Source organism: Hyperolius riggenbachi, chromosome 2, assembly GCF_040937935.1.
Source record: "Hyperolius riggenbachi isolate aHypRig1 chromosome 2, aHypRig1.pri, whole genome shotgun sequence".
In the NCBI taxonomy this organism is placed as follows: domain Eukaryota; kingdom Metazoa; phylum Chordata; class Amphibia; order Anura; family Hyperoliidae; genus Hyperolius; species Hyperolius riggenbachi.
The window spans coordinates 129948761-130218841 of NC_090647.1; the positions used below are offsets into that span (position 1 = coordinate 129948761).

Below are 270081 nucleotides of genomic sequence, written 5' to 3' on the forward strand. Positions count from 1 at the left end.
TAACTTCCGGTCTCACTTCGTGTCTATTATCTTTAAAGAGGCACTTAAGTCTCATTAAAAAAATGAGTTTTACTCACCTGGGGCTTGCCTCAGCCCCCTGCAGCCGATCGGTGCCCTCACCGCGTCTCTGCGATGCTCCCATCCTCGCCGGCGACCACTTCCAACAGGCATGGGAACGCGAGTGATTATTCGCGTTCCCAGCCACAATATCGCCCCTATGCTGCTATTGCGGCAAGGAGGCCGCAATAGCAGCATAGGGGGCGATCTTGTGGCTGGGAACGCGAATAATCACTCGTGTTCCCATGCCTGTCGGGTCCTGACGGCGAAACCGGAAGTGGTCACCAGCGGGGACGGGAGCATCGCAGAAACACGGCGAGGGCACCGATCGGCTGCAGGGGGCTGAGGCAAGCCCCAGGTGAGTAAAACTCATTTTTTTTACGAGACTTAAGGTTCACTTTAAAGGGAACCTAAAATGAGAGGGATATGGATGTTTCCTTTCAAACAATACCAGTTGCGGGGCAGTCCTGCTGAGCTCTTTGGCCGCAGCAATGGCTGAATCACACACCTGAAACAAGCATGCAGCTAATCCAGTCTGACTTCAGTCAGAGCACCTGATCTGCATGCTTATTCAGGGGCTGTGGCTAAAATTATGAGAGGCACAGGATCAGCAGGAGAGTCAGGCAAATGGTGTTATTTTAAAAGGAAAATTGTACGGTATATCCTTATCAGTTTAGGTTGCCTTTAACCTTCGTGTCTCATTACTGGTGTGTCACCGTACTCCTAACCACTAGTTGGAGTTATCCTAGGTGTGACCACTGGGCACTAAGCAACAAAGACCATCATCCCTTCTGGGGCACTCTGGTGAAGACCCGTGGTGACTTAGACCCCACGTGTGGGTATTGCTCAACTCACTTCTGGGAGGGTCAACTGTATTATTGTAGTAATAGGGGATGCAGAGGTTGTGACCGTGACCTGGGCCTTTGAGCCAGAGGGGCCTCGAAAGGCCCTTCCTCCACGGCAGTATTAGCTTTTTATTGGTCCTGTGCATGTATTGATCACTTCTATAAATACTTTGAATAGTGGTAATCGTTATTATTATTATTATTTATTTCTCAGTTTTTGGCCATTATAGTTTAAAATTAATACATGCTACCGTAATTAAAACCCATGTATTTTATTTGCCCAATTGTCCTGGTTATTACACCATTTAAATTATGTCCCTATCACAATTTATGGTGCCGATATTTTATTTGGAAATAAAGGTGCATATTTTTCAATTTGCGTCCATCACTATTTACAAGCTTATAATTTTAAAACAATATAATAAGATACTCTCTTGACATGTATATTTAAAAAGTTCAGACCCTTAGGTAACTATTTATGTAGTTTTTTTTTTTTTAATTGTCATTTTTAAAAAATTTGTTTTTTTTATTAAAAATGTATTTGGATAATTTTTGGTGTGGGAGGGAAACAGATCATTTTAAATGTAAAATAATGTAATACTTTAATAAAAAATGTATGTGGGTGTAGTTTACGATACAAAAGTCCTGGAAGCATACGATCACGCTTCCAGGAACTACAAAGAGGATGGGGAAACTTTTTTTTGGGCAGAAAAACTGCGGTCTCTTTTCTTTTTTTCTTTTTCTTTTCTTTTCTGCGGGGGACTTAGATCGGGGAATTATATTCCCATTAACTGATCGGGGGGGGGGGGGGGGTATTGGCAGGCATCGGGAGCGTGCGCGGGCACCTCACTCAGCGGCAGCAGCACAGTCTATCTGGACGGATATATCCGTCCAGATAGACTGAAGTGGTTAAACAAAACAGTGTGGATGGGAATAAAGAACATTTCCTTGGAAGGTACACCTGGAAGGCCGAATTGAGAAGACAGGTTGGGTCGTTTGTACCTAACAGAGAAATAAATATGAGTTAAAGAAATACTATTATTACTTGTATTATGCACTGAGGAAACATCAAGAAACATAGGGACTGAGGAAAATAAATATTCATGCATTTAGGGACATAGGCCCTGATTCATGTAGCTGCGCTCTTGTGAGTTTTTCAGAAAAAAAAAACAGTTAAAGTGACAGCAGGCAAATAGGAATTTTGTGTGATGGACAGCATAGAGAAGGCAGCAGAAACGTTAGGCCTTGGAAGTGGGACCTGAAAATAATGGTGTTGCTACATGTCAGGTCAGCGCGCTAGCAGCAGTATCTGCCATCAGAAGAGCAGGAGACCACATTGCTAGCTGGCATCATGAACTGGTTGACACTTGGAATGAATTCCACCCATTGAAGAAACCTCAAATTGCTCAGGGTTTTTTTTTCCATTTTCTCAGAGCCTGGACTCTGGAATGGGAGGTAAGGAACTAGGCGGGCCTTTCCATTCTACCCAGGTACACACCTGGATTTGATCCGCACAGGAAAGTCTGGATAAGAGTAGTCACAGGTGCCATGCTAATTGTATTATGTGTATGCAGCAGGTATGCTGCAAGCTACTGTGTGTTGTGCTCAGTGGAAAGATGGTCTGCACATGGAGTAATCACTCCTATCACACCAACAGCTGACAGTGGTGCTGTAACGATTGCGGAATTCTCTCCGTGATCAGCGCACAAGACGTGCGCTGACACTGCGGAAATCTTCCACAAGCGTATAATTTGTGGGAACCCAGTAAAAGGTGTAATGCACCTGTAGAGGGAAATTCCTGTCGACAGGGGGAGCTGTGGAGTGCAGAGGAACAGCTCCTCTGCCCTGCCACACACGCCAGACAGGAATTGCACGAAGGGAAGAAACGCAGGGCAAGATAGCCCTGAAAGAGATTGAGCAAAGGGACAGATTGTATGTGTGTGCACCAAACTAGTCGCCAACCCACGACGGTGCACACACAACAGCAGATATGAAGTAGGAACGCAAGCGCGGGAGAGGCGATTGCCAGAGGTGACACAAGGCTACAGCAAAGCAGAGCACGAGAGTAGCAAAGGCACAGCAAATCATACAATGAGGAGAAACGGAAAATAACAAATGCTAACTAAACGCGAACACCGCACTCATCGCAACAGTGCACGCGTTTTATGCGCGGACCCCGCATGATAAGCACAACAGGGACAAGCACGCCTAACTAACCATCGACAGACAAACATAAAACAGAGGACGCGAGCGCTTGCTTAACGGTTACCTCACCGAGCCTCCAGCAAGCGTTCGTAGCAGACAAGACAGATACACGGAAACAGGAATACGTAAGAGATACAATCCACTGCTCTTACTGTCAGAGCGAGTGCGATCCAAGTAAGGCAACAACAGAACAGAGGGGCCTACCAGTAACAACCGCTGCTCTGGTTTGCACCCCACAGACAGACAGAACAGGCAATACAAATAATGCAATCCTAACTGCACTAGGGAAACCTGCCCAGTGCAGTCCCAGGAATTACTCTAGGCCAGTGTTTCTCAACATTTCATTGGTATGTACCCCTTTTGAAACCCCGTACTCACCAAGTACCCCCTAGCATTGTAAATATTATCACAAGTACCCCTTGACAAATATATATTTAATCGTAGTACACGATAATTGGTTATAAACCATGTCCAAGCATTTACTATTGCTTTTAATTATTTAAACAACACCAAATTAGTATTTTAGCTAAGATTTATCATTTTCTAAAACTTTAAATTTGTTATTCTTGGTTAAATATATCAACCCGAGTACCCCCTGGAATCATCAGGAGTACCCCCAGGGGTACGCGTACCACACGTTGAGAACCTAGGCTCTAGGCTAATCTTCAAACAAAGAGCAAGGCTGACACTCCAGGCGAGTGTTCCACAGGACTAACTTTTATGACCAGCAACTTACTGTGGGAAACATAGCTCTTTATAGAGAAAGCCCACAAGGGATGTGGCTAGGCAATCTGCATGACAAGCGTATGCAAATTCCTCAGCAGCAAGCTGCACAACTGACAAAAAGTCTCTCTTCCAGAGACCTGCAGAATGCAGACCTGAACAGTGGTCAAAAGGCTGCCTGCCTGCGCAGGCAGCCACGCGGATCCTCACAGGTGCAATCCGTTTTCCAGTGAAGCATGAGCAGAGCTTCAGAGTAACACTAAGAACAACTGAGGAAAAAGTATGTCTGTGCAATTCTTAAGATTCTTGAAGTATATAGATATGATGCTTCAGATACAAGACATATACCTATGTCCTAGTGGCTTAGATGAAGTCACAGAGGATGTAGATATACTGTAGTGGTGGATAAAGTGGTTAAGGACTAGTTCACACTTGAACCGCTTGGTTACTGTGTACCTCAGTCACTCACCAGCAAGAAATCAACCACCACTCTGGGTTGCTTTATAAAGCAGTTGCATGATTTAATTCGTACATACGGTTGGAGATGGAATCTGACAGGTGGTGAACAACGGCATGGCTGTAAAACATCACATGCAATGTCTGTCTGTACATCATTCACTTGGACCACCTACACAGAGCAGATGATCTGACTTTACAGTTCTGCATGTATAAATCTTTATAGCTTGACAGGTAGCACTGCAGCAGAATTTGTAGGAAGAGATTAAGATGCCAGCATCCATAGATCTCTAATGACAGGTGTGTTTTACTTTATTAGATGCTATGACAATACCGCACTGGGAGAGCTGGGAAGTCTTAATGTGTTCACTGTACAGTAAAGAGTGTGCATCAAAATAGTCCACTGAGCTTCCAAAATACAATGCAGAATACGAATAAGTAAGTAGTAATAAAGAAAACGATTTAAAATGCAGTTGAACATATAATAAAACAAAATACCAAATAGAGAAATCAGCGATTTGTGTAGTAATTGTACCCTCCTGTAAAATTCTACTAAATTATAGATAAAAAAATATTATCAAAAATTATCAAATTTTTCGACCTCGTTTTGCAGTGTGTTGGTAGAAAAGAAAAAATTTCACAGAGATCCCAATTGACAGCCATCGTTTGTGGTGGGGCTGGGGGGGAAATAAATGAATACGTTGCAAAGTGAGAAGTTTAAAAATAGAAGCTTAGAGATGGCTCAAACCTCCGATTTTAGGTTGCGAACCTTGAACGTGAACCTCCGCAAAAAGTTCGGTTCGCGCAAACTTTTCGAACCGCAATAGACTTCAATGGGGAGGCGAACTTTGAAAACTAGAAACATTTATTCTGGCCACAAAAGTGATGGAATAGATATTTCAAGGGTTCTAACACCTGAGTTTTTGCATGGCGGAGCGGAATACACGCCAAATCCGAATTTGACGCACAGCAGCGTTTTAGGGCAGAAATCACATTGCATGCTAAATTGGAGGCCTAAAGTGCTTTAAAACATATTGCATGTGTATACATCACTCAGGTAGTGTAATTAGAGTACTGCTTCACACTGACACACCAAACTCACTGTGTAACGCACCGCAAACAGCTGTTTGTGTAGTGAAGGCCGTGCTGGACAGGCAGTCAAGTGGCCTGCAGGCAGTGATGCTGTGTGGGGAGCGACTTAGTCTTGGGGCAGGCAGTCACACGGCGTGCAGGCAGAGATGCTGTGTGTGAGGACTGACTTAGTCTTTCGGGCAGGCCTGAAAGTGCTTTGCAGACCACGTGGTCAGATGGACCCTTGACCCAACGCTGTGTGCCAGAGATGACACTACTTGCCTTTCAACGTCATGGTACAGTTTGGGTATCGCCTTTTTTGAGAAATAATTGTGGCCTGGTATCTTCCACTGTGGTGTGTGGCTTTGCTTTTGTGTGCTGCTTTTCCTCAGGTGGTCATTCCATCGCAGTTTGTACTTTGTCATCATGTGACTTCGTAAGGAAGTTTTCCCTACGCAGGTCTTGGTCTTTCCACAGCTCAATTTTTGGTGGCAGAGAGTACAGATGGCATTGCTCTCATCTGAGGCAGACCCACAAAAAAATGTCCACACCGCTGAGCCCTGGGGTGATGGCACTTTGATGGTGGCGGCCGACTGAGTGTTAAGTGGGGTGCCAGAATAAGAGCAGGAGGAGGAAGATATGTCACGCTTCCATGCGGAAGCTGAGGAAGATGAGGTGTTCTGTGTTAAATAGTCAACTACGTCCTGGGGGTTGATGGCACGCGCCTTCTGAACACTGTACTTTGGTCCAGGGCCGCACGAAATCACAACAGCACGACCTCGAACAGACCTGCTGGGTGGCCTGCCTCTGTCTCCACCTGTTTTGCTCATATTGGGGGAGATGAAGTGAAAGTCACTGACTTGACTAATACAATGTGCAGTGAATACACAGGTGCAGTGTAATACACTGTGTAATACACAGGTGCAGTGAACAGGTATGCAGTGACTGGTATCAATACAATGTGCAGCTGTCACACACACAGGTAACGTGAACAGGTGCAGTGACTGGTGGTATATAACACTGCGTGCGCTCACGTAGGTGGGTAGGTGCACTGAGCAGGTGAGTATGCAGTGATTGGTATTACAAATGTGCAGCTGTCACACACACAGGTACCGTGAACAGGTGCAGCGAGTGACTGGTATATAACACTGCGTGCACTCACGTAGGTAGGTGCACTGAACAGGTGGGTATGCAGTGATTGGTATTACAAATATGCAGCTGTCACACACAGGTACTCACTGAATGTGCTGGGCCTGGCAATGGCACAGTAGGAATTACCAAGGGGCCAAGGTCCAGCAGCTGTGACTGACTGACAGGGCTGTATATGCAACACAAGTGTCTGTGGGACACACATAAAAAAAATAGATCACAAGAACAACATTAGCTCTCAAAAGAGCTGTTGAGGATGAGGAGTGCTTTTTAGCAATAAGTATCAGCAAGAAGGAGCAACCTAACAAGCCTAACACAAGAGCCTAACTAAGCTTTCCCTATGTCAGCAGGTTCTCTCCCTTCTCTAATTATTGCAGCCACACGAGTGAGTGAAAAGGCTGACGCTGCCTGCGTTTTATAAGAGGGGGTGGGGCTCGAGGAGGGAGTGTAGCCTGATTGGCTATCCTGTGTCTGCTGACTGTGATGTAGAGGGTCAAAGTTGACCCTAATGATGTAGTATAGGGGGCGGGTCGAACTAGCATATAGTTCGAGGTTCACCGCGAACGCGAACCACCGAAGCTCGCGCGAATAAGTTTACGGCCGAACCGTTCGGGCCATCTCTATAGAAGCTAGATCAATAAATAATTGATATTCACCATATATATAAATATATGTGCACAGGCGGAAATACTGGCGAATCAGGAAAAAAGGGCGCACAAGCTGGCAATCTCGCGCACCCTTTTTTCCAGGCGCCTTCATTTCATGTATACGGATACTGGTTGTTTGGCAGGAAACAGGTATTATTTCCCACAATGCAACGAGGTTCACAGAGAGGAACCTGTCAGGGCCATGGCCATGACATCACACTGTGGGAGGGGTTTTACCACAGTATCAGTCATACAGACGTCCCTCAGGATCTATAAAAAAAAGAGGAAGATTTCTCTTGGGAAAGGGGGATATTGGGTACTGATTGGGCTGACGTTAAGTTCTGGGTTAAAGTTCTTCTTTAATTTAAAGCCAGTATTCACTACGGTCAGCAATGTATTACAAGCCTTTGTTATCTAATTGAGCAGAAATACATTAAGCATTTAACACATATGATCAAAAACATTAATGTAAAATGAGAGGTGCCGTGTTCCTGAGCATACATTTGCCCACATATCAATGGTCTTTAGCAGGGTTGTAATACGAGTACAAGAACCCATGGTGGCTGCTATGGGGCCCCGGATCAAGAGGGGAGCCCAGTTTGAAAGGCTAGTAAAAAAAACACACAATCTCAAGACTGGTAAAATCATAGATAACACAAATATCCAGAGCCTGAGGGAGTGGAGGAAAACTATACACCTCTATGTCCACACACACTGTATGCACTGTACTGTGGTCGGCTAAAGCGCATACTTTCTTTTCACCCATACTTTTGAAAAAGCTCCATTTCTTTCATGAAAGTGCAAAAGTAATGCTGAAAGAAATGACCCTGCTACTGCGCATAAGTAAGCCGGTGCAGGAGGATGGGGGAAGACTCAGGATTTCCAGAGGTATCCCTATACTGGTCTCCGAAGCAGCACTTCTATATCTATTTCAGCACTAATGTTACCTTCCCAGAAGTGCAAGCTGCAATGCCATGCGCAATAATGCATACCATATATTCTTGGATGCTGGCTTCTTAAAGTGTACCAGAGCTCAGACAAAGATAAATATTTATACATACCTTTGGCTTCTTCCAGCCCCATCCACTTGGATCGCTCCCACGCCACCATCCTCCGATGTCTGTAGCTCCGGTACCAGGTTCCTGCACTTCCGTCATTCGGAGACAGTCTGGCGTAAGAGCAGTGCACCCTCTACGTATCTCTCCAGAAGCTGCTGGAGAGGTACGCATAGAGCGCATTCTACGCATTTCTCCTGCATTTCTCCTGCGCCAGTCTACGCATTTCTCCTGCGTAGACTGGCTCTTACTGACAGAAGTGCAAGGACCCGGTAGACATTGGAGGATGGTGGCGTGGGAGCGATCCAAGCAGGGACGGATCTAGGGGGGGGGGGGGCAGGTGGGTCTCTTGCCTCAAGCGCAGTTTGTTGAATTCTTAAAAAGGCGGCAAAATTTGGATGGGGAATGGCAGTTTAGGCACCAAAACCTGACCTTTAGGCACCAAAACCTGACCTTGCCCCAGGCGCAACTTGGTCTAGATCCGTCCCTGGATCCAAGCGGATGGGGCTGGAAGAAGCCCAAGGTATGTATAAATCTTTATCTTTGTCTGAGCTCTGGTTTCCTTTAACTGTCCACTGATAACAAGCTAAATGGCCTTCTACTCTTTCCTGCACTTACCTAAGAAAAACATAACCCCTGGCTCTGTGTCCTCCTGTATCCATGCCAGCTGCCTGGGAACACGTCTGTGAACCGACTTTGCGCAGTCATGCACACGTCACATGGCTGTGGCCAGTTGCAGCTCAGTAAATAGGGGAAAGGAGGTTGGTGGTCTTTGTCGCATTGGGGAGACCTGTGAAAGAGTGGTTAGCTGATCCGTTTTCACTCTGCACTTTAGCTTTGTTGTTAGCTTTGTTGTTTTCAAGTCACCTTTTTTTGATAAAATAAATAGTCATTTGATCTTGTGCTGACCATGAAGTTCCAGGGGGTCCCGGCGTCCAGGAGGAATCTTGAGAAGGACGTTGGAAGCCTCTGGAGGATCGGCTTCCCTTTTCCTGAGGTAAGTATCTAATTTTGTAATCAAAGAAGAGGAAAGCCTCTGGGGAAGCCTCTGGGTCCTCCAAAGGTTTACCACACTGTCCTCTGGTCCCCCACCGCTCCCCAGGAGTACATTGGGCCGCCCTGCTCTTTTGGCACAGCTGCATCTGCGCGGTAGAACCTGAAGAGGAGCGCGGCCCTGATTACCAATAAGCCCCTTGTTGACAGTTTGGTTCATCCTTTTGGCTGCATTAGGGTCTGTTTCCACTAGACGCGTTGCTATGTGGAAACCGCTTCGCATCGCAAGGAAACTGCAACCAATTCATGTCAATGGAGTAGTTTCTATGTTCCCACGCGATGCCTTGCATCCTTTAGGCTAGTGGAAATGGGCTCTTAGTGTGTGAAACTCAAACTTGAAACAAACATGCAGTTCTTCTGACTTTAATCCCATCACCTGATGTTCTGGGTCTGTGGCTGAACGTATTAGGGAGGGATCACACTTATGTCTGCGGGAACTGCAGACGATTCCTTGTAAGCGCGTTTCCGCATGTTGTATGCGTTTGTCTGTGATTGATAACAGGCGTTTTCTTAACAGTAGCCATTGAACGTCAATGAGGAATCACGTGCGTTGTGTGGAAAAGTAGTGCAGGCTCTATTTTTTTTTAAATGCTATGCAGAATCGCAGATAGCGCCTGAAAACCCAGCAGCCCCGTAGGAAAGCATTACTTACATTTTAGCATATGATTTCACATTGTGAAAAAAACACCTGCGATTTCAACAAGTACGACCCCTACCTAAAGGGGTACATACATTTTTTTTAAAATATCTTTTCAATTCAAGAATTACAATCAATTTTTTGTGAGTGTAACACTTCAAAAATATGACCGATCCAAGACTCTCGATCTTCTTTTATCGAATAAAAATGGAAAAATGCAATCAGATTTCTCGAACGAAAGAAAAAAAAGCTTTCAATGTTTCTGTACAATCGATTGTTTTTATTCAATTGCCATAAAATTGGATCATTCTATTGTATGGTGTGTTGCCACCTTTAGAGACACAGGATGAACAGGACAGCCTGGCAATTGCCATAGTTTAAAAGACAAAAAGGCAGCCTTCATGTTATTATTATTGACTTATAGAGCACCAACATATTCCGTGGTGCTGTACAAAGTAAATATTATGTATCAGGGCCATTGTGTATCAGGTAAAATTTTAAGGTGGTCACACACGATACAATAAAATGATCTGATTTTACAGCAATTCGATAAAAAAACATTGTTTCTACAGAAAAATCTGAAGACTTTTTTTTAATTATTATTATTCAAGTGAAAACTCAGATCGGATTTCCTGTTTTTTTCTTTTAGATTTTTTTTAATCGGGAGTGGCGGAAATTTCTGATCAATTTTTTTGCAAGATTGTATGGTGTGATAGATTGACAATTTTGTAATGTAGATACGCAAGCAATTTTTTCTGCGTTTTCAATAATTTTTTTTTCATAATTGTGGAAAAATTGAACATTGGTACATTGATCAGATTTTTCAAATGTTTAATCAATCAGAAAAATTGATTATAAATCTTGGATTGCATAGACATGTAAAAAATTGTTGTGTGGCAACCTAGTCCAAGGATAGACTGATGAAAACTGCAAATGCTTTACTGTATGTGAAATGTGGTCTGTGTAACAATACAGCTCAAAAATATTGAGAACTGTGTAGTCGCAGCTCCCCCTTGTGGTTATCACTGCATATTGTATTCTGTGTCTTCTGGTATATTTATTCCTGCATCCCACAAGTGTAGAGACACAAGGAGGAGGAGTAAAGGTTTTGTGATATTTTGTAAAATGCCACCACGTGTTAAAGCTGTGCAAACCAATTATTCGATGAAAATTATAACTTAGACTTTTGAATTACAGGCTTGCAAATATGGTTTACACATTTATGTTATACTATAAAAGCCAGTAGATGGCAGCATAGTCTGGGTTTATGGTGTTATGAATTATTTTCACTTAATCTAAAAACTATTTTTTTTTTGTTTGTAGCAATCCTTGCTAGAAATGTCCAGAGTAAATGCTTATTATTTTAAACATAAAAATAAATGGTACAGTTTATATACTGTAAGGGTTTCTTCGAGGACAAAACAAAGATGAAATAGTTTGGAAGAGAGCATATCTCTAGTTCAGCAGTAGTGACATCTTTGATGAGGGGTGGAATAAGCTTAGGTGCACACATAGCAAAAACGCTAGCGTTGTGGAAAAAGCTGTGTTTTTGCCGCTAATGGAAGTCTATGGGCTGCAGGAAAAAACCGCATATAAAAACGCATATAGGTTTTCTATGCATTCGTTTTCAAAAAAGGTGGGTTTGTTGCATAATATGCAAAAATGCATCAAAAATGCGCATAATGAAAGTCAATGGGAATGCAATGGTATGCGTTTTTCATGCTTTTTTATATGCGTTTTTTGATGTATTTCCGCTTCCTGTTGTCTTCCTATTCATTTGCTTAAAACGCAATTGTAAAATGCATGAAAACGCATATGCGTTTTGTATATGCAAACTGCAAATGCATTAAAATGCATGCAAAATGCTTGAAAACTGCGTCTGCAGTAAAACACAGCAAAACGCAGCAAAAAAAGCACAAAAACGCACACAACATAAAATGAAAACATGACATAAAACGCAGCCTTTCATGTTTTGTTATGTGCGCATCTACCCTAAAAGAATCCTGAAGCGAGAGAGATGTGGAGTCTGACATTTATTTCCTTTTAAACAATCCCAGTTGCCTGGCTATTTGGGATGGTCAACGAGATATAAATTGTACAAAGATGATTGCGAGATTATTCAAATTGCACCTCAGCTGGACTACATAAAAAAAATTGGTATAATCCTGCATCAACTCAGAACAATTTTTATCTCATTGACCCAGGCCCGGATTTACATCACAGGAGCCTATAGGCACAGATGTCCTGGCACCCTACACTTAACCCTCCATGAACCTACAAACCCCCACCAAACTGCACCGCAAGTGCGTTGGCTGGCCCCGCTGTCACTTCTCCCTTACTGTTTTTGCCCGTCACAGCTTGCTACAGGTGCCCCTTAGTAGTATGTAGCCATAGGTATCCTTAGTATTAAAGAAAACCTGTAACTTAAAAAAGTTCCCCTGGGGGGTACTCACCTCGGGTGGGGGAAGCCTCTGGATCCTATCGAGGCTTCCCCCATCCTCCTGTGTCCCACGGCAGTCTCGCTGTGCCCCTCCGAACAGAGAGCATGTAAATATTTACCTTCACAGCTCCAGCGCAGGCACAGTATCGGCTCTCCGCTCGGAGATGGGCGGAAAGGGCCGGTCGCTGTTGGTCTCCTGTACTGCGCAGGCGCAAGTCTCCTGATCCTGCGTAGTAGAGTGGACCCGACAGAGATCGGCTATTTCCGCCTATCTCCTTGCTGAGAGCCGCAACAGCGCCTCCGCTGGAGCCGAGAAGGTAAATATATCAAGCCAGGTTTGTCGAGCGAGGATTGCTGGTCGCTTCGGGGGAGCCAGCGCTGGATTGCCTGCAGCTACAAGGGAGTAGTGTTGGGCGAACACCTAGATGTTCGGGTTCGCGAACGTTCGCCGAACATCGCCGCGATGTTCGGGTGTTCGCGCCGAACTCCGAACATAATGGAAGTCAATGGGGACCCGAACTTTCGTGCTTTGTAAAGCTTCCTTACATGCTACATACCCCAAATTAGCAGGGTATGTGCACCTTGGGAGTGGGTACAAGAGGAAAAAAAATATTTGAAAAAGAGCTTATAGTTTTTGAGAAAATTGATTGTAAAGTTTCAAAGGAAAAACTGTCTTTTAAATGTGGAAAATGTCATGTTTCTTTGCACAGGTAACATGCTTTTTGTCGCCATGCAGTCATAAATGTAATACAGAGAAGAGGTTCCAGGAAAAGGGACCGGTAACGCTAACCCAGCAGCAGCACACGTGATGGAACAGGAGCAGGCGCAGGAGGAGAAGGCCATGCTTTTTGAGACACAACAACCCAGGCCTTGCATGAGGACAAGAAGCGTGCGGATAGCATGCTTTTTACCGCCATGCAGTCATAAATGTAATAAAGATAAGAGGTTCAATAAACAGGGACCGGGCGTCAACGCTAACCCAGCAGCAGCAGACGTGATGGAACAGGAGGAGGCGCAGGAGGAGAAGGCCACGCTTTCAGGTGCAACTCAGGCCTTGCATGAGGACAAAAAAATGTGTGCGCAAAGCAATGCAATGAGTAGTTTTCAGGACACAATGGGCTATTCGGAGGAGCTATTCCCACCCCCACAATCTTCTACCTGTGAAAGGTCAATGGAACAGCCACAAATGTTGTGCCCGGATTCACAACCTTTTTCTGTGGAAAATGCACCTCGCACTGAAATGCAAGGCGAGGCCGAGGATGAACATGACGTCAACAACTCAACATGACGCAAAATGGGGGCGGAACAGAAAGCTGCTTTCAATATTTTGAAGGCCTTAATTGCCTCCGGTGGCCAGTTAGATGCATCATTCATCACACCCAAATCCCAGAGCAATGTGTGCAGGAATTTGAATCTCAGGAGGTGTACCGAGATCATCTGGACAAGTGACCAAGTGAGAAGTGACAAAGTGACCAGTGACAAAGTGACAAAATGACAAAGTGACAAAATGACAAAGTGAGAAGTGACAAGTGACAAAGTGACAAGTGACAAAATGACAAAATGACAAAGTGACAAAATGACAAAGTGAGAAGTGACAAGTGACAAAGTGACAACTGACAAAGTGACAAAATGACAAAGTGACAAAGTGACCAGTGACAAAGTGACAACTGAGAGGTTGTTCTGGGGAGCTCCACTGCACTCAGTCGCATATGAGGAGAGGTCTTGTCGGGACTGCTGATCCTCCTCAGCTTGCTCAAAGCCTTGAGGGTTCCTGAAGATCCTCTGCTTGGAGTTCGCCGGGGTTCAGCTTGGTGTCAGGGTCGGCGGCGTCCTCCTCACTCCAACGTGGCAGATCTTCTGTTGAAGGAAAAAAAACAAACATTGTTAAAAGTCCAGTACCGCTTCTGAAGGACTCACCAAGAGATGCAGGAGCACTTCAATCTAGCGCACCATCGCTCGCTGGGTGATGTCCCTGCCTACGCGCTGGAATTCTACGCTGCACATGCTAGCACGCTTTTGCGCAGTGCCGAGGCGCATTCCAGCAGCTAGTAGCTACCAAGCTTCTGTGGATCTGATTGGGCCACCATGTTGGATCTCTGCCAAGTCCTCCAAAATTTTGAGCAATCCACGTTGCGTGACTGAGCAGTGACAACTCTACAGTCAGCATTACAATACCACTGCTGTGTTTACTGAAGAAATCAATGTTGAAGATGGAAACCGCTGGCATGATGCAAGTGGGGGATTCTGAAGATGAAAACGATCAGCGTGATGATACCAACATCAGGCAACCTGCCTCAGGAAACGCTGGTCCCAGCTATGACAAAGAACAGGACGAGGAACAGCTGGAGTTGGAGCAGGAATTGGATGCCCCCACTGCCGAGGGACAGAGCGGTGCACGTTGGACTTCCACAATTTAGCGGGAAAGGACAGCAGAAGAGGAAGAAAGTGATGCTGGTGACGAATATGGTGCATCACAACAATCACAACGCTTACAAGAACATGAAGACAGAGGAGTCTGGCAGGACTCTCTGGCACACATGGCTCAATTCATGCTAGACTGCATTGAACGCGGCCCGCGCATTATTCACTATTCATTATTATTCATTATTCTGGAATCTGGACAACACCAATTACTGGGTTTATACCCAGTTTATACAAACACAATGTTAAAAAACTGATTGAAGAAAGTGTCAGACAGGTCAAAAATGGAACAATTCCAGCAGGCCCTTGAGGATGCAGACTTTAGAGAGGAGATTGACATCCTCCTCCTTCTCTAGCCAGTTGTACGCCGACAGACTGACTTCAGCAAACCCAGGAGGACCAGGAGGGCAGCAAAGAACACAAGCTGCTGCTAGTGCCGAAAAGGGAATGGTATTGGCAGTGTCCTTGGAGTGGGAACATTTTCTGACACCCATGCAGCAGCCCACAGAACAGCAATCGGGCAGTTCCACGTCCTCCAACACCAATCGCCTGGAGAAGATGGTCAAGGTCCAGGACTACATGTCAGATGGCGTCGCTGTGTTGAACAATCCATCTGCAGACAGACGGTGAGTGTGACAGGCAGCACAGAAGGACCATGGCAACTCACTCATAGTACCACAGTTTGATAGTGCTGCCCAAAAAATTATATGGATCCGTGGACCCGGGCACTGCGGGCAGTACTGGGAAGTGGGAACGCAGATTTTAGTACCTAAACACACGATACAACATGTTTTCCGGGGTCGGACTCTGAGGCACATACAGATGGTCCCGATCATCATCCTCATCATACAACTCTTCTCCTGAGTCTGACCCACCCACCACCTCTGCCACCCCAACATCCCCAGACACAGACCCCTCATCGTCCTCAGCATTAACTTGGGATGCTGGCCTGAGCCAGACCTCCTCCTCCACATCAGGCCCCATCATCTCCTCAATGGCAGCCCTCATTAATCGTTCTGGCGACGGACCGATGGACACAACATTCTCCTCCGGAGAGGGCTGCTGCTGACCACTGGCTGCTGGGGTGGATGTTATAGCTTGCGTGGGGCGTTGGCTGTTGCTGTTGTTGGGAGTGCTGCTCACAGCGGAGGTCTCTGAGGAACTCATGGTGAGCTCATATAGTGGTTGGCGGTGAGTGGAGTATTACTGATCCCAGCAATATACACACTGACTGGCAGAGTACGCAATGCTATATAGTCTGGCTGAGCGGTGTACACAGAGTGTCAGTAAACAATGGTATATAGTCTGGCTGAGCGGTGTACACAGAGTGGCAGTAAACACAATGCTATATATAGCGTGGCTGAGCGAGGTGCACAGTGGCAGTACACACAATGCTATATAGTCAGGCTAAGCCGTGTACACAGAGTGTCAGAAAACACAATGCTATATATAGCGTGGCTGAGCGAGGTGCACAGTGGCAGTACACACAATGGTATATAGTCTGGCTGAGCGGTGTACACAGAGTGGCAGTAAACACAATGCTATATATAGCGTGGCTGAGCGAGGTGCACAGTGGCAGTACACACAATGCTATATAGTCAGGCTAAGCCGTGTACACAGAGTGTCAGAAAACACAATGCTATATATAGCGTGGCTGAGCGAGGTGCACAGTGGCAGTACACACAATGCTATATAGTCTGGCTGAGCCGTGTACACAGAGTGGCAGTAAACACAATGCTATATATAGCGTGGCTGAGCGAGGTACACAGTGGCAGTACACACAATGCTATATAGTCAGGCTAAGCCGTGTACACAGAGTGTCAGAAAACACAATGCTATACATAGCGTGGCTGAGCGAGGTACACAGTGGCAGTAAACAATGCTATATATAGTGTGGCTGAGCGAGCGGTGTACTACTGTTCCCAGCAGCGACACACAATGACTGGGGGGGACCCTGGCTAGCGTGGCTGGAGAGCGAACTACCCTGCCTGCCTACCCAAAGCTAAACCCACAGACAAATGGCGGAGATATGACGTGGTTCGGGTATTTATTTACCCGAACCACGTGACCGTTCGGCCAATCAGAGCGCGTTCGGGCCCGAACCACGTGACCCGTTCGGCCAATCACAGCGCTAGCCGAACGTTCGGGGAACGTTCGGCCATGCGCTCTTAGTTCGGCCATGTGGCCGAACGGTTTGGCCGAGCACCGTCAGGTGTTCGGCCGAACTCGAACATCACCCGAACAGGGTGATGTTCTGCAGAACCCGAACAGTGGCGAACACTGTTCGCCCAACACTACAAGGGAGGGGGGAGCTTCATTGGGACCCTGAGGCCTCCCCCTCCCAAGGTACGTACCCCCCAGAGGATTTTTTTTATTACAGAGTTTCTTTAAGTTGCCCCCGACTGAAGGGAGGTCATGTCAGTGGAATGCAGAGAGCGAGGTAAGTAACCTCTCATTTAAGCTCCGTTTAGGGCTCTGCATAGGGAAGGCAGGAGGGAGGCAGTCGAGGTGCAGAGTATCCCGCCTTTCAATCATCAGGGGCCTGTAAGCACATGTCTTATGGTAAATCCAGCCCTGCATTGACCATCCCTACTGGCCTACTGCTGAACCTGTTCCTCAAAATAGGGATGGTTAATGAGATGCAAATAATTATGTGTTTGAACAGAAATTTGCATACAAAATACATAATACTGCATCAACTCGGAATTATTTGCATCTCATTGAGCATCCCTACCTTTATTAATTTTAGCAGCCACTTTCTGTATACACATCATCCGGCACGAGTGTCCAGAGGAGCCCGTCTCCCTTCTTCTTTACCTGTGTTGAACGCTGTATAGAAGGCGTCATCCTTTTTTTCTAGCTGGAGAACTCCCTCCGCGGATTTAATCCTTCAGTGTGGGCGAGACAACAAAACAATTCTGTTTGCTCTATTTGTGTGCCGGTAAACAGACCTCTCAGCAGACCATAGAATGCTCTGACTACTTCTGAAAGCAGGAGCTCACCTCTCTTCCAGGAGTACCACCTTTGCTCCCTCCTGTGCTCATCTATCATCGTTTGGTATGGTGGCGCCACCACGAGCGACAGGTACAGACTACAAGGGCAAACAGGATCACGCTAGACCCCCACCACCCCGGCAGGCGCTTCTTCAACCGCACGCGCTCAGACCACCGTTACAGGGCTATTTCCACCAAAACCTCCAGGCACAGGAACTCCCTTTTCCCCCAAGCAGTGCGCCTTCTGAACTTCACACACACAGCAAAACTAATTAGCACGTCTGTGACCCAGGCCTAAATAGGCCGTATGTACTTATTCTGTGAATGCCCCTCATTTCAAGGGGAATTGCACCTAAGCCTAAATAGCTGGTATAGCTAGTATGTATCTATTCTATTCTATGTGCGTTCATCATCGCATGTGTAATTGCACTACTATATTTTAATGCCTATGTCTGCTCTTCATCGCATGTGTATTTGCTCTACTTTGTTTTAATGCCTTTGTCTGTTCTTCGTTGCATTTATTTGCACTACTATGTTTCAATGCCGTTTTGTACTATGCTCTTTGCCGATGTGTACCACAAACAATTCCGAGTGCGGCAACTGCTGCACTTTGCGAAATAAATCTGATTCTGATTCTCCCAACCTGCTCCCAGATGACTTCAGAGAACCCCCCCCCCCCCCCCCAAAAAAAATCCTATATCATTAAGTTTAAAAAAAGTGGCCACAGTAACCTTGAGGCCTGGAACCCACTGCAAAACGCAATCGCTAATCGCAAGCGCTAGCATTTTGTATGAGCAGTTTGTAAGCGGTTTAATGAGCGTTTTAGGGAGCGATTTTAAAAAGTGTATCAATTTGCCAGCGGTTGTGTAGCGATTAGCGTTTTAAAGTTTGATTGGTCCTTTCAATTAATTTAAATTTTGTTCCAGTGTGCAGTAACTTGAATACTCTAGCAAAATCGCTCCGTGCAGGTTATGCTGAGCGATTACGCCAGTGATGATATACTTTACATTGAAGCACTAACACTCCCAAAATGCTGCATGTCCTGCACTTGCGATTTTCTGAATTGCAATCGCTCCAGTTGCCCCATCCATTAACAGTAGCTGAGCATTTTTACAAAACAATCCAAAAATGCTCTGAAAATCGCCCTTGTGGGTTCCAGCCCTCAAAGGGCTTGATTCACAAAGCGGTGCTAACCTACTTAGCACGTCTAAAGTCTTTAGACGTGCTAACCAGGGTGCTAAGTAGGTTAGCACCAGATTTCTCAATCAGATCACGCGCAAAGTTTTGCGCGTAAAGTTTTACGCGTGCAAAGTCCTATGCGCGTGCTAAGTCCCATAGGCTTTAACGGGCACTTCGCGCGGAGCGCCCTGCAGAGCGCAGTAAAGTTTTACGCGCATAAAGTTTTGCGTGCGAAAAGCTCGTTTAGACGTGCTAAGGGGGTTTTCACAGGCGTGCTAACAGTTAGCACCGCTTTGTGAATCAAGCCCAAAAAGTTTCAGGTATAATTTAAAGCAGTGTTTCTCAACATTTTATTGGTATGTACCCCAAGTACCCTCTAGCATAGTAAACATTATCACAAGTACCCCTTGACAAACATACATTTAATCAGAGTACATGATAATTGGTTCTAAACAATTTCCAACCATTTACTATAGCTTTTAATTAGCTAAAACACTAATTTGGTGATGTGTAAATAAGATTTATCACTCTCTAAATTTGTTCTTCTTGGTTAAAGTGATCCTTAAGTCGATCAAAAAAAAATGAGATTTACTCACCTGGGGCTTCCCTCAGCCCTCTGCAGCCGATCCACTGGAACCATCAGAAGTACCCCCTGCCCTGGGGTACGTGTACCACACGTTAAGAACCTAGGATTTAAAGGGAACCTGGAATGGGGATAAAACTGCAATTTATATATACCTGGGACTTCCTCCAGCCCCCTCTACACTGGTCGCTCCTACGCTGTCCTCCTCCAACTCCCGGTTCATCCACAATTGGCCCTGGAAAGTCCTCCAGTCCAGGGCTGCACGCATGCTCCCGCCACGTTCACCTCACCAGGAGCGATCTGTGCCTGCGCAGGCGCAGAGCACTCCTGGCATCGGGAGCGAGACGAAGGAGTGTGCCTGGGCGGACTGGCCTCCACTGGAGGATTTTCCGAGACCAGTTGCGGGGAGGTGACTGAGGACGACGAGGGATCGATCAGACCAAAAGGGGCTGGAGTAAGCCCCTGGTATGCATGCATTTTTTATGTGGTCCCATCCAGGGCCGGTTCTCTCATGAAGCAAGGTAAAACATTTGCATCAGGTGGCAAAGATTACAGGGACAGCATGTTTATACTGTGTTTACACTAGCAGCATGAAGTCAGAGTAGGAGAAGCGAGAGGAGAGCGAGTGAGTTGCAGAGGTCATCATTGGGGAAAAGCAGCTTGTTGTGCTGTGTGAGGAGACTAGCAGTGAGTGAGGAGGGGCCAGGAGAACAGCAGTGTTTCATTTGACTTGCCCAGCAGAAGGGAGGAGATGGCACTGCTGTCCTGACTAGGGAGGAATGAAGGGGCTGAAGTTGAGTTGTTTGCTTGTTACAGACTCACAGCCAGCAAGTGTACAATTGTGTTGAGCTGCAGCATGTCATGTGAGAACATTAAATGAAGCAGAGTAAATTGTCGGGTGCTGTGCGTTCATTCCAAATCTGGGGTGGGGGTGGGGTTGCGCATCCTTACAAGTTTGCCTCAGGCAGCAAAAAGTCTAGAACCAGTCCTGGCCCCATCTCAGGTTCACTTTAAGCCTCGTACACATGTACACATGCTAGACTGTTCTCGTTCAAGGTGGCTAGGGGTCAGGGCCATCTCAGGCCAGAATCGAGCATGTGCAGGTGTCCCTCTCAAGGTTTGCCATGGTGACTTAATGATCCTGCATGCCAGATCATTAAGTAATGAATCAGCAGCCAAGACCATTGTTTCCCTCCTTAGTCTTCTCACTGTAAAGTGATGCATCTGTACAGTGCTCGACTCTCGAAACTGTCTCCAAGGCATCAAGTCCCCAACCTGTCGGACAGCAAGCATTGTGTGTTTGTAAATACTTTAACTTATCTGCGTCTGCCCTGCTCTTTTGATTTCCTGGCATTGACCTGATATTGCACTATTGACCTTTTTATTAGCCTGCTGTTATTGCACTGTGCTTGGTTTTATATTTCTGTACATTGTATTTGTTGGTTAGGTGCGTGGAATTGACTGGGATTTATGGTTCATCTGTGTGCTGTTTTCTGTAGACCACTTTTCACAATAAACATTTTTCTTGCAGAATTTTTGTTACCCAGTCCTCAGCGTTTGCTGTGATGAGTGGTCATCCGCTGGTGATTTGTGCAGCCCAGCAACACATATCTGTGTCTTTGACCCACATTTACTGTATAATCAGATAAGCTTTATAGGAAATAGATAATTACCTCTGAAATAAGGCTGTATGAGTTTGGCTTGTCTGTGTGAGTACAGTGTGAGGGTGCCAGGGGTTGGTAGAAGTATGTGTGGAATGTCATGGTACTGTTCTCAGATAGCAGTGTATTTGTTTCCATTGTTCCTGCTACTGATACACTCTAAGCTCTGGGAACCTCTCATCCTCCCTGTATTTTTATAATGTTACAGTATTTTATATACATGGCTGTCCAGCCACAAAAGCTCGCTGTAATATGAGATTATATTGGATAACATAAATAGCTATTAAATACCAAAGGGACTTTGAAAGAGTAAATTAAACATTGGTGTGTGCTCCCATCTTTTCACACAGTCGGGCCACACAGAGGAAAAAAGTCAAGGCAGGGTTTATACTAGTCCTTGCGTAAAATTCCCACATTTTTCACACACACATTTCCAGACAACACAAACATTTGCAATGCCAAAAATGTCTCCTTGTTTTCAAAGCAGGTAATGTAAGAAAATGTTTGCTGTGTCCGAAAAAATGCAACAATTTTCTGCATGCAAAATATGTAGTAGATTTGACAAGCCCATTGATTTATATACGGACTGCAAGTTCTAATGCATTTTCGCTTTGTGGAAAACATGCACAAATGCGAAAAGTGAGACCCTGTCTAAGATCTTGCTCACATTTTGCATTTTACTGAGTAAGGGGCTGTTCACACTTATGTGAGTTTATGTGTGGAGATGGCTCGAACCTCCGATTTTGGGTTCGCGAGCCTTGAACGCAAACTTCTCAAAAAGTTTGCGTTTGCGCAAATCAGGTGAACCGCAATAGACTTCAATGGGCAGGCAAACTTTCAAAACTACAAACACTGTTTCTGGCCACAAAAGTGATGGAAAAGATGTTTCAAGGGGTCTAACACCTGGAGGGGGGCATGGCGGAGTGGGATACATGCCGTGACGCCAAAAGTCCAGGGGAAAATTACGGATTTGATGCACAGCAGGGTTATAATCCTTAAAGGTCAGAAATCACATAGCATTCCTAAATAGGAGTCATAAAGTGCTTGAAAACATCTTGCGTGTGTAGACATGGATCAGCAGGTAGTGCAGGAGGAGGAAGATATGTCATGGTTCCGTGTGGAAGCTGAGGAAGATGAGGTGTTCTGTGTTAACTACTCAACTACAGTGCTTTGCAAACTTATTCAGCCCCCTTGAAGTTTTCCACATTTTGTCATATTACTGCCACAAACATGAATCAATTTTATTGGAATTCCACGTGAAAGACCAATACAAAGTGGTGTACACATGAGAAGTGGAATGAAAATCATACATGATTCCAAACATTTTTTTTACAAATAAATAACTGCAAAGTGGGGTGTGTGTAATTATTCAGCCCCCTTTGGTCTGAGTGCAGTCAGTTGCCCATAGACATTGCCTGATGAGTGCTAATGACTACATAGAGTGCACCTGTATGTAATCTAATGTCAGTACAAATACAGCTGCTCTGTGATGGCCTGAGAGGTTGTCTAAGTGAATATTGGGAGCAACAACACCATGAAGTCCAAAAAACACACCAGACAGGTCAGGGATAAAGTTATTGAGAAATTTAAAGCAGGCTTAGGCTACAAAAAGATTTCCAAAGCCTTGAACATCCCACGGAGCACTGTTCAAGCGATCATTCAGAAATGGAATGAGTATGGCACAACTGTAAACCTACCAAGACAAGGCCGTCCACCTAAACTCACAGGCCGAACAAGGAGAGCGCTGATCAGAAATGCAGTCAAGAGGCCCATGGTGACTCTGGATGAGCTGCAGAGATCTACAGCTCAGGTGGGAGAATCTGTCCATAGGACAACTATTAGTCGTGCACTGCACAAAGTTGGCCTTTATGGAAGAGTGGCAAGAAGAGAACCATTGTTAACAGAAAAGCATAAGAAGTCCTGTCTGCAGTTTGCCACAAGCCATGTGGGGGACACAGCAAACATGTGGAAGAAGGTGCTCTGGTCAGATGAGACCAAAATTGAACTTTTTGGCCAAAATGCAAAACGCTATGTGTGGCGGAAAAATAACACTGCACATCACTCTGAACACACCATCCCCACTGTCAAATATGGTGGTGGCAGCATCATGCTCTGGGATGCTTCTCTTCAGCAGGGACAGGGAAGCTGGTCAGAGTTGATGGGAAGATGGAGCCAAATACAGGGCAATCTTGGAAGAAAACCTCTTGGAGTCTGCAAAAGACTTAAACTGGGGCGGAGGTTCACCTTCCAGCAGGACAACGACCCTAAACATAAAGCCAGCGCAACAATGGAATGGTTTAAAACAAAACATATCCATGAGTTAGAATGGCCCAGTCAAAGTCCAGATCTAAATACAATCGAGAATCTGTGGCAAGGTCTGAAAACTGCTGTTCACAAACTCTGTCCATCTAATCTGACTGAGCTGGAGCTGTTTTGCAAAGAAGAATGGGCAACGATTTCAGTCTCTAGATGTGCAAAGCTGGTAGAGACATACCCTAAAAGACTGGCAGATGTAATTGCAGCAAAAGATGGTTCTACAAAATATTAACTCAGGGGGCTGAATAATTACGCACACCCCACTTTGCAGTTTTTTTTTTTTTTAAATGTTTGGAATCATGTATGATTTTCGTTCCACTTCCCACAAGTACATTACTTTGTATTGGTCTTTTATGTGGAATTCCAATAAAATTGATTCATGTTTGTGGCAGTAATACGACAAAATGTGGAAAACTTCAAGGGGGCCGAAATACTTTTGCAAAACACTGTACATCCTGACAATCTTGGGAGTTGATGGCACGTGCCTTCTAAACACTGTACTTTGGTCGAGGGCCACAAAAAATCATGTCAGCATGACCTTGAACAGACCTGCCGGGTGGCCTGCCTCTGCCTGTTGTTTTGTCCATATTGCGGGGGATGAAGTAAAAGGTATGCACTAACTTGTCTAATACAATGTGCAGTCACACAGATGCAGTGAAAGGTATACACTGGCTGCTGGTAAAATACAATGTGCAGTCACACAGGTGCACTGAAAAGGTATGCACTGACTGGTATATAAAACAGTGTGCAGCCACACAGATGCAGTGAAAGGTATGCAGTGACTGGTTGTATAATACAATGTGCAGTCACACAGGTGCACTGAAAAGGTATGCACTGACTTCTGCTATAATACAATGTGCAGTCAAACAGATGCACTGAAAAGGTATGCACTGTCTGGTATATAAAACAGTGTGCAGCCACACAGATGCAGTGAAAGGTATGCAGTGACTGGTTGTATAATACAATGTGCAGTCACACAGGTGCACTGAAAAGGTATGCACTGACTTCTGCTATAATACAATGTGCAGTCAAACAGATGCACTGAAAAGGTATGCACTGTCTGGTATATAAAACAGTGTGCAGTCACACAGATGCAGTGAAAGGTATGCAGTGACTGTGGTATAATGCAATGTGCAGTCACACAGATCCAGTGAAAAGGTATGCAGTGACTGGTGGTATAATACAATTTGCAGTCACACAGGTGCAGTGGAAAGGTATGCACTGACTGCTGCTATAATACAATGTGCAGTCACACAGATGCACTGAAAAGGTATGCAGTGACTGCTGCTATAATACAATATGCAGTCACACGGATGCAGTGAATAGATATGCAGTGACTGGGAGTACAATACAATGTGCAGTCACACAGGTGCAGTGAAAATGTATGCACTGAATGTGCTGGGCCTGGCACAGTATAGCAATTATCAAGGGCCTGCTGAGACAGACAGGGCTGTATATGCAGTGTCAGTGGCACACACAAAAAAAACCAAAACACATCAAAAACATTAGCTCTCAAAAGAGCTGTTTTGTGGTGCTTTTCAGCAACAAATATCAGCAAGGACCAAGCTAACAAGACCTAACTAAACTTTCCCTATCTCTCCAGCAATGTCTCTCCCTTATCTCTCATTACAGGCACCAGACAGAGTGAGAACATGGCCGACGCTGCTGCCTTTTATAAGGGGGGGGGGGGTCTCCAGGAGGGAGTGCAGCCTGGTTGGCTGCCATGTGTCTGCTGACTGTGATGTAGAGGGTCAAAGTTTAGCCCAATGAAGTAGTATAGGGGGCGGGTCAAACGCACTAAGTGCTCGCGGTTCGACGGGAACGCGAATCTGCGTTGTTAGCATGAATAAGTTTGTATGCGAACCGTTCGGGCCATCTCTATTTATGTGTGTTAAGTTGTTAAGTTGACTCGGACTCTTCATGACTTCATGAATTTTTGCACGCCAGAAGTCTCTGTCAATCACTGTTCCTTTCAGCTGTTGCATTGAACTTACGTACACATAAGGTTAAAAAGTTAACAAACTAAGAATTATTTTATTGTAAATCCATTATAGTTTTAAAATATAATGGGGTACAACTGGACTAAACTCAAGCTCTCTTGGCTAGGCAAAGCTAATGTATTAAAAATGGATATATTACCCTACTCTTGTATGTATTTCAAGCCATCCCAATTAATGTCCCTAGAGATTCTTCTTAAAACTCAAGAGTGCTACTATGTCTTTTCTATGGGGTGGCAAAAAATCACGTTGTAACCTTAATCTACTCATTAGGCCCAAGAACGAAGGTGGTCTGGGTGTCCCCTGCTTTAAGAGGTATCATGAAGCATCCCAGCTTATCCTCATTTTGGACCTCTTCTAGTAGCTCACAAAAACAGTGGGTCTCTCTATTAACTTCAGAGTCCCCCATTAATCCTAAAGCCCTTCTGTGGACCCCCAAATAGCTTAGACCTTGTTCTGCCACCCTCCCATTTTGGATTAGGGAATTACTCCTAAACTGGGGTAAAGCAAGGTCAGCATACATCCTATCTACCATACCCAGCCCTCTAACAAGTATTCTTGATCATGCGCAATTTGACCTTTTTATGCACGCACCCTCATTCATGGGTTGAGACAGATTGAATTGGCCCCAAATCAGACGTTTCATTAACAACGGTACACTATCCCCACCAGAGACATGGGCCAGAGAGGGAGAGGCTTATCCCCCTCTATGTTGGTTTGAGAAATTACAGTTTCAGGGTTTTTATAGAGATTTAGCTAAATCAGGTAATATACATAGAGACCTATTGTTCTTCAAAACTCTCTGCTCTCTCCAAAATAAACCCGAACATATGATATCCCAGATTTATTCTGTCTTGATTAGCGTAGCAAGGGAAAATAACCTTGAAAATATTCAAAATCGGTCGCATGAGGGCTTGGATAAAACTCTAGATAAAGCAAATTGGGAAAAATCTTTTATTTTTTCACACATATCCTCCCATTCAGTTCTAGCCCAAGAAAGAAACTATAAGATCTTCTCCAGGTGGTATAGAGACTCATTAACCATACACAAATTTGACCCACAGACCCCAGACACTTGTTGGTGCTGCTGTATCCAAGTTGGTTCATATTTCCATATATGGTGGGCCTGCGATTTTATCCAGCCGTTCTGGAAGCAGGTCTTCCAACTTCACTATTTACTGTATCTATCTTCCATTCCGTTACTCTGGAGATAGCTCTATTATCAATATTACCGGGTTTGATCAAGAGTGCTAAGAAATCAATATTTAGATTAATTCTGATCTGTGCTAGAATGCTGGTTGACAGATATTGGAAGTCTAACAGACACCCTTCTGGGACAGAACTCTTGAAGGAAATAAATCATATAATGAGGATAGATGAGTTAATGTTGTCTGCTCAAGCCAAACAGGATGTATGGACGCACAGATGGGCAATCTGGATCGACTTCAGAGACTCAAACCATGCTACTAACTTTTGCAGTAATGGTTAAACATATGGCCTTGTATACTCACTCAGTCCCTATGCCCCAATCTATTACCGCAGCTCTGAGCCCGGCCCACGTCTTCATCTATAGACAAGCCCCTGTGTGAACAGGACATGTTATTTGACTCCTGACTATGGTTACCCCCAGGTCTTAACGTGCAAGGCATACAAAATGATATAAAGAGGAGTAGCCTGTTAGAGCAGTGTTTCCCAACCTTTTCCGGCCCGGGGAACACTTTCTGACCAAATTTTTCTCCGGGGAACGGCGGGGGGGGGGGGGGGGGGGGGCATTGGGGGGCGGGTGTTTGCGCGACCTAGTGGACAGTGCCGTGCGCAGCAGGCTATTGGGGGGGGGGGGGCGGCTGCATAGCTAGCATAGTTGCCCCAGTGTAGGAGGGAGTTTAGTTGCCTCAGTATAGCTAGTATAGTGCCCCAGTATAGTGCCCCCAGTATAGCCAGTATAGTGCCCCAGTATAGTGCCCAAGTATAGCCAGAATAGTGCCCCAGTATAGCTAGTATAGTGCCCCCAGTATAGCCAGTATAGTGCCCCAGTATAGCCAGAATAGTGCCCCAGTATAGCCAGTATAGTGCCCCCAGTATAGCCAGTATAGTGCCCCAGTATAGTGCTCCAGTATAGCCAGAATAGTGCCCCAGTATAGCCAGTATAGTGCCCCCAGTATAGCCAGTATAGTGCCCCCAGTATAGTGCCCCAGTATAGCCAGAATAGTGCCCCAGTATAGCCAGAATAGTGCCCCAGTATAGCCAGAATAGTGCCCCAGTATAGCTAGTATAGTGCCCCAGTATAGCCAGTATAGTGCCCCAGTATAGCCAGAATAGTGCCCCAGTATAGCCAGAATAGTGCCCCAGTATAGCTAGTATAGTGCCCCAGTATAGCCAGTATAGTGCCCCAGTATAGCCAGTATAGTGCCCCAGTATAGTGCCCCAGTATAGCTAGTATAGTGCCCCAGAATAGTGCCCCAGTATAGCGCCCCAGTATAGTGCCCCAGTATAGCTAGTATAGTGCCCCAGTATGGGTAGGTGGTGCCCCCCGCCCGTCCCCGCCGCTGTTATTACCTTAACAGCTGCCGCTCTCCACTCTCCAGCGCATGTGTTTATTCAAGGCAAGCAGCGTATCTCCCGGCTGCTCTGTGTGACGCGCAGGAAGCAGGGCAGCGGCTTCCTGTAGCGGCGATATGTATGGCCGTTACTATGGTAACCGAGCCCTGATTCCTGCGCGTCACACAGAGCAGCCGGGAGATACGCTGCTTGCCTTGAATAAACACATGCGCTGGAGAGGGGAGAGCGGCCGCTGCTAAGGTAATAGCAGCGGCGGCCGCGGGGACGTGCGGGAGGGGGGGAAGAGGACGGCACACCAGGCAACATGCCGCGGCACACTGGTTGAAAAACGCTGTGTTAGATCCCTAATGAGGCTAGTAACACAGTTCAACAGTATCACACAGGGTTATTAACTGGATTCAGAAGAATGAAGCAATCAGCATTGTGTGTCAGTATTAACAGAGATATCGATTGCAGATTCTCCAGTAACGAGAGGGATCAAGCAATCCACAGGCAAAGTTCAGGTAATGAGTAAACCAGGTATGATGCAGTTCAGATAAGTCTTCATGCAAAGTTATTCAACAGGTGATGATGATTGATCTGTGTTATGAGATAGTTCAAGCAGGTTTGCATGCAGTATATGCAACAGGTACTAGTTGATGCAAGTTATGACACAGTTCCTTTTAGTCTGCATGCAAAGTTATGCAACAGGTAACAGATGCTCCAGATGATATGTGACAAAGTTTATGTGAGACTACATGCACACTGTTTAGTTGGCTGATAAGGAATGTAGTCTAAAGGTGGCCATACACTTGTTAGATTAGCAGCAGATAGATCAGATAGATCTCTGATCGATCTGATGTGTTTAGGAACTTTTTTTACTAGAACAGATTTCCAATAGATTTCGTATGAAACCTATTGAAAATCGATCTGATTTCCATTAGGTCCAATGCAAAATGATAAGCAATCTCAACAGAACTTCCTAAATTTTGCAACATGTCAGATCGATTGAAATCGATCGAAATCGGCAGCAAATCGATCGATTGGTCAATCGATTTGCGATTGATCGATTGGCTGATAATCGGCTGAGTGTATGGGCCCCTTTATACTTATCGTTCAGTTCAAGTAGCATGCAAGGGATATCCGGTAACAGTCCAAGGTTGGTCCAGGCAGCAAACAAGGGGTGTCCAGTAACTAGTAGAGGTCGGTCCAGGTGGCAAGCAAGAGATATCCAGTAACTAGCAGAGGTCGGTCCAGATGGCAAGCAAGGGGTATCCAATAACAAGCAAGGTCGGTTCAGGCAGCAGACAAGGATTTCCAGGAATCAAGGAGAGGTTATTCACAACAGACAAGAATAGTCAAATACAAGCCAAGGTCAATGTACAGAGTATCAATAGCAATTGAGTGCGCACCCAGCAACTAGCCAAAGCTATGCTTATCACAGGCGATGACTTGGAGCACTCTGCAAGTTTAAATACAAAACATCATATAATCAGTGGGTGGCCACACTCCACACATCCAATCACAAAGCAAGGCCCTGCCTAGGCGTCAGCTGTAAAGTCAGCTGACTATTGTTTACCTTTGTGGAGGGCGTACTGGGAACGCGCCCCTTGCCTATCAGAATGTGCGGCCTTTGACCCACCAGCAACATCATCAGCGGGGAATAAGTGCTGAGACTCGGAAGTGGAGGATTCCGATTGGGTCTCGGTGGAATCATCATTAACAACAGGTACATTCCTTATAGGCCTTGATGTGAGACCCAAGAGTGCATTAACTTTCTAGCTGCATATTATGACAGTATGGACAAGGCTATATTCCATGGTGGGAATGTTATCCCCTTCCTTCCGTCTTTCCCTCCCCCCCTTCCAACATTCCTTGTCCTCTCCTCTTCCCATCCCCTTCCCCCTCCCCTTTTTCTCCCTTACTCCCTTCCCCCTGTTAAAATTTAAACCTGAAATCATCAGGTTTCAACTCAAATGGCTTTCCTCAGATATTATAGGTTATACCTATGTTTATCAAATGCTGTCATCTTTTGTATGTACATGCTTGTCATCATACTGATTGTAATTAATGTTACTGTTGTTTTGACTGGACCTGCTGTTTTCTTGAATAAAAATAATTTTTTCAAAAAAAAAACCAAACAAACCAAAAAAATGGGGTACTGTGGATAAAACCCACCAGTGGTGTACCTGCCACAGGGTTGCAGGTGCTCACAGCCCCGGGTTTAGCCATGGCTAGGGGTGCTGTTGTGGTGCTCAGCCACTGTGTTCTTCCACCTGGGACATTTTTTCATAGTTTGGCAACATTCGGTAAAATAGCAGCAGGCAGTGCAGGGGACTGTACTACTTCCTGCACTAGATGTAGCACCCCTTCCCATTCCTGTCCCGTGGGTATGTGTTTCCTTGCTCTCTACACAGCCTGCAGTGAGTGAATGTGCAGAGCAGCAGGGTGAGTAGAGAGAATGATTGCTGTGCTGCAGCTGGGACATTAGCAGGGAGAGGTGGCAGGATGTGTTTAGTGCTTTGGAAGTTGCCTTTAATAGCCATATGCACTGGCTGCTGTAATACCAGAGTGCCCTAGACTATTGACTATTTATCCTGATCAGAGTAATTAATATATAATGCAGGGCAGTCTGCTGTTGCCGAAGCCAATGATACAGTTGCTTACAGCCGACTTCTGTAGTGAGCAGAGAAGCAAGCTCCAGGCAATTTAGATTAGTTTGATTGCAGGTAATCTTATCTCTTTCCCCAGCTCCCCCTCCCACTCTGTGGCCTTCCCCATGATCCTTTCCTCTTTTCAGGCTTCAGTGGCTTCTTTTAACAGCATGTCCCTGCCAAACAGTACTGGTGATATCTGTAGTCCTGATGAGAGTCCTTCCTGCCATTTCTCCTCTTCCACCAGGTTCTCTGTCTTGTGCATCTACCTCTTTAACCCCCTCCTACTCCTATGCATCCCCATCTTTTGTATGTCCCCCTTTTCTGACTGTCCTCAGAGGAGCTCACAATCTAATTGTAACATAGTCATAGTTTAATGCCCTACCATATTAGTATTGTGTAGTACTGACATCTTCTGAAGCCCGTCAACCCAACCCTCCCATCCCAAAAAATTGGATGTTTGGGGGGGTGTCTGTAAATAATCAGCGCTGGATGTCAAATTCCCTATCCCTAGGTACGCCACTGAAACCCACACTTTTTATTTGCCCATTTGTCCCGGTTATTTCAATGTTTAAAATATGTCCCTAGTACAATCTGTGACGACGATATTTTATTTGGAAATAAAGGTATTTTTTTCCGTTTTGTGTCCGTCACTAATTACAAACCCTTATTTGCAAAAATAACAGTAATATACCCTCAGGGAGGGAGGGGAGGTAAGGGTTTAATTAATGGGGTATTTTATGTATTTTTATTCAATATAATGAGTGTATGCTTTACTTTTACTTTTGTCAATGAGCACCAGCATTTAGATCGGTGAATGGGAATGATTTGTGTATTAACCTCCTTGCCGGTTATCCCGAGCTCAGTTCGGGGTAACCTGTGCAGGAGGATTTTTCAGGCCCCACTGGGCCGATTTGCATAATTTTTTTTGTTACATGCAGCTAGCACTTTGCTAGTTGCTTGTAACATCTGATCGCTGCCGCTCGCCGGCGATCCGCTGCTACCCGCCGCCCCGCCCCGCCCCCTCCAGATCACTTGCGTAGCCTGGCCAATCAGTGCCAGGCAGCGCTGAGGGGTGGATCGGGATTCCCTCTGACGTCCCGACGTCCATGACGCCGGTGACGTCATCCTGCCCCGTCGCCATGGCGACCGGGGAATCCCAGCAGGAAATCCCGTACTGAACGGGATTTCCTGCTTACTCTGATCGCCGGAGGCGATCGGAGTGGTTGCAGTATCTACATGATTTAAAAAAAATAAAATAAAAAAAAGTGCTGCGCTGCCCACTTGCCGGCAAGGTTAAGTGGCGGCAACAAGAATGTGCGCAGGAGCCTGCACAAACTGTGATTGCGGTGAGTTACGTATATCTCTGTACCTGGAGCTAAGATTAAGTGTCTGGGGGCGTATGTATACTGTAGCAAATGTATTAAGTGCTTAACCTCCTTGCTGGTTATCCCGAACACAGTTCGGGGTAACCTGCGCAGGAGGATTTCTCGGGCCCCACTGGGCCAATTTGCATATTTGTTTTTTCCTACACGCAGCTGGCACTTTGCTAGCTGCGTGTAGTACGCGATCGCCGGCGCTCGCCGACGATTCGCCGCTACCCGCCGCGCCGAGACGCCCCCCCCGCCCCAGACCCCTGCGCAGCCTGGCCAATCAGTGCCAGGCAGCGCTAAGGGGCGGATCGGGATTCCCTCTGACGTCACGACGTCCATGACGTCGGTGACGTCATCCCGTCCGGTCGCCATGGCGACCGGGGAAGCCCTGCAAGAAATCCCGTTCTCAACGGGATTTCCTGCATACTCTGATCGCCGAAGGCGATCGGAGTGGGTGGGGGGATGCCGCCGCTCAGCGGCTATCATGTAGCGAGCCCTGGGCTCGCTACATGATTTAAAAAAATTTTTTTTTTTAAAGTGCGGTGCTGCCTCCTTGCCGAATTTTTTAGAACGGCAAGGAGGTTAAAGAGACACTGAAGCGAAAAAAAAAATTATGATATTATGATTTGTATGTGTAGTACAGCTAAGAAATAAAACATTAAGATCAGATACATCAGTCTAATTGTTTCCAGTACAGGAAGAGTTGAGAAACTCCAGTTGTTATCTCTATGCAAACAAGCCATTAAGCTCTCCGACTAAGTAAAGGCCCATACACACGTCGGATTTGCGCGAACGACGGGTCGTTTGAACGTTCCGTCGTTCGCACGTTTCCGCATGAAATCCGGCGTGTGTACAGACTATCGTTCGGGAGATAAGACTGGTTACCAACGATCCGCCGGGCGGATCGCTGGTAACCAGTCTTATCTCCCGAACGATAGTCTGTACACACGCCGGATTTCATGCGGAAACGTGCGAACGACGGAACGTTCAAACGACCCGTCGTTCGCGCAAATCCGACGTGTGTATGGGCCTTTAGTCTTGGAGAGGGCTGTTATCTGACTTTTATTATCTCAACTGTAAGTGAACTGTTTACTTTTTCTCTGCTAGAGGAGATGTCATTAGTTCACAGACTGCTCTGAAAGAATCATTTTGAATGCTGAGTGTTGTGTAATCTGCACATATTATAGAATAATGCAATGTTAGAAAAAACACTATATACCTGAAAATAAAAGTATGAGAATATTTTCTTTGCTGCTAATCTTCTAGAAATTATTCATAGTACACAACCAATTCATTATATCATATATTTTTTTCGCTTCAGTGTCTCTTTAAATTAAATTCAATACACCTACCAAAATCCTGTATATACTCAACTATAAATCTAGAAATTTAGGTCTGACTCGTTGAAGTAAATTATAGTGGGCAACTTATACACGGGTCAGACCTAAATTTCTGGCTTTTAGTCCGGTAAAACGTAGGTTCTATTGTGTCAGTTTGAACTTCTAAGCCCCATCCCTTCCCACAGTACCATCTCCTATTTGTGTTTCTTCCTTTCAGCGCTGCTGGTGCCTGAAGTGTCTGACAACATCAGTGCAGATGCCTAGCAGGTACCTCCATGTCCTGCTGTATAGAGCTCTGCTCAAACAGGATTGTTAATGTACGACTTTAGTGTTCGTAAAGTTTTATTACATATTCAAAGTGCCACTATTAAAAGTGCCAAAACTGCAGAGTAAATGTATGGGAAGCTATAGTCTAGAGCTGCACCACTATATGCCAGAGCTGTGTTCAGGGTTATATGCACCTTGTTATTGCCTGTGCATCTCTGCATTTACTATTCACTTTTGGCTGTTTGAATAGCTTTTCTGAATATTATTCATAATACCGTAAAACTTTTAATAATGCTGGCTGAGCAGACCGCATACTTTGTTATGACTTGTACTTATGCAAACCCTTCCCCCTTTTTACACATGCAGTATATGAGGCAGTGTTCTGCTGTTATTGGGGAGGGAAACTGCAGTGCCTGGAGGAAACCCACACAGACATGGGGAAATACAAACTCTATGCAGATAGTGATTTTGAGGTGGAATCCATCGCTGGCTGTCATATTTTTTTTTGCCATGATCCGATCATTTTCTTGAACAGAAGTAGAATGTGATGTGAGAATTGCTTGGTGTGCATTCACAATGAATTCCATGATTAGAATTTATTTTTCCCCAATTGTGGGTTATCACAATTAGGCCCCATTCACAGCGATTTCGGCAAAACGCTCAAATGCTAGGGCTTTTGAAAGCGCTAGTGTAATAAAACCATATGGGCCCGTTCTTACTTGAGCGAATTGCGCTAATCGACGCAAATCGCACAAAATCGAGAAATGCAAATGCGTAGCCTGCACCATTTTCACCCGATTTCCCGGCGATCACGTTTCAGTGCTATAGTTGCGCTAAACGCGATCGCAGAAAAAAAATCGCTGCACTGTCCAGTGATTTTTCTGCATGAAATCATGGAAAAATCACTCCCGCAAAACGCCGGCAAAAATCGCCAGCGTTTTGTGCTGCTAAGTGTGAATGGGGCCTAAAGCCCAGAGACTTTTCATTCCTGCAGTGCCCAGAAATGGGTGGTCCCATAAGCAGCATTCCACCCTATCAGCAAAGATGACTTTCTACAACACAAAAGCATTAGTGATATATTTAGTCAGAGCAGCAGCTCCTCCATCTACACCGATTGCAGCTTTATCAGCTATTGTTTCAGTTTTCCTTCCTTTGTGGAACACCCAGAGGAAGGTATGAATGTCCCCTGATTGTCACAAGCTTTATTTTATAATGACAATACATGTATCTATCCATACATGTATACAGTGGTGTAACTAAGGAGCTTGGGGCCTAGCACTCTATTGATATGGAGCCCCAAAACCTACCAAGGACAGCTGCAGTGTCTGAGAGGTGTAATCACACTAAGGAAATAATTTAAGGCTTACTACTATGCATTGCACACATAGAGGTGTTCATTACCAGCATTGCACCAATGAAAAGCTAATAAGATGGTTGAAGGCGGTCCCCAAGTGGGCCCCTCTGGTCAGTGGCGTAGCTAAGAAGCTGTGAGCCCCGGTGCAAGTTTTACATGGGCCCCCCTCCAAGTGCTATATACATAACAAATAATACGGCGCACCAAAACCAATCAAGAACAACTGCAGTGTCAGAGGTGCAAGAAGGGGATGGGGAACAGTGTATTAATGATTACTACTATTCAAAGCATCTCTAGAAGTGATTATTATCAGCACAGGACCAATAAAGAGTGAATACTGTGGTTGAGGGAGGGCCCTTTGGGGGCGTACGTTAAAAAGGGGCGCTGGGAAAAAAGGGCGCCGGGTTTTTAACGATAAGCATGGATAACGTTTAAAAATGTATTGTACTGTATTTCGTTTAAAATTAATGTTTTTTAAAGTTATAAATCATTAAATAATGTGCATTAAATCGGCAATTGTAAAAACGTTAATCTTTCGTTTAAATACTGAAACGTATAATAACGTTAAAAAAAATAAATTACTAAGTAACCCTCCCTGTACCTACCCCTAACCCCTAGACCCCCCTGTTGATGCCTAAACCTAAGACCCCCCCTGTTGGTGCCTAAGTAACCCTCCCTGTACCTACCCCTAACCCCTAGACCCCCCTGTTAGTGCCTAAACCTAAGACCCCCCTGTTGGTGCCTAAACCTAAGACCCCCCTGTTGGTGCCTAAACCTAAGACCCCCCTGTTGGTGCCTAAACCTAAGACCCCCTGTTGGTGCCTAAACCTAAGACCCCCCTGTTGGTGCCTAAACCTAAGACCCCCCTTTTGGTGCCTAAACCTAAGACCCCCTGTTGGTGCCTAAACCTAAGACCCCCCCTGTTGGTGCCTAAACCTAAGACCCCCCTGTTGGTGCCTAAACCTAAGACCCCCCTGTTGGTTTTTTCGTTTAAAAATAATGTAAAAAAAATGTACTGTTTTTCGTTTAAAAATAATGTTTGGAAAAAAATATTGTACTGTTTTTCGTTTAAAAATAATATTTAAAAATGTATAAATCATTAAATAATGTGTAATCATGAGAAGCAGTAATAAAACATTAAGTCTCCGGGCGCCGCTTTTAAAACGTTATTTTTCACCGGCGCCCTTTTTTCCTATCGGGCGCCCATTAAACGATATTTATTATAGGAGTGAATGGCGGCGCCCGATTTGTCCACTAGCCTCAGGCGCCCGAATTTACTGTTTCCCCTTTGGGGACCCTCTGGCCTAAGGGCCCCGATGGGGTCGCTACCTCTGAACCCCCTATTGCTACACCACTGCCTCTGGTCCAGGGGCCCTGGTGTGCTGTATCCCCTATAGTTACGCCACTGCATGTAAATATGACTCACATGCAGATTCATTTAGTTACATAGTTTGAATGAAAAAAGACATCCCTCCATCAAGTTCAAACAGAAAAAAAGTTTTACGAGTTTTGACATCATTATATAAATGTACAATTTGTGTACTGTACCACATGACGAATATTCCATATTTTTGTACAGGACTTTTAAGAATTAAAAACTATTAAAAAAAATGTAGTAATTGTCCCATGGCTGGCAATGGTACTAATGGCCCCATAAACCAATAGAGAACCTCACCAAAATCCCTTTTTTCATGCATCTCCAAAAAACATTATCATAACTGTTGAAGAGTAGAGATGGTCAGTGATAGGCTTATTATTCTGGCTTATGGTATTGGGCCAATCAAAATAAGTAGAAAGTGCATTTGATTGGACTAATTCAAAACTGCTTTAAAGTGAACCAGAGATGAAAATGACTGAAGAATTGATGCTTACCCGGGGCTTCCTTCAGCCCCATAAGCTCGTCTGAGTTCCGCGCCATCCTCCTGTGGTCTGCCGTTCAGCAGCGATCAGCCCCGGTAACAGGCTTGTTCGTGTCCAGTCTGGGTCTTCTGCGCATGCACGGATCTCCCGCGCATGCACAGAAGACCCAGACTGGATACGACTGAGCTGTTACCGGGGCTGATTGTGGCTGAACGGCAGACCACAGGAGGACAGCACGGGACTCAGACGAGCTTATGGGGCTGGAGGAAGCCCTGTGTAAGTATCAAACTATTGACTATTTTCATCTCTGGTTCACTTTAAATCTGAATTACCATTTCATTGACCAGCTGTAGTCTAGAGCTCAATCACTAGCCATTGCTACAGACTTCCTGCTGATTTGAAGTCTGAATATGACCATGCTGAATATGAGCAGCAGTTTGCTGTTAACTTTTTCAACTGGGCTGCTACAAACCAACTGACCTTTTGTTTAAAAAAAAATAACATTTTTCGTTACAGAAGCTTTGCTTGATAAAAAAAAAACAACAACAATGTAACATTTGGGCAAGGTGCTCACTAAGCTGACAGATTGTACATTATGGCTCCTTCCACACTTCCACAGTTGCGTCGCACAAAATCGGTCCATTGCGTCGCAGAAGCAATGATAGCCCTATGGGACTAGCACATTGATCGCAGTGCTATGTTATGCGTACCTACGCAGAAACACACTGAATGCTGTGTGATAACAGTACAATGTGTGCCTCTCCACTGGAAGAAAAGTATACTCGGATGGTATTGTATGCCTTGCTGCAGAACCAGGTGTTCTGGCACCTCAGACTTCACCCTCCACGGACCCACAAACCTTCACCTAATCACACTGCAAGTGTTTGAAAAACAAAGCAGATCGAGAGCAGGGATGCTCGGATGTGCCTCATCCACGAATTCGGCAATCCGCGTGGTTGCAAAAAAAAATCCGCATTCGGCCCCGCCGCATGCGGATTTTCGTCCGCGTCCACGCAACCACGCGGATTTTCTGCCGTGAATGGCGTAATCACGCGTGGATTCCCGCTCGGAGGCGGATTTTCTTTTAACGTTAATAACAAAGCCCCCATACATGCTACAATCCCCCAAATTGCATGGATTATCGAGGTGATAAGGGGCAACATAACTTCAACATAAAAAATTCCCCCAAATTTTTTTTTTCTAGAGAAAATGGATTTTAAAGTGAAATCAACACTTTAAATGGGGCTATTAATTGGTAATAAGTGGTTTTAAAAAGGGATATACGCGTTAAGCAGTCAAAGAGGTGAAGGCGAGTTCCAATGGCACTTGGCGGCGAAGGTACCGCTGGAGGAGGATGAGTGGCTGACGCCAAAAAGGCCCCAGAGAGGTTTTTGTAATTTTTTTTTTGTTTTGTTTTTTTTTGCAGCAATTAGCAATGACATCGCAGCAGAGTTGTCAGTGGACACGGGCAGTGTGAACGCAGAGTGCAGTGGTGGTAGCGACTGAGTCAGGAGAAGGACTATGCGGGTGGTCAGTTCAGCAGCACAGAAGGACCACGGCAACATACTGGTAGTAGTAGTAGCAGCACAGCGTCATAGTGCTGGCCAAAAAATTAAATGCACCCGGTGACCCGGGCAGTGATAACGCAGACAGAGTACATTGGTGGTACCGTGGTAGCGACTGAGTCAGGAGGAGGAGGAGGACAAAGCGGGCGTTCAGTTCAGCAGCAGCAGCAGCACAGAAGGACCATGGCAACATACTGGTGGTAGTAGTAGCAGCACAGCGTCATAGTGCTGGCCAAAAAATTAAATGCACCCGGTGACCTGGGCAGTGATAACGCAGACAGAGTACATTGGTGGTACCGTGGTAGCGACTGAGTCAGGAGGAGGAGGAGGACAAAGCGGGCGTTCAGTTCAGCAGCAGCAGCACAGAAGGACCATGGCAACATACTGGTGGTAGTAGTAGCAGCACAGCGTTATAGTGCTGGCCAAAAAATTAAATGCACCCGGTGACCCGGGCAGTGATAACGCAGACAGAGTACATTGGTGGTACCATGGTAGCGACTGAGTCAGGAGGAGGACAAAGCGGGCGTTCAGTTCAGCAGCAGCAGCACAGAAGGACCATGGCAACATACTGGTGGTAGTAGTAGCAGCACAGCGTCATAGTGCTGGCCAAAAAATTAAATGCACCCAGTGACCCGGGCAGTGTGAACGCAGAGTGCAGCAGCGGGAAGCGACTGAGTCAGGAGGAGGAGGACAATGCGGGCGGTCAGTTCAGCAGCACAGAAGGACCATGGCAACATACTGGTGGTAGTAGTAGTAGAACAGTGTCATAGTGCTGGCCAAAAAATTAAATGCACCCAGTGACCCGGGCAGTGTGAACGCAGAGTGTAGTAGCGACTGAGTCAGGAGGACAAAGCGGGCGGTCAGTTCAGCAGCTCAGAAGGAGGACCATGGCAACTTACTGGTAGTAGTACCATAACACCAAAAAATTAACCAAGGTAGGCACTAGGCAGGTAGTAACTGTCTTTATAAAGGCAGGCATAGTTAACAACAGCACATGCAGCAGCCACTTCATGTCCCCCTGTGTCCGACAATAGGGGCCAGGAACTCACCACCCAAGCCTGGTTGATTTTCAGGAAGGTGAGTTTGTCCACAGAGGCGTGGGAGAGCCGAGAGCGCTTCTCTGTGACCACGCCACCGGCCGCACTAAAGCATCTCTCTGAGAGGACACTGGAAGGAGGGCAGGATAGGAGTTCCAGGGCGTACTGGGAAAGCTCGCTCCAGATGTCCAGTCTCTTGACCCAGTACTCCAAGGGGTCCACGGGGCTGTCGGTGTTATTGAGCCCGCTGGATGACCCCATATAGTCAGACACCATGGTGGTCAGTCGTTGCTTGTGCTGGTTGGTGGTGGATGCTGTGGCGGGCACCTCTGTTCTGGGCTGCTGCACTGCATACAGGCTCTTGCTTAGGCTCTTCAGGTCTCCGGGGCGCCAGTTGCTGCTGCTGCTGCTGGTGGTTGTTGTTGTGCTGCTAGTGGCAATGGCAGGCACCTCTTGCTGGCTTGGCAGAGCAGTTACAGTGGGGGTGGAAGGCTGGGGGAATGCTTCCAGTAGTCTGCGCACAAGGGCCTCCTTCAACTCCCTTGTGCGTTGCTCGGTGGTGGATGGCGTCATTAAGTCTCCCAGCTTCCCCTTCAGACGGGGATCAAGCATCAAGGTAATCCAGATGTCCTCCCTTGAACGCATCTGGATCACCCGGGGGTCCCTGCGAAGGCAGCGCAACATGTGCACAGCCATGGGAAACAAGTGGGTCCTGCCAGCAAGATCTTCCTCGTCCTCGCCATTGTCCCATAACGCATGCCTGTCCTCTTCCTGTGCCATGTCGTTGTCCTCCTCAAACCGCCATCCACGTACAATGCCTGCTGCACTCTGCATTCAGGTTAGGGACCTCCAACTCTTCCACTACCTGCTGTGAGCCCTCCTCTGAGCTGGACTGTGCTGCCATCTGCTCCTGTTCTTCCAACTGCCTCAGGGCTTCATCCCCACGCTCAATTAAATTGTCCATTGCCTGCTCCAGTAGACAAACCAAGGGCACCCACTGGCACACAGAGGCCCGCTCCTCACTGACCATCTTGGTTGCCTCCAGGAAGGGACTCAGCACCAGGCATACTTGCTGCATCAGTGTCCACTGAGTGGCAGTAATCATGGGGACTTGCTGGTTGCTGGGGACACTTGGGTCTAGCATGTAGGCCCTAAGAGCCAGCCTGTGCTGACACAGCCGCTCCAACATGGCCAGAGTCGAATTCCAGCGAACTGGCATGTCGATGATCAGCCGGTGTTGTGGCCTTCCATACTGCTGCTGTAAGGTGGACAAGAGTGCAGAGGCAGTGGCTGACAGGCGGAAAAAGCGTACCACCGCCCGGGCATCCTGCAGCAGCTCGCTCATCCCCTGGTAGGTGCACAAGAAGCGCTGCACCACAAGATTGAGCACGTGGGCCAAGCAGGGGATGTGCTGGAGGTTTCCCTGCTGCACTGCTGCCACCAGGTTGGCCCCGTTATCGGCTGCCACATACCCCACTTCCAGGCCTCTGGGGGTCAGCCACCTCCGCTCCTGCTTCCTGAGGGCGGCCAGGACGTTGGTGGCCGTAAGCCTCTCCTTCCCCAGGGTCACCAATTTTAAAAGGGCTTGGCAGTGCCGAGGCTTGGCGCTGCTGCTGCCGAGGCGGGCTTGCTTTCCGGGTGCAGAGGGAGTGTCGTGACAGGACCCTTCTGCATCCCCCCTGATCCCGCGTGGTGGCACCACTAGCTGGGCTGATGCGCTCTTGTCCTCCCTCCCTTCCATCAGTGTCACCCAGTGGGCCGTAAAGGACAGGTAGCGACCTGTCCCAAATCTGCTACTCCACGAGTCCATGGTCACGTGGACCCGCTTGCCCACAGAGTAGTCCAGGGAACGGGCCACGTTTTCCACCGCAAACTTGTGGAGTGCTGGGATCGCGCTCCTGATGAAATAGTGGCGACTGGGGACTTGCCACTCGGGGATGCCAAATTGGAGCAGCGTCCGCATGGCGCTCCCCTCCTGCACCAGGGAGTAGGGAAGCAGCTGTGATGCCATGGCCCGGGCCAGCAAGCCATTTAGTTTGCGGATCCGCCTGTGGCTTGGAGGCAGAGGCTTGGTCAGACCCTGAAAGGTGTCGCTCAGCAGGGTCTGACGACGCTGGGATGCAGGGGAGACAGAGGAGAGAGACGAACACTGGCTGCCAGCCTCAATGTCTGTGTCCTGAGTAGCCGAGGTGGAAGAGCGCTTGCGTGCTACTACTGCTGCTGCTGTGGGGGATTCACGACCCTGAGGGAGGGATGATGCTGCTGCGCTGGTGGGCCTTCTGCTCTCAGGAACCCCTGCCAGCAGTGCCTGCTTCCTCTTAAAGTCCGCATACTCTCGGCAGTGGCGGCTTCTCAGGTGGCCCTGGAGGGATGAGGTACCCATCTTGCTCAGACTTTTCCCACGGCTCAATCTTTTGCTGCATAACCTGCACACCGCATACCTTTTGTCATCAGTACATTTCTCAAAGCAATCCCACACTGGTGACTTTAATTTACTGCGGCCCCCACTAGCAGAGGGTGCAGCGGAACAATGTGTGGTAGTAGTTGCCGGGGGTTGCATGGTGGTGGTGCCGGCTGAAGCAGTGTCCTTTCTACTTCCTCCACGCCCACTGCTGCCGATGCCCCTGCCCCTGCCTGACATATGGCGATATCCTTGCCTAGGCCGAGGTGACTCGTCATCCTGCTCTGCCTCTGACCATTCTTCCACGGACTCAGCAGGCTGCACATAGTTAGGGTCCACAACGTCGTCATCATCAGCAGCATCATCATAATTCAGCTCTTCCTCTGACTCCCCCGCCTCCTCTTCTGTCCCTACATCCCCAGACACAGACCCCTCTTCTTCATCACCAGAACTCAACAACGCTTGTGATTGTGGCCCGATCTCAATCTCTGCCACATCAGTCCCCAGTAAGTCCTGAGCTTCTTGCCTCAGCAGGTTCCCAGATGCCGGACTGAGGAACAGAACGCTGTCATCCTGGGAGGGCTGCTGACCAGTGGGTGCTGGGGTGGATGTCACAACAAGCGTGGGACGTTGGCTGCTACTGCTGCTTGGAGTGGTGCTCACAGTAGAGGTCTGGGAGGAAGTCATGATGTCCATGAGTACGTCAGGTTCCATTTGCTCAACCACCACATGGGGACCAGAAACTTTAAAATATTTGGACAATGGCGTCCGCTGACTCGGCCCAGGCTTTGCTGCCCCCCTTTTTGCTGCATCACGACCACGTACAGCTGGGCGTCCTCTTCCTGAACGTGGAGCAGTCCCAGAAGTGGCTGAGGCAATTGAACTCCCTTTCCTCTCACCCCGCGAAACCCTGCCAGACATGTTGCTAGTAATGAATCACTGGATGCAGTGAGCACAGTACAAGGTCACTGAAGGATGCACCAGGCACAGTACAACGACACTGAAGGATGCAGTGGGCACAGTACAAGGTCACTGAAGGATGCAGTGGGCACAGCAGTGGGCACTGGATATACAACTAGGTCACTGAAGGATGCAGTGGGCACAGTACAAGGTCACTGAAGGATGCAGTGGGCACAGCAGTGGGCACTAGATATACAACTAGGTCACTGAAGGATGCAGTGGGCACAGTACAAGGTCACTGAAGGATGCAGTGGGCACAGTACAAGGTCACTGAAGGATGCAGTGGGCACAGCAGTGGGCACTGGATATACAACTAGGTCACTGAAGGATGCAGTGGGCACAGCAGTCGGCACTGGATATACAACTAGGTCACTGAAGGATGCAGTGGGCACAGTACAAGGTCACTGAAGGATGCAGTGGGCACAGTACAAGGTCACTGAAGGATGCAGTGGGCACAGCAGTGGGCACTGGATATACAACTAGGTCACTGAAGGATGCAGTGGGCACAGCAGTGGGCACTGGATATACAACTAGGTCACTGAAGGATGCAGTGGTCACAGTACAAGGTCACTGAAGGATGCAGTGGGCACAGCAGTGGGCACTGGATATACAACTACCGTCTTTCCCCTAATTTAAGACCTACCCCGAAAGTAAGGCCTCCCTTATATTTCAAGCATGCTTGAAATATAAGGCCTACCCCGAAAATAAGGCCTAGCTGGGGGGGGTGCTGTGTGTATGGGGAGGTGCGTGGACTCTTACCGCACCCCCCTTGTGGCTGCGTCCCCCTCCGTTCCTGGTAATTCCTCCGGTGGCAGCGGCATTGTAATGGATCTGTGAGGGCGCCCTTTGATCTTCACGCAGTACGCCAGGCCGGCTCTGCGCTGGCGCTCTCTTCCTGTCATCATGTGCGCCCGGCAGATGTGCGCCTGGGACGCATCTGCCGGGCGCACATGATGACAGGAAGAGAGCGCCAGCGCAGAGCCGGCCTGGCGTACTGCGTGAAGATCAAAGGGCGCCCTCACAGATCCATTACAATGCCGCTGCCACCGGAGGAATTACCAGGAACGGAGGGGGACGCAGCCCCAAGGGGGGTGCGGTAAGAGTCCACGCACCTGCCCATACACAAAGCGTGGGCACAGTACAATGTCACTGAAGGATGCAGTGGGCACAGCAGTGGGCACTGGATATACAACTAGGTCACTGAAGGATGCAGTGGGCACAGTACAAGGTCACTGAAGGATGCAGTGGGCACAGCAGTGGGCACTGGATATACAACTAGGTCACTGAAGGATGCAGTGGGCACAGTACAAGGTCACTGAAGGATGCAGTGGGCACAGCAGTGGGCACTGGATATACAACTAGGTCACTGAAGGATGCAGTGGGCACAGTACAAGGTCACTGAAGGATGCAGTGGGCACAGCAGTGGGCACTGGATATACAACTAGGTCACTGAAGGATGCAGTGGGCACACAAGGATGTCACACTGTGTAATGAGATGCTCATATGCCAGCGAGCGAGCAGTGGGCACTGGGCACGGCACAAGGTCACTGACAGAATGAATGAACAGCGCTGGCAGAGAGTGGCGGCGCCGGCGGTGTGACTGGCTGCCTGCAAATAGTACAAGTGTATAACTGTCACTGGAATATACAAGTGAACACTGCAGCTGCACTAACCTGCCTGCCTGCACTACACACAGATAATCCCCACTCCCACTACACTGACTACACTGCAGCACTGAACCTGCCTGCACTACACACAGTTAAATAATCACTAGACTCCCACACTCCCACTACACTACACTGACTACAACTAACTACAGCAATCACTCACTGACTAGCTAACTGTGTACAGTATAAGAGCAGTGTTAGCAAAAAAAACGCTTTGTTTTTAACACAATAAATGCACTTGCTCAAACAACAATGGCCTGGAGATAATCCTCTCAGCACCACAGTCTAGCAAGGACAGAGCTTTTCCATCATGGCCGCCGCTTTATATTCAGGAGGGGAGGGCATAGCTCCCCTCCTGTGATTGGTTGCTAGGCCCTGGCTGGGGCACTCTGATTGGCCTGCAATGTGTCACTTCCGCATAGTTTGACAAATTTCCGCAAACCACGACTTCAGCGCCGGGTTTCACGAGCGTGAATGCGGATTTCTGTCCGCATTCACGCGAAGCCGAAGTAGATTTTCGTGGTTGAAAATCTATTCACGGCTTAGCGTGTCCGAGGCGGAATGCGTCAAAATGGTCGTGAATCCACGCGTAAGCGTGATCACGACCTGGCGGTGAGCACCACTGATCGAGAGCTACGATGGTGCAATATGTCAAACCAACTGGTCAAAAGAGTACCTCTGGTAACCACTCAGTAGGCAGGTGGGGAGATTAGACTCGACCCCACACAGGTTAGAAATGTCGCTCCCTGTAGAAGTAGAAGAAAGGGGGTAACACCCTCCACCAAGGGTGAATACTCAGAATAAACAATTGTTCAAAATGGAGGAGCCAGTTAAGGATAAAATAGTTAAAAACTGTTTAAAAAGGGAGGAAGTGGTGGACTTACCTCCCACAAGTAGACACACGATCAGTTATTTACTGAAAAATATCTTAATTCAAAATACACTCCAAAGTAATAGCAACGCGTTTCACGGGCAACATCCCACTTCATCAGGCAGTTTATGGAGCTTGTACTTGTGGGAAGTAAATCCACCACTACTTCCCTTTTTAAATTTTTTTTAACCATTTTATCCTTATCTGGCGCCTCCATTTTGAACAATTGTTCACACTGCTAGTGTGCTTACGGGCCGGGTGGTCACCTCTTCCCTAATTACCCTTCCCGGCGTAGGAAGCCACAGGCACCCCTTGGTATTAGGTACTCTCTGTATTAAGTAGCTAGAGGTGACCCCGGCTAAAAGGAGAACTCGTCAGTGGAATGCGGAGAGCTGGGTGAGTAACCACTCATTTACACTTTTCATGGGCTTTGCATAGGCGAAAGAAGGAGGTAATCACATGGGGGGGAAGGGGCTCTCCATCATCAGGCACCTGTAGGAACGAGCCTACAGTGCCTTATGGAAAATCTGGCCCTGCCTTGCTGTATGGCGCACCGCATATTAACGGATCTTTTGGGACCATAGCTGTGCAATTGAAGAATAATTGCACCACAACAGCAAGTAATAAGTGTAAAAGTGCCTTAAAACTGTGCTAGACTTGGGCATTTATTTTGAGCAGGTTCAGGAGCTTGTTGATGGTTCCAGTTAAACAGCTTTGCTGGACTGTTGTTACAATTTCATTGAAAATGCATAAGTTGTACCCTTCTGAAAAGTTTTATAAACAAAGTATATAATCCATATGTTATACCTACAGTACTGTATGTACTGTATTATACAGAGAGAACGTTTCTTGAAGTAACTTGCCTTTTCATTTTCTGGCCTCCAAAGTTCTAAAGATCGAAAGCTGTTATTAACTTTATTGACTGAAAAAGAAAGCACTCAGCCTGTAGTTTGCATTTCACTCTTCATTCCATACATTCTCTGCATCTGGGTGTGCAGGCTTCTGTAATGTGCAGATACCATGAAACACACAAGCTTTAGTTACAATATGGAAAGTCCCAGCTACAGGGGGAATGTTATGCATTGCAAATCACTGTGAACTTCTAATGTATTATGCTACTCACATGCTAACTCAGACAGCAACAAAGATCTGTAAAGCCCTGGTTCAGGCTCATGCATTTTTAGGGTGCATTGTATGGAATATATTGTAATTTGCAATGCACAATGTTCCATACATGGCCTATAAATAACTTTTGCATTATTCCCTTTATATTACTTTCCTCGCTTGGTTTTCAAAACTGTCTTCCAGGGCCAATGTCAGAGGCTGCTTGCCTGACCGCATTTTGTTGAAACTGCTACCTCTGTCCCATCATTACTTACATTAGGTGGTCAGAAGGGGTAGCTAACCAGTCTTTCAAAGACTCACTTTCTCCCTATGTTAGACTTGTACACATGCTTGAGTAAACTAGGCCAATAACTGCTAAGAATTTAGAGTGTGTACAGTGGCCTTCAACTTGCTTCTGCACATTGACAAGCAGTCTGCCCTGCAGATCGATTTGGCCGGGGACATTGTTTTCACCACTGACTCATTGAAAATGAACTCCATGGATTCTACAGCACAACTGTACACACATACGCAGTGGCATACCTAGGGAATTTGACATCCGGTGCTGATTATTTACAGCCCACTCCAAAAAAAAATAATAACCAATCTTTTTGATGGGAGGGTTGATCGGTTGGGGCGCCGAGCGTGTTGCTGCAAATGTTGGGGATGTTTAGAAAAAGGAGTCATCAGGATGTGGACGGAGCTCACCGTTATGAAAGTACAGTGCTGCAGAAGATGTCAGTGCTACACAATAATAATATGGTAGGGCATTAAACTATGACTATGTTATGATTAGATTGTGAGCTCCTCTGCAGACAGTCAGAGAAGGGGGGCATACAAAAGAGGGGGATGCATGGGGAGGGAGGATAAAGAGGTAGTGGCACATGACAGAGAACCTGGTGGGAGAGGAGAAATGGCAGGAAGGACTCTCATCAGGACTGCAGACATGCAAGAAAACAAGAGATAAAAGTAGCTTTCATTTATTTCCCAAAATTATTTTACATTTTGAAATACTCAGGGCCTGTTCTAGCTGCAACGGGGCCCCGGGGAAAAAGTAACCTGGAGGCTCTCCTACCACCTACCAGGGCCGGCCCTAGACTTTTTGCCGCCTGAGGCAAAAAAATTTTTTCCGCCGCCACCCCCCCCCCGGTGGGGGGCGCTCTGGGGGGCCGCCGAGCTGGAGGGGTAGCTGGCAGGACGGGGGTATTGGGCCTAGCGGCGGGGAGGGGGTCGTACCCCCCCCTCCCTCGCCTGGGTCCCCCGAACTGCGCTCCCCTCCAGCCTTACATAGAAGAAGCAGCCGCTATTTGTAAGACGCACGGGCGGGGAGGACTCACCTCTTCCCAGCGTGCGCTCCACTGACATCACTTCCTGCAGCGTTGCAGGAAGTGACGTCAGTGGAGCGCACGCTGGATCGAGGAAGAGGTGAGTCCTCCCCGCCCGTGCCTCTTACAAATAGCGGCTGCTTCTATGTAAGGCTGGAGGGGAGGGGAGCGGAGGACGGGGGACCCAGGCGAGGGAGGGGGGAAGGTCCGACCCCCCCCTCCCCGCTGCTAGGCCCAATACCCCCGTCCTGCCAGCTACCCCTCCAGCTCGGCGGCCGGCTCCCCGCACGGACGGGCGGATGCCGCCCCTGGAAATTTGCCGCCTGAGGCAAAAGTTTCACCCCGCCTCATGAGCGGGCCGGCCCTGCCACCTACCCCCAGTATAGTAAGTATCATTCATCTGTCTTCTCTGTAGTGTTGCTGCTCTGCACTTCCTGTCTTCCTGTCAGGCACTAAAGCACAAACAGTGAAGCAGGAAGTGCAGATCGGCAACACTAAAGAGAAGAAAAGCGCCTGGAATTTGGAGTAGGCGAGTGTGTGCCTGTCACCACTGCCTCCATGACGCTGCGGGCATGGAAGGGAGATCATTTAATGGGGTGGTGGCAGACACTTTGGGGCCCCTTTGGATGCTGGGGCCCTGGGGCAATTGCCGCCTTTGCTACTCTGACCAGACGTCCCATTTCACCTGGGACACATCACAGGTTCAGGATCCCCTGTCTCAGGCTGCAATGTGTCCCAGATTATGTCCTACTTTTGGGCGCTAGGTGTCCCAGGTGTGGGACTCTGTGGCTGCATGAGGTAATGTTTGCCTCATTTACTGTTTTTGGAGTCGGAGTAATCGTTTTCTGCTGAATTTCATATGTCAGAGGTAACTGTAGTTGCATTTCATGTGTCGGAGGTAGCGGTTATTGCAATTCATGCAGTTATTATTTGATGAGACTGCATTTGAATCTTTGGGGTTATTGTTACAGCATTTGGCATTTTGGGGGCTCATGATTATTAAATGGTATGCTAATACTGTATCATCAGCAGTTTCTACAGATTTCGCAGAAAATCTAATCCCACTATAATCATAGTTTAATGTCCTACGATATTATTATGTATTTATAGCACTGGCATATAAGGCAGCACTTTACAGAGAATGTGATCATGTGCTTGGCAGAGCTCACAATCTAATCCCGGCCATAGCGTAAATCTAATCTCCCGCCATATCATTATTATGTATTTATGTAGCACTTGCATCTTCTACAGCACTCTACAGAGTACATAGCAATGCCATGGACTGACATCTATGATGCAAATCTCCCATTTCACCACATCATTGTGGGAACACTGCTTTCTTGTGAGTTTGAGGAACATTGCCTAATTACCTTTAGGGTCACATTGTCTATCTGAGTTTTGGGAGGAAACTCTGGCCCACTGCCTCGGAGTTACATTACAGTTTGCGAGCACACCATGTCATGGACATAGCCATTTTCCCACCGTGGTCATGGACACGCCCATTTTTTGGAGTGGCGCGCTTCGTGCGCCGCACTAGCACCCAACCCTGCCCCCCCCCACGCTGTCCCAGGTTGAGCCAAGAAAAATCTGGTCAATGTACCTTTGCCCATATGGTAGCGCCGGCACCCTTGAAATACTGTATGTCTGTCATGAATACCAAATACTTACAGTACCTTTCCAGCTACAGATGCCATAGCATCACAACATATTTTTCCTATGAAACCTTTATGGTATGTGTGACTAGGGGTGTGGTGGGGTGTGATTAGAGGTGTGGTAGGGGCGTGGCCTAAATGTCCCTCTTTCTTATCTCATAATGTTGGGAGGTATGCAGATGCCACTAGGACATCTGAAAGAAGAGGGCAGTCCAGAGCAACAGTATGCCCCACAAGTGGATGTCAAGTCAAGTGGATGTCAATCAAAAATGGAAGCTTTTCTGGTTTTCCTCCTTCTACATAGGGCAGTACCACTAACGGCCCAGTAGGATTGGAAACACATGAGCGTGCATGCTATTATGCTTTGTACTATTTTTCTACTGATGTTTCAATAAAGGAATTTGATTTTTATCCTAAGGAAGGAGTGTGGACGTTCTGTGATTATAGGGCAGTACATGTTACCAAGCAAAGATCCGAGCTACCAAGTCCTTATGCTGGATACACACGGTGCGTACTTGATCCCCCGCTCGATTCCCGGCCACTCGATTATTTCCGACATGTCCGATTCCCGTTTCGATGGATCGTTAGGTCGATTTGGCATACTTTGCATGAGAATCGACCTAACAATCATCGAAATGCACTCGGAAATGCTTGGAAATAATCGAGCGTCCGGGAATCGAGCGGGACATCGAGTGCGGGAACGCACCGTGTGTACCCAGCATTACAGGGATCACAAAGTGTTGCCTGAGGTGACCGCAGGAGGTCATTTCAGGTGACCGAGATCTGAAGTCTGTATTTCAGGCAGAGGAAGTAATATAGTCAGCTCATAGAGGAGAAGACAACAATATACAGCATGACTAGGCACAGGTAGGCTGAAAGGGCTGAAAATAAATGAAGAAGTTGGTCCAAATACAGAAAAAAACACCTGTAATGCTGGGTACACACCACACAATTTTCAAATCCGATTCCTTCTCTGTTCGATAAAATCGAACGGATCGGATGACATTTTGGCTGTCTATCGATTGTTCTTCAGCGATTCCGAGGGCAGAATTGTTGTTTTTCTCAAACAAAATACTATCGAACATGATGGAAATAGTCGATCGAAATTACAATTAACTTATCGTGTGGATGGCCGATCGAGAAAACAGTGCGATTACGTGGCAGACAAAGTGGTGTTCGGGAGGCTGGCCCAATTTGCAGTGTCATCAATAGTGGGTGGAATTAGCGGGAAGGGTCATTGGTTGCTGTGAATGTTTTTGTTCGTATTTCCAGTCGTTTTATCCAAAGGTCCCTTCCTGTGTCCTGTGTAGTACCATCATCTATACACAAACATAATAATCATTGTTTATTCCAACATATACATGGTCCACTTGTACGCTTGTACGTAGGGTCCAGTGCCAATGTTGGTGGTCTATTGCATTTGCTATGCCAGTGATGGTTTTTAATAGATGTACCGTATTCTACCAATATGGATGTACTGTTATATGATTAAACAATAAAGCTTGGTATACAATGACTGACAGAGGACAGCTGTATCTTTGTTATTTGTTGATCATGTTGCTCAATAAAGCTTGCTATAGACTGTGAGATAAAGAACCTATGTATGTTCGTAATTTGGTGAACATGTTGTTCTCACCTCCTTGCTGAGGCATGCTAGTGGGTATACAGACATTGGTGTCAATGATTGGTATTTGTACCACTTGACGGCAAGTGGCAAACTGAGGCAGACTGTTCTCCATTAAGCCTGCTATGCTATGTTCACGGGACTACAAGGCAGCCTGGCTCCCTTGCTCAGGCCCTCTCTTTGGACTGCGGTGCTTGCCATGCCCCCCCCCCCCCCCCCATAAAACATGGGCACACAATATTCTCCGTTGTGGAGCAGATTAAGGTACAGTGCAGACACAATGGCAGGGAGAGGCAGCCTGGCTCCCTTGCTCAGGCCCTCTCTTTGGACTGCGGTGCTTGCCATGCCCCCCCCCCCCATAAAACATGGGCACACAATATTCTCCATTGTGGAGCTGATTAAGGTACAGTGCAGACATAATGGCAGGGAGAGGCAGCCTGGCTCCCTTGCTTAGGCCCTCTGTGTGGACTTCGGTGCTTGCCATGCCCCCCCCCCCCCCAATAAAACATGGGCACACAATATTCTCCGTTGTGGAGCAGATTAAGGTACAGTGCAGACACAATGGCAGGGAGAGGCAGCCTGGCTCCCTCGCTCTGCCACTGTGTTTGTACTGTGGCATTTGCCATGGCCTTTATAAACCGATGGCCACACAATTGTCACCGTTGTTTGGAAAACAAGTTACAGTGCAGACACAGTGGTAAGAACGGATTTATTCACAAAGCATGTAACAGTTGATTCAGTGCTTGTAGGCCCAGCCAGTACCTTCTATTTCATACCACATAAGATTTGGTCATGGGTGGTTGAGCTTTTGCTCTTCCCCATCTACCTCAAGTATTCTTGACTACATAGCATAGCAGTCATGTGACCTCTCTCCTCTCCCAGTTCAGACAGGCAACTGCCGTGCCATCTAGCCAATGCTAAACACTTTTCTGCAACCGAGCAGAAGGTAACCGCCGTGGAACGCTATACCCAGTTTCTCAGGAATTTCAATTAACTACAACATTTGCGCAATCGCTAATAATGGCATTGAGATGAATTGTCCCATTCATGTCAATGCAAGCATTGGTTGATCCCGGCGGTAAACGACTCACATGGCTGCCGGCAGTCACCCATGTGAACTAGCCCTTAGGCCACATTTACAGCATTCACTATGCCAGCAGGAACATAATGGATCAGGACAGCAGGGCCCCTAACCCCTCCTGGTAGTGGCTAACTCTAAGACCCCCACTGGTAGTGCCTAACCCCCCTCCCTGGTGGCGCCTAACCCCAATCTCTCCTCTGGAGACTTAACCCCCCTTCCGCAATTTGCATCAAAGAAAGTAAATTTGGGCACCTGGAGGCATTGCCGTAAAGCATCAATTGGTGGCAAAGAAGGTACATTTCGGCGCTTGGGGGCGTCTGATAGAATCGCGTGCGCCGAGGCATGCCGATATGGAAATTGTGGCATAGCATAGTGGGAGCTCCGCACCCACTATGCAATACTGCAATTTGCATATGCGTATTGGAAATTCTCATTCTTTGCCACTTATTATGCGCCTTGGTGCGCCCAAAATTCTATTATTTGCCGCAAATTGCAGCTTTTATAATAGGCACCTATGGCAGCGCCTTTTTATCCATTAGGACTCATGCCCTTTTTTCCTGATAACCGTCTAGGGAGTCTTATGACAATTTGCAGTTTGAAAAACTTGTGCCATACAGCATTCAGGGTGCAGTAACCATGTGTATGGATTAGAGTTTCTGTGGCGGTTTGCCCTATTCAACTGCACCAAAGCTGTACAGACACATTGCTTTGCTATAACCAAGCCACATACTTTTTCCATGGGGTGGGCAGGAGGGACACTGGCACAGAGCTTGATTAATTTCTGGTGAGCAGAGTAAAGATGGGAGCAATGTGCTCGAAGGTTGCTGTTAAGATCCAGGATGCTCTAGGGACACTTACACACTGGATTCTTGGATGAGATGGCTCAAACGGCCACCTCAGCCAAGTTCCATCTAGTGTATGTATGAAGCTTCAGGGCTTGTCCACACTTGAAGCCGGCTTCACACTGGTTTTACACTGAATTTCAGCCTTCGGGGATTACTGCATTAGTACACGGTAATCCCTGTCTGGCAGAAGGCCAAGCAAGAAGTGACGCTCACTTCCTGTGGCCGAATTGATAACGTGCGTGGAAGTGTATTGCTAAAAGACACTTCTGCATATGCACAACGCATAAAACTTGCGGCAGTGGTTTTCAAACAAGCGCATCGCCATAGACTTTAATGACTAGTCTGCTGCACGTCATCGCAGAGGTTGCACAGTAACGTAGGTTTGCGCTCACGTTAGATTAGCTACTTCTGACGCGCCACATCGCATGCAGTGTGATATGCCCCATAGACTTTCATTACCTTAGCGTTAGGCTGCAGTAAAATGCCTCACTGCACCGTGTCAGTGTGAAAGGTCCCTGAGGGTTTTAAAAAACGCATAAAAAGCTGTCAAAATCATAGAAAGAAATCACATACAAAAACACATGAATTCTGTATCGCGCATGCGCAGTATTGTCACGCCGGCCGGCGTGATGACGCGCAGCGGCCGGTGTGATGACGACGAGCGTCCCCGATAAGGAAGTGGGAGCCCGACATCCGTCCCGGGTGTCGCCGGTGCGGTATGTGGCGGAGGGACCGGGAGAGGAGCCAGGAGGACGCTGGGGGACCTCTCGACCCATGGTGGGCTGGAGAAAGCCCCAGGTAAGTACTAATTCCGTTTATTTTTACTGCTCGGGGTCCCTTTAAGCGTTTTTAAGTCTGGTGCATTGTTGGTCAAATAAACATTGCAGTACACTGCTTGGAACGCATCCACTGACTACATGCGGTTTTACAAATAAAGCATCATTTTATGTGTTATTCCAATGCACCAGTGCTTTGCACGTTCTGATGTCCTTGCAGCACACAAGTGTGGACAGGCCCTCAGACTGCTGTTACACTACTGGCCAGCCATTGACAACCGGCTTGTAAACGCATGTAAAAACGTTATTGCAGTCACATACTCATTTGCAGATTAGCCCCACAACCATCAGGAAACAATCAAAGAAAGATACAATCTGCCCTACTTTTCTGGATAATGCATGCGATATCTTACTCAAATTACTGGCTAATGCACATATTGTGCAGCAAAACGCTTCCAGGGAACCATCTGCGCTTCCTGCAGACACACGGGAGATCCTTAGCTTTGTACACATGTCAGATGGAAGTCATCCAAAAGGACTGATTGACCAATTATTGATAACGAAACTGGAAGTGAACTACAAAAGACAATGATAAACGACGTTCTCAGTCACTTTGTTGGATTGTTTCAGCTGACAATCATTCATAATCAAGAGCGTTTAGAGGAATTGGTAGATCATGAACGAAGAACCCCAGAAGTGTGGCTGCAGTAAATGAAGACGTGCTAAATTATCCGACGATTCATCGTGTTGTGCGTACATACACCATCACTAATGATGTGTTGCTTCACAAATCGGTCTTCCATCGTTAATTTTGAATGACTTTTGAACGACTTCCATCTGTTGTGTGCACGAAGGTGCCCATACATTATATGATGTATGGGCAGATCGACCAAGAGACAGATCTCTCTCTGATTGAATCTGATTAGAGAGAGAGATCTGTCGGTTGCCAATACATCGCAGGCTGATTCCCAATTGATTTCAGCACAAAATCTCTTGAAAATCAGCCTTGTGACACCGCATCCGCTGCCCCTTGCGATGTCCCCCCAATGTAAGATGTGTTTGCGCTACACGCAAACATGCACTCGATGTGGTTGCCAGCATTACGCGGAAGGAGCTCTGAACCAGAGACGGACACGGACAGGTAAAGCATACTGGCACTGGCAGGCACATTTTACATTTGGGGACGGCGCCAGGGGTTTTATTGCGTTTTTCAATCGCCGTTACTGCCGCACACACATTCGACCACGACAGCCCGACATCTTCCAGCATGTCCGATCAATTTCGGCACAGAATTGGTCCCATCGTTGATCGGGCATGCTCTTGGCGGCGCAGATTTTCCTCTGATTCAATAATTATGAAATCGGATGGTCAATCGGCCGCCAAGTCGATAGATGTATTTGCACCTTAACTGATGATTCATTTTTATTTTATCAGTTGATTGAAACATTAAGATTGCTATGTAGCTATCAAACATTTTAAAGTTGTAAAATATTACAGCATAGCATGCAAACACTTGTTATCGTTCCCTCTGTCTCTTTGAAGCACTACAAGCATGCAGCATGCCTGCTAACTGTACAGATATCAAAGTGGCACATGACAGTTACTTATTGGGCCGGGCCACAGTATTGGTAGGAGGGCCAGTGAGGGGTGAGCCCCGGCCCAGCAGTGGGAGTGAGTCAGGGCAGGAAGTGAATCTCCTCTGTGCGCTGCTGCAGTGAATGGTGTGCTCTCAGCAGCATGTGATGTGAATTGGAGCCATATCGCCTGCGCTCTATACGGACGACTCGACATGACTGTGATCGTGCGCTGCTAACTTCACATAGCGTCCAGGTGAGCGAGCAGCACTTCCTGTCACAACAAAGTCCTTTTAAACTTTGTATTTTAATGCACGGTAGAGCAAGGCGCTGAGGATCTCATATAAGCTAGAGCTATCTAAGCAAAGATAGTAGTTTAATAGTTAAATTAGTACAGTATAGCTGAGAAGCGTCATCTGCACGGGAAATCGCCTCTGATTCGCGGATCGCTGCTGGGAAGAGCGCCCCTCACTGGCCACATCATGTGAGTGACCCGGAGTGCAAAGGGTGCAAGGCTTGGATGCAGAAGAGCAACAGATGGGGGATCCTCCGCGAGGCGAGCGCTGAACTTCAGGCAGACTTTTTTTTCCCCCTGGAAATTCCAAGCTTTGACCTAATGAGAAAAAAGTAGTTGTGTGGCAGGAAGGGGAGGAGGAATAAGGGGGTGAAGAGGTGGGTGTCTGACAAGAATGGAACTTAATTATTCTAAATTGAGAGCGAGGGGGGCGGTGAGTGGAGCTGGGCCTCCTCTGTGCTGTCCATTCATGATAAGAGTCCATGTGCTGCGCACAAAAGAGAATTTCCCAGGCTGCTGCAGCACGTGGGGTGGGCAGCTTCCCTTCATTATGCATTCATGTGCAGAGCTGGCCAGACTGCAGCATGGACTTTATTTCCAGCTGAGAATTTCCATTTTAGCTTGGCTGTACTCCTGTAGCACTGGTTATATACTAGTGCATGAAGCACTGGAGCACATGCCTGACATGGTGCTATGTAAAGAGGCATTTGATGAATTTTGCAATGCTACTGTGCAACCAGTTGCTCTTTCACAAACTAACTAGTCATTTCTTTCTGTTTTGGATAGAATGGGGATTGTGTAGAACCTCTGCTAGGTGTGAGTTCCTGTCTGTGTTCTAGTGTGGTAGATTTATTTATTTGTTTATAAAGCACCAACATATTATGCAATGCTGGGCATTCGTTAAAGGAGTTCTCTGGACTGTCTAAATAAACAAAACCCGACACTTACCTGGGGCTTCTATCGGCCCCCTGCAGCCACACTGTCGTCCTATGAGCCTCCGTTCCCTGCCGCCAGTCCCGGTCTAATCAGCCTCATGATTAGACTGTGGCCGCGCTCGTCATTGGGAACTTACTGTGCAGGCGCAGAACAAGAAAACTTTGTACTGTGCAGTAAGCTCCTGATGATGCTTGCGGAAGCGAGCATTATTCGTCTTGTTAGACAAATATTACACCAGGACCGGCGGCGGGAAACGAAGCATTGGAGAAGGACGGCGCGGGACATTACAGCTGCAGGGGGCCGATAGAAGCCCTAGGCAAGTGTCTGTTATTCTTTAGACAGTCCACAGAACCCCTTTAAGGTTATACGATATTTAGGGGTGACATACAGCAATAAGACAATACAGGAATACATGCAAACCAGATCACGCAGCACAGTATGAGTACAAGGTAATGCTTAGTCAGTCACTGGGTGGGAGCATGGAGATTAGGCAAGTCAAGTTCACTCAGATCCATAGGATGGGTGTATGATAATGGAGATGTGGGAACAGGTAGGAGACACAAGGAGGGAGCGGTGTGATCATCGCTTGCCAGCTGTTCAGTGTAACTATTGGGCAATGGTCGGTGGCTTCAGCCTTTGGGACTAGTGGTGAGACCCATGCATATACGTTTGGGTACCAACTCCATGGACCTTCCGATTCGAACATTGTATCAAATCGAGAGTTGGTTTCGCAACATGGCTGCCTGATTAAGCTGTTTCTTGATTTTTGGCCAGAACCATGGTTCCAGGGACTCAATTGCGTGCATGACCGTAATGGCGTCTGATGTGACGAGTGGTGTGGTCCCCGGCTGGTGCAGTGTAAAGTCTCACCCCTCTGCTGGCTCAGCTCCTGACCTCCTCTGGTGTCCACCATCACCACGATCGCCTGTTACATGTGACACTGGTGCATTTGTGACATCACTGCATGTGCTGAGTCACATGGTACAGAGGAGGCCGGGAGTTGAGCTGGTGAAGAGGTGAGACTTTTGAAACACTGAGCACTGGTGGTTGGGGGGGCATGCTTATACTTTGAGGGCAGCCCAGTAGGCAGCAGCAGCACAATTTCAAAAAGGTTTCATGCTGAAATCAGAAATCGATGTTTAGTGTATGGCCAGCTTTACATATAACATCTGTTTACCGCTAGCTGATTGCCCTGTGTGTCATACGCTATAACAAGGTGCTAGAGTTTTAAGCAGACCCTAGCATTCGGTAGATCAGCAGGTGACTAAATGGTAACTGGCTGATCATCCATGTGCAGTGTTCTCCCCAGGATTTTTTTCCAGCCGGGTGGTATGAAAAAGTAGCCGGGTGGGGCACGGGGGAAATTTGAAGGTGTGGAAAATTAAATGTGCCTTAATTATTACTTATTTTTCAAAGCTTAATAAGACTTTTATTTAAGATTTAATACTTGTACCAGAATATTTGTGTTACATTTATAGGACATTTAAAGCCAAAGGGATATGTTGGCTGCCATATTTAATTCCTTTTAAACAATGGCTATCCTGCTGATCCTCTGCCTCTAATACTTTAAGCCATAGAACCCGAACAAGCATGTTTGATGAGGAGCAGTCCGCTCCGGCCCACGTAGTGGTGATTGACAGCGCCGATCGCGCAGGCGAAGTACAGAGCGACCTCCAGGTCGCTCTGATGTCATCGCCGGGGTCCGGGTCGGAGCTCCGGCAAACGGCTGCGCGCAGAGATGCGGCGAGGGAGGTCCTGGGAGCTTGGGGCTGGAGGAAGCCCCCGGTAAGTAGCGTTCATTTTTTTAAATTTGCCTTACAACTCCTTTAATATGACTCTATGAGGTTGATTCATCAAAGGAAATTGCGCAAGCAACCTCCTGTTGGTTGCACTAATAAATCAGCGCAACTTAATTTGTTTCCCTGCACGCACGTGTTCGCGTAGCGTACATCACTAAGCAACTGTAAGCTGCAGCCATTGCTTAGTTATGCACACAACGCTGTCACTAGTGCAAGTAGCATGCAAGGAAACAAAATTAAGTTGCGTCGATTTATTATGAGCAACAGGATGTTGCTAGCGCTATTTCCTTTGATTAATCACTTATACTTTATGTTATGTATATTTGCTGTTTTCAGGGGGTTTTTTAGCAGTTTTTTTTTTTTTTACTCGTTGTGTATTTTTTTTTCTTTTTTTTACTCGATCTGTATTTATTCCCTGCAATAGCTCCCAAATAGCCCCCGACAACCCGCCCGCAACATCCCTCATATGGCTTTACATCACACGGCCTGTCAGCCTGTTATAGCATACTTACAGGCTTGACAGCGTCCGTGCACGCAGACAGCCTCAATGCGCGCCTCTGAACTGTCGGCTGCCTCGCGCGCTGGTCCCGCCCCCTACTACTGCACGGAGTCTCTGAAGAGACAGTCTTCAGCCTCGCGCGTTGGTCCCACCTCTACTGCTCAGCCAATTAATGCACGAGCTCGCCGGGAAGCGCGAGATCTTGTGTACGGAGCAGCGCTGCTTGTTTTTTTTTTTTTTATGAGAGAGCCCAGCGCAATAGCCGGGCACCGGTGAAGATAGCTGGAACACCGCCAGCCGGGCGGTAATTGAATTTACCCGGGCGGCGCGCCCACTTGATTAATCCTGCTGAGAACACTGATGTGACTCAGCCCTCGGCAGCATAGAGGACAGAAATCTTGATTCTGATTTACCATGGTGTTTTTTTGTTTGACATTGGGCAGAACACCCCCTTTTCCTCTGGGCTGAATTGGATCTTTTTCCACACTAGGTAATTGAATTTAGATGCTAAATGATTGGTACTTGAACACAGACCAATAAGCAGGTAGTTAGTTTATTGGTTTCTGAATCGGATTAGTCTCGTGCAAAGATCCATTTTAGCCCTGGGAAATTCTGCTCTGTGATGCAAGAACTTGCTCCAAATTTGGAGTCAATTCGCATTTTTAATTGGGAAGTGTTGTAAAGAACATGCTTTGCAATGTTTCTGAACATGTCTGCAAAAATACATAGGGGAAGATGCAGCAAGCAGGCCTCATCCGCCCTCTATGGAGGACCACATAATGGGAATGAACCCAATGGGTACTGTGTTCTTGTGCAGCAAGCAGGCCCGTATTTACATCACAGGAGCCTATAGGCACAGATGTCCTGGCATCCTAGACTTCATCCTCCATGAACCTACAAACCCCTGCTGAGCTGCACTGCAAGTGTGCTGGCTGTCACTTCTCCCTTACTTCACCTACCTGTCATAGGTAGCTACTGGTGTCCGTCAGCATTAGGTAGCTAGAGGTAACCTAGCTAGTGGTGCCTAAATCTCATCAGTGGAATGCCAAGAGCTGGGTGAGTAACAACCCAGACTTGAGGTCACGTGGTACAGGCGTCGCCATGGCGATAGAGAGAACACACGGGGAGGCGCATCAGTGGATAGGTGAGCAAATACTCCACTACAACACTCATCACAGGCCTGAGAGGGGAACACATTTTGCACAAGGGGGAGTCCTGGTGGGGGTCTGTCGTTCACTCTTCAACTGAATGCCTTCTTTTTGAGTGACATCTTTCCATCTTGTCTGATCTTTAATTTTGTATGATTTCAGCTGTAAATCAATGGAAATTACAATCAGGTGGCCATGTTGCATCTGCCTACAAAATAAAGTAAAACTGGAAAATCAAGGAGAAGGACCTGAGAAAGGGACAGGGCTGTGTTCTGTGTAACCAACAGCTGCATACAGACACCATTGAGAAATAATACCACACACATATCATTCAGGATTTACAGGACCAGCTCTCAGGCTGTTAATGGGAACCCCTACTGAGACGTGGGAGATGCCCTTCAGCAGTAAATATAACCACAAAGGCTGCCTAGACCAGATTGGCAAAATAGTGTTTATTTAAAAGGTGAGGCTTTAAATTGTAAATCTGCGTACTAACAGAGGACCTTTTTGTTTTGGGTAGCATTGTGTTATATGTACTGGTGTCCCCCACTGACTGCTTGTTCCTTTTCAGCAATCCACGAAAGGCAGCCATACATCTAGCGATGATGGGCAGATTCGACCAAGAGACAAATCTCTCTCTAATCGAATCTGATTAGAGAGAGATCTGTTGGCTGCTCATACACCGCAGGCTGATTCTCGAACAATTCCATGCTGAAATCGATCTGGAATCAGCCTAGTGACGCCGGCTCGCAGTGTGGGCCTGTGAGAAGTCACACGCACCCTTACTAGGCAACCACATGGGGTGCGTGTATGAATAGCGGAGCGAACTCAGAGCAAACTGCGGACAGGTAATGTATAGAGTGCACTGGGCACATGAAACATTAGGGGGACAGCACCAGGGGTTTTGTTGCGTTTGTTGCTCATCCTGATATCCGCTCGCCTTTACTGCTGCGCATCGGCTTGAGGTCTCTGTTGTGTTCCTTGTACATGATGTATTTATTTATACATTACCTGGCCTGTGTTGTGGTGCCCGTCTCTCTTCAGAGTCCATTGCTCTTGCATTAGAACTATACATGTGTGGCTGGGGTGTACACCGCAGATGGAAGAATGGCGGATTGGGAAGATAGGTGGGCACCGCTACACAGGACTATGGAATGTATTAATGCACACATGTACATTTATACACTGGGGGGCAGCTCCAGGAGGGGATCATTGCATTCGTCACTCGTCATGATATCACTAGCGCACCCCTGATCGACCATTGACATCTTGCATCTTACCAACTTTATTTGTCTTTTAATATTCTCATTACCTCTCTATTTATTTAAAGCAAACCTGAACTGAAAATGAGAAAATTAGTTGTACATGTAGAACTAATGTTAAATAGAAAATTAGAAGCATAGTACAGAATTGCATTTTTTTATTTTTAGTTTAAGATCTGCATTTTTTAGAATGTAGATTGAAAACAGAAATTACAGAAATAAATACCCTTTGAATGCTTCAGCACTAAAATGTTATCGGCATTGTTTCTTTAGCCAGATAAAAGTGATAAGTGTTTTGTCTTCTGTTTACTTTTGCATAGAATCTGAGTAGAGATAAATTTTGTTTTTTTGTTGATTCTGCTCATATACTACAGGCTGATTCCCGTTCGATTTCAGCATCAAATCTATAGGGAATCGGCTGAGTCCACACCGCCGCTGCCCCCAATGTATAATGTGCCCCCCACCCCTTTGTGTGCATTTGTCCTGTAGCAGCCTCGGTGCGGTGTCCGTAATCCTCCAGGCGGCTATCCGTACACGCCACTGGTGCATAGCGTTTGACATCAGACACTATGCACCTGTAGCGTGTACATAGAGCCGCCCGGAGGTTACAGACACCATGTGGAGGCTGCTACAGGACAGGTAACATATAAATGCAGACCCCGGGCACATTTATACATTGCGGTGGGGGTTTAGTCGTATCGTCGCTCGTTCCGGAAATTGCCGCCATACAGCCGCACACCCGACCACTTCGGCTCAACATCTTGCGGCATGCACGATTGACCATGCGAACAATTTCCGTCCTGAAATTGGTCGCTTTGTCGGTCGGGCATGCACTTGGCGGTACCGATTTTTATCCAATTCGATTATATTAATCTAATTGGATGGTCGATCGGCTGCCAAGTCGCCTGATGTATGGCCACCTTTAATTTGTTTTTTTAACACTTGCTGTACAGGAAAACAAAAAGGGACTTCATTATCCTGGCGGTGAGACTACTTCCGGATTTTATGCAGGGAATACACGGGTTGATCCGGCGGCCGATCAGCCCCCGGATCGACTCCCGCCGCGGATCGATTAGCGCTCGTCCCCGCCGGCGCTCCTCATCAGCTGCTCGACTCCCTGCCATTGTCCGCCGGCGGGGGTCGAGCAGCGTGATCGGACTGGCTGAATATTATCAGCTGGCCGGATCAGCTGCTCGATACACGATACAGAAACGTGCCGTGTATCCCCAGCATTAGGGTCTAAAATTGATGCAATTTTTTTTCTCATGCGTTTAAACCCTAAAACCAGAGAAAAAAAATCACACCACAGAGATATCTGCAGCAGCCCAGCACATTAATCACCTCCCCTGTATCCAGCACTGCATCTGGTGGCGCTGTATGACAGACTGCAATCTCAACAGAGGGATTCAGAGCCTCTGAGGACTGGAAGAAGAATGGCTGCTGGTGTCTGGATTCTGGGGGAAGGGAGTTGCAAAACCTGCGGCGCATAATACTCTGCATTCACCTCCTAGCAGCTACCAAGCATCAGGCTGGAGGTTACCACTCTGAGCTGTAGATTACCCACTCCACTCGGGGCTACCGCTAAGGACGTTAAAGGAAGCCTGTATCAAGAAAGGGTGTGAAAAATTCACTTACCTGGGGCTTCTGCCAGCCACCTGCAGCCGGCCTGTGCCCACGCTGTTACCAAACGATCCTCTGGTCCCTCCCACCTGGCTCACTTTTGCTTTCTGCAGTCGCCGTCCACTGTGCCTGCGTAGCCCTGGCTGCGCACTTCCTAGTATATGCTCCCGTCGCTGCAGATTTTCTCGTTTTCTCACGCGACAGGAGCGTGTACGAGGATGTGGCAGCGCAAGTGCAGTGGACGGTGAGTACGAAAGTGAGCCGCGGCATGGGACCGGAGGATTGTTTGGTAAGGGTGTGGGCACAGGGTGGCTGCAGGTCCGATTTAAGGCAATTTCTTAGTAGGGCTATGTGTACCTATATTTATCTCATGTCACATCAGTTCAGGTACCCTTTAACCTCCTGAGCGTTACGCCGCTCAGGAGGTTTTCCAGTTAGAGTGCCCCTGGAGATTCTAAAAGCTTTCTTGCCCCCACAAGCTGTAGCTAGCACCAGGCTAGCTAGCATAAGCAGCCGGCACCCTCCGATCGCCGCCGCTCCCCCGATTATACTTCCCCCCCCCCCCCCCCCCCCCGTTCCAGCGATCGGCGCAGCCTCCCCTGACAGCTCCGGTCTTCAATATGGGGAGGATCACACATGACATCGCCGACGTCATGCGCAGACCCGATCCTCCCCATAGAGAGACCGGAGCTGTGCGGAAAGGCTGCGCCGATCGCTGGAGCCAGGGGGGTTAATGTATTAAGTGGCTGGATCGGAGAGTGCTGGGCACTTGGACTAGGTAGCCTAGTGCTAGCTACAACTTGTGGGGCCATAACATCTTTTAAAATCTTTGTGGGGGAGTTGTAATTGAAGGAAGCGGTATGCCCGACACAGTGTCGAGCAGACCGCTAAGGAGGTTAAAGGTGACCATACTTATACCAATTTGGCGGCTGATCAACCATTCAAATTGATGATCAAATTGTATGAAAATCGGTGCTGTAAAAAGCAGGTCCGATCAACGATGCAACAAATTTCTGGCCAAAATTGGTTGCATGTATCGATATCGAGCCAACATGCTTTTATTGGGTGCGTGGCGGTAAAGGAGTGTGATAATCACAACGCAACGGAAACCCGCCCGCTATCAAGCAAAATTTTCCATCTGGTCCAATTGACCGAATTGATCGATTTCAAATGGTAATCAACATAACGTGTTACCAATTTCACAGCAGATTCGACAGCAGATAATCAAATAGTGTATGCCTGCTTAGGAAGAGATAGGCCTCTGAATCCTAATGAGGCTTCCCATAGTGTTCCCCGTTGCTGCTTGCAGACCCTTCAAAGATTACTGACAATGGCTTGACGGTAATCTGATCTGGTCATACTGCACCTGCGCACTCCTCTTCAAGCACAAGCGCGGCCGTACTGCACCTATGTGAGTAAGGCCGCACCTGCACAGTAAGCTGGAGACGCTCATTCATTTGATTGCAACGGCAGTATACACTGGTCAATTTCTACCATCGATCAACGGCCGATTTGACTGCTCTGATCCAATCGCCTAGAAATCAATGAAGCATGATCGATCGATTTCTGTCCGATTTCAATCGATTTGCTCTATCGGTCCGGATGGAAAATCTTGGTCGATCGGCAGCTGGCTGAAATCAATAGACTTCATTCTGAAATCTATTGGAAATCTGTTCCTAGTGTGTGGAACACATCAGATTCCTGTCAGATTCGGCCTGACAGGAATTTATTTGATGCTCGAATCTGCTGCAAATCTATAAGTGTATGGCCACCTTAAAGGTAGCCATGAAATCGATGGATGAAATCGACCAGTGTATGGGCACCTTTACAGTGTTGTTGAGTTGCCTGCAGTCGTTCAAGACGGTAGACTGGTGAAGTCCTAGCTCTTGAGAAAACAGAATAGAAATTTTCCAGCCTAGTAAACATCAATGCTTGTCGTCCCTGACTTATGGGTGTCTGACTCACAAAAGACCCAAAAATAAGAGCAAATAAAAAAGAAAACTCTTTTTTTTTTTTTTAGCAAGACCTAGTTTTTGAGAAAATTGATGTATAAAAATTCAAACAAATGTTTTTTAATCTTGGTAAAATTACATTTTGTTTTGCTGGGGTACATTCTACTATACAGCGAGTTCCTTAAAGGAATTGTCAGGCAAAAAAAAGTTTCTTACCTGGGGCTTCTACCAGCCCCATGCAGCCATCCTGTGCCCTCGTAGTCACTCACTGCTGCTCCGGTCCCCCTCCGTCAGCTAGTTTTGTTTTTGACGACCCCATGTTCACGGATCGCTCCTACGCCGCTGTCTTCAGCCTTCTCTATTGCCGCTACAGTACTATTCTCTGGCAGAGGGAGCGCAGTGCGCTTGCTCAGACTGGCTGCCACTGGCCGAATTTGCGGAACCTGGTACACTTTAACACAGTTTATACATTTTAAAGTAAGCCTGTAAGCCAGCGCTTGGACCCTCTGTAAGTTTGCATGTATTATGTGAAATCAATTAAATTACAAAATTTGTGTGAAATTTTGTGTAAGGGTAACTAGCACATTATAATCATTAGGTCAGAGGGAGGCACAAAGGTTAATTGGGGGTTGATTGTTGTTGGTTACAGCACAGTGGATGCAGAGGTGGCACAAAGGGGGATGCTGAAGGAACAGGGGAACAGATGTGACACGGGGACAGAGTAGGTACAATGTTATGACTAAGGGCTGGTTTTTTTTTTTTTGTTTTTGTTTTTTTTAGCGCTGGTGATTTTTCAAAATAGCCCTGAAAGAGCTTAAACCATGCTTTCCTATGCGCTAGTTCAGATTGGGACGTTCCGTTCGCTTTCCAATCTAAAAAGCGCGGCATGGACCATTTTCGAAGCGATTTTGCGATAATGGGAGGTATAGGAAAAGCGCAAAGCACTAGAAAAAGCGCTTTTGCCAGCGATTTCGTGGCCGTTTTTTTTCCCCTGTCAATTTAAATGTGAAGTTTTTCCGGGCTTTTTAGGTCCTTTCCCCTTTAAAAATAAGGCCTAGGACACTTCGAAATCGCCAAAAAAGGGCTTACAAAAGCACTTATCAAAAACGCCCAACGGACAGAAATCTCCGGAATCACAAAAAAAAAGCGCCAAACGTCCAATGCTAACGCGATCAGAACGCAATGTGAACAAGGTCTTAAAGAGAACCTGAACTGAAAATAAAAAAGTGCAAATAAACATAAACATGTCATACTTACCTCCTGTGTAGTCTACTCATCATCGATCTTTCTCCTCTCCTGTGTCCCATTTGTCCACTGTGATCTATATAATTCTCTGTCCTCCATTTTGAAAATGGCCATTACCCCATAACAGTACGCGCTCTGGCACGTACTGACCTACAATCGTGTTCTCCTTGTTCAATTGCTTGATGAAGCGGGATGTGGGCCTGTGAAACGCGTTGCATCATATCGGAGAATTGTTTTAAATATTGTTGCACTTTAAACGGCTTAATTTGGCCTGCTCATTCTTATACTTGGGGGAGGTGAATCCACCCATTTCCCTCCTTTTAATTGGTTTTAACTAAATTTTATCCTTTTTGGCGCCTATTATCCCTGTTTATACTATGGTGGTGAGGTAAGTATGTAAGCTACATCATGCGTTTTATTTTAAATAATTTTACTCTCTTCAGGTTCCTTTTTTAAAGGGGAACTGAAGTAAGAGGTATACGGAGGCTGCCATATTTATTTCCTTTTTAAGCAATACCAGTTGCCTGGCAGCCCTGCTGGTCTATTTCTCTGCAGTAGTATCTGAATAACACCAGAAACAAGCATGCAGCTAGTCTTGTTGTCAGATCTGACTTTAAAGTCTGAAACACCTGATCTGCTGCATGCTTGTTCAGGGGCTATGGCTAATAGTATTAGAGACAGAGGATCAGCAGGGCTGCCAGGCAACTGGTATTACTTAAAAGGAAATAAACATGGCAGCCTCCATATACCTCTCTCTTCAGTGTCCCTAAATGAAAATACATGAGCTATATTGATCCTTTTCTCTCTCCCTCTGCTCTCAGAAATATGTAGAAAATGTATTGAATGAATGCTGCCAGAAAAACTTTTGTTGTAATTTGCTTATCAGCAATGTTTTTTCTATGTTCCCGACAAGGTACTGACAAGACAGAAGCTGTCACTTTCATCCTTGAAAATTAACTCTTTCAGGCAGCAAAATAAAACAAGTAACACAGCCTGATTATTAATGTTTAGTACTGTACATACACATGCTTATCTAATCAGGTCAAAGATCACCTCGGGTACACTTTAAAGAGACACTGAAGCGAGAATAAAGGCCCATACACACGTCGGATTTGCGCGAACGACGGGTCGTTTGAACGTTCCGTCGTTCGCACGTTTCCGCATGAAATCCGGCGTGTGTACAGACTATCGTTCGGGAGATAAGACTGGTTACCAACGATCCGCCGGGCGGATCGCTGGTAACCAGTCTTATCTCCCGAACGATAGTCTGTACACACGCCGGATTTCATGCGGAAACGTGCGAACGACGGAACGTTCAAACGACCCGTCCGCGCAAATCCGACGTGTGTATGGGCCTATAATCTCACTTCTTGTCTCATAGTCAGCAGGGGCCACTATCCCGCGGCTAAACGAGGGTCCCTGACCCCACCCCCCTTCAAAATCTACGACCAACTTGGTCGTAAATTTTGCTGCTGTTGAGGCAGGGCTAACGGCTGCAGCCCTACCTCACAGCGCGTCTATCAGCGGCGCATCGCCGCCTCTCCTCCGCCCCTCTCAGTGAAGGAAGACTGAGAGGGGCGGAGGAGAGGCGGAGATACGCGCTGACAGATGCGCATGGGGCAGGTCTACGGCGGTTAGCCCTGCCTCAATCCGCTGCTCTGAGGGGATTTCGGGGGGTAAGGGACCCCCGTTTAGCCGCGGGATAGCGGCGTTTTAGCAGGGGCACACATGCCCCTGCTGACTGAGGTCTGAAGCGAGATTTATTCTTCTTTAACAGGGCATGTTTTTCAAATGTCCTCAGAAATCAGAGATTGACCCCCCCAACAGAGAGCTCTGTTGGGGAGAAAGGAGGGGGGGGGGGGGGAAATCACTTGAGTGCTGAGTTGTGTGAGCCCTTAAAGCTGCAGTGGCCCAGTTTATGAAAAATGGCCTGGTCTTGAGGGGGGTTTAACACCGCGGTCCTTAAATGGTTAAATGACAACTGAGGTGACATGATGAGATGGAAATGTGTATGTACAGTGCAGGGGTGCAGTTAAGGTTTTTGTGGCCCCAAGCGGACTGTAGGCTGAGGCCCCAACCCGTGGCGTGCCGAAAAATGGGTGTGATTACTGCGTGGGAAAGTGGGTGTGGCCATGCCATGTGGGTGGAGCCATGGTGTGGCCATGGCATGTGGGAGGAGCCAACTGCATGATGCTTACATGTCAATATCAACCAAAAAAAAAAAAATTCAATGTAGAAAGAGGTAGACTTTACACCTCCCCCTCCCCCAAAAAAGGAAAAAAAAATATATAAACAAAAAATACATAATTAAGTAGGACATTAGACTATGGTAAGGATTAGATGGTGAGCTCTTCTGAGGGCAGTCAGTGACATGGCTATGTACTTAGTAAAGTGCTGCACAAGAGGTCACGGCGGTAGTAACGCTGCGATATGCAGAAGCACACACGGCCAAGCATGCACAACAGAGCACACAGCCAGCCTGGTACACCAGCCCCAAGCCTGATCACAGCCAGCAGTATAGGTACTAAGGTACGTCAGTGCTCCGCTGCAGAAAATGGGCGTGGTCATGGTGTCGTGTGGGCAGGGCTAACTGTAATGTAACTCATAACAGTGAGGCGGCAGGTCAGAGTTTCCTCCCACAACAGTTAGGCAAAGTGACTCTAAGGCTCCCTGCACACTGCAAATCTGATTTGCGATTCCAATTATCCCTGAATGCAATCAACAGAATAACGCAGAAAAAACAGCATGCAGTAATGATTGAAAATCGGAATCACATGTAAAAAAACGATTAAAAATCGGAATTGCATGCAGTGTGCAGGGAGCCTAAGAGTAATCATTCCACAAACCCATAAGGAAGCAGTGTTTCTGCCATGATGTGGTGAGACAGAAGATTTGCATCATGGATGTGCCCGCAGGCTTACAATCTAGAGGGAAAGGTAGGGACACAAAAGGTAGGGACCAGAGTTCAGCTGCTGGTTTAGAGCACTTGTGAGGGGTGTTGGGCCAGAGTAAAAAGGTGAGTTTTGAGGGCCTTCTCAAAGATGTTGGAGGGGGCTGCCCTAATGGGTGGCGCAGCTCTTGAGAAGTCCTGGAGGCGTGGATGGGACTGGGTGATGCGAGGGGTGGTCAGGAGAAGTTCATTGGAGGAGCGGAGTAAGCGGCTCGGTGTGTACCTCTGAGTGAGATCAGCAATGTAGGTTGGACAGGTTTTGTGGACAGATTTGTAAGTCAGGCACAGTATCTTGAATCTGATTCTGGACTGGATAGGAAGCCAGTAGAGGGATTCACAGAGGGGAGCCCCCGTGGTGGAGCGATGGGAGGAGTGAATCATTCTGGCTTCCGCATTCATGGTGGACTGTAGCGGGGCAATTTGTGTCATAGGGAGACCAGACCGAAGGGCATTGCAGTAGTCAAGGCGGGAAATTATGAGGGCATGGATGAGGAGTTTGGTGGTGGCAGAGGTCAGGAAAGGGCGGATCTTGCAGATGTTACAGAGGTGGAAGTTACAGGACTTTGTGAGGTTTTGGATGTGGGGAGTGAAGGAGAGTGCGGACTTCAGGGTGACACCCAGACAGCGGGCTTGAGAGGTAGGGCAAATGGTAGTGTGGTTAACAGTGACATGCACATCTGGGAGGTTTAGGCATGGCCGGGGTGGGAAGATCATAAATTCCGTTTTTTGTCTAGATTTAGTTTCAGGAATTTAGCGGACGTCCAGGAGGAGACGGCTGATAGGCAGGAGGAGACGTTGTCCATGGTATTGGTGGATAGGTCAGGGGTGTGGAGGTAGATCTGCGTGTCATCTGCATACAGATGATAGTTAAAACCCATGGAGGAGATAACCTTGCCAATGGAGGATGTGTATAGGGAGAACAGTAGGGGGCCAAGGACCGAGCCTTGGGGGACTCCCACCGAGAGGTGGTTAGGGGTGGACGAGGACTCATTGAAGGAGGTCGTGAAGGAACGGTTGGAGAGGTAGGATGAAAGCCAGGTCAGGGCGAGGTTGTGAATGCCCATTGACTGGAGGGACTGGAGGAGTAGGGGATGGTCTACTGTTTCAAAAGCTGCTGAAAGGTCAAGGAGGAGGAGAATGGAGTATTTACCTTCAGCTTTAGCTAAGGCAAGGTCATTGACCACTTTGGTGAGAGCCGTTTCGGTTGAGTGGGCAGGCCGAAATCCAGAATGCAGTGGGTCTAGCAGTGAGTTGGCATTGAGGTACTGGGTCAGGTGTTTGTGAACCAGATGCTCAAGGAGTTTTGAGGTAAAGGGGAGAAGGGAGATAGGGCGGTAGTTGGAGGGCAGTGAGGGATCGAGGGAGGGTTTCTTGAGCAGGGTAGTACAATGGCCTGCTTGAAGTCTGAGGGGAAGGTGCCCGTGGATAGGGAGTGGTTAAACAGGGTAGTGAGGACTGGGGCCAAATCCATGAAGTGAGGCTGGAGTAAATCAGAAGGGATGGGGTCAAGGGGGGAGGTAGTGGTATGTGAAGTCTGCAGTAGGTGGTTGACTTCCTCAATGGTAGTAGGAGTGAAGGAGGTGAGGGGAGGATAGGGTGGAGGAGGAGCTGGATGGGAGGGGGTGGGAGGTAAAAACTGGATATTTCCTGATGGATGGCGACAATTTTGTTGAAGTGGGTGGCTAAATCTGTGGCAGAGAGGGAGGAAACGAAGGGTGAGGGGGTGGGTTTAAGCTGGGAGTCGAAAGTGGCAAAAAGATACCGGGGGTTGGAAGCTTGTGCTCCGATGAGCTTGGTAAAGTATTCCTGCTTCGCATCAGCGAGGGCAGTGTGGAACTGCAGCAGGTTAGTCTTGTACTGTAGGATATCCTGGTTAAGTCGAGTTTTCCTCCATTTCTGTTCAGTGGTGCGTGTTACCCTCTGGAGGTTGCGAGTATGGGTAGCGCACCAGGGCTGGGGGTTAGGTGGTCGGTTGCGGCAGAATATTGGGGAAAATAAAATAAAACTTTGGGATATCTAAAAAAAAAAAAGTCATTTTTAGGAGAAGGATAGATACTATTGTTTATCTCATCCGTTTATTTTCACCTCTGATGTCCTTAGTCATGTTCCTCAGTGATTAAATGAACAAGCTAAATTAGTTGGTTCTATCTTATTTAGTTTTAGGACTTGCGTGAAAAGCCAGCCATACTATAGGTCACATTTTATGCAGGAGCATTTAACAAGGTTCAGAAGCTGTCACCACCGAACAGGTTAACCAGTATATACAGTGGGTTGCAAAAGTATTCGGCCCCCTTGGAAGTTTTCCACATTTTGTCATATTACTGCCACAAACATAAATCAATTTTATTGGAATTCCACCTGAAAGACCAATACCAAGTCGTGTACACGTGAAAAGTGGAACAAAAATCCTACATGATTCCAAACATTTTTTTTTTACAAATCAACTGTAAAGTGGGGTGTGCGTAATTATTCAGCCCCCTTTTGTCTGAGTGTAGTCAGTTGCCCATAGACCAGGCATGGGCAAACTTGGCCCTCCAGCTGTTAAGGAACTACAAATCCCACAATGCATTTGCCTTTATGAGCCATGACTGTGGCTGTCAGACTCCTGCAATGCATTGTGGGACTTTTAGTTCCTCAACAGCTGGAGGGCCAAGTTTGCCCATGGCTGCCATAGACATTGCCTGATGAGTGCGAATGACTAAATAGAGGGCATCTGTGTGTAATCTAATGTCAGTACAAATACAGTTGCTCTAAGACGGCCTCAGAGGTTGTCTAAGAGAATCTTGGGAGAAACAACACCATGAAGTTCAAAGAACACACCAGACAGGTCAGGGATAAAGTTATTGAGAAATTTAAAGCAGGCTTCGGCTACAAAAAGATTTCCAAAGCCTTGAACATCCCACAGAGCACTGTTCAAGAGATCATTCAGAAATGGAAGGAGTATGGCACAGCTGTAAACCTACCAAGACAAGGCCGTCCACCTAAACTCACAGGCCGAACAAGGAGAGCACTGATCAGAAATGCAGTCAAGTGGCCCATGGTGACTCTGGATGAGCTGCAGAGATCTACAGCTCAGGTGGGTGAGTCTGTCCATAGGACAACTATTAGTCGTGCACTGCACAAAGTTGGCCTTTATGGAAGAGTGATTGTTGATTTGTAAAAAATGTTTGGAATCATGTATGATTTTCATTCCACTTCTCACGTGTACACCACTTTGAATTGATCTTTCACGTGGAATTCCAATAAAATTGATTCATGTTTGTGGCAGTAATGTGACAAAATGTGGAAAACTTCAAGGGGGCCGAATACTTTTGCAAGCCACTGTATTTTTTCCCCGGCATTTACATGACGCCTGGGTGAAATGGAAATCGCTGGGTCCACACTAGACCCGGTTGCAGGACGGACACTGCAGTCCGGATCAGGGGAAGTACCCACCGTACTGCAAACTGATGAAAGTGCATCAGTTTTGTATCAGTTTCCGTTCAGGTTTTTCCCTGACAGAAAACGTCTCTATCATTAGGAAGGAGTGGGAGGATTTTTTGGGCCAATCATAAAGCTCAGGCTATCCGTTTTCACATCCGTTTTTTGCCTGTGGAGCTGGAGATGCGTTTTCTCATTGCTTTCACTACCCCTGCGTGTATCCGTGGTCCTGATCCGTTGCGTGAAAATGCAGCAGGTCCGGACCTTCCGTTCAGGTTTTGAAAACGGATCGATGCAAACGCAGACGGATCCGTTTTTTACTTGGGTGAGGCTGGCTGCTATTTTAAACATTAGTATCCGGGACTCCGTTTTTCATCAGGTTTGAAAAACGCAGCCACGGATACTTTTCCGGACCTAGTGTGGACCAGCTCTAATAGATTAGGAACCTATAGCAAGCATGTTTACTGTCTTAATGAGTAGTTTCCTGGAAGAACAGATGATGTGGCCTTGCATTAGACAGCTATGGTAATTGTGTGTGCATGATGATCACATTTAGCTTAACATCATAGCTGTTATCTTGATACAGGCAGCTAATTTGAGTTATGACTATGGCATTTCTGACACAGCACGAGTTTCAGGGCTGATGTTTCTCGTAAAACAACAGCTCTACTTCATATTTCAAGCTCTATTACTCAAGGCGTAATGCTGATCTGCTGACTCTTGAAGAAAACGCCCCAGGCCAGGCTAAAGTTGTGTGAACTTTGTGCAGAACTGATGTATTATTCTAAAACTATCCTATTATTAACATTGCATTTATCACACATTGGTGAATTTGCTGCCTGATGAGTTGCTTATTGCTTACAAATGCTTTACATCAGCCATTGTCCACAAGCAGTACTGTCTCTGCATTCTGCTGATAAGTTCTCTGTGGCTTCACCTGCATCATGGGAAGAACAACCCACGGCTGCACATTTCTGAGCTTAGTTTCTGCAATATTTGATCTGTAGAGTAGGAATGACCATTGTGAAGGTGATTTTGGTGCTCGTGTGGCACCCACGCTGTGGCAGATTTGGGCGTCGCCATAGGCTGTAATGTTCATTACAGCTATAGCGGTGCTTACTGTGTAATTTGGGTGCCGGCAATAGCTAGTCCCCAAATGATGTGCAAGAAGGAAGAACTTAGGCAATCGGGAACATATATATATTTTTTTATATTCTCTGAGATTACCAAGAGCAGGGAGTGATGTTTTTCATCTTCTCTCTGCTCCCAAATGAAATGTGGCCATTTCATATGATACTCGACCATTGGTGGTGGCATAGTGGCTAGCACTCTGGGTCCCTGGATCAAATCCCTCTCTGCTTGGAGTTTGTATGTAGAGATGGACGAACTAGTTCACCGGCGAACAGTTCCTGGCGAATAACTAAACTCTAATAGGCAGGTCTGTGGAGTCGAGGAGTCAGAGCAATTTTGAGTGCCTGGAATTGGAATCGGTGGTTTCATAAACTGAGGAGTTGGGAGTCAGATGATTTTTGTACCGACTCCACAGCCCTGCTAGAAGGCCCAGGAGGGCATCTGCTGCAAAGTCCCAGTATCCAAAAATGGGCTCTTATTCACTGATTCTCCGCATTGGCAGCCTGCACCATTACAGTTTTCTTTTGTTTTAGGTGACAATTGGATTCAGAACTTACCAATGTGGAGAATCGGTGAATAAGAGCCCCATTCTTGGATACTGGGACTCTGCAGTAGATGCTCTCCTGCGAGCATTGTAAAAACAGCATAGGAGGGAGATTTGGGCGCAGTCGGCGCCACCATAGACTGTAGTAGGAATTATGGCTATAGCAGTGCACAGTGACTGATTTGGGCGCCGTCAGAAAACTGAGCACAAATCACTACCAGAAGACTGTAATTCGGCCACAAGCAATAGCTGGAAACCCAATTACGTTTTTTCCCCCACTTACCACGCCGGCCTGGAGGGGGAATAGTAATTAACACCGGCGGGACGTGCAGGAGCAGGGTAAGCAGTTTACCCCTGCGCCAAAATCTCCCAGCGGCTATAATATAGGTACGCCTCTCCCAGGCCTGCTACAGTGTGGACATTCTTTATTGGGGGTATCAAGGAAGTGCACTTCTACTCTGGTTGTAATACCAGTTGTCTGGCAGTCCTTCTGATCATTCTGGCTGCAGTAGTGCCTTAATCACACATCCGAAACAATAATTCAGCTAATCTATTTAGATTTTGTCAGAAACATCTGATCTGCATGCTTGTTCAGGGTATATGGCTAAAAGTATTATGCTAGGTACACACAAAACAATTTTCTGGCACATTTAGCTGCCAGATCGATTCCCCCCCCCCCCCCCCCCCCGTCAACATGTCCGATCTGAATTTTGATCGATTTTCTGATCGATTTCTATAGAAGTGAACAGAAAATAGATGGCAATTCAGATCAGACATGTTGGAAAGAATAAATCTGGCAGGTAAATCTGCCAGAAAATTGTATCGTGTGTACCCAGCATTAGAGGCAGAGGATCAGCAGGACAGCCAGGCAACTGGTATTGTTTAAAGGGAACCTAAAGTGAGAAGTATATAGATTTTTCCTTAAAATAATACCAGTTGCCTGGCTCTCCTGCTGATCCTGTGTCTCTAATACTTTTAGCCACAGCCCCTGAACAAGCATGCAGATTAGGTGCTCTGTCTGAAGTCAGACTGGATTAGCTGCATGCTTGTTTCAGGTGTGTAATTCAGCCACTACTGCAGCCAAAGAGATCAGCAGGATGCCAGGCAACTGGTATTGCTTAGAAGGAAACATCCATAACCCTCTCAGTTAAGGGTCCCTTTAAAATTAAATAAGTTACAGCCTCCATATACCTCTCACTTCAGGCTCCCTTTAAATTCCCTCTGTGGATTTCCATAAAACATACACTGTTGGTGGGCCTTGATGACAGGGCTGCAGAGCCAGTAGATGGGAGAAAAATTGAATTCAATTAGAGGGAACTTTTATTTAGCAATGTCTTAGCTGTAGGATAAGTCTGTTACAATCAGTTTGTGGTTTCTTTACTACATCTGTTGAGATATTGTGGAAATTCTGTATTAAATATTAATAGGACATGCTATATTTCATAACCTTAAAGACTTGTCAGCAAAGCTGTAAGGCCCCTTTCATATTACCAAACGCAGATGGTCGTGCGATCGGAACGCACTGTGAATGGGTCAGCTGCACGTTTCGGGGGAAAATGTGTGCAGGTTGCCAGGGCTGTGGAGTCGGAGTCGTGGAGTCGGGCAATTTTGGGTGCCTGGAGTCGGGAAAAAATGCACCGACTCTGACTCCTAATGAATTTGTAACTGTAATTAAAATAGAAAATATGATAAAATGTTCTATTTCTCAGATAATAGTCATTAAAAATAATGTATATATACAGTAATAGCTGTGCTTAGTCCACAAAAATGAAATAAACCAATCAAAATTAGTTACTTGTGCTGCTTCAATAAAGCCGTCCCCGTATTTTTAAGGTCAGATATACACATCTGATTGTGACTGTATACATGATGTGTACACAGGAATCTCATATATATGAAATAACATCTATGCTGTAAGAATAAAGCCTGATGTGTAGCTGTGTCACTAATAGAGATGGTCAATGAGATGGAAATAATTCTGCATTGATGCTGATTTATGCAAATGTATGCACTCCCTTTGCTGATGAAATCAAATAATTTGATATGTTGTTAAAATTTGGTTTGGTGACTACAAATTAAAGGGTACCTGAGACGGATGAAAAGTAAAGTTTTATACATACCTGGGGCTTCCTCCAGCCCCCTTCAGGCTAATCAGTCCCTCGCTGTCCTCCACCACCCGGATCTTCTGCTATGTGTCCTGGTGATTCAGCCAGTCAGCGCCGTCCGGCCGCATGCCGCTTCCACAGCCAGGAACATTCTGCACCTGCGCAATAGTGCTGCACAGGTGTAGTATGCTCCTGGCGGCGGAGTGTGTGCATGCGCACTACGCCCGACTGGCTCAAGTACCTAGACTCATAGCAGAAGATCCAGGTGGTGGAGGAGGACAACGAGGGACTGATTATCCTGAAGGCGGCTGGAGGAAGCCCCAGGTATGTATAAAACTTTAATTTAATCTGTCTCAGGTTTACTTTGTTACACAGTAGTACTATACTCTACATATGCACTCCCCACAGAGCTGCAGGGAATCCACTGAGTATGCTGTGCACATTGAACACAGAGGTGTTGTCTGTCACCCATAAACCTTGTTCAGATTGTGCATGAAGAATGTGTAACAGAGGAAGAATCTCCTCATTCCCCTGCAGAGTACCTGCACATCATTCTTACATGTACCCACACTTACAATGCCTAGGGCCTGATAGATGTTCTTTGTTCCGGTCTGTACCTTTTTACAAGTACTCTTACCAAGCACTAGTTTTAGTCTAAAGGGAATAAATATAGTAGTCTACATATCCTTCTCACTTCAGTTGTCTTGTAAAATTCCTAAGCGTTGGCAGTTAAGAGACGAATTTCATGTTACATACTTTTAATCAACAAAATTGTAATATGCAAATTAGAGGAGTCGGAGTCGAGGAGTCGGAGTCGGTGGAATCCTAAACTGAGGAGTCGGAGTCGGTGGATTTTTGGACCGACTCCACAGCCCTGCAGAATGCGTTCGCGGACTGCACTGGTCTAGAACGCATGCAGTGAGAACATCAGACAGTGCAGTCTATGGACCTTCTCATGTCGTGCGTGTCGGCCTTCTGCACGTATTGCCAAAATCTAGATGGCAAAGCGTGCAATGTGAAAGGGGGCCTAAGGCTGACAGTTTTTTTGAATACAAATAGTAAAAAAAAAAAAAAAAAAAAATCTGTCAGAAACTAAAACAAAATTGTAAAGCTCATTTCAGTGTGGAATTCCACTGTGTCCACAGAATTACAGGTAGTCCTCGACTTGTGAATGGCCCAATCCTGTCGCAATTACATCATTGCTGCGTGGGGAAAGTTTGAAGAAGTGGCATCAAACTTCTCCCGAGTGATGGCGAGTTTCCTGTAGCAGCTGCAGTGCTGGACTCGCCTCCGAAAAGAGTCAAACGCTGTCAGTCGTCCTCTCTCTGCCACCTTCCAGCTCTTGTGCACGGCATGCAAACTGTATATCACATGACATACAGGAAGCAGTGCTGTACACTAGAGGCTGCAGGAGATGGAGTGGCTAGACAGGCAGTGCTGGACTTGTACTGGAAGGTGAGTCCAGCATTGCTAATTGGAGACGGGGTACAAACAGAGGGAGGGATGGAAAAAAGAGGCACAGAGAGAGGCAAACAGTCACAGGGGGGCGTATAGAGAGGCACAAAGGGGATTAAACAAGCACAGATGGGGACAGAGAGGCACAGCGTTCTGACTTAAGAACGTATTCAGGTTAAGAACGACCCTACAGTTCCTATCTCATTAGTTAACCGGGAACTACCTGTACTGGTATCTTTGTGAATTGAGTTGGTCAAAGAAATGCACATTTTCTACGTTAACCTTCATAGCGGTATGCTCGACACTGTCGGGCATGCTGCTGCAGAGGTTTTCTGGCCAATCGGGACATGCAGGAATTCATTTATTTGTTTAATTGTAATCTTTAGATGCTAGCTAGTATTGTCATCCGGCACCCCCCGATAGCCTGCAATCATCCCCCCCCCCCGATCGCCAGCTGGATACACTACCACGCCAGGATCCAGCGATCGAGCAGCCTCCAGCTCAGCTCCGGTCCTCACCATGGGGAGGATCAGGACTGCGTATGAGGTTGGTGATGTCATGTACGATCCTCCCCATAGTGAAGACTGGAGCTGGGCGGGGAGGCTGCACCTGTCGCAGGATCTAGTCAAGGTAATGTATCCAGCAGGCATTTGGGGGGGGGGGGGGGGCAGACAATACTAGCTAGCCTAGCGCTAGCTAGTATCTAATGGTTACAATTAAACTAATAAATTAGTGCGGGGGAGGGGGGGGAAACAACACTAATAGTGCAAAAACTCCTGAGCGGCGTAACGCTCAGGAGGTTAATGCAGATTTTTGTTGTAGATTGCATCCAATTCCTAAAGCCGCATCTACACGCGTAAATGCGGCGGTGATGTGGCTTATCAATCAATCGATTGATAAGATCGGACAGGACGGATCTCCCCACTGCCGATTCCCTGCTCGTTCCCCGCGAGGGGACAATGGCAGGGAATCGAGTGGAAGATGAGCGGCGCCGGCGGGGACGAGCGGGGAATCTAATCCGGCGAGTGGGGACGCGGCGGGCACACGCGAGGTCGCGGAAGAGGCGATCCGCCGGATCGCAGCCTCATCTAGATGAGGCTTTAGTGGGCCAATCCTATCCAGTTGCCAGAGATTTTGATTGGTTCAATTCCAAGCTACATACAAATTGCATCAACTATTACATTTAGCATCTCATTAATCAGATTTTGCGATAAAGCGAGCATCTAACCAGATGGCTCATGGTCACTGGTGAAATTAAAAGTGTACTGTTATTAACCACTTGCCGACCGCCCACAGCCCATGGGCGGCGGCAAAGTGGACGCCTTAAGGACCGCAATACGCCTGACGGCGGCGGGTCCTTAAGGCGTGTCCGGGGAGCGATCGCGTCATCTATGACGCACGCTCCCCGCGGCGAAAGGTCCCGCCCACCTTGCCCGATACCCCGCCGGCCAATTAGCAGCGCCGGCGGGGTTTAAAAATACGATCTGGCCAATAGTATTGTATAATACACTTTGTTTACGTAACAAAGTGTATTATACAGGCTGCCTCCTCCTCCTCTGCACGCATCTTCGCACGGATCTCGGAGGAGGAGGCAGCCCTGTTAGAGCAAGCACAGAACAGGTTTTTTACACCCACAGACCCCCCGATCGCCCACCCCAGCCTTCAGAACCCCCCCTGACCACCCCAGCAGACCCAAGTTTGCACCCAAGCACCCCCTAATAAACCTATCAATCACCCCCTGCCACTATCTGCCGACGCTATTATTTAGATTAGGTCCCTAACTGCCCCCTAGGGTCCCTTGATCACCCCCCCCCCCTACCCTCAGATCCCCCCAGACCCCCCCCCCAGCCCCCCACCCCTGTATACTGTACTGCATCTGCCTCACCCACTGACCACCTGTCTATCACCTGTCTGTCACTTGTCTATCACCCCTTGTCACCACCACCCATCAGAGCAGACCCTAAACTGTCCCTTGGGGGCACCTGATCACCCACCCAGACCCCCAGATTGTCCTCAGACCCCCCCCCTGATAACCTCCCCAGTGCATTGTTTACATCTATTCTCCCCTGTAATCACTCACTGACCTCCCATCGGTCACCCCCTGTGTCTGCCACCCATCAGATCAGGACCCAATCTGCCCCGTGCGGGCACCTAATCAACCCCCCTCACCCTCAGATCGCCCTCAGACCCCCCCCCCCCCCCCCCCAATCACCTTCCCAGTGCATTGTATTTGATTGTGCTGTCATATTGTGCTGTCATTGTATTTGATTGTCCCGTAATTGTATTTGATTGTCCCGTGATTGGCCTGTGATTGTCCCGTGATTGTCCCGTGATTGGCCTGTGATTGTCCCGTGATTGGCCTGTGATTGTCCCGTGATTGTCCCGTGATTGTCCCGTGATTGGCCTGTGATTGTCCCGTGATTGGCCTGTGATTGTCCTGTGATTGTCCCGTGATTGGCCCGTGATTGTCCCGTGATTGGCCTGTGATTGTCCCGTGATTGGCCTGTGATTGTCCCGTGATTGGCCTGTGATTGTCCCGTGATTGGCCTGTGATTGCCCCGTGATTGGCCTGTGATTGTCCCGTGATTGGCCTGTGATTGTCCCGTGATTGGCCTGTGATTGTCCCGTGATTGGCCTGTGATTGGCTTTGATTGTCCCGTGATTGGCCTGTGATTGTTTCTGATTGCTTCTGATTCCCCACTCGCCACCACCCCCCTGTCACTATCCTAGTGATCTAAAAACAGTGATCAGTGGAAACTGTCACTTTTTTAGTATCACTAGTGTTAGCAGTTAGGCCAGTTAGCTAGGCCCCTTTGTTAGTGTCAGTTAGTGCTCAGCCCACTGCACCACAGTCACTAATTAGCGTCATCACTGTCGCTAATCAACATTGTTACTATATAGTATCTGTAAGGCTAGAAACCCACTAGGAGAGCTTTTCTGAGCGCTTTGTGATTTGAAAAGCTCTAGCTAATGTAATGCTATGGGTGTGATCCCACTTGAGTGATGTGATTTTATAAAAATCCCCCATAGCATTGCATTACCAAGAGCTTTTTCAAATCACTCACGCTTACAAAGCGCTCCCAGTGGGTTTCTGGCCTTAGTGATCATTACTGATCGCAGTCAGATCTATTAGGGTCACTAGGATCCACTAAAAAACGCAGTGTTTGCCCGATCAGGTCTGATCGCTCGCCTGCACTTGCGTTCAGCCCACCCCACCGCAGTGACAGAATTTTTTTTTCTGATCACTGCAAAAACCACTGTACACTAGCTGTGCACTGTAAACATCAGTTTTGATTTTTTTTTTTTAATCAAAACTCAGTGATCACAGCTTTCTACCGCTCAAATACTCCCTTTCGCTAAGTAGGTGCTCTTTTTTCTGGGTAGTCTCAGAGGAATACCCCCTAAATTTAGCAGTCCACCATGGCAAAAAAGGGGTATTCCGATGATGAGGTTCTCAGGTACATGGCCCAGTCGGATGAGGACGATTGGGACGAACCATTCGACGAATCATCTGGGTCAGAGTTTGTACCTGAATTGAGCAGTGGCTCACTGACCGATAGTGATGACGAGGTTGAGGTCCCGGCTAGAGCCAGCCGTACCACACCCCATGTCGTTGGACCGCAGGTGGCGCAGGATCAGCCTCAAGGGCAGCAGAGTGGTGCTCGTGCTGGTCTGAGATTTCATGGTGGGGCAGGCAGCACAGCATCTCCTGGACCTAGAACCAGTACTTCCGTACACCCTGGTGAAGTGGCGAGCACCAGCGTGGAAGTTGAAACTGGTTCGGTGGCACGTGTAGTAACACCCCAGTCGCAGCCATCAAGTAGACGGGCCCGTACTACCCCTAGTTTACCAGAGGTGCTGGCAAATCCAAATTGGCAATCCCCTGATACCGCCGCACCCGTACTGCCCCCTTTCACCGCCCAGTCTGGAGTCCAGGTGATGACAGATAATCTAGGATCGCCCCTAGACTTTTTTTATCTGTTCATCACCCAGGATCTCTTAGACCTAGTCGTGGCAGAGACCAACCGTAAAGCCACACAATTTCTAACCGCCAATCCGAATGTCTTCCTTGCCCAGCCATTTCGGTGGAAACCAGTCCAAGTTTCCGAACTTAACATTTTTTTGGGCCTTCTCTTAAACATGGGTCAAATCAAACAAAATGTGTTGCGGTCTTATTGGTCTACAGACCCATCACAACATGTTCCCTTGTACTCTGCTGCCATGTCCAGGACACGATTTGAGAACATCCTGCGCTTCCTGCACTTCAATGATGATGAAACCTGTCATGAAAGTGACCACCCTGCTTTTGACCGGCTCCACAAAATGCGGCCCCTCATAGACCACCTGTCATCAAAATTTGCAGATGCTTATACCCCTGAACAGCAAATCTGCGTAGATGAGTCCCTCATACGTTTTACCGGGCGCCTTGGCATCAAACAGTACATCCCAAGCAAGCGCGCCCGGTATGGGGTGAAACTGTATAAGCTCTGTGAAAGGGCCACAGGCTATACATCTTATTTTAGAGTCTATGAGGGAAAAGACTCCAAATTGGAGCCGGTCGGATGCCCTGACTACCTGGGGAGCAGTGGAAAGGTTGTGTGGGACTTGGCGTCACCCTTGTTCCAGAAGGGGTACCATCTTTATGTGGACAATTACTACTCAAGTGTGGCCCTCTATCAGCACTTAAAGTTAGAAGGAATCCGATGCTGTGGCACCGTGCGGCATAGTCGCCGGGGCTTCCCCCAACGGCTCATTACCACCAAACTTCAACGGGGGCAGAGGGCCGCATTGAGTGCTGACGACCTGCTCGCGGTGAAATGGAAGGACAAGAGGGACGTTTACTTTCTGTCCACCATTCACGCAGACACGACAGTCCAAATTCAACGGCGAACTGAGGTCATTGAAAAACCCCTTGTCGTCCACGAGTATAATACCAACATGGGAGGGGTGGACTTCAATGACCAGAGGTTAGCGCCCTATTTACTTTCCCGCAAAACAAGGCGCTGGTATAAAAAAGTGTCCTTTTATTTAATTCAATTGGCAGTTTACAACAGCTTTGTTCTCTACAGTAAGGCTGGGAGAACTGGATCGTTTCTACAATTTCAGAGACAGATCACTATGGAACTCCTGTATCCAGGAGGTGCCCGGGCCCAACCCCAAGATGCAACTAGCAGGCTGCATGGAAGGCATTACGCCTATCCGATTCCAAGTACCCCAGGTCACCGAATCCGAAGAAAACGCTGTCGTGTCTGCAGCAGGGCTGGAACAAGGCGTGACACCACTGTTTATTGTCCCCGCTGCCCTGACCAGCCTGGACTATGCCTAGGGGAGTGTTTTGAGAGGTACCATGAGCAGGTACACTATTAGAGAGTAGGGAACTACAGACACAGCGGTAGGCACACAAGGGTCTCTCAGTGCTATTTCACACTGCTGCGATGCGTTAGGGCAAAATGCCTAGCGAAAGTCACACTTTGCGGTCCCCCCCTACGCCGGAAGTGCTTGACTTAACACTAGTGCATGCCTACGTTACTGCGTGGCTTCTGTGGCAATTTCGATCGGCCCGGAAGTCATGTTAGTCTATGGCGACGCAGTTCATTACTAGGCCGAATGCTACTCTTGTGGTATTCCCTGAAGGTCTGTTTTGGACGATACGGTGCGGCGGGCTCGACCCACCGGATATGTCAATATGCAGTGTGAAACCAAACATCTGGTTTTGAGAGAGCGTAATACACAGGGCTGCCAGAAACCTCTCCTTTCACTTGGGACAAAATGCGTAATGTACTTCGCCACAACTCTGTGCGATTTGCACTTCGCACATTGTCCCATGGGGGAGGAGAGGTTTGTCCTCGGGAGGTAAGTTAAAAAAAACAAAAAAAAAACAAAAAACAGGTAAGCAAAGAAGCTAATGTTTAGTTTGCAATGTTAAGGTTTTTATTAAAAAAGTTCAGTTTATTAATGTTAATGAAGTAATTGCTTTGCTGCTTGCCTGTTTTTTGTTTTTTTTTGTATTTTTTTTCCTTTTTCCATCCAATAACCTTCCAGGTGGACCGAGCGAACGACTAACCAGCTGCAGCACTGATGGTGCATCCTGACAGAACATTGCGCGTCTGTCAGCTTACACATAAGTCGGTGCATGCAGCGCTGCAGGACGAGATTTCTCCTCCGCAGTCAAAAAGATACGTTTGCCGAGGCATATGAGCCGAGGAGTGGTGTTGGGGATTCATATGCTTTGGCAAACACTTTGTATCAAAAAAGAACTCTGGCAATGATTTGTTCATCCACATCGATCGGTGTGAATGGATAAATCAGGTTTGCCAGGGCATACGAGCTGGTGGGTTTGGATTTTTGGGGCGGCAGCTCCTATGTCCTGGCAGACGCCTTCTCCTCCTTTTTGTATTGTTTTGTCTTTTTTCTTCTCTCTTTTTTCTATCCAGACCGACCAATCAGCTGCAGCACTGATGGTGCATCCTGACAGAACAATGCGCGTCTGTCAGCTTACACATAAGTCGGTGCATGCAGCGCTGCAGGACGAGATTTCTCCTCCGCAGTCAAAAAGATACGTTTGCCGAGGCATATGGGCCGAGGAGTGGTGTTGGGGATTCATATGCTTTGGCAAACACTTTGTATCAAAAAAGAACTCTGGCAATGATTTGTTCATCCACATCGATCGGTGTGAATGGATAAATCAGGTTTGCCAGGGCATACGAGCTGGTGGGTTTGGATTTTTGGGGCGGCAGCTCCTATGTCCTGGCAGACGCCTTCCTCTTTTTTTTTTTTTTTTTTCTTTTTTTTTCTCCAAAATTTTTTGGCAGATATTTTTTCATCCACATTGATTGATTGTTTGACGTTAATTTTTCCTTTCAGCCCACAGTGCATTACCCTTATGCCCAATATAAGGAGTATAGCAGAAACTCCTAATACTGGCCATACATGTAATGATTGCAGAGACCCTAAAATGCCAGGACAGACCCCACGAATGATGCCATTTTGGAAAGAGGACACCCAAAAGTATTCCGTGAGGTGCATGGTGAGTTCATAGAATGTTTTATTTTTTGTCACAAGTTAGCAGAAATTGTGGTTTTGTGGTTTTTTTTTGTTTTTTCACAAAATGTCATTTTCCGCTAACTTGTGACAAAAAATAACATTTTCTATGAACTCACCATGGCCCTCATGGAATACCTTAGCGTGTATTCTTTCCAAAATGGGGTCATTTGTGGGGTTTGTTAACTGTCCTGGCAAGTGGGCGGGGTGCTAAATTTTGAGCACCCCTGTAAAGCCTAAAGGTACTCATTGGACTCTGGGCCCCTTAGCGCAGTTAGGGTGCAAAAAAGTGCCACACATGTGGTATCGCCGTACTCGGGAGAAGTAGTACAATGTGTTTTGTGGTGTATTTTTACACATACCCATGCTGGGTGGGAGAAATACCTCTGTAAATGACAATCTTTTGATTTTTTTACACACAATTGTCCATTTACAGAGTTATTTCTCCCACCCAGCATGGGTATGTGTAAAAATACACCCCAAAACACATTGTACTACTTCTCCCAAGTACGGCGATACCACATGTGTGGCACTTTTTTGCACCCTAACTGCGCTAAAGGGCCCAAAGTCCAATGAGTACCTTTAGGATTTCACAGGTCATTTTGCGGAATTTGATTTCCAGACTACTCCTCACGGTTTAGGGCCCCTAAAATGCCAGGGCAGTATAGGAACCCCACAAATGACCCCATTTTAGAAAGAAGACACCCCAAGGTATTCCGTTAGGAGTATGGTGAGTTCATAGAAGATTTTATTTTTTGTCAAAAGTTAGCGGAAAATTGATTTTTATTGTTTTTTTCACAAAGTGTCATTTTCCACTAACTTGTGACAAAAAATAAAATCTTCTATGAACTCACCATACTCCTAACGGAATACCTTGGGGTGTCTTCTTTCTAAAATGGGGTCATTTGTGGGGTTCCTATACTGCCCTGGCATTTTAGGGGCCCTAAACCGTGAGGAGTAGTCTGGAAATCAAATTCCGCAAAATGACCTGTGAAATCCTAAAGGTACTCATTGGACTTTGGGCCCTTTAGCGCAGTTAGGGTGCAAAAAAGTGCCACACATGTGGTATTGCCGTACTCGGGAGAAGTAGTAAAATGTGTTTTGGGGTGTATTTTTACACATACCCATGCTGGGTGGGAGAAATAACTCTGTAAATGGACAATTGTGTGTAAAAAAATCAAAAGATTGTCATTTACAGAGGTATTTCTCCCACCCAGCATGGGTATGTGTAAAAATACACCCCAAAACACATTGTACTACTTCTCCCGAGTACGGCGATACCACATGTGTGGCACTTTTTTGCACCCTAACTGCGCTAAAGGGCCCAAAGTCCAATGAGTACCTTTAGGATTTCACAGGTCATTTTGCGGAATTTGATTTCCAGACTACTCCTCACGGTTTAGGGCCCCTAAAATGCCAGGGCAGTATAGGAACCCCACAAATGACCCCATTTTAGAAAGAAGACACCCCAAGGTATTCCGTTAGGAGTATGGTAAGTTCATAGAAGATTTTATTTTTTGTCAAAAGTTAGCGGAAAATTGATTTTTATTGTTTTTTTCACAAAGTGTCATTTTCCACTAACTTGTGACAAAAAATAAAATCTTCTATGAACTCGCCATACACCTAACGGAATACCTTGGGGTGTCTTCTTTCTAAAATGGGGTCATTTGTGGGGTTCCTATACTCAGGGCCGGATTTGTACTTTTCAGTGCCCTAGGCCCCACTTTCTCCAACCGCCCCTTCCAAGTCTAAATAGAGCTTGCACACTAAATGCGATTTTGATTTTTTATTCGATCGGATTTTTGATTCTAATAAAACAAAAAAGTACTGCATTCTGCTACGTATTTAATCTGAATCAAAAATTGGATCGTATTAAAAAAAAAATCTGAATCGCATGTAGTGTGCAAGAGGCCGAACCATGATTCCTGGAGCAATCACGATTCGGCCCTGCAGCCATTGAATGCGATTGCTCTGAAAATGCTGCATGCAGAGTGATCACAACGCTGCTAGTGAAATCACCTCTATAGAGTTCACAGTTGCAGGGCTTTATATTCAGCATTAAAGAGACTCTGAAGGAAGATTAAAAATCGCTTTTTAGCTTATATTCAACAGGGGCATGTTTGCCCCTGCTAAAACACCGCTATCCCGTGGCAAAACGAAGGGTCTTTACCCCCCAAATCCCCCCTGCAAAATCCACAACCTTTCTTGGTCGTGCATTTTGCTGCTCCTAGAGGAGTGAAGGAAGACTGAGAGGGGCGGAGGAGAGGCGGAGATACACGGCTGATAGACGCGCTGAGAGGCAGAGCTGCAGAGCTTAGCTCTGTCTCTACAGGAAGCGCTCCCCGGAGGTAGCAGGGGGGATTTGGGGGGTAAAGACCCCTTGTTTTGCAGCGGGATAGCGGCGTTTTAGCAGGGGCAAACATGCCCATGTAGAATATAAGCTAAAAAGCGATGATTTTTAATCTCGCTTCAGACTCTCTTCAAGCAGTTAACAATCCCAAAATAATCTACCGTAGTTGTGTTGAAAGTTAAAAATACGACAATAAACATTACTTTTACAACACAGAATACACAGAATTGTTAACACACTTTTATAATACTTTTATAACAAAAGAGAGTTTTCGTACACTCTGAGTCACAAGGCTGGAGTATACAGTAAAAGCGCGCTCCCACTGTGAGATTTTTCTGACGACCATATATTTTTCATGCGAGGAACGATTGTTTTGGTGATCTCACGACATGGGTACCATAGCACAATTACTTAAACGACGTTTGACAATGTGCAACAATAATGACTGTCACGATGGATCAGATGTTTAAGGTCCCCGGATGACTCCCACACAAAGTACCACAATTGTTTAACCTCCTGCTCACGCATCTGGGTAGGAAGATAGATCGGGGGAACTCGCTAGTCGCTGTGAGGTTACCCGATCCATCTTCAGGTCAGTATTCAGCTTATAGAGACTAGAAATGAGTCAAATGGCCATTTTTTTTAGTTGGGACTTCCTCCAGCCCCATAAGCATGGATGTCCCTCAAAGTCCTCCCTCTGTTAAGCCGCAATCTTCCTGTGGGAGGATGGCGAGGGATGCATCCATGCTTATGGGGTTGGAGGAAGCCCCGGGTAAGTAAAAAAACGGCTACATGACTCATCTCTGAGTCGCTTTAAGGCACTTTCACAGTGGTGTGTAGCGATACAGCAGAACAGCTGTTCTGAAATTCAGCTCACCACACTGCAATGCAGTACCTGTGCGGTGGGTGTGCGGCATGGTAACAGACTGTATGCCTTTAACAGTTACAGAGAAGCATACTTTTCATCGATGCTGTGCTTTACGGTATATAATGCGATGCAACATGATGGTAAAGTGTGAAGTCGTTTTACCTATCTATTGCATTGCAGTCTGCTGCTAGAGGGAACACAACCCAACTGCTACTGTGAACATAGCCTGGGCTGGAACACTCGAATCCTTTAGTGAACAACTAAACTCTACATGTCAGGCAGATGCTCCATCTCTCACTTCCCTTCCCTTCCCCCACAGCTTTCATATGTGTGCTCTCAGATACACACAGAACGGAATGCAGAGGAGGACAGAGATACTTTGAAGGACAGTTCCTGCTCTAGATGAGATGCCACAATGAAGAAGGGGAGGAGGGGCAGAGCAGGACATTGACAGAATCCTGATGGTGGGGCAGAAGACTGGCAGACACTGTCCGTGTAGAATGGCAGCCCTCCAGCAATTAGAACAGCAATAAAGCCAGCAGTGCCCACAGAACCTGGTAGCAGATCAGTTGTTCCACGACAGTTACCTGTCAGAGTAGTGACGTCTAATTCTTCCTTATCTTCAAGTCTCCCGCTCTGCTGCTCTCTGCCTCTCCAGTCTCCACCCAGTGTCAGAGGGGAGGGGCGGGATGGGTCAGAGCAAACAGCGTGCATGCCATGAGAGAGACTCTCGAGAAGCAGCAGAAGTAGGTCCGTGCACAGACACTGTAGTTAATTATAGAACAGCTGATCTCCTGTCAGCTACAACACCGCCCCAGCTCAAGCCCCGCCCTAGTCCCCGGCCTCTTCGGCCTGCCCACAAATCCGGCCCTGCCTATACTGCCCTGGCATTTTAGGGGCCCTAAACCGTGAGGAGTAGTCTGGAAATCAAATTCCGCAAAATGACCTGTGAAATCCTAAAGGTACTCATTGGACTTTGGGTCCTTTAGCGCAGTTAGGGTGCAAAAAAGTGCCACACATGTGGTATCGCCGTACTCGGGAGAAGTAGTACAATGTGTTTTGTGGTGTATTTTTACACATACCCATGCTGGGTGGGAGAAATACCTCTGTAAATGACACTCTTTTGATTTTTTTACACACAATTGTCCATTTACAGAGTTATTTCTCCCACCCAGCATGGGTATGTGTAAAAATACACCCCAAAACACATTTTACTACTTCTCCCGAGTACGGCAATACCACATGTGTGGCACTTTTTTGCACCCTAACTGCGCTAAAGGGCCCAAAGTCCAATGAGTACCTTTAGGATTTCACAGGTCATTTTGCGGAATTTGATTTCCAGACTACTCCTCACGGTTTAGGGCCCCTAAAATGCCAGGGCAGTATAGGAACCCCACAAATGACCCCATTTTAGAAAGAAGACACCCCAAGGTATTCCGTTAGGTGTATGGCGAGTTCATAGAAGATTTTATTTTTTGTCACAAGTTAGTGGAAAATGACACTTTGTGAAAAAAACAATAAAAATCAATTTTCTGCTAATTTTTGACAAAAAATAAAATCTTCTATGAACTTACCATACTCCTAACGGAATACCTTGGGGTGTCTTCTTTCTAAAATGGGGTCATTTGTGGGGTTCCTATACTGCCCTGGCATTTTAGGAGCCCTAAACCGTGAGGAGTAGTCTGGAAATCAAATTCCGCAAAATGACCTGTGAAATCCTAAAGGTACTCATTGGACTTTGGGCCCTTTAGCGCAGTTAGGGTGCAAAAAAGTGCCACACATGTGGTATCGCCGTACTCGGGAGAAGTAGTACAATGTGTTTTGGGGTGTATTTTTACACATACCGATGCTGGGTGGGAGAAATAACTCTGTAAATGGACAATTGTGTGTAAAAAAATCAAAAGATTGTCATTTACAGAGGTATTTCTCCCACCAAGTATGGGTATGTGTAAAAATACACCCCAAAACACATTATAGTACTTCTACTGAGTATGGCAATACCACATGTGTGGCACTTTTTTGCACCCTAACTGCGCTAAGGGGTCCAAAGTCCAATGAGCACCTTTAGGCTTTACAGGGGTGCTTACAATTTAGCACCCCCCAAAATGTCAGGACAGTAAACACACCCCACAAATGACCCCATTTTGGAAAGTAGACACTTCAAGGTATTCAGAGAGGGGCATGGTGAGTCCGTGGCAGATTTCATTTTTTTTTTGTCGCAAGTTAGCAGAAATGGAAACTTTTTTTTTTTTTTTTTTTTTTGTCATTAAGTGTCATTTTCCGCTTACTTGTGACAAAAAATAATATCTTCTATGAACTCACTATGCCTCTCAGTGAATACTTTGGGATGTCTTCTTTCCAAAATGGGGTCATTTGGGGGGTATTTATACTATCCTGGAATTCTAGCCCCTCATGAAACATGACAGGGGGTCAGAAAAGTCATAGATGCTTGAAAATGGGAAAATTCACTTTTTGCACCATAGTTTGTAAACGCTATAACTTTTACCCAAACCAATAAATATACACTGAATGGTTTTTTTTTTTTATCAAAAACATGTTTGTGCACATTTTTCGCGCTGCATGTATACAGAAATTTTACTTTATTTGAAAACTGTCAGCACAGAAAGTTAAAAAAATCATTTTTTTGCCAAAATTCATGTCTTTTTTGATGAATATAATAAAAAGTAAAAATCGCAGGAGCAATCAAATAGCACCAAAAGAAAGCTTTATTAGTGACAAGAAAAGGAGCCAAAATTCATTTAGGTGGTAGGTTGTATGAGCGAGCAATAAACCGTGAAAGCTGCAGTGGTCTGAATGGAAAAAAAGTGCCTGGTCCTTAAGGGTTAGAAAGACTGTAGTCCTCAAGTGGTTAATGGTCTGCAGGGGCGTCTGTTTTGCAAGTAATCATATTAAACAGTATATGGCAATGGCGCAGTAGGTGGCCATACACGGGCAGATGGCCACTAGATTCAAACAAGATGTATCCCTCTGATTGAAATCTGATCAGAGAGGGCTCTATTACTGCACACAGATTTCACTTTGAAATCTATTAAAAATCTATGGAACCGCCGCTGTGCATAGCTGATTGGCAAGACTCTAGGATCTCCCCAACTAGTGCTTCTCCCCGCGACCCTAGCAGAGTGGCAGTGGAGCACACACTCATCTGTCTCGCAGCGCTGATCCTGTGTCCTGTCTCCATCGGGGAATATTGATGTGTATGGCAGGCATGTCCAATGCCCGGCCTGGGGGCCAAATACGGCCCGCTGAGCTTTTTTGTGGCCTCCCAAACTCTCAACAGTTGTAGCTGTGGTGCCGCATGCAGGGACCACCTTGTGTCGCCACTCTGCCTCCCCCTTTGCTCACCTGTAGGTTATCAGCCACCACTGTAGCAGTAACAGCCACTGATTAGCAGCTGCCACTGTGCCCGCAGCAGTAACAACCGCTGATTAGCAGCTGCCACAGTGTCAACAGCCGTAACACCCACTGATTAGCAGCTGCCACTGTGCCTGCAGCAGTAACACCCACTGATTAGTCGCTGTCACAGTGTCAGCAGCAGTAACACCCACTGATTAGTCGCTGTCACAGTGTCAGCAGCAGTAACACCCACTGATTAGCAGCTGCCACTGTGCCAGCAGCAGTAACACCCACTGATTAGCAGCTGCCACTGTGCCAGCAACAGTAACACCCACTGGTTAGCAGCTGCCACAGTGTCAGCAGCAATAACGGCCACTGATTAGCAGCTGCCACTGTGCTGTGCTTACTGCACGCAGTATATTGATTATTTCCTGCGGAAATGTTTTATTTAACAATGTCGCAAGCATTGTGTACCTTATGGCAATCAGTAAAAAATTGTGTTTAATTTTACAAGTTCAGCCCCCCCCTTAGCAAACTCTCAAGAACAACGATATGGCCCTTGGCCTAAAAAGTATGGACACGCCTGGTGTATGGACACCTTTGGGCTATTGGGTGGCTTGCCTTCATACATGGCAATGAGAAAACAAGAGAGAACACTGAGAGCCTAATAGTGCAGTATGTACTGGATTGATGTGGGTAATGTGAGGCAAGTATGTAAAGTTATACTCACAAACATGGGTTACCACTAAGGCAACCACTGTAGATGCAGGTGGGGGATTAGACCTGTCTCCACTCAGGATTAAGAAGTCTCTCTGTGGATCTGGTAACAAGGGGTTAACACCCTTCCACCATGGGTGGCCATCAAAAATGTGGAAATGAACAGAGGCGCTAAAAGAATAAAAGTAGCTAAAACTTAAAAAAAACAAAAACGGGGGAGGCAGTGGTGGACTTACCCCCTCCAAGCAGACACACAAAAACAGGTTATTATATCAACAAGAAAATTTATTTATGTATATACTCCAAAGGGTCAAAGCAATGCGTTTTGCAGGTGTGGCCCCGCTTCATCAGGCAATAGGGGATGGAGCATACAGCTACAAGTGTCTATGACTCAGCCTAGTGCCTATGTGACACTTCTTGCTGTATGCTCCATCCCATTTTGCTTGATGAAGCGGGGCCACACCTGCGAAACGCATTGCTTTGACCCTTTGGAGTGTATATATAACCACCGTAGTGTGAATGGGCCCTTAGCTCGGCTGTAGTATCCCTACATCTGGTATTGGGGGTTACTGCACATAACTGCTGATTGCACAGTATCTTTATCTCTGGTATTGGGGGTTACTGCACAAAATCGCTGCTCACTGCACAGTATCCTTATTTCTGGTATTGGGGGTTACTGCATATAATCACTGCTCAGTATCCTTATCTCTGGTATCAGGGGTTACTGCACATATAATGTATGCTCACTGCACAGTATCCTTATTTCTGGTATTGGGGGTTACTGCACATAATGTCTGCTCACTGCACAGTATCCTTATTTCTGGTATTGGGGGTTACTGCACATAATGTCTGCTCACTACACAGTATCCTTATTTCTGGTATTGGGGGTTACTGCACATAATGTCTGCTCACTGCACAGTAGCCTTATCTCTGGTATTGGGGGTTACTGCACATAATCACTGCTCACTGCACAGTATCCTTATTTCTGGTATTGGGGTTACTGAACATAATGTCTGCTCACTGCACAGTATCCTTATCTCTGGTATTGGGGATTACTGCACATAATTGCTGCTCACTGCACAGTATCCTTATTTCTGGTATAGGGGGTTACTGCACACAATGTCTGCTCACTGCACAGTATCTTTATTTCTGGTATTGGGGGTTACTGCACATAATCACTGCTCATTGCACAGAATACTTATCTCTGGTATTGGGGGTTACTGCACATAATCACTGCTCACTGCACAGTATCCTTATTTCTGGTATTGGGGGTTACTGCACAGTGCACATAATCACTGCTTATTACACTGGCGTAATAAATATCAATGAATTGGAGAGCATTGTTCATATTGGTGTTCACAAAAGTGTATTTTCGTGTAACATCACTCCATGTGTTCTCTCAGCACGCCGTATCTGGATGATTTATGGGGTGCATTTAGATGGTGATTGTATTCCTGTATTGCAGACTGATTACAATGATTGATGACACCAATTTTTTTTTTTTTCATTTTATTTTCCAGGCAGAAAAACCGTGAGCGTCCCTTGAATGCCCGAGAATATGGCTAAGGAGATCCGTGGACAGTATGAACCTGTGGCCGAAATTGGCGTTGGCGCTTATGGCACGGTGTACAAGGCCCGAGACCTGCAGAGTGGAAAGTTTGTGGCTCTCAAAAATGTGCGAGTGCAGACAAACGAGAATGGCCTCCCGCTCTCTACTGTCCGAGAGGTAGCGCTGCTGAAACGGCTCGAGCACTTTGATCATCCAAACATTGTAAAGTGAGTAAATGCAGGGCATTCCTTCCTGTCCGGCCTAGACGGTGTGCTCTGCAGCCTCTCGTGAGTAGCACTGTTTGCTAAGAAGGCTGTGCATCCTTTAGTGACATTTTACCATCAGCTTTGATGATTCATCTTCCTAAAGTGCACCTATACTGAGAGAATGCGGAAGCTGCCATTGCTGACCTGGTTCTAAAAATGTCAATTGCTCATCTACCATGCTTGATCTTTCAGCTTCAGTAGTTAGTTGTGAACACACATTTCCTGCTAATTTTAGTATCATGAGGTCTAATCGCCTGATCTGCATACTTCTTCTGAATCAGTGACCGGAAGGTAGTGTTGGTGGTTGAATTTGGCATCTTGCATTAGGAAACCCGCATTATGCCGAACACCGCACTTCAGCACCCAAGCTTAGTGGACAGGGTCACGAGTTTGCGGTCCATGTTGCGTGTCACGTGACTGATGCTTCCTCCTTCCAAGCTGGAAACATGGAGTCGCGTGTGGCGTTAATGACCTCCCCATGACCCTGTCCACTAGCGTTGGGCGCTGATGTGTTTAATAACTGTGGCACTTGTGGTCATGTGAAATAGGAAAAAAATAGTATTTTCTGCATTTACGGTTATTTTTTTTCCCCTAGAAAATGCCTATGAAATTCAATGCATCTTGGAAACAAATATTACCCCAAAAAAGCCTAGATTTTTCCTGAAAATAACTGTATCACTTTGATAGGATAAGTAACAGGGTGACCCAAAACCACAAGAAAAGTATAGGGGACCAAAAGAGACCAAAAAGCCCTCCTACTACTATATCAATCCCTGCCATGCACTAAGGAGGACCAACAGTCCGACATAGTCTTTCTGCATGTTGGGTTGATGTGGCTCTGTAAATTTTAAAATTATACACCAGAGGTTCTGGATGTAAGCCTGACTTTAGGGGCATAAAGAGATAATGTGCATATTCAGCAGTGGTGCATTGTGGGTAAACACAGTTACACACTTTTATCCGAATTATCGCAAATACCTTCTGTTTTTTTTAAGAAGGTAAACCATACTGAGCCTGGGATAAATAATAAGTAAGTTATTGCTGTTTCAATAGTGACAAAGCTGAAATGCCAAAATTGTCAGGAATCTTGAAAACCAGAAGTTTATACCCCCCTAGTGACCAGGCCATTTTTTACAATTCAGCACTTCAGTTTTTAACAGTTTATTGCTCAGTCATACAACTTAGCACCCAAATGAATTGTACCTCCTTTTCTTCCCACTAATAAAGCTTCTTTTGGTGGTCTTTTTGTTGCTACTATCATTTTTTAATAAAAGATCGTCAGTTTAACAAAACCCTATTTATTTTATTCAACCCCCCAATTGGCCCTACACTACATATACATAGGCATCAGCCTAAGATAGGGATTAGATTGTGAGCCGTTGGGAGGGACAGTCAAGTGACAGGGAATGTCCTCTGTACAGTACTGCTCTAGATCGCAGCACTGTACACTTATTTATTTATTTGTTAAATACAGCCTTCCAGCTCCGATCGCAGCTTGCAGGCTGATCTCTGTGCACCCTTTGTGCAGTGCAGGGAACGTGCGCTCGAGCGAGCGCTCGTTCCTGGCAAATCTCGTCTCTCGCAAGGTCACGCCGCTTGGCGTGACTGAAGAACGAGAGAGCCACTCTGCGGCCGCGTTAGGCAGTCGCAGAGTGGTTAAAGGGGAAAACTCCGGGAATGCAAAGTGGTTAACTGATAGAAAACTGATGCAAACTGACAGGACAGACCAGTACTGTCTGGATTGGAAATGTACTGATTTATGTGTGAACCAGGCCTAGGAGACACACGAGGGTGTTCTTCAATTTACCAGGATACTCAGAAAGTGGAAATGTATTATTTTCTGTGGACTTAACCTTTACACATTTTGGCAAAAGTAAACAAAGCAAATCAGTACTATAGGCTTAAAGTGTGGATAGATTTCTTTCTTAAACCTTGTAAAACTTGTTGACCGGCCTTTGACAGCAATGCCTTTAGTTCCCATGTCACAAGTGGAACGTTGGAAGAACAACCGGCCTCTATCACGTTACAAGGGCTGCATCTTGTATTCTGCTGAGATCTCACTGACAAAGCAAATAAAAGTATATAAATATGCAAGGTTTTTTTTTTTTGTTTTTTTTTGTAGGTCAGCAGTTATTCGAATTGTACTGCAGGTTTTTTTTTTTTTTGTTGTTCCACACAAAAGGTGTGCAAAGGTGCGTTTGTGTCTGAACACAAATACACTGGCGTGACTTGTTTAATAACTTCCACTGGAAAACTCTGCAATTGTGGGCGATCCAAAACTGCACATGATTGTGGAAAATAAGTATAAACATGCCTGGTAGGACTGAGGCCTATGCTTTTCCAGACTACCCTGCAGATATCTAGGCTATTCCTCACTAGATTGGCCACACATATCAGGGTTTTTTCTTTTCTCCTGGCTAATTTGATTACTATGATGAAATCTGGTGGTGATCTTTTGCCTCCAACATGCCTGATTGGTCAACTGTTGATCGATTTCAGAGTGTGTGTGAAGGAGCTGGTAGGGAGGGAAACTGGATTAGTGGCTTGGTTGATTTACAATCGTATATCAACTGAAATCAATGAGAGATAGGTGTGCATGGGGATGGAAACCATAGACTCAGACTCTGTGGTAACAACCAGGGAGCAATGGCAGAATGACAAAATCAGTGGTAACAAACAGATCATTTTGATTTTGCTGCAAGGTGGTTTCCAAAGATCGGTAAAGTCGGATCTTTAGCAATGCCTGAGCACCGCACGGCACCAGTGTTCTTGCCAAACCCCACCTGCCGGAAACCACTCCGTCGCATGTGATCGTCATCCCTCCGCCCCTCCCCCACATAGCAACATACGCATTGTCAGCTGGAGGTTGATAATGCGTATATACAGCATCCTGCCTGCTCTGTTGCCTGGTAGAGATTGCTATCCGATCCCTTGGGTGGGGGAACGCTGCTACATTTCCCCCTATGGGTATGTAAATTTAGTCCAGATCAACTGGACAAGGGGATTATACCTCTACCTGTTTTTTTTTTTACAGCTAGCCTAAAACCTCCTACACCTGCTAGACAAGATTCTTATCTTCTGGTTGTGATGTGATACTGACTTTAATACTTTTTCAGTCACTAATCCAGAACAGGCATTACACTAGGTGTTCTGACCTCACAGTGTTGTCCTGTGCCTACTTTAGCGGTATGCTTGTTGCAGGAGTGAGCCTGAAAGTGCTAAGCAAAGAGATCAGTGATAAATCCAAGCATTTATTTTATAGAACACGAGGTCAGCAATTGTAATCTCTCAGCAAGGCTGCATTTCCCACTAGGCATGATAGGCCTATACCTGGAGCACAGATGACAAACGCAAGGCTCGTGGGCAGAATCAGGGCCGGCCCGCTCATGAGGCGGGGTGAAACTTTTGCCTCAGGCGGCAAACTTCTAGGGGTGGCATCCGCCCATTCGTGGGTGCGGGGGTGGCCGGCCGCCGAGCTGGAGGGGCAGCGGGCAGCATGGGGGTATTGGGCCTAGCGGTGGTGAGAGGGGTCGGACCCCCTCCTATCTCGCCTGGGTCCCCCGATCTGCGCTCCCCTCCAGCTTTAAACAGCGAGTAAGCAGCCGTCCAGCCGACAGTAAGAGGCACGAGCGGGGGATCACTCACCTCTTCCTCGTTCCAGCGTGGGCTCCACTGACGTCACTTCCTGCAACGCCGGCCACGTACAATACAGTGGGCGGCGTTGCAGGAAGTGACGTCAGTGGAGCGCACGCTGGAACGAGGAAGAGGTGAGTGATCCCCCGCTCGTGCCTCTTACTGTCGGCTGGACGGCTGCTTACTCGCTGTTTAAAGCTGGAGGGAAGCGCAGATCGGGGGACCCAGGCGAGGGAGGGTCAAAATTTGCCTCAGGCGGCAAAAAGTCCAGGGCCGGCCCTGGGCGGAATGCAGCCCTCTATGCCATTTTATGCGGCCCTCTTGAGCTTCCAGTGTCCATTATTGTAAGTAGCAAAAGAAAGACCAGGACCATCAAAGGAGAACCCGGGGACATTATTTCTGATTGAAACATTGTCAGTTTGAGCCGAGGTGCAGCGATAATCCACAAGACACCCTCCAAAGTAATAAGCATTCCCCTACCCACTATCCCCCCTCAACACCATCTCCCCACGTAGGGTGGAGCAGCGGAGCAGTGTAATATTTACCTGTTCTAGCAAAGCGTTGTCTCTTCTGTCCTTCCTGGCAGTCGCAAGTTCTGTGTTTCGAAACCTCCTTCTTTTGATCACGTGATATGAGGAGCCAAAAGGTATGCAGCACAGAGGAGCCAGACTTGAAGAGCCAGAGGAATGCAGCATATAGAGCATTTATTTGTCAGGAAGGTCAGAGGAGACCCTAAGCAGCGCTGGGGCAGGTAAACCTTAAACTGCTCCAATGTGCTACTCTGTATAAGAAAGTGTAGCAGAGCCTCCACAGTTGCTATAATTGTTTAACCAGTTTAGGACGATGAGTAGTTAAAACTATGCCGCACTTGTGGCTGCCTAAGCCTAATGTGGCGCAGTTTTAATGTCGCTCGAGCACGGGACGCAATAGCACGTCCCCATTGGCTCGAAACTCAGCTGTCTAAAGCTGAGGTCTGTAACTCGTTCAGGAGCAGTTTACATTGGCTTCTTACCTCCTGGGCATGGGCAATATTAATGGTCAGCAACACACCGCCATCTCCTGCACCGAATGAACAGCATCTGAGCGGTCAATGCCTGAACAAGACATACAGTGTTAGGAGAGCTGAAGATATCATTTAGGATTTGTCGGTTCACCAAGCATATCATTCGCTGAACCAGTGCAACAGGATTCAGTGAACGTCTAATCTACAGCATATCCCCGTCTAAGCAGCATTACTTACTAGTTGCAGCAAAACAACCATGATATGAAACATTTCACAGGCCAAATCTCCCATGTCTTTCAAAAGCCAAACAAGTTTCACTGCTGCACAAAAAAACAAGACCATCCTTGAACCAGTTAACTCGGTCTTCTGCATTTTTTACCCTGTCTGCATTACAGGAGAGCGACAGTTAATCATCAGATGGCAGACGTGAAATTCTTGCGTTCTGAACGCCAGATGTATCTGTGGGAAATAACAGAAACATATTTTTGGTTAGGCATCAACAGCTGTGGAGCTCCTGTGTGTTCCACCTATGTTTTATAGGCCATCAGACGTCTGCAGGAAAATTCCTCTTAGATAATATACAATAAACGGCCCTTTAAACAGCCCACTGCTTGAGTCATTCGGAATAACACTGCAGCTTGTCTGTAGTCATTCTTGCAGAGTCAAGAGCGTTCCACCGCCAGAGACCACAAAACCACGTGTGTGAAGGTCATCAGCTCTGCACTATCTGCAGAGCACACTCATCTGTGCAAGGGGAACTCACCAGACTGGATGACATGCTTTCTTCATAGCTTACCCATCACTCTTTCTGGACTACATTCAGCCACATTTCATTAGACTTATATTTCTATTTCACATGAAACAGTGAGTCATACTGTTCAACCCACATTATAATCCATCGATCTAGCTAAAGAACGACTTCATTATGTAGCAAGTTTATATAAATTGGTCAAACAAAAGGGGCATTTGTAAGTAAAAATAGCACACTGTTTATGGTATCCAGCGATGTGGTTGCTACAGCAATAAGACACTCGCATCTTAAAAGCAATAAATAAATTATCCTGCCTGCTGATAATGTTGATGCAACTTTAAAGAAAACCAGTAACGAAATAAACCTCCCCTGGGGGGTACTCACCTGGGGTGAGGGAAGCCTCCGGATCCTATTGAGGCTTCCCCCGTCCTCCTCGGTCCCACGGCGGCGGCGATAAAGCTCCCCGAACAGTGGGGATGTACATTTTTACCATCCCTGCTCCCGCGCAGCAGCAGTATCTGCTCTCCGCTCGGAGATAGGCGGAAATAGCCGATCGCTGTTGGGCCGCTCTACTGCGCAGGCTCAAGTCTCCTGCGCCTGCGCAGTAGAGCGGACCCGACAGAAATCGGCCATTTTTGCCTATCTCCGTGCGGAGAGCCGCAACAGCGCCCCCGCTGGATCCAGGAAAAGTAAATTTATCAGCGCTTGTCAGGCTTGTTGAGGAAGGATTCCGGGACGCTTCGTGGGAGCCAGCGCTGGACTGCCTGCGGCTACAGGAGTGGGGGAAGCCTCATGCCATTCCTCCGCCAGAGGAACTTTTTTTTTTTTTTTTTTTTTTTTTTTTTTTTTTTTTTTTTTTTTGTTACAGGTTCTCTTTAACCTTTTCGGGACCACGTGCATTAGATTCTACGCCGCACTTGTGGCTGTTCTAGCCTGATGCGGCGTAGAATCTACGCCGGCCCGCAATTTCCGCTCCCGACGCGATCGTGCGCACCTGGAGGGGGAAATTAAGCTGTCATATGACAGCCGACATCTCCCCCGAGTGATCAGCAGCCATCGCGTATGGCTGCTGATCACGTGATCACTACGATCGCCGTCGGATCGCAGTGATCAGTTTGATAGCTGCGGCGGCAGGGGGGAAAAGAAGAGGATCCACTTACCTCCCTGCCGTTCCCACGACGATCGGCACCCCCCTCCGCTCTGGCCGGCATCTCCGCTCCGTCTGACGTCAGCGCCAGGTCCCGGCTTGATGACGTCAAGCCGCGACCCGGAACTGATCGTCAGACAGAACGGAGATGCCGGCCGGAGAAGAGGATCCCGTGCGGCTCATCGCTGGAGCCTGGAAGGTAAGTGAAGGCTGCTGGCAGAAGGGGGGGCCCAGGCCACCATGGGGGGACACACATCCAGGCAGCCACAGACTGGATCCGGCCGCCTGACCCACCCCCCCCCCCCCCCCCAAACGCGCGCACCCCCTTCCCGCGCAAAATGGTTAAGGTCTGGAACCCACTTCAAGTCCCGAATCCCTGGCGTTTTTAATTAGCGTTTTGTAATTGATTTCATGAGCGTTTCCGGCGATTATGGTAGCATTTTTGAAAAGTGTAAGCGTTTTGCCAATGATTGCGATTAGTGATTTTAATTCTGATTGGTTGTTTCAAATTATTATTTTATTTTTTTTTACAGTTTGCAGTCATTTGAAATCACACACGAATCGCTGTGTAGCGATTCATAAGCGATTTGCCAGCGCTTCAATACTTTACATTGAAGCATGTCCTGCAATTGCGATTTTGCTAATCGCAATCGCTACTCTGGAATTTGTTACATTTATTTGGCAGAGTGTTTAGGAAAATTGCTAGCGATTTAAAGCGATCCCTAAACGCTCAAAAAAAAAAAAAAAAAAGCAATCTAGCAGGTTCCAGCCTTCAAGGTGTTGGGACTCAATCCCCTGGGTAACAATTGCAGTTTGGGGCTGATTGCTGTACAGACACATCTCTACCCTACAGGCTAGTGAAGTGTTCTGTTGCTATGGAGGGGGGAGGAGAAATGACAGCATGTCGAGGCAGCTTGAACAGAGAGGGGTAAAGGGAAGAGCTATGCTCTCGGTGGAAGGTGATCTGGCACTCCGAATCTCTCTGCAACACATCAGGACCACCGTACACATGTTCGATTCATCCCTGAGAACCCACTATGCAGCATTCCTCTGGCTCTTCATGTCTGGCTTCTCTGTGCTGCATACCTTTTGGCTCCTCCTATCACGTGATCAAAAGAAGAAGGTAGAGAAGCACAGAGCATTCGACTGCTAAGGACGACAGAAGAGACACTACGCTTTGCTGGAGCAGGTAAATATTACACTGCTCCACTGCTCTACTCTGTGTGTGTGTGTGGGTGGGGGGGGGGGGGGGTTGAAAGGGGCATGCTTATTTCTTTGGGGGTGTCCCGTGGGTTATTGCTGCACCTCGGCTCAAGCTGACAATGTTCTAATCAAAAATACTGTCCCCGGTTCTCCTTTGATGGGAAGGAAATTGTCCTGTCTTTCTTTTGTTGTTTATTATTATTATTTATTTATAAAGCGCCAACATATTCCGTGGTGCTGTACAATGTAAGAAAACAAACAAGGGATACATAATGATACAGACAATGATATACATCAAATATGAACACTGATACAAGATACAGCACTGCTGATTACAATTTGATTTAACATGATGACTAAAATGTATAAATGTCTAACAGTGTGCAAGCAATTAAATTAATAACATTCCATGACACAAAAGGGTGAGAGCCCTGCCCTTGCGAGCTTACAATCTAAAGGAATGGGGTGGAAACAAGAGGTGGGGAAGTATACAGTATATGTACAGGCAGTGCGTAATTAGGTTATTTAGTGGGTGCATGGCCTAAGCTAGAGAATATGCTTGTCGGAAAAGGTGGGTTTTGAGGGAGCGTTTAAAGATTTCAAAGGTGGGAGAGTGGCGGATGTGTTGTGGATGGGCATTCCAGAGGAGGGGTGAAGCACGTGAGAAGTCTTGTACATGTGAATGTGAGGAGGTAATTGTAGAAGAGGATAGAAGAAGCTTGTGTGCAGATCTGAGATTGCGGTTGGGTTGGTATCTGGAGACTAGTGAGGAGATGTACAGGGGAGAGAGATTGTGGAGAGCTTTGTAGGTTAGGGTTAAGAGTTTGAACTGAATCCTCTCATTAATTGGTAACCAGTGAAGAGCCTGACAGAGGGGGCCAGCAGAGGAAGATCGAGAGGAGAGATGAATGAGTCGAGCAGCAGAGTTCAGTACAGTACAGTACTTACAATGATAGACACTGGTAGCTCTCGAAGGGCCACATAAAATGGCATGGAGGGCTGCATTCCACCCACGGGCCTTGCGTTTGTCATCTGTGCTCCAGGTATAGGCCTAACATTCCTAGTGAGAAATCCAACCTTGCTGAGAGATTACAATTGCTGACCTCGTGTTCTATAAAATAATTGCTTAGATTTCTCACTGATCTCTTTGCTTAGCACTTTCAGGCTCACTCCTGCAACAAGCATACCGCTAAAGTAGTCACAGGCCAATTCTGTGAGGTCAGAACACCCACTGTAATGCCTGTTCTGGATTAGTGACTGGAAATGAATTAAACCAGGGCTTTGGAGTCGAGAAGTCGGAGTCGGAGAAAGTTTGGGTAATCGGAGTTGGAGTCAGTGATTTCACAAACTTCGGAGTCGGGTGATTTTTGTACAAAATCCACAGCCCTATTAGACTAAAGTCAGTGCCATTTTGAGTACCCGAAGTGTCAGTGGTTTCATAAACTGAGGAGTTGGAACATTTTTGTACCGACTCCACAGCCCTGAATTAAACTCTGTATCATAACACAACCAGAAGATAATAATCTTTAGAGCAATGGCAGATTTCATAATCTCTCAGTATAGGTCCACTTTAAAAAATGAACGACCTGGCTTAACCTCAGGCCTGTTTTTAGCATTTTGTGAATTAAGGGACTTGAAATAATGACAGAGTTACTGTTGCACTTCAGCCAAATATTCAGGCCTGGCCTGCTCGCAGCTGCATGGCAACCTGCCTGGAGCCGCCTGGAGGGAGAGATGGCTGCTCCGAATAGTTGTCATATTTTTATTCAGCTGTACGGACACACAGATCTGCAAATGACTCCACTTTACAGATTACTTTTTTGTCAGTTGAATGTTTTCTTTTGTTTATTAAAAACAGCCTTGTTGCACATGGGGATGTGGTACCAGGATTTCCTGTTACAGAACAGCACACAGCTAAACATTTTCAGTTCAGCTGATTGAATGTTGCCTTGTTTTCTTCAGCTAGCTATGTCCTGCAAAGCATAATCGAGGGATGGGGGGATAGAGAGTTAGGCCCCTTTTACACTGGGACGTTGTTATTACGGTGCTTTACCCCTTTTTTTACTGCAGGGTGACGCTTGGGCAATGCAAGTCTGTGGGGCCTTTTACACTGGATGTGATGTGCCGGAAGCATTGCATTTGGTGAAAGAGCATCCGTGCGTTGTCAGGCAACATGCGTGGTGACATGCGGTGGATCGGAAGGCATGCAAGTCTAGGGCAACACAGGTTTTTTTCAACCATTTGCATTGTGGCGCACATGAGCGGAAGCGAATTTTGTTAATACAACACTTGTGCACATTTCTTATTTTGGCCACAGGAAGTGAGCCCTAGAAAGCCTCACTTCCTTTTTGGCTTTCAGCCAGCAGGGGATTACCTCTTATGAACAGAAATCCCAAAGGCTGTTTTTAGCATTGCTATGCAAACGTCCCAATCACACCGCTACCACCATTTTCCAAAACAGGTCTCGAACTCTCTAGTACAGAAGTCCGTTCCACTGGCTTAAAGTGGGATTGTCACCATAAAAATAAAATTTCAACAGCAACTGGTTTGAGTGTATAAAGTGATAAAGATGCTAGTCCTGCATGCAAATTTTTTTTGCTGTTATGGTTTGGAGTTGCATGCTGGGGGGGGAGGGGTGTCTTTTTATCTATAATCTATTCCTCCTCTTCCCTTTATTTCCCCCTCCTTCTAATGACATAAGACAGTGCACTTCCTAGTATAGACCCCAGTGGCAGTGTCTGAAGGCTCTGGGTAATGAATACACAATTGGCAAGAGGAGAAAAAAAGAGTGAGGGAGGAAATTATGTCAGGATTAGCTTCGTTCAAAGGTAACCAAGATGCAAACTGTCTAGAATAGGATTCTCTGCATTTTCTTTATAACATTCACAGGAATCCTAACATGGACAGTGCAATACATCTGTTATGTATGTAGAACTAGTATTTATCTACTTATTTATGTTTTTTTTTTTATTTTTTTTATTTCTAGGTTAGCATGGGTGTCATTTGTTCTTTAAATTTCAGAAAAAAAACTATTGCAATTTTTAAATCCAAAACTGAAGAAGACACTCTGTAAGCAAAGATGTTTTGCTACCTTCATACAACACAGAACCTGATTTTTTTTTTCTTCCCTCTGGAGGGAGCTGAACATTTTTTTTTCTTTTACCTCATTCAGGCGTGTTGAGACGTGACAAGCTTCCATAGGATCATACTGAAATCTTGGATGGCAATGGTGCTTAGTGGAGTTCTTTTATATCATGGCCTGTATACAGTTCTATTCAGGCCCAAAGTTTATTATTGATTTATGTAGCGCCAGCATGTTCCATAGTGATGTAGAGATAAATATTTATGGACAGGTTACAAAGACGCTATGGATCAAAGCACAGTTATGTAGCACGTCTTGTGCTAAGTAAACATAAATGGATCAGTCAGCAAACCCTGCAATACCCAAGATTGGCGGTTAGCTGCAAACGGGATAGAACTGGGATTCAATTGTGGATGGTTAGAAGCTGCGATTGCTCAGTTAAGCAACTAAAATGGCCTAGAACAGATTTAGACATTGCTAAAAAACTGAGCATTTAATTTGTTCGAGAATAACTAAAAATGGAGTGTGTCAATCTGATTGTGGGAGGGAGGAGAGGCACACTATGGAAATCCTGAAGATGACTAGGGTGGATGCGAGGGAGGTCATTGGCAGAGCACAGGTTGCGATTGGGGTGGTACCTGGAAATTTGTGTGGCGATGTATGGAAGAGCCAGATTGTAGAGGGCTTTGTGGATAAGATTCAGACGCTTAATGAAGTGAACCTGAACTCTTGCACAGGACACACAAAGTACAGAGAAATCCACCACCTTTGTGTTTAGAGAGAAGAGCCTGTCTAATTACCCCCTCATCTGCAAGTAAAAATGTAATTTGAGCGCTTAGCTGTTTCAGCTCAGAAACTTGGCAGATACAGCTAATATGTAAACACAGGAGGTTAACTCTTTCTCTGCTGTCATGAAAGCAGGAAGTAGACACTACAGATCTATTGCAGGAGTTCTGTAAACTAATAACAAAGAAATGTTTTTCTTTAAAAGTTACTATGCTGTTGCTCCGAACACAGTGAATCCAGCGCAGGAGACTTGGGCGCAGACGGCGCCACCATAGGCCGTAATAGGAACTACGGCTATAGCAGGCACAGGGAGTAACTTCGTCGCCGTCAGAAGACTGAGCTGACGTTACTTTTAAAACGCAATAATTTAATTCCCCACCATCCATGGCGGCCTGGAGGGGGAATAGCATTTTGCACGGCCGGGACTTGTGCAGCAGCAGGATCAGCCATATATCCTGGCTGTATCCTGCACCGAAGTCTCCTGCGCCGTTATCTCTAGTACGCTGTTGCTCATCTTTTAGAGCAGAGAGGAAGTTCTGAGTTCAGGCCTGCTTTAAACTCTTTGTTTGATGGGCAACCAGTAGATGGACTGATGGAGAGGAGCAGAAAGAATGACCAATGCGTCAACCAGCAGATTTCAGGATGTACTAGAGATGCCAGATAATTCCTTGGTTGGCCACCGAGTAGGACGTTGCAGTACTGTAGTTCAGTAGGGAAATAATGCCACACACTAGCAGTTTAATTTCATCCTGAGATGGAACAGATCTGAGATTTTTTTTTTTAGTTGAGGAGGGCAGGAAGTGGTTAACTTGAAAATGCACATTTAATATGACCCTGACAGTTAATGTAATTTCAATTTTGTACATAAGTTTAAGGATGATAAAAACACAAAAGAAGAGAAGACATTTAGATGGGCGAAGTGAATTGGTGTACAGCCCACGTTTTCCCATTATTTAAGAAAAAAAATCAGATCCAGGAAATTATAGACCTGTAAGCTTAACATCAGTTGTATGCAAACTATTTGAGGGGTTACTAAGAGATACTATACATGACTTCATAGTAGAAAACAATCTTATTTCTCAGCATCAGCATGGGTTTACTAAAGACAGGTCCTGTTTGACTAACATGCTCAGCTTTTATGAGGTAGTGAATGCTAATATGGATATTGGGAATGCTGTAGATGTGATATACTTGGACTTTGCAAAGGCCTTCGACACTGTTCCCCACAGAAGTCTGGTGCAAAAGTTGAGGATGCAAGGACTGGGGAAGAGTTTGTGTGCATGGATAAGGAACTGGCTAATGGACAGAAAACAAAGAGTTGTGGTCAATGGATCGTACTCAAAATGGGAGACTGTTAGCAGTGGGGTCCCACAGGGGTCTGTACTGGGTCCAGTGCTCTTCAATTTATTTATTAATGATCTAGTAGATGCAGTAGTGAGAAATGTTACTATTTTTGCAGATGATACAAAATTGTGCAGAACCATTAACTCTCAGGAAGATAGGGACATATTGCAACAGGATCTGGATAGGATGGCTATATGGGCACATAAATGGCAGATGAAATTCAATGTTGAAAAATGTCATGCATTTTGGTCGTACCAATGGTCTAGCACCATACGAAATAAATGGGATAAAGTTGGGGACATCAATCTTGGAGAAGGACTTAGGAGTACTCATTGACAACAAGTTAAATAATCGTACTCCATGCCAAGCCGCTGCACCTAAAGCTAACCATTTTGGGATGCATTAACCACTTGAGGACTACAGTCTTTCTAACCCTTAAGGACCAGGCACTTTTTTTCCATTCAGACCACTGCAGCTTTCACGGTTTATTGCTCGCTCATACAACCTACCACCTAAATGAATTTTGGCTCCTTTTCTTGTCACTAATAAAGCTTTCTTTTGGTGCTATTTGATTGCTCCTGCGATTTTTACTTTTTATTATATTCATCAAAAAAGACATGAATTTTGGCAAAAAAATGATTTTTTTAACTTTCTGTGCTGACAGTTTTCAAATAAAGTAAAATTTCTGTATACATGCAGCGCGAAAAATGTGCACAAACATGTTTTTGATTAAAAAAAAAACCATTCAGTGTATATTTATTGGTTTGGGTAAAAGTTATAGCGTTTACAAACTATGGTGCAAAAAGTGAATTTTCCCATTTTCAAGCATCTATGACTTTTCTGACCCCCTGTCATGTTTCATGAGGGGCTAGAATTCCAGGATAGTATAAATACCCCCCAAATGACCCCATTTTGGAAAGAAGACATCCCAAAGTATTCACTGAGAGGCATAGTGAGTTCATAGAAGATATTATTTTTTGTCACAAGTAAGCGGAAAATGACACTTAATGACAAAAAAAAAAAAAAAAAAAAGTTTCCATTTCTGCTAACTTGCGACAAAAAAAAAATGAAATCTGCCACGGACTCACCATGCCCCTCTCTGAATACCTTGAAGTGTCTACTTTCCAAAATGGGGTCATTTGTGGGGTGTGTTTACTGTCCTGACATTTTGGGGGGTGCTAAATTGTAAGCACCCCTGTAAAGCCTAAAGGTGCTCATTGGACTTTGGACCCCTTAGCGCAGTTAGGGTGCAAAAAAGTGCCACACATGTGGTATTGCCATACTCAGTAGAAGTACTATAATGTGTTTTGGGGTGTATTTTTACACATACCCATACTTGGTGGGAGAAATACCTCTGTAAATGACAATCTTTTGATTTTTTTACACACAATTGTCCATTTACAGAGTTATTTCTCCCACCCAGCATCGGTATGTGTAAAAATACACCCCAAAACACATTGTACTACTTCTCCCGAGTACGGCGATACCACATGTGTGGCACTTTTTTGCACCCTAACTGCGCTAAAGGGCCCAAAGTCCAATGAGTACCTTTAGGATTTCACAGGTCATTTTGCGGAATTTGATTTCCAGACTACTCCTCACGGTTTAGGGCTCCTAAAATGCCAGGGCAGTATAGGAACCCCACAAATGACCCCATTTTAGAAAGAAGACACCCCAAGGTATTCCGTTAGGAGTATGGTAAGTTCATAGAAGATTTTATTTTTTGTCAAAAATTAGCAGAAAATTGATTTTTATTGTTTTTTTCACAAAGTGTCATTTTCCACTAACTTGTGACAAAAAATAAAATCTTCTATGAACTCGCCATACACCTAACGGAATACCTTGGGGTGTCTTCTTTCTAAAATGGGGTCATTTGTGGGGTTCCTATACTGCCCTGGCATTTTAGGGGCCCTAAACCGTGAGGAGTAGTCTGGAAATCAAATTCCGCAAAATGACCTGTGAAATCCTAAAGGTACTCATTGGACTTTGGGCCCTTTAGCGCAGTTAGGGTGCAAAAAAGTGCCACACATGTGGTATTGCCGTACTCGGGAGAAGTAGTAAAATGTGTTTTGGGGTGTATTTTTACACATACCCATGCTGGGTGGGAGAAATAACTCTGTAAATGGACAATTGTGTGTAAAAAAATCAAAAGAGTGTCATTTACAGAGGTATTTCTCCCACCCAGCATGGGTATGTGTAAAAATACACCACAAAACACATTGTACTACTTCTCCCGAGTACGGCGATACCACATGTGTGGCACTTTTTTGCACCCTAACTGCGCTAAAGGGCCCAAAGTCCAATGAGTACCTTTAGGATTTCACAGGTCATTTTGCGGAATTTGATTTCCAGACTACTCCTCACGGTTTAGGGCCCCTAAAATGCCAGGGCAGTATAGGAACCCCACAAATGACCCCATTTTAGAAAGAAGACACCCCAAGGTATTCCGTTAGGTGTATGGCGAGTTCATAGAAGATTTTATTTTTTGTCACAAGTTAGTGGAAAATGACACTTTGTGAAAAAAACAATAAAAATCAATTTTCCGCTAACTTTTGACAAAAAATAAAATCTTCTATGAACTTACCATACTCCTAACGGAATACCTTGGGGTGTCTTCTTTCTAAAATGGGGTCATTTGTGGGGTTCCTATACTGCCCTGGCATTTTAGGGGCCCTAAACCGTGAGGAGTAGTCTGGAAATCAAATTCCGCAAAATGACCTGTGAAATCCTAAAGGTACTCATTGGACTTTGGGCCCTTTAGCGCAGTTAGGGTGCAAAAAAGTGCCACACATGTGGTATTGCCGTACTCGGGAGAAGTAGTACAATGTTTTTTGGGGTGTATTTTTACACATACCCATGCTGGGTGGGAGAAATAACTCTGTAAATGGACAATTGTGTGTAAAAAAATCAAAAGATTGTCATTTACAGAGGTATTTCTCCCACCCAGCATGGGTATGTGTAAAAATACACCACAAAACACATTGTACTACTTCTCCCGAGTACGGCGATACCACATGTGTGGCACTTTTTTGCACCCTAACTGCGCTAAAGGGCCCAAAGTCCAATGAGTACCTTTAGGATTTCACAGGTCATTTTGCGGAATTTGATTTCCAGACTACTCCTCACGGTTTAGGGCCCCTAAAATGCCAGGGCAGTATAGGAACCCCACAAATGACCCCATTTTAGAAAGAAGACACCCCAAGGTATTCCGTTAGGAGTATGGTGAGTTCATAGAAGATTTTATTTTTTGTCACAAGTTAGTGGAAAATGACACTTTGTGAAAAAAACAATAAAAATCAATTTTCCGCTAACTTTTGACAAAAAATAAAATCTTCTATGAACTTACCATACTCCTAACGGAATACCTTGGGGTGTCTTCTTTCTAAAATGGGGTCATTTGTGGGGTTCCTATACTGCCCTGGCATTTTAGGGTCCCTAAACCGTGAGGAGTAGTCTGGAAATCAAATTCCGCAAAATGACCTGTGAAATCCTAAAGGTACTCATTGGACTTTGGGCCCTTTAGCGCAGTTAGGGTGCAAAAAAGTGCCACACATGTGGTATCGCCGTACTCGGGAGAAGTAGTACAATGTGTTTTGGGGTGTATTTTTACACATACCCATGCTGGGTGGGAGAAATACCTCTGTAAATGACAATCTTTTGATTTTTTTACACACAATTGTCCATTTACAGAGTTATTTCTCCCACCCAGCATGGGTATGTGTAAAAATACACCCCAAAACACATTTTACTACTTCTCCCGAGTACGGCAATACCACATGTGTGGCACTTTTTTGCACCCTAACTGCGCTAAAGGGCCCAAAGTCCAATGAGTACCTTTAGGATTTCACAGGTCATTTTGCGGAATTTGATTTCCAGACTACTCCTCACGGTTTAGGGCCCCTAAAATGCCAGGGCAGTATAGGAACCCCACAAATGACCCCATTTTAGAAAGAAGACACCCCAAGGTATTCCGTTAGGAGTATGGTGAGTTCATAGAAGATTTTATTTTTTGTCACAAGTTAGTGGAAAATGACACTTTGTGAAAAAAACAATAAAAATCAATTTTCCGCTAACTTTTGACAAAAAATAAAATCTTCTATGAACTCACCATACTCCTAACGGAATACCTTGGGGTGTCTTCTTTCTAAAATGGGGTCATTTGTGGGGTTCCTATACTGCCCTGGCATTTTAGGGGCCCTAAACCGTGAGGAGTAGTCTGGAAATCAAATTCCGCAAAATGACCTGTGAAATCCTAAAGGTACTCATTGGACTTTGGGCCCTTTAGCGCAGTTAGGGTGCAAAAAAGTGCCACACATGTGGTATCGCCGTACTCGGGAGAAGTAGTACAATGTGTTTTGGGGTGTATTTTTACACATACCCATGCTGGGTGGGAGAAATAACTCTGTAAATGGACAATTGTGTGTAAAAAAATCAAAAGATTGTCATTTACAGAGGTATTTCTCCCACCCAGCATGGGTATGTGTAAAAATACACCACAAAACACATTGTACTACTTCTCCCGAGTACGGCGATACCACATGTGTGGCACTTTTTTGCACCCTAACTGCGCTAAGGGGCCCAGAGTCCAATGAGTACCTTTAGGCTTTACAGGGGTGCTCAAAATTTAGCACCCCGCCCACTTGCCAGGACAGTTAACAAACCCCACAAATGACCCCATTTTGGAAAGAATACACGCTAAGGTATTCCATGAGGGCCATGGTGAGTTCATAGAAAATGTTATTTTTTGTCACAAGTTAGCGGAAAATGACATTTTGTGAAAAAACAAAAAAAAACCACAAAACCACAATTTCTGCTAACTTGTGACAAAAAATAAAACATTCTATGAACTCACCATGCACCTCACGGAATACTTTTGGGTGTCCTCTTTCCAAAATGGCATCATTCGTGGGGTCTGTCCTGGCATTTTAGGGTCTCTGCAATCATTACATGTATGGCCAGTATTAGGAGTTTCTGCTATACTCCTTATATTGGGCATAAGGGTAATGCACTGTGGGCTGAAAGGAAAAATTTACGTCAAACAATCAATCAATGTGGATGAAAAAATATCTGCCAAAAAATTTTGGAGAAAAAAAAAAAAAAAAAAAAAAAAGAGGAAGGCGTCTGCCAGGACATAGGAGCTGCCGCCCCAAAAATCCAAACCCACCAGCTCGTATGCCCTGGCAAACCTGATTTATCCATTCACACCGATCGATGTGGATGAACAAATCATTGCCAGAGTTCTTTTTTGATACAAAGTGTTTGCCAAAGCATATGAATCCCCAACACCACTCCTCGGCCCATATGCCTCGGCAAACGTATCTTTTTGACTGCGGAGGAGAAATCTCGTCCTGCAGCGCTGCATGCACCGACTTATGTGTAAGCTGACAGACGCGCATTGTTCTGTCAGGATGCACCATCAGTGCTGCAGCTGATTGGTCGGTCTGGATAGAAAAAAGAGAGAAGAAAAAAGACAAAACAATACAAAAAGGAGGAGAAGGCGTCTGCCAGGACATAGGAGCTGCCGCCCCAAAAATCCAAACCCACCAGCTCGTATGCCCTGGCAAACCTGATTTATCCATTCACACCGATCGATGTGGATGAACAAATCATTGCCAGAGTTCTTTTTTGATACAAAGTGTTTGCCAAAGCATATGAATCCCCAACACCACTCCTCGGCCCATATGCCTCGGCAAACGTATCTTTTTGACTGCGGAGGAGAAATCTCGTCCTGCAGCGCTGCATGCACCGACTTATGTGTAAGCTGACAGACGCGCAATGTTCTGTCAGGATGCACCATCAGTGCTGCAGCTGGTTAGTCGTTCGCTCGGTCCACCTGGAAGGTTATTGGATGGAAAAAGGAAAAAAAATACAAAAAAAAACAAAAAACAGGCAAGCAGCAAAGCAATTACTTCATTAACATTAATAAACTGAACTTTTTTAATAAAAACCTTAACATTGCAAACTAAACATTAGCTTCTTTGCTTACCTGTTTTTTGTTTTTTTTTGTTTTTTTTAACTTACCTCCCGAGGACAAACCTCTCCTCCCCCATGGGACAATGTGCGAAGTGCAAATCGCACAGAGTTGTGGCGAAGTACATTACGCATTTTGTCCCAAGTGAAAGGAGAGGTTTCTGGCAGCCCTGTGTATTACGCTCTCTCAAAACCAGATGTTTGGTTTCACACTGCATATTGACATATCCGGTGGGTCGAGCCCGCCGCACCGTATCGTCCAAAACAGACCTTCAGGGAATACCACAAGAGTAGCATTCGGCCTAGTAATGAACTGCGTCGCCATAGACTAACATGACTTCCGGGCCGATCGAAATTGCCACAGAAGCCACGCAGTAACGTAGGCATGCACTAGTGTTAAGTCAAGCACTTCCGGCGTAGGGGGGGACCGCAAAGTGTGACTTTCGCTAGGCATTTTGCCCTAACGCATCGCAGCAGTGTGAAATAGCACTGAGAGACCCTTGTGTGCCTACCGCTGTGTCTGTAGTTCCCTACTCTCTAATAGTGTACCTGCTCATGGTACCTCTCAAAACACTCCCCTAGGCATAGTCCAGGCTGGTCAGGGCAGCGGGGACAATAAACAGTGGTGTCACGCCTTGTTCCAGCCCTGCTGCAGACACGACAGCGTTTTCTTCGGATTCGGTGACCTGGGGTACTTGGAATCGGATAGGCGTAATGCCTTCCATGCAGCCTGCTAGTTGCATCTTGGGGTTGGGCCCGGGCACCTCCTGGATACAGGAGTTCCATAGTGATCTGTCTCTGAAATTGTAGAAACGATCCAGTTCTCCCAGCCTTACTGTAGAGAACAAAGCTGTTGTAAACTGCCAATTGAATTAAATAAAAGGACACTTTTTTATACCAGCGCCTTGTTTTGCGGGAAAGTAAATAGGGCGCTAACCTCTGGTCATTGAAGTCCACCCCTCCCATGTTGGTATTATACTCGTGGACGACAAGGGGTTTTTCAATGACCTCAGTTCGCCGTTGAATTTGGACTGTCGTGTCTGCGTGAATGGTGGACAGAAAGTAAACGTCCCTCTTGTCCTTCCATTTCACCGCGAGCAGGTCGTCAGCACTCAATGCGGCCCTCTGCCCCCGTTGAAGTTTGGTGGTAATGAGCCGTTGGGGGAAGCCCCGGCGACTATGCCGCACGGTGCCACAGCATCGGATTCCTTCTAACTTTAAGTGCTGATAGAGGGCCACACTTGAGTAGTAATTGTCCACATAAAGATGGTACCCCTTCTGGAACAAGGGTGACGCCAAGTCCCACACAACCTTTCCACTGCTCCCCAGGTAGTCAGGGCATCCGACCGGCTCCAATTTGGAGTCTTTTCCCTCATAGACTCTAAAATAAGATGTATAGCCTGTGGCCCTTTCACAGAGCTTATACAGTTTCACCCCATACCGGGCGCGCTTGCTTGGGATGTACTGTTTGATGCCAAGGCGCCCGGTAAAACGTATGAGGGACTCATCTACGCAGATTTGCTGTTCAGGGGTATAAGCATCTGCAAATTTTGATGACAGGTGGTCTATGAGGGGCCGCATTTTGTGGAGCCGGTCAAAAGCAGGGTGGTCACTTTCATGACAGGTTTCATCATCATTGAAGTGCAGGAAGCGCAGGATGTTCTCAAATCGTGTCCTGGACATGGCAGCAGAGTACAAGGGAACATGTTGTGATGGGTCTGTAGACCAATAAGACCGCAACACATTTTGTTTGATTTGACCCATGTTTAAGAGAAGGCCCAAAAAAATTTTAAGTTCGGAAACTTGGACTGGTTTCCACCGAAATGGCTGGGCAAGGAAGACATTCGGATTGGCGGTTAGAAATTGTGTGGCTTTACGGTTGGTCTCTGCCACGACTAGGTCTAAGAGATCCTGGGTGATGAACAGATAAAAAAAGTCTAGGGGCGATCCTAGATTATCTGTCATCACCTGGACTCCAGACTGGGCGGTGAAAGGGGGCAGTACGGGTGCGGCGGTATCAGGGGATTGCCAATTTGGATTTGCCAGCACCTCTGGTAAACTAGGGGTAGTACGGGCCCGTCTACTTGATGGCTGCGACTGGGGTGTTACTACACGTGCCACCGAACCAGTTTCAACTTCCACGCTGGTGCTCGCCACTTCACCAGGGTGTACGGAAGTACTGGTTCTAGGTCCAGGAGATGCTGTGCTGCCTGCCCCACCATGAAATCTCAGACCAGCACGAGCACCACTCTGCTGCCCTTGAGGCTGATCCTGCGCCACCTGCTGTCCAACGACATGGGGTGTGGTACGGCTGGCTCTAGCCGGGACCTCAACCTCGTCATCACTATCGGTCAGTGAGCCACTGCTCAATTCAGGTACAAACTCTGACCCAGATGATTCGTCGAATGGTTCGTCCCAATCGTCCTCATCCGACTGGGCCATGTACCTGAGAACCTCATCATCGGAATACCCCTTTTTTGCCATGGTGGACTGCTAAATTTAGGGGGTATTCCTCTGAGACTACCCAGAAAAAAGAGCACCTACTTAGCGAAAGGGAGTATTTGAGCGGTAGAAAGCTGTGATCACTGAGTTTTGATTAAAAAAAAAATCAAAACTGATGTTTACAGTGCACAGCTAGTGTACAGTGGTTTTTGCAGTGATCAGAAAAAAAAATTCTGTCACTGCGGTGGGGTGGGCTGAACGCAAGTGCAGGCGAGCGATCAGACCTGATCGGGCAAACACTGCGTTTTTTAGTGGATCCTAGTGACCCTAATAGATCTGACTGCGATCAGTAATGATCACTTACAGATACTATATAGTAACAATGTTGATTAGCGACAGTGATGACGCTAATTAGTGACTGTGGTGCAGTGGGCTGAGCACTAACTGACACTAACAAAGGGGCCTAGCTAACTGGCCTAACTGCTAACACTAGTGATACTAAAAAAGTGACAGTTTCCACTGATCACTGTTTTTAGATCACTAGGATAGTGACAGGGGGGTGGTGGCGAGTGGGGAATCAGAAGCAATCAGAAACAATCACAGGCCAATCACGGGACAATCAAAGCCAATCACAGGCCAATCACGGGACAATCACAGGCCAATCACGGGACAATCACAGGCCAATCACGGGACAATCACAGGCCAATCACGGGCCAATCACAGGCCAATCACGGGGCAATCACAGGCCAATCACGGGACAATCACAGGCCAATCACGGGACAATCACAGGCCAATCACGGGACAATCACAGGCCAATCACGGGACAATCACGGGCCAATCACGGGACAATCACAGGACAATCACAGGCCAATCACGGGACAATCACAGGCCAATCACGGGACAATCACAGGCCAATCACGGGACAATCACAGGCCAATCACGGGACAATCACAGGCCAATCACGGGACAATCACAGGCCAATCACGGGACAATCACAGGCCAATCACGGGACAATCACAGGCCAATCACGGGACAATCACAGGCCAATCACGGGACAATCAAATACAATTACGGGACAATCAAATACAATGACAGCACAATATGACAGCACAATCAAATACAATGCACTGGGAAGGTGATTGGGGGGGGGGGGGGGTCTGAGGGCGATCTGAGGGTGAGGGGGGTTGATTAGGTGCCCGCACGGGGCAGATTGGGTCCTGATCTGATGGGTGGCAGACACAGGGGGTGACCGATGGGAGGTCAGTGAGTGATTACAGGGGAGAATAGATGTAAACAATGCACTGGGGAGGTTATCAGGGGGGGGGTCTGAGGACAATCTGGGGGTCTGGGTGGGTGATCAGGTGCCCCCAAGGGACAGTTTAGGGTCTGCTCTGATGGGTGGTGGTGACAAGTGACAGACAGGTGATAGACAGGTGGTCAGTGGGTGAGGCAGATGCAGTACAGTATACAGTATACAGGGGTGGGGGGCTGGGGGGGGGGGTCTGGGGGGATCTGAGGGTAGGGGGGGGGTGATCAAGGGACCCTAGGGGGCAGTTAGGGACCTAATCTAAATAATAGCGTCGGCAGATAGTGGCAGGGGGTGATTGATAGGTTTATTAGGGGGTGCTTGGGTGCAAACTTGGGTCTGCTGGGGTGGTCAGGGGGGGTTCTGAAGGCTGGGGTGGGCGATCGGGGGGTCTGTGGGTGTAAAAAACCTGTTCTGTGCTTGCTCTAACAGGGCTGCCTCCTCCTCCGAGATCCGTGCGAAGATGCGTGCAGAGGAGGAGGAGGCAGCCTGTATAATACACTTTGTTACGTAAACAAAGTGTATTATACAATACTATTGGCCAGATCGTATTTTTAAACCCCGCCGGCGCTGCTAATTGGCCGGCGGGGTATCGGGCAAGGTGGGCGGGACCTTTCGCCGCGGGGAGCGCGCGTCATAGATGACGCGATCGCTCCCCGGACACGCCTTAAGGACCCGCCGCCGTCAGGCGTATTGCGGTCCTTAAGGCGTCCACTTTGCCGCCGCCCATGGGCTGTGGGCGGTCGGCAAGTGGTTAAAAGGGAAATAAAAACTTGAGATGCTAGCATAATATTGCCCCTGTTTAACTCTAGTAAGGCCACATCTGGAATATGGAATTCAGTTCTGGGCACCACATTACAGGAAAGATATTGCAGGTGCAGAAACGAGCAACAAAATTGATACGTGGGATGGAAGGTCTCACTTATCAAGAAAGGTTAGATAAACTAGGTTTATTTAGTCAAGAGAAGAGACGCCTTAGAGGGGATCTTATTAACATGTATAAATACATCAGGGGGCAATAGAAAAGCTTGTCCCTAGGCCTTCTCAAAGGACTAGACTAGAGGACATGATCTGCGCATGGAGGAAAAACATTTTAGCCATTTATTTAGGAAAGGGTTCTTTACAGTAAGAGTGATTAAGATGTGGAATGCATTGCCACAGGAAGTAGTTATGGCAAATTCTATACCAGTATTTAAAGGGGGCTTAGATGCTTTCCTTGCATTGAAAGACATCCATGGCTACAATTACTAGGTAATGCCCAATGATGTTGATCCAGGGATTTTATCTGATTGCCATCTGGAGTCAGGAGAATTTTTTCCCTTTTTGGGCTAATTGGAACATGCCTTGTAAGGGTTTTTGCCTTCCTCTGGATCAACAGGGATATGTGATGGAGCAGGCTGGTGTTTTACTTTGTTCTCTGGTTGAACTCGATAGATGTATGTCTTTTTTTTTTGAACCCAAATAACTATTTAACAGCTAGGGTATTGTCTGCATGTTAGTGATATTGGAAGCCAAAAGAGGTTATAAGCTGGCTAAGGCTAAGGTTTGGATGGAGAAAGGAAGGTTTCTAGAGACTACGCCCTATGGTACTCCAACAGAGATGGGTTGAGGCTAAGAGATGGCTTTTAAGCAAATCTGTGCGATCCCTAGGACAAAAGTGTATCTCGGTAGAAGGAAGCTGTGGACCACTAGAGGCTTCCTACGTCGTCCTCCCAACCACAGGTCCAGTGCTGGGACCCTCAAAAGCTTGTTCAGGGGTAAGAGTGTAACTGCGTGCACCTCTCGACAAAGCCTTTGTCCAGGAGGTTCCGGGGGTCCCAGTGAAAGATTGGTGCAGGTGAGGGAGATGGGGGAAGCCTGTGGATTATCCAATGGCTTTCCCCCTATTGAGGTAAGTACCCATTGGAGGCACTTTTTTTCCTTTAGGAACTTTTTAAAGGAAATCTTAAGGGAAGTAATAGAAATGAGTTTCACTTACATGGGGCTTCTACCAGCCCCCCTGCAGCCGTCATGTGCCGGTCCTCAACGATCTTCCGTTCTCCCGCCGCCAGCTAGTTTAATTTTTGCTGACTCAGTCGGCAGGCCACTGCGCCTGCGCGGCACTGGCCACGCGTATTCTTTTTTGCGTTCCCCTCCAATAGTCCTGCGCAGGACGCCATTGCGGAGGGAGCACAAAGAAGGTTACGTGTTGCCAATTATTGAGAGTTAAGGCAAATTGTAATGCAAATTTATACAGCTTGGAAATAGACCGATCAAATGCCACAATAGCATTAAAATTTGCATTAGCTTGGAATTATTTGCATGTCACTAACCATCCCTATCAAGCAGTGTATATTTTGGATGGAGAGAGGAGGAGGGATGAAAAATGGCACACGTGTGAACAGCGTCCTGCAGAGCGGCGACAAAAGATGTGATCATGCCTCCCTTGTCTTTCTGTAATATGTCATGGAGGATTGGTGAACTACAGATGATACAAAGTTGTGCAGAATTATCAGCTCTCAGGAAGACGGTGACATATTGCACAAAGTCTGGATAGGATGGCTATATGGGCACATAAATGGCAGATGAAATTCAATGTTGAAAAATTTAAAATCATGCATAGCATCATACAAAATAAACGGGTTACAGACGAAGCGTCAAACTTTGAGAAGGACTTAGCAGTACTCGTCGACTTAGATGCTTTCCTTGCATTGAAAGACATCCATGGCTATAATTACTAGATAATTCCTGGTGATGTTGATCCAGGGATTTTATCTGATTGCCATCTGGAGTCAGTAGTTTTTTTTTTCCCTTTGGGGATATATGGACCATGCCTTGTAAGGGTTTTTCCGCTTTCCTCTGGATCAACAGGACAGGTAGGGCTGTGGCGTAGGTACAAAAAATCATCCTGACTCCTCAGACTCTGACTCCAGGTACCCAAAATAACTCCGACTCCTTAGTCTAATTCTTATCAGGACTCTGGAGTTTGTACAAAAATCATCCGACTCCTCAGTTTGAGACCACCGACTCCAGCTACCTGAAATTACTCCAGCTCCTGGACTCTGACTCCACAGCCCTGTCAACAGGGATATGTGAGGGTGCAGGCTAGTGTTGTACCTTATTTGTGGTTGAACTCGATGGTCATATGTCTGTCTCGCCCCCCCCCCCCCCCCCACATAACTATGACATCTTGGGCAATAGTGCCCATGCAAGACTTTCATTTAACCTACCTACCTTTTTATTGCTTTTTAATACTTTTTCAATTGATAGGTGCTGAAACAGTTATTTTGTAGATGAGATAAAAAATTATGGTTTGCCAAGGGAAAAAACTCAGGAGCAAAGTCAATTGAATAAGGGCCATAGTGTGGCTTTAAGGAAATTTGTGCAGTGAGACTCCTGACCGAAAAAAGAGGGCGACTTTATTCCCGACTGTCTCAGTTAAAAAGGTTTTTGTTCTGCTCACGAACATATCAGTTAGGCTAAGTTCACCGTGGGCATCGTGTCCCCTGTAAAAGCAAGAATGCAACGCAACCGTAAAGTCGTGCAGCACGTTATCCATATGTTGCGCTGCATACAGTGAAGTATAAATCCAATAAAAAGTATGCTTCACTGTTACTGTAAACATGCACATTTTGTGGTATGGCACTGTGTTGGGATGCTGCGCGCACGCCGTCAAACCGCACTGCACCCGCCGCACTGTGAACAGTGCGGCGCAATTGTATAAAAGAAGCCTTCAATTGGGTTATGTTCACAGCATAGCATAGCAAACCTATGTGACATAGGTGTTGCTATGCTATGCTGTGAACGTAGCCCAATTAAAGGCTTCTTTTATACAATTGCAATTCTGATTTCCAATATTTATTTGCGATTCCGATTTTCACTGGATGCTAACACAGAAAAAAAACCCGCAGCATGCAGGACTTTTTTTTGTTTTATCCCATCAAAAATTAAGTCACATCCAGGGCTGGATTTGTATAGTATAGATAGCCAGATGACCCCTCCCCCCTTTCCATCCAGTATAGGTAGCCAGATGACCCCTCCCCCTTTCCATCCAGTATAGGTAGCCAGATGGCCCCTCCACCTTTCCATCCAGTATAGGTAGCTAGATCACTCAGTTAATCCCTCCTTTTCCCACCCCCCTTTCAGTATAGGTAGCCAGATGACCCCTCCCCCTTTCCATCCAGTATAGGTAGCCAGATGGCCCCTCCCCCTTTCCATCCAGTATAGGTAGCCAGATGGCCCCTCCCCCTTTCCATCCAGTATAGGTAGCTAGATCACTCCGTTAATCCCTCCTTTTCCCACCCCCCTTTCAGTATAGGTAGCCAGCTCCCCTTCACACCGCAGCAGCCATCTGTGTCACTCATTTCCTCTTTCGTCTCCAGTGCAGAAGCTTCCACTTCGTTTCCGTCTCCAAAGCTGCCCAAGTCCATAGCCGCCGGCCACAATGCAAATGTGCACAGAGAGCAAGGTGGCTGCTGCACAGGTGGCTAGCAGCAGAGTACCGCGGTCAGGCGCTCGCCTGATCTCCCTGCATTGCAGCATTTGCAAGCTTGGAAATGCTGCACCAGTTTAGCCTTCTGCTTTGGTGCCCTTGCTCCTGTGGTGCCATATGCCATGGCCTAGGTGGCCTTGGCCTAAATCCGGCCCGGTCGTATCAAAATCGGAAACGGAATTGCATGTAGTGTAAAAGAGCTCTGAAATAGATTAAAATCTCCCCTCTGTGGACCTTGAGTCCAGTAAAAACCTAATAGAAGTTTGTACCCGTCAGCACTCTGTTCGCAAAGCAAAAAAACATAAAAGCTTTGAAATGTATTCTGTGGAACCTAATTTTTTTTTTTTTTCAATGTCTCAAAGCTGAAGCTCAGTCTTCCAGTGACGTTATTGGTGAGCATTTGTTTTGTGCCACAGACATGTGACCACTGACATTTACAAGAAGATTATAAGCCTGATTAATTCAGGTCCTAACACCATCATACTATGGCCTTTTATTCTGCTGCGCATCGATGAATACCGAGAACACAATCGCCCACAGAATGTTACGCTAGCAGAGACCTTTCTAGCTAGATTGCTTGCGCTTTTATTTCCCTCTGCTTACAATTCACATAGAAAAACTTTGCTGCGCTGAAAAAAGTCAGTTTAGTATGCATAGGCTTCCCATATAAGGAAGCATTTGGTGAAGTAGTGGCTCTCTAAGGGTTAATAGGGAAAATGCCGTATTTAGCAGGAGAGTTGGCGGTCTATTATCTCCTGCAGTTTGTAGATACTGGGCAGGGGCTGCTGCTCATCTATCTCTGTGTTAAGCCTCCTTCTGTCATAGTGGGTTGCAGATTTGCAAGAAGAGACTATATTCTGCTCACAGAGGATTTATCTCTGCAAACAGTTTGTGACTTCCCTTTATCTGAAACTAGAAGAAGATGCTGACAATAATCAAACAATAAAGGCCAATGGCCAAATTGTGATAAGAGTTCTGCACACACAATGAACAACCATAACACGTGCATACATACACATAGTAATCTAGACAAGAACTCCTCAAGGAAAATAAAGTAACTGCATACACTAAAGGCTCATACACATGTATCAACAATCTGTCCAACTATCTTTCAAACTTGTCTGTTGGAAGATAAGTTGATTGTGTGCATAGATGACAAACAACCAGTTGACCAACTGATAAAATTTTGTTTGTCAGATCCAATCGGTGGATCAATCTGACCAACTATCATGCAGGTTGGAATGTGTGTACAAGTCTTTAAGCCCCATCTACACCATACAATTTTTTTTTTTTTGAGCTATTTGATTCATTGATTCGATTCAATCCAACATGTCCGATCAGGATTCAATTCGATTAATTTTGCCATTGTTCTGCAATGGCAAAATTAATCGAATCCCGATCAGACATGTCAGATTGAATTGAATCAATAAATCGAATTGAATCGCACAAAAAATTGTATGGCGTAGATGGGGCTTAAAGCCTCATCTACACGCGTAGATGAGGCTGCGATCCGGCGGCTCGATTAGCCGCCGGATCGCCTCTTCCGCATACCCGCCGCGTCCCCCCGCATTCGATTCCCCACTCGCCGGCGCCGCTTATCTTCCGCTCGATTCCCTGCCATTGTCCCCTCGCGGGGAGCGAGCAGGGAATCGGCGGAAGCAAGATCCGTCCTGTTGGATCTTATCAATCGAGCCGCATCAGCGGCTTGATTGATAAGGAGCATCACGGCCGCATCTACGTGTGTAGATGCGGCTTTAGAGGTAGTTTTCCTGTAGATATAAATCGCGGTTACCCAATACAATGTTAATAATGGGATTTGGAAGAGAGCCTATGTTTATAGATTTATAGTCCTTTTCTGGAGAAGCGTCGGTTGGTCATGGAACGCAAGGCCTGAGGAAGCACATGGGGACACGAGCAGCCTTATTCACCTCTCTGGCTTTGGTGCGTCCAGGCCGTATAGACAGAATCAATTACGTACCATTGCCGGATGCTGCCAGTCGAAGGGCAATATTTTGACTTCGATTCCTAAGCATGCCTGTAGACAGTGAGGTGATCCTGGAGGATATTGTGCAGTGCACAGAACACTATTCCGGGGCTGAGATCACTGCTGTTGAGAAGCTGCACTGTTGGCTCTGCAAGAGGACATTCAGGCCTAGAGCATTATGGGACGACATTTTGACCAAGCTTTGTCTGTTGTCATCCCCAGTATTTCAGACTCTCTTATTATAGATAGACTGCAGTCTGTCACACCCCCTGATATGGGCACACCCATTTATGTGGACATGCCATGAGCTTTGTACACATTCTGATGTAGATCAAATATGGAGGAGGGGGGCTGATGCACTCCATAGGCTATGGTTCCTAATGGTTCCTGGGTGCTCAGACCAATGGCTGCCAGAAAACCAATATGTAGTCTTAATCTTAATTGCTGTATATAAAACTCTTGCAAGTTTCGAGACATCGGTGTGTATCTTTTTCAAGGACAACAAATGCCAAACAAATGTGTACACAGGGGAATAAGCTGGAAGTGGGGTGGGGTTTTCATTCTGCTGCTCACTGTCAGTTATAAGAGTGCTGTCTAAGGGCTGGTTTCCACTGAGGTGGCGTGCATCTTGCAGGACCCACACTGGTACTTGCAGAGATGAAAGTGCGCATCTGAATCCCTGTAGCCATGTCATGCACTGCTATAGGGATTCGGGTGCGTGCAACGGTAAAATGCAGCATGCCGTCCGAATCTTCTAGCATGTGATTCGGACAGCAGGGCTGCTGGTGGAATAGGCAGCGTTTCTCTGCTCGAATCACTTGTAGGGAAACACTGTGGATTCCGCAGCAGTGGAAATAGGCCCTTAGTTGCTGAGCTCTGGCTTATACTCACCCACAACTTTCCAGATATATCACTCCCATCGTGCTTTGCAGCAGCAATTCTGCTACCTCTTTTGTAAATACGGCAGCCATTAATTACTAGTGTGAGAAATCGGGAAGTTTGAAACACAAAGTATTGGTGACTCCTTAATAAACTTTTTTTTTTTTTTTTTTTTTTTTTTTTTTTTTGAACTTCATAAGCCAAAAAAGACACTTTAAACCAACTCTGCAGTGAGAGAGATGTGGAAGCTGCCATATTTGTGTGCGTGTTTTATTTTTAAATAATTATCCAATTGGATGAAAATCTGTGCCACCAATTGCATTGCCCGATCGATGATGCAACCAATTAAGGGCCGAGCATGTTGATGAACATGCTGTAAGTTGTCAGGCCGTCGTGGTCCATCGGGTGCGTGGCTGTAATGACGAGTGATATTGGGATGAGTGACAAAACCCTCAGCGCTGTCCCCCCTAATGTCAAATGTGCCCCGCATGATGCACTCTACCTGTCTGTGTCCGGTGCTGGCGCCGTCCTTCGTTTATACATGCGCTCCACGCGGTTGCCAGTTCACCCACATTACTCCGGCAACCATATCGGCCAGCGAGGCGATTGGATGTAGCTTCAGAAGGCTGATTCTTGATTTATTTCAGCATGAAATTGATCGGGAATTGGCCTGCAATGTATGAGCAGCCAACAGATCTTTCTTATCAGATTCGATGAGAGAGATTTGTCTCTTGGTTGAATCTGCCCATCATCACTAGATGTATGGCTACCTTTACGATATTGGTGCCCAATAATCATCAGGACAGACAGGTAATAAGCATAGTTTATAGGTAAATATGGCAGCCTTCATTTCCTTCTCACTACAGGGTCACTGTAACATTAACCTCAACAGACGTACATTTTATATTCTAAGCTTTGCTTCTACCTGGACTTGGGCTGTAGTGATGTAGTAGCACTAGAAGTTTCGTTTGTCATTGATTCCTTTTTGAGGAGAAGCGATGGTATCTCTGCAGTATAACTCCATGTCTTCCTGAACGTTATTTCCACAGGCTGATGGATGTCTGTGCCTCTGCCCGGACGGACCGTGAAACTAAAGTCACCCTGGTATTTGAGCATGTCGATCAGGACCTGAAGACTTACTTGAATAAGGTTCCTCCTCCTGGTTTGCCTTTGGAAACCATTAAGGTACCATTTTTGACTAGTCTTTTTAATGCAGATTTGCCCTTTTCACAGTTGTGTTATGGATCATGTAATCTGCCCACATTGAGACAGGTAGTTGTATTCTTCAACCACATTCCTCTCAGAGCAAATACAGACTGATGGAGAATATATGGATGGATGACGGGCAGTATAAGGCAGAACTAAAGACAAAGATGGCAGCCTTGCGCTCATCAAAGTCATAATAGCCTCAATGTTTGACTGGTTTCGGACTGACACAGTATGAATCTAAGTCCAGCAGGTGGTACGGCTCTGACTGGACGTAGATTCAACGTCGCAATGATGTACGCTCGCTCACAGGAACTACAAGGAGGAAGTAAATTTTTCTTTTCTTCAGAAAGGCTGCGGCCTCGAAGCCGTTGGTTTTTCTACAGGGGACTTAGATCGATGATTGGGAACAATGTTCCCATTCATTGATCTCTGGGCTAATGGGGGAGGGGGGGCACAGGAGTGCGCGAACGTGCACAGCAGCCATTTGGACCGGAAAGTCACGTCCAAAAGGCGAAAATTAGTTAAAGTACGGTAGTACAAGGGTTTGTGAATAGGCACAAGGTAGACAATCGAAGATTTCAGCTGTCTAGAACAGGGACCCCTGGGGGAACTGGACTGAGAGGATGGTGCTGTGACCTGCCACAACTCTATTCACTAAACTGCACGTTTATTCATTTCAGTTCAGAGGGACTTTAAGTTGAAGGCTCTGTCTTTCTCAATAACTCTGTAGTGGAGCTCATTGATGCATTTGCAGGACCAGGGTTCTTGACCATTTGTATTTATTGGTATGTGCAGTTATCCATTGTTTTATATTAAAAAGGCATCTAGTGAGTAGCGGTTTGCAGCGGGTCAGGAAACTACGTGAAGTACATGTTATTGACCTGGTTCCAAGTATTATAAAATTTGCATTGAATTTGCATACAGCCTGTTGCATTCTCCTGCCCCACCTAGAGATTAAAGCTTCTAGGAATGTATGAATTACACATGAATCTCTGCTAAATGCTAAAAATGCCATAAAATGCTCTTTTTAAATGACACATTGCTCGCTCTTGTCCAAGAGGCATTACTGTAGGACATGCAGTGAGGAGGTCTGGCAGCCTTTCCACTGACTCTGTGTAAGTATACATGCATGCCTTGTGCGAGTTTACAGAGTGGGGTTGTTTGCATTTATTAGCGTGTACGTGCTTGTTTACATTTAGATCTTCTTTGACTTCATTGAAACGTTTCATAGATATGTTGGCCTTGGTGCTCCAAAGTGTGTTCAGTAAACATAAGCAGTGTCTCCCTCTCTGTTGAATTCTCCTTTGGACAGTGAGTGTGACTCATCCTCAGATGAAGGCAGCAGCTGCACGCCAACTGAATGCTGTTTGTTCAGCAGCTGAATTGATATTCTTAAACCTTTCCTACATTTGGGTTTCTATTTGGAAGAATCAGTAGAGAAATTATAATTGGCCTATACTATAGTCTTTGTGTATAAAAGCTGATTATATTTACTGAATAGACAAGCATGTGTTTGACTTGAGCATGTTTGTTTTATATATATATATATATATATATATATATATATATATATATATATATATATATATATATATATATATATATATATATATATATTCTGTGTGTTTCCTCCCCATATCGCAAAGCAGTTAGGAGTACTTAGAACCATCCACATCTGTCTCTACAGGTGCTTCCAATCCGGTGTCCCTCCAGACAGGCAAAAAAGGGCTTTGCAGAATTGGGCAAACCATGCGCCGCCATAGGCTGGAATGTGAATTATGGCTATAGTGGCGCTTTGGACGGTGTTAAACAACAAAGCCCAAATTACTATAAAAACCGCATAATTTGGCCTCCAGCAATAGCTGGAAGCCGAATTCCGTATTTCCCCAGTCCATGGCAGCCTGGAGGGGAAATAGTAACTATCGCTGCCAGGACTTTTGCAGGAGCAGGGGGAGCTATTTTTCGGCTTTACCCTGTGCCCAAATTTCCCAGCGCATTAAAGGACACATCCGGGGTTGAGCCCACTGCTCGTGGTCGCGCTCCTGTAGCCAGGAGAGCCTACACAGAACGATACAGGCTACGTGAGCACAATCGTGAGCGGCGTGCTTGCACAGGCGCAGAAGATGCTGACTTGGCGAAGTTAGCATTTACAACGGAGGGGACACTGGGTGGGAGCGGAGCTGCGTCGAGGGACAGAGAGGCTGCCAGGGGCTGGAGGAAGGCCCAGGTAAGTAGATCTTGTGTTTTTTTTTTTTTTTTTTTTTCTCTGTTCGGACCTGTACTTTAAAGGACAACTGAAGTGAGGAGAATATGGAGGCTGCCCCATTTATTTCCTTTTAAACAATATTATTTATTTATTGTATTTATAAAGCGCCGACATGTTACGCAGTGCTGGACAATAAATAGGGATACATACAATATTTAGGGGTGACATGCAGCAAAATGACAATACCTGAATACAAGAAAGACCAGATCATGCAGCACAGTATGAGTACAAGGTAATGCTCAGTCAGTCACTGGATAGGAGCATGGAGATTAGGCAAGTTAGGTTCACTCAGATGCATAGCATGGGTTCGCAGTAATCAGAATCAGAATTTTATTTTCCGCCAAGCACGACTGGGTTGTGCCCGGAATTGGGCTTGGCACAAGCAGGGCATAGAAACAGTAAATGACACACCAGAGATAGCAATACATCAAAACAAATCAGATACAATACGGTACGGTACAGTAATTACATAACAGCCATTTCCAAAAAAGAGTTCTGCAGTGCAGGCATGCTTAAAAGACTATTCTAGCTAGTGAAGCAAGCGGCCTAATGAGGGTCCGCTCTTCTTTTGGTGGTGGGGGATGGGAGTGTGTCCAGAGAGTTCAGTGATTTGACAGCTGAGGGGAAGAAGCTGTTCCTGTGCCTTGAGGTCCTGGTGTAGATGGCCCGATACCTCTGGCCTGAACGGAGACGACAGAAAAAGCGGGAGCCTGGTTGCGAAGGATCATTTGCGATCCGCAAGGCTCTGGAGCGCAGTCTGGTGCTGAAGAGTAGGTCCAGTGGGGGAAGTGGTTTTCCGATGATCCTTTCCGCTGATCTGATGACTCTCTGTAGTTTGTGTCTGTCGCTGGCAGAGGAGCCAGCATACCAGACAAGGATAGAAGAACAGATGATGGATTCGATGGTGGCTGAGTAGAAGCTCGTCAGCAGTTTCTGGTCCATGCCGAACTTCCTCAGTTGGCGGAGGAAGAATAGTATCTGCTGGGCTTTCCTCTGGATGCAGGTGGTGTTGGCCTTCCACCTCAGATCGTTGGAGATGGTTGTGCCCAGGAGACGGGCGCAGGGGACTCGTGTGAATTCCGTGCCGTCGATGTGGATTGGGGGTGGTGTGGGTGCACGCTTCCTAAAGTCGATGATCATCTCAACGGTTTTTGCGGTGTTGAGAACCAGCCCGTTCTCCTTGCACCAGTTGCAGATTTTTTTCAACCTGATGATGGTATGCCTGCTCATTGTTATTGGTGATGAGTCCCACAATGGTGGTATCATCTGCAAATTTGATAACTTTGACAGAGTTTTCAGTGGATCTGCAGTTGTTTGTGTACAGGGAGAACAGGACTGGTGACAGGACGCAGCCTTGTGGGGCCCCTGTGGTGGTGGTCCTTGTTTGGGAGAGGGTAGTGCCCAGCTTGACGACCTGAGATCTGTTTGTGAGGAAGTCCGTTATCCACAGGCGCAGGGTGGGGTGGACCTTGAGCTCAGCAAGGTTCTCCTGAAGTATTTGAGGGCTGATAGTGTTAAACGCTGAGCTAAAGTCAAGGAGGAGGATCCTGGCAAATGAGTTTGGTCTATCCAGGTGCTCGTTGACTGTCTCCAGGCAGATGTTAATGGCGTCATCAGTGGACCTGTTTGCTCTGTACGCGAACTGGTGTGGGTCCAGCAGGGGCTCTGTGGAGACTTTTAGAAGAGGCATAACCATGCTTTCAAAGGCTTTCATAATGACGGATGTGAGAGCCACAGGTCTGTAGTTGTTGAGGTTGGTGACACCCTGTTTTTTGGGGACGGGGATGATGGTCGACCTCTTGAAGCATGCTGGGACTTTACCTTCCTGGAGGGATCTTGTGAAGATGGAGGAGAGAATAGGAGCTAGCTGTTGAGCACGTTTTTATCAAAAATTTGTTCTTGCACCAATGTAATAAATTGACGTGCTGGGATCCACTCTGGAGTAACGAGCAGTACGTATTAAATCTTCAAGATCCACACCATCAAAGTAATGTCTTTATTAAGTAAATAAAGTTAAAACATGATTAAAATAGCATGGGTCAGAGATGACGCACAGGCGTTTCAGATTTCAGTCCTTTCTCAAATCTTCATGGACCCACACTATTGCACAATACCATCATGCTTAAATACATACAGGGAGGACCACATAGAGAACTATCTGATTAACTCAATGACATATGCATAGAAACACACTCACCAATCAGATCAGTCAGTGGAGCCGTGCTTAGCCAATCATAATGCAGCATAGGGGGACATTAAATAACACACAGCGAAAACTGGCCTAAAATGACACTCGCATATACCCACTCACCAGTATCACAAAAGTGAGAACAGGGCATTAAGCTCATGGTGTCAGTGCCATTAAGCCGTGCCCATGTGTCCCAAAAGACATCCACCACCTCCATCCCAAACGGCCATACATCCAGCCAATCAAAATGCCCAGTATGAAAAAGACCAACCAAACAGAACAGCGCCGGCACGTGTCCACCAATCACAGCGGCGCCGATAGCGTACGCTGTTAGGAAGTCTAGAGCGCATCACAGAGATGGGCGGAGTCAGCCCCTGACAGCCAATCATCCAGCCGCCGACAGCGTCCGTCTCCCCCAGTCTAAGCCTGCAAGCAGGCTAAGACTTCAGCGAATCCACAAAAGCGGGCGGGGCCAAGCACTGACCAATCACGCTCACGCCGACAGCGTACGTTTCTGGCACAGTCTAAGCCGTGTCAGAAAGCGTATAGGTGCATGACGCATAATAGCATTGCGTCCAATAGGAGTCCCGCCGACCAGCGTCCGCTGTAGAAAACAAAACAACATGCCGTAAAGCGTAGCCAAAACATCCTGTTCTATCAATGGGCCTCAGTCCAAAAAGACTATATGGCAACAATATGATGCATGGCCAATCAGAAAAAGGGCGGCAAACGTCCCAAATCAAATGCTACATGTCAGCAGGCAAAAAAAATAAATATATATATATATATATATATATATATATATATATATATATATATATATATATATATATATATATATATATATATATATATATATATATTTACCCACAATTAGTACACCGGCCTCCAGTGACAAATCCCATGGTGAGAGATAATAAACAGTAATTAAAGCGGAATATAACCCTGCATTTCAACTTTGCTCTAAAACATTATTTACAGTATATTATATGCAACCAGCATTTTTTTTTTTTTTACTAGACCAGCATTGGAAGGGTTACACAGTGCTTTAAAGTTCCTGGAGATTTCTGCAGACGCATCCGAAGCTGACATAGATACATTTTGTTTACATAAATGTATCTAAGTGTTGAATGTGACTCATCTCTCTGACTGAGGAGTTGGAGGACAGCCAAAGAGTGTGTAACATTTCTCAATAGATACATATAACTAAATAGAATGTAACAATCTGAACTTCTGCATATCTCTCCACGGAACTTTAAACCTCTGTGTTTAACCCTTCCAATGCTGGTCTAGTAAAAAAAAAAAATGCTTTTTGCATATAATATGCTGTAAATTGAAATGCAGGGTTATATTCTGCTTTACCCACTTTACCCCCACGTGTACGAATTTCTCCGTCCCTTATTCCATCCTTTAACCCCCAGGGACGGAGAAATCCGTACTTTACGCACTCCCGCCGCTGCCCACGCTTCCGCTCGCTCTAGCGCGCACTCCCGCCGCAAACACGCCGCTCGCCCGGAGATCCATTCCCGTTCATTGATCTAAGCCCCGCAATGATCCGCTGCTGCTCCACTGAGCAGCACGATCATTGTGAGAAAAAAACAAACTCCCAGCCTCCTAGTACTTCCTGCAAGCGTCCGGAAGGACGCTTGCAGGTCGCATTAAACAAAAAGTTACTGTGGCCATCTTGTGGCCAAATAGTAAAACTACACCCTAAAGCATGTTTTACATACAAATAAACTAGTTTTACACAAAAAATTAACTCCTTACCTTCCACACTCCCCAATTTTTAATTTTTTTTTTGTAATTAAAAAGAAAAATTTATAATTAAAAAAAAAATACATAAATAAATGTCAAGAGGGTATAACACTGTTACTTTATAAACTATGGGCTTGTAATTAAGGATGCACCTTCATTTCCAATTAAAATATTGGCGCCAAACATTGTGATAGGGACATAATTTAAACGGTTTTATAACCGGGACAAATAGGCAAATACATTTTAATGAGTTTTAATTACAGTAGCATGCATTATTTAAAAACTATAAAGGCCGAAAACTGAAAAATAATATATTTTTTTTCCCACATTTTTTCCTATTTTCCCATTAAAACACATTTAGAATAAAATAATTCTTGGCATAATGTCCCACCTAAAGAAAGCCTAATTGGTGGCGAAAAAAAAACAAGATATAGTTCATTTCATTGCGATAAGTAATGATAAAGTTATAGACGAATGAATGGAAGGAGCGCTGAAAGGGGAGAATTGCTCTGGTGGTCAAGGGGTAAAACCCCTCAGTTGGGAAGTGGTTAATATACAATATGTACATAAAATCACAATACAGTACATATCTAAATTAGAGTAGACAGATCGTAATCTCTATTTAGGCCTCTAGGTTCCAATGTATCTAGCTTTTTGATCCAGAAATTTTCTCTAAGTGCCAGCATTTTGTGCCGATAACCCCCTCTGCGTGGAATTGGTATTCCCTCTATAACCTGTACCCGTAACTGAGATAAATGATGGCCCTCAATACAAAAATGATCCGAAACAGATACCGTAATTCACGATTTTGAATTCTGAATATTGGATTTATGAGAGGATATTCTATCTTTGAGTGGTTGGGTAGTTTTACCCACATAACCTAGTCCACAGGGACATTTCAGAAGATACACTACAAATTTAGAATCGCAGCTGAAGCTGCCCTTAATTTTAAATTGTGTCCCTTGGCTGGGGTGGGTAAAAGTATCCCCCTTAACGATGTAACTACATAAATGGCAACCCATACATGGATAGGTACCATTTCTCCTACTGATCATAGTGTGGGCAGGGCCTAGATCATTGTGAGCCAACATGTCCCTCAAAGAGGGAGCCCTTCTGAAGGACATGAGGGGCCAATCATGAAATTCCCTAACAGTTGGAAGACCCCTTCTCAAAATGGGCCAGTGTCTATTGATAATGTGACTCTCTCTCAGAGAGTACCGTATAAGTTGTAACACAGGGAATCCTCTCATTGATCCCCAATTTAACACTCGACTGTTTAGAAAAGGCACAGCAAGGAAATGAGCAGCGCTACTTAAAAAACAGACTAGTGCCTACCTGCAAAAGAGTGCAAGCCCCACTTGTGGGGTCGAATACACACCGAGCATACACATGACCTGTCTACCACTAGAGGAGGATGTTAGTTTCCATTAACAGCTTGCATGCAACCTATTAAGTACTCGTCCCTCCCACTGCGAAGAAGTCAATCCTCCATGGGAGGGGCCTAACACTAACTAAATCCTAACCTATGTATATGCATAGCCTGGGTGCGGCTAATCAAATAAAATTGAAAATTGCGCAAAAGGTGGATCAGCGCAACACCAGGCCGCCTCCGAATGGCCTCCATCAGAGATGCTCTGAGCCCCCCCAGGAACTACAAACGCACCTTGAACCCAAACAGAAGCTCTGCATATACACCAAAAGCATGGCTTTTTGACCAATGGATGTGAGCAGCCTATACACTGCGATACCCCATGAGGCTGTGCTTGAGGCGGTTGATTTTTATTTAATGCTGTGTATGGATTTTGATGCTAAACAGAAAAATTTTTTGATGGTGCTTCTTGAGTTTATTTTGAGAAACAATTATTTTCTTTTTGAGTCTACTTTTTTTGTACAGCGGAGAGGCACGGCGATGGGCTCAAACGTGGCCCCCTCCTATGCTAATCTCTTTATGGGATTGTACGAGGAGGCATTTGTATATTCCAGTAATTTATTTTGTAAACATGCATTGCTATGGCAACGATATATTGATGATATCTTTTTGCTCTGGAGGGGGCCATGTTCGAGCCTTGATGCCTTTGTTGATGAATTACACAGCAGATGTTCTACAATTGAGCTGACCATCCATTGTGACCCTATTAGGGTCAACTTTCTTGACACATGGGTCATTAGAGAGGGTAATCGTTTGACTACAGACCTTTTTGTCAAACCCACTGATAGGAACTCTATTCTTCATTTCACGAGCTTTCACCCTCCGCATGTGAGATTTAATATACCTAAAGGCCAATTTAAGAGAATAGAGAGGATAGTAAAAGATCCTAACATGAGAATACAGAGATTGGAGAAAATGAGATACAAATTTTTGGCACGGGGCTATCCTATTGCGTGCTTACAGGATGACTTTAAATTCAAAGGTGGGTCTAATGCCTTTTCTAAACAGTCGAGTGTTAAATTGGGGATCAATGAGAGGATTCCCTGTGTTACAACTTATACGGTACTCTCTGAGAGAGTGAGTCACATTATCAATAGACACTGGCCCATTTTGAGAAGGGGTCTTCCAACTGTTAGGGAATTTTATGATTGGCCCCTCATGTCCTTCAGAAGGGCTCCCTCTTTGAGGGACATGTTGGCTCACAATGATCTAGACCCTGCCCACACTATGATTAGTAGGAGAAATGGTACCTATCCATGTATGGGTTGCCATTTATGTAGTTACATCGTTAAGGGGGATACTTTCCTAGCATTTAGCCTTGATAGGTGGCGCAGGACATCATCCTTGTTCACAGCCAAAGAGGGTGAGATTGGACAAGGAGCAGATATGGTGGGGGAGGGAGCAGGTGGCTTCGGAAGACCTGCAGGTGCTACTTGGTTCTCAAATCTGCAGTAGAAGTCACTGAGGTTCTCGGCAAGCTCAGTGCTAGGAGTTGCATGTTGAGGGGGGGGGGCTTATAGTTGGTGATGGCCCTAAGCCCTTTTCAGACAACTCGTGAGTCATTTGAGGAGAGGATCTGTTTCAGCTTATCCGCGTAGTTCTTTTTGGCAGCTCTCAGTTCCCTGTTTAGGTTGTTTTTTGCCCTTCTATAGTTCTCTTGGTTCCCAGCCCTGTGCGCAGCTTCCTTGTGACTCCGCAGGTGTCGTAGTTTTTGGGAGAACCATGGTTTGTCGTTTGGATAAAGTTTAAGGGATTTCATTGGTATACACTGGTCCTCGCAGAAGCTAATGTATGATGATACGTTGTCTGCCCACTCATCCAGGTTTGGTACCTTCAGGGCCTCCCAGTCTGTACAGTCGAAGCAGGCTTGAAGTTGTAGCTTAGCCTCACTTGACCATACTTTTGTTGATTTAAGGACTGGTTTCGCTGTTTCCAGGCGCCTCTTGTAGGTCGGAATCAGGTGGATGAGGCAGTGATCAGATGAGCCTAGTGCTGCCCACGGAACGGCCTTGTATGCATCTTTCAGGCCCGTGTAGCAATGATCAAGGGTGTTGGAGTTCCTAGTGGGGCAGGTTATATGCTGGTAGGTAGCTCTTGGTGGAGGTTGGCCCTGTTGGAGGTGCATGATCAGGTAGGACACAAAAGGAGGAGGACCCTGCCCAAAGGCTTACAATCTAGAGGGAGAGGTAAGGACACAGAAGGTAGGGGACCAGAGTTCAGCTGTGGGTTTAGAGCACTTGCGAGGGGTAGTAGGCCAGAGTGAAAAGGTGAGTTTTGAGGGCTTTCTTGAAGATCTTGACTGGAAGCCTTGCTGGTCTATTTGGCTGCACTAGTGTTTGAATCACACCACAAACAAGCATGCAGGTAATCTAGTCAGATCTGACAATGTCAAAAACCTGATCTGTATATGCTTGTTCAGGGTTTAATGCTAAAAGTATTAGAGGCAGAGGATCAGCGGGATAGCCAGGCATCGGGCATTGCTTAGAAGGAAATAAATATGGCAGCCTTCATAGCTTTCTTATTACAATTGTTTACAAAAAGGATATGTCGTGGCGAGTGCACTCAATGAAAAAAAGCCGTGAACCATATACAAAAAAGATGGTGCAACATCCAGAATTAGTAAGAAACATCATTCAATTATATCAGGAAGAAGCAAAGCATTCTAGGAGCAACCAATCCACTATAAAACTTGAACTTTTAATAGACTTCTTTGTAAAAAAGACATTGGTAATCAACGGCTAAAAATTCAAAAATACAAAAATACAAAACAAGTGATACTTAGCAGGTCACTGCAGATGTTTAGAGGTGCGGAGGTGAAGTCGACGGCCGTTTCGCTCCGCAATGAGGGCTTTCTCGAGACCGAGAGTCTCGGTCTCGAGAAAGCCCTCATTGCGGGGCGAAACGGCCGTCGACTTCACCTCCGCACCTCTAAACATCTGCAGTGACCTGCTAAGTATCACTTGTTTTGTATTTTTGAATTTTTAGCCGTTGATTACCAATGTCTTTTTTACAAAGCAGTCTATTAAAAGTTCAAGTTTTATAGTGGATTGGTTGCTTTCTTATTACAGTTGTCCTTTAATTACATGAATACCTCCAAATCCAAGTCCCTATCCTGGGCTACATACACAGTAAGCCTGATTGATTTAAGGAAGACATACAGTGAGATATTTTTAATAGATTAGATGTTAGGATTAGTAAGCATCATATCTATCAAAAATCTAGATCCTATTTTCTGTCTGAATATTGGTCCATGTCCATAGTGTGGATGATGGATGGTGATTGGAGCGGTTGCGGGTGGGAACATTGTGCAGTCAGCGATGGTTTTGTACATCGAGCTGTAAAAGCTAGTGGCTGTGACCGTGTGATCCATGTTGGACAAGACTTCTGCTGAGGTCTTGTCTAATAATTACTGGTACCAGATGGTAGACCAGGCAAAGCTGCATGTTCAAGCGGCAAGAGGCCTATGGAGGTAGAACTTAACGTACTTTTCGGAATATAAGACAAACTTTTTCTCACAAAAAATGGGGAGAAAAAGTCCCTGCATCTTATATTCCAAAGACAGGGAGTGCCCAACTTCCGATCACCCACCGACACGACCCGTCGCACCGGTGACTCCCTGTATCATACCCTGTGTGCTTCACTGGTCTCCTGCATGCCTCCTCCGTTCTCCCTTTGTAAAAACAATTAGCAGCAGCGTGTCTCACCGCATCCAGCTATTCTGCAATAGAAAACAAACTATTATGTAATATCACAAATCAATACTTTATACGTTTGGCAGTTCCAACAGCCATAACCGGATTTCAGGCAAGGCCACATAGGCCATGGCCTATGTCACCAGGAAGCGAGAGACCGGCTGCAGGCTGGCACACTCATGCAGTAAACCTGCTAACAAGTGAATTTGACAGCAGTCAGGCAAGTGTATGGAACTCAGGAAGTCAAGGAGCAGGAAACATGGGCAGCTTCGTGTCTGTGACCTGAGTTGTCATTCGTCACCGCCGGCCGTTTTTCGAGTCCAACTCTGCCCTCCACCAGCTCCAGCCTATCAGAGTGGAGAATATCGATTTGGCCCATAAATGGAATAAAAATTATAACCATGTCCGATACAATCGATCCACAAAACAGACTGATAAAACATTTGTAGTCGACTGGCACCATCAACACTGTTCAATCCAATCAATCTGAAGTGTGTGTGTGTGTGTGGGTGTAGGTGTGTGGGTGTAGGTGTGTGGGTGTAGGTGTGTGGGTGTAGGTGTGCGTGTGTGCGTGCGTGCTGTTTGTCAGGGGGCAGCTGGTGATAGTGGCCTTGGGCAGTAAAAAGTACAAATCCGGCACTGCCAACAGCACATGGAACTTCAGGATTTGTAAGTAGAAAAGCTTCTTGCTTTACTTTCCATCTATCAGAAGGTGGGTCTGTAATCTTCATCATTGATTATGTTGATTTCTGCCCCTTCCTGGGTCAGTGGAAATTTGCCTGTCAGAAGAATGTTTTACTTCAAACACCAAATGGTGACATTCAGTGAAACGAGAGTGTAGCGTAGACCTTTGTTAGATGCTGAAAATCTTCAAAATAATATTGGGTGGTTTATTAGTTTTATAGCTGCTGCATAGAACGGAATTGTAAAAGGTTTTTTTTTTTTTAACTACAAATGCCCCTGAAAACTGACAATATTTGGCTTGTATGAAATCTGTGTAGGAAAGAGATTTATGGGGGAAAATCACAAAACTGAAGGATGCCTCTTAAGGGCTAAATAGGAGAAGGGTTTTACATTAAAGGGGACGTAAAGCGAGAGAGATATGGAGGCTGCCATTTTTATTCCATTTAAAAGTGGACTTGACCTCTTGCACAGGACACTAGGAAAATAGCGAGAAATACACCATGTATGCATTTAGAGAGAAGAGCGTGTCTAATCTCCATTCATCTTTAATTAATCACAAGTGTAATTTGATCTCTCAGCTGTGCCAGCTCAGAAATGTAGCAGTCCTCAGAGGATACTGCTAATATGGTAACTATTGCAAGAGTTCTGTAAGCTGTAACAAATATTTTTCTTTAAAGGTTACTGTGTTGTTGTTTGTCTTTTAGAGCAGAGAGGAAGTTCTGGGTTCAGATCCACTTTAAACAACTGGCTGTCCTGCTGATCATTCTGGCATCTGTAGTGTATGAATCTTGTCAGATTTTTGTCAGAAACCCCTGGTCTGCATGCTTTTTCAAGGTGAATGGCTAAAAGTATTATGCTGGGTACACACTATGAGATTTTATGGTCGATTTACTGTCGGATCGATTATGTCCGATTCGCTTTCCGAGCATTTTCCGTTCGATTTCCTATTAGTGTTAACGGGAATCGATCAGAAAATGCTCGGAAATCGATCGGAAAGCAAATTGGACATGTTGGAAATAATCGATTTGACAGTAAATCGACCATAAAATCTCAGTGTGTACCCAGCATTAGAGGCAGAGGGATAAGCAGGACAGCCAGGCAATGTGTATTGTTTAAGATTAAATAAATGTTAGTCTCCATATCCCTCTCACTTCAGGTTCCCTTTAACCTCCTTGGCGGTAAGCCCAACACTATGTCGAGCTAGCCGCCGCAGGGGATTGCATCGCCCCGGGAGGATTTTTTTCAATAAAATGTTTTACATATTGTTAAGCTATCACTTTGCTAGCTAACTATGGTGCCCAAGTCCCTCCGGTCCCCTCCGATTTGCTCCTGATCACCTCCGGTATACATACCCCTCAGGGATCCCGCGATGGCGCAGCCTCCCAATCAGCACCCAGCTTCGCTATGGGGAGGATTGGAACTGCGCATGAGACAGCTATATTACTTCTTATTGCATTATGTCCGACATAAGGAGCTTGGGAGAACAATCTGTCGAAGCAAAATAGGTTGTCCAATCGCTCGACTGCTTCCAAAAATTGAAACACCAGGGAAGTCGAGCCTGGGCTCCGAGAAGGTGCAGACAAATGTACGCAAAGTGTAAAAAGACCAGGTCTCAACCTGGCATACGAGAGATAACGGCGTTGGAGACTTGGGCGCAGGACACAGCCGGTATATGGCTGATCCTGCTGCCGCACAAGTCCGGGCCGTGTTAAAGTGAACCGAGCACCTTTTTTTCACTCAGGACATTTCTATAGCACATGAAAAATGTATGCCGACTATCTGTTTCATTATTAAAATAAACTTTCATTTTACCTTGTATTTTACATTCAAAGTTGTTAAATTGGCCTGTTTGAGCAGGCCTGCCGACCGTCCCCATCAGCAGAGAGTTCAGGAACCTCTAATTGTTTTATTGAGCTAATTACCAAGAGGTAAACAATGCCTTTCATCAGCAAAGGGGGTGAATAATTAGGAGTGTGTCTTCAAAGCATGGTGTGTGTCAATGTGTCAAGATAGCATCTCTGACTTCTGTAAATAAGAAATGTGAGAAGGGGAGGGGGGAACATGGCAGCTTCTATGGCAGGAGAGATTCCAGGGAAAGAGAATGTGGTCAGTTCCCTTTAAATACTATTCCCCCTCCAGGCTGCCATGGATAGTGGGGGAATGAAATAATTTGGCTTCCAGCTACTGCTGGAAGCCGAATTATTGTTTTAAAAGCAACTTCAGCTCCGTCTTCTGACGGCGCTGAAGTTACTCCCTGTGCCTGCTATAGCCATAGTTCCTATTATGGCCTATGGTGGCGCCGACTGCGCCTAAGTCTCCTGAACTGCTGCGGCCAAGTCTCCAGCGCTGGATTCAGCATGTTCGTCAACCTGGATTTAAAAGCTATAAAAGCTCAATTCTTTATTGATTCACAGCATAGGTACACACAACGTTCTGGCACTTGACAAAGGCTTGCGTGCCAAAAAGTTGTGTGTACCTATGCTGTGATACAATAAAAAGAATCAAGCTTTTATAGCCTTTAAATCCAGGTCGAGACCCAAACAATATGTCTAACCAAGTCCGAAAGCGGATGGGAAATGATTAAATGTTGATTAGTTCATAACCATAGAATTCGGAACAAATAAAGCCGTCTTAATAGAGGCGTTGCCAGGAAAAAGCCTCCTTTCTCGAAAAAGAACATGGTAGCATAGCGTAGACGTGCAAATTTGCTTCTGAAACCACCAAATACACTGTACTTTGGAAACCATGTTCTTTAGACATGTGAGATCAGATGAGGATTGGCCATAATGCACGGTGCCACATTTTGTCAAAACCAAACAGAAATACCACATACCAGCCATCGAGCTCGGTGAAGGATTGATGATGACGTGGGCTTGCTTTGCAGCCTTGGGATCTGGGCATATTGCAGCCATTGAGTCAACCACAAACTCTTCTAGGTACCAATGTATTATAGTGTCGAATGTATGTCAGTCTCTGTCACAGCTAATGCCTGTGCACATAATGCAATTTTCCATCAGAATGACAGTTGAATCTATTTCTGACAGGTCCAAACTGATTTCTGATCGATTTTGTATAGAAGTGATCGGAAAAAACTATCGGAAATCAGATTGGATCTGTCAGAAATAATCAATTTGACCGTCTGATGGAAAATTGCATCATATGTACCAGGCATAACGCTTGGATGAAATTGGATCATGCAAATGGCAATGATCTTGGGCACACCACTCTACAACACAAGGGCCTCAATTCACTGAGAATTATCAAAAGTTTATCAAACACTTTATGAAACGTTTGATAATTTACCTCATGGGTAAAATCTCACTAAGGTGTTATATATTTGTTGAACGTTTTATCGGTAAAACATTCAATAAATATATAACACCTTAGTGAATTTAAAATGAGATTTTACCCATGAGGTAAATTATCAAACGTTTGATAAAGTGTTTGATAAACGTTTGATAATGCTCCGTGAATTGAGGCCACTGACTAAAAAAGGAAAGAATCAAATTGTTGAGGTCAAAGTTCAGACCTTAACCCAAGTGAAATGCTGTGATAGGAACTAAAGAAACTTTTGTATAGCAATATATTTTTTACAGTGTGCATTAATTAACCACTTCGGGACCGGGGTAAAAAGTAAACGGTTCCCCCATTATAGATAGCTAGGCATAGGTATTCCCAGTATGGATAGCGAGGCTTAGGTGTCCCCAGTATAGGTAGCCAGCAATTACTCACTTCTCATAGATCCAGCGAGGAGCAGCTCTCCCAGCCTTGCACTGGCTCAAAGTTCTGTGTCATCAAGCCGGGACCCGACACTATAGGCATTGCGAGGTTGGATGCCGGGCAGAGCGGAAGGGGAGCGATGATCGCTGGAGGAACGTACCTAGTGATCACTACGATCGGCCGAGATCGTAGTGATCACATGATCAGAAGCCAATCGCCATGTCTCCTGATCAGTGGGGGGATGTGTCAGCTGTCATTACAGCTGAATCTCCCCATTTGGCTGTGCGCAGTGGTACCAAGGGGTGTTACAGTTACATCCATTACATCCATTCAGCAGCACAACGTCCTTGGTCCGGAAGGGGTTAATACTACATCTCCCTGAGAGGGGCTCTCAATCTAAGGAATCTTGGGTATATTTCACCTTCCCTATTATAGTCTAGTATCAGTTTGGAGGGGAGTCAGCTTGACCTACTTGTATGTATGTGAAATGTGGGAGGTTTCAGAGAGGGCCCAGAGAGAACAGCTCCAACACACGGAGAACGTAGACTCCATGTAAGTAGTGTCTTGGATGAATTTAAAACTTGTAGTATATCATTTCAAGCTTTAAAGTTAGCCAGAAAATGTGCTTATCAGGGAGCTGGGATGCAAGAAGCACACTCTAGCATTAATTTCTATGAGTTTTCAGCAGATGCTTATCCAAACCAACCACACCATTCTCTATGTCTGGTCATGTGCTCTTTCACTAGTTAGCTTCACTGAATGACTGTAGATGCAAATCCTAGCTATAGGGATAGCACATCAATTGTGCAATAGCCAGGATAGGGATGGCAATGCTTGGAACTCATGGAGAGGCATGTGATCAGATCTGATCAGCTGATAGATATGTAAGGCTCCGATTTGCTGGTCATGCGTTAAACCAGGTTATCACAGCAAATCAGAACCTTAGAAGTCCATCAGCTGATGAAACTGGATATATGCTTCTTCATGAGTTCTTATAAGCGTTGCCATTCCTAAGGGCCCTTTCACACTGGCGCAGTGCATTGTGGCTACCGCAGCCTAATCAAACCCTATGGGGAAATTCATACTTCCCACGTTGCTGTATGCTGCGCCTGAAGTCCCTGATTTAACGCTGGCGCATACCTACGTTACTGTGGGGCTCCTACAGCGATCTGCGTCGGCCCGGAAGGCATGTTAATCTATGGCAACGCAGGTTTTCTTTAAACGTCGACATTGTGGCACACACGCACAAGAAGCGTATTTTTACAATACACTTGCGCATACCTGAAGCAGGACGTGACCGCAAGCGCACGTCACTTCCTGCTTGGCTGGTGGGCAGCACCAGAACGCGGTGTTCCCTGGAGGCCTGTTTTTGGCGGTGTGATGTGGTACAGCGGGTGCGCCGCAACGCTACCTCAAGTTTGTAGTGTGAAACCGGCCTCATCCGGGATATTCACTCCACTACTCAGGCTAATGGTTGGCACTGATTTTCCAATCTTTTTCATCCAGTCTTACCATTTCTGTGTACTATAAGGGACTGCCTAAATTATCCATTTATATTTACTCAATTTACCCTAACACTTCATACATTTGGTAAAATTGGATGAAAAAGGTTGGATCATTAGTGGCCACCTTTAGGGCATTAACCAAGAAAAAGCCATTTTCTACATGAGGGTTTTTATAAGTTGGGCATGTTGAACAGCATTTATTCTTGTGTAATCTCAGCATATACATAACATGCATTTCATCGTTATTTCTTCTTTGTATTCTATCAGGACTTAATGAGACAGTTTCTCTCCGGCCTTGAATTCCTTCATTTGAACTGTATTGTACATCGTGACCTTAAGCCAGAAAATATATTGGTGACCAGCTGTGGCCAGGTCAAACTGGCAGATTTTGGACTTGCACGAATCTACAGCTGCCAGATGGCACTCACCCCTGTGGTAAGTACCTAATGTAACCTCTCAGGATCACTGACTGAGATGTGTATATAGATGCAGCCAGCCACAGGCCCGTTCACACTGCACGCGTTTCCAGCCGCGTTTTGGAAACGCGTGCAGGTGGCCAACACGCATGACATCAGACAGTGCATAGAGTGCACTGTCTGATTTTCACACTGCATGCGTTCCGGACCTGTGCGGTCCGGGAACGCATGCTGCACGCATTTTTTGCCAAAACGCGTGGCTGTCCCATTCACTTTTCAGTGATGGGATCAGCCACGCAACGTATACAAACGCGGATGGCGTGCGTTCGTACGTACGCGTTGAGTTCCGCGTGCGTGGCCGTCCGCGTTTGTAATGTGAACGCGGCCTAAGTGATCAGGTGTTCACCATTGCCTCTTTGTGAGAATGGCTGCTACAAAAAGGAACACTACACTCATTATTAATGGTAGTCAGTCACTGAGGAATAAAAATAACAATACAGCTGAGTAACTAAATGCAAGAACATATGGAATTGACATAGGAGTATGAAAGCTGGCATTGTTGAACTTATTACATATTAGACTTCACTGGCTGTTGTGCTGATTCATTGCTTATCTTTCTGGCCTCTCTCCTCCTAAACTAGCCTAGCTGAATTCTTGTGCTGGTTCCTATGTCTGATGTGCAACCAGTGGAGGGACTGATGGAGAGAAACACTTTCGGTTAAAACAATCATTCGTAATCATCCTAACGAGGGTATAAAAGGTGGTATTTAAACAGGGACATGAAATATTAGCGCAGAAAGAGTAGGAACAGAGGTTGTCTTCTGCATTGAAGTGATATTGGATGCCAAATGAGCTTATAAACTGGTCAAAGCCATAGTTGTAAATGGCGAAGAGAAAAGGTTCAAAGTCTGAGCCCTGTGGTACTCCATCAGGCAAGAGGTGAAGGGAAGAAATGGTGCTGGAGTGAAATCTCTTATTTACTAACAAAACCAGAGAGCAGTAGACAACCTGTGTGATCTACAAACATCATAGTTTCAATTTATATACTTGTAAACATTAAAAAAATACATAAAACTGACAGAAAAAAAAGTAAAATTCTCCTTTAAAGGAACCTAGAAATAAGCTTGAGCAATATAACTAGGCCTTATACAATACCTTATGAAAGGGTATCTTTAACAGATATTATTGCTAATTTAAATAGCACCATTATCTTCAGTTGTGTTAAAGGAAGAAATATAGGGGTGATAAACTACAGGAGTGTGACGACTAATATAGACCATGCGTGACACCACATACAGCAATTACGGGAAGAGAACCATTCCCTTGAGAGTTTAGATACTGCAGATGTGATACTGCAGGTGTAGTTTCTCAGCGGTTTCAGAGACTGGAACTTCTGTGAAGGGAAGTGAGTTAAGAGCCTTTTCCACTGCATAAGTTTCAGCCGATTTTCAGCAGGGCGGTGGAGTCGGAGTCGAGAAGTCGGAGCAATTTGGGGTACCCGGAGTCGGTGATTTTATAAACTGAGTCGGGAGTCTGCTGATTTTTGTACAAAATCCACAGCCCTGGTAAGTACAGGATCTTCTCAAAAAATTAGCATATTGTGATAAAGTTCATTATTTTCTGTAATGTACTGATAAAAATTAGACTTTCACATATTTTAGATTCATTACACTACAACTGAAGTAGTTCAAGCCTTTTATTGTTTTAATATTGATGATTTTGGCATACAGCTCATGAAAACTCAAAATTCCTATCTCAAAAAATTAGCATATTTCATCCGACCAATAAAAGAAAAGTGTTTTTAAAACAAAAAAAGTTAACCTTCAAATAATTATGTTCAGTTATGCACTCAATACTTGGTCGGGAATCCTTTTGCAGAAATGACTTCTTCAGTGCGGCGTGGCATGGAGGCAATCAGCCTATGGCACTGCTCAGGTGTTATAGAGGCCCAGGACGCTTCGATAGCGGCCTTAAAGGCGAACTGAAGAGAGAGGTATATGGAGGCTGTCATGTTTATTTCCTTTTAGACAATACCAGTTGCCTGGCAGCCCTGCTGATCCTCTGCCTCTAATACTATTAGCCATAGCCCCTGAACAAGCATGCAGCAGATCAGGTGTTTCAGTGGTTCAGACTTATAAGTCTGATCTGACAAGACTAGCTGCATGCTTGTTTCTGGTTTTAATCAGATACTACTGCAGAGAAATAGACCAGCAGGGCTGCCAGGCAACTGGTGTTGATTAAAAGGAAATAAACATGACAGCCTCCATATACCTCTCTCTTCAGTTCCCCTTTAAGCTCATCCAGAGTGTTGGGTCTTATGTCTCTCAACTTTCTCTTCACACTATACCACAGATTCTCTATGGGGTTCAGGTCAGGAGAGTTGGCAGGCCAATTGAGCACAGTAATACCATGGTCAGTAAACCATTTACCAGTGGTTTTGGCACTGTGAGCAAGTGCCAGGTCGTGCTGAAAAATGAAATATTTATCTCCATAAAGCTTTTCAGCAGATGGAAGCATGAACCCACTTTTGAACCAGAAACAGTCGCAGAGGCGCCTGACCTGGGCTACAGAGAAGCAGCACTGGACTGTTGCTCAGTGGTCCAAAGTACTTTTTTCGGATGAAAGCAACTTTTGCATGTCATTCGGAAATCAAGGTGCCAGAGTCTGGAGGAAGACTGGGGAGAGGGAAATGCCAAAATGCCTGAAGTCCAGTGTCAAGTACCCACAGTCAGTCATGGTCTGGGGTGCCATGTCAGCTGCTGGTGTTGGTCCACTGTGTTTTATCAAGGGCAGGGTCAATGCAGCTAGCTATCAGGAGATTTTGGAGAACTTTATGCTTCCATCTGCTGAAAAGCTTCATGGAGATGAAGATTTCATTTTTCAGCACGATCTGGCACCTGCTCACAGTGCCAAAACCACTGGTAAATGGTTTACTAACCATGGTATTACTTTGCTTAATTGGCCTGCCAACTCTCCTGACCTGAACCCCATAGAGAATCTGTAGGATATTGTAAAGAGAAAGTTGAGAGATGCAAGACCCAACACTCTGGATGAGCTTAAGGCCGCTATCGAAGCATCCTGGGCCTCCATAACACCTGAGCAGTGCCACAGGCTGATTGCCCCCATGCCACGCCGCACTGAAGCAGTCATTTCTGCAAAAGGATTCCCGACCAAGTATTGAGTGTATAACTGAACATAATTATTTGAAGGTTGACTTTTTTTGTTTTAAAAACACTTTCTTTTATTGGTCGGATGAAATATGCTAATTTTTTGAGATAGTAATTTTGAGTTTCCATGAGCTGTATGCCAAAATCATCAATATTAACCACTTGACACCTGAGGCATTTTTCCTCTTGTGGACCAGAGCAATTTTCACCTGTCAGCGCTCCTCCCTTTCTTTTACCAATAACTTAATCACTACTAATCACAGCGTAATGATCTATATCTTGTTTTTCTTGCCACCAATTAGGCTTTCTTTGGGTGTACAGTATGCCAAGAATTATTTTATCCTAAATGCATTTTAACATGAATAATAAGAAAAAAAAATTATAAAATGCATTATTTTTCCGTTTTTGACCATTATAGTGTTAAAATAAAACATTCTACTGTGGATAAAAGCCACACATTTTATGTGCCCTTTTGTCCCGGTTATTGCAACGTTCAAAAAATTTCCCTAGTACAATGTATGGCGCCAATATTTCATTTGGAAATAAAGGTGCATTTTTTCAATTTTGCGTCCATCACTAATTACAAGCCCATAAATTAAAAATTAAAAGTAATATACTGCCTTGACATAAATTTTTAAAAAGTTCAGTCCCTAAGGTAACTACTTATATTTTTTTTTTTTTGATGAAATTTTTTTTCCCCCTTTTATAAATAAAAAAAAAAGTTTGGGTATTATGGGAGGGTGTGGGAGGGAAATAGTTAATTATATCAGTCAGTGTGGGGATTTTTATTAAATAAAATGCAATTTTGGTGCAATATACTATTTGGCCACAAGATGTCCTCAGTCGTCATTTCCGATTCACGTATGTAAGCACGTGAATCGGAAGTAATCCGTGGCTGTGTAACACAGGAAGATACAATGAATGCCGGCGTCTCGTAGACGCTGGTATTCATTGAATCGGGGACTTAGATTTATGAATGGGACCTGCGGTCCCATTCATTAACTTCCCCTCTAAGCGGCGGTAACGGCGGTGCGCGCGCACGCGCGAACGGGAGCGAGCGGCGGCTGCATGCCGCTGCAGACTTGTTTTCACGGCCCTGCTGCATCCTGTCTTTTTTAAAGGGCCGTGAATATACTGCACGGCATGCAGCAAGTAGTTAAAACAATAAAAGGCTTGAACTACTTCAGTTGTAGTGTAATGAATCTAAAATATATGAAAGTCTAATGTTTATCAGTACATTACAGAAAATAATGAACTTTATCACAATATGCTAATTTTTTGAGAAGATCCTGTATTAGACTAATAAGTCGGAGTCAAAGAGTCAGAGCCAAAGCCATTTTGGGTACCCGGAGTCGGAGTCTGAGTTAGTGGTTTCATAAACTGAGGAGTTGGAAGATTTTTGTACCGAATCCACCTTCCTGATTTTCGGATTGCACGTGGGCAATGCTTCAAAATGCAGAGCGAACCGGAAAAGCGCAAGCCTTTTCTTTCTGGGCACCTGCAAACACCCATTAAATTGTTCTAAATGAGACATTGCGCAGTCACACAAAAAGTGAATTGGATCTCGTGCCGCAAGAACTGCGCCACAGTAATCTAAGCTTCCTTGTTGGCCAATACAGCCTTCCATCACAATTAAGGCCCAGTAGAGAGGCTTCCTGCTGGCCTCAGTAGTACTTATCCTGGGTGCAGGAACGTGTATAATCATTTAGCCATGTAGCTGATACTGAAGGTAACCCCATGTATTTATCCTGATATGCTCCGCTCATATTTACTACACAGTAACTGTAAGGCAATGTACATTATGTTCCTAGCAAGTGAGTGCCAATCTTGACTTGTTCTCTCATTTGCTGAAAAGTGAGATATGATTGGTTGCCAGGCAGTGTTGCTCTGGGCGTTGTATTTGCATTCCTTATATTGGGGACACAATCACTCTTTGTGTTACATTACCTTTAGCTGTGTTTTAATAGCTAACCTCTGCATGCAAATGTCTTGCAAGTCATTCTAGAATATACTCAGTGCAGTCCAGTTACTAGAGATTTTCAAGTGCAGTGTTCTCCCCAGAATTTTTTTTCCAGCCAGGTGGCATGAAAAAGGTGGGGCGAGATGAGAGAATGCAGGGCTGGTGCCTCTGTGAGCAACTCTGCTTACAGAATAGGTGGTAAGCCGACGACAGCCGGGTGTTCACCAAAACTAGCAGGGTGCAGCAACCGGCTAAAAAAGCCTGGGGAGAACACCTGAGTGGCCAGTTCAGACTAGGGGCGTTTCCTCCTTTTTACAAGCGCAGGCGATTTAAACGCTTGTGCAATGATTCCCTATGAGAGAGTTCACAGCTGAGCGGTTCATTTCCGATCTGCTCAGCAAAACGGTGCCTGTACCATTTTTGAGGCGTTTTTGCTATAATGGAAGGTATAGGAAAAATGGAAAACGCTCACAAAATCTCTTTGTGCAGTGATTGCGTGAGCGTTTTTAAGAGTAAATACGTTGTATTTATTCTTTTCCGTGTCAGAGTTCACTTCCTGACTTGCGTCAGGGAGTGAATTACAAAACCGCTTAGAAAAGAGCTTTTTACAAACACACAGCGCGCAGTGGAGCACCACGAGGGAAAAAAACAGCGCACAAAAACGCAAAACGCCTGCATTTGCGTTTTCTGGTGTAAATGGGGCCGAAGAGTGATTTTATCTGGTTCTCACTCTATTTTGTTCCCAAACAACTGTTTGTTTTTTTTACGATGCAGATTTCAAGTGATTATTATATGGTGGCAAACGCTGAATCAGTTTATTTTCAGTGCAGCACTGAGAAATTCCTGATCTGCTGCATGCTTGTTCAGTGGCTATGGCTAAGGCCCTGTTTCCACTGCACGCAGATTGGATGCAGAATGGATGCAGAAAAACTGACTCCAATGAAAGCCTATGGGCCTGTTTCCACTAAACGCAGTTTTTCTGCTGCAGATTTTCCCATAGGCATTCATTGGAGTCAGTTTTTCTGCAGCCATTCTGCATCCAATCGGCGTGTAGTGGAAACAGGCCCTAAAAGTATTAGAGGCAGAGGATCAGCAGGGAAGCCAGGCAACTGGTATTGTTTAAAAGGAAATAAGTATGGAAACCTCCATAGCCATTTTGCTTCAGTTGTCCTTTAAGCTTATTCCACCCCTCTTCAAAGATGTCACTACTGCTGAATTAAAGATATGGGCCTCGATTCATCATTCTCTTTGAGATAACTTTTTCCAGTTTGTTAAATTACCGAATTCGAAGTTTAGCGATTTCTAGTTGTATTCATCAAGGTTTTTCCTCATTCGGTGTGAATTCGATAACAATTCGGTAACCATTCGGTAACGTGTCGATATTTCCATTTTACAGTGGTACTTTAACACAAGGCCATAAGATTCCCATGGAATTGTGGGTAAAAGGCAGTCCTTTGAGCACTACGTAGCAACATTCTGAATAGGGCTTAACACCTGGACCAGGATTCTGAAAGTGGTTGGGACAATCCCACAATTTGATAGGAGCCTTTTCTAAAAATTTATAGTGCAGCTAGCAAATTAGTTAACCCTGACACTGCCTGTGTTCTCTTACAAGATGATTCAAGAGAAATGCAGATGTCGTGTTATAGCAAATAAATCTATTCTCTTACAAATTTATATGTTTGCAGACCTTATTCTTGCCCTTCTGCGCCTTTGAATCACTCTCAGTTGATACATAACCACTTCAAATGGCTCCATCTTCTCTGTCAGCAATGATCTGACAGGAATAACGACAGAGCAGTGAAGGAGATAACTAATCCTAAATGTAACGCTAAACCACGCCCACTTTCATTTTCATGAATTGCACTTTATTCCGTTTTAGCGAATCGTTACCGAATCGTTACCGAATGTTCGCTAACAGCTGTAGATAACTTTGATGAATCCTGAAATGAAGTTAACAAATTCGGTATTTTACCAAACTGTTGTTAACAAATTTGCTAAGTGTTGATGAATCGAGGCCATGCTCTCTTCCAAGCTATTTCATCTTTGTTTTGTCCTAGAAGAACCCTTAGGGCTTGTTTCCACTCGAGCGAATCTGCATGCGTTTCCTGCATGCAGATTCGCTCAACCAATACAAGTGGATGGCGCCGTTTCCACTTGTCAGGAATTCTGTGCGGCTCGCTCTGCAGAAAAAATCTGCACAGCAGAGCCGTCAGAATTCGCACGCCGCACACCCGCACGCGAATCGTCGGTAATGTAACTAAATAGGAAAACCGCAAGCTCTTTAATCTTGCGGTTTTCCCGGCGTTTCCGCGTGCGATTTCGTCTAAGAACCCATGTCAATGCTTGCCGGCATTGTCATGGTTAAAATCGCGTCGTTAAAACCGCGGGCGATTCCGCGTGAAAATCCGCATGGAAACGTCAACGAATCCGCAACCGCATGCGGATTCGTTGACCCGGTTTCCGCGAGCAAATCGCGCCGCTCAAGTGGAAACGTACCCTCAATGCTAGGTAGACATGATACAATTTTCTGGCAAATATACCTGACAGATTGATGTTTTTTTTTTCCAACATGTCCCATCTGAATTTCGATCAATTTTCCGATCGATTTCCGTTCACCCTTATGGAAATCGATCGGAAAATTGATCGAAAACAGGACCTGTTGGAAAAAAATCGATCTGGCAGGTAAATCTGCCAGAAAATTGTACCGTGTGTACCTACCCTTAATTTTCATGTTAAGGGTATTTACTTTTCTAGCAAAGATTCCAACAAACATTTCATAGCTGCAGTAAAAACAAATGACAAGTGGAGTGTTTGATAAGCAGAAGTAATATCATATAATAGCAGCTGTAGCTATGCATTGGCAGAGTAATTGGCAGCATTCTCGCTTACTAATGTTGTAATGTTATACCTACCATACCATGCACATTCAAATGTATTCAAACCAAGGCAGTAGAAGACATTATATTAATTATGCATTTATTTTTAATTTGCAAAAATAAGCACACAATGTAAGACAAATTGCAGTGAAGTTTCCATTGTATACAGCACCTGAGATCCTACAAATCTGAGGTAAATAGGTCTCTGTCATTACCCATGACATGTGGTGTGTGGATTTCAATCCTAGTATCCCAAAGCTTGTGGAATTTTGGGGGGCAGTTCCCATTGTGGTAGTGAGAGGTTTAACTTTGTTTCACCAAACAGTAATTCCTACCTGGCATAATGACACAACAGGTGAGTGAGTATTTTCTGGTGTCAATTAATATGGTCTAGCTCAGTAATACCGAGGAAGATTACCTTGGGGGTTAATAGCCCAGGTAGTAAATATGGGGGCTGGTGTAGTTTTGAGGAGACCCTGTCCCACTTTAAAATTAGGTTTTGAGAGGTTTTTTTGCAATGGATTTCCATGCTCCCTGGGTTTCCTCATAAAATATATTTAAAGGATACCCGAAGTGACATGAGGAGATAGACATGGGTATGTTTAGTGCCTAGCACACAAATAACTATGCTGTGTTCCTTTTTTTCTTTCTCTGCCTGAAAGTGTTAAATATCAGGTATGTAAGTGGCTGACTCAGTCCTGACTTAGACAGGAAGTGACTACAGTGTGACCCTCCAATGATAAGAAATTCCAACTATAAAACACTTTCCTAGCAGAAAATGGCTTCTGAGAGCAAGAAAGAGGTAAAAGGGGAATTTCATATCAGTGAGGGTCACACTGTAGTCACTTCCTGTCAGGACTGAGTCAGCCACTTACATGTCTGATATTTAACTCTTTCAGGCAGAGAAAGGAAAAAAAAGGAACACAGCCTAGTTATTTGTGTGCTAGGCACTGTACATACACATGTCTCTCATCATGTCACATGTCACTTTCGGGTATCCTTTAAACTGAAAAGTGGTCCTCAGGACAAAAAAAGTTTTGGGACCCCCTGTGTTACATGAAGACTTGTAACTGGTCAGTACCCTTCAGGTGGGACATATTCATCCAGGTCCACTAGCCAGCTGCACCACAAAATGTGATCCTAACAGCCTTTGTGACCATCGTCCTCAGAGGATCAAAGAACAAATAGGGCATTTCCATTAAAAACATTTAATCCAGTTGGCCCCCTCATCTTTATGAATTGGCCACGGTGCATTATGGGCCTTCAAATAACAGATCTAGCAGTGCATTTTCCACTCCAGCTGTACTCTGTATTCCTGACCCACAATTAGAGCTTTAGGATGTGGCAACAAGCATTACATCTGGTTTCTCTGTATTGCTAAATTCACACCTCTTGTGGCTGCTGTTTTAAAATATTCAGTACATTTTTTTAATGCTTTTATTGTATTTCCTGTTGTGTGGTGAATGTGCCTGTGACCGTGCATTGCTATGGCAGTTACTATGTGATATCACATTTGGTTATCAAACACAACACTCGTTATGTGGTTTTCCATAATCTATTCAGTAAGCATTACACTCTGCATTTTTATTTAAAAAATATTTAAATTTATTTCTTAGCTGCTCATCCAGTTTCTGGGTTTTATGTACCTCAGCTGGTGCCGTTGTGTGCTGGCACGGAACTGAACTGGCGGGAAAATGCTAGTAGCACTGGCTTATAGCGGCCCTGAACTCAGAACTTCCTCTCTGCTCTAAAAGATAAAGACTTCGCACGCGCTTCACCCCTCCTCTGGAATGCCCTCCCACAAAACATCTGTCACTCGCCAACCTTTGTTACCTTTAAACGCTCTCTAAAAACACACTTGTTCCGACAAGCATATGCGCTACCTTAGGCCACTTCCCTTTGTACTAAGACCAAATTGCACTCCTACTAGGTGTCCTAAAACAAAGCCTCTATATATTTGCTGCATACTACCCCTTCTCCTGTCCCCGACCCCGCCCCCCCCCCCCCCCATTCCCTTTAGATTGTAAGCTCGCAAGGGCAGGGCTCTCTCCCCTTTTGTGTCTTGGTAACCATTATACATTTTATTCATCATTTTAATTTTATCACTGTCATTACCAATTCTATAATTTGTATTTTGTATCATTCTTTGTATTTTGTCACTAATTACCGTATGTATCTTGTATATTGGTGTATAGCATTGTCTGTATTATTATGTACCCCATGTTTGTTTCTTACTTTGTACAGTGCCACGGAATATGTTGGCGCTTTATAAATCAATAATAATAAGCAATAGCATAATAACACGAAAAGAAAAAAAAATTCTCTTACACCTGCATTGTCTTCTTCCTGCTTTCATAGAAGCAGACATAGGGTTAACATCCTGTGTTTAAAAATTAGCCACTCTGCCAAAGAAGCCAGCTGTCACATCTGAGAGATCAAATTAGGCTTGTGTTAGTCACAGAGGAGGGTGAATTAAACAGGCTAAACTCTTTAAATACAAACAGGGTGCATTTCTCCCTGTTTTCCTTCGATCCTGTGCAATAGTTCAGGTGTCCTGAGGAAGCGCTCGTTTGAGGAGTGCGAAACAGCTGTCGACATCTTGTACATGCTTGTCCCCCTCTTGCTCTCCCAGCAACTGTAGCTGTTGTATTTTTTGCATACAATTTTTTAACTATTTTTCCAATAAAGGCTTTTTTATACTGGATGTGCCCATCGCTTTCAACTTTGAGTATCTGGCAATAGTTCAGGTCCACTTTAATATTGGACTAAGCAAGATCTCTAGATTTGCATTCGTATTTCTGTTATTGCCATTCACTCTTTACAGGGTACTCATTGCATGATGATGGCTTGCAAACAAGTTAGCAGTGTCTGCTGGGATTTGAATCTGAAGGAGCAACAGTCATAGATGAGGGTTCTGTAACTGAGTGCAATGTAGAGGAACCACTCTGCAAATGGGCATTCATCATGAAGAGTCACTCAAACTTTGGACTGCTCTTGGATGGTTGTATACTTTTATTTGTTTAGTTACTACAATACTACAATAGCGGTTACCCAGCTATCTCCACGGTCTGAGGGAGCTCATGGTGACACAGAACCACTAGGAAGGCATTGGGGGCCAAAAGAGACCAAAAAGCCCTCATACTAAAAAGACTACGCTAAATACAATTTTGCCTTTTTAAAACCTGCCCCCCCCTCCATACAGCTTTGCCTCTTCCATAGAGTGGTCTAGTGGCCACTCTCTCTCCCCTAAGTCCGGTGAGCAGCGTACTGGCAGCTGAGGTAGTGGAAGTGCATCTCAGTCGATCTTGTGCCGGACACACTGCACCACAGTTTTCCATGTCTTCAGGCACATTCTGAATGACCTCTCTCTGCTTCCTGGTTCAGCGATTAAATATGTAGCGCTGACATCTTCCACAGCGATTTACAAAGTATATTGTCTTGTCACTAACTGTCTCTCGGAGGAGCTCTCAAACTAATGCCTTCCATAGTCAGTCATACTGTATGTCCATTGTAGTCTAGGGCCAATTTAGGGGGAAGCCAAGTAACTTATCTGTATGTTTTGGGGAAAGAGTGCCCAGAGGAAACCCATATACCGTACATATTTGGGGAGCACATACAAACTCTGTGCAGATAGTGCAATCCAATAGTGAGTGATAGAACTTGACTCTGGAAGCTCAATCCTCTACGGGAGAGCCAGTGCCGGTGCAACTCCTCCAAGCAGGCACACCACCCCTGCTCCACACAGTGATACAGAGTATAGTATAGTAGAAGGAGGCACTCCACAGGCAAGAACTTGTGTTCAGTTTTATTGCATGTCGATACACACTACATGTTTCGGGCTCCGCCCTTCATCAGGTGATGAAGGGCGGAGCCCGAAACATGTAGTGTGTATCGACATGCAATAAAACTGAACGCAAGTTCTTGCCTGTGGAGTGCCTCCTTCTACTATTCTATACTATGTGCAGATAGTGCCCTAGCTGGGATACCAACCAGGGACCCAGCACTGCAAGGCAAGAGTGCAACCACTGCCCCACCGTGCTGCCCTTTATATTTATAAATACTTTTAGGCTGGATTTGCACTGCGTGTTATGTAATTTGTGAACTGCAGTGGACACTGTGCACATTATAACATACACGTTAATGCAAAGCCTGCATGCAGCGAGCTAGAATAACGTGATCCATTACAATGCAGAGATGTGAACAGGCTACAGATTTTTTGTTTTTGTTTTTTTTTACAAATTTTTATTTTGTTTTTTCATGTAATGCAAACATACATGTGTAGGGTCTTTTTTTCATATAAACAAGATGCCCACAAGCATACCGGGCCTCTTCACAGAAAGCAGGATACAGCTGGAAGTACCTTAAATAACCCAGGAACAGGCCATAGAGCTTTATGGACAGGGAGTTCACATGCAATTCAGTGGATATACAGTAATGTGAACGCACCCTTACTGGCAGCAGACCTTTACAGCCGTGTACCAAACAGATGCTCTTATATGTGCTTATTGCAGCCAGTTCATACATAGCTTGCCTGTGAATCCTGTATGTGTTTCTGTGGCTGTGATGTGTCAGTGCTGCTCTCCCTGCTAGCGCCTCTCTGCTCTGTCCCCTCTCCCAGTGTGTGCCTCTGTACACAAATACCAGCCGAATGCTTCTTTCCTATTTAAAGGTGCCCACGCTGCTGAACTGACCGCTAGTGAGGGAGTGAGGGCTTGTATTCATGTTTGTTATGGGTGAACATGAAACTGGACATACATTATACAATCCAGTCATTTTGATTTCTGCATTCACTCAATGTAACGTCCAGTTGTATGGAAAGTTTTTGATAAATGCCAAATCAGGAATGGTGAGAAATCTTATTTAATTGAATGAAAAAATAGTTTAAAAGAAAGCAAAGGTAAACAGAATAGTGTGTGGCCATCTTAATTGGGAATAGCGGATTATTATTTAGTATTTTTATATAGCCCTGACATCTTCTGCAGGGATTTTGCAGAGAGTATACAGTATATTCCTGTGTCCCTCATGGGGACACTAATCCCCATAATTGGATCTGCTGGGCTTCTTTCCAGATCGGCAGACTGAGATCGTGATGTGATAATGTAGGCCAGGAATACACTAGTCAAAATTGTATGCGTCTTCCCGCATGCTAAATCACATTACAACTGCAAACCAATGTTTGCTTTGTACACACGCTACAGTGGTTTGCAAAAGTATTCGGCCCCCTTGAAGTTTTCCACATTTTGCCATATTACTGCCACAAACATGAATCAGTTTTATTGGCATTCCACGTGAAAGACCAATACAGAGTACTGTACACGTGAGAAGTGGAACGAATATCATACGATTCCAAACATTTAAAAAAAAAAAAAAAACTGCAAGGTGGGGTGTGCGTAATAATTCAGCCCCCTTTGGTCTGAGTGTAGTCAGTTGCCCATAGACATTGCCTAATAAGTGCTAGTGACTAAATAGAGTGCACCTGTGTGTAATCTAATGTCAGTACAAATACAGCTGCTCTGTGATGACCTCAGAGGTTGTCTAAGAGAATATTGGGAACAACAACACCATGAAGTCCAAAGAACACACCAGACAGGTCAGGGATAAAGTTATTGAGAAATTTAAAGCAGGCTTAGGCTACAAAAAAAGATTTCCAAAGCCTTGAACATCCCACGGAGCACTGTTCAAGCGATCATTCAGAAATGGAAGGAGTATGGAACAACTGTAAACCTACCAAAACAAAGCCATCCACCTAAACTGACAAGCCGAACAAGAAGAGCACTGATCAGAAATGCAGTCAAGAGGCCCATGATGACTCTGGATGAGCTGCAGAGATCTACAGCTCAGGTGGGGGAATCTGTCCATAGCACAACTATTAGTCGTGCACTGTACAAAGTTGGCCTTTATGGAAGAGTGGCAAGAAGAAAGCCATTGTTAACAGAAAGCATAAGAAGTCCCGTTTGCAGTTTGCCACAAGCCATGTGGAGGACACAGCAAACATGTGGAAGAAGGTGTTCTGGTTAGATGAGACCAAAATGGAACTTTTTGGCCAAATTGTAAAACGTTATGTGTGGCGGAAAACTAACACTGCACATCACTCTGCACACCATCCCCACTGTCAAATATGGTGGTGGGCAGCATCATGCTCTGGGGGTGCTTCTCTTCAGCAGGGACAGGGAAGATGGATGGAGCCAAATACAGGGCAATCTTGGAGGAAAACCTCTTGGAGTCTGCAAAAGACTTGAAACTGGGGCGGAGGTTCACCTTCCAGCAGGACAATGACCCTAAACATAAAGCCAGGGCAACAATGGAATGGGTTAAAACAAAACCTATCCATGTGTTAGAATGGCCCAGTCAAAGTCCAGATCGAAATCCAATCGAGAATCTGTGGCAAGATCTGAAAACTGCTGTTTACAAATGCTGGCCATCTAATCTGACTGAGCTGGAGCTGTTTCACAAACAAGAATGGGCAAGGATTTCAGTCTCTAGAGGTGCAAAGCTGGTAGAGACATACCCTAAAAGACTGGCAGCTGTAATTGCGGCAAAAGGTGGCTCTACAAAGTATTGACTCAGGGGGCCGAATAATTACGCACATCCCACTTTGCAGTCTTTTTTTTTTTTTTTAATGTTTGGAATTATGTATGATTTTTGTTCTACTTCTCACGTGTACACCACTTTGTATTGGTCTTTCACGTGGAATTCCAATAAAATTGACTCATGTTTGTGGCAGTAATGTGATAAAATGTGGAAAACTTCAAGGGGGCTGAATACTTTTGCAAACCACTGTATGTAAAAGCCGGTGGGAAATTCCAACAAGTGACACTCACAAAAAATGTAACTGAACCACAACGAACTACCAATATTGGGCATTTTGCGGATCAACTCGGCTACTGTTGGGCAGATATTGTGCAGTCGCTATGTGTGTACAATGTTGTTTGAATTAAATTTGAAGCAACATTGGCTATCATTCATAAAGCATTCCCGCATGCGGAAATGCTGAAAACAGACGACTTTACCAACCACTTAGCAAAATGTGTATTCATAAAGGTTGTTTCCGCATGAAAAGCTGACATTCCCGAGCAGAGCGATAAATTACCGCCTTGTGCGGTGAGTATCTTTAAAAAAATGTAACAAAGTCAATTCATAAAGATTAACGCAAGCGGTATGTGGACGGGGAATACCGGTCCCTTGGAAGTAGCGATAAGCATGCGGAATACATTTAAGTGAATGGAGACAGACCTCCCAAGCAGCAGCAGAGAGCAGCGCATGGAGGGACTGAGGCAGCTTCTCTGTTTCCGACAGCCTTTTTCGGGAAATCATCGCACTTGTATCGCAACTGGCAACATTTTTATGAATGACCACACAGAAGTGTAAAATACCGAAAGCTGTATTTTCCCGCACAGATTTTTGTTACCGACCACACTTTTATGAATGATAGCCATTGTGTACGGTTTCACATTGACAGTCATTCGCTACAGTGAAATAAGACGCACATTTAAAAGCAGACAGATGCGTATAGTGTGCAAAAAAACTAATTTGATTTTTTTGCACTGACAAGTGTGATCCCAGCCTCACAATATTCAAGCTGAATCAAGACAAGATGCACAACTTTTATATTGCACTTTTCTCCAGGCGGACTCAGAGCCAGAGTTGCAGCCACTACCGTAAGACGTGCTCTATAGGTATTAGCGGTGTTAGGGAGTCTTGGCCAAGGTCTCCTCACTGAATAGGTGCTGGCTTACTGAACAGGAAGAGCTGAAATTCAAACCCAGGTCTCCTGTGTCCTGCAAAAGGTGGCTCAGGCCAACAAACTTGTCAGAGTATAATCCTTCAAGGCAAAACGTGATGTGGAACACAGATTCAATTTAAGAACAGTCTTGTATTTTGTGGAAATCAGATTAATCTAATTGGCCACTTTCTTCTGCAGGTGGTGACTTTGTGGTATCGTGCTCCAGAAGTGTTACTTCAGTCTACGTACGCCACTCCGGTAGACATTTGGAGTGTAGGGTGTATATTTGCAGAGATGTTCAGGCGGAAGTGAGTATATGTTGCCATTACTTTGTTTTTCTGTTTATTTTTTTTTTTATTTCAATTTTTTTTCATAAAAACTATATAAAAAATGTCAGTGTAATAATTGTAGTCTGAGAGTGCTTGTACTATTGTTTTTAGCATATGTGAGCAGAGGCAGTCTGTGTTGTTAGTTACTCGTTTTGTAGAATTATTTTTGTCAGCTGAAACCTGGTGGAGGGCAGAGGTTAAACTTTACTATAGCAAGCCAAAGGTGTACATTTGTAGATCAGTCAGTACGAGCAGGACTATAATATCAATGCAGTTATTAGACAAGCTCCTAGCTCCCCAGCAAGATTGCAGGGGAAAGGGACAGTCTGCACACCACTGCACTAGGGTAAAGCGATGTTCTAACAAATAAGACCGGCAGGGCAGTGAAGTACACGCAGCACTAGCCCTGCTGTCTTTCAATTTTTTTCCTTTGTATTGGCTTTAATGGAAACTCTAGGTTGCACTCTTACTTAGTTTTTCAAATATTGGCCTTATAATACTGGTTTTAATTGAAGGCACCATCATAAGTTGCACATACTGCACTCTATAGGTGTATAGAAAAAATGTCTAATCTAAAGGGGGCTTTGAAAATGGGCACTTCGGTCAAGTGACCAGTATATTTTGTTCAGTATCTCATTAGCTAGAAATCCTCTTACATCCAGTTGTCAGTGACCCTATTTCATGGGAAGATGCAAATAACAATAGAACCCGTAAGGTTTGTATACACTGTTTTATGATTTTTCTTGGTCAAAAGGATCATTCATGATCATCTCAGGTGAAATATAGAATGTGCACAGGAGTCCTATTGCTGTGGCAGCCGTTAATGATCCTTTGTACTGGATCACAAACTACCAACCTTTATTGTACTTTTATAGAACCTCACACATTTTGACATCTCATGGTTGTCCTTCCCCATTCTCTCGCCATAAAACAGAACAGGCTGTTCTGCAGATACACAAATATCATGTCTGCTCAGTGATTGTTCCTAAATCCTCTCCCAAAACATGAACAGTTAAACACGAAACAAAACAATGTTTAAAGTAACAGTAATTTAAAGTAGCTTTATCCTTCCCCATACTGCATTCTCGGTTCCCCGCCGAAGTGATGTCTCCTGACTTCCTTTTCTTGGTGACCTCATAGGAAATGGGAGGAGTCTCCTTGAATAGAAAAAAACTGCGGACAGTTCCAACCCCTTCCTGCCCTATCCAAACCTGAGATCGCTTTTATCTGCTATACCATATACAGTACTTACAGAAATTTGAATGCAACAAATAGCTAGGAGCATTGCATGATGGGCACATGCTCTGCATCAAGCCAAACTTGCAGTGGCAACAGTGTGATCCGTGTTCAATGACATTTCTACTACAAACTGATCTAAGTTAGATCGCAACAAGGTGGTAGACTAGGGAAATGATCGATTTTATCAGAGAGATATTGCTCATGTCTTTGATTTTACTAATGAATATCACAGCAATAATGCACTCTACCGGTCACTGTTGCCTTGTTCAGCTGCTAAGGATGAAATGTTCTCTGCTTTCTTTTCTAGACCTCTGTTTTGTGGAAATTCAGAAGCTGACCAGCTTTGCAAGATTTTTGAGTAAGTTTTATTTTGTAACTTCTGGTGAACAGGAAGAAGAATTTGCATGCCAGTCTGTGACAAGCAAAACTCAAGCCACCCATTCTTTACTTTATTACAAGCTTGATCAATATTATGGGGGTGACTTCCTCTTTGCCTGCTGAATTGCACAACACTCATCAGACACTGCTGGCCTTCACATCCCCACAAGCGCGTAGCCACAAAAGCTGCCCCCTCCCTCAGTATTCTGTTGATGGGATCATTACTTCTTTTAATCCATTAGGTGACTTTATACTGTACTTTGTTTCCTATGAGAAAGCAAGTGGTGACTTGCGAAACGTGCATCAGGATTGTTGGCACCACATTCTACATATGCAGGCCCTGAGAGTGTTGGATTGACAGCTGCCCATTGAAGGCGATGGAAGCAAATTTATGCCCATTGGGCGTTGTACAGATTGTAGGATAGGTGTGAGATTGAGTAGCATGTTCAGGTGTCTCTGTGTGTTGGCATCTGTTGTAAATAAAGTTGGTTTTAAGTGTTAACATTAACACACTTGTACAGTCAATGTGACTCAAAGCACTTGAGTGCCTCAGACACCAAGAGCATGCTCAGTAGGCCATCCTGGAGCAATATGGGCTATCTTGCGTCAAAAGTCATGTTTTAAACCAACTCTTTCGGAATTAGAATACGCTTTATTCGCCAAGTGAGACGGGAGTCGTACTCCCAAATTTTTTGTGGTTCACATGGCATAAGCAATTACATAGACAGGCAAACAGATGCGCAGGCAGACAAAACAGACATTTACAAGTGTTCAAAGGTACAAAGACATTTACCCAGAGGTCAACAGTTAGAGCAAGCCTGTGGAGCCTACGTAAAGTAATTTAGTTCAAAAAGTCTCAAACCGGCTGCGTGGCCGTACTGACCCATGTGGTGTGAGGATCAATGAGCGTCTGAGAGGTTTCCTGCCCTAAGAAAGTACTGCTCCACTAGTTTAGTAGCAGAACTACTTGGGGGAAGGAGTTCCTGCACCTGGCGGTTTTGGATGGGATAGTTCTATAGCAGAGAGCCAACGAGATCAAAGTAGCGACTGCCAGGGTGGGAGGGGTCGTGAGAGATTTTTGGGCTAGGGAAAAGTGTGAGCCATATAAGCAGTTGTCCTCTAAGTCTACAGCCTTGGAATGAGATTTAAAAAGGTATTCTAGATAGATGTGTGTGAAATTGAGCAGCATGTTCAGATGTCACTATAGGTGCCAATACACTCATCGATTTTCTCATTTCATTCCTTGCAGAAGGATCTGCTGGGAATGGTTTCCCCAAAATGTCAGATCGATTTTTTTGACTAAAAATCTATCTAAAGTATCGATCGGATAGGATAGAAAATGTAAAACAATGGGGGGCAGGGAAAGAGCATTGGCAGGTCCATGGCCTAGAGCTTTGTACTGTATCTATAAGGCTGGCCATACACAAATAGATTGACTTAACCTCCTTAGCGGTAACCCCGTGTGTGACACGGGGTAAGCCGCCGGAGGGTGCCGCTCAGGCCCTGCTGGGCCGATTTGCTTAATTTTTTTTTTGCTGGACGCAGCTAGCACTTTGCTAGCTGCGCCAGCACCCCGATCGCCGCCGCCGCGCGCCCGATCGCCGCTATCCGGTGCGGCGCGCGCCCCCCCCCCCAGACCCCGAGCGCTGCCTGGCCAATCAGTGCCAGGCAGCGCCGAGGGGTGGATCGGGTCTCCCAATGACGTCCCGACGTCGCTGACGTCGGTGACGTCATCCCGCCCCGTCGCCATGGCGACGGGGGAAGCCCTCCAGGAAATCCCGTTCTTTGAACGGGATTTCCTGATCGCCTATCGCCGGAGGCGATCGGCGGGGCTGGGGGGATGCCGCTGAGCAGCGGCTATCATGTAGCGAGCCCTCGGCTCGCTACATGATAAAAAAAAAAAAAAAAAAATTAAAAAAAACTGTTGCGCTTCCCCCTGGCGGTATTTTTCATACCGCCAAGGGGGTTAAAGAGAACCCGAGGTGGGCTTGAAGAATATTATCTGCATACAGAGGCTGGATCTGCCTATACAGCCCAGCCTCTGTTGCTATCCCAAACCCCCCTAAGGTCCCCCTGCACTCTGCAATCCCTCATAAATCACAGCCACGCTGCTGACAAACAGCTTGTCAGAGCTGGCTGTGTTTATCTCTATAGTGTCAGTCTGCTGCTCTCCCCGCCTCCTGCAGAACTCCAGTCCCCGCCTGCATCCCTTCCCTCCCTGCTGATTGGAGGGAAGGGACGGGGGCAGGGACTGGAGCTATGCAGGAGGCGGGAGAGCAGCTGAGACTGACACTACAGATGTAAACACAGCCTCACAGCGCGGCTGTGATTTATGAGGGATTGCAGAGTGCAGGGGGACCTTAGTGGGGTTTGGGATAGCAACAGAGACTGGGCTGTATAGGCAGATCCAGCCTCTGTATGTGTTTAAAGATAACATTCTTTAAACACACCTCGGGTTCTCTTTAACGGTCCAAAACCATCGATTCTGTTCTGAAAAAAATTGATACAGAGATTCCTACCATGCACTGCACATTAATTTCCAATAGATTTCAGCAGGGAATCTATTGAAAATCGATGGAACTGCAGAGTTGCACTGTTGGATGCAGTGCAAAGCTATAGGTCATCGATCTGCCAATGCTCTTGCCCACCCCTGGGTGTTTCAAAATTTTTATCCTGTCTAATCGATACTTTAGATCAATTTTTAGTTAACATTGATCAATCTGACATTTTGGGGAGTTGATTCACAGCTGATGAATCGAATGAGAAAATCTGTGTATGCCCAGCTTTAGAGTGTTTTAGTGTCTATACTTAAAAACAACTTTATTTATAGATAAACAAACACTTGTATAGCATTTTTCACTCCTACATGGTCAGTATGCCACTCTGGAGCATTAGGGAGAGCAAGAGCTCAGAATTCCTTAGTGGCTCTAGCCGAGACTCACTCTGATCTCCTATGTCAAAGATGGTGTCTTCCCAGCCACTGCTCCTTTGCAGCACTGACAGGTTTTTGTCTGTGGATGGATGAACAGTGGGGGTGATCTATCTTTCTAGGGCTGAGGACTGTGGGGGAAGGAGTGCGTGACATCATAAGCTGTAGTCCTCCAGGTTAGTGTGGAATTAGTTTCTGTCTAGGATGTGAGGTTACACTAACACTTTAACGTGATATACTAAAAGACTTCTACTAATTAGTTGTTACTGGTTATTGGCATGCATTTATCCTTTCTCTTAAAGAAATAAAGCAGTATATAATTGTTGTTTTTCTGTAGTATGATTGGTCTACCTTCTGAGGAGGAGTGGCCAGAAGATGTCACATTGCCACGTTCAGCCTTTTCTCCAAGAAGTCAACAACCTGTGGAGAAGTTTGTTCCTGAAATTGATGTAACCGGTGCTCAGCTTTTGCTGGTAAGTATTCGTCTCCCAGTGGCACGGTAGGATATTCTCTATAATAAAACCCGTGTCCCTGCGTGTGCCTTCTGTCTCTGTGTAGCGTTGTCCGTGCGTTTTGCTACTGCGCATATGCGCAGCACGGACCCAGAGACGGGGATGGGGCCAGGGAGCCAAGCGGGCGGCAGCTGAGTGGGCGTGCGTGTAGGCGCGCGCTCCCAGAGACACAGACCTAGAGCCTGTTTTTAAACAGGCTTAGGTCTACTAGTCCTATACAATAAAATGCAAGTGTCCCTGCGTTATCAACTGAATGATTGTGTCCCTGGCGTTTTTGTACTGAGCATGTGCGCAGCCAGGGCAGTTAGGACACAGGGCCGGATCTGACAGTTTGCTGTGTGTGGTTCACAGAGGTTCTCATTGCATTGTGGGAAATAACAGCTTTTTACAGCTGCCAAGCAAGCAGCTCCCTGTGTGCATATACTTCACACAGTGGTGAGGAATGAGCAAGCGGGACGCGCATGTGCGCACATTGCGGGGGGTAGCGGCTGTGACCTAGCGCCTGTTTAACGGGCGGGCCTTTTTACTAGTATAAAATAAATGGCACAGTGGATAGTAACACTGCTGTTCAGAGCAGAATAGGCACATTTATATTAGTGATGCCTCTTCCCTGAAGACATCTGTTCATAAGTTCACTCTGAAGTACAGTTCATCAAAGGCACAAAGACCAGGTTAAAAAAAATAAAATTAAGGGACGTACAGGGACCTATTTTAGAAAAAGGGAGTTTACGTACTGTTTCCCCAAAAATAAGGCCGTGTCTTATAAAATGTTTTGCTCCAAAAGATGAGGGCTTATTTTTAGGGGATGTTTTATATTTCTATGAACACAAGTTCCTATACTGTATGTCCTCCTGGCTTCCCCACTGTGCTGCCTCTTCCTCTACTAAATCAGTGTGTCAGTGTCCTGCTTGTACCTTTTTAGCATCCGCCTCTGTCCCCATGTCCTCTGGGTGTCCGCCGATGTCCTCCTGCATCCTCCTCTTACACTCAGCTCCATGCCGCTGTCCCCTGCATCTTCTGATATCCTCCTACATCCTCCTCTTACACCCACCTCCATGACATGCTATCCCCTGCATCTTCCTATGTCCTCCTGCATCCTCCTCTTACACCCACCTCCATGACGCGCTATCCTCTGCATCTTCCGATGTCCTCCTGCATCCTCCTTACACCCAGCTCCATGACGCGCTGTCCCCTGCATCTTCCGATGTCCTCCTGCATCCTCCTCTTACACCCAGCTCCATGACGCGCTGTCCCCTGCACCTTCCGATGTCCTCCTGCATCCTCCTCTCATACACAGCTCCATGTAGCGCTGTCCTCTGCATCTTCTGATGTCCTCCTGCATCCTCCTCTCATACACAGCTCCATGTAGCGCTGTCCTCTGCTTCTTCCGATGTCCTCCTGCATCCTCCTCTCATACACAGCTCCATGTAGCGCTGTCCTCTGCTTCTTCCGATGTCCTCCTGCATCCTCCTCTCATACACAGCTCCATGTAGCGCTGTCCCCTGCATCTTCCGATGTCCTCCTGCATCCTCCTCTAATGCTGAATACACACCATGCGTTTCCACGTCGAATGCGTCCGTCGATACGCGTCGATTCGATTATTTCCGAGCGCATTTTAATTATTTTTAGGTCGAATGCCATGTAAAGTATGGCAAATCGACCTAACAATCTATCGAACCGCGAATCGGACATGTCGGAAATCGAATCGACGCGTATCGATGGACGCATCGAACGCGGAAACGCATGGTGTGTATCCAGCATTACACCCAGCTCCATCCTGCTGTGTCCCTGAGCTTCAGCCTATGGGGAAGAAGCACGGCAACTTGTATTTGTACTTGAGCCGACAGTCTTGCAGATGGGACCATGGCACCATTGTTTGGGCCAATCACTGCACTTTCTAAGTAGCAGTGAGTTCAGTGATTGACCTAGAGCCATGGTCCTACCAGAGAGACCATACACTCCAGTAATAACACAAGTTGCCATCCTTTTTCTCCTTACTGTTGCTAGGGCTTACATTTGGGGTAGGGCTTATATTTTGAGTGTGCTTGAAATTCCTGCTAGGGCTTACTTCGGGGGGATGTCTTAATTTCAGGGAAATGGGGTATATAGTATATTTGTATCACTTACTATTTTTAGGGTTTTTTTTTTTACTCTTGGATGTTACAACCCCCTTTTTAAGAGAACCCAAGGTGGCATATTGAAATCCTAATAGGACCCAGAGGCATGTCGTGTGCACAATGACCTGTCTCTGGGTCATTCTATCTCTGTTGCCAGTGCCCCCACCGATTCCCCCCCCCCCCCCCTGCTGTTGTCCCCTCTTAAAAGATTGCCAGCGACAATCTGCTTGTCGCTAGCCTGCTTTGTTTATGTGAGGCTGTCAATCTGCCTCCTCCGCATCGCCCACTTGATGAGATGCTCTCCCCCGCTACTCTCTGCCTCTGTTAGCTTCCTCCAATAGGAAGCCAAGCAGTGACCCAGGAGTACTTATGGCAGACACAAAGTCAAGGCCTGTGTAAGTAGTGCACCTGGGGATGTGAGACTCTTTGAGTACAGAGGAATTACTGGATAGATACTTGCAGGTCTACTTTGTGGTGTCTGCTCACTGGCAATGTTCTTGGTCAGAGTAAGCAGATTTAATCAGGTCTACCGTAATTAACCTGGAAAAGAGCAAGCTTGTTTGTTCACACTGCTCTGCTTTGGGGGAAAGATGTTTGTTGAGCACTATGTGGAAAAGCAAATATTTTTCAAAGTCTCCTTTCATTCTAGGAAATGCTGACATTTAACCCTCTGAGGCGCATCTCTGCATCACAAGCCCTGCTTCACCCTTTCTTCTGTGAGGACAGCCAGGCCTGTTCCAAACCAGAGTCCTTCCCTCACGCACGGGCCACAGCAGATGAAGTCAAATAAGATTTCCATGGAAACCAGTATTCTCACCAAACGCTGGACAATTTTACTTTTATTTTTTATACATGATCAGGAATTATATTTCATATTGAGAACATCAAGAAGAGAGACTAAGGGAGTACTTCCTTAATTTTGCATATTGAACTGGTTTATATCCCCAAATACTGAAATATTTTCCTTGGGACCTTATCCAATGAAAACACTGCCATTCATGATGACCACTGCCTTCCACAAATGACAAGAGATAGCGGGATTTCTGGCTCTCATTGCAATGCTGTCTTGACACTACACCACCGAATATATAGTACATTGCCATCTGACATAAGCTATAGCCTTTTTATTTTTAAGATAGTTCTAGTGTCAGAAACAGGACTGCCTTGTAAAATACTTTTGCACAGGATTAACTTTAGTTGTGGTCCTACTATTTACATTTTTAATCACTTTTTGGTTTATTTTTCATTTCACGCAAACCACCTTTTTGGTTAGTTTATGAAGTGTTCAAGCTTCAAATATGTAACATTTCTAGATGCTGGACATGGTGGGACAGTACCGATTACAGGACATACTCTAGTTTGGAGAGTTCAGCCATATATACGACACAGAGTTCTGCAGCAGTCCTGTCATCTGGTCCCAGGTCTTATGCTGGCTTTGAGAAGACCATTGATAAAACTTTACCGTTTAGCAGCCAATCACACTTTTTTTCAAGCTTGTCTTTAACGCCTTTTACTGTTATGTGGGTGTGTTCAAAAGTCTCTTACTGGTTGGAGCAGCATCAAGATCTTCAGTGGGAACCGGCTCAGGAAAATCTGTCTAAGAATTTCAAGCTGCCACAACTGGTATCTCACATCACTTTTTATTATTTTTAATTTTGATTAAGTATTAGTATATCTGTATGACAGTTTTAGTTCCATGTTATATGTACTGTTTTTACTGTGTTGGGTCTTGCACCTTTAAGAACCACCATGGACTTGCATTTCTCCCCACCATGAATATGGAGTATATGGTCTCTAGAACTTTACAGAACTTTATCTACTTGGCATTTCTTCTTTAGAAAAAATGTATTGCTATTTATTCCATGTTATTTTTTCCACTTTGAAACATGGATGGAAAGGTTTTATACAACTATCATTTGTAAACAGTACAATATAGGACTTTTATGGATTATGGTGGCTTTTAGTCTGTTGTACTTACTTTTTTAAGGCTAATGCTGTCCAAGTGAGCAAATGGCAGCTTTGTTGAAAGAGGAAAAGCAAGTGAATGGTTCACCTTCCCTTGTATAGGATATAATTATAGGTCTGCTTCACTCAGAAGGGTTGCCATTTCATCCGATTAAATACGGGCAGGTTCTGGGACTATATGAACACATAATTAGTGCCTGCACTGCATCTAGCCACAAGACCAGTATTTTTCATGTGCTTATATTTAAAGGGATGAGTTGGCAACACTGTTACCCAGACACAAACATGGCCTTGATGAAATGCAGTATGTGTGCCATGGCTTTGCAGTTGTGTACATCCAGCCGAGAGACAGAAGATAAATACCGCTAGACCATAAAGACTGCTTTGCCTGAGAGTAGTGAGTAAATCCAGCGTGTACAGCATCTTATGGATTCCCAATGGCCAAGCATTAGTGGATTGTACTGTTCTCCCACCTGTGGGAATCTGCCTATATGCTCATTGCCACTGTAAGCGCAGGAGATCTGGGTGCAGCAGGCGCCACCATAGGCCGTAATAGGCATTATGGCTATAGCAGCGCACAATAAGTAACTTTGGCGTCAGACGGAGCTGAAGTTGCTTCTAAAACACTAATTTGCCTTTCAGTAATAGCTGGAAGACGAATCACATTATTCCCCACTATCCACATGGAGCTAGAGGGGGAACAGTATTTAATGCTGCCGGGAACTTATGCAGCAGGATAAGCCATATACCGGCTGTATCCTGCACCCAATTCATATGTAAGCACCCACAGTATCTGGCTAAAATGCACAGCACTTTTGCATTACCCCGATGGAACATACCAGAAATATAAGTATGATACAGTGTGATAATCTGTAGAGATGGAAAGCTTCAGGTGCAGCGTGAAGTACTCTTAAAGGACAACTGAGGTGAAGGTATATGAGGGCTACTATAATTATTTCCTTTTAACCTCCCTAGCGTTAAGGACACACCTGAATTGTCTTAAAATAAAAAACTAGCTACTATCGTTAAGGACGAGTCAGGTTCATCTTGCTGTTACACTTATTCACTGACGTGCACAGTCACCTTGTGGCTTCCCTGTGTGCGAATTCACGTCTTTGTAGCAGTGATCTCTTCATCCATTCACTTCCTGACCTCCAGCATTTCCCTCTGATGACACTGTGTGCCCCCTTGTGTCAGGCGCATGCAACATCATCAATTTGGACAGCTGATTCAAAATACAAACATCCGTATTTGATACAATTTAAAAAAAATCTAAGTGAAAAATAAAAACCCTATGGACAGCACTAATGCCCATAGTTAAAAATGAAGTGTTTTTTTATATTGTACACATTGCTTGCGGGCAGCTTGCAAGACTGCAACTTGCAAGCAATCCACAAAAATGCTTACAATATAAAGAAACACTGGGGACAAACAAATGGTACCGCTTTTGGTACAACAATTGCAGGGAAATTAAGAGCTGGGGAGGGTAATCAATGCCAGTTGCCTGGCAGCCCTACTGATCTATTTAGCTGCAGTAGTGTCTGAATAACACCAGAAACAAGCCTGCAGATAATCTTGTCAGATCTGACAATGCCAGAAACACCTGATCTGCTGCATACTTGTCCAGGGTCTATGGCTAAAAGTATTAGATGCAAGATAGCAATTAATATTGATTAAAAGGTGCTTCAGTTGGTCCTACAAGGCTGATTTCTGGAATATGTTAAGTGTGGAAAGTGTTAAAAATCTTTGTTTGTATTGCTGCCCTGTGCCCCACTGGCGAGATCTCCCCTTACTTCTCACCCTGGGGCCTCTCCACAAAGTTTGGTAGTCTGGGGCCAGCCGTAAAAACAAGTTGTGAATTCAAAAGTGTTTTCATTTCCTGCTGTGACTCCTGGGGGGAGATGTCACTTCCTGTATAGATGGATGGAAATTCTTACTTCTGGGGATATAGAACAGCAACAAAAATCCAAAACGCTGTTCCAGCCTCTTACTGAACTGTCCAAAACTAGATTTCCACTGAGCATGAGCTAAACTTCACTAAGTACAGGTTACCTGATCTATTTTAAATTGTTTCATGTTTATCTGAACACAGTGTGATTATTAAGCCCACCAACCATTTCTTGCAGCAGTTGCCATTCATGGAATCATGGGTGTGTAATCTAGTACTGCAGCAGCTTGTGTTAAGCCCCATCTACACCATACAATTTATTTGATTCGATTCAATCCAACATGTCTGATCGGAATTAGATTCAATTTGCCATTGCAAAACTATGGCGAATTGAATCCCGATCGGACATGTCAGATTGAATCAAATAAATTGTATGGTGTAGATGGGGCTTAAAAGTCTGTTCAGGATTGTTCTTGTATTTGTTCTGCATATCTGATACATAAACACCTGGCTCACAAGTACAGGTGTCAAACCGTGATCATTTAACCTCTTGCCGACCGCGTCACACCGATGGGTGTGTCCGCAGCAGCAGCCCCAGGACCGCCTAACGCCGATTGGCTTAAGTCCTGAGGCTCTGTTTTGCAGGAGATTGCGCACGCATCTCCTGCTTGGGGGGCGGAGTTCGGGAGACTGTAAGACGGTGGGATCGCTGTCTATTTCCATGTACAGCGCTGCACTGGGGACAAGAGAGCGATCGGCTCTCATAGGCAGAAGCCTATGACAGCCAATCGCCATAATTGGCTGGCTGTGGGGTGGAAGGGAGGGAAGAGTTTTAACTGCTTGAGGACTGCAGTGCTAAACCCCCCTAGTGACCAGGCAATTTTTAGTAAAATAGCCCACTGCAGCTTTTAAGGTTAAGCTGCAAGGCTGCACAACACATCACACAAGTGATTTCCCCCCCCCCCCCCCCTTTTCTCCCCACCAACAGAGCTCTCTGTTGTTGGGGGTCTGATTGCTCCCCCCCCATGTTTGTTTATTTTTTTTTAAATAAATATTGTTAGCTTTTTACAGTGTTCTCCCCAGGGCTAATTAGGTGGGCGGGCCACCTGGCTGATTTGAAGCCCCGCCCACCTGTTGGCATGTGCTCACCTGGGGCTTCTAGTAAACTTCACATAGGAGCGCTCCATTGCCTGGTTTCAATCAGCGCCAGCCTTGCACAATAGCAAAGGCTGACGCTGTACACTGCAGAAGCGCTCCTCTGCCTGTCAGCTCAAGTGTTCTGGTGAGACAGGGAGGGATTGGCTGGGCGGGTTGTAAGGGGTGGGACTCCTGCTCCGATTCTCCGAGTAATGGAATCTAGAGATGGAAAGTTCGGATCTTTTCAATGATCCGGATGATTCAAATCGGATCATTGAAAAGAACCGGATCTTTGATCCGAATCTCGGATCATTTTACAGGGGAAGCATTCGGGGGTGAAATGACTAGCAGGACAGGAGAAGGGGAGGGGGGTGGACACACAGAGAAGGGGAGAAGATGGACAGAGGGCAGGGAGTGGACAGAGAAGGGAGGAGGGACGAGCAGAGAGCAGAAATGTTTGTTTGCACACAATACCCACATGCTGCAATCATATACTTTACATGTATTTCCCCTATATGCTCATCTGTACACTTTCCATGCAAACGTCGCACAGTAAAAGAAAGCATTCCCAGAAGTAAAGTGCAGCTGTTTAGAGCAGAGTCTGGGAGGATCATATTGCGCTTGCAATCACAGTGCCTGCAAAGTTACTGAGCTGTGCTGAGCCAAAAGTTTCCAATGTGGTCACTGTGCACAACTACGGAACAGACAGCCTATAATGAGCAGCACATTATGGCCAGTATGTGTGCTCTACACATATCTGGCAGTGGCACCCATGTCCCCTCTACCTGTCCCTGCAAGGCTGGCTCCCCTGAGTCCCTCCAACAGAGCGATCCATCCCAGCTCTGCTTCCAGGACCCCGCTGAGAGGGGGTGTGTCGCTCCTGGCCCCACCCCTTTTGCGATCCGAATCACTCATTTTGATGATTCGGATATTCGACTCACAAAATAGATTCGGATCAAAGATCCGAATCGTTCATGATCCGGACAACACTAATGGAATCTAGTAACGGTGCCCACTGCCTCTCACTCAATGAAAACAGAGAGAGCAGTAAAACAAAGAAAAAAAAAAAACCCCACACAGCAGCTGCTTCCAGAAGTGAGATGAGAGCCACGTGGGTCTCCGGGACAGCCTCAGAGCGGCTCACGTAGTCTTTCCTTCTCCTCCAGACTGCAGGTAAACAACATGCCTGAGTAGTTGAAAACGTGTTTAATCCGGCTGGGGGGAGACACGGAGATCAGGAAGTGATGCCCCTTCACACCTCTGCATGTTTATTTATTTGCTTTGGGGGCAGAGGAGACACAGCCATGCAGAGCATGTTTAATGACAGGCTGTCTGAGGCAGCCCCCTGTGCACTTGTCTCCTGCTGTGTGTTTCTCCCTGGCCCCAGCTTTGTATCCTGTCTGTAGTACTGCCCCTCCCCCTGCACACTGGGGAAACTTAGTGGAGCTGAACTCTTGCACAGGACAGAAGGAAAACAGAGAAATGCACCCTGTATTTAGACAGTTTAGCCTGTCTAATTTGATCTCTTTCGGTGTCACATGACTGCAAATAAGCTCATTTAAAAAGCACTGAATGTTAACATGTCTGCTTCCAAGAAAGCAGGAAGTAGACACTGCAGATTTATTGCAGCATTTGTATCAGCTGTAACAAAAAAAATGTTTTTCTTTAAAGGACAACTGAAGCGAAACGGATATGGAAGCTGCCATAATTATTTACTTATAAGCAATGCCAGTTGCCTGGCTGTCCAGCTGATCCCCTGCCTCTAATAATTTTACCCTAGCCTCTGAACAAGCATGCAGCATATCAGATGTTTCTGACCATATTCTCAGATCTGACAAGATTAGCTGCATGCTTATTCTGGTGTGATTCAGACACTACTGCAGCCAAATAGATCAACAGGGCTGCCAGGCAATTGGTATTGTTTAAGAAGAAATAAATATGGCAGTCTCCATATTCTTCTCACTACAGTTGTCCTTTAAAGGTTATGCTGTTGTGCATCTTTTAGAGCAGAGAGGAAGTTCTCTGTTCAGGTCTGCTTAAAAAGGGACCTGAGCACCTTAATCTGAAACAATCTGCTAGGTACACACAATGCAATTTTCTGACAGATCTACTGTCAGATCGATTATTCTCAACATGTCCAATCTGATTTCTGCACGATTTCCTATTGAAGTGAACAGAAAATCGGAATTCAGATCAGACATGTTGAAAATTGTCGATCTGACAGTAAATCTGTCCAGAAATTGCATTGTGTTCTTAGCAGGTCCATCGGCTTGCCTCCTCATCCTCTTTTTATTCTGTAAGCAGAGTTGCATTCCCCCCTCGCACGCCACCCGGCTACTTTTTCATGCCACCCGGCTGGAAAAAATTTCTGGGGAGAAAAAAAAAAAAAACATTGTCTTTAAAAATATTCCCTCCCTACAGCCAGCCAATTATGGCGATCGGCTGTCATAGGCTTCTGCCTATGACAGCCGATCGCTTTCTTGTCCCCCAGGGGGACAGCCATGTGACACGGCTGTCCCCAGTACAGCGCTGCTGTCGATTGCATCGCTGTACATGATCGCTGTCTAACAGTCTCCCAAGCGGCAATAGGGTGCATTAGTTAAGTCTGAGAAGATGTAGAGAAGCAAAAAAAAAAAAAAGAAACACCCCAGCATGCACTGCAACTTCTTTTTCGTGTAACAATTTTTTTGTGTACCAAATAAGTCAGGTAAACTGGGGAATGATCATGTATCAACAAGAAAAGTAATAGTGATTTTAACTTTTGGATTGCCTGGTCCCTCATTACTTATCAGGTAAAAATAAAGAATTGATTTTATGCCTAACAGTTACACTTTAACAAGTCATTTATAAAATACCCAGCACTATACCCATCAGTGTATCATAAAAAGCACAGGTAGTAATTTACAGTGTACCTGAGACCAGAGGTTTTATATTTACTTGGTACTTCCTCCAGCACCCTTGAGGCCAGTCGCTCCCTCGCCATCTCCTGCTGTGTGGCCTGGTATTCTGGCTGAGTGATGGGGGAGTGCACACACAGCCTAGCAACTCTGCTACAGTAACGGGCCATCCAGCGAAAGACCGGGGCAGCCCAACGAGACACCAAGGGGGCTGGAAGAAACCCCAGGTAAGTATAAAACTTGAGACCTCAATGGTCTCAGGTTTCCTTTAATTACAGAAAACTATGCTTAACTGCACACTGTCTACACACAAGCATTCTACACTAACCCACTCTCTGTACACTTACCCAGCATGCATTGTAAACACATACTGTACGCTTACCCATGCGACATACAATCCTACAGCTTGTGCCATGCACAGCAGGCACCAATTTGCTTGCACATAGCAATAAAAAGTGGTAATCAAACCTTAAAGAGAATCTGTATTGTTAAAATCGCACAAAAGTAAACATACCAGTGCATTAGGGGACATCTCATATTACCCTCTGTCACAATTTCACCGCTCCTCGCCGCATTAAAAGCTTAAAAAGTTAAAAACCGTTTTAAAAAGTTTGTTTATAAACAAACAAAATGGCCACCAAAACAGGAAGTAGGTTGATGTACAGTATGTCCACACATAGAAAATACATTCATACACAAGCAGGCTGTATACACCCTTCCTTTTGAATCTCAAGAGATCATTTGTGTGTTTCTTTCCCCCTGCAGCTATCTTCCACTGAAGTGTCAGGCTGTTTCTTACTGCAGAGTGCAGACAGCTCTGCCCATATGTAATTCATCAGTATGTGAAAGCCCAGCCAGCTCAGAGGAGGATTTATCCAGCTTGTAAAAGATAAGCGAGAAGAGAGAAGCTGCCCTAATCTAAATAATACACAGGCAGTGTGCAGAGAGGGGCCTGGAGGGGGGAGATGCATCACAGAACCACAACACTGAAGAACTTGGCAGCCTTCCAGACACAGGCTGACAAGTCTGACAAGAGAGAGATAAGTTGATTTATTACAGAGATGGTGATAGTAGAACGTGCTGCAGTAAGCCAGAACACATTAGAATAACTTTTGGAACTTGTAGGATGATAAAAAACAGGATGCAATTTTTGTTACGGAGTCTCTTTAAGTCCTGGTTTATTTATAAGCTATTTATCATCATAATTTCATGTCTGTTAAGCCAGCTTTCCATGAATTTTGTTAAACGGCCATAACCGCTGCACAATGAATTGCCTAAAAAGGTCATATGTACATAAACATACTAAGAAGGTAGTAGCATTCTTAAAAATAAATATGCATACTGTGTATCTGATGACAAGCCCAGGGATGACCTGTATAATCCATATTTCTGATGACCGCTCTTCAATCACTTATGTTATGTTCCTAAGTGACTATTATTCAGTTTCCTTTATGTGGTAATGACAGGCTATGGCCTACAGCAGGGAAGCAATGACCATATATACAGCTTCTAAAATGGAGCAGACAAGCTAATAAAGTCCAGTGGTTCTATAAAAACAAGACACATATCCTTGTCTCTCACCCTTTGCCATGAGCATAAAAAACATCATCTCAGGGATGACTTTCTTCACTTCTACCAACAAAGCTATCATCCAATCCGCTCTTTAGAAACATGGCAAAGCAGGAACATTTTATTTCCCACCATGCTTCACTCAAGACTCCACATGATACTACCTAAGATATGGACACAAAAAGTCCCTGTCAACCAGCATACAAGTGTTCTATGGACCGAACTCCTCTGAGTGAACACTGAATGCTCAGTACACTGGCCAACATTACTGCATGGTTTCAATTCATGTAAAGCCTAAAACTTCTGTTGTGATTGCTTCATTTAAACCCCCCCATATCCATTCTCAGTCCGTCTTCTTCCCAGTCACATGTCCCTTTCTTATTGTCAATTGGAACTTGAAACTCTTGGGTAAGAATTTAGCAGCTAAGAGATAGGACAAAACTGGAAAATAAAATTGTATGATTGAAGTACCATAGAGGTTCAGTAACACTAGAGAAAAGCGCTTGGATTTGCTCGAGGATCTTTCTGGTTCCTATATCGGAAAGCAAGCCAAACGCCAAGGACCTGAAAGAGAAATACACTGGATAAGTGGCAAAGAAAACCATCCATCCTTTATTACTTAACACAACTACATTCCTCTTGCGACTACGATTCTTGAAAGATATGAAAAGTGTTTCTTGTCAACCACCTCCATTGTGCAGCTGACAGAACCTACAACTTGTGAACATCAATAATAAGCAAGGGCGATACTAACTCTACAATTCAAGCTTCCTGCAATTTTAGTCTTAATATAGCGAGTAAATGGTATGATCCTAAGGCAGGGAGCACACTTGTTCTTGCGATTTCACCGTCAGTTTTTGATTTTCCAGGTGTGCTGGGATTGAATTTGATATCATTTTCCTTGCGTGATTTTTGCAGCAAAATACATTGAAATTGGAAATGCTCAATGTGTGAAAAAAGCAGAAGGTTGTCAGATTTTTAAAAGTGGAGAAAAAAAAAATGCAGACGCAGTGCAGATGAACGTGAAAAATCTGCATATCCCGGGCTTGCCTTTGACTTTTAATGACCAGTGAAGTGGCAACACGCACAAGTCAAACAAGTGTGCTTCCTGGCTTATGGCCTTTTCACACGGGAAGGCTGATAGCAGTGCATTCATTGCCTGTTAGCCCCTCCTGGACACTCGTAGGCATGCAAGCATCCAATATGGAGCGCATGTCCCATGCACACCTATCTGAGAAGGTGACAGCTGCCCATTAGACATGGCAGGCAGCAGTATTGTACCAAGCAGTAACCACTGAAACAAGTGTGGTTACAAAGTCTCCACTGGATAGTATTGCTTTATCAATAAAACAATTTTATTTTCCAATACTGAGTCACATGACATCATCCTGCTCAAATGAGTGCCAACAGGGCTGATCTACATAGTATTGCAATAGTATTTTCCAATCAACAAACCAAATGATTGGGAAGTGAGTTTATAAAGAGTGACTTCTTCTGCCAATCAATCTGAACAATCAAGAAACTATTGTGCTTATAATTATCAATCGGTCCTGCTGCATCCCAGTTTGTGTGCTGTGCAGGAGAAACAATTATTATTATTATTGATTTATAAAAGCGCTAACATATTCTGTGGCATTCTACAAAGTAAGAAACGAACATGGGGTAGATAATAATACAGACAATAGTGTACACCTATATACAAGATACATCATTGGTGACAAAATATAAAAATACAAAATACAGTATTGGTAATGACTGATAAAAGTAAAACTATAAATAAAATGTATAATCGTTTTCAAGACACAAAAGGGGGAGAGAGCCCTGCCCTTGCGAGCGTACAATCTAAAGTGAAAGGGGGGGGGGGGGGGGGTGGACAAGAGGAGGAAATATAAAAAAAAAGCTGATGTAGGCCCAGCTGTGGAGAACAGCCACACAGTTTCGGTAAGTGCCCTTTCACACGGGCAGTTGATCTGTGTGCTCACCAAGCAGTTACCAGGCAGCAGCGAGCAGTTACCAAGCAGCAGCAAGCAGTTGTGAGATGTCGATGGGCATTTCACTGCCTATCAACTGCCCGTGTGAAAGGGCCATAAGTCTGGCACTCCGCCCTGCTTCAGCCCTATTCCCTGGCACCATGAGCTGTACTTCCCCAATCTGTGTTTGAGGACACCTGTGGAGAAAAGACTGGATGTCACAACCATTAAACGTGTGTTTCAGAATGACTGAACATTAGAAAGATCTACTTGTGTACTAGGCCAAAGTAGCTGGGCAGCAGGCAAAGAACAAAGCGTCGTATGGCAGTGTAGATGGAGCTGCGTGTATACTAGTCATGCGCACTACTTCCACACCCCGGAGAGCATCATATGGTAGTGTAGATGGAGCTGTGTGTATACTAGTCATGCGCACTACTTCCACACCCCGGAGAAGTCGCCAGCAGAGATGGAGACAAAAGGACACAGACTAAAGGAGGGAGCGTGCCGGACAGACAGATGAGTTTGCTCCACTTTGTAAATTATACAGGGGACCATTATTAACCTGGGGGAAGGGGGCAGGGCGCTTCAGCCTGCTCTGGCACCCTGAGCAAATGCCCAGGTTGCCCCATAGAAGTGCCGGTTCTGCCTCCAGCCAAGTAACAATGACTAGCACAACCGCAATAATCTCCACCCACTCTGCAATACGGTGCTGACTGGAGTTCCTCAAAACACAAACAGGAGAATGTAGGATTTCAGAGCAGAAGAAAGAAAAGAAAAGTCACCATGATAACTGATGGATTTACAACTTGTTTTCTAATATTAGGGAGGTAAAAAGCAGTTAAACAAATGAAATGCAAATACATGGCAAAGGAAAATCAAATGCAAATTTACAACGTTCCACAAACCTGGTTTCAATATTCTTACACTGTGATCAAAGCCTTTCCAACTTGCACAAATATTTATGTACAGCAAACTAGAATTGTAGTTTAAGGTAAATAAAGTTTGGTGAATGAAGGCACGCCCCCTCTGGATTTACAGCCCTCGTGTCAACACCATTCACAAGGAACAAATGAAGAAATGATCCCACTTTCAGATTTGTGTCTCCCTGTTCCAGAAGCTCATTAAAAACATCAGATTGTGGCAAACACATAAGCAGAGCAGCACCTATCACTGCTGCCCTACACTGGCTCATGCATGGTCACCTCACTTTTTGTAAGGATGTTATCTTACCACTGGCTGCTTCACCAAAGACAAAAGAGGGACAACAAGAGCCCAATATGGTGTAGTATGTACTGGTAGTAAGGGAAACGATGATAGAGTAAATACAATATACTCACAAGTCAGGGTTACCTCTCAGGCAACCACTGATAATGCAGGTGGGGAGATTAGACCTGACCCCACTCAGGGTTATGAAGTCGCTCTCTGTAGATAGGAGAAATTGGGGGGAGGGGGGGGGGGCACCCCTCCCCCAAGGGTGGACTTGTACCATGTTATAGGAATACAGAGGCACCAAAAGAATAAAAGTATATAAAAAAGTTTAAAAATAGAGGAGGCAGTGGTGGACTTGCCTCCTCCAAGCAGACACAAGATAATATTGATGTAATATCAATAAAGCAGTTTAATTTATACACTCCACAAGATCATACAACGCGTTTCGCAGGATTGACCCCGCTTATTCAGGCAGTAAGGACGGAGCATATACAAAAAGGTCTGTAACTCAGCCAAGCGCCTCTCTGTATACCTTTTTATATATGCTCCGACCTTACTGCCTGAAGAAGTGGGGTCAATCTTGCGAAACGCGTTGTATGATCTTGTGGAGTGTATAAATTAAATTGCTTTATTGATATTACATCAATATTATCTTGTGTCTGCTTGAAAGAGGCAAGTCCACCACTGTCTCTTCTATTTTTTAAACTTTTTAGATACTTTTATTCTTTTGGCGCCTCTGTATTCCTATAACATTGCTTCACCAAAGGACTGCCTAGGACCAAGAGTGATTCTGCCAGGAGATCAGCATCGTCTGCACAAGAAGGCACCTTTAGGCAATTATCTCCTTAGTTTTGTTATGTCAGGTCTACCAACAAACATACAGACTAGCCTCTGAACAAAGGGATTTGAATAAGGATAGATGCCTCTATAAAAGGATACAGCCTCCTTGGGTTGATGAATAGATATGTGCATCCCTAAGAGCCATGAAGACCTTCTAGAGTCAATTTCAAAAATCAATACTGCTGCATTAAAACTGAAAGAGAACACTAGTTTGGAAGGGAAATGGTGACTGCACTTTATGGAGTACAAATGCAATTAGCTGAGCAATGAATGCTGATGGTCAGCTGCCTCTTGGAAGGACAGAAAAGCTTATGTCACAGTCATGAGCTGTCAGTTTGACAACCGTTGTTCAATTTTCTGCACCAAGAGCAAAGGCAGGCTGAGAACAGCAATATCAATGCCTTCCTTGGTTATACAGATGAAGCACAGCAGCCATGTATACATTAAAGCAGTTGTTTATCATACTGTTTGTTTACAGCAAGGAACCAGAGAAACTGATTTTAAGGTAGCATAGCAGAGTGTCCTATACTGAAGAAACTGCACATTATAACTCGTGCACCTGGATGCATATGCACTTACGGTTAACTTTTATGCTTTTTTGTACATTCGAATTCATACCAGTTATCCCACACGCATACAGTAGGTCATTCTATATTGTAATATATATTGTGCTGCTGCTGGAGTACGCTGCATCTATACAGAGGGCACACAGACCACATTACATGGCTCTCCCTTGCACTGTGCTGAATCTGGTGTACACTGCATCTATACAGAGGGCACACAGACCACACTGCACGGCTCTCCCATGCACTGTTCTGCTGCTGGTGTACACTGCATCTATACAGAGGGCACACAGACCACATTACACGGCTCTCCCATGCACTGTTCTGCTGCTGGTGTACACTGCATCTATACAGAGGGCACGCAGACCACATTACACAGCTCTCCCATGCACTGTGCTGCTGCTGGTGTACACTGCATCTATACAGAGGGCACGCAGACCACACTGCATGGCTCTCCCATGCACTGTGCTGCTGGTGTACACTGCATCTATACAGAGGTCCCGCAGACCACATTACACGGCTCTCCCATGCACTGTGCTGCTGGTGTACACTGCATCTATACAGAGGGCACGCAGACCACATTACACGGCTCTCCCATGCACTGTGCTGCTGGTGTACACTGCATCTATACAGAGGGCACGCAGACCACATTACACGGCTCTCCCATGCACTGTGCTGCTGGTGTACACTGCATCTATACAGAGGGCACGCAGACCACATTACACGGCTCTCCCATGCACTGTGCTGCTGGTGTACACTGCATCTATACCGAGGTCACACAGACCACATTACACGGCTCTCCCATGCACTGTGCTGCTGGTGTACACTGCATCTATACAGAGCACAATTGAAGGTAAAGAGGCGCCCTGGTTGAAATAAAAGCATCTAAAAACAGCTTAAAATCGAGGAAATAATATGGAGGTGGCTCACCTCAATAACGAAATCCTTGTATATGACAAAAGATTTTTATTTAGCCCAGGCAACGCGTTTCGCGGGTCCAAGCCCGCTTCATCAGGCCAATAAAAGTGCCAAATGAACAAGTCGATATGGCAAAGGGAGCCTCACCTTTTTTTCCCTGCAAGGTGCTGAGACACCCCCACTACACTACGCATCTATACAGAGGTCACGCAGACCACATTACACGGCTCTCCCATGCACTGTTCTGCTGCTGGTGTACACTGCATCTATACAGAGGGCACACAGACCACATTACACAGCTCTCCCATGCACTGTGCTGCTGCACACTGCATCTATACCGAGGGCACACAGACCACATTACACAGCTCTCCCATGCACTGTGCTGCTGCACACTGCATCTATACCGAGGGCACACAGACCACATTACACAGCTCTCCCATGCACTGTGCTGCTGCACACTGCATCTATACAGAGGGCATACAGACCACATTACACGGCTCTCCCATGCACTGTGCTGCTGCTGGTGTACACTGCATTTGTACAGAGGGCACGCAGACCACATTGCACGGCTCTCCCATGCACTGTGCTGTTGCTGGTGTACACTGCATCTATACAGAGGGCACGCAGACCACATTACATGGCTCTCCCATGCACTATGCTGCCTCTGGTGTACACTGCATCTATACAGAGGGCACGCAGACCACACTGCACGGCTCTCCCATGCACTGTGCTGCTGCTGGTGTACACTGCATCTATACAGAGGGCACGCAGACCACATTACACGGCTCTCCCATGCACTGTGCTGCCTCTGGTGTACACTGCATCTATACCGAGGGCACACAGACCACACTGCACGGCTCTCCCATGCACTGTGCTGCTGCTGGTGTACACTGCATCTATACAGAGGGCACGCAGACCACATTACACGGCTCTCCCATGCACTGTGCTGCTGCTGGTGTACACTGCATCTATACTGAGGGCACGCAGACCACATTACACAGCTCTCCCATGCACTGTGCTGCTGCACACTGCATCTATACCGAGGGCACACAGACCACATTACAGAGCTCTCCCATGCACTGTGCTGTTGGGTGTACACTGCATCTATACAGGGGGCACACAGACCACATTACACGGCTCTCCCATGCACTGTGCTGCTGGTGTACACTGCATCTATACAGAGGGCACACAGACCACATTACACGGCTCTCCCATGCACTGTGCTGCTGCTGGTGTACACTGCATCTATACAGAGGGCACGCAGACCACATTACACGGCTCTCCCATGCACTGTGCTGTTGGGTGTACACTGCATCTATACAGGGGGCACACAGACCACATTACACGGCTCTCCCATGCACTGTGCTGTTGGGTGTACACTGCATCTATACAGAGGGCACACAGACCACATTACACGGCTCTCCCATGCACTGTGCTGCTGCTGGTGTACACTGCATCTATACAGAGGGCACACAGACCACATTACACGGCTCTCCCATGCACTGTGCTGCTGCTGGTGTACACTGCATCTATACAGAGGGCACACAGACCACATTACATGGCTCTCCCTTGCACTGTGCTGAATCTGGTGTACACTGCATCTATACAGAGGGCACACAGACCACATTACATGGCTCTCCCTTGCACTGTGCTGCCGCTGGTGGTTTTCCCACTTTGCATTTTGTTTGGCCCACTAGACCACCAAGGAAGCTATATTGGAGGTGAAGCCCTAGAACACCAGGGAAGCCATAGGTGGAAGGTAGGGGAAAAGCACTTTACACCAGGGGACTGTATGGGCCTCTAGACACATGGGAACCATGTAGGGTTTGGAGGGGGGCCATTAGACACCTGGGAACTTTAAAGCGGATCTGAGCTGAAAAACGAACTATAACAAATAACATGTCAATATATCTTATCTAAAGTTTTGATAGTTAACACAGCAAATCTAGCTGCAAACAGCTTTAGCAGTTTATCATGTATTCCTGTGATATAATGAGAGCGGCCATGTTCTGTTTCTCACATTACACACAGGGAAGCTGATCTGTATCTCCAGCCCTCAGCCTGTGAAAACTTCAATCCCCTCTCCTTCTCCCTCCTCCTCTCTGCCTCTGAAATCTCTGGCTAGTAACCTCCTCCTGCCCAGACTGAGCTGCCATAAGCCCTTGCTACATGAGTCTGAGAGTGCCAAGGTACTCTGGAGAAGCTGTGGGCGAGGCTTGTTTAGTTTATAGCGAATTAGAGTATTAAAACGAAAAAGGATTTGGCTTGAAAAATGCCCTATAAACTATATGAAAGGAACACAATTATGCAATGAGTAAAAGTTTATCTCAGATCCACTTTAAAAGGTGGCCAGTAGACATTGAGGTTGGCCCGCAACTAGGTCCCAGGGTACAATTTCAGCCCACTTTGTATTTGAGAAAAATCAAGACTGCCGCTCACTCCTTGCAATATGCAAACTGCTATTGCTTTCAATGATTTGGAATTTTCCAGAAGAGGTGTCGGACAAAGATATATTAGGCTTGGTTCACTTATAAAAAGGTGTCCTGTCCGGTTACTTTTTGACAGTTGGCATCAGTTTTGCATGCAATTCTATGGCTGGCTTCACACGAATAATCTGTACATTTGCGGTCCATTCCAGTTCTGTCAGCTTTGTATGTGTTTCTATGGGTGTGCTCACACATAAAAGGTGTACATTTCTGATCCAGTTCTGTCAGTTTTGCATGTATTTCTATGGGTGTGTTCACACAAAGGGTGTACATTTCCGGTCCAGTCAAGTAAATCCGATAGATAACGGATGCAAAACCAATGCATAACTAACAGGACAGTACCGCACCAGATCGGAAATGATAAGATTTGTGTGTGAACCAGGCCTTAAAGGACAACTAAAGTAAGAAGGATATGGAGGCTGCCATATTTATTTCCTTTTAAGCAATATAAGTTGCCTGGTTGTCCTGCTGTTCTCTGTCTCTAATACTTTTAGCCTCTGAACAAGCATGCAGCAGGTCAGGCGTTTCTGACATTATTATCAGATCTGACAAGATTAGCTGCATGCTTGTTTCTGGCACTACTGCAGCCAAATAGATGAGCAGGACCGCCAACTGGTATTGTTTAAAGTAATATAAATATGGCAGCCTTCATGAACTTATCTCACTTGAATTTAAAAAATCAGGGTACTGGAGTAGACAAGCGCATTTCCAAGTGAAAAGTGCAAAACCACTTCCAAAAACGACACAAACTTGGATGCTAGGAAAAAAAGACTGCCAGAAAGTTTCATCCCAGTATGTCTTCTGACTACGTCATCCTGCCTTTGGTCTTACAGTGCATATATGAGCAAACCAAGTTTGGGAGTAGCTCTATAGCAACATTAAAAATACTATCAGCAATTCAGCCAAAGTCCAGTCATGGGTAAACAGCGCATGCATGCACATTTTAATATAGCTGCTCCTTGGGAACTATAGACAGCAGATGGTCAGTCATGTAGTCTGCACGGCCACCAGCACTGTGATACTGGATGCCCATGGTCACACAGCAGACCCCCTCAGGCTACATTACTGTCTGTACTGGCATCTATGGAGGTATTTATGCCACCGCATCCTGTTTCAGGAACTGTTACATAACATTAAGTGTATGGGACCAAGCATTGGTATCATTGATATGGGTATGAAAATGATGTACTCCTATATAAATGAGAGTCCAAGATTACCTCTGTGAAGCTAAAGAAGAGTCCTACACCGCCAAGGATCTTCAAGGCTTCACCAGCATGATTCAACATTTTATCCCCACACGACTCGCAATGCTGGCTGTTAACTTTACATTCCTAGATTGAAAGAAATAATGATCATCAATAAGTGCAAAATGTGTGCTTCTGCCAATCATCAATGCGTAAGAGATACGTAGGCGACTAATGAGCTGGCAAAAGCCTGAATGATTCATCTGTTCTCATAACAATTTGGTCTCTTCATGTGCACAGCGGATCAATTGGAAATGTCAGGCTAGGAAAGCAGCAATGTGGCAACACTCCAAGCATGGGAACGCTAACAAGGCATCTTTTAACATGATAGAGTCAGAAGAATCCTACCAGGCAGCAAACCACAGAGAGTACAGAGTGTGGGAGGACATCAAGGACATCCTACAAGAGTGTGAGTGTGTGTGTGTCGAGTGAGAGTGTGTGTGTGTGTGTGTCGAGTGAGAGTGTGTGTGTGTGTGTCGAGTGAGAGTGTGAGTGTGTGTGTGTGTGTGTGTGTGTGTGGGTGAGGGTCGAGTGAGAGTGTGTGTGTGTGAGGGTCGAGTGAGAGTGTGTGTGTGTGTGTGTCGAGTGAGAGTGTGTGTGTGTGTGTGTGTCGAGTGAGAGTGTGTGTGTGTGTGGGTGAGGGTCGAGTGAGAGTGTGTGTGTGTGAGGGTCGAGTGAGAGTGTGTGTGTGAGGGTCGAGTGAGAGTGTGTGTGAGGGTCGAGTGAGAGTGTGTGTGAGGGTCGAGTGAGAGTGTGTGTGTGTGTGAGAGAGTGAGTGAGTGAGTGAGTGTGAGTGTGTGTGTGTGAGAGAGTGCGCGCACGCTTCAAGTTTTTGTAATGTCAAAATAGACCCCCCCCCCAAACACGGTTGGCCACGCATTCGGAAAGCAACGCGTACAAACGCACGCTGTGGGAAGCGAATGGGTCAGCCGCGTGTTTTGTTAAAAAATGCGTGCAGCATGCGTTCTCGGACTGCACTGGTCTGGAACGCATGCAGTGTGAACATCAGACAGTGCAGTCTATGCACTTTCTGAGGTCGTGCATGTCTGCCTCCTGCAAGCATTGCCGAAATCCGGACGGCAACGCGCGCAGTGTGACCAAAGCCTCAGGCTTGTGTGTGTATAGCAGGGTCGATGTGTTGGTGAGAGATCCGGACTTTGGGATCATCCCACCTGAGGCCATTGTTCGCCTCCTTATCCCACCCCTCTCCTTCATGCGATACTCCATCACCCCCCCCTCTAAAGCAAAAGACGTATCACTTGCCTCTAGGCTAGTGACTAGTCTGAAAAGCACTTGTCCCCAAATGGTCTCCCAACGGATCGCTGCAGACGACAGTCCTTGTATGTATTTTCAAACCTTAAAACACTTTGTTGAAGCACCTTTTACAGCTTTCACTCTTCTTAGGTACACAGATGGCATCAACTGAAGAGACTCCGATTACCCCAAATAAAGTTCAGTTGTCCTAGTACACAAATACTTAGCTGCCTGCTACAGCAAAAGCCATGGTTTGCAGAGAGCTTACAAAACATCTTAGGGATCTCACTGTTGATAGCTACCAGTCAGGAGAAGGGTACAGAAATGTCCACTGCACTGGATACACCAGGGAACACAGTGAAGACAGTCATCAAAAAGTGGGGGAAATATGAGACAACAGTGACTTTGCCAAGAAGTGGACATCCCTCTGAAATGCTGGCTGGTAAGGGAGGCTGCCAAAAGACCAACAGCAACACTGAAGGAGCTGCAGGAATTACTGGAAAGTACTGGTTGTTTACGACATGTGACAATCTCCCGTGTTCTCCATGTGTCTGGACTGTTGGGTAGGGTAGCAAGATGGAAGTCTTTTCTTTCAAAGAAATACATCCAGGCCTAGCTGAAGTGTGCACACAATGTAACAAGTCTCCCAAAATACACAAATTTAGCAGCATTTCCCACCAAAATACACAATGTGGCAGCAGTTCCCACAAAATACACAACCCCAGGTTGAGAACCACTACCCTATCAGATGTTTGTTTTTGTGACTGAATTGTCCATATTAGGCCCCTATCACACTTGCGGTTCGAGTCTGCAAGTGTCCGGGGGCCGCAAAGAGACCGTACGGGTCTCTGCGGTGGCCCCCGAAAACCACAAGTTGCGGATCCGGAATTTATCAGTTCCGGCTACAATAAAGTAGCCGGAACTAGATACATTGCAGTGCCGGAAAGGCACCGCAAGCATGGGGGATACCGGCGTGTAGTCCGGGCCACCCAAGTGGCATAGGACCGGTGCTGGAAGCATCCGGTCCTATTACCAGTGTAATAAGAAACATCAGTTTCTCATTGCACAGCATGGCCGCATGTTCGGGTCAGGATCCGGCCCGGGTCCGCAGCCACACGGGGACGTACGGCAAAAATGCAGCAAGTTGGAAAAAATCCGGATCGTCCCGGGGCTGCGTTCCCGGATCGGATCCAGACGGTCGCACGAGTGTGAATGGATACATTGATTAACAATGTATCCATTCACCATCCACTGTGTACGGAGCGTTCCGGGTCCGGGGAAGCCGAACCTGGAACGCTAATGTAAACCGGACCTTACACGCAGGCCATATCAAAAGGTGGGAAATGTTTATAAATTATTAATTGTGGTTACATTTTTTTTTATATCACATAAATGTCATTGTAACAGGAGTTTGCAATATGTACAGTATATTTGTATATGTATTCTATATATTCATCAAATAAAATTTGATTTGAACATGCCACCACACTAAAGCGGACCAGAGATGAAAAACTAACTATAAACAAGTAACATTATATATATATATATATATATATATATATATATATATATATATATATATAGATAGATAGATAGATAGATAGATAGATAACATACTGAGTCTGCACAGTATGCTCCTGGTGACATCAGCGGCAGTGAGGACACGGCAACGCAGGCGCAGTGGTTTTCTGACTTTAAAGTCTGAAATTCCAGAAGTGAACCGGAGGCGGGGCCGGAGCATTGGGGAGTGGCTGCGCGGGCACAGGTTGTCTGCGGGGGACCATTACAAGCCCCGGGTAAGTTCAACTCATTTTCCCCCGACCCCCCTACAGTATCCCTTTAAGCACACCTTTCCATAGTTGCAAGTCAAAAGCGGAGTGTTTAATTTATTTATTTATTTTTTTTAATAAAGCAAGAGTACCACCACTAGTCCAAAGCCAAAATGTTGTACGAGACATCCCAGCTACTGAGCATAAAATAAATAAAAATTATAGAATTTAGTTGCTTATTCGGCAAACTAAGCACTTAACTGCAACACTTTTATGCAGAAAACTGTTAAAAAATGTGTATAATGTAACTGATTACTGATCAGAAAAAAAAACAACAGATCCATCACAGTACGCACCGCTGAACATTGGGCAACTTCCTTCTCAAATCGCTCTCTGCTTTCTGTGGTGTTAAACAGGCCACAGCAGTTCAGGTTTTTTTCCATCTCTCTCTGAGTAACGTTGCTCATGTGCAACCACGTGGTGTTCAGAAGCTGCCCCTGTAATAAACAGAACAGCTTTCATTAAAGAAATAAAAAAACAAAATGCCTTCTGCACACTGACTTCAGGATACAAATCCAGAACATTTACAGAAAACAAAAACACAAAAAGCACCCAGGCAAAGTCCTCCGAAGTGCAGCTCCAGTAGGGGGAACTGTAGACTGGCAACTGTAGGAAAGAGAGGGGCTCTCCTAGAGCAGAGATAATGGCCAACCTGCTAAAAATGCATCTACAGTGTAGATTTAAAAACAAACAAAGCATATCAAGGCTCATGTAACCGGGAATTACTCTGATAAGCAGTCTAGCCGTGGCCAATGGCAGCAATAGATTGCTGATCCTACCGCTGGCCACGGCTGGTCGGCTTATCGAAGGTAGTTCCTAGTTACGTAACCCATATTCCCAGCTTTAAAGTGGACCTAAACTCTTGCACAGGACAGAAAGAAAACAGAGAAATGCACCCTGTATGTATTTAGAGAGCCTGTCTAATTCTCCCTTATGTGTCCAATCACAAGTTGTAATCAGATCTATCCCCTGTGTCACATGACTGCCAATGGCAGACAAGCAGATAAGCTCATTTGAACGCACAAGATGTTAACAATATGTCTGCTTCCATGAATCAGGAAGTAGAAACAGTGCAGATTTATTGCAGGATTTGTATCAGCTGTAACAAAGAAATGTTTTTTTGTTTAAAGATTATTATGCTGTTGTGTATCTTTTAGAGCAGAGAGGACGTTCTGAGTTCAGCTCCACTTTTATATGCTTTGTTTTTATATCTACACTGTAAGGCCTGGTGCACACCAGAGGAGTTTTTCTGAGCGTTTTGAGTTTTTAAATCTGCTGCTAATGTTATCCTATAGGCTAGTACACACTAGAAATTTTGATTGGCCAATGATTGGTCAATTTCACCACCTCCATGTAGTATGAGGGCCAAACAGATTTTCTATTCTATGCAGATTATATAGGTAAATGGTCATACTACATGTAGGTGGTAAAATTGACCAATGATTGGCCTATCAAAATTGCTAGTGTGTACTAGGCTTATGTGTCTGTGCACACTGGAGCAATGAGGTTTTGTAAAAAAAAACCCCATAGCATTACATTGGGAAGAGCTTTTGAAAACCTCTAAAAGCTCTTCCCAATGTAATGCTATGTTTTTTTTTTTTTTACAAAACCTCATTGCTCCAGTGTGCACAGACACATAGGATAACATTAGCAGCAGATTTAAAAACTCAAACGCTCAGAAAAACTCCTCTGGTGTGCACCAGGCCTAAGAGGTAATCTACTCTAGGAAAGCCCTCCATTCTTTTTAGGTTTCATTGAAAATCTAAATTATGAAATAAATATGCAAAAACTAGGACTAGACTACAATCCAGACGTTTGCCTGAAAGACTTGCATGTTACACCCAAACTTTAAACTGCATCTACTATAAATAGAAAAACATGTTCCTAAACACTTCAAATATATCTGTGGTCCCAGGGATGAATTCTCATTGTGAATCCAATTACTTGGTGGGGCGTTCCAATATTTTTGGCAAAAGTATTTTTCAGGCAAGAGATCCCAACATTGGAGATCATAAGTATAGAGCCAGTGACTGCTGTAACATATTAGGTTTCACTCGTTTTCATTTTTTTCTGTACAGGGATAAAAACAAACAGGCCAGTGGCGCAGTGGCTAGCACTCTCGCCTTGCATCGCTGGGCCCCCGATGCAAATCCCAGCCAGGGCCCTAACTGAATGGAGTTTGCATGTTCTCCCTGTGTCTGTATGGGTTTCCTCCAGGCACTCTGGTTTCCTCCCACAACACAAAAACGTACAAATAAGGCTCCCCCCCCACACACACCCAAATTTGCCCTAGACTACGGTAGGGATTACATTGTGAGCCCCTCTAAGGGACAGTTAAGGGACAAGACTATTTACTCATGTACAGAGCTGTAGAAGATGGCCGGCGCTATATAAATACTAAATAATAATAATCAAATGTTCAAAAACATGGTAGATGCAGGCACTTTCTCCTCTCTCAGATATAAAGAAATATTACGCGTGGCTTTCCAACCAGCATACTGGAAGCATGGATGTGTACACAGACACCAATACAGTCTACAGGAAAACCCTGAAATAATACAATGCATAACTAGTTTTGCTCATAGAATGAAACATGAAAAAGAAGAATGACCCTGCCTTTATATACAGCTATTAACCTCCCTAGAGGTATTGACGGTTAGGGCCCGTTTCCACTAGAGCGAATCTGCATGCGTTTCCTGCATGCAGATTCGCATAGACAATACAAGTGGATGGGCCTGTTTCCACTTGTCAGGATTTCTGAGCGTTTTTCTGTGCAGAAAAAATGTGCACGGTAGACCCCGCAGAATTTGCACACCGCATACCGCTATGCGATTCGCATACAATGTATTTAATAGGAAATTCACATGCGTTTTCGTATGCGAATATTACCGCAAATTTGCGGGCGTTTTCACATAAAATCAATGTAAAAGCACACAGGCACTGACATGGTTAAATTTGCATACTTACTAACATATGCGAAAACGCCTGCGAATTTAAGGTAAAATTCACGGTAAAATTCGCATACGCGTGCAAATTCGTTTTGCGTATTCCGTGACTAATTCACACCGCACAAGTGGAAATGGGCCCTTATACACGTCAATACAAAACATGCTGTGAACAGTATAAACGTGCATACACATCAATACTCTCCTGCACTGTATACTAGTCCCTTGCTTGACACATTTTGGCAAGTTACAGGGAAAAAAAGTTATGAAAATTAATTGGATTACTTTTTGCACAGGAATCCTGGGGAAATTGGATGCCAGGGAGGTTGAATAACTCCCTATCTGCCCGTATCCTGCTTTACAAGACACTAATAACATTAGAGTATCTTACTTGTTGTGACCGGTTCATTGCCAGGCAGGAGCACGAGATCACCAGTTGGAAAATAAAGATGAGGATCAATACGACCATGTACTAGTTCCAGTTAAGGAAGTGCAGGATTGCGCTATAACAGCAAGCCACTAAGCAGAGGTTAGTTATTATAAGAATTACATCCCCCATGTAAACAATTATATATATTGTAATACTAGTATACCACACTTCAGCCAGGCCACCATGCAGGCTGTACTGTCCAATTCCTCTGACTGAAATTAATGTCTGCTGTGAAAAGAACAGTTATACTCTTCCTTACCAGGGCAGTGAGGCGAATGACAGGCGCTCTGGTTATTACATCTTATTCACACTATATATAATCTGATTTCTACAGAGCATGCATTCTCCAACCAACATGACAGGCAGATCATTAGCCAAGAAAAGGAGAGTGGGCTGCTACAGCTCACCGGTATCACATTAGATGGGAGCAGGAAATCAAGTGCTGAATCGTAGATGGTAGTTGAAAAGGATGTTGCGCTACACCAACTGGCTGGATTGCAATCTTTAACTCTTTATTCCAACATCATGGTACATACAGGTAAAAGCTCAAGCTATGATTAAAGAGCCATGCTTTTGCTCAGATACACGTGAGCTTTTACCTGTATGTACCATGATGTCGGAATAAAGAGTTTATAATTGCAATCCAGCCAGTTGGTGTAGCGGAACACACTTTTCAACTACCACAGGCATATTATAATGAAATTCACACTACCGTAACCCATTGCATTTCCACTCACTATAAATTAAATGAAGGATCTGCAAGCTCACTAAAAATGCATTGCATGCACAAGCATTTTCCCTGCGAGCTCTGTGTTTGCAGTGTAAACCAGGCCTTATGCAGCCCAATTTTCTGTATCTCTGAACTAAGTAACAGTTACTAAGTAATCAAGTACAACAGTCAAGTGCTCTGACTGAAGTCTGACTGGATTAGCTGCATGTGATATGTGGCTGCTTTGTCGGGGTCAGTCAAGGAGGAAAATGGTGAGTGGAGGTTGCAGCCCACCATAGTGAAGAACTATAAAGTAAAGTCTGGTACACACATCCAATTTTATCATATGTGTGGTATGAGAGCTGACCTACTCTAGCTGTTCATAGTATTCAAAGTCGATTGGAGCATATACTACATGGGGGTGGCAAACCTGGTCAGTGATTGACCAATCAAAATTGGATGAGTATGCACCTAAACACTTTCTATGCAAGGTGTGCGTTTGTGTAAAGGTGACAAGAGAAGGAAGGAGTGGAGGGTGAGTGTTCATAAATTGTTAAGTGCCTGAACATACTGCACTTTCTTCAGTAATGGAGGTGGATTTATATTATACACAAAAGCAAGGCATACAAGATGCTCTCTGTTGCAGCACCATACCATTCAACCATGCTAAATGGGACAACTCTGCATTGTGTTCAAAATGTGTGCAGCAGTGCATTGTGGGAACGCACCGCTGCACAGTGCATCAGTGAGTTAATCAGACAGTGTTGTCTATGCACTGCCTGATGCACTTCCGTATGGTACCGTCCAGTGCAATGACGAAAAGGAAGCCTGGTAGCCCCAAAAGGATCATCTGAACAGCCAGAGTTACTCTACTCATGTAAGAATAAACAAGGATGTTTTTTGAACATTCCAATGTGCAGACTTTTGTGAATGTTGAAAGTCTATAGTAGTGATGAGCGAGAATGATTTCACGAGGAGCTAAATCGTCCTGGAGTGTGCAGAGGGTTCAGGCTGTGTAAGCAGGGGTTAACTCGCCTAGGCCGCCGTCTCTCTTCCCATGTGTTCCATCTTCAGACACTTCTGCCTTTTAAAGGGGAACTGAAGTAAGAGGTATATGGAGGCTGCCATATTTATTTCCTTTTAATCAATACCAGTTGCCTGGCAGCCCTGCTGGTCTATTTCCCTGCAGTAGTATCTGAATAACACCAGAAACAAGCATGCAGCTAGTCTTGTCAGATCTGACTTTAAAGTCTGAAACACCGGATCTGCTGCATGCTTGTTCAGGGGCTATGGCTAATAGTATTAGAGGAAGAGGATCAGCAGGGCTTCCAGGCAACTGGTATTGCTTAAAAGGAAATAAACATGGCAGCCTCCATATACCTCTCTCTTCAGCTCCCCTTTAAACCAGAACTTTGGTTGTGAAGTTGGAAGTATCAGTAGATGGAGCACTGCATTGAAAGCATCAGAAGGAAGGCTGTGGCCTAGGTGAGTAAACTGCTTACACATCCCAAACCATTTGCACGCTTTCGCACATGTAGCCTCACACAGTGCAAACAGACTCAGGATTATGAAATACCTTCTGAGGCCAAGAACTTTCCCATCACCCCTTAGTAATGATTGCTCTCCACAGCACTATTTTGTCTTTCTGCACAAAGCCCCAGTGTACTTTGCATATAACCTATTTTTTATATTAAATACACAGAAGGATACAATAAAAAGCATCACTTGATGATGACTAACTGCTCCAATTAAGCCAATAATGGCGATAAACAGAAGGAAAACGCCAACTGCGATCACTCCTCCGATGATGTGGAAGCTGGAGACTATTCCGAAGCCTTTTCCCCATGCTGCCACGCCGATCAGTAACAGGCCCACCAGCTGAAAAACAGAACACAGGAAGGATTACTACAGAGTGTCACATCAATGGGAAGACAGAAATCTGATAAAACTGGCAAGAGATAGATTAGTAAAGATGGCCATCTATCGATTTTGTGGTCCAATCGACCATACGATTAGATCATTTTATCAGATTGAATGACAATCAGTACTGCAAAAAGCATGCCCGTTTGACAATTCAAATGAAATCAGGTGAATGTATCGATCTAGCAAGCTGGTAAATCTGGGGCCAATGTGGTTGATCGGGTGCACATCGGTAACAGCGTGCGATATCGCGATGACCAACGAATGCAACGGAGCATGTTAGTGTGTCCCACTCCAATGCCTGTACATTCAAATCTCTCAGCTGTGCAGATGCCACAAGGGTCCAGCTGCTCCTGCTTCCGTATTCACGTTCCACGTGGCTGCCACATATAGCATCAGGCGCCATAACTATTACTATTGACTTCCGCATGCAAAAATACATACCAGGAAAATTGTTGCAGAGGTGGCCGGGTTTTTTTTTTGCCTGTGGAGGAAAGCGAGTTTCGCCTGTAATGGAATCAGGCTCACTGACTTGCATTGTCATGCAAATCTGCATGCAGAAAACACATGAAAATTTGCATTAGTGGAAACACGCCCCTAAGGTTAAAGGCTATACTTGCTGTAAAGTGAGGCCTGTTGGGTCCATCTCTGCTGGGAAACTAGCATGTGTACAACTGCCCTAAACGCATCTTTTCCCGTCCCACTGGAAGCTGCACCATTGTGCACCAAGCTGTCATCCCCCTTTCCAAAACAACACAACTAGTTCTAAAGCTCTAGCCTTGTAGCGGATGTGTACAGCACTCAGCTACAAAGTGTCACTCGAGGGATTGCATCCCGATCCTTGCACGTGTGTATAGGCTTTACCTATTTTGTTTTATTTGTTGTTGTTTTGAGAACTTCTAATAATGTGGTAACCCATTGACTGGAGCAGTAGAAATTCTGACTGTACTTCCGCTTTCAATAAATGATTAATATGCTAACATTTAAAATGTCAGAAATGCATTAAAGTCAGTGGGCAAAAGAAAAAAAAAAACCAGTGCAATTTGTCTTCTGGTAGAGTACCAGGATTTTCACTGTGAAAACTTTTGATGGTTCATCCCAACGAGTGACTATCACATGACACAATGATAGCTAGACCTGGGCGGGGACTTGGATAGTGTGTGTCAATCATTCCTGCCATTCCCTTTCTTTGTGATTTCAGTAGGATGGGCAAGTACTGTATTTTCATCGTATAGTGGACCTGAATGTTCAGAGGATATGCACTGGACACAGCAGTAACATACTGCACACCGTGTAACACACACGTATTTGATCTAAAGGGAAGCTTCAGTATTTGCCTGGAGTTTTTTACAGCAGCATGTGAAGTATGCTAGAAAGGTCCATCTATAAACCTAAATACACATACCAGCTTTTATTTGTTCTGCAAATGGGAAAACAAAACCCAAGGTCATATTATTCTAGTGCTTGCCAGGTCATCCTTTACAAACAGCAGGGAATTAACCTGTGATACTACTACAGAGCCAAACACCAAACTCCTGTCATAATTTTAAAAAAAAAAAATCTCAATAATATATTCGTTGTAGTCAATTACAGTAGGTCTTGTTCAAGCTATATGCATCTCACAGGCATACATGAAAAAAAGGTGCCTGAGATAAAAGAAAAAAAAAAAAAGGTGCAAGTGATTACAGCTAGCAGTATATCGTTAAAATTAACAATGTTCTATTAGGCTATGTTCACATTATAAACTTCCAGCACTATTTTAAGTACTGAGCAATTTTTGCGGTTTTTAAAATCGCTTTTCCCTATGCTTTATAAGTGCTTTTCTAAGCGCTTTTGCAGGGCAATTTTTTTCACACTTCCCGACGTTAGTCAGGAAGTGAACTCTTGTCATTCGGGAATGAATAAATACAATGTATTTATTCAAGAAAGCACTGGGGAAATCGCTATATAAAAGCTCTTTTTTAAGCGCTTTGCGATTTCCCTATACCTTGCATTGAGCCAAATTGCCCTGAAAATGGTGCAGGCCACGCTTTTTGGAGCGGATCGCAATTGAACCGCTCATATGTACAATACAATAACAGGAGACTTGGGTGAAGCTTGCGCCGCCATAGATCGTAATAGGAATTACGGCTATAGTGGTGCACACTGAGTAACTTTGGCGCCGTCAGAAGACGGAGCTGAATTTACTTTTAAAACACTAATTCGGCAATAGCTGGAAGCCGAATTACATCATTTCCCACCATCCACATGGACCTAAAGGGGGAATAGTAATTAACGTCGCCAGGAACTTGTGCAGTAGCAGGATAAGCCATACCGGCTGTATCCTGCACCCAAGTCTCCCGGCGGCGATTTCTCTCGTACGCATACAAAGTACTGTGTTTCCAAGTAAAGGGTGATGGTGAGAAGGGGGGTTATAAAGCACGGTGGCCACTGTGACTCGCTCTGCAAAGATTTAGAGGGAGAGGTGCTCCCCCCACTCCCTCGGCTAAGAGCCAGAATTTAGGTCTGACGCAAGTACAAGTCGACCCCTTTATTTTATTTAGTGAGTCAGACCTACATTTCTAGACATATAGTAGAGTATATATGGTGAGTATTTATAGTCATAATTTTTAAAATTCCTAATAGACTGACAACTTCAAGCGCCCCAGGGGTATGTGTACCATATGTCGAGAACATAGGGTAGCCCCTGCCACAAGAAATGCATAGAACCTGCTAAAGAACAGATTTTCATGAATATTTAAATATAGACTTAGAGAGTAACTGTCGGGCATAAAATCAATTCTTTATTTTTATCTGGTACACAAGTAATAAGGATGCTAATCAGGCAATCCAAAAGTTAAAATCACTATTACTTTTCTTGTTGATAAATTATCATTCCCCAGTTTACATGACTCTTATTTGGTACACAGAAAATGTGGTACACAAAAGAGAAGTTGCAGGGCATGCTGGGTTGTCTTTTTTTCCTTCTCTACTTCCCCTCAGATTTAACTAATGCAGCCTGATTGGCTGAAGTCTCTTTCCCTCCTGTTTTCCCCTCCCACACTTCTGTTACTCTCTGATTGGCCAAAATTTCTCAGGCTGAAACAATGCACTTTCTATAGTGAAGGGCGGCCAAATCTGGCAGAGGAGACTAAAGGTCCGTACACACGCCGGACTGCAGGCAACGACGGGTCCGTCGTCACCTCCCGCTGGGTGGGCGTTCCAGCGACAGTCCGGCGTGTGTACAGTCTGTCGGCGGACTGATACGGCTGTTTCTGAGCGATCCGCTGGGGGCGGATCGCTCAGAAACAGCCGTATCAGTCCGCCGACAGACTGTACACACGCCGGACTGTCGCTGGAACGCCCACCCAGCAGGAGGTGACGATGGACCCGTTGTTGCCAGCAGTCCGGCGTGTGTACGGACCTTAAGGGTGGATATTACATCACGACTGGCTTCAAAATAGCCACAGTAAATATGGAAACTGTCTAGAATAGGATTCTCTACTTTTCCTTTATAAAATTCACAGGACTCATAAAGTGGACAGTGCAATACATATGTTATGTAACTAGAGCAAGTATTTATCTACCTATATATTTGTTTTTTTTTCCTGAGATAGTATGGCTGACAGCTCCTCTTTAAGCTACCATATATGTTGAAAGAAGGGGAATAGCAGTTTCCATTTGTTTTAGTATGGGTTTCCATTAATCTATATTATAAAGAAGACAAAGAAAATGAATACTTCCAAACTCACCGCTTGCAGGAATGTCTGTAGTATGTCTGTAGTAAATATTCTTTCTAGATCCATTGTTAGGGATGAGCACAAAATTTGCTTTGAAGATAGAAAAAAACAAAAAAAAAAACAAACAAAAAAAAACCTGGGGGTTTCTCTAAGGGCTGGAACCCACTACAAAACGCTAATCGCAATTGCTAGCGTTTTGTAAGAGCTTTTTGTAAGCGATTTCATGAGCGTTTTTGGTAGGGATTTTAAAAAGTGTAAGGTTTTTGCCAGCGATTGTATAGTGATTAGCGTTTTTAACTCTGACTGGTCCTTTAAATTAATTTAATTTTTTTTCATAGTGTGCAGTAACTTCAAAACACTAGCAAAATCGCTCTGTGTAGGTTTTGATGAGCGATTAGGCCAGCGTTTATATACTTTACATTTCAGAAACGCTAACGCTAAACATGCTGCATGTCCTGCGTTTTGGTAATCACAATCGCTCCAGTGACATTTGGCCCATCCATTAACATTAACTGAGCGTTTAGGGAAATCGCTAGCTGTTTGAATCGCTCCCTAAACGTTTAGAAAAATCGCTCTAGTGGGTTCCACCCCTAACTCATGTTTTATTAACTTAAACTTATCTCAAAACAAACCTGAGAGGTTTGCAATGCATATTTTTTCTACCTCGGGAGGGGGAAGCGTCAAGATCCTAAAGAGGCTCCCCCTGTCATCCTCCGCACACCGCTTCCCCTGCTGGAACCCCTCGAAAAGTGGCCCCCATGCACATGTGCACTACCACCGTCCCGCTATGGTGGAAGTAGGCGAGCCGGATTAGGACTGTGCCACTGCGCAGGTGTAGACAGTGCGCCCTGAAGCGTTGGCCCAATCCAGCCTGGCTATTGCCGAAGAGAGCAGAGCTAGACAGAGCTAGCGTGCATTCCCGAGGCACCGACAAGCGTTGACATGCAGACTTTTGGGAGTTCAACCACTGGAACGAGATTGGGGAGGAGGACGATGGAAGCCTCTTTAGGATCCAGAGGCATGTATTGTTTCACTTAATGGGGTTTTGGATGTTTGGAACGGCACGGAAGTGACAACATGCAGTGGATGGGGCAAGTGAGAACAGTTCTCTCAGCCTTCGCTCAGCTGAAGGAATCCGGAAATTCTGAAGGGCGTCTGTGTATGCCATACACATGCCAGATTCTTGGCCGCCACAGCTGAATTTTAGTGTATGCGCAGAGCTTAAAGTGTACCCGAGGGGGATTTATGCTCTTAAATGGCAAACATCACTGCGTAAAAAATAAAAACAAAAAAGCTTATTTTAATGGTTTAAAAACTGTAAAGAGACAGCCCTATTCATTTGTACTGAATGGGACTGCATTGCTCTGTGTTCCAAGTCACATGGCTGTGTACAATGCTACCAGTGGGATCCGGCCCTGAGTCAGGCGCCTATGTATACCGCTAGCAGTGGGACCAGGCCGCAAGTCAGACGGCTGTGTACACTGCTACCAGTGGGATCAGGCCCCAAGTCAGACGGCTGTGTACACTGCTACCAGTGGGATCAGGCCCCAAGTCAGACGGCTGTGTACACTGCTACCAGTGGGATCAGGCCCCAAGTCAGACGGCTGTGTACACTGCTACCAGTGGGATCAGGCCCCAAGTCAGACGGCTGTGTACACTGCATCCAGTGGGATCAGGCCCTAAGTCAGACGGCTGTGTACACTGCATCCAGTGGGATCAGGCCCCAAGTCAGACGGCTGTGTACACTGCTACCAGTGGGATCAGGCCCCAAGTCAGACGGCTGTGTACACTGCTACCAGTGGGATCAGGCCCCAAGTCAGACGGCTGTGTACACTGCTACCAGTGGGATCAGGCCCCAAGTCAGACGGCTGTGTACACTGCATCCAGTGGGATCAGGCCCTAAGTCAGACGGCTGTGTACACTGCATCCAGTGGGATCAGGCCCCAAGTCAGGCGGCTTTGTACACTGCTACCAGTGAGATCAGGCCCCAAGTCAGGCGGCTGTGTATACTGCTTCCAGTGGGATCAGGCCCCAAGTCAGGCGGCTGTGTACACTGTTACCAGAGGGATCAGGCCCCAAGTCAGGCAGCTGTGTACACCGCTACAAGTGGGATCAGGCCCCAAGTCTTACTTTTTGCTGCAATAGATAAGTGCCCCAGAATATTTGACTGTTTCTAGAGATTCCTCGTGTAGTTTAACCACTTAACGACCGCCTAACGCCGATAGGCGTCGGCGGGTCATTAGTGGTATAGCATGGAAACGGCCGCTCGATCGAGCGGCCTTTCCATGCCAGTTCACGGAGACTGTCTCCGTGAACAGTGTGCGAGCCGCCGATCGCGGCTCGCACGCATAATGTAAACATCCGTGGAAGAAATCCCCGCTGTTTACATCACACGGCGCTGCTGCGCAGCAGCGCCGTGACGTAGATCAGCGATCCCCGGCCTCTGATTGGCCGGGGATCGCCGGCATCTGATAGGCAGAAGCCTATCCTATCAGGCGCAGGACGGAACTCCGTCCTGCGCCACTCACAGGGTAAGGGAGAGGGAGGGAAAGCCGGGGAGGGCGGAAAGCGCTCCGGAGGGGGGCTTTGAAGAGCCCCCCCCCGGAAAGTGCGGGTAGCCGGCGGCGATCAGACCCCCCCAGCAGGACATCCCCCTAGTGGGGAAAAAACGGGGGAAGTCTGATCACCCTGGCTATTTCCTGATCGGTGCTGCGGGCTGGAGAGTCCACGCAGCACCGATCAGAAGAAAATACCCTGGTCCTTAACCTCCTGAGCGGTCTGGACGAGCTCAGCTCGTCCATCACCGCCGGAGGCTGCCGCTCAGGCCCTGCTGGGCCGATTTTTATCAAATAAAGTGCAGCACACGCAGCCGGCACTTTGCCAGCCGCGTGTGCTGCCTGATCGCCGCCGCTCTGCGGCGATTCGCCGCGAGCAGCGGCGAAAGAGGGCCCCCCTAGCCGCCTGAGCCCTGCGCAGCCGGAACAAAAAGTTCCGGCCAGCGCTAAGGGCTGGATCGGAGGCGGCTGACGTCAGGACGTCGGCTGACGTCGATGACGTCACTCCGCTCGTCGCTATGGCGACGATATAAGCAAAACAAGGAAGGCCGCTCATTGCGGCCTTCCTTGTTTATTCTGGGCGCCGGAGGCGATCGGAAGATCGCCTCCGGAGCGCCCTCTAGTGGGCTTTCATGCAGCCAACTTTCAGTTGGCTGCATGAAATAGTTTTTTTTTTATTTAAAAAAAACCCTCCCGCAGCCACCCTGGCGATTTAATCAGAACGCCAGGGTGGTTAAGTGGTTAAACCAAATGCTTGTTTTTCTATGGGAGCAAAAAAAAGCGAGCATGGTTTATGTGACCCAGCAGGAAAGTCCATAGAAAACAGTTCTCCAATCACAGCTCCCGCTACAAATTGAAGCATTCTAACTAATCAAATAGTCTGGGCTTATTATTACTTACAGCCTATCTGAAACTTAGAAGTTTGAGAGGGTGCTGACCACCCAATCACATTAGCAGAATTTCCTAAATCTAACCGGCTACACCAGATCATGGTAGGGTCATACTCAATCTAATTATTAAAAGTGTGTACACATCTTTGATGGATGTCGCCTGTTGGGGATAGAGACCTGATCTCTTTGTGAACATTACTAGGCCAGGCTGCACAGACGTGAATCAGCTGTGTAGTTGATGATGCGCTCTGTTGCTATGTGTGAGGCGGAGGGATGAAGGAGCGAATGGGGGAACGGCAAGCACAATGCACTCAGCTGTCGCTGAGGATGAGTTGATATCCTAGGTGGATCGCTTGCAAGTTGGGGGACAGAGCCCTCTGTACACAACCCTGATTATTGGCTGAGGCTTAAAGGGAACCAGAGAGGAACGTAAAAAAAAAACAAAAAAAACCTTTTATACATACCTGGGGCTTCTTCCAGCCCCATAAGCCTGGATCGCTCTCACGCCGCCATCCTCCGCTTCCTGGATCGGCAGTACCGGGTCCCGTCACTACCGGCGGACGCGGCCAATTGTCCGCATCACAGGGGCTCCCTCCATACCCGTACGCATGCGGCTGCGCAGTAAGCAGCCTCACGCGTACGTATATGGAGGGAGCCCCGTGTGATGCGGACAATTGGCCGCGTCTGCCGGCCGACTGGCGGCCATGACGGGACCCGGTACCGGCGGATCCAGGCAGCAAAGGACGACGGCGTGGGAGCGATCCGTGCGTATGGGGCTGGAGGAAGCCCCAGGTATGTATAGAATCTTTCCTGGGGCCTCTGGTTCCCTTTAATAATAAATGATAGCTTGTCTCAATCAGCAGCTTCTAACTCTTAGTAGCCCAGGTAAATATATAGCTTAGCTCGCCACTAATTCCAGAATTTTTACCAACTAAAAAAAACAACTAACTGATCAACTACTTTTATATAATGTGAAATTAGTACATTTCTTTACAAATCCATTGCTGGGTGAGTAATCGGAGCAGAAGTTACCAAGTAACTAATGAAATTATTAGGTGTAAGTGTACTTTCACACTATGTTGCGCTGGGGTAACAGACACAGCTTTGGGCACTAGTCTACTTTAGGGGACCCAGCATGAGCATAGGGAACAGTTCTCCAATCAACACCTCCTACCTCACAAAGCATGGTTATTGGCTGAATAGTGTGGGCATAGTTTACTACAACCTATTGGAAACCTAATCCTTAGCTGAATTTCCCTATGAGGTTTCCTACTGGTCCGCCTAAAACAGACTAGTGTCCAGTTTTGACCGTTGTAATGTGGTGCGATCCAAAATCTAAGAACACTTCACACCTTAACGGCTGCAATGGAAAGGATTCTATTGTTACAATGCAGAACATACAGTGCGTTGCTGGAATCACACATAGGCCTCGTTCACATCAGGGCCGTTTCTGTGCGCTTTTTACAGCGCACTGCCCTGTGCGATCAGCAAGGTTTTTACTTTCCCATGTAACTAAATGTAGCTGGTTCACATCTATGCGCTGCGCTGAGCAGCGTTACAGAAACGTAGGGTTGCATGCATTTCTGTGCGTTGAGCTGGAAAGCGCACATCAATGCAAGTGAATGGGTGCGCTTTTTTAGCGCATAAAAGCGCGTACAAACACATAGAAGCGCATGCGTTTTTTACCCCTAATTGGAGAAAAAAATACATTTACATACAAAAACAAAGTTTTATTGACAACTGCTGCTGGTACAACAAGCAAAACGTGCTTTAAAGAAGCGCAGCGCAACGCACAGAAACACGCACTAAAGCGCGCACAAGCGCATACGTTTTTTACCACACGCTTTCACACGTTTTTCAGCGCAGCAGATGTGAACGAGGCGGCTTGTTTCCATATGCGTGCTTTTAGCCGTGCTTATGGAAACAAGATTGCAGGGACATCAGAGAGTGCATAGACTGCACTCTCTGATGTTTCGATACATGCGCTGCAATTCACCACTGAATCGCAGCGCATGGTTGCACGCATTCTGGATTGATTGCACCCACGACAAAATTCATAATGAATGGGATCTCAAGTGCAGCCCCTGAAGCAATCCCGTGCAATGCAGACCTGCACTGCATGACGGAAACAAGCCCTAAATGATGTTGCAAATTGGTAATGGCTTATTTTGCCGAAAAAGAGCCTACCTGTGAAACAGTCTTACCTAATAGTGAATGGTAGACCCAGTAAATGGTAGACCCGTTTCACCGTCAGGACAGATCCTCCCAGTCCTGCTAGCACAGAGCTGAGATAAGCGGAAGCAGGTAGCATAAAATCTTATGACACCGGCAAGCTGATAGGATAACATTGCTGCTAATGCAAGAGAAGCTGAGTCCCCAGGCGCACCATACTTACCATGTAGACCACGTTGAGCGCACATAGTGCATTCTTGGAGCAAGTGAAGCCTCCGCACACCATCCTCCCACAGCCACCGCTAGCCAGGCTCCGCTGAATAACGGAAAGCGCCTCTGTCAACCAGAAGCCTCTCCAGTAACCACTGTCCAGTGACGTCACTGCTCTTCCTCAGTGAAAGGCACTGATTGGCTAGGGATGAATTAGCTCTGCCTATGCATCGCTTCGGCTTCTCCTGCCATTTCCTGGCTGGCTGACGAGGTGACGCTGGCGCAGCGGTGACGTACCCAGTGAGCACGTAAGCCGCCATCTTGCTCCACCAGCCACGCCTTTTTTGTTGCGGGGAGCTGGAGTGCGGCAGGAAGAGATGTAGCGTAATTGCGGAAGAAGCGTGTTTCAGCTTGTGATAGGGATGTTGCGGTAGCTCTACATACTGCTGTGTAAAAGTCTGCACTGATATTTGCCTGGACAAGAGCTGCACAAAGTGCTTGTATAGCATGTATAGCATCTTACAGTTACTCTCCGAAGAGTCCCTCTGTTGCATCACTCTGTATTAATACCCTCTTTGGGCTCTATTCATAAAACATTTGGAGCGGAAAAAATCGTGGAGGGAAAATACCTCGGTATTTTAGACCTCTGGGTGGTCATTCATAAAAATCTTGCCAGCTGCGATGCAAGTGCGGAGATCTCCCGCTGAAGGCTGGCGGTAAGCTGTCGGAAGGCATGCGGTAACACTGAAGCCAGCAGAGTCCCTCCGTGCGCTGCTCTCTCTGGGAGGTCGGTCCCATTCACTTTTATGTAATCCGAACTCTTCTCGCTACATCAGAGGAAGCGGTGTTTCCCGTCCATATACCGCTTCCTCTAATATTTATGAATTGACATTTTGTAACTTTTTCTGGATAAATTCTAGAAAAACACAGCAGAAGGCAGAAATTACTCGCTCTGCTGGGGGAACAGCTTTTATGAATGCCCACTTTGCTAAATGGACGGGAAAGTCAGCTGTTTTGAGCGGAAAAGTTGCGGGGAACGTTTTATGAATAGAGCCCTTTCATCCGCTGAAAGTAAGCCCTAGCAAGAATTGCAGCCATGATCAAAATATAATCCCTAGCTGCAGTTAGGGGAAAAGTATGACAACTTGTGTTTCTACTGGAGCCGATGGTCTCGTGGACAGGACCGAGTCTATCATTGGGCAACTGCGCTAAAAGTTATTTCTTCCCCATAGGCTAAAGATTGGGGACACAGCAGCATGGAGCTGGGGGAAGTAGAGGATTAGGGGGACATCGCATGACATGGGGGACAGTGCAACATGGAGCTAGGGGTAAGAGAAGTATGCAGGGGGACATTGGAGGGGACATAGGGTACATGGGACACAGGAGTTTAGGGAATAGAGGGGGACACCAGGAAGACACTAAAGGTACAAGAGGGACATGGGCTTGGAAGAGGTGACACACAGCACAGGAACTTGTGTGTTCAGAGAAATATAAGACATCCCCTGAAAATAAGCCCTAGCACAACATGTGGAGCAAAAATTATAAGGTACTGTCTTATTTTTGGGGAAACACAGTAAATTGCCTACGAGGAAGTTTGATTGTGCTGATTTGGGTCGTTGCTTTAATTCATGCATGCAGGGCTGTGGAGTCGGTCCAAAAATACTCCGACTCCTCAGTTTAGGATTCCTCCGACTCCACGACTCCGACTCCTCTAATTTGCATATTACAATTTTGTTGATTAAAAGTATGTAACATGAAATTCGTCTCTTAACTGCCAACGCTTAGGAATTTTACAAGACAACTGAAGTGAGAAGGATATGTAGACTACTATATTTATTCCCTTTAGACTAAAACTAGTCCTTGGTAAGAGTACTTGTAAAAGGTACAAACCGGAACAAAGAACATCTATCAGGCCCTAGGCAATGTAAGTGTGGGTACATGTAAGAATGATGTGCAGGTACTCTGCAGGGGAATGAGGAGATTGTAAACAGACAACACCTCTGTGTTCAATGTGCACAGCATTCTCAGTGGATTCCCTGCAGCTCTGTGGGGAGTGCATATGTAGAGTATAGTACTACTGTGTAACAAAGTAAACCTGAGACAGATGAAATTAAAGTTTTATACATACCTGGGGCTTCCTCCAGCCGCCTTCAGGATAATCAGTCCCTCGTTGTCCTCCTCCGCCACCTGGATCTTCTGCTATGAGTCCAAATACTTGAGCCAGTCAGGCGTAGTGCGCATGCACACACTCCGCCGCCAGGAGCATACTACACCTGTGCAGCACTATTGCGCAGGTGCAGAATGTTCCTGGCTGTGGGAGCGGCATGCGGCCGGACAGCGCTGACTGGCTGAATTACCAGGACTCATAGCAGAAGATCCGGGTGGTGAAGGACAGCGAGGGACTGATTAGCCTGAAGGGGGCTGGAGGAAGCCCCAGGTATGTATAAAACTTTACTTTTCATCCGTCTCAGGTACCCTTTAATTTGTAGTCACCAAACCAAATTTTAACAACATATCAAATTATTTGATTTCATCAGCAAAGGAAGTGCATACATTTGCATAAATCAGCATCAATGCAGAATTATTTCCATCTCGTTGACCATCTCTATTAGTGACACAGCTACACATCAGGCTTTATTCTTACAGCATAGATGTTATTTAGTATATATAAAAGATTCCTGTGTACACATCATGTATACAGTCACAATCAGATATGTATATCTGACCTTAAAAATACGGGGACTGCTTTATTGAAGCAGCACAAGTAACTAATTTTGATTGGTTTATTTCATTTTTGTGGACTAAGCACAGCTATTACTGTATATATACTGTATATATACATTATTTTTAATGACTATTATCTGAGAAATAGAACATTTTATCATATTTTCTATTTTAACCACTTTACCCCCGCGCGTACGTATTTCTCCGCCCCTTTTTCCATCCTTTAACAACCAGGGACGGAGAAATGCGTACTTTCCGCGTTCCCGACGCTGTCCGCGCTCCCGCTCGTAAACACGCCGCCGCCCGCTCGCCCAGAGATCAATGAACGGGAAAATCCATTCCCGTTCGTTGATCTAAGCCCTGCAATGATCCGCTGCTCTCCTATGGGCAGCGCGATCATTGTGAGAAAAAACTCACGTGTCCAGCCTCATTATACTTCCTCCAAGCTTCCGGAAGGAAGCTTGGAGGTCGCATTAAAACAAAAAGTTACTGTGGCCATCTTGTGGCCAAATAGTAAACTACACCCTACACATTTTTCACATACAAATAAATGACTTTTACACATAAAATTAACTCATTACCTCCCACACTCCCCATTTTTTTTTTTGTAATTAAAAAAAAAATAAAAAATTTACAATTAAAAAAAATACATAAATAGTTACCTTAGGGACTGAACTTTTTAAATATTTATGTCAAGAGGGTATAACACTGTTACTTTATAAACTATGGGCTTGTAATTAGGGATGGATGCAAAAATGAAAAAAATGCACCTTTATTTCCAAATAAAATATTGGCGCCAAACATTGTGATAGGGACATAATTTGAATGGTTTTATAACCGGGACAAAAGGGCAAATACATTTCATGGGTTTTAATTACAGTAGCATGCATTATTTAAAAACTATAATGGCCGAAAACTGAAAAATAAATATTTTTTCCCCACATTTTTCCTATTTTCCCATTAAAACACATTTAGAAAAAAATAATTCTTGGCATAATGTCCCACCTAAAGAAAGCCTAATTGGTGGCGGAAAAAACAAGATATAGTTCATTTCATTGCGATAAGTAATGATAAAGTTATAGACGAATGAATGGAAGGAGCGCTGAAAGGTGAAAATTGCTCTGGTGCTCAGGGGGTAAAACCCCTCAGTGGTGAAGTGGTTAATTACAGTTACAAATTCATTAGGAGTCGGAGTCGGTGCATTTTTTCCCGACTCCGACTCCAGGCACCCAAAATTGCCCGACTCCACGACTCCGACTCCACGATTCCGACTCCACAGCCCTGCATGCATGTCAAACTCTGGCCAGTGGGCCGAATATATAAAATATTTTACAGGCCAATCTCTATCACCAGCTAAAGCATACCTCCCAACTTTTTGAGATGAGAAAGAGGGACACTTAAACCACACACCCCCGACACACCCCTAGTCATGAATACCATAAAGATTTCATAAGAAAAATATGTTGTTTTATAATTCAAACAACATTGGTCCCTTCTATCCTGTTTCATTTTCCTTAAAGGAGTTCTGTTACGGGTTATTAAGGAGGAAAACAGACACTTACCTTGGGCGTCTATCAGCCCCCTGCAGCAGTAATGTCCCACGGCGGCGTCCTCCCATCTGCCGTTCTCTGCCGCCGGCCCCGGTCTAGCGCGGCATGGAATCCAACTGCGGCTGCGCTACAGTGGCCGCGTACCCGCTCGCTTCCGCCTGCGTCATCGGAAGCTTACTGCGCAAGCGCAGTACAAGGCTCCGTTGTACTGCGCCTGCGCAGTAAGCCTCTGATGACGCGAGCGGAGGCGCGGCAACGCGCATTATTCGTCTGTGTGACAGCCGAATAATAGCCCGGTGCCGGCTGCGGGGAACGGCGGATGGGAGGAGGACGGTGTGGGACATTACCACTGCAAGTGGCTGATAGAAGCCCCAGGTAAGTGGCAGTTTTTCTCCTCAGGAACCCCCACAGAACCCCTTTAATAGTAACATTTGAAAATTAAAAATATATCAACTTTAAGGATGGGAATAAAGTTTAGAGTCATTCAAACATATTTTTCAGTAGAGAAATATTATATTTACATAGAAAGAGGGACAAAGTCCTGAAAGAGGAATAAATGAGGAAGAAAGAGGGACAGGGTTCCCAAAGAGGGACTGTCCCTCCAAAAGAGGGACAGTTGGGAGCTATGGCTAAAGCGTTCCATAGCTCAAAATAGTAAAAAGATTTATACATACCAGGGGCTTCCTCCAGCCCCATCTGCTTGGATCACTCGGCGTGGGAGGGATCTGAGTGGATGGGACTGGAGGAAGCTGCAGGTATGTATATATCTTTTTACTATTTTGAGCTCCGAGTCCCTTTAAGCCATACGGGGAAGTGTTAGACACCACGGAGCTGTATAGTGGAGGGGGCCACTAGACACACTAGGGAAAGTAGGGAGGGGCACTAGACACCAGAGAACTATAGGGAGGGAGTGAGGGGGGCACTAGACACCACCAGGGAACTATAGTGGAGGGAGTAGATAAAATATTAAACAAGGATGCCAATTTCTTAAATGATAATGATGATGATATTTAATGTAATAAAATTATTTTTCTTTCTCAGCCCAAACAAACTGAACGAACTCTTGAACTAGGAATGTATGATGCCTGGCAGTGTCTCAGTTGTGTGAGCACTTAGTAAACAAAGGGCCATATGCAATTCACTTTTTCACCTGGGTGATATTTTTAAATTTGTCAATAAAATGCATTTTAAGCCACCGGAAAGCAAGAAAATTATCAAAATAATTTTGATAGTCCTTTTTCATTTACTTTTTTGTACTTTTTTAGTTGAAATGTGCTGGAAAGGTATTTTAATTTGAAGATGAAAAATTATCACCTAGGAAAAAACTCAGGTGAAAAAGTGAATTGCATATGGTCCAAAGGGTCTTATCTGTTTGTTATAACAACCTCTGACACTGTTTTGTATGTTTTGTTTCAATGAAGACATCATAATGAAAAATCCATGTATCCCCTTTGATGTTGCATGTATAAAGCTGTCTTGTAAGCATACCGGATTCAGTCTGACAAAGGCCCAAGGGCCGAAAGCTTGCTCTTTTATATATACTTTTAAGTTAGCCAATAACTGGTATCATCCTGATTAAAATCTTCTTACTTATAGTGGAGGGAGGATGACTAGACACCAGGGAACTGTATAGGGGAGGTAGCTAGAACCACTAGACCACGGGAGAGAGTAAGGGCACTAAATATCAGGGAACTGTAAAAGGTATAGTGGGGCCAGGCAACATAAGTGAGATAGTTGGCCACTAGACATAGAGGTCGGACCACAGCTTGGTCCCAGTGTTCAATTTTGACCCACTTTGTATTTGAGTTTTACACTCCTGCTCAAATCTGATGCAAAAAAGAAAACCACTTCAGTCTTAATGTATTTCTATGTGGAGGGAAGGCTCTGGCTACCATAGAGCTTTCCCAATCCTCAAACACCGGTATTACTACACTATCTCGAAATAAGCTATTCTGAAATGCTAGACATTTCAGGACAGTCCTCGTACGTGTGAGACTATGGTAGGGATTAGATTGAGAGCTCCTCTGAGGGTTAGTGACAGGACTATATAATATTTGAAGTAAACCTGAGGGGGTAAAGTGTTTAAATATACATACCTTCATGATCTATAAGTTCTTTAGGCTCCTTGTTGCATTCAACCTCGTCTCTGTCTTGCTGCTGTATGCCTTGTGCGGAATTCCAGTCAGATCTCCAGGGCGCATGCACTGTCCACCCGCATGCCCTCTCTGAAATCGCTTCCGCACAGCTGTGTAAAGCAACCATTGCTGGGAATGTCTTAGGCATGCACATTTCCAATTCTTTCCGAACTGTGCAAGGCCAGAACAAACTCTTATGTGTTGGCACAGCTGGAATAACAAATGAGCTAACATATAATATGTACAGTATATATACACACTATACATTTATAGACACACATACATTCGTACAGTATCTTTAGAGTTACTAGGTCTCAGGTGCGCTAAATCTGGTGTTATCGCTCTCACACTCTCATGCTGGTCACTGGAAGTTCACAATAGCACCGCATGGCAGATAATAGTGCTGGAGTTCGAAATTGGGGTTATTGAAGTTTGGGAACCCGAATCTGCGTGTCACCTTACTTCAGCAGTGTTGACCGGCAGATGCACATTTCAGTAACCTAAATTTGAATACCAACACTAGCAGAGAACTTTCTGAGGATCTTAAAGTAAACCTGAGATGGGGTCAAAGAAAAAATTATATATACCTGGGGCTTCCTCCAGCCCCCTCTGGCCTGATCGCCCCCTTGTCATCCATTCCTCAGTCGCCAACTGGATCCTCCGTAAATTGATCCAGAAAGTTCTCCGGTTGTGGCGTACTGCGCATGCCCGGCCGCACGCACTCCCCATCGCGCTCTTGAGGCCGGGACCATTCTGCTGAGATGAAGTCCTTTCAATTAGAAAGGCAAAAGTATTATCCTTAACAGGGTAGTCCACTTCACCCATACTGGAACACTTGTTAAATTAGTCTACATCTCAAGACATCACAACAGTATTTTGCAGTTTGAAAAATTGTTGAAGTCCTTTATTGCACAAAAAAATAAAAAAAAGTTTTTTTTCCTTTAAATTACTTCAAGTTATGAAAATCCTTCAATCTTCATGAGAATCACAAATATATACTGTCACAGGAGCCCTGGTGGCTGGAACGCGAAATGCATTCCAAACGGTTCCAGTGCACAGATCGTGCAAACTGTGGTCACAGTCGATGCGCAGAAACCGTTGGGAATTGGCCGCAGACAAACCAGAAGGGAGCCTGTGGGTTACGGAAATACACTTTACACACTATTTCAGGGTATATCTGCCACCACCAATGGTATGGGCCAGTGGTCCCTACCGACTGACTGACTGATCCTGCAAATAAAACGGTTAAAACACGCTGTATCCTGTCTAGATATCAATAATAGTAGCGACTCCTCAGAGACCTAAGTTCAGTTTCTGTGTAGGGCTGTATAGCAGGTGTAGCTGAACAGTAAACGACTTTGATAAAGTCTTTATTTACGTGCAATATAAATAATTAATATATACAGAAAATCGTTAAAAACAACAATTATAGAGGCAAATGATAACACAGTATAAAAGAAACTAAAAGGGATAAAAAATACTTTGATTTGTGGAAAGATGTCCTTTTGTGGGAAAAACTTGTAGAGTTCCTTTTGTTTCAGTTCAAAGTTCAGACCAGGTGGATGCCAGCATATCCTCAAGCTGGCACAGATGTGATCAAGATGGTGTTTCAAGGTGGAGGACACTTGCGTTTCAGCCTGTCAATAGTTTTATCACCCATCGATGCGGGGAGTGGCTATGACAGGCACAAGTCCAGCCTCGGGAGGATGGAGCAGGGGCTTTCCCATCCTTACAGACCCTCAGACTGGCAGAATTCTAGTTCGGCCCGTCTTGGGGTGCACGTGGGGGCAGTTAAAACCTATACCGCATATTCACACTCGGCATGATTTTACGAATCCTAGGACATGAAATATGACAGGTCTATCATGAGAATTTACCCCCCCCCCCCCCCCCCACTCTCTTCAAACCCATATTGCTATGAGAGTTTAGGGGACAGAGTTCTGGGAATTTCACAGAACCACATTTGGCGAAGCTGTCATCTCAGAAACCCCAGAAATATGACAGATCTGGGAAGTTATGGATTATGCTATGAGCCTCAGGTCATTCAGGGTGTGTGCTGGCAGCTGGCTTCCCTTTGATCCTTACCAAGGAGCAAGGTGTCAAGACCTCCCGGGGATTTGTAGCCTGCCTGGCTGAATCTAGGCCTCCTTATCAGAGTGAAACAGCTGGCATATCCTCTGAGAGGGGCCATTAGCTTTCCAGGGGGCTGGGGAACCAGCTTGTTACAGCTATGTGCTAAACGCAATTAACTACCTTTCCCAGAACTGTCTATCTCAAAACCAAAGTTTGTCATTCTGAGCCCTGCAATAGATGGGTGATCAGAAACGACTGCTGGATCTGCGATTTTTATGCGTTTTGGATGACTGGGCGTCGCTTGGCGTCACACCTCCCCCTTTCTGAGCTCTGCACAGGGAGGTGTCACCAGGACGCCTTCCGTAGCAGCCATTGGTGCTGTTGGGTCGAGTTCCCCCTGACACCGGGACAGACCATCGGCGTTTGGTGTCAGCTGCCTGGCTGGCGGGTCTCGAGCTGCCAGCACGGCGGGAAAACCCATTGGAGCCTGCGGTTCGGTTCACCTGGACAGGTCGCTGTCCACTACCCTCAGGTTTGACCTGACATGGACCGTTCTGGACAGGGCGTTTGCTTTACTGCGGTCAGATGGGGTGTCTTCCAGGACTGCTGACAACGGGCAGTAGGTTGGTTAGGTCAACAATCAGCCCACGCAGGGTTTCCCTGCTAAGTGGCTGTGGCCCTAAGGGAACCCTGCGGGAATCCCTGGACCTTTCCAGCTCCTGACAGACAGCACATGCTTTGCAGTAGTTTGCTACATCCCTGTTCATCCTGGGCCAATAAAACTGTTTCCGAATACCGGCAAGTGTCTTGCAGACACCTGAGTGCCCTGTCAGAGGATTACCATGTGCGGATTTCAGCACAGGTCCCCTGAACGCACTCGAGACCACAAGCCATTTGGTATTCGCTTGCGGTTTACCTGTAGGGGGCTGTACAGACTCACTGTACAGTCTCCCACCTTCCCAGTACACCTTAAAAGCGGCCCCGTCTGCGAGGGACTCAGAGGCTTGCTGCCTGAGTGCCTCCAGGCTTGGGCCACTTTGTAGTGCTGTTGTGAGTACAGCGCTGTCAGTTTCAACCAGCTGGCCCAAGACACATGAAGTCAGCAGCTGAAAGGTCCCTGTGCTGGGGTCAGTACTGAACGAGAAGTTCGGCGCTGAGCCCACAGTGCTGGCAGCACCCTGGGGGACTGCCAGTACAGGCACATCATTGTCATTACAATAATCAACATTCTTTACATCATTGACACATGCCTTAATGACAGTGACAGGTACCGACACATTTTCATACACAGTTTGTACAGTAAACTCAGGTACAGTTACATCATCATCACAACAGACAGTTTGTACATCAACCTCAGGTGCCTTTGAAGCAGGCACTATTGAACCTTGTACCCTTGAACTGGGCACATTCAACCCACCTCCCCCTGGCGCCCCCCCAAGTGTGTAAAGTACCTGGTGGTGGGCGGAGAGTCCGTCTCCTTCCGTGAGCGACAAGGCGGTTGTGGCAGGTTCGTAGTAGGACACAAGCTTACCCAAATCAGTCCCCAGCAACACAGGGACTGGGAGATCCTTCACAACCCCAACAACCCTTTCTTGGACCCCTACCCCCCAGTCGAGCTTCACTCTCGCTTGGACTATGTGCAAAAGGGTGCCCTCTACTCCAGTAAGGGCAAGGGATCGTCTGGAGCTGATGCTCTCTTCTCTGGCACAAGGTGTGAGTGAACTAGCGTGATGTCAGCTCCGGTATCTCGAAATCCGGTGACAACCTTGTCGTTCACTCTAACAGGCTGCTGCTGGTCGGTTCGGTCGCGGATTTCCTTTCCGCGGGCAAACAGAACAAAATCTGATGATCCAGGCTGTGGTTCGCTGGCTGGTTGCCTCTGCTGTGGGTGAGGTACAGGTGATACAGATGATCCAGGTGCTGGTGGTGTCTGCCTCCGCTCCGGACAGTCGAATTTCATGTGTCCGGGCTGGCGGCAGTAGTGACAGGTGACCCCCTCAGGTGCTGCAGGCCTGGGCGCAGCAGCTGCGCTGGGTGGCCTCTGTGGCTGACAGCTCACAGGGGCAGGAGAGTCTGCCAGAGTATTGGGCTGACCTCCCCTCCAGCTGGATGGTGCAGTTCTGCGTGTGTAAGGCACCCGGGTAGTCGCAAAAGTTTCAGCAAGGTCTGCAGCGACAGTTGCTGATGCAGGCTTGTGCTCCAGCACAAACTGTCGTACATCAGCAGGGCAAATGTTCAGAAATTGTTCTATATACAATACAATACAATACAATAACATTTCTATAGCGCTTTTCTCCCATAGGACTCAAAGCGCTTAGGCTCTCTCAGATTCAGTAATTAGTAGGATGAAGTATTCACACAACAAAAGTTATATTTCTGCAAATGCCAGACTGAACAGGTGGGTTTTCAGTCTGGATTTAAACACGTCCAGGGATGGGGCTGTCCTGATCTGTTGAGGTAAGGAGTTCCAAAACGTAGGGGCAGCATGACAGAAGGCTCTGGGACCAAAAGTTTCCAAGTGGACTCTGGGTATGACTAGATTATTAGAACCTGTGGATCTGAGAATGCGGGGATTGCTACGCAGCTGTAACATATCTTTCATGTATCCAGGGCCTAGATTATTCAGGGATTTAAATGTCAGTAGGCCGATCTTGAATAGGACCCTCCATTCTATAGGTAGCCAGTGAAGGGAATGCAGGACTGGCATTATGTGGCAGTGACGGGGTTGGTTGGTTAGCAGTCTGGCAGCAGTATTCTGTATCAGCTGTAGGCGGTACAAGACCTTTTTTGGAAGGCCAGTGTAGAGAGCATTGCAGTAGTCCAGTCGGGATGTGATGAAGGCGTGGACTAAGGTTGGCAGATCTTCTGCTGGTATGAGGTGCTTGATTTTTGCAATGTTCTTCAGGTGAAAATAGGATGATTTCACCACAGCAGAGATTTGAGTTCTGAAGTTTAAATCCCCATCAATTAGAACTCCCAGGCTACGCACATGATCAGAGCTGCGTAGATCCGTGCCTCCTATTCCCAGTGGTGAAGACTGCAAGTTAAGTTGTTTTGTTATCATGCTCTGCCCTCCAATCAGAAGGACTTCAGTTTTGTCTGCATTTAGTTTCAGCCAGTTGTCATTCATCCATTGCTGTAGTTCACGTAAGCAGGCGTTTATAGTTAGAGTTGGGTCTGTCACACCAGGCTTGAAGGAAAGATATAGTTGGGTGTCGTCTGCATAGCAGTGGTATGTCAGGCCATGTTTTTGGATTAGTTTTCCCAACGGTAGCATGTAAATCGTGAAAAGCAGGGGAGAGAGGATTGAGCCCTGGGGCACCCCATACTTAAGTGTTACAGGGGTGAACAGGAAGGGCCCCATAGACACTTTGTGGGTTCTGCCACTCAAGAAGGATTGGAACCACTGAAGTACTATGCCATCAATGCCGCAGTATTCCTGTAGCCTGTTTATCAAGATGTCATGGTCAACTGTGTCAAAGGCTGCAGAAAGGTCTAGCAGTATGAGGACTTTCAAGTCCTCTAGGAAATCATAAGACCCTTTGGTGAGGCCTAGAGTCCATTGGCGGAGTGTGGTGAGCAAGCTGCTGACCACATCTCGATAAAAATCAGAAGACTTTTTCTGCCAGGACCTGAACTTTTTGCGATAGGCTTCTGGCGTCAGCTGGTATTTGGTAATGATAGCGTCTTTTATAGCAGCATAATCATTATCTTTTTCCGCAGGTAACTCTGCGAAAGCATCAAGCGCTTTGTAGCGCAGCAAAGGTGTCATATGTCTGGCCCACTGGTCTTGGTACAGACGTGACGGCATGCTTTTTCAAAAGACCGCAAAAACAAGTCAATGTCAGTGTCTTTTTCAATATTAGCAAATTTAAATTTTGCACTTACGGGTGATGCTCCTTCAGCAGGGAGGCTGGGCGGGGAACTCCGGCTGGCCTGTTGAACTTTTGCCATGTTTAGCTCATGCTGTTGTTGGAGCTCCCGTTCCGTAGCAGCCGCTTGCCGCTCCCATTCGGCAGCCACGGCAGCAGCCTTGCGTTCTTCAGATTGGCGCTCCCGCTCCTCACGGGCTTCCATGTACTGCAGGTACTTTTCCAGGTCAGTGTCCATCAGCTTCCGTAATGCCTGCTGCATTACCGGGTCAGCACAAATGGACATTCCAGTACTGGCCGGTTCCGAGCGAGTACTTTCAGGAACTCTGAGATTGGGTACCACACTGACAGTCTCCTGCGTAGCCGTTAATGCAGGGCCCTCAGGATGCACAACCTCTGTATGGTCAGGATCTTCAGTCTCTGGTTCCCCTCGATTTGAGTCAGATGGGCCGACGTCCACTTCAGCGGACACATCCAGCTCCCGCAGTTGCTGGCTATCCCATCTGGACAAGTCTGCTATCAGGTCCTGTTTTTCCTTGCGGAGGATGTCAATGCCCCTCTTTTCACAAAGATTTTTCAGGTCTGCTAGGCACATGTTCTGGTAGTCCCCGGACATTTCCATGCCAAATAAAATAAAACTTTTGGGGAGGGGTACTGGCTACACAGTCTCTCTGTATATATAAAAAATATATTGCATTCCAGCTACACCAACAAATTAGTTTGTTTCTTGCTAGCGCTACCTTAGATACTTTCAGCACAACACAGATCCCAACCACTGCCAAACACTGTCACAGGAGCCCTGGTGGTTGGAACGCAAAATGCCTTCCAAACGGTTCCAGCGCACAGATCGTGCAAACTGTGGTCGCAGTCAATGCGCAGAAACCGTTGGGAATTGGCCGCAGACAAACCAGAAGGGAGTCTGCGGGTTACGGAAATACACTTTACACACTATTTAAGGGTATATCTGCCACCACCACTGATATGGGCCAGTGGTCCTTACTGACTGACTGACTGATCCTGCAAATAAAACAGTTAAAACACGCTGTATCCTGTCTAGATATCAATAATAGTAGCGACTCCTCAGAGACCTGAGTTCAGTTTCTGTGTATGGCTGTATAGCAGGTGTAGCTGAACAGTAAACGACTTTGATAAAGTCTTTATTTACGTGCAATATAAATAATTAATATATACAGAAAATCGTTAAAAACAACAATTATAGAGGCAAATGATAACACAGTATAAAAGAAACTAAAAGGGATAAAAAATACTTTAATTTGTGGAAAGATGTCCTTTTGTGGGAAAAACTTGTAGAGTTCCTTTTGTTTCAGTTCAAAGTTCAGAGTTCAGACCAGGTGGATGCCAGCATATCCTCAAGCTGGCACAGATGTGATCAAGATGGTGTTTCAAGGTGGAGGTGTGAGGAAACGCGGAAAAGCCGCCGGCTCTCGAGGTGAGGCGGCTGTTTCCGCGTCCAGCAGCGCGTCTCAACGCGGAATTACCGCCGCAAACCGCTCAGGCAGAGCGGAGGAATCCGCATCGGTAACGGCGGAATCCGCATCGGTAACGTCGGAATCCGCATTGGAGGCGGCTCCCGCACTTGGTTCACTAGATACATTGCAAAACAGTACTGGTGTGGCTGGGACTGATAGTCCACCAAGATTCAGACTTACACGCGCGCAAGCACAGAGGCTGAGTTTAAATAACAGCCAGAAGTGAGTCAGCTGACCAGGCTGGTCAGCTGACATTTTCCACAACTTTCATTGGTCCAGCAATTAGGGAGGTCCTGGAAAGGTCCTTGAGTATATATACTGCTGGCTGTTCACTTGCTCTTTGTCTGGCGTTGCAATCACATACGTGGGAGCACCCAGATCCGTAGACAGATCCGCAAGTGTGCCGGGACCAGCTGGAGCTGTAATCCTACACTTAGCTAGATTCTATTGATAGCTAAAGTACTAGTTTGATTGTGATTATCTGTTATGACCTTTGCCTGCCTTGACTATCCCTCTGAACTCTGATCTTGTACCTCGATATTTCTGATATTCTGTTGCCGAACCCCGGCTCGTTCCTCGACTCTGCTTCTGCCTCCTGATTCTGTACCCCGATATATCTGATACCCTGTTGCCGAACTCTGCCTGTATTTAGACTCCGCCTTTGCCTCCTGATCTTGTACTTTATCTGTCCGTGTGTGTACGACCTGGCTTGTCCGACCTCGAGAACCGACCTTACCGTTAGAGGCGGTTCCTCGCTCTGTTAGCGACTCTTCCTCCTGAGGGTCACTTTCAGACTATCCCTCCTTCTGTCAGTCTGACTCCTCCCGTCTTGGAGAGCTCAGGTCTGCGGAGGGAATCTGTGCAGTACTCCTTGCTGCACTGAGGCCTTGTCCTCTAAGTGTTACTGTTACACCATACACTACACTCTACTCAGGTGAACAGAGGTTAGCTTGTATATCGGATTATCGGTGATACTGCAGATCACATATAATCTGGTATATATCTGTATTCCCAGTGATACTGCAGATCACCGGTAATCAGAGTCTCTCTGTGCTTCACCGATCGTTACAGAACGCCAGACCAAAATACTGATGGACGCACGCGCTGACCCTCTGACTGTGCTTGCCACCTCGGTGGATACTATCCATCAAGCACTGGGCCAGCACAAAGCCTTAATTGATGCCCTTAAAGGCTCTGTGCAAACCCTTCAGACGTCAGTTGATTCGGTGCGATCCCCTCCTAGCGATGACATACGTATGCCCGTACCTGATAAGTTCTCCGGCCACAAGTCTGACTTCCGGAATTTTAGGAGTAGAGTGTTGTCATATTTCGAATTGAGACCCCGATCCTCAGGGACTGAGACCCAACGGGTCATTTTTATTAAAACATTGTTAACCGGTGACTCCCAGACCTGGGCATACAATCTGCCTCCCACTGATACAGCTCTGACTTCAGTAGAGGAATTTTTTAAGGCCATGGCCGTAATATACGACGTCCCTGACCTTGCGGCAACCTCTGAGCGTAAGCTCAAACTTTTACGGCAAGGCAGGGGCTCAGTCGAGGATTAAGCGGCAGAATTCCGCAGATGGTCAGTCACCGCCAGATTTGATAATTTTGCCCTGATGGATTACTTCTTATCTGGGTTGTCGGAGGAGGTCTCCGATTTAATGTTAACTTTGCCCGAGCCCAGGACAGTCGACGAGGCCATCACATCGGCCATTCGAGTCGACCGTCGATTACGCCATCAGAGGCAAATTCGGGGCAGTCACCGTGTAAGGGTAACATCCTACGCAGCACCTTCTGCTGCACCCCCAGTAACGCCGTCTCTGTCTGTCTCATCCCCTCCGATCTTGCAATGCAAATTGGTCGATCGAGATTGACCCAGGTGGAGCGAAGGCGGAGAATGACGGAACAACTATGCCTGTATTGTGCAGAAACAGGGCATAGAGTGCGAAACTGCCCCAACAGAAACAAGTCGGGAAGCGAGTTTGCCTAGGAGTAGTGGGGGGTGACACCCTAGACACACAATTTTCACCCCTTGAGAAAAAATTGCTTCTCCCATGTACGATCACATGGGAGAATAAGTCAGTAGCCACTGAAGCATTTATTGATTCTGGCTCAGCGGCTAATTTTATGAACTTTGAATTTGCTCAGTAGTTGGGTATTCCTCTCACTCCAGTGAATCCCCCCATTCAGGTCACGGCAGTGGACGATTCCCCTCTGCAACGGGAGCGCCCACTGTCACAGACCCCGGAGGTGAAAGTTACTTTAGGGGTACTGCATGAGAAACAGTTACAGTTTTTTGTGTTACGTATGTCCACCTCCACTATTATCCTAGGCATGCCGTGGTTGCAAATCCATTCACCGCACATAGACTGGGCCATGGGTTAGTTAACCTCTTGGTCTCCTCATTGTTTTCAACAGTGTTTGGGGAAGTTAACATTGGGGCAAACCAGAGTTCAGGTGGGAGGTGTACCAGGCCAGTATGCTGAATATTCTGATGTATTCTGCCCCAAAGCAGCCGATAAACTACCTCTACATCGCCCTTTCGACTGTCCCATTGATCTCCGTTCTGGTTGTGTACCCCCCCGGGGTCATTTGTACAATTTGTCGGGGCCCGAAAAATTGGCCATGCAGGAGTACATCAGGGAGAATCTGGCCAAAGGTTTCATTCGCCCGTCCCGGTCGCCTGCTGGGGCAGGCTTCTTTTTTGTAAAAAAGAAAGACGGAGGCCTGCGACCTTGCATCGATTACCGCGGTCTCAACAAAATTACAGTTAATAATCGCTATCCACTACCCCTGATAGACGATTTGTTCACACAGATCACTGGTGCCCAGATCTTTTCTAAGCTGGATTTACGGGGTGCGTACAACCTGGTACGCATAAGAAAGGGCGATGAGTGGAAAACGGCCTTTAATACACCAGACGGGCATTATGAGTACCTGGTGATGCCCTTCGGGTTATGTAATGCCCCGGCAGTTTTCCAGGAACTCATCAACGAGGTCTTCAGAGAGGTGTTGGGGAAATTTGTTCTAGTCTACCTAGACGATATCCTTATCTTCTCCAACAATCTCTCTGAGCATAGGACCCATGTGAGGTTCGTTTTGAACAGGCTAAGGCAGAACCTATTGTACGCAAAACTAGAAAAGTGTATCTTCGAGGTAACATCTGTCGCTTTCCTGGGGTACATAATTTCCACCACAGGCCTGTCAATGGATCCTGCCAAGGTCTCCGCTGTTCTAGAATGGCCTCAGCCGGTGGGCTTGAAATCTCTTTAGCGGTTTCTTGGCTTCGCCAACTATTATAGGAGGTTCATAAAGGGGTACTCTACGGTCATTTCTCCACTTACCAGTCTCACCAAGAAAGGGGCACTGGTCTCCTGAGGCGTTAAAGGCTTTTGCCACCCTGAAGGGCCTATTTTTTTCCGCACCCATCCTCAGACATGTGGATACGTCCTTTCCGTTTATTGTTGAGGTGGATGCCTCGGAGGTCGGGGTGGGGGCTGTGCTGTCTCAGCGATCTGGCCTGCAGGGTAGAATGCACCCGTGTGCTTACTTCTCCCGTAGGTTCTCCCCTGCGGAAAGGAACTACGATATTGGCAACAGAGAGCTCTTAGCCATTAAGTTAGCCTTTGAGGAATGGCGACATTGGTTAGAGGGAGCGGAGCATACGGTCACGGTCTACACTGACCACAAAAACCTAGAGTACATCGAGGGGGCTAAGAGGTTGAGCCCCCGTCAGGCTCGTTGGTCATTGTTTTTCTCTAGGTTCTCTTTCATTATTACGTACACCCCGCGTAGCAAAAATGTCAAGGCAGATGCTTTATCCAGGTGTTTCGAGTCAGAGACAGCACAGCCCTCCATTCCAGAGACTATTATTCCCCAGAGGTTGGTACTAGCCACAACAGAGACTTGGGAGGATTGAAAGGGGACTTTAATTCCCTTTCAACAAGACATCCCGGAAGGAAAGCCCGCAGGGGTGCTGTTCATTCCGCTACCGTTCCGTCTCCAGGTTCTAGAGATGTTTCATGCGCACAAAAATGCTGGGCATCCGGGGGCATCTAGAACACAGGATCTGGTAGCCAGATGCGCCTGGTGGCCGTCCTTGGCAGCAGATTGCAAGGAATACGTGAGGGAATGTGCAATTTGTGCCAAGAGTAAACCCTCCCGGCTGGCACCTGTGGGTACCTTACAGCCTTTACCCACCCCGAGTGAGCCATGGACTCATTTGTCCATGGATTTTGTGGGTGAACTTCCCAAGTCAGAAGGTATGTCGGTCATTTGGGTGGTAGTAGACCGCTTCAGTAAAATGGCCCATTTCGTGCCCTTGAAAGGACTCCCCTCAGCCCAGGAATTGGCTGACCTGTTTATTACACATGTGTTCCGGCTGCACGGCATTCCGGAAAACATAGTGTCGGATCGGGGAGTCCAGTTCGTTTCTAGATTCTGGAGGGCATTTTGCCAACAAATGGGCATGAAGCTGTCATTTTCATCGGGCTACCACCCACAGACCAATGGGCAAACGGAGAGAATCAACCAGTCATTGGAGCAATTTTTGAGGTGCTATGTTGCGGAGACACAGAGCGACTGGGTCAAATTTCTGCCCTTCGCGGAGTTCGCACAAAACAATTTGAAAAGCTCTTCCACCGGATTCTCTCCGTTTCAGGTTGTGTCTGGAAGATTGCCCAAGTTCTCACCATTGCCAGTGGCCTCCACTCCGTTTCCTGCTCTGGAGGCCTGGCAGAGGTTTTTAAAAGACATTTGGCGCATGGTAAGAGATAGTTTACGAAAGGCGTTTTTTAGTCAGAAGGGTCAAGCTGACAAAAGACGTTCAGTAGAGTGGAGCTTCCAGCCAGGAGACTTGGTTTGGGTGTCCACACGTCATTTGGCCCTGAAACAGCCCTCAGATAAATTGGGTCCCAGGTTTGTCGGACCTTCCCACCAGCATGCGGGGGGTAAGGTCCTTCCACGTGTCCCTTCTTAAACCAGCTGTCCAGGTGGGTCCCACTCCTCCTCCTCCCGTGTTGGTAGATGCCCAACCCGAATATGAAGTGGAAAAGATATTAGATTCACGCATGGTACAAGACTCGGTACAATATCTCATACATTGGAAAGGGTATGGCATTGAGGAGAGGCAATGGGTACCTGGGAACCGTATGCATGCGGATGAGTTAAGGAGGGAATTTCATGCCTTACATCCCGAGAAACCTGGTGGGAGTTGTCCGGAGTCCACTCCTCGGGGGGGGGGGCTACTGTGAGGAAACGCGGAAAAGCCGCCGGCTCTCGAGGTGAGGCGGCTGTTTCCGCGTCCAGCAGCGCGTCTCAACGCGGAAGTACCGCCGCAAACCGCTCAGGCAGAGCGGCGGAATCCGCGTTGGGAACGGCGGAATCCACATCGGTAACGGCGGAATCCGCATTGGAGGCGGCTCCCGCACTTGGTTCACTAGATACATTGCAAAACAGTACTGGTGTGGCTGGGACTGATAGTCCACCAAGATTCAGACTTACACGCGCGCGAGCACAGAGGCTGAGTTTAAATAACAGCCAGAAGTGAGTCAGCTGACCAGGCTGGTCAGCTGACATTTTCCACAACTTTCATTGGTCCAGCAATTAGAGAGGTCCTGGAAAGGTCCTTGAGTATATATACTGCTGGCTGTTCACTTGCTCTTTGTCTGGCGTTGCAATCACATACGTGGGAGCACCCAGATCCGTAGTCAGATCCGCAAGTGTGCCGGGACCAGCTGGAGCTGTAATCCTACACTTAGCTAGATTCTATTGATAGCTAAAGTACTAGTTTGATTGTGATTATCTGTTATGACCTTTGCCTGCCTTGACTATCCCTCTGAACTCTGATCTTGTACCTCGATATTTCTGATATTCTGTTGCCGAACCCCGGCTCGTTCCTCGACTCTGCTTCTGCCTCCTGATTCTGTACCCCGATATATCTGATACCCTGTTGCCGAACTCTGCCTGTATTTAGACTCCGCCTTTGCCTCCTGATCTTGTACTTTATCTGTCCGTGTGTGTACGACCTGGCTTGTCCGACCTCGAGAACCGACCTTACCGTTAGAGGCGGTTCCTCGCTCTGTTAGCGACTCTTCCTCCTGAGGGTCACTTTCAGACTATCCCTCCTTCTGTCAGTCTGACTCCTCCCGTCTTGGAGAGCTCAGGTCTGCGGAGGGAATCTGTGCAGTACTCCTTGCTGCACTGAGGCCTTGTCCTCTAAGTGTTACTGTTACACCATACACTACACTCTACTCAGGTGAACAGAGGTTAGCTTGTATATCGGATTATCGGTGATACTGCAGATCACATATAATCTGGTATATATCTGTATTCCCAGTGATACTGCAGATCACCGGTAATCAGAGTCTCTCTGTGCTTCACCGATCGTTACAGGAGGACACTTGCGTTTCAGCCTGTCAATAGTTTTATCACCCATCGATGCGGGGAGTGGCTATGACAGGCACAAGTCCAGCCTCGGGAGGATGGAACAGGGGATGTCCCATCCTTACAGACTCTCAGATTGGCAGAATTCTAGTTCGGCCCATCTTGGGGTGCACGTGAGGGCAGTTAAAACCTATACCGCATATTCACACTCAGCATGATTTTACGAATCCTAGGACATGAAATATGACAGGTCTATCATGAGAATTTACCCCCCGTCTCTTCAAACCCATATTGCTATGAGAGTTTAGGGGACAGAGTTCTGGGAATTTCACAGAACCAGCACCGGGACTCATGCTACACTTTCCCACATTTGGCAAAGCTGCCATCTCAGAAACCCCAGAAATATGACAGATCTGGGAAGTTATGGATTATGCTATGAGCCTCAGGTCATTCAGGGTGTGTGCTGGCAGCTGGCTTCCCTTTGATCCTTACCAAGGAGCAAGGTGTCAAGACCTCCCGGGGATTCGTAGCCTGCCAGGCTGAATCTAGGCCTCCTTATCAGAGTGAAACAGCTGGCATATCCTCTGAGAGGGGCCGTTAGCTCTCCAGGGGGCCGGGGAACCAGCTTGTTACAGCTATGTGCTAAACGCAATTAACTACCTTTCCCAGAACTGTCTATCTTAAAACCAAAGTGTAAGGGATAGCGGAGATGCCGCCGCAGCGGTGAGCGTCATGGCGGCTGTCTCAGCCGGCGGCCTCCGCGGCGCTATTACATGGTAGTGTTTTGCCTGGTGTACTGGATAGCAGAGATGCCGCCGCAGCGGTGAGCGGCATGGCGGCTGTATCCGCGTCTCAGCCGGCGGCCTCCGCCACGCTATTACATGGTGGTGTTTTGCCTGGTCCTTCAGTTGCACATAGACTGAGGGCTACGCGTGCGCCAGGCGACAGGACCTTTATGCGAATAGAAGAGAAGTCAGCTGATCGGCCGGTCAGCTGACTCCAGCAGTGCTCCTGATTGGCTGAGTGACTGGGGCGGCGCTATGAGGCGCTCTCAGTATATATAGGACCTGCCTGTCAGTAGCTCCTCGTCTGCTGTTGCAAATGCTACGTGTTAGCACTCAGACCTAGTCAGATCCCAAAGTGTGCTAGAACCAGCAGGAGCTGGGGATCCACACTTAGTCAGATTCTGTTGATAGCTAAAGTACTAATTGTATTGTATTATTTGTTATGACCTTTTGCTAGCCTTGACTACTCTTCTGCCTTCCGATTCTGTGCTTCTGCCTATCTGATCCTGTTGCCGACCTAGCCTGAACACTACTCTGATCTAGCCTTCTGTCTTTGTACCGTATCTGTCCGGTTGTTGCCGAACCTGCTTGTCTGACTCTCCTGTCCTCACAAGTGAACCTAGTCCCTGGTGAGGGATTCTCTGTACAGCTTAATCACCTGCTCCTCAGGTGACCAGTAGCTGCAGTACAGTCTGAATCACCTGCTCCTCAGGTGACCAGTAGCTGCAGTACAGTCTGAATCACCTGCTCCTCAGGTGACTAGTAGCTACAGTACAGTCTGAATCACCTGCTCCTCAGGTGACCAGTAGCTGCAATACTCTCTTAGTCACCTGCTCCTCAGGTGATTAGGAGCTGCAGTACGGTGTTGCTCTCCTGCCCCTCAGGAGACCACCGGCTGCAGTGCAGTCTGAATCACCCGCTCCATGGGTGATCAGTATATGTTGTATTACTGTTGCACGAAACACCTATCTTTACATCTGGTTGTCCTGTGTCTCGCTATACTCGCATTATTGGTGATTCTGCAGATCACTACATAATCAGGTATAGCATCTGTATTATTGGTGATACTGCAGATCACCAATAATCAGAAAATCTGTTCTTGCTCACACCAATCGTTACACAAAGTTTGTCATTCTGAGCCCTGCAATAGATGTGCAATCGATTGCGGTGATCAGAAACGACTGCTGGATCTGCAATTTTTATGCGTTTTGGACGACTGGGCGTCGCCTGGCGTCACACTTATGTCATTTATACATTAACAAGATGGGAGTCTTCCTGAGGCTGACATAATGCATTCTGGCTTGGAGTAGCGAGCATACATTTTTTAGGCAATGACACAAGTCCGTTTAGGGCAAGATGTGCCCTTCATCACGCCTTAATATAAAAATATTCTTCCAAGACCAAGAAAAATATTTGAAAGCCCAGTTCAGTTATGAACAAATGAACGTATTGGAGCATCTGATCCAATAAGATGCAATCCAGCACCGTCTCACTGCAGCAGCATCAGGTACTCTTTGGTCGTGCCGGTGGAAGAGTGCAAGGTCTATAACATCCACCAACTTCGTCATGGAGGATTGGAAGAGGATTCAAGTCCAAGGATTACCAATGGATATTAGGTCTTCTTTGTCTATTGTAGACATCCCCACCCCCCTATTGCAATTTAAAAGAAAATACTGCAGAATGTAATAGTGGGACGTTAAAGGGGCTCACTCTTCAAGAATTGTATTGAAATAGGTATTTTGTTTAATATAAGAACACAAGTTTATTGAATAGGACATGCAATATTCACAAATAAAAAAACAACATGTATATTGTGCTGGTTTGGAATGTGCATGATGGATAGCTTCTGTGGACAGGTGTCTTTTTTACAGGTTCTGTAACAAGCTGACTCCCTTACAGTGGGTGCTCCTAATATCAGCTCTTGCATACAGTGGAGACAATACAAAAATTGATCTGGTGCACTGGTCCTTAAAGACCTTCAGTAAACCTCCCTAATACTAGGAAGGGAAGGCTGGTCCAAAATATTCTAGTACCAACAATTTAAACATAGGACCGCCACTCAATCACTGTAAGACTTCACTTTTATTGTATCAAAAGACAAGATAACGGTATTTCTACCACAACCCTCAGCAACATTAAAAACCCTTCCCCGTGCCCCCCCCCCCCCCCCGCACTGAAGCACACTCAGGAGCGCCCCTGACCTCGCATACTAACAACCACACACATCCAATTGAGATCGACCGATCTATACATGGGGCTTATGGCAAGGATTTGACTATGATGGCACTGTTTAACTTATGGGCAATGGGTGCTAGTGTTGCAGAACACAGTTCAGTTCATCAATTCATGAGATATCCGTCTCTTAGAACTCAATACACACATATTTCCACTGATAATTTATAAGTTCACGATCTCTCAGATGCACCCGAGTTTGGCCACCCATGTGATGTCCTCAACAACTCGTGATCACTCCCAACTCGCATGTGAATTAGAACTTCATCTGCTTCTTATTGCCAATCATACGCTTAAGCTTCATACAGAGTTCATGCTTGACAAAGCAGATGGCTTCGCTCCACAACAAACATAAACAGCTATCCGCTGTATAGCTTCATATTACCTCATCTTTACCCACACTCCTGGGCCCAGTAGTTCCTTTCTGCGGTGTCCCGTAGTAACAGGTACCTGTGTGGGCCGGGACTGTGCTTTATGCTGAACCGTCAATCCAGCCCCTGCTCGATGCAGGCGTTCATGGCGCTCCCCGTGCTCCGTGCTTAGGCCACTCAGATTAAGCTGTATGTGTGATGCATATAAAAGGCCCTCTTTTCCGGAACCGATTGCACATTTTACTAGCCTCTGCCCGGAAATCGTTCTCATCTGAACAATTTCTACGCACTCTGACCAATTGTCCATATGGTATTCCCCACTTCTGACCCCTAGGATAAAAGCTAGAAGCGTGAAGATACGTATATTCCCTGCTGTCTCTTTTCTGAACATTGTGGTCTCCAATTTTCCTCCATTTTTTCTAATCATCATCACATCCAGAAATGGAAGGCTTTCCTTCTCAATCGTATATGTCACTCTCAAATTTCTACAGTTTACATTGAGCTCATCCAAAAGGCAAATTAAACTCAACTTTGGCCGCTCTCCAGACGAGGAAGACGTTGTCAATGTAATGAAGCCAGAGTGCAGCGTGTTCACCGAAAAGCGGTTTGGGGTAAACATCACCCCTCTCCCTCGCCCCCAAATGCAAACAAGCATATGCCAGCGCTCACGCTGCCCCCATCGACGTCCCCCTTATCTGTCGGTACATCACCCTGTCTGCCATAAAACAGTTGTTCTGCAGGACCAACTCCAAAAGGTCCATCACTATTTGGTTTCTTCCCGACATCCATCCTCTATATTGGCCCAAGAAATAGCTTACTGCCTCCATCCCCACCTCATAGGGGATTGAAGTATATAGGGATTCTATGTCTACGCTCACCAATAAATCTTCATCAAGTACCTCAAAATTTGCAATCAAGTTCAATAATTCTCTTGTATCTCTTATAAATGAAGGTAGTTCCTCTACCAGACCCTTCAAACCCTTCAAATTTTCATCAATGACTATCCCTACTTTTTCCAGGGGACCTTCTATCGCAGCCACAATTGGTTGACAAGGGGGACATTCTTTATTTTTGAGGACCTTAGGTATTAGGTACAGCACCGGAATTTTGTAATGTTCCAGCTTCATAAATTTGTACTCTGCCGCTGAAATCCACCCTTCTGTCTGTGCTCTCTCCAAAATCCTGTCCCTTTTCTTTATAATACCCGGAAAGGGGATATCTCTCAACCTCATGTAAGTTTCTTTACAACTCAGTTGTCTGGTCATTACAGTGGAGACACCTGGGAGCCTGAAATCTTGCTGGTTGATACGGGATTAAATACTTATTGTCACATACCCCCTACTGACCAGACCACTTAGTGCCTTCCATTCTACTTCATGCCATAGATCATGTAATCTTGTGGGTGCAATCGTGCCAGGGTTGCTGGAATTGGGCAAGCAGACAGGCCAGGAGGGAACACATGAAAACACCAACAATTTACTACGCACAATGTTACAGGTATGCGGCCACCACCTTTCAATTATAAGGGGAAAGGTCCCTTTTGACTATTATAAATCTGCAGAAGGAAAAAGTTAACACAACCTAATGTTATTAAAACAATACAGTTTTTACAGTAGTGTCTCCCTAGAGAGGCAAGGTTCATTCACCTTTTCTTCTCCTGACAAGCCTTTTTCCAGATGCCCCAAACAATCGGAAAGGGGCTTCATCAGAGAATATGACTTTGCCTCAGTCCTCAACAGTCCTTTCACCATACTTTCTGCAGAAGATCAATCTGTCCCTGATGTTTTTTGGGAGACATTTTTTGGCATCTTTACTGCCCTTCTTGACACCAGGCTATCTTCCAAAAGTCTTCACCTCACTGTGCGTGCAGATGCGCTCACAGCTGCCTGCTGCCATTCCTGAGCAACCTCTGCACTGGTTGCACTTCGATTCCCGCAGCTGAATCCTCTATAGAGAAGATCCTGGCGCTTGCTGGACTTTCTTGGACGCCCTGAAGCCTTCTTAACAAGAATTGAACTTCTTTCCTTGAAGTTCTTGATGATCCTATAAATTGTTGATTTAGATGCAATCTTAGTAGCCACAATATCCTTGCCTGTGAAGCCATTTTTATGCAATGCAATGATGGCTCCATGTGTTTGTTTGCTGGTCACCATGGTTAACAATGGAAGATCAATGATTTCAAGCATCACCCTCCTTTTAACATGTCAATTCTGCCATTCTAACCAAATCAGCCTGACATAATGATCTCCAGCCTTGTGCTCGTCAACATTCTCACCTAAGTTAACAAGACGATTGCTGAAATGATCTCAACAGGTCCTTTAATGACTGCAATGAAATGCAGTGAAAAGGTTTTTTAGGGGTTCAGTTAATTTTCATGGCAAAGAAGGACTATGCAATTCATCTGAACACTCTTCATAACATTCTGGTGTATATGCAAATTGCTATTATAAAAACTTAAGCACCAACTTTTCTAATTTCCAATATTTTTGACAGTCTCAACACTTTTGGTCAGGACTGTACAAAACCCAGGCTATGAAGCCTCAATGTGGTCACGACTCGACTCTTGTGAATCATCTCACGTTTGTTCACTTCAGTGAAACAGAGAACGGTTGCCTTAGTTACACAAAAAAACAGTCTGAGCTCACTGTCAGTTTTGGAAATTCTTACTTTACTGTGAACTAGAAGAAGAAAGATAAAAAAAAACCCACTGGTGTAGGAGTAATGTATATGTATGGAAATTTTATAACAATAATGAAACCTCCCTTACAGACTTTTTGCAATTTTTAGTTACTAAACATTATCTTTTCATTTTGGTTTGCAAACAGTTGAAATTTTTTTTTTAACTCAGATTAAGCTGAAAAGACACTTCATTGCTACCAACGCTACAGCACTGTTTGTGGCACAGACTACTAGGGTCCCTTGTTGCTGCAGGAACAAATAGATGCACAGAGCAGGAGCCATTGCTGCTCATTGTCAACACATACAGTAATCCATTGACTTGCATCAATCTTCTGACATGTTCTGTTAGAACATTTATTTATGTATTTAAAGGGAACCAGAGATGAACGTTTCACACAAAAATAAACATATCAGTTGATAGCTTGTAAAAAAATAAATGCTCTACCTGATAATTTTGCCGCTCTGGTGTGCCTTTTTTAGTGTTTTTTTATCCATTATTGCTCCAGGAAAAATCAAATATGGCCGCCGGCTCATATCCCTTCTCCTTCCGGGTTATCAGTTGTTCTGGATGTGCTGTCTAGGCTATATGAGACTATGCTGCTATCTAGGCTAAATGCAGCCTTTCATCTATGTGCTTTCATTTTGGTATGATATCTGCCTGTAGGAAGTGTCTCTCATAGGAATGAAACTGCCGTTATTATCAGTATCTAGTGCACACAGAGCACACAGGGATCATATTACAGCCACAGAGCTTCTCTCTCAGGAGCAACAGCCTCTCCCATATCATCACAGCTCTCAGTATGCAAAGCATGAAATCTAAGCCAGGAGAGGGGAAGGCTTGGGCTTGAAAAGACTACACAGAAGAGTGACTCAGCTATAATGATTCCAGGTCAAACCTAGACTGAATAGTCGGTGCATTCTTATCACAGTTGCTAATAGACTAATTAAGCAGATAACAATGAAACTAAAAGCAGGGTAGGTGTTTACTGTCATGTTCCCACTGATAAATGTAATAAAATACATGAGGGTGCTTCATCTCTGGTTCTCTTTAAGTATTCATATAGTGCCAACATATTACGCAGTGCTGTACAGAGCATATTGTCTTGTCACTAACTGTCCCTCAGACGGGCTCACAATCTAAACACTACCATATTCATATGACTATGTTTGTACAGTATTGTGTAGTGCATCTATTATAGTCTAGGGCCATTTTTTTTATTTTAGGGGGAAGCCAGTTGACTTATCTGTATGTTTTTGGGGATGTGGGAGGAAACCCGGAGTGCTAGAAGGAAACCCACACAGACAAGGGGAGAACATACAAACTCCTTGCAGATGTTGACCTGGTTGGGATTCTAACCGGGTCCCAGCGCTGCAAGGCGAGGGCGATAAAGGACATTGTGGGATGCCTACTTTAAATGCATATAAAAACAAGGTAAGCAAGCTGACATAAGGTTAGCCGTTAAAGTGTACCAGAGACGAAATAGATTCAAATTTTTATACTTACCTGGTGCTTCCTCCAGCCTCATGCACACGGATTGCTCCCACGCCGGCGTTCCCTCAGTCTTCTCCGTCTTCTGTACCGGGCCCCTAATTTCGGCCAGTCTGAGCAAGTGCAGTGTGCTACCTCTGTCTCTCTGGCGGAGAATAGTACTGAGCCTGCAGTACCTGAAGAGGGAGAAGACTGAGGATGGCAGCGTGGGAGCGATCCGTGTGGATGGGGCTGGAGGAAGCCCCAGGTATGTATAAAACTTTGAATCTTCTCTGGTTTCCTTTAAGCTTTGAAATACCTATAGCTTAACTGACTTGATTGTGTTGTTCTCATGATAGACTTGATGCACTAAAAGCTAGTATTATTGATGTGCACAGACAGCACACAGCAATTATGCAACTAACTCAACCCACGCTACGTGGATAATGCAAACTCATGTACTGCAGGTTGCGTTAATTGCGCAAGGCACAATGCTCCACTGTAAGTACTGCTAATATGTCTGCGCGTGGCAATATTAATGGCTGCTAGTAACTCAGCCCCATGTGTTCTATTTCCATTTTTATCATTTCGGCTCTAGTCCACCAATCTGACATGGCGTCATGCACTTCTGATCAGTCCGACACTTATATCCCTCTCGGCACTAAGCTGCTAATATGAATATTATGTATGCACATTTGGGCTCCCACTGCCTGCACCGCTATCCCATCTATTCCAACATGGCATCAGGTCTCTCAGATCAAATTGTTGGTCTTGATCTTCACCAGCACCCCTCTGCACCGTGTAATTGTGTATTACGCTGACACACGTGCATTGGGGTCTCTACCTCTTTGCAGTAGTATGAGGAGGTGACCCATCCAGTAGAGCTACTAATCATTAAGGTGTACATGTAGCTTTACACTCATCAACGTGATTGCTTTCATGATTTGTCTTTTTCAGTTTTTGAGTTTCTGCAGACTTATTGGGAAAAACATCTTTATACACACAAAAGTACTGCACTAGAATTCACTTTAATTGCTATTAGCATGCTGGCCACTAGGTGGCACAATGTTCAAATCCAAACATGCATGAATCAGCAACTAACATAGTAAAACCACTAGTAACAGGTCATAGATGTTCTCTACTGAATGTGGACCTTTTTATTTATTTATTTATTGTATGCCAGCATATTACACAGCGCTGGACATTAGTTTAGGTTACAAACAATATTTAGGGGTGACATACAGCAATAAGACAATACAAGAATACAAGAAAACCAGATCACACAGCACAGTATGAGTACATGAAATGCTTAGTCAGTCACTGGGTGTGAGCATGGAGATTAGGCAAGCCGAGTTCACTCAGATCCATAGGATGGGTTTATGGTAATGGAGATGCGCGAACAGGCAGGAGACATGAGAAGGACCCTGCCCAAAGGTTTACAATGTAGAGGGAGAGGTAGGCACTTGAGAGGGGTGGTAGGCCAGAGTGAAAAGGTGAGTTTTGAGGGCCTTCTGTGGAAAAAGTAGAACAGTCCTCAGAACATCAGTCAAGCATTGAATGGACTGCCGGAATAAATGTATTTGACATGTATCCCATGCCCATTATTTTGTTATTCTGTCCAGCAACAGAGATGATCAGCAAGATGCTAATTTGACCGCTTTCCATACACATTAAATGCAAATTGCGTGCAGCCTGACCCAAACAAATGTAGGCACAACCGATTTTGATTAGACTACTTTTAAGCTGTGTACAATTTATATACAAATTGAAAAAATAGCATTTCCATTGACCATTTTCATTATCCAACTGTTGTAAGTCACCCCCACCATATATCCGGACCATCCAGACCATAAATGCAATCGTTTATCTCATTTATTTTTACTTCAGGTTTGCCTTAAAGAGGAACTTCAGTGAAAATAATATAATTAAAAAAAGTGCTTCATTTTTACAATAATTATGTATAAATGATTTAGTCAGTGTTTGCCCATTGTAAAATCTGTAAACAGCTATTTTCCACAATGCCACGAGGTTCACAGACAGGAAACCAGTTTCCTGTGGGAGGGGTTTCACCACAATATCAGCCATACAGAGCTCCCTGATGATGCGTTTGTGAAAAAGAATCGATTTCTCATGTAAAAGGGAGTATCAGCTACTGATGGGCAGAGCCGGGACAAGGTCCTCCAGCACCCAAGGCTGAGACACCAAAGTGCGCCCCTCCATCCCTCCCACCCGCGCCGTCACACACTGATTGCTATTAGACTAAAAGGTGCCCCAGGGCCCCCAAACTCCCCAACACCTTAATCTCTAGTTATCTGGCTTGCAGTCACTGCTATGCATCCCCTTTTCTTATTTCTTTCTGCTTCAAACACAATAGGGGAGTGATAGCTGAGTTAGGTGTGCGCCCCCTCCTACACTGCGCCCTGAGGCAGGAGCCTCTCTCGCCTCTGCCTCGGCCCGGCCCTGCTAATTGGTATGAAGTTCAATTCTTGGTCACGGTTTCTCTTTAAGCTACATACACAGGCTAGAGTTTTATCACCCAAAGCAATCATTCTAAACATCATTGGTGACAGCGGGTCTCTACCAAATTTGATAGCCTGCAATTATTTTACAGATGTAACAATTTTTTTTTTCTTTGCAAACTCTCAGCTATCTCACCATGGAGCCCAATCAGTTTAGACACATCATGGTTAGCAAAAAAAAAAAAAAAAAAACCCAAAACAACACACTAGAAGATTAGAGGAAGAAGAAGAAGAAGAAAAAAAGGATTATTAAAAAAAAAAACCTTATAGGAGATGTGTAAAAAAAAGGGGGGGGGGGTGAGTTACATGAAAGAGTGGAAGAGAAAAAAAGGAAGGAAGAGATGAGAGGAGTTTAGGGAAGGGGGAGAGAGGTGGACAGTTCTAATAGTCCTCATTATCTTCCCTTGTATCAAATATGTTTTCTCTTGTATATATCTGGCAGTGTACATTGTAATCTTACATTTTTACACCTCTATAGTGTCCTGTCCTCTCAAGAGATCGCAGAATTATTACATAGGTAGAGTCCCGAAAGTGTAGGTTAGGTAGACTCCAATGGAAGCCTACGAGGATGGACAGTCTGGCCTCCATCACTGATGCTCTTAGTTATGGAAGTCTTCCAGAGAAATCAATTGCTGCCATATGGATTCACATTTCCTAAGCTCACCTCTGTCAGTGGTACAGAGGAAATGAAGCCGTCTGAGCCCATGGACTTTTCTAACACATTCGTTAAGTGTAGGTATCGTTTTACTTTCCCAATTATGATTATTCTCCAGCAATATTGCAGTCTGTGCTGTGCTTGTCATGTCCTGTCCCTACTCCATAGAACACAACAGGCTGTCCAGCAGTGAGCCATGCAGTGTGTCTGTACAGAGAAACAGCATGAGCATAACCTGGAAACAGTAGGATGAGAGATGGCCAGGTGTAAGAATAGGTTCACACTTGTTTTATAAACGTATTTGTGGCTCCATTTTTTTGGCCCTGATCAAAAACGGAGCCATGGATACCAATGTTAAAAATAGCAGCCTTCTTCACCCACAAAAAAAAAAAACCGGATCCGTCTGCGTTCAGGGGGATCCGTTTAGAAAACCTGATCGGCGGTCCGGATTTTCACGGACCGCACATGGATCCGGATACACGGAGGGATAGTGGAGGGCAGTGCAAAAACGGATCTCCCTCTACACAGGCTGTTCTTGCACACAAAACAGAGTGAGATCCGCATTGCCTACTGCCTGCTCCTCCCCTTCACGCCATCCCAATAGATGTCCCCTAGGTAGCCTGAGGGGTAGCAGCCAGGACGGGGAGTAAAGGGCACAGCGGAGGGGAGTGGGGTTGCCCCTCCCTCTCTCACCTGGGTCCCTCATCCCCGATCCCCCTCCAGCTATTTGCGGCAAAAGTAAAGAGCGAGCAAGAGGGAACGCTTACCTTTCTTCCTCTGCTCGCCGTGTGACTTCCCGCAATGCCGCCCACTAGAGGGCGGCATTGCAGGAAGTCACTGCGAGCAGAGGAAGTAAGGTGCTTCCCTGCTTGTTCTTTACTTTTGCAGCAAATAGCTGGAGGGGGAGCGGGGATGGGGGACCCAGGTGAGGGAGGGAGGGGCAACCCCCCTTCCCTGCCGCTGTGCCCACTACCCCTCGTCCTGGCTGCTACCCCTCAGGCTACCTAGGGGACAGCTAATAGGGTCCTGGCTGTAGCCATCCGTTTTGGGGGGGAGGAAAAATAAACGCAAACGGATCAAAACGTTTTCTGCAAAAGGGCAGAATGGATCCGTTTGCGTTCAGGTTTTCAATCCCAGGATCATGGACCGCAGACTCCGTTCTGCAAATGGGCCTAGTGTGGCCCTAGCCTAAATGGATAGAGTGGCAAGCAGAGATGCCACCTGGCTAATGCAAGGTTTCACCAGGTATATAGGAACCAGTCATCAGCTGACATGTCACCCTAGACTTGGCAGCAGGAATAGCAGACAGGAAAGCAGGGAAGCTGGCTATAGAGACTGGGGATAGAGATTACTTTTTTATTATCTGGAAAATACAGCTTCCCTGCAAAAGTGAAATACATGTTTTTCTCAAATGAAAATAGCAAAACATTTAGGCTGCTTTCACAGTGGGACGTTACAGGTGCACGTTAGAGCAGCCGGTAACGCAGCCCAACTCACACTAATGAAAAATCAATGGGCTGTTCACAGTGCCCACGTTGCGTACAGTGTAACGCTGGACGTTCAAAGAAAATGCAGCATGCTATGCGTTATAGGTGGTTTTAGCTGCATTAGACTGTTTGCACATGCTCAGTAAGGGGAGAGTCCCTATTGTTCCTAGCCACATGGTTAATTAATATTCACTGCACTATAGTGTTGTCAAGATCATGAACAATTGGGATCTTTGATCCGGATCTTTTTTGTGAGTCGAATCATCTGGATCATCACAATGAAGGATTCGGTTCACAGTGGATGTCTGGAAGAAACCGGAACTGCAGCTTCTGTGCACAAGCACAATCTTCCTGCTGCATCTCTCCCTTCCCCATTAGCACCCTCAATGTGCCCTCATTCTCCTGCACCTCTCACTCTGCTGCACCCCTGCTTCCCTAGTAAAATGATTCAAAGATTGGGTTCAAAGATCTGGATTTTTTCAATGATCCGATTCGAATCATCCGAATCATTGAAAAGATCTGGACTTCCCAGGATAGCACCAAGAGCCTTATAACGCGGCTCAATCTGACGTCCAACTTCAACACCACCATGCGTTGCGTTAGGGGCACGTTATGCGACCATAACGTCCCCTAAAACGCAACGTCTTGGTGTGTAAGAGGCCTAAAACAAACATATTTGTTTTGTTTATTTCAAAATATGCCTCTAAAAAGTTATATATCAGGCCCAGTGCACACCAAAAACCTCTAGCAGATCTGCAAAACGCTAGAGGTTTTTGAAGCAGATTTCAGAGCGATTCTAGGCATGTTTAGAGACGTTTTCTAAACATGCCTAGCGTTTTTTGTAACGTTTTTGTGTAACAGATTACAAATATTTTTACAGTAAAAGCTGTTACTGAACAGCTTCTGTAACAAAAACGCCTGGAAAACTGCTTGGATCTAGCGATTTTCAGAGCGGTTTTCCACTTTCCTATACTTTAACATTGAGGCAGAAATGCCTCAGAAATCTAAAAAATGCTGCAGCCCCCGAGTTTGCGTTTGGGGGAAAAAACGAGCCGCTCTGGTGTGCACCATCCCATTCACTTTCATTAGCCAAGCGGTTTCCCCCCTGCAAGTGTTTTAAAAAACTCCAGAACTGCTCCAGTGTGCACCAGCCCTCATTGCATAATAAAGGATACATGCAGTTATAAATTGCCTACCCTATTTAAACCTTTTTCCTAGTTCCTCCAGCAGCCAAAATGTCATTCTCATCATAAACCTCCATGCAGACTACAGGTAATCCTTTGCCTACGTCCATCAGTCAGAGGGAGTGCTGTAGATCTGCTGCCTGTGTGTTCCTTTACCTCCAACCTAAAGATAGAAGTTTTATGTTCATGCTAGAAATTACATTTTCTCACTAGTCTATATTACAGCTTCTTCAGTGTAAAATAAGAAAATATACTATCATCACGTTACACATTTAACAAGGTAGCCTCCTATTTTAGCTTATCTATGTAATGTGTTAACTATACAAATACAAATGAGATGTGCTATGCTTATGGTGCTGAACATTTCTGTGTGACTCCAGGACACATGCAGGTGTGTGTGACATAATTATCTTACAGATTAACAACTGACTGTGTGTGAACTATTAATACACTGTACCCTTTGATATATGCACAGGTGAGGTCATTTCCATTTTTACAAACTACAGTATAATACTAAGGGCCATATCCTATTAGGGCCTGTTTCCACTACACGCAGATTCTGCATGCAGAAAACTGACTCCAATGAATGCCTATGGGAAATCTGCAGCAGAAAAATCGCGTTCAGTGGAAACAGGCCCATAGACATTCATTGGAGTCAGTTTTCTGCATCCAATCTGCGCGTAGTGGAAACAGGCCCTTAACGTTTGTGTTTTCTCCAAGTTGATATTCCATCTTTATCAATAAAAAAAATGTAAAGCTCCCACCAAGCAATAAATTACTCTGTTTGATTTTTTTTTTGAGATCTACAAAAGATAAGATAAATTGGTCTATCCATAACTGAACTTAATTCCCTTAATTAAAGTGGATCCGAGATGAACTTTTACTCATTGCATAATTGTGTTCCTTTCCTATTATTTATAGGGCATTCCTCAAGCCAAATACTTTTTTGTTTTTGTTTTAATACTCTAATTCCCTATAAACTAAATAAACCTTGCCCACAGGTTTTCAGAGAGCCTTGGCAGTAGCAAGGGAGCTCAGTCTGGACATGAGGAGGAGGAGGTGTTGCTAGTCATTGATTTCAGAGGCAGAGGGGAGGAGGGGGGGATTAGTTTTTTTTCACAGGCTTAGTGATCAAGATACAGATAAGCTTGCCTCTGTGTAATGTTTACAAACAACATGGCTGCCCTCATTGTTTCACAGGAAGAAATAATCATTTTCTATTAAAGTTGTTTGCATCTAGATTTGCTGTGTAAACTATCTAAACTTTAGATAAGATATATAGACAAGTTACTTGTTATAGTTAGTTTTTCATCTCGGATCCGCTTTAAGGTGGCCATACATCTAGCGATTTTGCCGTATGATCGACCATTCGATTATTTTATAGAATCAAGAGGGAATCGAGTGTGTTCCAGTATGCCCAATCGATGAAAAGTGGCTGATATCATGTTAATCGACCAGCTTAGTGGATCGAGCAGGTTGCAAGATATCGGTCAATCATACAGGAATCGGCTACTGTTCACATCTCATTTGATCGACTCTGAATCGATTTTTGCATACAGAGCATGGAGACACATCGGTCAGATTGATTAGTGAAGGTGAATCGCTTAGGATATCGCTTGTAGTGTGTGGGTTACTAGTCCATCGACTTTCGATCAACCATACTGAAGTCGATTCCCCAATAAAGTCGATCGATTTGTCGATTGAATCAGCATCGCTAGATCTATGGCTACCTTTGGCAACCAAGGATGTATGCTATCTGGGCCCAGGTGCCTTATCCGTTTTTATTTTATTTAGTCTTGCCTTCACTCCTTCCTGTGTTAAGTACTTAATATTAAAATTGGAAGATTGAGACCCTTCTGCAGCTGTAATTTACAACAACGATGTTTCCCTTGTAAAGCCAAAAGTAAAGCAAACATTCAGTAGCTCCCGCCCTACTTTGGTCATCCACCATTGAGTTCCCTACTTCCTGCCCACCTTTAGGAGTACAATACAATCTGCTTTTTGTGTGAGACAATTAAAAACCAGCTTGTGTGTTACTGGATCCCATCCAGCAGCTGCCTTGTGGATTTACATGCATGTGTGTGTTACTGGATCCCATCCAGCAGCTGCCTTGTGGATTTACATGCATGTGTGTGTTACTGGATCCCATCCTGCAGCTGCCTTGTGGATTTACATGCATGTGTGTGTTACTGGATCCCATCCTGCAGCTGCCTTATGGATTTACATGCATGTGTGTGTTACTGGACCCCATCCTGCAGCTGCCTTGTGGATTTACATGCATGTGTGTGTTACTGGATCCCATCCTGCAGCTGCCTTATGCATTTACATGCATGTGTGTGTTACTGGACCCCATCCTGCAGCTGCCTTATGGATTTACATGCATGTGTGTGTTACTGGACCCCATCCAGCAGCTGCCTTGTGGATTTACATGCATGTGTGTGTTACTGGACCCCATCCTGCAGCTGCCTTGTGGATTTACATGCATGTGTGTGTTACTGGACCCCATCCTGCAGCTGCCTTGTGGATTTACATGCATGTGTGTGTTACTGGACCCCATCCTGCAGCTGCCTTGTGGATTTACATGCATGTGTGTGTTACTGGATCCCATCCTGCAGCTGCCTTATGGATTTACATGCATGTGTGTGTTACTGGACCCCATCCTGCAGCTGCCTTGTGGATTTACATGCATGTGTGTGTTACTGGGCCCCATCCTGCAGCTGCCTTGTGGATTTACATGCATGTGTGTGTTACTGGACCCCATCCTGCAGCTGCCTTGTGGATTTACATGCATGTGTGTGTTACTGGACCCCATCCTGCAGCTGCCTTGTGGACTTACATGCATGTGTGTGTTACTGGGCCCCATCCTGCAGCTGCCTTGAGGATTTACATGCACGTGTGTGTTACTGGGCCCCATCCTGCAGCTGCCTTGTGGATTTACATGCATGTGTGTGTTACTGGACCCCATCCATGTCTCTATCTATCTATGTTTTCCTTTTTTTCCTCCTGAGCGATATGTATTGTACTGTATTGGGCCAAAAACAATTCCGGACATGACCCAGTCATGCTCGGCGAAATAAATTATTCTGATTCTGATTCTGATCCAGCAGCTGCCTTGTGGATTTACATGCATGTGTGTGTTACTGGACCCCATCCTGCAGCTGTCTTGTGGATTTACATGCATGTGTATGTTACTGGACCCCATCCTGCAGCTGTCTTGTGGATTTACATGCATGTGTATGTTACTGGATCCCATCCTGCAGCTGCCATGCATGTGTGTTTTACTGGACCCCATCCTACAGCTGCCTTGTGGATTTGCATATTCACTGCATAGGATGCTTGGCTTATGGTACAGCAGTTAGACCTCTGTGACGATACTGCTAAATTAATCAGTGCATTATAGATAATGCCAGTATGAGTTTTCCCAACAGAGATGCTCTGCTACACTCATAGGATTGTTTCAAAATGCCTGCCGTACACACTGTATTGTATATGGTAAACCACATGTGAGCAGAGAGGCATAGATAGCCATGTAAACATTTATTGTATATTACTTGCTAATGTGATCAGATTTTTCCCGTTTCCTTTGTTAGATTTTGTTCTGAGAAAGCTCTGCTCCTGTCGCCACTCACTGATGCATTACTGGATTCATTACTTATTCATGCTGTCTGATCATACTACTTACTGCTACTAACATTGGCATTGTCTTCTGCCGTGCCTGCTTACACTTACTTCATCCCCATTACATGTAATGTCAACAATGGCTTTACTCATCATGCATGTTCCAACAGAGCTCCAAAATCTATTAAAAACAATGTACATACATTTTTCCCTTGACATAAATATTATAATGGTACAATGTAAGATAAGTTAGCAGGCGTTCCAATATGAGGTGTACTGAAATTATCAACTGGCAGAGGGAATCAAGCTCAAGAGTAATCAGTCACTTCTATTTCCCTAGGGATAGTGCAAACAATTATTATACAAACTATTTTTTGCTCATACTAACATCATACAAAATTCCTAACCGATCACCGGTGTGATTCAGACACTACTGAGGCCAAATAAATAGAGGCGCTTATCGTGACCTTGAGACTGTACTGCGTGTACTCCTATTTGTTATTGCCTGAGGAAGCGGGAATACACATGCGAAACGCGTTGCATGGTTGTCTGGAGTATATAAATAAACCTGTTGTTGTTAAAAAGCTGACAGTATCTTGTCTACTTCAAGGAGGCGAGTCCACCACTACCTCCTGAGGAATTTTAAACTTTTTAGTACTTTTTATCCTGCTGGCGCCTATTTTCACTCTTAAATTATTATACAAACTATTTTCTGCTCATACTAACATCATACAAAATTCCTAACCAATCACCGGTGTGATTCAGACACTACTGAGGCCAAATAAATAATAATACTAAAATTTGTATAGCGCTTTTCTCCTGTTGGACTCAGGAGCTGCAGGGGCATGCTCAAGGGGCCACCCTGCAGTATTAGGAAGTCTTACCGGAGGACTTCTTTCTAAATAGGAAATGACCCTAGCCAGTATTCAAATCCTGGTCACCCATGTCAAAGGCAGAGCACTTAACCAGTACACTATCCAGCACCTCCGAACAGCAGGGCTGCCAGGCAACTGGTGTTGTTTAAAGAGGAGCTGTCAGCCACACTATTTCAGAAAAAAACAACCATATATAAGTAGATAAATACTGTACTTGCTCTACTTACAAAACCTATGTATTGCACTGTCCACATTTTGATTTTGTCATTTTTCTGTAGAAAAAAAGAGAAAATCCTTCTTAGGATTCTCCATTTTAACTGTATCTATCTTGAAGCCAATACTGATGTCATTTCCTCCCTTACTCTCCTCTGCCTGATTGTGTATCCATTGCCGGCCTCCTCCCAGTCTTCAGGTACTCCCACCCAGCTCTGCAATATAAAGTGCATTGTCTCAGCATGAGAAATATTGACCAATCAGAGAGGAACAGAGGTGTGGGAGGGGAAAACAGGTGGGAAAGAGGCTTCAGCCAATCAGGCTGCATTAGTTAAGTCTGAGGGGGAAGTAAAGAAGCAAAAAAAGACAACCCGGCATGCCCTGCAACTCCCTTTGTGCGACAATGTACCAAATAAAAATCAGGTAAACTGGGGAATGATCATTTATCAACAAGAAAAGTAATAGTGATTTTTAACTTTTGGATTGCCGCATTAGCATCCTTATTACTTGTTTACCAGGTAAAAATAAAGAATAGATTTTTGATTTTATGCCTGACAGTTACACTTTAAAAGAAAATAAATATGGCAGCCTTCATATTCTTCTAGCTTCAGTTGTCCTTTAAGTTCAGTCCTTATTAGAATGCCTAGCTACTTGTGTTACAATATATTGTTTTATGATTTATGTTATGAGATATATGCACATCTTTTCAATAGACACCATGGAGAGACCATTCCTTATCCTTCTTCACTGCATACATTTTAAATTTTTAATTGAGTTGCGGCAGACTCATATATTATCAACCCTCTTTGAGCTTTGATTCTTTTAAAGGGACTCCGAGCAGTGCAGAAACTATGGAAAGATGCATATAATTATAAAGCTCTCTTTCTCCTCTTTCCAATGATATATAAACCGCCGCCCTACGCCTTTTAGTTTTCGCTATTGAAATTGCCGTGGCCGCGATATCAATCGCGAAAATAGAAAAAATTAAAAGGCGTAGGGCGGCGGTTTAGGTGTCGCCAGAAAGAGGAGAAAGAGAGCTTTAAAATGATATCCATCTTTCCATAGTTACATTGTATTACACAGGGCGACTTTTTCTGCTGAATGGAGCTGTTGACTTTGAGAAAAAGTCGCCCTGTGTAATACAATGTAACTATGGAAAGATGGATATCATTTTAAAGCTCTCTTTCTCCTCTTTCTGGCGACACCTAAACCACCGCCCTATGCCTTTTAGTTTTCTCTATTTTCGCGATCGAAATCACGGCCGCGGCAATTTCAATCGCAAAAATAGCGAAAACTAAAAGGCATAGGGCGGCGGTTTATATATCATTGGAAAGAGGAGAAAGAGAGCTTTAAAGGAAAACTTAAGTCAGGAATAAAAAATGACATTTACTCACCCGGGGCATCCCTCAGCCCTCCGAAGCTGTATGGTGCCCTCGCAGCCCCGCTCCGATCGTCCTGTCCCCGCCGGCGGCTACTTCCGGGTTCGGCGACAGCCGCCGACAGGCTGGGAACGTGGCTGATTTTCCGCGTTCCCAGCCGCTATATCACCCCTCTATGCTGCTATAGCATATATATATACGCTATAGCAGCATAGAGGGTGATATAGCGGCTGGGAACGCGGAAAATCAGCCACGTTCCCAGCCTGTCGGCGGCTGTCGCCGAACCCGGAAGTAGCCGCCGGCGGGGACAGGACGATCAGAGCGGGGCTGCGGGGGCACCATACAGCTTCGGGGGGCTGAGGGGTGCCCCGGGTGAGTAAATGTCATTTTTTTTTCCTGCCTTAAGTTTTCCTTTAAAGGATATGCATCTTTCCATAGTTTCTGCACTGCTCGGAGTCCCTTTAAATTTGTTAAAGCTTTGTACAGGCTCTGTACCAACCTTCTTGCAATTCAGTGGGTTTTATCTCTTTATACCTGTATCTTTAGGTGGCTTCAGTTAGTTGTTATTTACTTTTCCAACCTTGTGGGTTCTTTTCACCGTTTTACTGAGTTTTTATACTCACATTATATTTTACATGCTACTATTAAAAGTGAAGTTTTACACATGTCCATTTTGGTTGTTGAGGCCCTCCAGTGTTGAGTGCCTCATCATTTTTACTGTTCCTGCTTCCCTCAATCCCTTCTACGCCTCCCAGCCCATCCTCACGCCATTCCTGCTCTTGCCCCTGCCATGGGTCTGTATTTTTCCTTATGCCAATGGATACTGTTACCCATAGGATCCACTTCTGTTTAGTAGTTTTGTTTAGTGCTTGTTGGAGGAAAGAACAACCAATAATCTCCAAGATACACTAATATTAACCTAGTGAATTTGGAGGAAGCCTGACACAAAGTTGTAGGAGAAGCTGTTCTTTGGAAAGAAGAAAGCAATCGAATCTGTCAGGGCCCTTTTGATCCTGGCACAAGTGGTAGGTGTAGGCTCTCCCAGGGTATGGAGTTTAAGTGACTAATGATTTTCATCAAAGCACCCCACAAGGAGAATGGGCCACTACCTTGCCTCACCAGGTCACAACCCCTGTGATTGCTCCACTGCTGATGGAAAACAACAAGAGAATGAACCCTGCAGTGTGGAAGAGGCAGGATTGACTGATAGGATGGACTGGCAGACTGACTGAAATTATAAATATGCTTTTAAATAACTAAACTTACTATCTTGGGTTTGTTTGGCTATAACATATATTATTTGCTAAAACATAAAACTTGTTATGATTATTAAATACTGAGACAATGAGAAGCTCCCTATGAATCCTTTAGAAGCATGTCAAACAATGTACAGGTAATCTGATACAAATAAGAAACTTCAACCTCCTGGTTCATAAGGGCCCATTCCCACGTAATGGTGGAACAGGAAGTAGCACTGCCCTATTGAATAAAGTGAACAGACATGATCAAAGAGATGCTCATTTTTGTTCATTGATGCAACGTTTGCTGCAATTCGTATGCAGAGTGGAGTTGGACCGGTTCTAATCGGCACCAGCTGCTTTGACATGACAATTAGAGCTTGAACTTCATGGTCTCAAGTCTTTTTTAGACCTAGATTAGTGTATATGCTCTACATGTGATGTAAATGGTCATGTATCAATAGGGAGGTCAGTCGACATTGGGGAAGGGACTCCACAAGTGCTGTGATTGGTCATTTAATAATGGGAAGCCCAGTCAACATTGGGGAGGGGGTGTTCACCACTCTGCACCACTTTCAGTGTGGATAGGCCTTGAGTTTTATAAATCAAAAATAATAATAAAAACAATAATAATTGTTTTCTGCAACAGTGGAATCCAGCATGAAAGTTCATGTAGTTCCTGGGTTTGTTTGTACAATTCCTACAGTTGACTGAGTTTACGAGACAAGCAAGGTCAGTTGTGTGCATGTCCCACCCCCACTAGATTTCTTGTACAGGTTTTCTATAAAAGGTATCAGGCAGTGTCCAGGCAAGTTTCTGACTGCCGTTACTGCACCATGAAGGCCTTGTTTGCTCTTCTAGTGTTCCTGCCATGCCTCATCTATGGAGCGTACCTGCCACAACCACGTGAGATGTTTTTACACTTATTTAATAATACCGTAATAATAATAATAATAATATTTAATGTAACTACACTATTGCCAGTTAAATTCAATATGACATTATCATCAGTGAAATTGGTTTATAACCATGCCATATTTAAGGACATTGTTAAAAAATCAATATAATTATTATTCATTGTAATAGCTACAGATGGGCAGAACATTCTCCTGAGATGCAAGTCATCACTTATCCAGAAAGTGGAATCTGCACTAGTAAATTAATGCCACTAGTTGACAATTAGTTGGTCAGCAGTGGTTTTATTTAATCATCTGCTGGCTATTTTATATATATATTATCCCCAGATCTCCCTAGAGCCATTTGCACTTTAGCATGGCATGAATTTGGCTTGTAAATAATAAAAAATAATATTTCTAAGGACTGTAACATGTGCATGTTAGTATTTAACCTAACGTTCTGCCTTTAATAAAATTATTTTAAGGTATATTTTGGGTTCCACGGGCACATGGTAAATAATGGAAAATATCAAATATTATATGATTTACTTTCCAGTGAAGTGTCAAAAACTAGACCACTCAAGTTAAAATGTTTCAATAGCTATTTCAAAAGAAGATATACATACGGCATAATCAGTATGCCTTAGCCTAGTGCATGTTTAAATGCTATATATCCCTTTTTAGTATGCAAAAAAAATTAAACACATCCACCATACAAAATGCACCTTGCACCTTAAAGACTGCCTCATTGCTTCCAAAAAAGTAGACGTTTAGGAAATATGTTGTTTTAGAAGGGCTGTTTTTGGAGCAGGCTCAGAGGTTAATCTGATTCACACTTGAGTACTTTGCATGTGTTGTGCTGCACGCAAATTTGCATTAAAACAGATAGCCCATGTAAATCAATGGGTTCGTTCACATCTAATGTCAATTTTTGCATGCTGGAAAATGGATATCCTGCAGCATTTTTTCTATCACTGTGAAATGAAAAAAGGTGCCCTGGTCACCCAATTATGAAATAGTCCCCGGTCATCAAAGAGCTAAGTTACAACAGCTTTCAGATTGTTAAGAGCTTTAATAATACTTATTAACCCATTCTATAATTAACTAATGTATATGCAAGAGAATTATATACTCTTAGGGCTGAGACACACTGCAGAGCACTTTTTCTATCTATTTTTTGTTTTTAAAACAGGCTCCCATTGACTTAAAATCGCAGTGAAATCGCTTTTTAAAAAATTGAGATGAGGGCAGTTTTGCTGCAATTTTAATGCAAGTCAGTGGGAGTGTGTTTTTAATAACTAAAACGGATCGAAAAGTACTCTGCAGTGTGTCTCAGCCCTGATTGTAAGATTTTGATGTATCACAGTATATATTTGTTTTTCATGTTTAACACCAGGAGAAATTGTTGATGGAGAAGCAGGACTGCTAGCAGCCACCAATGATGAGATCACCAATCTAGTCGAGCAGTTGTATTCATCAGATGTAAACAAAGCTGGCAGCGGTGATGTCACTCTGAATCTGCAATACCTCGCTGCCAGCACCCAGACTAGCTCCGGAACAGACTACGCATCTCAAAAGTAAGCTGATGACTGTCTGCACACAGGCTACCTCTGTTATGCTTTTTGTGAAGATTAAATGTTTGTTTTAGATCTATGCAAATATCAAAAGTTTAGAGGTTTACATAACTAAAAATGCGAAAATAACAATAATTTAAGGAAGACAGGTAAACAAACAAAAGTGATTTTAATTTTTAACTTTTATTAAAGACTTTCCAGTATGTCAAGAACCACGGACAAGATTAATAATTCTCTCTTATATTAATAAATCTCTCCGGATATTTATTTACTTGTATCTTATCTGTAAAATACCTTTTTTAACAGCTAGCAACTGAAAAAGTACTAAAAAATAAGTATAAAAAGTTACTAAATCACACCTTTGGACATCAAAGCCTTCCTAAGCGTATGGACAAGTCTTATTCATCCAGGGAAAAAAGTTGAAAACTTGGTTTACTCTTTTTGCATGCATTTTTCACATTAAAATTCACATTTGTGTGCAAATTTTTTCACGCGGTGGAAACCTGCATGTGAAAATTCACACATTAATGCAAAACAAAAAAAACACATGCACTTTTTCTGCCAAAAAGCTGAAGAGCGGAGCATTGATGGCTTGGCACTGAAAAAACAAAATTATGTCAAAAAAGACACTATGTAACATTTAGGCTGCTTTCACAGTGAGACGTTACAGCCGCAGGTTACAGCAGCCTGTAATGCAGCCCAACTCACTGCAATGAAAAGTCAATATGCTGTTCACAGTGCCCACGTTGTGTTTGAGTATAATGCTGCACGTTAAATGAAAGTGCAGCGTGCTGTGCGTTATACTTGTATTTGGCTGCGTTAGACTGTTTGCACATGCTCAGTGATGTTTTTTGTTTTTTTTTAAATGTGCTGCATTCGTTCTATCCGTATGCGTCAAAAAGTACGCATCACGTACGCATCAAGAGACGCATAACGCAGTGCAATGTAACGTCCAACTTCAAAGCTAACATGATGTGTTGCGTTAGGGGCATATGAAAGGCATATTGGATAGGTAGAAAATATCTTATTTTCAAAATACTATTAATAATACTCAAAATTAGTTTGATTTTTTTAAACCTATTTTTAAGTACTTATTTCAATTGTTCAATCAAGTGGCAAATCAAGGAGGATCAAAATTCTGGCTAGATAGCAAGATACTAAATAAAACCATAACTCAGGAATATTGTTTTGAGGCCTCTGTTTACTGAATTCTGTTTTCCTTCTAGGGTTTTTGGCTATGTGAATGAGGCTAAGCTGTTTTCTCGCCCTACTTTTTCCCGATTTATTGCTCTGCTTGACAATTATTTGAGTACTACAGGAACAGCAGAGTTAGTGCCCAGTGAAGAGATAACAGAGCAAAATGCATTCATTGATGAGGTCTTCAAGACTTCTATATTCAGCCTCCTTTCCAATTTCTTAGTTTCTCAAGGTAAATATGTTTAAATAAGGTTTCAATAAAGTTTTGCCCATCATCTTTCTATAAGTTGGATCACATGTACCTCTAAGGGCCATTTCATGTGGATGTATGTGATGCACTGTGACTACAGCTCCTGTTACGGTTAAAGGACAAATGACTTAATCAGGATATGGAAGCTACCATATTTATTTCACTATAAACAATACCAATTACCTGGCAGGCCTGCTGATCTTTCATGCATCAGTAGTGTCTGAATAACATACCGGAAACCAGTATGTGGCAAAACCAGTTAGGCTTCAGTCAAGGATCTGATCTACATGCTTCTTCAGGGCCTATGTCTAAAAAAGTATTAGAGGCAGAGGATCAGCAGGAAAGTCAGGCAATGTGCATTGTTTAAAAGGAAACCATATGGCAGCCTCCATATGCCTCTCAGGTCAGTCCTTTAAGCAAACCCTCCACACTTTACAACAGCCATGGAACCAGTCCTTACTGTTAAAGAATAACTGTCAGGCTGCAAAAGCTAATTTAAACCTCTATTCTCCTGTGTTAAACAGTTTAGAAGGAAGCCAAAAAGGCAATACTGAAGTTAAAAATCTCTCTTACTGTGATGTGTGCTGAACAGCAAGGCTCTGTATTCCCAAGCTCCTAAGGAGGCTGGCAGGACACATAACAGATACTGCAAAGCATTCTGGGGCTGCTTCTTCTCCCCGGTGCACTCCCTTGGTCCTCCCCTTCATTTCCCTATCCCGCCCTAAGGCTGCTTTCACAGTGGGAAGTTACAGGCTCATGTTACAGCAGCTTGTAACAGCAGCCTAACTCACAGCACATTTTCCATTAGAGTATACTGCGTGAGTCCGCTATTGTTCCTAGCTACATGGCTAATTAATATTCACTGCACAGTAGTGTTGTCCGGATCATGAACCATTAGGATCTTTGATCCTGATCTTTTTTGTGAGTCGAATCATCAGGAAGCAAGGTAAGAGAGGATATTACATCACAATTGACTTCATACAAGACAGACAAACATGGAACCTGCCATGAGCTGTCAGGAGCATCATTCTCTGCATATACTATATAAAAATTCTGTGAAATCCAAACGTGGACAGTGAAATGCATATGTAATGTAAGTACAGCCAATATTTAGCTACTGATATATGTGGTTTTTTTCTCTGAGACCCTATACCTAACAGCTCCTCTTTAAGTAAACACATCCATTTTGAGTATTCAGATACATTAACAAAATGTAAAAAGTAATGATGTGCAAATTACAAAGACACACAATTAATCATATTTGAGTTTACCCTAAAAAAAAAACATGTAATTAAATATAGCAGAATGTAATAAATTCAGTATACCATTTTTTATCTTTGTTATCCTGGTTTCAGCATCAGAAAGGCTTCTCATATCTATAGCAGGTATTGTTGTATATTGATGTGTAACCCTACCTTCCTAGTGATGTGTAGCCTAGGCTATAATGTCAAGCAGCCTTCTCCCCAAAGCACCTTGGGAGATCATGTGATGTTCTTGATCACTTCACAGAGGGGGAAAAAAACACGGTGATTCATATTGCCAGCAGTAAAGATGCCAACAGCACTGATACATTTAGGAGTGTAATTTAGGATGAGGTGAGATTTTACGGTGGGCAAACACTGACTAAGCATTCGCACTATCCACATAGGACTCGACCCTTCAAAGTGGAATCAACAACTCTTTATTCCATGTACAAGCGGTGATACAGCACACAAACAGCTGTTTATGTGCTATATCACCGCTTGTACATGGAATACAGAGTTGTTGATTCCACTTTTAAAGAGAATCTGTAACCTAAAAACCTCATATAACTAAACATACTAGCCTGTAGGTTTTCATCTCCTGTCCCCCTCTGTCACATCGCTGCTCCCCACCACGATCCTGCCCCAAAGAAGCTGTTTTATAAACTGTTTTTTTAAACAAAAAATATGGCTGCCAAACAGGAAGTTCATCATAATATTGCATGTACCTGTAAACTACTTTACAGTTTCCATGAAAGGTTATATTATGGAACAATAAATTCAGCCTTTAAAGTTTATTTCATAGTTTAGAAGTTTTACTTTGTAAAGAATGCTGCAATCTTTAGTAGTGAATACTGATAGCAGGTACGTGTCTGCATTCTGCAATAGTCTATAAGCTATGCTTCTCACAATTATCAGCTTTTATCAGTAGATGATACTGAGTTACTGAGAGCAGGGAATGTGTGAGCTCTGCTTTTCAGTTTTCAGCTTGTGAAAGACTCAAAGAGACTCAGAGCAGGGCTATCAGTGTAACCTCCTGTCTGTAAACAATTACAGCCACTTCCTCTTTGGGCGACAAGCCTGACAAAGGAGAGTAAATTTGATTTATTACAGCAATGGAGCAACTAAAAAAGGCTGCTGTAAGCCAGAGCACTTTAGAATAAATATAGGAACTTGTAAGATAGTAGAAAAAAGGCTGAAAATTTTGTTACAAAGTCTCTTTAAAGGTTGAGTCCTATGTGGATAGTGCGAATGCTCAGGACTTTTTCGGGAAGCTTGATGGACCTCTCACCATATTGGACTCTCAGCACCATTTAAACTGCTTCTGGGGCCGGCAAATACCCTACTACATTGCATCAAACACCAACTAAATCATTTATAAATTAACAGTGTAAAAAATAAGCAATGTTATTCATTAAGATATATACAATAACATTCTTCTTTAATTTTTGCAACAATGACCTGATTCCACAAATAATACATTACTATTAGTGATCATTTAACTACCTTGAACCAGCTTAAATCAGAATTCAGGAAAAATCCACCGACATTGCCAGCTTGGTACTAATTGATGCAGTACAAAGCTATGCGACCCTCAATTCCCTGTGGCTCCTTCGTACCCCAGATTTATAAAAATGACTGCTTTCCCTGATCAACTCCATATTGGAAATATGAATAAAACTGATTTACTAAGGTTTTGAATTGATTTTAGTTTGATTCACACTCCATTGAATCTAACATCTAATGATTAATACAGAATTGTAGAGTGGAAGGGGGCTTATAGGCAGAATGGTGGAGGATGAATTGATTGACACATTCAGTCGCTGCTGTCTGGTGGAATTAGAAATGATTACCCATTAAATACCATGATTGTCTGCCTGTATGCACAGGTTATTATACTTCTGCTGCAAGCTTCAAGACTGACCTGCATGAGATGTGGTTTGGACTGTATACCCGCACCAAAGGGCCCTTGGATTCTTCAGGCTTTGAGCATATTTTCCTTGGTAAGCAGAGATGCCATCTTAGATATGTTTCGAAACATTTTTACACTATGTATCTCCTATTGTGAATAATATGTACCGGTAGTTAAAGAGGAACTGTCGCGAAAATCTTAACATGTCTGATTTCTACTACCTACTGTAAATGACAGCAACATAGGAGAAAAGTAATTTATGGCTCATTTTCCTCTGGAAGAAATGTACTTCTTATTTGTATGTGTTTTCAATTTTAAGATTTTTGCGGCAGTTCCTCTTTAAAGTGTACCCGAAGCGATGAAGACATGATGAGATAAACATGTATGACAGTAGAAAATAACCAAGGCTGTTTTACTTTTTTATTTTGCTGCCTGAAAGAGTTACCGTAATTTCTAGGCATGGAAGTGACAGCTCCAGTCTTGTAGGTAACGTGTCCTGGTCAGGAATATAGTAAACATCACTGATAAGCAAATTACAGAAATAAAATAATTAATGTATATTGAAAAACGTTTTTTAAATCTATATTTGTTAGTCATAAGAGGTTTTTAGAAATGGTGATTTCAATTTGCACAAAGTCCACTAAATAATATGCTTTTCTGATGAACTGTGTTTTGCGTGGAGTTATAGTAAAAAACACAAAAACTGGCACACCAGAGCGGCGAACATACCAGGTATAGTATTTATTTTGTAAAATCTATTGAGGGATATGTTTATTTTGTGCCAAAGCGTTCATCTCTGGTTTCCTTTAAGTACCCCTTGAGGCATATTTATTTGGCGCACTCTACAACCATCCCCGTTTCTAGAGGCGTGCAAATAGTGCAATCGCCCAGGGAGCCAGATTGAGCGGATCGAGAGCGGGCATAGCTATACCTGCTCCCCCCCCCCCCCCCCCGCTGTGCCTATACTGGAGGCAACTACCTATCTAACCTATACTCGGGGCACCTACATATCTAACCTATACTGGGGGCCCCTACCTATCTAACTTATACTGGGGGGAACCTACCTATCTAATCTATACAGGGGGCACCTACCTATCTAACCTATACTGAGGGCAACTATACTGACTACGTATATTGGAGGCACCTACCTATCTAACCTATACTGGTGGCAACTATATGGGCTTCCCTATACTAGAGGCAAAAGGCGACAAGGCCACCAGAGAACGCTTTGGCTTGACACCATCAAAGCTGACACAGGATTGAGTTTAAGGCAACTGGCAGAAATGGTTCAATTCAAGATTGGACAGCATGGAGAGAGCTAACCCATAGAATCACCAAGAAACCAAGAATCGGATACAACTGAATGGATAACATCATCATCATACAGGAGGCACCTACCTAGCTAACCTATACTGGGGGCAACTATGCCTGGCTACTTATACTGGGGGGACCTATAGCTGGCTAACTATACTGCGGGCACCTATACCTTGCTCCACGGGGGGGGGGGGGGGGGGGGGGAGGGGGGTTGGGGCGGGGAATTTTAGTGTAACAAGTTCAAATACCTCCTGAGCCCAAAATAACAAACTTCTGTGTTACGTGTACTTTTTGGTAAGAACACAGGTCCTAAATTATGTTCAAATCATTTACTGTCTTTGAGACTTCTGAAACGCCACATTCACACACATCAGAGTTGCCAACAGTGATTATTCTCAATCCTTAGGGAAGTACGGCTTGGAAGAAGCGCAGTATAGACACTTGGCTTGAGGAGGAAAGGGGGGCAGGGTGATAGGGTAGCACATGATATAGTTATTTCTGGTGTATGGGGTAGGTGCCAGAATTATAAGGAATCAGGGCATGTAATAGGTACACCATAATAGAGAGGATGCAATGGGCATGAGCACTATTACAAATGAAAATGCATATAAAATAACCAATTACCAGTGAAATGTTCCACCTTAGTGGATTACTATTACTAACTAAACAAAATTCTACAAATAATTACAAACAATGCCTTTGTGCTCTATTAACATACACTGCCGAATGCTGCTTATTCATATGCCGCCTCTTTGTCCCTCCTTCCCTCTCCATTAGCAGGATGCACTGCTCAGCTGTGATCAGTTAAGCAACAATCGTTAAGGGTGGCATTAATAGAGCATGCGTAAAAGACTTTAAACAGTAGGGATGACCCAACTCTATGTAAATTAATTAATGACATAAAGTTGTGGGGGAAGAATGGTAAAAGGAAACTTGAAAGAAGACACATACTAGCAAAAAAAAAAAAAAAATCCCCAGCAGGGTATCGAATAGGGTGCCATGCAATCTACAACTCGATATTCAATGCCCTGCTTGGGATTTTTTTTACATAAAGCGCTTTTTTACCTTGGAGTACCCTGTGATTTGGGTCCCTGTCTGATTCGTGAGTTGGGACTGCAGAGGAGTTGTAGAAATACAATCTATTGCCATAGCCAGTGGAGGCCAAGGTAGTCACCTTGGACCATTGTGCTGAGATATGGGGATACGATAACAACAGGCTTCATTAACAACCGTATAATGTGGGTTGTCAGCAGCTGGTAAGCTTGATGTGTTTCTATCTTTGTGCCATCGTGTACTGGGGAGGGATTGCATGAAGTGAGCCAGCACTGAAATTACGATACATATACATTTATGTGGACATTTGGACCTGATTAGTATATTAGTACTTATGACAGTAGTGCTGATTTATAGTCTTACTCTGATTAACTTACCAACTGGTGCTTCCTGTAAACAGGTGAAATTCACGGCGGGAAGATCTCTGGATTCCACAACTGGGTGCGATTCTATTTACAGGAAAAAGCTGGTGATGTCAACTATTTAAGTTACAGCGCAAAAGGCCCTGTAAGTATTTACACACAATTATGGCATCTGATTCCATTGCGCTGTTTATTACCCTACCCATCATGTGCAAAACATTGGTCATGCTCACTGGACTTTCTAGCAGTTAAAATGTAGCAGAGAAAAATGGAACAGTACTTGGCACTGCTGCTTTTGATTTTATTCATTAGGCATTCAAGCATTACATAGGGGAGGGGATCAGATTGGGTGTAGGTTAGGGTTAGGCATCCAAAAGAAGATGGGGAATGATTAGGTGTAGGCAATCGACATGAGAGAAGCATTAAATGCATCAGTGAAAGGACTATATTACATTGGTGGGACAAAGCGCCAAAATTAGTGTACGCATTAGTACGCCGTCCGGTCAGTTTGGCACAGGGTGAGCTGAATGATGACTCATCCTGCTGCCACTGAATTACAGGGTGGCGTTAACTACTACTCTGAGTCGTAGCAACTCTTAGGGAGAAGCCCCGCACCCTGAATTTCATCCCAAATTACCCTTACGCGGGGTGTGGATTGTGGCATTGAAGCTATGGCTGCACCGTCACTATGCACCTCCGTGCATGCGTCCAGATGACCTGCTTTGCAAAATTAAGCCTTCATGGTAATTAACTTTACACCATAAATCATCATAAAGGGGTATGACCTGTCCTCTTCATAATTCTTTTAATGAGAATCGGAATCCCTCTTTCTCATATCTGAGCACTCATTACACTTATTTCTCTGTTTTGCAGTGGACAAATTATCCTGATGTATATGGATTTCAGTTTAAGTGGTCTACCTACCTGAAGAGCCTGGGCTCCTTGTTTGTTGGAAGCAGCCCTGAATTTGATCTTGCGGTGTTTAGTCTGTGTTACATAACTCGCCCTGACAGTGTGTAAGTATCCCCCTCATCTTCGACTCCCTACTTTTCTATGATTTATTGGTTTGAAAAGTCACTATACTGTATATCCTCGACTCTAAGTCTAGACATGTACTGTAGGTCTAATTCACTAAATTAAAGTATAGGGGTCAACTTATACACGAGTCGCGAGCAACCTGTAAAAGGTGAGATAGAAAGCGGTCCTGGAACCGATTAGGAGCATAATATGATACAATAGTTACTTTACTGTCAAAGAGGGTTCCTTTCAGCAATACGTATCTCCCCGTTGGGTTAAGTAAAGAGAAGTCACATTTAAAGGGGAGGTTACGCCTGAAAGCAATTGTAACCCCACGTACCATGTCAGGAGCACAGGAATGATAGACTAAAGGGAAGTGTCGATTGAGAAAGGCTGTGAGACTAGATTTAGAAAACCTAGTCTCCTGGAGACACACAATATCTGCATGACAAGCTTTATAATAGTGGAAGACTTTCCCTCTTTTCTGTGGGGAGTTGAAGCCCTGCACATTATGTGTAATAATTTTCAAAGGGAGACTATCCATGTTCATGTATGGTTTTGACACTATTAGTGCAGAGTAGGGGATAAAACAGCTCCAAAGAAGGCAGTGGATGCCAGCTCTTGGCCATATAATGATGAGCCGAGGGTGCAGTCCCGTGCCGTGAGTCTCGGGGAAAAGGAAGAGAGAGGGATAGCAAAGCACAGAACTGAAAGAAAAGAAGGGAGAAAAAGAGTAAAGAGGGAGGAAAGGTAAAGAAACCCAGAGCCTCTGAACCCTTCAAAAAAATGAAGGGACAGAGGAAAACCAAAATCACCTTCGGGCCTTCCAGCTCGGTGGAAAAACACACCAAGTCCAGGCCATAGAGTAGGCGTAACCAAATTCTGGCGCCTACCCGGGGAGGAGGCCCTCCCCGGCTGCATGGATTATAAACATAGTAATTATAAACATATTAAATGCAGTTTAAAGACATCACATCAACCGTGACAAAACCGAAACTTAATGTGTGGGTCACTCCCGTGCCCCCCCTCCAACCCCCACCCCGACCACACTCTAGAGTTGTCATCAACCAGGAAAACATAAAAAATAAAAGGAAAGAAAAAGGGAATAAAGCACAAAAAGTAAAAATCATAAGTATCTGAAGCAGTCAGCCAAAAGCCTTAAGCCAGTTAATGCAAAACGGTAGCAAAGAGAATAAATTTAGAATAGATTGAACAATCTCTGCTAAAGAAAACAGACCGACAAGGCCTAGCCAAGAAGGAGTGGCTGAATTGGGAAAAATGAGGCTTTTGACTGAAGATTCAACCCTTTAGAAAATAGACCATTGCATCTGTAAAATTCCCAGGCATCATATATACTAGTAAGAAAAAATAAATCTCATATCTGAAAGCAAGCCTTTTTAGAAATAGCATGTCTAACCTGCTAAATTACAACATTTTTAACTAGTGTGGAAACAAAGGAGTGAGTTGTTTCAAGAGGGCCACACGTCAAGGTTAGTGGCGTAGTGTATACGAAAAATGCCAATCTCTGTAAAGGCAGAGAGCAAAAAGCTTAAAGGGAAGGTTCAGGGATGCTGTGAAAAAAATAAAAATCCAAATCCACTTACCTGGGGCTTCCTCCAGCCCGTGGCAGGCAGGAGGTGCCCTCGTCGCGGCTCCGCAGGCTCCCGGTCTCCTCCGGTGGCGCGCCCGACCTGGCCAGGCCGGCTGCCAGGTCGGGCTCTTCTGCGCTCCAATGTGCGGCTCACTGGTGCGCGCTGACGTCATCGGACGTCCTCCGGGCTGTACTGCGCAGGCTCAGAACTACTGAGCCTGCGCAGAACAGCCCGGAGGACGTCCGATGACGTCAGCACGTACCAGTGAGCCGCACATTGGAGCGCAGAAGAGCCCGACCTGGCAGCCGGCCTGGCCAGGTCGGGCGCGCCACCGGAGGAGACCGGGAGCCTGCGGAGCCGCGACGAGGGCACCTCCTGCCTGCCACGGGCTGGAGGAAGCCCCAGGTAAGTGGATTTGGATTTTTGTTTTTTTCACAGCGTCCCTGAACCTTCCCTTTAATTTAAGGCAAAGGAAACTCAGCAACCGGCCCTATACTTTGGGCCTGTAGAGATTAACCAGAGTCAGCCTGGGTCTGAAGCTATCAAAGGTAGCGACTTTTTCTTGTCCCGATTTCTTAAATGTTGGGATCTGGCTGTTTCCCATAGCGGTTGTGATCGCATGGATCTTTGGCTCCCCTGGCTACGTACAGGGGACAAAGTTGGAAGAGAAAGTTTGAGCCGTTCCAGGTGCAAGATCAGCAAATATTTGGTATGGGTGCCCTTGGAATTCCAGCTTTTCCTTATCTCTGGCTGCCTGGTAGAGGGTCTCCTTCGTTTTGTAGAAAGTAAACTTAATAACAATGTCTCTGGGTGAGCCGTCAGGTCTCAGAGGCCCCAGCGCCCTGTGGATCCTGTCAAACTCCAGCCTCTCGATAGGGATGGTATGATCAAGTTCTTGGAACAGGGCTGTGACTGTGGAAGTAAGGTCAGTAATGCTTTCTGGGAGAGACCTCGAACTCGTAAGTTCCCTCTATGGGCATGGTTTTATAAGTCCTCCATGCGAGAGTGGGATGCTTGGAGGTTCGATTGCACGACTCCTATATCTTTCTCATGTTTGTTAATCACTATATCCACATTGTCCATCCGCCTCTCTAATTCATTCGTTCTAGCCCCCAACTCCCTAATCTCTTTGCATAGGCGGGAGGCTAACTTGCTGGAGGACTCTGCCAGCTCCTTCTGCAGAATGGCTTTAAATTTATCTAGTAAGTCTCGATCTCGAGTGTCTATATCACTGGACCCGTCTGCCGAGGTCCCCGACTTCTGTTTGCGAGCCTGAGCACCCCTCGTACCTGAGAAGCGGCTATCTCCATCGGACTCGTTCTCGCGGTCTGAGTCCTCCTGCTTGCTCGCGCTTGGCGCCATCTTGGCCTTCGGGGTGCATGCTGTAGAGGGTCTCTCGGCGCCGGAATCCTCGCCCTGTCGCTTTCCTTTGCCTCCCATCTGGGTGCTAGGGTGGTCCCGTAGAGAGGGGGCACGTAGACCAACCTCTGTAACTACGGTCAGATGCCTGGATTAGCTACGATGCAGCCGGGGAGAGCAGAACTCGCTCAGAACACGTCCAGCTTGAGCGGCTGCAGGCCACGCCCCCCCCACTTTCAAGTTTTCAACTAGTAACTGTAGAAGCTATGAAGTGAAGACCCCACACCTTTAGAATTTTCAGAATGGCTCTGTATTCTATTTATACAGTGAAATACTTATTCATTCACATTTTTATTAGTAAAATATGAAATATTACCTCTGAATATTTCACCTTTACCTCTTACCACTTGCTGGCTGAGCTTTAAGCAATTCATTAACTTTGTAACTTAGTTTACCAATCTCATTTACCCTAGGGGATATAAAGAGAAAATAAAGAGCCCAATCTAGTGTAGTAATTTTAGACCAGAAATCATGTAGGTGTCAAGTATATGAGGTTATACTCACAAATGTGGGCTACTGATAAGCAACCACTTTTATGGCAGGAGGAGAACTTAGACCCGTCCCCTCTTGGTATTAAGATGTTGCTCTCTGTAGTTGTTGGAAAGATGGGGGTAAAACCCTCCACCAATGTTTTAAATGGGTAAAACAGAGGCGTAAAACATATTAAAATACATTAAAATGGTAAAAAAAAGTCTATAAAAAAGGGAAGTATAAACTTTCCTCCCCAGCAAGAAATGTATCATCAATATTTTATTATGTACTCCAAAAAAAAGTTCAGTGCAATACAACCTTTGTTTGTTTGCTTGTTTTTGTTTTGCATTGCAAAAGTGTTTTTGTTTAACCACTACACCTCCAAGGGTTTTTCCCCTTAAAAAAACAGAACAATTTTCACCTGTCAGCGCTCCTTCTATTAATTCGCCTATAACTTTATTTCATTAACTTTACTGTTTCAGAAGATGACTCAAGGTAGTGCTGTTCTTTCTTGTTAGAGAATACAACAAACACAAATACATGTTTTTTAACATAAGTATGTTATTTGTTATTTATTTGTTGTTATGTACATTTTTCACTTTGCAAAAAAAAAAAAAAGTTAAATCATATTTTTAAAAAATTGATCAGAAAGCACTGTAATGTCTCTTCAAGGTGCACTGTCAAAATGGGTGGCCAAACACTGAGGATTCAAACGTATACCTGGGCCAATTCAACCTATGGAAATGGAAAGAGATATGTTGCATCTACATATCCTGTTGTTTAGTAATGGACAAACTATGGTAAAAATGTAAAAATAAAATGAGTTTTCTTCAGCAAACATCTGCATTGTGTGATTATACATAGCACTACACTAAACTTGTTTAAAAAAATAAAGACAACCCTGCAGCAAAACTGTACAAACTTTCCAAAACGTATTACAAAAGAATGCTAAGAATAAGTGGACCCAAACATAAAACTTTTTTTTTTAATGAAACACCATCATAAGCAGAAAAAAAATGATTGCACACCTCCTCCCCATCCAGAGGAGCAAAGTGTCGACAGGACCCACCAATGAAACTGGCATGGGGCCCCCTTCTTGAATCCAACACCGCCTACCTTCCCTGGTGGCTAATAACCCCCCCCCCCACACACACACACACACACCCCAACACCATCTTCCCACATAGCAAAGTAGCGCAACAGAGCTGTGCACTAATTACCTGCTCCAGCTATACGTTGTGTCCCTTCTGTTCTTTCTGGCAGTTGCACGCTCTGTTGCTCTATATTTTTTTCTTCCAATCATGTGACAGGATCCAGAAGTATGTAGAATAGAGAGTGTGGCTGTCAGGAAGCTCATCAGAGGAGAGCTGAAGCAGCAGCACAGCAGGTAAGTAGTAACCACTTCAGCCTACAGGTGTTTTCATCTTCAGTACAGAAGCAATTTTCCCCTGTCAGTGCTCCTCCCATTCATTCGCCAATAACTTTATCACTACTCATCACATGTAAATGATCTATATCTTGTTTTTTTTGCCACAAATTACGCTTTTTGTAAGCAATACTTGTTTTCAGTAATTACTTTATTTTCAATGCATTTTATAGGCAAATACACACACACAAAAAGAAAAAATACACTATTTCTCCAATTCCATCCCCTATAGTTTTAAAATAAGCAATGCTACTATAGATAAAACCCACCCATGTTATTTGCCCATTAGTCCCGGCTATCACAACATTTAAATTATGTCCCTAGCACAATGTATGGCGGTAATATATTATGTGAAAATAAAGGTGTATTTTTTCTGTTTTTTTTTTTTTTTCTGTCCCATCAATTGTAAGCCCTTATGCACTAACATAACATATGTTAATATTTTTAATACAAAAAAGTGTAGTGTGTAATTTAACTTTTTGCCACTATATGGCGCTAGAAACAGTTCTTGGTTTACCAGGAACTGTTTAATCCTTTTTTTTTTCTGTTCATTCACGTTTTTTATTATGAATGGACAAGGCCCCTGATAAGGGACATGTCCATTCATCACAGACACTGCTGTTGGCTCGGAAAAGCCTTGCTTCTCTTCCCCAACCGCCGACACGGAAAACTGTCGGGGTGCGGCCTTGCGCGTGCGCACACACCGCTGCCTAAACACTGGACGGGTATATCCATCCAGATAGAATTAAGCAGCGCCTATCTGGACGGAAATATCTATGCAGATAGGATTAAGTGGTTAAACTGCTCCATTGCACTACTCTCCAGAAGGGCATGCCGTGAGCTGCACTAGAATGCAGCAAAGCATTCTGTAGTTGTACAAGTGAAGAGGATCGGCAACTGGAGTTTTTCTAAATTGTTTCTGCTGCGTGCTTCTCTGCAAAATACAAAAGGCACGCTTCCATTGCTCCCACCGCTGACCTCCAGTTAGTTGAGACATCCGCATAGTTGAGTTCCAGGTAACCAGGACTTTACTGAATCAACTTCACATACCTAGTAATGATACTGGCCAAGCCTCTGTTACAGGGGCGTAGCAAATAGCAATAGGGGTTGCAGAGGTTGCGACTGCATCGGGGCCCTTGGTCCAGAGGGGCCCCGAAGAGCCCTCCCTCAACTTCAATATCAGCTCTCTGTTGGTCCTGTTCTCATAATAATCACTTCTATAGATACTTTGAATAGTGGTAATCATTAACAAACTGTTCCCCAGGCCCATCCCATTCTTGCACCTCTGACACTGTATTTGCCATTGGCAGGTTTTGGAGCACCGTATCAATTATGTATAGAGTGCTTGGGGGGCCCCATGTAAAACTTGCATCGGGGCCCACAGCTCCTTAGCTACGCCACTGCTCTGTTAGACTGGTTGAACTCGATGGACGTATGTCTTTTTTCAACCAAAATAACTATGTAACTATGTAAGATGCAGGTATAGAATTTTCCATAACTATTTCACTTGTTAAGGAATTACAACCCTTAACCACTCTTAGGCTCCATTCACACTATTCATGTGCTTTTTTTTATTGTAGAGATTTGCTATGCCAGGGATGCACTGTGGTCCATTACAGGGTCCACTGTAACTCCAGAGTGGATGTATGCCATTCATCAGATGATTGGCAATATAGTCTGCAGTCTAAAAAAAAATCGTATCAATCAGGTTTGTCTATTGCAGAAACTCAATGGACAAAAATGGACACATTAACCAGTTCACCGCTAAGGGTTTTTTCCCCTTATGGACCAGAGCAATTTTCATCTTACAGCGCTCCTCCCTTTCATTTGCCAATAACTTTATCACTACTTATCACAATGAAATGATCTATATCTTGTTTTTTTTCGCCACCAATTAGGCTTTCTTTGGATGGTATATTTTGCTAAGAATTATTTTATTCTAAGCACATTTTAACGGGAATACTAAATTAACGGGAATACTAAATAAAAGTAAATAATTCATTATTTCTCAGTTATTGGCCATTCTAGTTTTAAAATAATACATGCTACTGTAATTAAAACCCACTTATTTTATTTGCCCATATGTCCTGGTTATTACACCGTTAAAATTATATCACTATCACTATGTATGGTGACAATATTTTACTTGGAAATAAAGGGGTATTTTTTCAGTTTTGCGTCCGTCACTAATTACAAACCTTTATTTGCAAAAATAACAGTAATATACCACATGACATACATATTAAAAAGTTCCATAAGGTAACTTTTTATGTATATTTTAAACGTCACTTTTTTTATATAAGTGTTTTATTTTGGTAACTGTGCGAGGGAAGGTAAGGGGTTAATTAATGAGGCATTATACTGTATGTATTTTTATTTCATGCAAATTATTATTATTATTTAGTATTAATATAGCGCTGGCATCTTCCACAGCGCTGTGCAGAGTATATTGTCTTGTCAACTGTCCCTCAAAGGGGCTCACAATCTAATTCCTATCATAGTCATATGTCTATGTATGTATTGTGTATGTAGTCTAGGGCCAATTTAGGGGGGAGCCAATTAACTTTTCTGTATGTTTTTGGGAGAAAACCGGAGTGCCCTTAGGAAACCCACACAGACACAGGGGGAATATACAAACTCTGTGCAGATAGTGCCCTGGCTGGGATTAAAACCGGGAACTCAGTGCTGCAAGGCGAGAGTGCTAACCACTACGCCACCTTGCTGCCCAATGTAGGTGTAATGTAGGTGTAATTTTACTATTTGGCCACTAGATGTCCCCCTCCCCACTTTATTCCTAATTTGTATTGTTTGCAGAATACACGCATTACAGGAAGTAACACGTGCATTTATTATATTCAATTTAGTCAATAACCACCGGCATCATTGATCACAGGCACTTAGATCAGTGAATGGGACCTGTGTTCCCATTCATTGATCTGTGTACTAATGGGTGGCGATGGGAGTGCACGCGGGCACACGCGGCAGGCAATCACGGCGGGAGACATATATCTATGCCACTGGAGCGGGACCAGTCCTCCCGAGAGGCATAGATATAGTATCTTAATTTCAGTAAGTGGTTAAAATGAATTAATTTGAACTGGCCCATATATAATCATTGTCATCTTCGACCCATTTGTCTCAGGTGTACTTTAAGTCAAGTTATTGTCTTGTAGTGTCTGTAAAAATTTGTGACTTATTTTTAAGTAAGTAGCTACAATATCCCAGTTAATGTTAAGATAACTGAAATAAATATGTTAACTAACTGTTAAATATGTATACTTTCTGAGTCAGCGTGTGTGCTCAAGCCTATGTAGCTGGGTAATGGAAGAGGCTCCACAGGTGGCCACAGGAGTAAAGAACAAGGGAGCAAGATTGCCCAGAGCAACTGCAGCTCTGGGCCGCCTATCAGGCTAGATGCTATGTGATACAATACACAACAGACGTAGTCGGTAACAGGCTAGGGTCATACACGTTAGATCAGATGGCTGCGGTACAATGGACTAGGCGGAATCGGAGTCGGTAACAGGCTAAAGTCCAGTGGCGTCCCTACGATTGGGCGTAGGGGGGCTCGGCGCCCCGGGTGACTGACACCCAAGGGGGTGTCGCCACAACCCCCCATGGTAGGGGAAGAGCAGCGCTAGAAGGAGGGGTGGGGAACAGCGACGGGGAGGGGGAACAGATCCCCCCCTCCCTCACCTGGGTCCCCTCTTCCTACCTCTCTTCCCCGCTGCCCTCCCACGCCCGGGACCTCCAGGTGTTCAACTCCCCGCAGCCCACTGCGGGGACTGCCTCCCGGAGGCAGAGCAGGGCTACGGGAAGATGGCTGCTGAAGCCCTGCACTGGAGACTATTTGTGTCTCCAGTACAGGGCTTCGGGCGCCATCTTCCCGTAGACCTGCACTCTGCCTGTCAGCGCGGGAGATGTGCTGCAGGAGGATCGTCGCTTCAGGATCGTCGAGGGAGCTGCGCGCCAGAGGCCAGCCAGCCAGGTGAGTGATTATTTTTTTTTACAGGTTTATTTTCAGGTGACTTTTGTTGCCCACATAATGATTATTGTCTGGTGAATGCTCCCTAAATAACGATTTTTTTCTGGCGAATGCTCCCCACATAGCGATTATTTTCTGGTGAATGCTCCCCAAATAACGATTTTTTTCTGGTGAATGCTCCCCACATAGCGATTATTTTCTGGTGAATGCTCCCCAAATAGAAATTATTTTCTGGTGAATGCTCCCCACACATAGCGATTATTTTCTGGTGAATGCTCCTCCCACATTGCAATTATTTTCTGGTGAATGCTCCTCACATAGCGATTATTTTCTGGTGAATGCTCCCCACATAGCAATTGTTTTCTGGTGAATGCTCCCCACATAGCGATTATTTTCTGGTGAATGCTCCCCAAATAACGATTTTTTTCTGGTGAATGCTCCCCACATAGCGATTATTTTCTGGTGAATGCTCCCCAAATAGCAATTATTTTCTGGTGAATGCTCCCCACACATAGCGATTATTTTCTGGTGAATGCTCCTCCCACATTGCAATTATTTTCTGGTGAATGCTCCTCACATAGCGATTATTTTCTGGTGAATGCTCCCAACATAGCAATTATTTTCTGGTGAATGCTCCCCATATAGCGATTATTTTCTGGTGAATGCTCCCCAAATAACAATTTTTTTTCTGGTGAATGCTCCCCAAATAACGATTTTTTTCTGATGAATGCTCCCCAAATAGCGATTATTTTCTGGTGAATGCTCCCCACATAGCGATTATTTTCTGGTGAATGCTCCCCACATAGCGATTATTTTCTGGTGAATGCTCCCCACATAGCGATTATTTTCTGGTGAATGCTCCCCACATAGCGATTATTTTCTGGTGAATGCTCCCCACATAGTGAATATTTTCTGGTGAATGCTTCCCACATAGCGAATATTTTCTGGTGAAATCTCCCCACACAGCGATTATTTTCTGGTGAGTGCTGCCCACATTGCAAATATTTTCTGGTGAATGCTCCCCACATAGCGAATATTTTCTGGTGAATGCTCCCCACATAGCGATTATTTTCTGGTGAATGCTGCCCACATTGCGATTATTTGCTGGTGAATGCTACCCACATAGCGATTATTTTCTGGTGAATGCTGCCCACATAGTGAATATTTTCTGGTGAATGCTCCCACATAGCGAATATTTTCTGGTGAATGCTCCCCACATAGCGTTTATTTTCTGGTGAATGCTCCCCACATAGCGTTTTCCTAGTGAATGCTCGCCAAGTAACGATTTTTTTCTGGTGAATGCTCCCCACATAGAATTTATTTTCTGGTGAATGCTCGCCAAGTTACGATTTTTTTCTGTTGAATGCTCCTACATAGCGATTATTTTCTGGTGAATGCTCGCCAAGTAACGATTTGTTTCTGGTGAATGCTCCCCACATAGCGATTATTTTCTGGTGAATGCTCCCCAAATAGCGATTATTTTCTGGTGAATGTTCCCCACACATAGCGATTATTTTCTGGTGAATGCTCCCCCCACATTGCAATTATTTTCTGATGAATGCTCCCCACATAGCAATTATTTTCTGGTGAATGCTCCCCACATAGCAATTATTTTCTGGTGAATGCTCCCCACATAGCGAATATTTTCTGGTGAATGCTTCCCAAATAACAATTTTTTTTCTGGTGAATGCTCCCCAAATAACAATTTTTTTCTGGTGAATGCTCCCCAAATAGCGATTATTTTCTGGTGAATGCTCCCCACATAGCGATTATTTTCTGGTGAATGCTCCCCACATAGCCATTATTTTCTGGTGAATGCTCCCCAAATAACGATTTTTTCTGGTGAATGCTCCCCACATAGCGATTATTTTCTGGTGGATGCTCCCCAAATAGCAATTATTTTCTGGTGAATGCTCCCCACACATAGCGATTATTTTCTGGTGAATGCTCCTCACATAGCGATTATTTTCTGGTGAATGCTCCCCACATAGCAATTATTTTCTGGTGAATGCTCCCCACATAGCGATTATTTTCTGGTGAATGCTCCCCAAATAACAATTTTTTTTCTGGTGAAAGCTCCCCAAATAACGATTTTTTTCTGATGAATGCTCCCCAAATAGCAATTATTTTCTGGTGAATGCTCCCCACATAGCGATTATTTTCTGGTGAATGCTCCCCACATAGAGATTATTTTCTGGTGAATGCTCCCCACATAGCGATTCTTTTCTGGTGAATGCTCCCCACATAGCGATTATTTTCTGGTGAATGCTCCCCACATAGCGATTATTTTCTGGTGAATGCTCCCCACATAGCGATTATTTTCTGGTGAATGCTCCCCACATAGTGAATATTTTCTGGTGAATGCTTCCCACATAGCGAATATTTTCTGGTGAAATCTCCCCACATAGCGATTATTTTCTGGTGAATGCTGCCCACATTGCGAATATTTTCTGGTGAATGCTCCCCACATAGCGAATATTTTCTGGTGAATGCTCCCCACATAGCGATTATTTTCTGGTGAATGCTGCCCACATTGCGATTATTTGCTGGTGAATGCTACCCACATAGCGATTATTTTCTGGTGAATGCTGCCCACATAGTGAATATTTTCTGGTGAATGCTCCCACATAGCGAATATTTTCTGGTGAATGCTCCCCACATAGCGTTTTTCTGGTGAATGCTCGCCAAGTAACAATTTTTTTCTGGTGAATGCTCCCCACATAGTGTTTATTTTCTGGTGAATGCTCGCCAAGTTACGATTTTTTTCTGTTGAATGCTCCTACATAGCGATTATTTTCTGGTGAATGCTCGCTAAGTAACGATTTGTTTCTGGTGAATGCTCCCCACATAGCGATTATTTTCTGGTGAATGCTCCCCAAATAGCGATTATTTTCTGGTGAATGCTCCCCACACATAGCGATTATTTTCTGGTGAATGCTCCCCCCACATTGCAATTATTTTCTGGTGAATGCTCCCCACATAGCAATTATTTTCTGGTGAATGCTCCCCACATAGCAATTATTTTCTGGTGAATGCTCCCCACATAGCGATTATTTTCTGGTGAATGCTTCCCAAATAACAATTTTTTTTCTGGTGAATGCTCCCCAAATAACAATTTTTTTCTGGTGAATGCTCCCCAAATAGCGATTATTTTCTGGTGAATGCTTCCCACATAGCGATTATTTTCTGGTGAATGCTCCCCACATAGCGATTATTTTCTGGTGAATGCTCCCCACATAGCGATTATTTTCTGGTGAATGCTCCCCACATAGCGATTATTTTCTGGTGAATGCTCCCCACATAGCGAATATTTTCTGGTGAATGCTCCCCACATAGCGATTATTTTCTGGTGAATGCTGCCCACATTGCGAATATTTTCTGGTGAATGCTCCCCACATAGCGATTATTTTCTGGTGAATGCTGCCCACATTGCGATTATTTGCTGGTGAATGCTACCCACATAGCGATTATTTTCTGGTGAATGTTGCCCACATAGTGAATATTTTCTGGTGAATGCTCCCACATAGCGAATATTTTCTGGTGAATGCTCCCCACATAGCGTTTTTCTGGTGAATGCTCGCCAAGTAACAATTTTTTTCTGGTGAATGCTCCCCACATAGTGTTTATTTTCTGGTGAATGCTCGCCAAGTTACGATTTTTTTCTGTTGAATGCTCCTACATAGCGATTATTTTCTGGTGAATGCTCGCTAAGTAACGATTATTTTCTGGTGACATGCTGCTCTCTTTACAATTATTTTCTGGTGAAATGCTGCCCACTTTACGATTTCTGGTGAAATTCTGCTCTCTTTACGAATATTTTATGGTGAAATGCTGCCCACTTTACGATTCATTTCTTGTGAAATGCTGCCCACTTTATGATTAATTTCTGGTGAACTGCTGCCCACTCTAGGATTTTTTTCTGGTGAAATGCTGCCCACTTTACGATTTCTGGTGAAATGCTGCCCACTTTACTATACAGGGAGCACCTATACCTGGCATTACCCACCGTGGCGCACTTAGTATGCCACACTCGCTCATTTTTTTTTGGGGGGGGGGGGTTGGGAGGGGGGGGGGTGTCTTATAATAACCAGCACCGAGTGTCAAATTCCCTAGGTACGCCACTGCTAAGGTCATACACGTTAATTCAGAAAAATAACGGCTCAACTAATGGATAAACATATATTTGCAGATCTGCATATATATTTATCAAAAAACTAGCTAAAACACAAGTAATAATTAACAAGACAAACAACAGACAGACAGAATGCTTTGCCAATCTAGTCGCTGCCCCAGCGACGGCAACATTCACACTGACATAGACAAGACTAACAGGTAGGAGCATAACTAATGGCAACCGCTGCTTTAGTTACGTCCTCAAGAACAAGGCAAGAAGGAATACTACCAGTCACCAATGTGGTGCTGGCAGAATCCAAGCTATCAGGATCAGAAGGACTTTACTGTATCCCCGCGGATACAGCAAACGTCCAAGGAAGAAGCAAGATTAAACAATGCAATATACAATTCACATGAATGACCCAGCAACAACTCAGAGAGCTGAACACTATGTCGGACGGGCTCTGAAATGGGAGGCAGACTTTTATGTGGACATCAGCCAATGGATGCAGACATGCAAATTTCCACACAGCTAAATGGTAATCACTCAATCCTGAGCTAGCTTGATTACAAGCTGCTAGCTTATAGCTGCTAGCTGCAAATGACAAGAGACTTATTGCGAATGCGCAACCGAATGCAAGCAGATAAGTCAGAACTGCCCGGTTGCAGTTTAACTGACAAAACATGCTACAGGAGAGATCCTGACACTGTTGCAGTAAATGTAATTCCTCAGTATCATGTATATGTGGTGGGTTATAAGACACAGTCCTAGTGAGGAATGTTTATAGCTTCAGTCAGGTTTTCTGCTGTCTGTGACTCTAAGGTTACAATGAAGGGGGCCACACGCGATTAAATAAAAAGATCCAATTTTACAGCAATTTGTTAAAAATTACCAGTTGCACAGAAAAATCAAAAGGTTTTTTTTTTTTTATTTGAGCAAGAAATCGGAATGAATTTCCCATTTTTTTGCGATAAAAGTTGATCAGGAGTGGCTGCTTCTTCTGAACACTTTTTATGAAAATTGAATGGCGTAGGATTGCAACTTTCTTTATTTATAGACCCAAGGACATTTTTTTCAATCATTTTTCTTTCATAATTGGGTAGCAATTGACCACAGGTGTGTGATTCATTGGTCAGATTTTTTAAAATGTTACCATCAATCAGAAACAAATGATTTTAATTCTCAGATTGAAAAGAAATATAAAGAATTGTATGGTGAAATCAAATAGAGGTTTTAAAGCTTTCCCATTCTGACTATCATAAAAAATATACTAACACTGGATGTTGTTTTTCTCCAGAATAACCTAGAATATTAGTAACTGTTATTTTTAAAGGATCACTATTGCAAAAATAATAACATTTAAAATACATGTAAACACATTAAAATAAGAAACATGTTTCTTCCAGAGTAAAATGAACTGTAAATTACTTTTCTCCTATGTTGCTGTCACTTATAGTAGGTAGTAGAAATCTGATATAACTGACAGGTGTTGAACTAGCCCATCTCCTCATGGGGGGTTCTCAGGGTCTTCTTTATTTTTAAAAGCACATAATGATTGGCAGTGGCACCATCCGTCTGCCAAAAAAAGTGTGCAGGGAGCAGGGAGGCTGGCCAGCATCTTTGTATAAATCCTTCTCAAGGAGTGTCTTTATAAAGAATGCAATCCTTGCTGAGAATTCCCAATGGAGAGAAGGACTATCCCAAAACCTGTGGGTAATGTCAAATTTTTACTACCTACTATAAGTGACAGTAACATAGGAGAAAAACAAGGAGTACCTCACTGATAAGAAATTAGAACTATAAAAAACCTTCCTAGCAGAAAATGGCTTCTGAGAGCAGGAAAGAGATAAAAAGGGTCAATAGTTCATAGATTTTAACTCTGGCATACTTCAATGAATGTGTCATTGAGCAAAAACAATTAAACAGTAAAATTTTAAAAAAGTAGATTTAAATATAAAATAAAACTGTAGAATATCTTAAAAAGTCATTTTTAGGAGAAAGAGGATAGATAAACTTGTTTATTTCATTAGTTTATTTTCACC

At 45.1% G+C, this 270081-nt stretch overlaps 3 protein-coding genes across 4 annotated transcripts; 2 read left to right on the forward strand and 1 right to left on the reverse strand.

The window, feature by feature from the left end:
* The first annotated feature begins 55458 nt into the window (after positions 1 to 55458).
* CDK4 (cyclin dependent kinase 4) lies at positions 55459 to 167911 on the forward strand. Of its 2 annotated transcripts, XM_068267408.1 has the most exons (9): positions 55459 to 55612; positions 60196 to 60496; positions 93568 to 93823; positions 124913 to 125048; positions 142579 to 142746; positions 158655 to 158764; positions 160332 to 160382; positions 163669 to 163804; positions 166610 to 167911. In XM_068267408.1, the coding sequence occupies exons 3-9, from the start codon at positions 93594 to 93596 to the stop codon at positions 166748 to 166750; spliced, it is 972 nt and encodes a 323-aa protein (XP_068123509.1). In that variant the 5' UTR covers positions 55459 to 55612; positions 60196 to 60496; positions 93568 to 93593; the 3' UTR covers positions 166751 to 167911. The 2 variants fall into 2 exon arrangements, with proteins under 2 accessions (XP_068123509.1, XP_068123508.1); XM_068267407.1 differs by lacking the exon at positions 60196 to 60496.
* A 7083-nt stretch (positions 167912 to 174994) lies between these two features.
* TSPAN31 (tetraspanin 31) lies at positions 174995 to 203546 on the reverse strand. Its single transcript, XM_068267409.1, has 6 exons — positions 203293 to 203546; positions 193524 to 193691; positions 191066 to 191146; positions 188026 to 188166; positions 184620 to 184733; positions 174995 to 175980 (listed from the first exon to the last, which is right to left on the reverse strand). Exons 1-6 carry the CDS (start codon positions 203353 to 203355, stop codon positions 175906 to 175908), a joined length of 642 nt encoding a protein of 213 aa, XP_068123510.1. The 5' UTR covers positions 203356 to 203546; the 3' UTR covers positions 174995 to 175905.
* Positions 203547 to 245052: 41506 nt separating this feature from the next.
* LOC137544867 (uridylate-specific endoribonuclease D-like) lies at positions 245053 to 259352 on the forward strand. Its single transcript, XM_068265964.1, has 7 exons — positions 245053 to 245122; positions 246509 to 246689; positions 247913 to 248115; positions 251264 to 251377; positions 254054 to 254160; positions 254889 to 255031; positions 259187 to 259352. The coding sequence occupies exons 1-7, from the start codon at positions 245053 to 245055 to the stop codon at positions 259296 to 259298; spliced, it is 930 nt and encodes a 309-aa protein (XP_068122065.1). The 3' UTR covers positions 259299 to 259352.
* The last annotated feature ends 10729 nt before the right edge of the window (positions 259353 to 270081 follow it).

Coding starts and splice junctions, on each gene's coding strand:
- CDK4 (XM_068267408.1), top strand. CDS start 93,594: ATGCCCGAGAATATGGCTAAGGAGATCCGTGGACAGTATGAACCTGTG. Junction 158,765..160,331: donor GCAGAGATGTTCAGGCGGAA/GTGAGTATATGT, acceptor TTTCTTTTCTAG/ACCTCTGTTTTGTGGAAATT. Junction 163,805..166,609: donor CCGGTGCTCAGCTTTTGCTG/GTAAGTATTCGT, acceptor CTTTCATTCTAG/GAAATGCTGACATTTAACCC.
- LOC137544867 (XM_068265964.1), top strand. CDS start 245,053: ATGAAGGCCTTGTTTGCTCTTCTAGTGTTCCTGCCATGCCTCATCTAT. Junction 248,116..251,263: donor CAATTTCTTAGTTTCTCAAG/GTAAATATGTTT, acceptor CTGTATGCACAG/GTTATTATACTTCTGCTGCA. Junction 255,032..259,186: donor ATAACTCGCCCTGACAGTGT/GTAAGTATCCCC, acceptor TGTCTCTTCAAG/GTGCACTGTCAAAATGGGTG.
- TSPAN31 (XM_068267409.1), bottom strand. CDS start 203,355: ATGGTGTGCGGAGGCTTCACTTGCTCCAAGAATGCACTATGTGCGCTC. Junction 193,692..203,292: donor CGCTCAACGTGGTCTACATG/GTAAGTATGGTG, acceptor TCTGTTTTTCAG/CTGGTGGGCCTGTTACTGAT. Junction 191,147..193,523: donor ATCAAGTGATGCTTTTTATT/GTATCCTTCTGT, acceptor AACTGGAACTAG/TACATGGTCGTATTGATCCT.